Source organism: Xenopus laevis, chromosome 2L (genome assembly GCF_017654675.1).
Source record: "Xenopus laevis strain J_2021 chromosome 2L, Xenopus_laevis_v10.1, whole genome shotgun sequence".
NCBI classification, from domain to species: Eukaryota; Metazoa; Chordata; class Amphibia; order Anura; family Pipidae; genus Xenopus; species Xenopus laevis.
In genome coordinates this window covers 143,726,724-143,979,838 of record NC_054373.1, presented here as the reverse complement: position 1 = coordinate 143,979,838, position 253,115 = coordinate 143,726,724, and the positions used below count along the sequence as shown (strand labels likewise).

General features: G+C 40.4%; 4 protein-coding genes and 12 non-coding genes across 21 annotated transcripts; 2 read left to right on the top strand and 14 right to left on the bottom strand.

Moving 5' to 3' along the window:
- Nucleotides 1–51,504: 51,504 nt before the first annotated feature.
- cd63.L (CD63 molecule L homeolog) lies at nucleotides 51,505–73,984 on the top strand. 2 transcript variants are annotated; one of them, NM_001089077.1, is given in 8 exon segments: nucleotides 51,505–51,553; nucleotides 51,770–51,848; nucleotides 68,981–69,169; nucleotides 69,449–69,523; nucleotides 70,070–70,165; nucleotides 70,248–70,394; nucleotides 70,933–71,016; nucleotides 72,837–73,984. In NM_001089077.1, coding segments are annotated over 7 exon segments (723 nt in total). In that variant the 5' UTR covers nucleotides 51,505–51,553; nucleotides 51,770–51,782; the 3' UTR covers nucleotides 72,903–73,984.
- A 9,439-nt stretch (nucleotides 73,985–83,423) lies between these two features.
- Nucleotides 83,424–83,495, bottom strand: trnaw-cca. The gene has a single exon. It is a non-coding gene; the product is annotated as a tRNA-Trp (tRNA).
- Nucleotides 83,496–84,214: 719 nt separating this feature from the next.
- Nucleotides 84,215–84,286, bottom strand: trnaw-cca. Its single transcript has one exon. It is a non-coding gene; the product is annotated as a tRNA-Trp (tRNA).
- A 996-nt stretch (nucleotides 84,287–85,282) lies between these two features.
- Nucleotides 85,283–85,354, bottom strand: trnaw-cca. Its single transcript has one exon. It is a non-coding gene; the product is annotated as a tRNA-Trp (tRNA).
- A 719-nt stretch (nucleotides 85,355–86,073) lies between these two features.
- On the bottom strand, nucleotides 86,074–86,145 carry trnaw-cca. The gene has a single exon. It is a non-coding gene; the product is annotated as a tRNA-Trp (tRNA).
- A 7,073-nt stretch (nucleotides 86,146–93,218) lies between these two features.
- Nucleotides 93,219–93,290, bottom strand: trnaw-cca. Its single transcript has one exon. It is a non-coding gene; the product is annotated as a tRNA-Trp (tRNA).
- A 714-nt stretch (nucleotides 93,291–94,004) lies between these two features.
- trnaw-cca lies at nucleotides 94,005–94,076 on the bottom strand. Its single transcript has one exon. It is a non-coding gene; the product is annotated as a tRNA-Trp (tRNA).
- A 998-nt stretch (nucleotides 94,077–95,074) lies between these two features.
- trnaw-cca lies at nucleotides 95,075–95,146 on the bottom strand. The gene has a single exon. It is a non-coding gene; the product is annotated as a tRNA-Trp (tRNA).
- A 721-nt stretch (nucleotides 95,147–95,867) lies between these two features.
- Nucleotides 95,868–95,939, bottom strand: trnaw-cca. Its single transcript has one exon. It is a non-coding gene; the product is annotated as a tRNA-Trp (tRNA).
- A 1,678-nt stretch (nucleotides 95,940–97,617) lies between these two features.
- trnaw-cca lies at nucleotides 97,618–97,689 on the bottom strand. The gene has a single exon. It is a non-coding gene; the product is annotated as a tRNA-Trp (tRNA).
- Nucleotides 97,690–98,408: 719 nt separating this feature from the next.
- trnaw-cca lies at nucleotides 98,409–98,480 on the bottom strand. The gene has a single exon. It is a non-coding gene; the product is annotated as a tRNA-Trp (tRNA).
- A 998-nt stretch (nucleotides 98,481–99,478) lies between these two features.
- Nucleotides 99,479–99,550, bottom strand: trnaw-cca. Its single transcript has one exon. It is a non-coding gene; the product is annotated as a tRNA-Trp (tRNA).
- A 719-nt stretch (nucleotides 99,551–100,269) lies between these two features.
- trnaw-cca lies at nucleotides 100,270–100,341 on the bottom strand. The gene has a single exon. It is a non-coding gene; the product is annotated as a tRNA-Trp (tRNA).
- Nucleotides 100,342–108,452: 8,111 nt separating this feature from the next.
- rdh5.L (retinol dehydrogenase 5 L homeolog) lies at nucleotides 108,453–119,731 on the bottom strand. Of its 2 annotated transcripts, NM_001092725.1 has the most exon segments (6): nucleotides 108,453–109,131; nucleotides 109,779–109,942; nucleotides 111,953–112,211; nucleotides 113,753–114,082; nucleotides 118,728–118,778; nucleotides 119,571–119,700. In NM_001092725.1, coding segments are annotated over 4 exon segments (960 nt in total). In that variant the 5' UTR covers nucleotides 114,066–114,082; nucleotides 118,728–118,778; nucleotides 119,571–119,700; the 3' UTR covers nucleotides 108,453–108,907.
- A 14,523-nt stretch (nucleotides 119,732–134,254) lies between these two features.
- On the bottom strand, nucleotides 134,255–146,061 carry LOC108707546 (biogenesis of lysosome-related organelles complex 1 subunit 1-like). The gene is made up of 4 exons (XM_018245541.2): nucleotides 146,017–146,061; nucleotides 143,846–143,894; nucleotides 143,040–143,112; nucleotides 134,255–135,537 (listed from the first exon to the last, which is right to left on the bottom strand). Exons 1-4 carry the CDS (start codon nucleotides 146,059–146,061, stop codon nucleotides 135,360–135,362), a joined length of 345 nt encoding a protein of 114 aa, XP_018101030.1. The 3' UTR covers nucleotides 134,255–135,359.
- Nucleotides 146,062–152,526: 6,465 nt separating this feature from the next.
- On the top strand, nucleotides 152,527–251,947 carry itga7.L (integrin subunit alpha 7 L homeolog). 4 transcript variants are annotated; one of them, XM_041582495.1, is made up of 26 exons: nucleotides 167,502–167,926; nucleotides 200,239–200,366; nucleotides 201,188–201,267; nucleotides 208,489–208,744; nucleotides 209,509–209,640; nucleotides 214,343–214,550; nucleotides 214,914–215,107; nucleotides 215,226–215,314; nucleotides 216,707–216,834; nucleotides 217,075–217,170; nucleotides 218,879–218,940; nucleotides 219,274–219,443; nucleotides 220,191–220,340; nucleotides 221,633–221,748; nucleotides 222,416–222,617; nucleotides 223,703–223,786; nucleotides 227,275–227,354; nucleotides 229,525–229,602; nucleotides 230,696–230,798; nucleotides 231,800–231,982; nucleotides 232,086–232,190; nucleotides 233,828–233,941; nucleotides 244,380–244,478; nucleotides 246,605–246,730; nucleotides 248,764–248,883; nucleotides 250,708–250,832. In XM_041582495.1, exons 1-25 carry the CDS (start codon nucleotides 167,748–167,750, stop codon nucleotides 248,878–248,880), a joined length of 3,279 nt encoding a protein of 1,092 aa, XP_041438429.1. In that variant the 5' UTR covers nucleotides 167,502–167,747; the 3' UTR covers nucleotides 248,881–248,883; nucleotides 250,708–250,832. The 4 variants fall into 4 exon arrangements, with proteins under 4 accessions (XP_018102877.1, XP_041438429.1, XP_018102881.1 ...); XM_018247388.2 differs by lacking the exons at nucleotides 167,502–167,926; nucleotides 248,764–248,883 and adding an exon at nucleotides 152,527–152,881 and having other exon boundaries at nucleotides 250,708–251,947; XM_018247392.2 differs by lacking the exons at nucleotides 209,509–209,640; nucleotides 248,764–248,883 and adding an exon at nucleotides 211,413–211,532 and having other exon boundaries at nucleotides 250,708–251,947.
- Nucleotides 251,948–253,115: the final 1,168 nt, after the last annotated feature.

The window sequence follows — 253,115 nt, the reverse complement described above, 5'->3', positions numbered from 1 at the left end:
TGCAGTTAATGCCAGGTAGTCCGCTACCTGCCGGTCGAGGCGTTCTTTGAGGGTGGATCCAGAAGGGTTGTGGCGCTGCCTTGGACAGAAAAACATTTGCATGTCTGACGTTACAGACTGGCCAAAGGGCTTTGTCCTTGCAGGTGTGCTCGTGGCAGGATTACTGGCACCTCTGCCCCTGGAATGTTGATGAGTTCCTGAAGTGACATCACCCTTAAAAGCATTGTACAACATGTTTTGCAGGCTGGTTTGTAAATGCCGCATCTTTTCGGACTTGTGGTATGTTGGTAACATTTCTGACACTTTATGCTTGTACCGAGGGTCTAGTAGCGTTGCGACCCAGTACAGGTCCTTCTCCTTAAGCCTCTTGATACGGGGGTCCTTCAACAGGCATGACAGCATGAAAGACCCCATTCTCACAAGGTTGGATGCAGAGCTATCCATCTCCGCTTCCTCATTATCAAGGACTGCATCATCCACGGTCTCCTCCCCCCAGCCACGTACAAGACCAGGGGTCCCCAAAAGGTCACCACTAGCCCCCTGGGAAGCCTGCTCCTGTTGGTCCTCCTCCTCCTCCTCCACAAAGCCACCTTCCTCCTCTGACTCCACTTCTGGCACCTCTCCCTGCGTTGCAGCATGTGCCTGGGTTCGTTCTGGTGATTCCGACCAGAAATCGTGCGCTTCCAGCTCCTCGTCACGCTGGTCTACAGCCTCATCTGTCACTCGTCGCACGGCACGCTCCAGGAATAAAGCGAAGGGTATTAGGTCGCTGATGGTGCCTTCGGTGCGACTGACCATATTTGTCACCTCTTCAAAAGGTCGCATGAGCCTGCAGGCATCGCGCATAAGCACCCAGTAACGGGGGAAAAAAATCCCCAGCTGTGCAGATCCAGTCCTACCACCCAGTTCAAAAAGGTACTCGTTGACGGCCCTTTGTTGTTGCAGCAGACGTTCCAACATAAGGAGCGTTGAATTCCAGCGAGTCTGGCTGTCAGAAATCAAACGCCTGACTGGCATGTTGTAGCGCTGCTGAATGTCAGCAAGGCGTGCCATGGCTGTGTAGGAACGTCTGAAATGGGCCGACACCTTTCTGGACTGGGTGAGAACGTCCTGGAATCCTGGGTACTTGGAGACAAAACGTTGGACTATTAAATTTAACACATGTGCCATGCAGGGCACATGTGTTAAATTGCCTAGTCTCAACGCTGCCAACAGATTGCTTCCATTGTCACACACCACTTTTCCGATCTGCAGTTGGTGTGGGGTCAGCCACCGATCGGCCTGTGACTGCAGAGATGACAGGAGTACAGATCCGGTATGGTTTTTGCTTTCCAGGCACGTCATCCCAAGACAGCGTGACAACGGCGTACCTGGCACGTCGAATAGCCTAGGGGAGCTGGGGGTGCACAGGTGTGGAGGAGGAGAAGGAGGACCCAGCAGCAGAGTAAGAAGAAGAAGAAGACGAGGTAGAGAGCGATGGAGGAGTAGAGGTGGTGGCAGAACCGCGTGCAATCCGTGGCGGTGACACCAACTCCACTGTTGTTGTTGAGCTACCCATTCCCTGCTTCCCAGCCATTACCAAGTTCACCCAGTGGGCAGTGTAGGTGACATACCTGCCCTGACCATGCTTGGAGGACCATGCGTCAGTAGTCATATGGACCTTTGGCCCAACACTAAGTGACAGAGATGCGGTAACTTGGCTCTGCACATGTTGGTACAGGTGTGGTATTCCCTTTTTAGAAAAAAAATTGCGGCTGGGTACCTTCCACTGCGGTGTCCCAATTGCTACAAATTTGCGGAAGGCCTCAGAGTCCACCAGCTGGTATGGTAAAAGCTGGCGGGCTAAGAGTGCAGACAAGCCAGCTGTCAGACGCCGGGCAAGGGGTGACAGTCAGACATTGGCTTCTTACGCTCAAACATGGCCTTCACAGAAACTTGGCTGGTGGCAGATGACTGGGAATGGGAACAGGTGGTCAAGGTGGAAGGCGGAGTGGAGGGTGGTTCAGACGGGTCAAGGAGAGCAGAGGTAGAGCAGTAAGATGCTGGACCAGAAGGAGTGTGGCTTTTAGTTTGCCTGTTGCCTTTGAGGTGTTGCTCCCAAAGTGCTTTGTGCTTGCCGCTCATGTGCCTTCGCATAGAAGTTGTACCTATGTGGCTGTTGGGCTTACCAAGGCTCAGTTTCTGACTGCACTCATTGCAAATTACAATGCTTTTGTCAGAGGCACACACATTAAAAAAATCCCACACTGCTGACTTTTTGGAAGTGTGCGATCTGGCGGTAACAGTAGAAGTTGGCGGAGTTGGCGGTATTGGCGGCAATGGCGGGTGCGTTGGCCGGCTGAACACAGGTGCCGATACATGTTGTTGCCCTACTGATCCCTGCGGGCTGTCCTCCCTGCTTCTTCTAAGTCTTATTCTCCTACTGCCTCTCTGACTCTCCGTCTCTCCATCTGAACTACCCTCCTCTTGCTCTCTTCTACTAGGCACCCACAAAACATCAATCTCCTCATCATCATTCTCCTCAGATGCATCAATTTCTTCTGACACATCACAGAAGGAAGCAGCAGCGGGGACCTCCTCCTCATCACTCATTATGTCCATCTCTATCGTGTTCTCTGCCAGAATTAAATCTGGTGTAAGGTCCTCATCTCCTTCATCTTCTTCTGGCAATAATGGTTGCGCATTACTCAGTTCAAGAAACTCATGGGAAAATAACTCCTCTGACCCAGTGAAGAAGGGGCACCGGTGGTGGAGGAAGTGTTACGTGGGGTGGCCATAGCAGTGGAGGATGAGGAGGATGTTGTGGTAAAGTTAGAAACGGTAGAGGATGGGGTGTGCTGTGTAAGCCAGTCAACTACCTCTTCAGCATTTTGGGAGTTCAGGGTCATTGGCTTTTTAAAACTGGGCAATTTGCTAGGGCCACAGGATTGCATAGCAGCACGGCCCCTAGCACGGCCTCTGCGTGGCGGCCTGCCTTTGCCTGGCATTATTTTTAAAAAAACAACAACAACAACAAAAACTCAGTTGGTTTTTCTGGAAACGATAATACACACAGCTAGATGGCGGGTTGAAGAAAACACTGTGCAAATAATGCCTACAAAGTCAACGTATACACTACTACAGCGGTGGATACGGATTACGTAAAAATATGAATGCTGCTTGAAAAAAAGTAACTCAAGTGGTTTTTCTAGAGACGATAATATTATCAATATTTAGACAAAATGTGAACAAGGTCACACAGCTCGATGGCGGGTTGAAGAAAACAGTGTGCAAATAATGCCTACAAGGTCAACGTATACACTACTACAGCGGTGGATACGGATTACGTAAAATATATGAATGCTGCTTGAAAAAAAGTAACTCAAGTGGTTTTCTAGAGACGATAATATTATCAATATTTAGACAAAATGTGAACAAGCTCACACAGCTCGATGGCGGGTTGAAGAAAACACTGTGCAAATAATGCCTACAAGGTCAACGTATACACTACTACAGCGGTGGATACGGATTACGTAAAATATATGAATGCTGCTTGAAAAAAAGTAACTCAAGTGGTTTTTCTAGAGACGATAATATTATCAATATTTAGACAAAATGTGAACAAGGTCACACAGCTCGATGGCGGGTTGAAGAAAACAGTGTGCAAATAATGCCTACAAGGTCAACGTATACACTACTACAGCGGTGGATACGGATTACGTAAAATATATGAATGCTGCTTGAAAAAAAGTAACTCAAGTGGTTTTTCTAGAGACGATAATATTATCAATATTTAGACAAAATGTGAACAAGCTCACACAGCTCGATGGCGGGTTGAAGAAAACACTGTGCAAATAATGCCTACAAGGTCAACGTATACACTACTACAGCGGTGGATACGGATTACGTAAAATATATGAATGCTGCTTGAAAAAAAGTAACTCAAGTGGTTTTTCTAGAGACGATAATATTATCAATATTTAGACAAAATGTGAACAAGCTCACACAGCTCGATGGCGGGTTGAAGAAAACACTGTGCAAATAATGCCTACAAGGTCAACGTATACACTACTACAGCGGTGGATACGGATTACGTAAAATATATGAATGCTGCTTGAAAAAAAGTAACTCAAGTGGTTTTTCTAGAGACGATAATATTATCAATATTTAGACAAAATGTGAACAAGCTCACACAGCTCGATGGCGGGTTGAAGAAAACACTGTGCAAATAATGCCTACAAGGTCAACGTATACACTACTACAGTGGTGGATACGGATTACGTAAAATATATGAATGCTGCTTGAAAAAAAGTAACTCAAGTGGTTTTTCTAGAGACGATAATATTATCAATATTTAGACAAAATGTGAACAAGGTCACACAGCTCGATGGCGGGTTGAAGAAAACAGTGTGCAAATAATGCCTACAAGGTCAACGTATACACTACTACAGCGGTGGATACGGATTACGTAAAATATATTATGGCTGCTTGAAAAAAGTGACTCCGGTGTTTTTTCTGGAGACGGTAATATTATGGATATTTAGACAGAATGTGAACAAGGTCACACAGCTCGATGGCGGGTTGAAGAAAACAGTGTGCAAATAATGCCTACAAGGCCAACGTATACACTACTACAGCGGTGGATACGGATTACGTAAAATATATGAATGCTGCTTGAAAAAAGTGACTCCGGTGTTTTTTCTGGAGACGGTAATATTATGGATATTTAGACAGAATGTGAACAAGGTCACACAGCTCGATGGCGGGTTGAAGAAAACAGTGTGCAAATAATGCCTACAAGGCCAACGTATACACTACTACAGCGGTGGATACGGATTACGTAAAATATATGAATGCTGCTTGAAAAAAGTGACTCCGGTGTTTTTTCTGGAGACGGTAATATTATGGATATTTAGACAGAATGTGAACAAGGTCACACAGCTCGATGGCGGGTTGAAGAAAACAGTGTGCAAATAATGCCTACAAGGCCAACGTATACACTACTACAGCGGTGGATACGGATTACGTAAAATATATGAATGCTGCTTGAAAAAGTGACTCCGGTGTTTTTTCTGGAGACGGTAATATTATGGATATTTAGACAGAATGTGAACAAGGTCACACAGCTCGATGGCGGGTTGAAGAAAACAGTGTGCAAATAATGCCTACAAGGCCAACGTATACACTACTACAGCGGTGGATACGGATTACGTAAAATATATGAATGCTGCTTGAAAAAAGTGACTCCGGTGTTTTTTCTGGAGACGGTAATATTATGGATATTTAGACAGAATGTGAACAAGGTCACACAGCTCGATGGCGGGTTGAAGAAAACAGTGTGCAAATAATGCCTACAAGGCCAACGTATACACTACTACAGCGGTGGATACGGATTACGTAAAATATATGAATGCTGCTTGAAAAAAGTGACTCCGGTGTTTTTTCTGGAGACGGTAATATTATGGATATTTAGACAGAATGGGAACAAGGTCACACAGCTCGATGGCGGGTTGAAGAAAACAGTGTGCAAATAATGCCTACAAGGCCAACGTATACACTACTACAGCGGTGGATACGGATTACGTAAAATATATTATGGCTGCTTGAAAAAAGTGACTCCGGTGTTTTTTCTGGAGACGGTAATATTATGGATATTTAGACAGAATGTGAACAAGGTCACACAGCTCGATGGCGGGTTGAAGAAAACAGTGTGCAAATAATGCCTACAAGGCCAACGTATACACTACTACAGCGGTGGATACGGATTACGTAAAATATATTATGGCTGCTTGAAAAAAGTGACTCCGGTGTTTTTTCTGGAGACGGTAATATTATGGATATTTAGACAGAATGTGAACAAGGTCACACAGCTCGATGGCGGGTTGAAGAAAACAGTGTGCAAATAATGCCTACAGGGCAAATAATGCCTAAAAGGTCAACTTATACACTACTACAGCGGTAGTAAAATAAAAAAAAGTAAAATAAAAAAAAATGAATATTAAAAAAAAAATTAAAGTTGGTGCTGCTGAACTACTAGGAGCAGCAGATTAGCACACCAGTCCCACTCCCCAACACTGCTAGACTAATAGCACTGGGCTCTTATAGTAGTAGTAGTAGTAGTAGTAGTAAAACAACAAAAAAATAAATAAAAGCAGTCCTTACAAGGACTACTGTTATTGCAGCAGTCAGCAGATGAGATCAGAAGCAGGACAGCTGCCCACTGCAGCTACATACAGAGCACTGCAGTAGAAGGTAGATTACTAGCCAGCAAAGCTACCTAAGCTTAAATGTCCCTCAAACCCCTGCAGACTTCTGTCCCTCCAATAACAGAGCAGTATCAAAACGATTACTAGCCAGCAAACTTTCAACTGTCCCTGAAATCACTAACAGGCAGCAGCTCTCTCCCTACACTATCTCTTCAGCACACACAGGCAGAGTGAAAAAACGCTGCAGGGCTTCGGTTTTTATAGGGAAGGGGAGTGGTCCAGGGGAGAGCTTCCTGATTGGCTGCCATGTACCTGCTGGTCTGGGGTGAGAGGGCAAAAAAAAGCGCCAACAATGGCGAACCCAAAATGGCGAACGTCGCGCGACGTTCGCGAACTTCCGGCGAGCACGAACACCCGATGTTCGCGCGAACAAGTTCGCCGGCGAACAGTTCGCGACATCTCTACTGCATATCCACGCATATGTCAACCCCTTCATTAACAGCTGAAAACTGAGCTTCCAACCTTCTCCAACTGGATGAATCGACTCCACCTTAAATTGAAAAATGGAACTTCCACCTAAACCTGGTCCTGCACCCCCATTTACTATATCTATTGGTGGGATGCTTTTTAAGCCTGTCAACTTGACCCGTTGTCTAGGGGAAGCATTTGACTTCTTCCTCTCATTCTCTGACAATATTAACACCACAGTCAAAACTGACTTTTTTCTTTACACAGCATTGCCAAAAATGTTCCTGTTTTTAACTAACAACAGCTAAGACACTCGTGCATGCACTCATCCTATCCCTTCTAGACTACTGCAATGTCTGCCAACTGGCCTCCTGAACTCAACAGTCATTATAAAAATACTGCTGCCAGAATTTTATATATATATATATATATATATATATATATATATATATATATATATATATATATATATATATATATATATATATATATATATACTGTATATATACACACATATAAAAAATATGTTACAAACTCCTTCTCATAAACTCCTTGCTGCTGGAATGCCATCACTGAATTTCTTCAGAGAGAGAATCCTCCCACAGTCTTTACAGAAATTAACCCAAAGACTCCTAGGGCACTTGTCTTTTTTAATTGTCCTCATTTGTTCTATTAATGTATTGTTCTGCTGTACAGTGCTGCTTCCATAGGTAGTACAGGTATGGGACCTGTTATCCAGAATGCTCAGGACTTGGGGTTTTCCAGATAACAGATCTTTCCATAATTTGGGTCTTCATGCCTTAAGTCTACTAGTCATTTAAACATTAAATAAACCCAATAGGCTGGTTTTGCTTCCAATAAGGATTAATTATATCTTAGTTGGGATCAAGTACAAGCGACTGTTTTATTATTACAGAGAAAAAGGAAATCATTTTAAAAAATTTGGATTATTTGGATAAAATGGAGTCTATGGGAGACATCAAGTAGTAAAACACTGGCACACAAGGAACTTCATGCAGGGTTACCCCTTGCTAGTTTATTGGGTACGGACGTGCAATGTTTCGGGGCGAACCCCTTTATCAAGCATACTACAATGATCGTGTGCAGACAATTTAAAGAGTGACTCATTACAATAAATTAGCATATAAAACTGAAAATCAGGCCTTGTAGCTTGCATTAACATATCTGGTGCTATAAAATATTAAAGACATAAATATACAAAACAATGTCCATGTGTTACATCCATAAGGAAGCTGTGATGATCAAACTGTGCAAAGTAGATTTAATCATTCCAAGTGTTAAGAAACAATGTATCTAAAAAAGATAAAAAGGTTACACAATCTTCAGGCCATAGCCTGTTCAATAAAATGTAACATATCTAAAACACACTACTAACCCTGATAAGGATAAGAGTAATTTACCTGTCCCTGGAGAATACAAAAAGATTTTTCTTATCTGTAGAGACAGGAAAAATGATATTATTTGTAACAAATCTCTTGACACAATGCTCACATATTTACTTAAACAAAACAGGATAAGTTATATTCCTCATTGAGGCCTTTCGGACTTCTGGTCTGAAGCAGCCAGATCCAGTAGCACTCCCTTTGGAGTAGCTTACGTTTTTTATTCTGCCCTTGATTTACAAATACTTTTTCTAAAATTTGCCATCGCAATTGTGCCACACGATGACCCTGTGTGAAAAAATGTTTTGCCAATAACGTTTCCCTTTTTATTTTTGATGTATCTTTTTCCTTCTGTTTACTGCCTGGAGTCTGTGGGGTTTGTGGTTTGTAATTGCGTATCATGCATTTATGTTCATTTAACCTAATCTTTATTGGTCTAGCTGTTTGCCCTACGTATGCGAGGCCACATGGGCACTTAATGCAGTACACTACATCACTACTATCACATGAGAAGCAGCCTTTAATATCATGTTTTGAACCTTTTTGAGGGTGTGTCACCTGATTACCTAATATAATGCTATTGCAATGCCCGCAGTTTCTACAGGGGAAAGTTCCATTTAAATGCGATTTTTCAATGAGATTCCTTTTTATTTGAGGTGTTTTGGATTTTATTAAATCCCCAATATTCTTCCCACGTCTATAGGAAAATAAAGATGGCTGTTGGAATAAATGGCCATGTTTAGGATCACTACTCAAAATTCCCCAATATTTCATAATTATCCTATGGTAGAGTTTAGAATTACTGTCATAAGTAGAAACATATGGTATTCGCTGTACTTTATTGGGAACTGCTGATTTTTTCGCAAGTAATTGTGTCCTAGGTATACTCTTTACTTCCTCCCTGAAGGCTTCTAAGCTAGTTTTCTCATAGCCCCTTTCCACAAATTTAGCTAACATTTTATTGGACTCAATATCATATAAACAATCATCAGATGTGATGCGCTTTACCCGCAAAAATTGGCTCTTTGGCACTTGCGAAAAAATCAGCAGTTCCCAATAAAGTACAGCGAATACCATATGTTTCTACTTATGACAGTAATTCTAAACTTTACCATAGGATAATTATGAAATATTGGGGAATTTTGAGTAGTGATCCTAAACATGGCCATTTATTCCAACAGCCATCTTTATTTTCCTATAGACGTGGGAAGAATATTGGGGATTTAATAAAATCCAAAACACCTCAAATAAAAAGGAATCTCATTGGAAAATCGCATTTAAATGGAACTTTCCCCTGTAGAAACTGCGGGCAATGCAACAGCATTATATTAGGTAATCAGGTGACACACCCTCAAAAAGGTTCAAAACATGATATTAAAGGCTGCTTCTCATGTGATAGTAGTGATGTAGTGTACTGCATTAAGTGCCCATGTGGCCTCGCATACATAGGGCAAACAGCTAGACCAATAAAGATTAGGTTAAATGAACATAAATGCATGATACGCAATTACAAACCACAAACCCCACAGACTTCAGGCAGTAAACAGAAGGAAAAAGATACATCAAAAATAAAAAGGGAAACGTTATTGGCAAAACATTTTTTCAGGGTCATCGTGTGGCACAATTGCGATGGCAAATTTTAGAAAAAGTATTTGTAAATCAAGGGCAGAATAAAAAACGTAAGCTACTCCAAAGGGAGTGCTACTGGATCTGGCTGCTTCAGACCAGAAGTCCGAAAGGCCTCAATGAGGAATATAACTTATCCTGTTTTGTTTAAGTAAATATGTGAGCATTGTGTCAAGAGATTTGTTACAAATAATATCATTTTTCCTGTCTCTACAGATAAGAAAAATCTTTTTGTATTCTCCAGGGACAGGTAAATTACTCTTATCCTTATCAGGGTTAGTAGTGTGTTTTAGATATGTTACATTTTATTGAACAGGCTATGGCCTGAAGATTGTGTAACCTTTTTATCTTTTTTAGATACATTGTTTCTTAACACTTGGAATGATTAAATCTACTTTGCACAGTTTGATCATCACAGCTTCCTTATGGATGTAACACATGGACATTGTTTTGTATATTTATGTCTTTAATATTTTATAGCACCAGATATGTTAATGCAAGCTACAAGGCCTGATTTTCAGTTTTATATGCTAATTTATTGTAATGAGTCACTCTTTAAATTGTCTGCACACGATCATTGTAGTATGCTTGATAAAGGGGTTCGCCCCGAAACGTTGCACGTCCGCACCCAATAAACTAGCAAGGGGTAACCCTGCATGAAGTTCCTTGTGTGCCAGTGTTTTACTACTTGATGATTCATTGGAGGTTGCCGTACTCCTAACACTGTGCACCAGGGGTTCTCGTTATTTAACCTTTAGGAGTTTGCTCTGCCTCATCTTCCTTCGCTTGAGTCTATGGGAGACAGCCATTCCGTAATTCGGAGCTTTCTGGATATTGGGTTTCCGGATAAGGGATCCTTTACCTGTACTATATAAATAAAAATATGCATACATGCTGTACGTGCATGCATGAAAGAGCTATAAGTATAGCCAGACAGTAATGGCAGGGTCCCAAATCTAGAATTTGGTGAGGGGTTTAGACAAATCCCATCATGTTGTCATGTGACTTAAAACCAAAATTTTTTTTTTAATATATGATACAAAATATTTATTTATATGTTCATATGCAAATTCAATTTTGGATTTGGTTTGTTCTTGGTTTGGTACTAAATCCCTGTTTAGAAGGCTGCTGCTGAAGGATATTATAATAACATGGATAAAGTTTATGAGCGGAGGCTTTTATCCAATCAGTATAATTATTGCACTAGGTTACTATCTGCCATTTCTGGATATTATAATTCAAAAATGAAAGAGAGTGAATTTTTTCTTTGGGGACACTTCTAATAGGTTGCATTCCATTAGGGAGCTTATAACTATATACTTAAGTTGCCCTTTTTGACCACTGCTGCTGACCAGTAGAACAAGGTTACATTTTGACCCTCTCTCTCTCAGCTGGGACCTCAGAAAGTGTTGGAGAAAAGGCCGGATGCTGCAGGATATCCACATAAGTGACTTTTTGATAATGATGCATGGATATATGCTGATATGTTTATATATGGGAAATTGTTAATGTAATAATAATAATAATAATAATAATATTAATAATAATGACATAAACCTAGTGTATATAGTGTTGTATAATAATATGTGGTGACAGTAGGGGGCGACATTCCCTAAGGTAAATAAGATCATGTGATTTAATAGTGTTTAATGCTTGATAAGAGTGGAGTGCCACTCCAAACATTGCATACTTTTTTGCTCTAATTAAAGGCAAGTTTTTAAAGAAGCTACTTGGAGTGCTGTCATTTGGAATACACCTGTATGAATGGTAACCCTCAACATAAACCTTATTTTGAAAGACTATAGGCACTAGAGTGTCTTATAATCAGTGTTCAAAAAGTCCAGCAGCAGTAGCCTATAAATAAAGGAACACTAACACTGAAAAATTAAAGTGTAAAGTAATGCACATCTACTACTACAAATCTACTACTGTTGCTTTACTGTACTGTTGTGTTGCACTGGTGCAACTTGTGCAGTGGCGTAACTACAGGGGGGAGCAGGGGGTGCGATTGGGCCAGGACCCGCACCCCCTCAGGGCCCTCCCTGGCAGCTCACGCGCCACGATGTCCGGCCATTTCCGGGTGTACGGAGGGGGCGGGGGGCCCTGCAGCACGTCCCGCGCCAGGGCCCGCCCCCCTCTAGTTACGTCACTGAACTTGTATGTTTGCCTCAGAAAGACTACTAGTTATATGATCAAACTGCTGTGTAGCCATGGGGGCAGCCATTCAAGCTGGAAAAGAGAAAAGGCACAGGTGTGCTACCACCATGTGGATATGGTATTAAAAGTACTTTTGGTAACATGGGTGTGGTTTACAATGGGTGTGGTTTAAAAGGGTAGTGGTCAACACTAACTTCCATTATCGGCCCTCCACCACGTAGGCCATAAAAATTCCAACCCTCTCTACCACGGAAACCATGGATAACACTGCTGCTATAATGTATCCTTTCATTTATTTTGCTCGTATGTTTTCTTACATAAATAGATCATGACCAGGAAATAGGTGAAAGCAGATGAGTCCACTCACACTTGGGGAGAGTTTTACAGTGGGCCACTCCAACACTGTTTCTGTATGTTTCAATTATGGATGCTACGAAATATTTGAGTCAGCAGACACTCCTTCAGATTATCCGGTGCACATTCCGGTAGTGGCCACAATCCACTAGGCACAACAGAGTTTCAAAAATGGACAGCACCGTTTTTACAAGTAAAAAAGCCTTTATTGTAACTTGGCTACGACCAAAAGATACAGTTACGTTTCAAGCCACATCCTGGCAGCCAGGAGGTGGCTTGAAACGTAACTGTATATTTTGGTCGTAGCCAAGTTACAATAAAGGCTTTTTTACTTATAAAAACGGTGCTGTTCATTTTCGAAACTCAATTATGGATGCATCCAATTCCTGTATTTTTTAATTCTGCAAAATACTGAATCCTCAACCAAAGATTCAGCCAAATTCTGTACCATACCCAAACCCTACATATTCAGATTTGAGAAAAACAAGGACAAGGAAATTGTAAATCACCAGGGGATGCCAATTTGTTAGTCCCCCTTCTCAGTGATTACAATTGATTCCTAACCTTGGATGCCAGGACATGTTGATGGAATGCTTTGCACTTTTCCAAAAGGCAGGATAGAGTGCTGTGCTGAATAAAAACAATTAAAGCCGCTTACATTTCCTGCATGGTGGCGGCACGTCCCAATCCGTGGCTGTGCACATGTCACACTGGGAATAGTGCACTGTTGCAAACTGGGGATTTTCAGTGGGAAACTATTATAGAATTTAGTTTGAGCTTCATCGAATGATGCAATTAGGAAACTTTGTAAAAATAATCAATGATTCTGCACCATTTCTGAAATAATCAGGTTTTACTCTTAACTATCCTCTTCTCAGCAATCTGCCTCCCTCCATGCAGCTTTTTGCTGGAGTTAAGTGTTTTTTGTGAGAAAAGGTAATTAGTTCAAATACATCAGGCAATGGGATCACAGACCAGTGTAGTATTAGAGCTAATTATCCATTGAAAGAAAACAACTCCAGAGCAAAACCTTTATGTATAGACACAGATTGCTGAGAGGGAGAGAGTAAATTCATTATTTCCGAAGCAGTACAGAATTTTTAATCAGTTATTTTTATAATGTTTCCTATTTTCATGAGATAAAGCTTAATTTTTTTTGTTTTCATCATAGTTTCCTGTTAATAAGGGGGGGGCCTGAAGCTACAGCTCCATCAGCCTGATTATTAGGGCTCTAATCCAGTCCTGCATATAGATACAACGATTTTCTGTGCAGAATTAATTAGGTATTTTACTTTTATTGAATATTGGATATACAAGAACAAGATACTTAGGTAAACAGTAAAATACACATGGGGTATCATGCTCATGTATAGGATTTTAATCCAGACACTGACAACATTTTTCCATATTAATGACTGATTCCCTTTCAGATTGTAAAGAATCTGATTAATACTACTAGTGCCATGAAATTAACTTGGAGGGTGGGAATTTCCTTATTTATAAAACAGTGCAAGGCTTATCCTGTTAATTTGCATTTATTTCTTCTCCCTGCTTAAGCAACAGACAGTAGAAGAGCAACTGGTATTCAGAAAATAATTGCTTCTACTTTATAGCAGTTTTCCTGAAAAAAAATTGATAGAGGCATTAAACATGAAGTTTGCCTGCAGGGTGGCCAGGACAATGGGGTGAGTTTCTGGATCTAGGGTATTATATATGAAACTGGCATTTGCATATTTATCCTGCAAGGTGTTCTGGGAGGTATTTTATTAAACGTTGCAACTGCAGTTATCCTGCCATATATTCTATGGTATTATAAAATAAATGGCCCTAGGGTACTAAGGAATCCGCAAAGAAAAATTACTGTCCACCTATGGGTTTATAATTTATCTGTGGGCAAAAAATGTTTGCAAATTACATTATGTGATGTACCACTTGACACTCAAATGTAGCATTAGGGAGCATTTGGTATATATATTAAGCCTGATTGCCAAGTACCAAGTGGCTTTTTGGATATGTACAATTAAAGTTGGTGGAGCGCAGCCTTATTTTGATCTGTTCTTTCCAGGCTGTACAAGCTGATGCTCCGTAGGCTGTTGAAAAATGGATTTGAACAGTTACAATAAATGTTTTTTGTTAGTGTAGCTCTATAATAAATTGAGTGGCACCGTCTCTATTATAAGGAAGTAAGCCCTCGCAACAGTGTGGAGGCAGGGTGTAGTGCAACTGTAACCGTGTGCCAATGCACAAGAATTGGGTGCCAGTGGTTCTTTTATGCTTAAGCAGGAACTAGGTTTATTTACAGAACAATCCACATAGGAGTACAGAGAACATATACCATAAAGGATTAGCTTATACTCACAGTACCAAAGAACACAGCTCGATCCCTGCAGGCAAGGGAACAGTTACAGCAGTAGTTAAGCATCAATAGAGAAGGTACCCCAGCTTTCAGCCTGTGCCCTAAGTGGAACCTAGGGGAAATTCTACCATCCCAAAGTCTATGCACTCTAAGTCCCTACTTCTGGGTTATTAGTACCCGGGATCTTAATCCCTCTGACTCTCCACATCAGAGCCTTGAGCTGCTCAACAATATAACCTATCCACTTTACTAGTGCCTAAGCACCTAGGCTCCACTACCCATTCCCTTCCTGCCTGCTCAGGTAAGGGCTACAGCAAAATGGACCCAGACCACATGGTTGCCTGGACCTTTATACTATAGCACAGTGCCATCTAGAGTACACTGTGAGAACTACAGGGGCTTACATAAGCAGAGCATGGACACAGGTCCAATTAGGACCCATTTAGGTGTCTATAATATTGAGGATTTGCCTGCCAATATTGTGTGAGGGTGTCTAAATTATCACATCCCTACATTAGTAAATGTTTATTGTTACACAGAATAGTGCACAGAATTTTGTTGGATCCACTCCATTAGTGATTTAGTTATCATTGAGTTTGGAATGATTTTTTGAGTTTGGAATGATTTTTTGCGGTTAAAGTTAGGTCTGGATTGCCTTTCAGTGCACATGTGGCCTTACAGTGGAAGGTAGGGGGTGGTTCCTCAGTTTCAATCAGTAGGGAGTATTACCCTGGAAGTCCATACATGGAAGTTGAGTTCACTCTGGTTTCTTTGGCAGATTTTGGAAATAAACCAAGGGTCTCCAAGGGTCTGAGGTGTATCTAACTTTGAACCTCATGCATGTGTTGGAAGGCTTAGAGCGAAGATGGTGGAGGATGTGGTGACATTCTTCTACTTTTTTCTTCACTGCTAAACCTGCTTGTTATTCTCCACACACCTTAGGTGTGGAAAACAACCTCAGAGAAGTTCACTATTTGAGAGTCATTTCCATCAACACCACCAAGGCCAGTTAGTGTTGAGCAAGCTAAGTATCTAATGTTCCACGGAAGAGAAAGGAGCGGTTGGCACCATGGTGGCATGGGGGAGGACAAAATCTCAGGAGGGTGGGCTATAGAAAGGCATCATGTACTAAGAACTCCTGCAATTTGTTTTACTCATAATACTGAGGCTGTGTGAAAGAGAGAACTAACAAAGCCATGAAAGGGATTGTAAATAAAAACTGAACTGCAAAGTGTTCAGCACTGGCGGAGTTTGGTTTTAATCCAGAAAAGTAAAAACCCTAGAAAAAAAAATTATTATTGGCCCTTTAAATATGATTTGCAATGCTGGGCCAAGGGGTACTTGCTTCCAGGGCAACTAACTCTTGTCTCAGCTCCCAAACACCCTCACATGCCTAAGACCACTCCCAATTGCCCATGGTATCAGTAATGACAATTTATTGCTCCTAATCTACTGGTGTGCCATTGCCCAAAATTAATAATTCTTTCCATTTGAGTGCACAGATATCTAAAACATTGAAAAAAAGCTTGTCTAAAGAATTTTACCTAATGGTCTTTTTTTTTTTTTTTATGGTTCAAGCTTCCATTTTGTTGACACTCAACATTTGGCAACATTAGCTCAAAATGAGTCATTCAGACTTAGTTCTAAGAAAATTGAAGAAGGCAAATAGATTTTCACTCCAAATGTCACTCTAACTGACCTTCATGCCCCTCCACACACTACTTGGGGGGGGGGGTCAGCTCCATAGTTTGGGACCCACAAGAGGCCATTCAAGGAGACCATCTAAGCACAGTCTTGTTATTTCCTACCAAAAAAGATGCTTGTGGGCAATGCAATGCTGGGTTCAGGAACTCACTGGATGCCCTATTGAAAATATATAGCTCTATATTGTATTTAAATTATTAACCGTTAAACAATAGCGCAGTTGACTAGCATTTATGGCTTTGATTTCAGGAAGGAATCTCCACTTTCTTTTCCCTGGATTATTTTATAGAAGGTTTTTTATCTTATGTATTTCTATTCTACGATTCTAGTACATATGAGCAACTAACCCTAAACCACAATCATTTATATTCAAACAGTACATATTGTTTGAGAATTGTTGTACTAACTAGGCATATTGATTAGTAGTCTCCAAATAACTATAATGCATGGTGTGTGGCTAAGAACATTGTCAGTAACCATGGTGCAGAAAGGTGCGTCCAGTCATTTTGACTAATGTGCTCGGTGGTTTAAATGTACCCCTCACTGCTGCCATTTGCATGATAATTGCAATGCTTGATATACTGTATCTTCTCATCCATAACTATTAAGAGATTGGAGCATAAAAATCATTAGAAATAATGTCAGGGGAAATTAATGTAGAGCTGGGGAAATGAATTTGAGCAGTACATTGTGCTTTCCTCCCTTGCCACTGTCCTTTGCTGCCAGTGACAATAATAGGGCTCCTTCTAGATGACTACTATAGAGACTATTATACACAAGGGAGACATTATCCTTCTGTTTGTGAAAGTATGGTAAAAAAGTCCAATCGGCGCATTATCTAAAAAATTATATAATTCTTTGATTGGAGCTCAATCCCAATAACTCCACCTTGCAGGACTTTCACTGATATTTAATCACTTTCGCCTATGGTATGCGGTTGTGGGCACTAATATATTTCACTTTCTGGAAATTCAACACCAGGAAGTTTTTATTTTTACGCTTTCCCACAGAATTTATTCTCAAGTATATGGTAGAAACTTGGTTTAACATTCATTAAATTTACACCTTTATTTTAGTTCAAGATGGCAACTTTCTGTTCTTTACCACATTGTATTCCCTTGCTATAAAAAGTGCCTCAAAATGGGAAACTGTTGTCAAAGTACATGTTAAATTCTGGTTTTTGACAGGGTTGTGTATTTGGGTAACTTTTTAAACTGAGACTTACTGCCTCATGCCAGTTTATAGTAAGGTCACCCCAATACTCCCAGAAAGTGACTGGTAAAAACATATACAGGTATGGGATCTGTTATCTGGAAATCCAATATCCAGAAAGCTCTGAATTACAGAAAGTCCATCTCCCATAGACTCCGTTTTGTCCAAATAATCCAATTTTTTAAAAAATTATTTCCTTTTTCTCTGTAATAATAAAACAGTATCTTGTACTTGATCCAAACTAAGATATAATTAATCCTTATTGGAAGCAAAACCAGCCTATTGGGTTTATTTAATGTTTCAATTATTTTCTAGTAGAGTACAGTTATAAAGATTACAAATTCCAGATTCCAAACCTGTTATCTGGAAAATTCCAAGTCCTGTGCATTCTGGATAATAAGTTTCATACCTGTACTGAATCTGCACATTATTCTTGGCCCCACTGGCTCCTTTGTATTCCTGGTTGGGAAGAGAGGTTGCTGCCCATATTCTCCTATATAAGAAGTAACCAGCCAGACTGGTTAACTTTTAGTATTTTAATTTTTTTTTCTTCTGACTCTTTCCGGCTTTCCACATCTAAGAAACAAATGCTCTGTAAGGCTACAAATGTATTGTTAATGCTACTTTGTATTACTCATCTTACTCTTCTATTCATATTCCTATCTCTTGTTCAAATCAATGCATTGTTGCTAGAGTAACTTGGACCCTAGCAATCAGATTGCTGAAATCACAGACTGGAGAGCTGTTGAATAAAAAGCTAAATAAAGTGGAACCTCAATTTTACATCCCCGGATTTTAAGTTTCCCCTCTTTTTACATTTTGGACGAATGCAGTACATCTAACTAGGTTGAAATGAATAAGGTACTGTGACTTGTATGTTTAACCTGTAAATGTAAGAAATCCCCAGGCGGAAATAACCCCCCCCCTTCCTTTTCTTGGTTTACTACTATGAAAACTAATAAAAACTATTGTTTTAAAAAAAAATTGTCTCAGAATATCATTCTCTACATCATACAAAAAGTCCATTTAAAAGTGAATAGCTCCTTTAATATACAGAATCAAGGATTATAGTTTGGATGGCTGTATTGTCTAGATGGTTATTTTAAAAACCATAATTTCCAGTATTTGGGTTCTGGGAATGATAGGGGTAGAGTTACATTTAATGAGACTAAGGTAAATCCTTATGGAATGTCATATGAATGAAAATGTTACTTAGCCAAGCTGTCGGCCTTCCATAGCACAAGTCTGAGAAGGATCCTGTGTATCTTCTGGCCACAGTCAAACTATGACCTTCTTTATATATTCTAAGGTTTAATACAGACTCAACCACCAACACTGATCTTCACTGGACACCAGATGGGAAGCAAAGGAGAGTCTGGCTAAGAGTTACATGGCAATGTAAAGGCAACAAGCATGGAGCACTGTCATTAAACACCACAAAAACAGAAGTGGAAATCCTTTGTTGTTGCGTTACACACCAGTGGACCTAATAAGTGATCAGGCCCAGATTCACTTACAAGGCACCCCTAGGCCGGCTCTGCTAATCGCCCCCTTCTGGCCGCTTCCTTTCCCTTCCTCTCCTGCCTCCTCCCCTTTGCAGTCTCCCTCTCCTTCCTGCGCTCCTGGAGACTGGTGTGCGGGAGATTTGCAAATCTCCTGTGCATGTCCAGTGCATTTAACTAGGCGGCTGGGCGCATGCCTCCCCTGAATTTCTGCTGCCCTAGGCCCTGACCTTTGTGGTCTTGCATCCAGCCTGTAAGTGATGATGATGATGATGATGAAGGTAAATGCTTGGTGCAGAATGACCTGGAATAATTGTTTATAACAGCCATAGCAAGCAATGCCAACCAGCGAGAGCTAGGCACTCAAGACATTGTCCTGTATTAAAAGGCTCTTGGGAGAAAAGTGTAAAGCTGGCCATAGAAGTACAGGTTATAGTCTATATGTCTGATCAACGTATGTCTCTGGCAATCTTCCTAATTGCAACTAACCATTAAAATTAATATAAAGTAGTAAAGAGAACAAATCACACGATGTTCAGGCCATTATTTGACAGACAACAATCGTACAAAAGTCATGTCCTATAGGCAATACATACAGAGATCTTATTGGTAGCCAATATAAATCTTTCCTATTGAACAACCGATCGCCATGGTATGAAAAATGTCTGCACACCCCACACATGGTCCGATATTCATACAAACCTTTATTTCCATACGATAATATCTTTGCATCTATGGCCAGCTTAATTTGGCCCAATTTGTAATGCCGCATTTAGTTTTATGGTGTAAAGTTATTTCTGCACAAAAGCCACAATATGCAGCAAAACATTTGTTTGGTGACAAATTTCACTACTACTACATCCATCCATGGTAATCCTGATTAAACTTTTTTTATTTTCTGCAACTCTCTAAAGAGATTTACCTTGTTCCTGTGCCAGAAAGTATCCATTACATTTCTGCCTATACATATATTCTAGCCACAAAATCAATTACCACCTTTGTCATAGCACTTGAAAACAACATGAGTCATTTAAGAGTGTAAAATGCAATTTCAGGCACAGGTCACCATGGTTTTTACCCACAGCATTGTATCCAAAATGTTAGCATAATAGCAGCTTGGTTAGTAGAATCAGCTCCCAATTCTTTAAATCTAGGGGTCCTGGTGCATGTAACTTGGCCACTTTCCAATCCTCTTACATAAATTACTTGGAGTACAGCACCAAAAATCTTGTTTAGATAAAAATGCCTTTATTTGGTATTTGGAACACTGGCAGGACCTGGATAAGACAGGCTTATCCAGGTCCTGCCAGTCTTCCAAATAAAGGCATTTTTATTTTCATCTAAACAAGATTTGTGGTGCTGTACTCCAAGTAATTTAAGCATAATTGCAGCTGCACGGTGGCAATGCACCCCACTAAGCATGACTGGATTATGAAAGATTTGCTGCCCTCCTGTATATTTTGCTAGTGAACCAATCAATGACTGCGGTTGATTTACCTACTTGCTTAGTTTTTTTAGTGCTTTGCAAAAACCTTACTTACCTTAATGCAAATTAATTTGTCACATGGCTGATTATTAATCAATGTAAACATTTGTTGTATGGCTTCTTAGGAATCAGGGCAGCATGCAGGAAGCATTTGTGATGATTTCTTAATGGCCACCCCTATTCCCCACAGTTTGAAAAACTTAAATATTTGTACTTTACACTGAGACTTGGCTGTTTTTTTTTCACTGATACAGCACCAAGTAGGATTATAGAGGCCTTTCCTGTCTGGTTCTTTATCTGCTATTATATAGCTGTCTCTGTATCCAGGGATTTTGAGCACTGATTTATTTGCATGCAATTATGAACTATTATTGAAAGCAAACATTTTTAAACACTGCCAAATATAATCCCTGTTTAGGCTGTTACAATCCCTTTCAATTTATGGATGGGCTCAGCTTTATTTAGTACTTTTCTTGTCTTATTATTATCTGTGGCCTCTCCCGTGGAAATAATTTACACTTGGTCTGTATTTGTTTTAGGCTTGTAACAGTCTGTTACAATGTACTTGCTAATATTTTGGCAACATAGTAGATGAGGTTTAAAAAAACAAAAAAAAACAAACGTGTCCACAAATGTATTTTCTCGCTTTCCAAAAAGTCATCTGAGCCTCTCTCTTGAAATGATCTCATCTGTAAAAAAAACTATTTTGTGCCATAAAATGGAACCTCATTTCCTCTAATCTGAATGGATGCCTTTGCATCAACTAGAAGGCTCTACTGGTGAATAATGCATCAGAGAATTTATTATATGGTCCCCTTATATATGTATACATAGTTATCATATCCCACCCTTAGTGCCTCTTCATGTTTTGATACATTGTCATAAAGATACAAACTAAAGCTCCAACATCACTTCTGGTCACAGCAGTTAGTGGATGCACGGATGGAAACATAGGCAGAATCCATCTTTTTGTATTGCAAAGGTTCACTTTCACAATCTGCACCATAACACTGGAGAAAGTGATTGTTTGATGTGCGTTCAGAAGCGTAACTCATGTGAGTGCAATACATTTAAAAAAAAACCACATAAAGGCAAATTAAACTATGGGCACTATCCCTGCTTTTTTTAATGTCTTTACAGAAAAAGAAATACCCTGGTTTGAAATCAGGAATCTTGTAAATTGCTTATCCCAATAGAAAGTGGAGAAGCCGCATGCTGACTTTTATTATTAAAGAAAACACCATAGCACCTTGCTTAATTCATTTTACATTTTGAAGAAAGCACTACAAGCACCTTGTTTATTCAATTTTAATTTTGGAGAAAGTTCTTTGTAAAAATCACTATAGCAACTCTGTGCATAGACTTTCTTTGGTTCAAGACACACACAGAATTGTGTTGCAACACCCTGGTGACTGTACTGAATGTTTATATTGTGCAAGATTCTATTTGTTTTTTCTTCTATAGCCTGATCTATAATGTAATCTTGATTTGGCTGAGAGTTTACTTTCACTTTAATCTTGCAAATTCTGTTTGTTTTGCAATTTAAACTTTGTTATACTTATCCCATAGATTACATTTTAATCAAATAATTCCAATTATTTTTTTTCCTTTTCTCTGTAATAATAAAACAGCACCTTGTACTAGATATAGAGTAAGTAATCCTTATTGGAGGTAAAGCAATCCAGTTGGGTTTCATTTTTGTTTTTTTAGTAGGCTAAGGGCTAGTCCACACGGGGAGATAGCGACGCGTTTGCGGTCGCGGCGACAAAGCGCCGCGACAGTCGCCGCGACCGGCGCAGGCGACAGTTTTGTATGGGCGCCTATGTAAAAACGCCTGTGCTAACCACACGAGGCGATGCGCTTTTCAACAGTCGCCTGAAAAAGCCTGGCGAGGCATTTTCAGGCGACTGTTGAAAAGCGCATCGCCTCGTGTGGTTAGCACAGGCGTTTTTACATAGGCGCCCATACAAAACTGTCGCCTGCGCCGGTCGCGGCGACTGTCGCGGCGCTTTGTCGCCGCGACCGCAAACGCGTCGCTATCTCCCCGTGTGGAATAGCCCTAAAGGTATGGAGATCAAAATTACAGAAAGATCCATTATCTGGAAATCCCCAGCCTTTGTGACCTTGCCACAAATCCAGGCCTGGTTGTCTGGCAGGTAATCCTTTAATGAATGTCTTATCTTTTCAATGTGCATGGATTTGCAAATGATGTTCCCTCTATCGTGCTGTTGCACACCAAGCAATTAAAACATTCGTTACCAGCTTTGGCTTTGCTTAAGGGAAGTGGCTGATGGGGAGATATGCTGGCCGCAATTATTTATGCACAACTGCATTGTCTCCTTTGGAAATAACTGAAATCGCTTGCAGATAAATAATCGTGGCCAACAAAACTTTATTGTCCACTTGTATATCCTCTTGTAAGCAGGCCGCTTGGACAAATGCCCAGTGGGCCACTTCATTTATGGGCTGGGGAAGTGGAGCCGAAGCTGAATGGGAACAGAATCCCTGGCCACAGTGTTTTTTTTTACTTTTATAAGGGGAGAGCCTTGACCACCAATTTTCTTTTTACTTTAATGGGGGACCCTGGCCACCAATGTTTATTTTTTTCATTTTTTTTTAAAAATTTCTTTATTTTCAGTTTTCACACCGGGGTACAAAAAAAAAAAAGGGGAAATAAAAGGGAAAGGTGATGTGGTTACACTTACATATGGCTGCGCATATACTTTATATATTACATATATCTAAACATATAATTCATGTACTGCATAATCAGCACTTTGCTCCTTTAAATTGCCTTTTATTCTCTCAAATAATCCTTCAAAAATCTATGCCAGGGTGACCATGTTTTCCAGTATTTCTTGCTATTATTGTAAGATATGTGGGTTAACTCCTCTAATAGACTTATTTCTCTCACAGCTCTCACCCAGTCCTCATGAGTCGGAGGTTGTTCAGACTTCCAATTTCTCGGGATTAGCGACTTTGCCGTCTGGATTAAGTGGAAGGTGAGGGGGTCTTCTAGCATAGTTTGTTTTTCTTTATTTATAATAAACAATATCAATGTACTATCTCCCCTCCGGATTCTTATCCCCGTAATATTGTATACACTTTCCAATATCTGTTTCCAAAAAACATCCAATAATGGACACGTTACCCATATATGTATATGATTCCCCACCCATTCTTTGCATCTCCAGCATCTATCTGATGTTTGTGGGAACATTCTATTAATTTTACTAGGAGTATAATGCCACTTAGTTATCAATTTGTATATAGCTTCTTGTGTTTTCGAGACCTTTGTCATCTTATTATTATACTTGAGTATCTTAACCCACTCTTGTTCTGTAACTGTGACACCCAATTCCTTCTCCCATTCCCGACTAATCAGGGAGAAATTATGTTCTTCTCGAGTTGTTAAAATGTTGTAGATTTTTGATAGAGGGTTCTCCATCTCCCTTTCCATCTCCAATAGCTGTTCCCATTGGGTAGGTGGTCTGTCCCAGTTAGACTTATCTAACCTGCTGATGTAGTGTACTCCAATGAGATATTTGGGGACCATGGGCACCAATATTTTTTTTTTTATTGGGGTCCCTGACCACCATGCTTTTTTCTAACTTGGAGGTAGGGTTGCCACCTAGCCAGTAAAAATGATGCTTGATGCCAACATTATTAATAGGAAAAGATGGCAAGAATATAGGAAGGCCGGTATTTTTTTCCAGAAAAGTTGGCAATCCTACTTGGGGAGAGGGGTGGCTGTCCACCAATGTCACACATTTATATGTGAGCTGCTTTGATTTTTTTTTTTTGCCAGGACTGTTTTTTAATCCCAGTCCAGTCCTGCTTGTAGGCCAACATAGGGATCTCCTGACACTTGGGTCCTAAAATAACAACGTCCTGACTATGTATGCCCCTAAGTATTTGATAAAGTGTCTTGCTGTAGTTTAGTTGGCATAAACACTTGTCTGTCTTTCTTGTCATCACAGGTAGTGCCATGTTTTACCTTTTAAAGTGCCTGATCAATAATCTCTTGGGGATACTCTCTTTCAGAAAATCTGTTAGTCATGTTCTGAAGAGAAGTATCAAGTTAATGGAGTTCAGATTTGGAACTTGTAACCAAAGCCATTAGAGAGAAAGGTAACACTAATAAACAACTAATTTATTAATGAAGGAGGATGAAAGCTTGTGGCATGTAAAATAGTATTGAGATCAGTGCATAAATCCCAACTGTTCTGTTTTCTGTGGGACAGTTCCGATTTTGACAGCTCAGCCAGCAGTCCCGGGTTATTTACTGAAATGTTCCGACTTTCTCTTTGATCTCCTGCACTGACATCAGAAACAGATACAAAGTTTCTGAGACTTAATTATAATAAACGGCTTTTTGGCAGAGAGCCTAGAACAGTCAGCAGCTGCACTAAGATACTTTTGTAACAATTTAAGATAAGCAAAGAAACAATAATAACTATTTAAGATAAGCAGGTCTCATGGGAGAACTGAGACAAGTAGTTTAAAGAAGAACTCAATAGGGATGCCCCGAATCCACTATTCAGCCAAACCCCCGATTCCTTTGCGAAAGATTTGGCAGAATACCGAAACGAATCCTAATTAGCATATGCAAATTAGAGGTGGAACGGGGAAAACATTTTTTACTTCCTTGTTTTGTGACAAAAAGTCACGCAATTTCCCTCCCGCCCCTAATTTGCTTATGCAAATTAGGATTTGGATTCGGTTCGGACTGGGAGAAGGATTTGGCCGAATCCGAATCCTGCTGAAAAAGGCCGAATCCCGAACCGAATCCTGGATTCGGTGCATCCCTAGAATTCAACCCTCCAACTAATAGAAACCCCTACTCCCTACTATCCATAGTCTCCCCTCCCTGCTCCCCCCCGCACAGGTGTTAACACCTGTAAATGCCCCATATCCTGTAATTACCCCTCGTTGCAGTTACAGTGGAGTTCACGTGCGCCATCTTCCAGCATTTCCGTAATCTTGGGGTCTCCATCCTTCCCTGCAGCAATATTTGTCACTTTCAGCGCATGTGCAGTTATCACGAAGCGGAAAACGGCTCTTACTTACCAAAGATTACCGAAGCTCTACCGATGACGTCTCTGAGCTCTGCTGTACTCTGCAACGAGAGGTAATTACTGGATATGGGGCATTTACAGGTGGAGGGTAGGGGTTTTTATTAGTTGGGGGATTGAATTCCCCTTTAAGAAACAGTAACACCAAAAAAGTGTTTTAAAAGAATGACAGTATTATATACGGTTGCCCTGCACTGGTAAAACTGATCTGTTTGCTTCAGAAAAACTACTATAGTTAAATAAACAAGTTGCTGTGTAGCCATGGGGGAAGCCATTCAAACGCAGGATACACAATGGATCACAGATAACTTTCTGACGAATCCCATTTTATTTTAAAGAGATTTTCTGTTATCAGTTGAGTTTCCTGTGCTTTTTCTCCTTTTGGCTACACAGCAGCTTGTTTATATAAACTATAGTACAGTTTTCTGAAGCAAACACACCAATTGTATGAATGCAGCACAAATAGGTACGTTTTTGTCATTCTTTTAGTTTTTCAGATGTTGGGAGGTATTAATATTAGATTATTATTACCGTATCTGGCTTGAATTGTTTTTCTACATGTATTTGCTTGGTGTTTTCCATTCTTATTGGCAAGCCAAAACACTGCAGATGCATAAATCATTTGGCAAACGTATAGTTCTTTTCCCCATAAGCGCTAATTCTGTTATATTGTAAAGTGGACTATTCACTACAGAACTCTAGTGTTTTACAGCTTCTTAAACCCAAGCAAATATCAATCCATTAAACAGGGAAATTTGCCAGTTGGAAAGTAAAAATGTCACATAGCAAATAACCAGAGAGAAAGGTTTACAGAGTTGTCAGTGTTACAGTGACAGGGAAAGGACTCAATCAAAGCAGATGTATAGTAAAGGCAGACTCTTGTTTTCTAATTGAGTACGTGAATGCAGTAGGTAATGTCAGTGCAGATGGAAGTAATCTATATCAGTGTTTCTCACAGATTTCATTGCTCATTAAAGGCATAGTGACGGGTTCACAGTATGTTTGTTACTGTGTATATAAAAGCCTACTAATCGTTAATACCCAATTGTAAAAATGCTCCATCTCTCCAATTGTTTTCTGCCCTACATTCTACTGGCCATGGCCCTGAAATCCCACTCAATTTATGGTAGCCCCACCTCCCTTTTGCACAGGCCCGGATTTGCGGCAAGGCTGCATAGGCCCCGGCTTAGGGCGGCATCGATTAAGGGGCGGCATGCCGCCCAGCCGCACACGCAGTTTTTTGTCGGAGCACTAGCGCTGATCGGCTAGTGCTCTGAAACCAAGCTAAAAGGATGCGCTATCTAGAGAGTGAGAGGGGGCGACGGAGGACACTGGCCTCTGGGCGCCCTCAGGGAAAATCCGGCCCTGCTTTTGCAGCAGCCCCCCGACATGCCAGGAGAAAGGCAGAGGGGCACTTTTGCAACTGGCAATTAGTGCTGGGTAGGTTTTTAAAAGCCTATTGACATGTCCCTTGAAAAATCTTTTACTGCAATAATGTAACCATGTGCCAATAAAGGGGAACTGTCATAGATATATACATTCACCCAAACTACAGTGGATGTTTAAAGGGATACTGTCATGATTTGGATGCTGTACTTCTTAATACTATATTAAACGGTATGCTTTGCAAATAATTCATTCTACTTATTAAATTTCTAAATGTTTAACTAATTAATTTTTTTTGTTTTGCTATTTATTTGTAGGCAGCAATTCCAGTTCATTGTGCATGATCCTATGCTTGTAAAAACAGACAGCAGGACACAATGCAAGTTTATCATGCAGCTACTCAGCCTCAGCTGTCCAATTCTTACCTTCCTGTCATACGGGAGTTCTTCCTCTTATTCTTTAGCTGGGGGATATGCTTGCATCTGCCATTAGAATGGATTGATATGCATAACTGTAGGATGCTGAAACCTACTTTATTCCTCTCTTTGGGGTATCAGGACCCATTGCCTCAATAAAATATATAATGTATTTATGGGTAAAGCTCCCACTGCCTCTTACTGTATCCAATGTATTTGCAGTGTCAAGACCCTCTGCCTCTCACATTATATGTTTGCAGGAAGTCCCCGTAAGCTAAAATGCGTCACCGCTCATAATGGTATAAAAAGAAAAGCACCGTCAGCAACACAGATCAGAGCAATGGTTTGCCATGGTTATCTGCCTGTCACTGCTCTTTGTGCATTGGCTACATATGTAGTGATTTTTGTAGCAACAGCACCACCTGCTGGTCAGTTCTTCTGACTGTACAGAATATGTTTAGAAGAAAAACAGACAACTGTTCTGAAGTTTTTCTGCTGATGAAAAATATAACAAAGGCCATCTGAGGATTCTGATTCTTTCCTAAGTAAAAGCAACATCAGAAGCGTTCTCTGATTTCTCTTGGAACATATTTTCCTCAACTGACCAGCAGGTGGTGTCATTGATACTACAGATCATTTTCACCTCAAATAACCATAGATCCATATTGCTTAACCCTTCCATATGGCACTATGCCCATAGACTGCAAGAAGTTTGTAGTTAGAGGCAGCACATGGCACATTAACTATAAATGTAAATCATCCCATAATTATATATTTAGGAATCATTTGGCCCTGGGGCCCAGAGCAACTGCACCTCATTGTGTTCAAGTGCGTACATTTGGAAAAGCAGGGGTTTTTATTTCCCCCTTATATGTTGGCCCTAACTATTGGTCATATTTTTATAGGCCACCAAGCAGGAAGGTGCCAGCCTATAAAACCATGTGGCACTAACCCTGATGTGGCTATGGTGGCTTGCCAATTGTATTATTATTAAAGGAGAACTAAAGCCTAACTGAAGACATAGGCTAGAAATGTTGTACATTGTGATTTGGGCTTCTGCACCCGCCACAGCCGTTTAGCAATAAATATCTGTGTCTACAAAGATGCCTCAGTAGCTCCCCATCTTCTTTTCTGCTTATTCACTGCACATGCTCTGTGCTGCTGTCACTTACTGAACTTAGGGAACCACTCGCAATATACACAGGGGCACTCCACCAATGAGGCGAGTTGAGACACTCGCCTCAGGCGGCAGCGCCCCCCTGGTTGCCAGGGGCGGCAAAAATGCCGCTCCTGGTAACTAAGAGCCGAATTTCCGTTTTTCAAACCGGAAATTCGGTTCTTCTCTCCGGCGCTGTAAAGGTTAGTGCCGTGGGGAGGGGTGGGGGCGGCGAAAGAAGGCCGCCTCAGGCGGCATAATAGCAAGAATCGCCCCTGAATATACAGTACACATAGAATAGAAATATCACGATATAAGACTGATTAGTAATTAATACAGATAACTACTACATGGCAGCATAGAAACCAGTGCAACTAGCATCATAATTTAATAATTAGCCCTGTAGCATCAGCTTATATTACAGACAAACCTAATTTTCTGCTTGATAATTTGCGACGACCCCTAAGCTTAGCTTCTCAACAGCTGCTCAGAGCCCACTGAGCCTGTGAGTGTCACAGACACTTTCCAAGATTGTGAGCCCCTGTGACAAGTTTGAAGTCCTGGTTCACTGCTGCTATTGACAAGCTGAAACTTTAGGCTGGTGCAATAAATTCAGTATATAAAATATGGCATTTTTAGCCACATATATTTTTAGGGTCTAGTTCTGCTTTAAATTGTAATTTAAAATCTATGTTTTTAATCTATGCAATTGTACAGAATGATTTACTAATAAAACATGGTTCCAGGGAATGTGCATGGAGCTATCCCACTGGTGTAACTCTCTATACAGCAGACCGGGGGGGGGGCCTAGGAAATAGGGGGGCCAGGGCTGTGGGGTCTCCTGCACCATAGTCCCCCTACCCGACCCATTTTTACTTTTAAAATAGCATTGCAGTGCCGACCCAAGAGAGGGCCAGGAGAAGAGGACTGTTTGCGATGGCCCCCTCAGTAGATTTTTTGGTGGGGGGCCCCACACTACCAAGTTACCAACTACTACTAATAAATGGTAGGAAGTGAAGAAAGTAATCTACTAAGTGATTCTAAGTTATGCAATGTATAAATGACTTGAGTTGCTGAAAGCTTTTAAACTTTGTCTAATCCTACCAGGGACATTCATTTTAGGATCATTGATACGGCAGCACCTCCCCCTCCAAACACCAAGCAGCACGGGGTGATCAAGTGGCTCATGTGATCTCTCTCTCACCCTTATCTCATGATCAATCTCAATTAACCCCGGAGCAACACACCCTCAGGCAGTGAGGGATATAGAATAAATTGTTAGTAGAACATACAAGATCTCAGGGGCTTTATGTGTGGCCTTTGGAAAGGTCAGATTATTAAATTTCATGTTTGTCAGTTGGTGCAAAATAATGCATATCAGTAAAAGAAAGACATCATTCTAGATCAGTGCTGTCCAATTTCTATGGTACAGAGGGCCGGAATTTTTCTAATCTACATGGTGGAGGGCCGATAACGGAAGCCAGTGTTAGCCACTCCCTGTTTTTAGACCACACCCACTTTAAACCACACCCATTTTACCGCAAGACCATGTCCACATTAATAACACACCAAAAAACCAAATGGTTGGTGCTCACTGCAGGGATCAGGGCCGGAACTAGGGGTAGGCAGAGTAGGCGGCTGTCTAGGGCACCATCATTGAGGGGCGCACTTTTAAGGGGATTTTTTATCGTTTTTTAATTTTTTCGTTTTTTTCAAGCATTTATTTAATAATTTGTTTCAGTAATCATGGTCATCCAGTTGGGTGGAATCCATCTCCTTCCCCTTCTCCCTCTTACTGGCAAGTAAAAGCTCCTTCTGTGCGGTGCAGCGCGACGTGCGTACACGCGTCAATGACGTCACTGATGTGGTTGGGAGACAGAGTGAAGCAGAGAGCTGGCGGCCTGCTTGGTGTGGCTCACTCTCGCTGCCCTCAGCCTTGCACAGTTGCACTGAACTGAAGACATTCTCTCTATTACTGTAAAGTGTGAAGCTTCCTGCTGGCACAGCCAGGTACAGATTTGGGGGCCATAGGTTTGCTGTTGCTGGTGGGCGCTGGCACAGGTACAGGGCCGCCATCAGGGGGGGACAGGGGGGACAAGCGTACCGCGCCCGGCATGAAGGGGGGCCCGGCAGCGCTGCATTTTTTGAAGATCCGGGCCCCCCTTACGAGCGCCCGAGCCGTACGTCTTGCCTCTTGCGTTGCCGAATGCGGAAGTGCCGAAAAGCCGAAGCCGATGTGCCGAAAAGACCCGAAGTCACGGAATAAGCAGAAGTCCCGAAGCGCCGAAAAGACCCGAAGTCACAAAAACAGCCGAAGTCCTGAAGCAGCGCAAAGACCCGAAGTCACGAAAACAGCCGAAATTGAAGTCCTGAAGTGGTGAAAAGACCCGAAGTCACGAAAGGAGGCGAAGTTGAAGTACTGAAGCCATGAGTTCAATTCTACTGAACACCAGTTTGTGTGTTTTTTTTTTTTTTAATCCCCTGGCCACCAATGTATTATTTTAATATTCTATAGGCCCCTGCCACCAATCTTTTTTTTAAAACATTTTTTTTGGGGCCCCAATTTTTTTTTTAACTCGTAAGGGGCCCCTTGCCACCATTGTTTTTTGTTTGTTTTTTTAAAAAAAATTTTTTTTTTACATTTTTTTTGGGGTCCCAATTTGTTTTTAACTTATAAGGGGGCCCCTGCCGCCAATGTTTTTTTTTTCACCAATGCCACCAATGTCTGGTTTTTTTTTAGTTTTTTTTAAAAAAATTTTTGTTGGGGCCCCAAGTTTTTTTTAACTTATAAGGGGGCCCCTGCCACCAATGTTTTTTTTTTAAAAAAAAAATTTTTTTAATTTTTTTTTGGGGGCCCCAATTTTTTATAAGGGGGCCCTGACCATCAATAGCTTTTTACAACTTGTGTGGGGGGGGGTTACTTTTTTAGCGCTGATGTCTGTGTGGTCTTTTAACTGCGATGTGGAGTGGGCGGGATATGGGGTGGAGCTTGGTCATCAGTGTGGGCGGGGCCCAGGGGGCCCCAAAATTTTTGTTGTACGGGGCCCCGTGATTTCTAATGGCGGCCCTGCACAGGTACATAAATACTTGGGGGCAATATGATGTGATCAGATTTATTTTTGGCTGTTGCTGGCACAGGTAAAGATTGGGGGCAATATGATGGCTGCTGGAGGGCTGTATGATGAATGGCTGCTGAGCATGCTGGTACAGGTACGGGTGGGGTGTATTATGGATGGCTGCTGGGCTTGCTGGTACAGGTATAGGGAGCAGTAATATAAATGAAAAAATGTTGTACACTTTCTTGCTCTCTTTATTTAAAAACCATCATGGTAAGGAGGGAAATGGTAATGCAGGACAGAGGGGCACTGATTGAAGCTCTTGCCTAGGGTGCCAAACTACCTTGTGCCTGCCCTGGCAAAGATGTCACTCATATGTGAAAACAGTTAAGTCATATAAGACATACCCATAAATCCATATGCCGCCTCCTCCCCTGTGTATAATACAGCACCCCAGCATATGATTGAACACCTTAGGGGCCACTAACAATAATTTTCAAATGCTAACAAACCCCCAGAACAAATACCAAAGTATGACACACACAGGGAGCATATAGAAGGCAGAACAAAGCAGGAGACAGGAATCAGGCCCAGTCTAATATGTACTACATACAGTGACACAGTGCTGGTGCCCCATTAGCATTTTGAATAAAGTGTGAACAGGAGAACAATGTGGGCAGTTTCAGTCTGGGTCTCAGGTGGAACAGTAGAGGACTTTAGGGGAGTGAACAATAGAGGTGTCACAAGTGTGAACAATGCAGGGGGATCACAGGTGTGAACAATGCAGGGAATTACAGTGTGAATTTGAGGTTTAAACAATGCAGGAGCCAGTTAACCTCTCTAGTGATACCTTTTAAATCTTACATATGGTAAACAGACACAGCAGGCAGACTTTGATGTGGAGGGCCATATAAGGGGGGGGGGGGGTCCCGCAGGCAGCCAGTTGGACAGCCCTGTTCTAAATGACAGGCTATTCTGGTATCTTCAGCAAGATTAAAAAAGCAGTTTCCTGTTGCAGTTTTGGACCCTGGCACATAATGTTCCATATCATCTTTTGTATGTGTATGGTTCCTTGTCCCCTAGCATAAGGGCCACAACTGAACATAAGAGGCTGCATGTTGGACTTTAGACATAATACAATGTTTATAACTGGAGAAAAAGCCTGGGTGCACAGCACAGAAAAGTCACACAGAATATCATGTAAAGCAAGGCACTCATAGGACCTTAAAATATGGTGAAAAAGAGATAAAGCTTATTTATTATTCCAATGTTTTGGTCTTCCTTGAGACAAGGTAACAACAGAGTCAAAAATTCAAACCTTATACCCCTCCCCTTGAAAATGGTGCCAAAATGTGTGTAATAAGTTGTTTAGAAACTATGTGTGGATTACTGATCAGTTTACTGGTGTTCACATAGCTAAACTTTGTAGACATGGTATTGTAAAAGCAGTGATATTTGTTATGAAATAAAGTGCTATAGTCACAAATTATATGTTGCATATTTGTAAATATATGGGAGCAGGCAGATTGCTGAGGAAACATTAAATATATTATCACTGACTCCAATGCTTCTTTAATTTTGCCAGTCAATACCTTCTGAACTAAACAACTAACAGAGAATATGGAATTTACTTGAGTTAATATGCAGTAATTTGCTGGCTTGTTCTGTCCATATTTCTCTGGATCATACTTGTTCATTCAGTTTCAGGATGCAGTGTTTTTCCTTGATTTGCCAACTTTCCACTGCTACAGTAGGATTAACTTTAATACCCAAAAGCCACCTGGGCAGAGTATGATACTACAGAAAGAATCAGGAGAACTTACTAAATAACATTCGTATGCCAGTCTCTTTCTCCCTCTCTCAATTTGTATGCCTGGTGCCTGGCACAGGCAGGAGCTTGCCAGTCTATCTAGTGGCCAGAAGTCAGTGGCAGAACTATGGGGGGTGCAATAGCACCCAGGCCCACACCACTTTGGAGCCTCACGCGCACCCAAATCTTTAACAAAGATTTCATCTGGAGGTGGCGCAGGGGGCTTGGCTGCATGTTCTACATTAAGGCCCTTCCAGCACTAGGTACATTACTGCCAGAATCCACACATTTACACATTTACTAGCCCTAACCCTTGTAACCAGGGGTGTCAGAATGTGATCACAGCACACTAGCTCTATCCACAAACTGCCATTAGATCATCTTGTTTTAATCAAAAGCTTTAGAAATTGGTGTTAATTATTTAAATGCTACATGCAGGACCGGGCTAAGGTATTTTGGCACCCTAGGCAAGGGCTTCAATAATCAGTGCCCCCCCCACCCGGTATTGCATTACCATTTCCCACCTTACCATTCATATTGCCCCCTGTATCTGTGCCAGCAGCCATCGTGTTGCCCCATGTACCTGTGTCAATTGCTCCCAAGCCCCCAATCTGTACCTGTGCCAGCATAAGATAAAACATCCATCATATTGTTACCCCAATCTGTACCTATGCCAGTGGCAGCCAAAAAAAAATGCATCAAATTGCCCCTATTTTGTACCTGTGCCAGCAGGAGCCAAAAATCCATCATACCGCCCCAAACATTTGGTACCTGTGCCAGCAGCCAACTATTGACCCATGTACCTGAGCCAGCAGCAGCCACAAAAGCCACAATAATGCCCCCAGATATGTACTTGTGCCAGCAGAAGCCAAAAATACATCATATTGCCTCCAAATATATATCAGTGCCAGCAGCAGCCAAAAATACATCATATTGCCCCTAATCATCTGTTTACATGTGCAAGCAGCAGCTAAGATATTGCCCACAAATATGTACCTGTGCCAGCAGCCAAGAGGGAGGTGGGGAGTGATCACGGCAAGAGGGGGTTGGATAGGTGGTTTATAAAATTGAAAAACTATTAAAGGCCAAGCAAACCAAGGTTTAAAAAAAAGAATCCCCTTAAAAGTGTGCCTCCCCCATGATTGCACCCTAGGCAGTCGCCTACTCTGCCTACCCCTAGTTCCGGCCCTGGCTACATGCTTTCTCTTAAGGTTGGACACGAGGCGACCAATATCGGCAAAAACCTTGGCTAACAGTCTCATCAGTACTGCACATCAAAACAATATGTTTAAGCATTAACACTTCGCCAGTAGAATAACTCACCAAATTGAATGGGTGGCCTAGGTGCTCCTGCCCCAGGCCCTCAGCTCAAGGGAGCGGATAATCCGTATATGAAGAAACAAAATGTTGGAGCAAGGCACTCGAGTAGGTCACGCATAGATCAGACTAGTAGTAAGTAAAAATAGAAATATTTTATTTGTATAAACAACTCATGCCTTACGCGTTTCGTGTTACTAGGACACTTAGTCATAGGCATAGACTTCTATTGTTTCTACCAGCATATCCGATGATTCAGCTCTTAACATTTGTAGAGAAAATGGTTGTGGGAAAGATCGTAATTGTATGTGTTTAACACTATTTTTGGGCTAGTTAGACCAAACAGGGTTAATTTCCAGCTAGTGATTGGAGCATGGGTTACATTAGACTCTAACACTTAAAGGACCAGTAACATCAACATTTTTAAAAAAAAAAAATTCACTAGTACACATCAAAAAAAAACCACCAACACAAATTTTACTTTAAAATCACAAAGCCTTTATTAAGAAATAACTTACAGAAACTCCACTTCCCGTCCTCTACAGAAAAGGCGACAGAGTGACCATCCATCCTGCAGCGCTCAATTTCTCCTCCTGGCTATTTTACTGACAGCGTATGAAGGAGCAACATGGATGCTTCATGGATGTGATGCGATGCAGTGACTGCCCGGGCCCCCTCCTCCTCCTATACTCCTCCTGCACTATAGATGAGAAGTGGCCGTCTGGACACTGGAGGAAGCGGTGGTAGTGGAGGCGGTGTAGGGAGCAGCGGACCAATGTGGGCTGTGGCAGCGGCGGCCGCTTCTCATCATCAGACTGGCCGGGCGGATCAATGGCAGCGACTGCCCGCCACCCCCCTCCTCCACCGCATCCCTGCCCGTCTCCACTACTGAAAGTCCTGCTGCACTATAGATGGAAGTGGCAGCCTTGACCCTGGAAGAAGCGGTGGTAGTAGAGGCGGTGGAGGGAGCAGAAAATCAATGTGGTCTGCAGCGGTGGTCGCTTCTCATCATCAGACTGGCCGGGCGGATCAATGGCAGCTGCGGCAGCGGCGGCTTCTTCCAATCATCAGTGACTGTCCGGCACCCTCCTCCTCCACCGCACCACTGCTGCCTCCACTACTTAAAGTCCTGCTGCACTATAGACGGAAACGGCAGCCTTGACCCCGCAAGAAGCGGTGGTAGTGGAGGCGGTTCAGGGAGCAGAGGATCAATGTCAGCTGCAGCAACGGCTGCTTCTCATCACCAGACTGGCCGGGCGGATCGATGGCAGCTGCAGCATCGGTGGCCGCTTCCCATCATCAGCGACTGGCCGCTCCCCCCTCCTCCACCACTCCCTGCACCACCGCTGCCTCCGCTACTGAAAGTCCTGCTGCACTACAGATCGAAGTGGCAGCCTTGACCCCGGAAGAAGCGGTGGTAGTGGAGGCGGTGGAGGGAGCAGCGGATCAATGTTGGCTGCGGCAGCAGCGGCCGCTTCTCATCATCAGTCTATCGTGCAGGATGAGTATAGGAGGAGGAGGGGGCCCGGGCAGTCACTGCATCACATCCATGAGGCATCCATGTTGCTCCTTCACACGCTGTCAGTAGAATAGCCAGGAGGAGAAATCGAGTGCAGCAGAATGGATGGTCGCCCTGTCGCCTTTTCTGAAGAGGACAGGAAGTGGAGTTTCTGTAAGTTATTTCTTAATAAAGGCTTTGTGATTTTAAAGTATAATTTGTGTTGGTGTTTTTTTTTTGATGTGTACTAACAATTATTTAAAAAAAAATTTGATGTTGTTGGTCTTTTAAAGCAGGGCCTTTGCTAAGTGAAAGAACTGAAGGTGTGGTGTAGTGAAACTACAATTCCCACAGGCTACTGTGCAATACAGAGGTAAAAGAATGGATGCCAGAATGTTCTTGCAGTAAAACAGATAGCAACAGTTTATTTGTTAGAGACAAATGACAAACAGGGTTACTCACAGCACATTGAGGCATATGCAGAATAACACCAGCAGGCTAGGACAGGTTGATGAGACAGCTTAATGTGGCCCCCTGTGGATGTAGTCAAGTAGTAAGGCAGACCTCCAGGCAGAAATAGCTGGTAGTGGTTTGGATCCCACCGAGAGGTGGTCAGGGAGAAGAATCTAAGCCTGACACCCTATTCACTATGGTCCCTTCACTGTAGGAAATCTAGGAGCCTAGGGAAGCTACTCCCTGCTACAGATCCTTGATGGAGTACAAAGCTGCTCTTTCTCTCTTCCCTCACTATCTTACTCTCCTAGAGAGTCTATAACAGATCTTATCCTGTCACTAGCTGGCCTCGTTCACGGGGTCCCTGCTCCCTGACTTAACTAAAGGTTCAGGTCCCTAGGGTAAAATGACTTTACTGGGCGTTGGTGTACCCAGGCAGACACCAGGAGCCAAAGAGGAAGACACGCCCCATTCCAAGCACTATATTAAAGTGTGGCAGGAAGTGGTCATAACCCCATTCAACCAATAATTAGGATAGGTAAATGATAAACTAGATACATGGGCTTTTGCCCAGCGACTAGGGAAATGTGGAAGGGTAGGGATTTAAAGTCATAGGGGCATATTAACCCTATTGGTCCATACATGTGTACGGCCACCCTTAGGCTGTCTGCAGACATTGAGATCTGCTTGTTTGGTGAGGTCGCAAGATGAGCTAATCTAACCCTAATTTGGCCATCTAAGCACTGGGGCAAATTTACTGATCCAAGTGTTGGCCTGGGGGGCAATGTGCTAATGCTGTTCTTGCCCAACAGAATTTCAAGCCTACCAGTAGATATTTGACTCATATTTAGTACCTGAAGTGACCCACTTATCGCTGTGGTTGTATAGAATTTAAAAAGTTTTAGTATTTTTGTGCATGTGGGCAATAAGAAATGAAAGCAGTGGTTCCCAAGTTGCTGGGCAGGATAGCAGTGGCTGGTAGCAAGGACAAGTAATTTAATTTCTGAATGCAGGATAACATTTTGGCGTGTGCTTTAAAGGAGAAGGAAAGTCTGTTTGCACTTGGGGGTGCCAAATGTTAGGCACCACCCAGTGATTGTATTGACTTACCTGCACAGGCCTGGGGTTTTTGTAGCGAGCACCACAGAGAGAGCTTCTTCTTTCTTTAAAATTTTGCGGGGCAAATGCATGTGCAGTAGAACGAAACAGCTGACTTTCTTGTTGAAGTTCGGCTATTCGTTCTACTGCACATGCACAATCGCGCAAAGAAAGAGGAAGCAGGAAGAAGATCTCTCTGTGGTGCTCACTGGAATAACCCCAGGCCGGTGCCGTTTTCTGCCAATAAGAGCATTGGCCCGGGGTTTCAAGTAAGTCAATACAATCACTTGGGGGTGCCTAACATTTGGCACCCCAAAGTGCAAGCAGACTTTCCGTCTCCTTTATGCTAAGGCCACACTAGGCGATAGCGCCGCGATTTGACTCGCGGCGACTTTTCACCGCGACTTTTAAGCCGCAGTCGCTGGGGAAACTTTTGCGCTGGCGTCTATGGGGAATCGCGAAAAATCGCCAGCGTAAAAACACACGCGGCGATCTTTTCTCTACTGTCGCTCGAAATTGCCTCGCTAGGCGATTTCGAGCGACAATAGAAAAAAGATCGCCGCGTGTGTTTTTACTCTGGCGATTTTTCGCGATTCCCCATAGACGCCAGCGCAAAAGTTTCCCCAGCGATTGCGGCTTAAAAGTCGCGGCGAAAAGTCGCCGCGAGTCAAATCGCGGCGCTATCGCCTAGTGTGGCCTTAGCCTTAAGCAGGTAGTAGGAAGAGGTAACAGGGCTGTAACTTAACATCAATTTAAACAGAACCTGTGACATGGGGCTGGATGGCAGTGGTGGATTTTAGTCAGATAATGGAAAATTGGTGTTAAAGGATGTCTTTGATAATCCATATCCTATTGCCTAATCCACTGGTTTTCACGCTCTCAGATCTGACAGGTATTATCAGATGGATTTCTAGAAAGTTTATTTTTTACCCTGATTATCCTGGGCTCAACACAAAGCTGAGCCACCTCTATTATCTGCTTTTCCTAATTTATTCATTTTTATCCCAGTGTTTCAAATGTGACATTTTCAGTTGTATTCAAATTACAGCAGTGTTCCTTGATTGCATCCTTATCCAATAACATCTTGCACAAATATTTGGTGTATGGAGCACAGTTATTGACTTAAGTAAGGGAACTCCTTAGGGAACAGCTCTCAAGGATATGAAAGTGACAAATCTACCATAGCTAGTGCTTTCTCGTTTTATTGAATGTAAAATGGCTGCAACTGAATGGAGAATTGTGATCTCTATATTTCTCCCTGGATGGACAGCAGTCTTGCATATAGCATAGTTCCCAAAATGTGACTGGACCAAAGGCAACCTAAAAATCCAAAACTTTAATTTGACATGCAAGAACTAAGCAAAATACAAAACTGGCATGCACTTTATACTGTCAATCTCTTTTATGCTACCTGTCTGGACTGAGTTTCAAGCAGAACGTATAAAGAAGGTGCATCATAAAATTCTCACTAGACTCTCACTAGAGATGAGAGGAATCCTCTCCATTCATGGCATTCTCTCCATGCAATAGATAAGGGGACAACTGGTGTTTGAAACTCACCCAGTTTGGCAACAGGAGGTAGTATGTAGAATTAGTTCATTGTCGATTGGGCAGGATTAAAATTCCCGTTGGGTCAAGGACAGCATTGATGCATTCCTGGCCTTGTGATCGCCCACTCAAGGTGCAAGATCCGCTCATTTGGCAACCTCTTCAAATTAGCAGATCTGCCCATGTATGGCCAGCTTTGCTCATTCACACTTTCTTGTGAGATGACACACACAGGCCCATATATCAAACACACACCTAATATACACTTAAATATTACAAATACATATGCATTAATAATACAGATTATTTGTTGAAAGATGTCAGTGACATTGTTAACTAGCTGTCTACCTTGAATATAATTTGTAACACCATTCCACACAATAGAAATTTTTTTGTGAATTGTACTTTGACCATAGTACTTACACAAAATTATATTACCGATATATTAAATATTACATAGTATCTGTTACATAGTTACATTATGGGTGGTGCACAGATTCTTGGGAAAGCAACTTTAAGTCCCATAATCTATCACTTCACAATGGAACAAGGTCAAGGAGTTTGGCTTACACAATGAACCTAAGTGGGGTGGGTAACTGGCCCCAGCAAGCAGACAGACTATCATGATTTCCTTTCAGTCTCTGGAATCAAGTATATCTGTGTAACAAAAAGAAATTAATTTATTTTTGGAAGTTCAAATAATATTCATGCTCAACAGAATGAGCTCAGGCTTATATTTTCCCTTTAAGACTCACATTTCTGATTTTTTAAATGTAGATTCAGCTTTACGTGTAGAGAGCTCAGTCACACTCAGCAGAGTAGCACTCCTTGCCCATGCCAAGTAGAAGAAAGGTAACCAGCAAATGTGGGGGGGACGACAGGAAGCGGGTCCACTCGGGTGGAAGAAACAGGACTGTTATGTTGAGGTAACAGCAGGCTGGGTACAATCAGGAAGCATAGGTCAAACAGGCCGGGGTCAAAAGCAGGCAGCAGAAGTTCATAAACAATAAACAAGGTCAGGATCAGAGAACATTCAGTACTGGGCAACAAGCCACATCAAAAAGCTGAATCAGAAAGCTGGAATCAGGAACCAGGTTTAGAATCCTAAAGATCAACAGGAGAGTGCTCAGTGTCAAACTGCGAAGATAGATGACCACTTTGTATTAAATCTGAGGATTTGGTCTCTTTTGAAATTCACCAAAATGACAATTCCCAGAAAATTCTGCAATTTACTAATAGACGAAGAGGACAATTCGCTAGTGAAAACGTTAGAGAAGTTTTGCATAATTTCTCCAATGAAGATTCTCTAGCGAAAATACAGTTATTTGTCAAAGTGTGAGTGGTACCCTTTTCGCCAAAGTGTACTGGAGATGTGTTGTGTAAATAGACCTGGCGAAGTGAGGCCAACTGTGGTGAAGTTAGTTGAAGAGAAAATTCACACTTTAGTAAATGCAACTACACCCAAGCAACTACAAAAACAGCCCATATTTGTAATTCAAATCATTAATATTAAACAGATTCATAAAACATTAGACTTTGATTTCAAGGGGCAAATTCACTAACCTGCGGAGTTACGATAGCGCAGGCTTCGCCGCACTTTGCCAGGCGAAGTTTCACCAGGGCGCCACTAATTCACTAAAATACGAAGTTGCGCTTAGGGAGGCGAACGGTAGCGAAGTTGTGCTAGCGTTAATTCGTCAAGCAAAGTGAAGTTATGCTAGCGATGCCTAATTTGCATACGGCGCCAAGTTAATGTTGAATGGACGTATATGTAGCAGCAACTACATTCAACTACACAAGGCTGGGAAAGCTTCATTAAATAAAATAGAGTTGTTATTTTGCCCTATACATGTGCCCACTGTATAATTCAGGTGCCATATGTTGGGAAATGTAGGTGGGAAGGAGGGTGCCCCCAAAAAAATTTGGATCTTTTACAGCCTATCACCCTTAAAAAAGGAAAAGACGCCAGCGTTTTTGGGACTTTTTTCAACTTTTTTGAAACAATCCCTATCTTCTCTATTGCAATTCGCCTGGTCTGAGGTGGCGAAGGCAAGTCTGGTGCAAGAGGTAACATTCAGTAAAATGTGCAAGTCAGTGAATTAGCGTAGTTACGTCATCCCTTCGCCATTGTGCAACTTCGCCTGGTTTAAGGGTGCGAAGTAGCGCTAGAGTAGGTCCACTTCGCTAGCGAATTTACGCCAACGCCCGTTAGTAAATCGGCGATGTAACGAAATGACTCAGTGAGGCAACTTTGGGCGACTATTGAAAACGCATCGCCGCATGTGCATTAGCACAGGCGACTTTGTGTTGTAGCCTATGGGGAAAAACGCTGAGGCAGTTCGGGGAGATAGTCGCACAAAAGACGTGGCAATTAGTCGCCAGGCGACAAAATCTCCCCGAATCTCCTCATGTGGCCTTACCCTTAAATGTACTCCTTTATTGCTTCTTATTTGTTTGAAAGACAAACGATACACCCCATAGAACAGAACCTACCATTACTTTACATTACATGGACAGATACTGGCTGTCAGATAAGCCTCTCTAGAGTGAACTGGCAGACTCCTTGTGAGGCCAAATCAGTCAACATTTCAATCAATATGTGGCTGGGGATTGTTCAGATAGGATGAAAAAAAATCATGTGTGGGTTGGCTGTAAAACATTCCGAATTTTGTGTCTTTTTAGAAGCCAGCTTGCATTTGAATTTCAGTGGAGAGTCGTTATACACACAGATACAGGAGACTAAGTTTTAGGAATGCTACCTTTCTGTATATTAGATGGCATAATTAAAAGCGGTTTCGATCTTGGACATTAGCCTGAATAGGACTGCTGACAGTATCCAGTTATATAGATTGCATTAGGCATTTTGCATTCACCCATTCCAATATGTGAAGTGTATAGATGGAGAGTGGATGCCTATTATCTCCTTTCACAAAAGCAATGACCATCATTTTTTTTAAAGTAGATAACCCATAATGCTTTGTAACTTGGAGTTAAAGGTGAACTGTGGCTTTAAAACATGGCAATAAATGTTGATCGAGGACATTGGCCTGAAACATGTTTTTACTTAAAAGGTTTATATCTGTTTATTGACATCATAAAGCTTTCTTCCTCTTTTCACTTTAGACTGTCAGTGCTTGGTACAAAATATTGTTGTTCTATTGTTAATAGAATTTTTGCATCCATTTTAGTGCTCTACATTGACAAGAGAGCTCTCAGATCTTCCTGTTTCATCCAGATTTACCTTTTCATTCTGTGTTTTCAAAACGGGTGTAAAGCAACTTGTAACATTTTCAAATGTTGTCAATCTCAATCCCGCTGCCCTACAGAGTTGCCCACTCATTATGTGAATAATTAGGCAGCACAGTAAAATGAACCTGTTTGTAGCATGCGAAGAGAAGATAAGAAAGACACCAGGACAAAAAAGGTGGGGTTATCACTGACATGTCAGAGCTTCTCTAAACAAGAACATCGGATATGTAACAAGATTATATATACAGGAGTTTCTAGATATCTTTATCTAAACCAGACTGTCCAGTTTTACCAGTTTTATGATTAGCATCTGCTCAAATAACAGACCAGACAGCTTTTACAGTGTGCAATCTCACTCTTTCTCTCTCTCCTTGGGGGCTAATACTACTGATAATGCTGATCACTGATTGACAGTAGGGGGTGAGACGATCCAATGCAAATATCAATCATTACCAATTTTATGTGACTTCGGTAAAATGCACCACAACAATTAATCAAAGGGAATGTTTTTTTTGCCTAATAAATAAAAAAACCTAATTCTAAGCAACTTTGCAATATTGATTCATTCCAATTCCTAGTGTTTTTAAATTATTTGTGTATGTTTTGCTATTAAAAGCAGTGTTTGTCCATTTCTAGTCTCTGACCTGATGGATCAGATTGTTACAATGTAAGACAAGGCAGCTGATAACAGACCTGTCATTGTTGGGGAACTCAGACTTGTTTAAAAAGTAACAACCAGGAGTTAAGCAAATGCTGCTTCCAATAGCAATTGTTTTTACAAAAAACTTTAAAAGCACTGAAAAGTATTAATAAATGTATATTGGAAAGTTGCTCAGAATTATGTTTTCTTTTATTAGGTACATTTTTATTTTGGGGTTGACTTGCCCTTTAAGTTGGCAATACACAGGCTAATAAAAGCTGCCTACTCAGTCCTGGGCAGGTTTAAAAATCCCATCGGATGAGAGCCGCATTGTCATGTTGATGCAGTCCTTGCCCTATGGATGACTGTTAGCAAACTGTATGATTTTTTTACTGTACCATTTCTTATAAGGGACTCTCACTGTCTGTCAATCAGCTTGATGTGTCCCAGAATGTGGGTGGCCAAATCACAATAGATCCTGTCATTTGGAGACCTTGCATTTGACCAGTTTTACCCTATCCTTTAGATCAGGGGTCTCCAACCTTTTTTACCCATGAGCCACTTTCAAAAATAAAAAGAGTTGGGGAGCAACACAAGCATGCAAAAAGTTCTTGGGGTGCCAAATAAGGGCTGTGATTGGTAGCCCCTATGTGGATGGCAGCCTAAATGAGGCTCTATTTGGCATTGCATCTGGCTTTTATGCAACCAAAACTTGCCTTCAAGTCAAGTCAAGGAATTCAAAAATAAGCATCTGCTTTGAGGCCGCTGAGAGCAACATCCAAGGGGTTGGTGAGTAACATGTTGCTCATGAGCTACTGGTTGGGGATCACTGCTTTAGATACTACATTTTAGAATATATAAACATCCAGAAAATAAGCATACCCAATGCACTTTTCATGAAGAAAGAAAAGAATGCACATTTATACTCACTTAAGATCCACAAACTATCGAAAGGGAGGTGCGACATTGTGCCTCTAAATTCTGTGACATGTGGGACAATTTTAGGTCCTCAAGATCTGAACAATTGGATTTTGTATGATTTTTTTTCATATTCAAGTTTATTACAATTTGAATTAGCAAGACAAAGTCATGTGTTTCAGTGACAAGCAAGGATGAACATACAATAAGATAGGTATGTTATTAGAAATGCAGTAACGTCCATTGTACATTGTATGATTTTTTATGGTCAAAGTTTACTTATCATCTGACAATCTAGCCAGCTCACCTGAACCCAAGTATCCGGTTTGGACTCCAAGGCTCTACCCTAATAAAGGCAGTCATGATACCAAAGGATCTGCAGAAAGAATTAGCAGTGGAATGTAGGCATGACTCAGCTGAGCAGATGATCACTGAAAAGACATGTGAGAAGTATGTAATCATTTGTATTACGTAAAAGGAACCTGTAAAAGGGCACGTGGGGGGGGGGTAGTTAGATAGAAGTAAAGAAGGAAATATGTTAATGTCACTGGGTTATCAGTTTTGGCAGGATATAAAATTGTAGTAAAGGATATGTGCAGCAACCTTACAGTGGTTTCATGAGTAAAAATTTAATTTGCTAAAAGAACCTGCACAACTTCACTTCTGTTTGACATCACCAGGTTAAAATCAGGCTATTTTTGGAATAGCTAACTTAGAAATGCATTAGTTTCAATAGATACTTTAAAAGAGTAATCAAACTGGGCTAAGCCAACCTTACTTGATATGGCAAATGGACGTTATTACTAGAAATACATTGTGTTTTGAGCCACCTTGTTCAACAATTTAATCTTACAATGTAAGAGTAGAAACTGGCCTTTTTATCATGCCATAAGCACAATTAAATATTTATTTCCAATTGGTCAGTTTAAACCATGACACCCCTTGAAACTTCAATACAATGATATAAGTGATGTGGATGAAGTTCATCCTTCATTCAAATTTTTCTCCAGACACATACACAGGGTTCATACTTTGGGGAGTGGAATTGTTAGCACATCTTGACTGCAGTGGGTACATGCAAGGAATTAATCAGAAAAAAACATTCAATTTATTTTTTTTATCTTCCATTATTTCTCATACTGTGGCTCACACATTACTATGTTCTACAATTAGGGTGGTGGCAGACGGGGAGATTAGTCACCCAGCGACAAATCTTCTGTACTGCAGGTGACTAATCTCCCCTAAATGCTTTGTATTCTTGCAGACAGGAAGGCATTTCGGGGAGATTAGAAGTCTATAGTAGAGAAGATTTGTCACTACTATTAGGGTGGTGGCAGATGGGGAGGTTAGTCAACCAGCGACAAATCTTCTCTACTGCAGGTGACTAATCTTCCCGAAATGCTTTGTATTCTTGCCAGTGGGAAGGCATTTTGGGGAGGTTAGTCGTCCGCAGTAGAGAAGATTTGTCGCTACTATTAGGGTGGTGGCAGACGGGGAGATTAGTCAACCAGCGACAAATCTTCTCTACTGCAGGCGATTAATCTGCCTGAAATGCCTTCCCGCTGGCAAGAATACAGGATTTTTTGGGTGACTTCACTTCGAGTGACTTCGGAAATCTGAATCTATTTCTACCCCAATGGAAGGCGTTTTGGGGAGATTAGTCGCCTGCCGTAGAGAAGATTTGTCGCTGGGTGACTAATCTCCCTGTTGCCACCACCCTTACTGTATATGTATTCAGTTCATACAGTGCTACAATAAACAATAAACTAGGAATGGTTTTGTTGACTCATCTCATCTTCTGAATGAGTCAAAGTTCCTCCTTCTTTTACAAAACAGATTGTTCTATAACTGTATGTCAACTATTTTTATGTTTAGTTTATAATGTAAAAATGGAAGCACTCATTTTAGCAAACTATTTTTCCAGATGTATTTATTATTAATCAGATACATTTCCCTTAGCATCAATATCCTTAGCAGCATTATGCATATGTAAATGTGGAGCTACATTCAAATAGAATAGGGCACAATACCCACCTTACCCCCTGGGAAATGTCTTTGGTAATAATGGGAGACACTGGAAGTAATAGGTTACAAGGTATATCCTTCCGGGGTTTCCACCAAGAAATTAAAGTATGAGGAGCTCACGATTAAAAAGTGTAAATTTTAAGAATTAAAACGAGATGGGACAGATCTCTAATAACATGATTTAACCTGGACTGTGGATACAAGGGGCCTCTTTGGCTGCATAGTATAGTATCAGCTTGGTAACTGTCCAACTCAGCTCTTTTTTAGGTAGTAAAGGCAAACTCACTCTGTAATAATACTCTAATTAATATTTTAGTCAGTGCCACCATACCCACGCTACCATCTACTGGACTCATTCAACCAGTCCTTAATCCCTATAATCCAACCAGTCCCTATAATCCATCTAACCAATCAGGGTTGATGTTTTAGGGCTCTCCTCCTGGCTGACCTCAGCAGTTTCCTTGCAGCCTAGCAGGTGGCATCTCTTCCTTCTTGAACCTGATCAAAGAATTTAAAGGCCCACTAAGACCTGCTCAACCCCACTGTAGGTACTAGTCCCAAAACAATATGCAGTATCAGAACAGGGGGTCATTGGCCTCTACTAATCCTTAAAGTATTTCTCACACGACTAACATTTGTCTTCCATTAGACAAAACTTATTTTTCTTAACTATTTAATAAGAGCTCCTCCTGCAAGTTATGAGTACACAACCTTTCTCACACCCAGGGAAAGCTGCTTCTGTTTGTCAAAATAGGCGCTTGCTGGGGCATTGCACACAAGGAAGTGTCAGCTGATTTGTCTGTTATAACTCCTGTACAGTGGTCAGATGGAAATATATAGCTACTTAGATAGCTCTATCAAGGATTATCAACTGTGGGTACAAGCTGCACTAGCACTGCTGCTTCATATATATATGTGCATAAGAACCAAAGTTTTGGCCCAACTTGTGGACCTTCTGTACTATACTGTGCTATATATGGAACATAGTGGAGCACTAACTAAATAAAAACACAGCATGACTGGATACAGGTAAAATATATACAAGCTATGTACAAAGCCACTGGGAGAAACATGTTGCTCACGTGCCACTGTTTGGGGATTACTGCTATACAGTTTTAAAAGAAGATCCGAACATTTGCTGCAAGCTCTCAGGACAATAACTACAATAGCAATAGGTGATTTCCAACCTATTTTTAGGGAAATGGACAGTGGCCAAATGCTAAGAATCATAGAGAATACATACATACAGTATACAGTATATATATATGTGTGTGTGTGTGTGTACACACACTGGGGTCATTTGAAGGGGTTGAACTTGATGGACACTTGTTTGTTTAAAGTCAAATATATTTTAACAAAATAAAGGTGAGCCCAATATCGACCTTGCTAAACTGCCAGATAACTGGTACATAGCTGGCATTCTATAAATAAATGAAGATGATTATTGCGGCGTCCCATCAAGCAAAGCTGCATCATGTGAAATCAAGCAAGGGAACAAGTTGGTGGTATTATTGCTGACATTATTTTACCATAAAGTTTGTCATGTTGGAGTTTATCTGTCTGCCTTCTGTTTAGAATACTTCTTCACGCTGCATTTTCTTTTAGGAAACAATCAAGGGTCTATTGTCTAAAGCTACTGGAATTATGGAAAATAAAATGACCATTCATAACAAGCATTATTTAATTCAATTGCCTCCAAAGAAGTCCTGAAAATGATCTGAAGATAATTTAATACAAACATACAGTTGATGATATAGAAGAGCACAGAAGAGAACTAGTAAAAGATAAATAACCAGACAAGGGTGTATTATATCATTAGGCATCAGAGGACAGCAATCCTGGAAATTCTTCAAACCATATTAAGTAAATAAAAGTTTCCTTTATAACAGTACTGAGTAATTCTTCACACATTATTCATTTAGCAATGATACAAGAGGGCAGCGGGAGCACTCCAGGCTAAAAAAAAATGTTTAAATACAATGGAAGTGCAACTTAATGCCCATTTTTAGGCATGGGACCACTTTAGTTGAAGGGGCGGGTAGGGGGTGCTACAAACCACTTTGAAGCAGCGCCTGCTTCTGGCTACAAGACAAAAATACAAGGGGGGCATCGGGCAATTACTCTCTCTTAAAAGCCGCATTAGTCAGTGGCAGGGGAGGATCTAGCCCTCTGATTAAAACCAAAGCCAAGGTCAGGAGACACTGCTCCTAAGGATTATTACTTTATACTATTGACCAGAGTTAAACAGTTAGGGACCACTGTATGGGGTTTACCTTGACGTGGTATGGTATCTTACCAATTTTATGATCATAACTTTGTAACTAAAAACCTTTGTTTTTATTCACACATGCACTAGCATATATATTGAATTACTTGTGAGACAGGGGACCAGGGAATGTGCATTGATTAATAAGATGTCAGTTGCACTTCCATTGTATTTAAACGTATTTTTTTAGCCTGGAGTGCTCCCACTGCCCTCCTTGTACAATGAGTCTAACAACAGTCCTACTAAAGTACTGAGTAATAGCTCATCACTTTATTTAAAAATATTCATATGTGTTGGATAATAGCAGTGGCATAATTAGATGTTACTGGGCCCCACAGCAAAATAAATTGAGGGGCTCCCAAACTCTCCAGAGGTTGTCCTGTTTTACCAGGGCAATTACTGTTCATTATGCTTTTTTATATAGTTCTGTTTACACAGTGCTTTACAGAGATTGTTCAGCATTCACATAAGTCCCTGCCCCAGTGACACTTACAATCTAAGGTTCCTGTATCATTTACATTGTACACACAATGGTCACCGTGAGCCAATAAACTGTCACCGTGAGCCAATAAACCAGCCTTTAGAAAAACAGGGAAAACAAGAGAGTACTGTAGATCAAAAGCATATAAATCAAAAGCAGAGCTTCGCTTCAGGGTAGGCGGCTGCCATGTATGGCAATCTCATCCTAGTTTCCACCATGTATGTTTCTGGTCAGCAGTTGGAGCCAGGCCCGGATTTGTGGGTGACAGGATTTTAGGGGGGGCGGCATGCTGCCCAACCACACCCACATTGGTTCAAAAACACTGGGGATGCACTGGAGATACAATAATTTTTTACATTTCCCATGCACCAATCCCCATTTCTCCAGTCCAGATGATGAAAATTTGCACTAGTAAAGGCGAGGAGACAGGGGCGACGAACAGCAGCGGGCCTAGGGGCGCCCACTATGTAAATCCGGCCATGGTTGGAGCCAAAACTAGAACGGCTGTGGCCAAACAGATTCTGCACTGGGGATTAGGGTTGTACAGGAGAGTGAGTTTAGATGGGTTCATAGGAGGTAGGGGTAACTGTAACCAGGTCTGAATAGTTACAATGGCAGCTGGGAGGGTTTAGTTCTCCTATTCAAACAAATAGCATATTTAATGATGGGGCAACTGTGCCATTATAGATTGCACGATGGAGTCATAATATGTTTGTTATTGATCTACACCCCTAGCTAATGGGAATCATGTCTATTTCGGTAAGAACAGAACATTGCTTCAGTGCCTGCCTAACACTGAAATTCACTAGTTAAGAAGAGAGAGGTGCATCATCCATAGTGTAAAACCTTTAATGTGCTAAAAAGTAAAAAGGTAATGCCATTACAGTTGTGCTAAAAAATGATTGCTTTACAGTTAAACGCTGGGCAGAAAGATGTCCTGCTTGCGGTAATCGGCAATACCCACAACTACGTTCCCGGAGATGACATCCTCACCTGACGTGTTTTGCTGTTAATCAGCTTCCTCAGAGGCGTAATTCCACTCTGTCTCTTCAGACGCCATCTCTTCATTACGCCTCTGAGGAAACTGATTGACAGTGAAACACATCAGGTGAGAATGTCATTTCATAGAGCAGCTGGAGTAGGAACGTTTGAGGGTACCCAATCACCAAAAGTGGGACATCTTACTGCCAAGCATTTAACTGTGTAGTAGTGATGTAGTAGTGATGAGGATGGGAGTTGCCACAAGAAAAAGCTCCGATTAAATTTAATACATTTGGAGCGAGAAAAAGCTGTGTGCGTAAAAAAAAAAATCGATGTCCATTGACTTCAATGCATTTCACTAATGTTTTGCCATTTTGCAAATTTTTTCACAGTTTAGTAAATTTTTTTGCTGAGGTGAAATGAGACAGATTCGATCATCACTACTGTGAAGCGATGATTTGTTGCACAAATGTAAGTGCATTACTTTTATACTGTTTAGCAAATAAAAGGTTTTTACTATACGGGTGACGCACCTTTTAACTTCGTTGTTAGATTGCCATGAGAAGGAATTTTACAGCAAGCAAGACTAATCTCTGAAATGCACTGGGAGAAAGTACTATTCTGTGAGTAGGCACTCCTGCCATATTAATTGGTGAAAAAGCACGTTGTGAAGCTAAAACTAATCCTTATACACCAATGTTCATGGTCTGTGTGTTTAAAGGGCAACTAGACTCAAAAGTCTGGTGACACGCTTCTGTTTAAGTAGCGCAACTGGTGATTAGTTTTAAATATAAATACTACACTACATATTTTTATCTTTTCCCTTATTTATTGTTGTACTCTTTCACCAGCCTTAGGGTGCTGATCATTATTGGGTAATCTGCTTTTGATACAACTGAGAGACTATAGATAGAGTATCGGTCAAAGTCAGATTTTATCTCAACATTTTCTACTAAAAACTCAGATAAAACCCATTCGCTTATTTATCATTACATTTTCCCAAAAATATACTTTGCAGGAACAAAAAAATCAGATTTTCACGATTTTTCATCCGAAAACTCAGATTTTCCGCCAGAAAACTCAGATTTCTTATGCTTTTTGCCCGAAAACTACGAAAACTTCCAGGTATTGCACGAAACACAGCACACATTAAAAAATCATTGGGACTTTTCTCATTGACTTATATGCAAACTCGACAGGTCTGAGATGGCGGATTTTCTGATTCGGACTTTTCCATCCTCCAAAAAACGATTTTGCTGTGGGGCCCTCTTTACTTGTCCTTTAGGTATTGGGAAAGTCAATAATGTATTTATTTTAGTTGTCACAGGGGAATATACTGGGTTGGGAACTTGGGAAGGATAAACACTATTTTTAGGCTGAAGTCTGCGACCCTCAGTCAGGTCAGGAGTTCGTGACTAACATGTACAAAGCCGTGAATAGTAATCATACATTTAGAGGACTTGAGCAGGAAATATGAAGTGACTGGGAAGAGAGACACTCGCCCACTTGCCCAAATCATACACGGGGCTTCCCCACGGTAAACATTCTCACAGGGAGTGACATAATGACGTCAGAGTCGCGTGGCGCACAGCCCTGTGTAATCACAAGGGGAGGAAGTCTCGCTTTAGGGAGGGGGAGGTGTGAGTCTCTGGCAGAGAGTTCGCAGTCGAGAAAGTCAGCAAAGCAGAGACAGGCGTTACAAGTTACTGGAGAGGAGAAAGAGAAAGGTGAAGGGCGGCGGCTGCTGTTACAGGGTGCGGGGCAGCAGGAGAGTTGGAGCCGCTGTGTAGACTCCGACAGAAGCGCTAGCGGGTCGGCGCGTTATAGAATCCCAAGGGAGCGTTCGGAACGCGCAGCTGTTTGTCGGGCGCATTTAGCCGTGAGCGCTGCCCAGGGAGGGGTTTCAGACAGCACCGACTAAACTCTCCTTTATCCCGTTACAGACACAGCGGCAGAATGGCGGTGGAAGGGGGAATGAAATGCGTCAAGTTCCTTATGTTCTTCTTCAACTTCGTGTTCTGGGTAAGGCCATTTCTACGCCTCTCTCCTAGGGCTGGAACCAATGGGAGGCCGCCGGCTGGGAGGCTCCGTGTGTCTCTGAGGTTGTTCTAGCGCTCGGGTCTGTAGCGGAGGGTCTGCGATTTTTAGTTCGGCCACAGCTTTATAGCGAGTGGTTAGTTCTATAGTCATGGTGTCTCCTAGCAGATACGGCAACCGATCCCGTTTATAAGTGACCGTTTGCCAATTATTGGCTCAGATTGATCTCAGACTGAAAGGGGTCCCTGTCTCTTTAATTAATCGTCCCCCCCGACTCTTATCTAGGGATACAGCTGGCCGGCCTTGGCTGCGACACACGGTCATGTGACCTGCACAGCCTGTTGCACCGCCGGGGTTAGAGGAGGGGGTTTCATCTGTACTCTCAGCCTCCAGCTTCATTTATTCCCCCTGTTCTACCAGCTCTTCAGCTCATCCGACAATCACACAAGGGCCTTTCCAGATCATATTAAACTACACATCAGTGGGTTCTGGGAGTTAAAGCCCTGCACTATGTGGAAGGTATACATCCCATCACTAATCTAAATAAGACAAAACCCTGCACAAGAAAGCATAATTGTGGCCATATGTGTGCAGCTGAGACATTTGGAACATTCAACTAAAGTATTTCTAAATGTACAACTCCCATACATACATACATACATACATGCATACTTACTCTCAAGCAGATAAGAGGTTTGGGAATAATGGCAGTTGCAACTAGGGTGTGGGAAGAGTTTCATAGGTGTGGGAGCTGCTCTGGGCACTGCCTAAAATCTCTTAAATTATTCACTGAGGGTTTCTGATGCCCTCTAGAGTAATGCCTGACAATCTACAGAGACCTGAGTGGGATATCAAAATCCAATTATTTGGAAAATGATGATTGGTTAATTTTTAGGCATTGAATTGGACTCGTTTTCTTTGTGAATAACCCGCTGGCCTGTATGATCCCAGACTGACCATAGAATACATATGTAGCCAGAATATACATTTTTTTTTTAATGACAGATGTGATTGAAGTCTGAGGTTGAGCTTAATCAGGGACTGGTTCATTATAGAACTAGCGGAGACCTCTCACTGTGCTTAAAGGGGTCGTAGAGTCTAAAAAAGAATAAGGCTAGAAATGTTGTATTTTGTATACTAAACATAAACATGAACCTACTGCACCACTAGCCTATTCAAACAAATGATTTATGCTTTTAAAGTTGGTCACGGGCCATCACCATCTTGTGTAACTTTGTTAAACATCTTTACAAGACATGCTCTTTAAAGAGGGTTTTTACATGTAAATTAACATTTAGTATGTTATAGATTGCCTTATTCTAAGCAACTTTTCAACGGGGCTTCATTTTTTTATTTATTTTTTATTTATAGTTTTTGAACTATTTTTCTACTTGTTCTGGCTCTTTCCAGCATTCATCTAAAACAAATACTCTATAAAGTGACATTTATTATTGTTGCTACTTTTTATTACTCATCTATCTATTCAGGCACAATCATAATCGTATTTCAGTGTCGCGTTCAAATCCATGCATGGTTGCTAGGTTGATTTGGGCCCTAGCAACCAGATTGCTGGAATTCACAGTGGGCCAGGTTGTTAGTGGGCCTTTCTGCTTACAGCCATTTGGCCTATTTCATGGTCATTCCTGATTTATGTATGGGAGCAAAGAGGCTAAAAAGATTGAGCAATAGATGACTAATGCCATCTTTTGAAAATGACTTCGCTTTTCGATGTCCCATGCTATGAAACTTGATCCCTGTCCTGAAACATAAGTAGATAATATCCCATTTGGTGCTATTTAGGGCTGTCTGATCTTTATGGACCAAAACCATTTAACTCTTGAGATGTACAAAGTTGCCTGCATAGCTTTAATGTTTTTTTGAGCGGACCATAGGCAAATTTTGCATACCTCTGTTTTATTAATAGGCAGGACTAAATGTCTTTGTTCTGGTGGAATGTAGAAGTGAAAAAGGCCACAGGGTACTGCTCGGTCACAAGGTCTGATGATGGCCCTTTGCCTCAGGACCTAAATGCTGCTGCATGGAGAAGGCTTAAAGGGGTTGTTCAGCTTTAAGTTCACTTTTTAGTATGTAATAGAATGGCTAATTCTCAGCAACTTTCCAATTGGCCTCCAAATCTTCTTTTTTTTTTTTTTTTAAACTTTAATTATTTGCCTTCTTTTTCTGGCTCTTACCCGCATTCAAATGGCGGTCACTGACACCATCCAGAAAAGGCTTTACATGTATTGTTATTGCTACTTATTACTCCTCTATCTTTTCAGACCCTCTCCTATTCATATTCCAGTCTCTAATTCAAATCAGTGCATGGTTGCTAGGGTAATTTGGGCCTGAGCAACCAAATTGCTGGAATTGCAAACTGGAGAGCTGCTGAATAAAAGACTAACTCAAACACAAATTTAAAAAAAAATAAGTAAACTGCAAATTGTCTTAGATTAGAAGATCACTCTCTACATCATACTAAAAGTTAATTTACAGATGAATAACCCCTTTAGTAGAGCTTGTTGGCAGAAGGCATTGTATGAGAGGACAGTATTAGTCTATAGCTTATAAAACACCACATTGTACAGAAAGGTGGATCCCCTAACCCAGTTATAATGTTAACTGGTCCAGTTCGGCTAGGGTGAACTATACAAGATGGAACTGAGATTATTTACAATTTCAGTGTCATGCGATCATATCTGTTTAAACAGCTTAGATACGTTTAAGGTTTTCCTGGTTGGCTCCCCAGAAAAGCCTTTCCCATGTACGATTCAAATGTGAACATATACATATGCATGGTGCCATCTTGTCAATATTTAATGAAGGTTTATACACCTATTTTAGGTACTGTGTGGGCAGTGAAACAGTTGTTCTTATTTACAGAATGGGCTGCTACATGGCTACAGCGGGAGACCTGTGGGTAGGGGTACCATCTTTTTATTGGAGAGAAAGGAAAATCTAGCCTACCTATATTTTTATCTTTATCCCTTAATAGCAACATTGACATAAAGCATCAATTTACCTGTTGGCAACCCGTATACCTGTAGGTTATATAAGCGCTAGTGAGTTTAGAACATCTAGTTTTTAAAATCATTTTGCATTAGGGATGAACCGAATCGAGGGTTCGGTATTTGGCCAGGATTCTGCCATTTTCATCAGGATTCGGCCAAATCCTTGTGCCTGGCCGAACCGAATCCTTAAAATCATGTGACTTTTCGTCATAAAACAAGGAAGTAAAGAAAGCGCAGCTCTCTTTCCTCCCCCTTGCTGATTTGCATATGCAAATAAGGGTTCGTGTTCGGTATTCGGCTGAATCTTTCACAAAGGATTCGGGGGTTCGACTGAATCCAAAATAGTGGATTCGGTGCATCCCTATTTTGCATAGTAGGCTGAATTGTCCTTTCCGAATGGATGGATGTTGCCATCATGCTTCAAGTTAAACATGTTATTTGCATAGCAATTAGATAATTAGATGCAAGACTTTTTAAGTAATTTTTATTTTGAGATGCAGCTATGAGATCTGCAGCATCTGTTGTGTGTGAATTCCGCTGAAATAAAATGTTTTAGGGCTATTCCACACGGGGAGATAGCGACGCGTTTGCGGTCGCGGCGACAAAGCGCGGCGACAGTCGCCGCGACCGGCGACAGTTTTGTATGGGCGCCTATGTAAAAACGCCTGTGCTAACCACACGAGGCGATGCGCTTTTCAACAGTCGCCTGAAAAAGCCTGGCGAGGCATTTTCAGGCGACTGTTGAAAAGCGCATCGCCTCGTGTGGTTAGCACAGGCGTTTTTACATAGGCGCCCATACAAAACTGTCGCCTGCGCCGGTCGCGGCGACTGTCGCGGCGCTTTGTCGCCGCGACCGCAAACGCGTCGCTATCTCCCCGTGTGGACTAGCCCTTAAAGGCAAAGCCTGAGGATGGTGTGCTTCATATCCTATTATTCAAGATAAGGAATTTGGCTGACTTGGAGGCAGCTTGGGAGTGGATGCACCCTGAAAAAGTAAGTGGTGTGCTGAAGAAAAAATTGTTTTTTGGACGGCCATGAGATCTGTTACACAGAAACCTGTTATGCAGAAAGCTCAGAGTACCGGAAAGACAGTCTCCCATAGACGCCATTTTATCCAAATTCAATTTTTTAAAAAGGATTTCCCTTTTCTCTAATAATAAAACAGTACCTTGTACTTGATCCAAACTATTGGAGGCAAAACCAGCCTATTGGGTTTATTTAATGTTTACATGAATTTCTAGTAGACGTAAGATATGGAGTTCCAAATTACAGAAAGATCTGTTATCTGTTGCCTCTCAGGAACATTTGTCTCACTTCTGTCTGCATCAGGGAGGTATCTAACTAATTGGCATTCCCCTGTTATTCTAGCTTTTCCTGTCCTTTAAAAACCAAACATGTCACCGAAGATGGGTGTAGTAGAAATGTAATCCCGAAAAGTTTGTTGTCAGTGAAAATTGAGCCATTCAAGATTGCACCATGTAGACAAATTACCCCATATGTAATAAGAGGCAAACAGTTTGCTTTGCAGTAACACACAGCAATCAATAAGGCGGGTGTCTTTAGACAGGTGATTAACAAACGCTTGCTGGTTAGTTGCTATAGGTTATATGAAACTTTTAAAACATAAGCACAATTCTACACTATGCCAACCAAAGGCAAAAAACTGTGGACACAAAATGATCACAGCATCCAGCTTTGAAATGTTTTGCATGCAATCACCATTAGCCCCTGGATTGATTAGTCTTCTCTATAATTCGATTATTCATCCTAGTAAACATAATATGAAGCTCCCTTATATGCAAAAATGGGAAGCAGACTTCATCTCCGTACTTCATCTCATATCTAGGCTACTTCATACCAATTTCCCTAAGGATCCGTTTATATTACTATTATTGAGAAAACCGGACAAGTTTACTAATGCAGCACATACATTGAGCCAACACATACTAATGGCAGCCAGACTTATCATTGCTAGTCATTGGAAAAAATCTTCACAAAGTCTGGTTAGCACATGAAAATGATCCACAACTGACCCTTCTCATAAGGAAACAAAGGACATATCCCAGTCAACAACAGACCCAATTGATGGAAAATGTAACTGATAGCTATAGAACTTGTTTTTTTTTTATTTTTTTTTTTTACTATTATGGTTTTTTTATTATTATTTTACTTTTATTATTATGGTTACTTTGATGAATCCTTATTTCACCCCTTTTCCCCTCACTTGACTTTTTTCTTTTCCTTCTCCCCCTTTATTCTCTTGCATATATTTTATACACCCATGTGTATGTTGTTACATATGGTATATGCTCAATTAAAATTAAAAAAAAAAAAAAAACCATAAGCACAATTGTACTCATTATAGTCATAGAAGGAACCAAGGCAATATAAAACAGGTTTCGACTTGTGGCCTCCAACGTAACTTAGTTTGTTCCTCATTGTTAAAATGTAACAAGTTCCCCTTGTGATGTGCAATAGACTTTTTCAGTATTTTGTTACTGTGCTTTTTGGTGTAACTTCCTGTGTTTTACCCATCCTACTATAGTGTGATCCCACTATTGTCGTTAGTATTATTTTACCTTATAAATATGAGCTAAATATTTTGCTGGGATTTGTGCTGCACATCGATCACATTGCCCGCCAAGGTTCTGATTGGCTTTATCCAATTTCCAATTATCAGTGATTCTCATCTTCCCCTGCAAGGGATATCGTATTTGGAAATTGATACCTGTTTTCCCCACCCAATAAAGCATCTTTCTATTGAATTACAGTATTGTTAACCTCACATTTTGTGTGTCTGGCTCATGTTGCAGTGTTTAACCCTTTTAAAGCTGTAGATCATAAACAATGTCATGGCCGTACCATAATGGCAATGCCATAGATTACGCTTCTGAATTTCTCTTTGATCTGTGCCATGGATCATCTTTATTGGCATTGGGTGGGAGAATTAAAGTTCTGTGCTGCGCAAAGGGTTAATGCTTTTTATATGACTCAAGCTGTGATTTCATGGGCCCAAAAAAGCACGGCTGCACTGCAACAAAGGAGACATTATACTGTATGTCTGGTCAGTGGCAGGCACCAAGCAAGGTTCTAATCTAATCTCGCAGTGTGGCCTGTGTTTGTTACAAATAATAGGTGCAACAATAGGATTGAAGCTAGGCATAGATTATGCAAAAGCAATTTGTGCAGGTTTTGGCATCTAAAGTCACATATACTAACAGTAAATAAATCATTGTAATTTAAGAAGCCTGAAATGCAAACCTGATCATCTTTGGGTTAACGATATTTTGTTTTTTGTGCCAAACCACAAGGCTTGTACAGTTCTCGCCAAACAAATCAACTTTATTAAACAACTGAGCAGTTTAAAAACTTTCCCAGGTTCATAAAAAAAAAAAAAACACCTTTGCCCTCTGTATCCTTTTAGTCATGTTAAAAAAGGAACAGAATGGAGCCGCAATAAGTGATTTCTTTTAATTTGGGTGCATGATATACATTTTCTTCTATGGGTTTTTTTTATAGCCACAAGAAAATCCTTTTGTTATGGTTCATTGTGAAATGGCTGCATTCTACTGTCACACAATTCTGTGCGGTTATTCGCCTTTCTGTGATTGGCTGCCATTCAGTTTACAGTGTCTGCCTGGGATTTTAATCAGGGTGGCTGCTTAAACCAATATTTACAAGCTAGCTATAATTCAGCTGTATACTAAAATGAGCCTTCTTTGTTTAAGTGGATATCAGCCTAGGAATACAGGATTTTCAGGTGCGAGTGGGAAAGGCTGCCTTGGGCACATCGACGTTTGTATATCTATAAAATATTTGGTTTGGGTGGGAACTGGTGTGTTTTTTTAGTTCCTAAGTTATGTAATTTTATGCAGGTAATCAGGGAAAATTTTACATGCAACTATTAAAATACCGCAATGAATACAGCTTGTTAGTTATTAGGGCAGAGACACAAATGTGAAGATTCGGGGAGTTTGTCGCCTGGCGACAAATCGCCTCTTCTTCGTGCAACTAATCTCCCCGAAAAGCCTAGGCACTCGGATCGCTTTGTTTCCCGAAGTCATCCGAAGCTCTGAGTGCCATCCTGTCTGCGATTTATGTTGTAGCCCTCGAAGGTTTTTTGGGGAGATCAGTCGGAAGAAGAGGATTTGTCGCCGTCTACTAAATGCCCCCAAATCCTGCTGTGTGCCCTTATACAATACTAAACAATACTATAAAGTACAACTATACACCAATCTGCTAATGCTTATGTCTGCTTGTAGATGCGTATTCCTATTTCACTGGTGACTTTACATATTTAAAGGAATTGTTCGGTATAAAAATAAAAACTAGGTACATAGCCCACACAAACTTAAAAATATTTCTCATAAAGTTAGTTAGGCAAAAATGTAATATATAAAGGCTGAAGTGACTGGATGTCTAACATGTAATGTGCAGGTCAGTTGAAACCCGACCCTAACTCACCCTTCACCATCCCGCCTCCACCCGAGCCCGACTTCCTGCTTCCATTTTAAGGGCCACTCGGCCCCGCCGATGATGTCACAAAAGGGGTGGTCAGAAGCCGGCAATTCCGGGTGGTGGGCGGGAAAAGCAGGAAGAAGAGCTCAACCCGCACCCACCACCCAAAAATGGAGGTGCGGGGTTGGCCCGAACCTGCGGGTATTGGGCCTACCCGCATATCACTACCACTGGGCCATATCCGTATGTAAAGAAAAAAAAATTTCCAGCAGCCCCCTGTTTGAGTTGCAGTTGTACAGAAAAGATTTATTCAGCACAGAAATATATAAAAAATAAGGCAATGTTGCAAGACCCTTGGTGAATCAAAACAGGTCAGATTTGCCCATCAGTAGTCATGGACACTGGGCTTTCAAACAGAGCTATTGAACTGAGCCTGCCTAGCAGTATAAAACTGAATATGTTGGAAACCACTTAAAACCAAAAATGAATGTAAATTGTAAAAATGCTTCGTGGAGCACTCGACCCGCACATCATTTTTTCCACCCAAGGACTCTAAAGGTACAACTGGACATTCTTAAAGCATTATTCGCATTTGACATCAGACGGAATGTAGCTTCTAAAGTGGGTTTTTGTGTTTGTTTATGGTACTGGCACACCAGATTTGTTACCTGTGGTAAATGTACTACTGTTGGTGTCTGGTCTCCTGAAAATGCCTTTCAATTGCATAAGACTCCTAAAACCAGGTAATTGTGGTAATCTGGTTTAATTGCGAAGGAAGGAAGGTGTGTATCTGCAATTAAGCCAGTACCCTTTAATGAATGTTTGCTTCTAACCTTTGCTAGCCATAATCAGCTGCTCTGCTTACCATTGGCTGCTTTCCAGGCAGGTGTGTCTCAGCAGTTGCTACTGTAGATTGTCAGCCAATCTGCAGATGGGGGGGACCTGACAGGGAAATGCAAGCTGCGATTGGTTGTCCACCTTTAAAACTGATTTTGTGATGGACTTGGAACCATTGTTACACACAAAGTCAGGATCTATGAGGCCTCCAATAAAGGTCTCATTTGTAAAGTAAATTGCCTGCATGAGGAGGGGTTCCACTTTAATGCAATTTCTTAGTTATGTGCTTGTTATCCTGAAGTATGTTACAAACTGTTTGGGTTATCCATGTTCCTCCCAATTAGAAAAGCCCCATCCATTAACCTAGACAGCCCCTCCTTTCCACATTATTCGAGAAAAAGTGTCCCTGAATATCATGCGCACGTATCCATGCAGAGTAGCGGAGCTCATGGGGACCATCTTCAGCCTTCTGCCAACACTAATCTATTCAGAACATGCACAGTTGGATCAGTTCTCCTTTTGTCAACCCAAAAAAATTCTTTTGTAAAAGAAAATATAATTCTAAGCAATATACACTCATTACACATTTTTCTATTTGTATATGTATATTGTAAAAGAAAATATAATTCTAAGCAATATACATTCATTGCACATTTTCTATTGAAACCAGAGTTTGTGCCTTTCCATTCTCTGCCCTGATGGCTCAAACTGTTAATACAATGTAAGACAAGGCAGCTGATTAACAGATCTGTTTTGCTGGAGAACTAAAGCTGGCCATAGACGTTGAGATTTTTAAAAGAACAGATCCTGATCGTGAGACCACGATCTTCTCAGAACGATCGTAAGAATTAACCATCAACTAAAAAGACCAATTTGCCAGGAAAACAAAGGGGAGCTGCCTGCTTGGCCCTGCAAACATAGATAGATTGCACTGGGGCCGACAAAGGTTTTTTGACCCGGCCGATCAATTTCCTGACAGATGTCGGCCGAAAAATCGTAAGATGTACGATCGTTCGAATGCCACTAACTGCACGATAATTTCGAAGGATTGGTCGGACTTCCCTAAAATCGGTCATTGGCAAGAAGAATCGTCGCGTCTATGGGGAGCTTAAGACTTTGGCAACATTGTTTTAAAAAGTAACAACCAGGAGTTAAGCAAATTCTGCTTTGAGTAGCAATTGTTTTTACGAATACTGTAACTATTAAAGCACTGAACATTTTAATACAATGAAACCTCAATTTTACATTCCATGATTTTATTTTTATATATATATTGCAAAATACATTTCCCTGATTTTACATTTTCCTGGATTTTACACCATTCTGGTCCCCTGAAAAACGTAAAATGGGTGTAAATGTAAAGTTGCTTAGAATTATGTTTGGGATGTCTAAGTAGGCACATTTTTATTTTGGGGTTGTTTTGCCCTTTAATAGAGAATGGACTGTGTCCCTCTCAGCTGAGACATACGGAGAGGATCCATCTAAATTTCTTATTATTCTTATTACTTTAATCTCTGCATAGAAGTGAAGCTGTAAATATGCTTACTCCCTCAAATAAAATGTCCGCTTTGTAAGGCACCCAAAACCGTTCAGATGGAGTGCTGCCAATGCCTTGCTCATTTGGAAGGCTTCATCCTTTTCACTGCAGACGTGGCCATAACATCTTGTCTGCTGCGGTATATGCAAGAATACATCCGTGTTTAAAGTTACATATCGCAGGGGGTTTAATTTGCGGCTGCCATTGAGCTGGGACTCCCAGCACCCCTTAATGCTGACGGCAGAAGTTTCACAGCTGTTAAGCCCATTTCTCTAGTGCATCACATTAAATCTAATTTGTTTCCATTCACTCCTGGTTCTGCATGTTGCTTTTAGTTCCTTTCGATTCTGTCCCTATCAATCGTGGCTACATTTCATGGGGTCATAAAAAGAATCCTGTGTCTGAAGTTGTAATTTATATATGTTTAGAATGACTAGGCTTTTGTCTCATCCTTCTCGATTTTACTTGGTATGTTCTGCATGTTTAATGGTTTGTTTCTTTCCTGATACCAAATGCCTGAGCCACCATTCCTGATCCTTGGTTATGTGAACATGGCACACTGATCTGGAAACCCCTCCGTTCAAAGAGCACAAACCTGTGTGTTGCTGTTATGTACTTTAGTTCACAAGGGTAAAGCCTAGTTTATTTTGCCCTATTTCAGAGTCTAAGAGAGCTTTATGTTTTTGAAACAAAATCGTAACAACCTGGTAATGAGGCTTCCATCACGTTCCTTTCAACATAGCTCCAGGGCTGTTAATGAGTCCTGCTCCATGTGGTGAACAATAGCAATGTTGTTGTGAGCACGGCCATTATCTGAGCTGACTTATGGCTGCAGTAAAGATGCAGCTGGGATATAGCTGGCCTTCATAAACCATGAGCTTTAGAGCAGTAATATCCAAGTGCTGCAGCAGCCTATGATTTCTGTACACATCTGTCTGCGGGCAGGGTTAGCTGAGGACAGGTGTGAATGCTTGAATTAGGATTTCGGCTGCAAACTGCAGATTTTCCCTTTGTTTTGGTTACTTTGCTTTAATGTCACATTATAAGATGGCATGCAGTTATCTTGTGATGCAGTCATATCAGGTTGTTAAAGGGGAACTCTCAGACACTAAACCTGATACAAGCCTCGTCTCAAGGAGATACAAAGCTTTCTTATATAGTCCATTTAAAGTTACCCTTTATGGACCGGTTTGAGCAGTCTTTCAGTACATGCGTTTTGTGTCAGTCTGTTATTTTTAAAGATATTTAATTCTACTACATCAGTTTGTCCAAGGGAGCACAGACCAGTGGTTTGCTAGAGCAAAGGGCGAGTGTGAGTTTTTTTTTCTTCTACCTCAAATAAACTCACCACTGGAATGTTTGCTTAATTATGACAAAACTCTAATGTAGAAAAACAAAACTTGAATCTGTGCAATCTGCGGGGTGGGCTTAAATACTCGAATTGTTCGAGTTATCAGCAAAAGAAAAAACACGAATCGTTTGAATTGATTGAGTGAAACCCACCTTAAAAAAAAAAGTGAACATCATGAAGGCTACAAATATCTTCAAATGCTTCAATGGATATCTGCCATTGACTTCTACATTAACTTGTCAGGTTTTAGCTTTAGTGTTTTTGCATTTGAGCTATTTGCAGCTTTGGGGCATACTAAATATCAAAGAATTTAGGGTTTTTTTTTAAACCCAAAAAATTTGAATTTTTACCGAAACCTCCTTCGAAAAACTCAAATGTTTTGGGAAAACAAAGCTCGACCTTTGATAAATCTGCCAAAGATTATATTTGGAAGGGTTCTTTTGAAAATAAACAAATTCATGAATTAAAAGTGATGCTACGTAATTGATTTCATGATGGTTCCAACTAGCCTTATCTCAACACACTGTTGCTTTCAGGTGATTAAAATAATGTGCAAAATATGCGTAGTTATTATTCCAATAATTTAATTTGTATCCTGGAGGCTATGTACTCAGGATATTTTGGCCTGTGTTTGGGTGCTGTTTTATATCAAGGTGTGTTTGCTGTACTTGCATTGTGTTGTGACTAGGGACATAATTCGAATGGCAATAACATGCCAGCTGAGACACACCACCAAACTGCTTTCACAGTCCCTAGAACCTGCTCTCTGTTGTAATGATATTTATTTTAAACTATATTTAGGAAACTTTGCCTAAACCATAAACTTTTTCCCGGATTCTTGCCATCAGTCACATGCCCCTTGAAGTTGAAATGTGACATTCCTAGCGGTAAACTGGTCTGGCAACATTTCCTGCTTAATTCCATTTGCTCTCATAATTAGATGGTAAAAGGAGCTGCAGTAAATCATACTAGCATTTAGTATAAGCTGAATATTCCTTGGATTTAACTAGTACTGTGCCATCAGCTGCAATTTACTATTTCTGCTCTTTTAGCTTAATTTACTATTGTGAAGCCATCTTGTGGTTTATAAGAACAACCATTTGGAATTATTACCCTTCCTGTCTGTTATGATCATAGATTGACTGAAGGCTAATATTATGCTTTAGTTTTTCATTGATGATCTGTCTGTTTAGGCTCACTACTATTTATCTTCCATTTTAAATTCCCAACGTCATCCTTGTTGCTAGGGTGTTTAAGCATAGCTATTAGAATTCTATGTCTGACAGCTGAACAATAAAATCTATAAATTCAAAAGCACAACATTTTAAAAAGACCAGTTGCAGTTTAGCGTAATTCTGTCTAACCGGTGAGGGTATTGCCATTGGTATCTATTCATTCGACATGGCCAAGGTGGCCTGGGAGCTCACCTTGTTCACCTTTTAAATAGAGTTTTAGATTATGTAGAGAGTGATATTCTGAGACAATTTGTAATTTTTATTATCTAAGGTTTTTGAGTTCTTTATTAGATCTTAAATTTGCATTTTAAGGTCCAAATTACCTTGGCAACCATGCACTGATTTGAATAAGAGACTGGAATATGAATAGGAGAGGCCTGAATAGAAAGATGAGTAATAAAAATTAGCAATAACTACATTTTTAGCCTTACAGAGCGTTTGCTTTATAGAATAGGTCAGCGACGCCCATTCGAATAACAAATAAATATAAAACTATAAAAAAAAAAAATAATGAAAAACAATTGAAAAATTGCTTCGCATTGGCCGTTCTATAACATACTAGAAGTTACCTTAAAGGTGAACCACCTCTTTAATAATCAAAACAGGTAGCTGAATAAGCTGTGCTGTCTGTAATGGAATATTTCTAGTCAGTTAAAAATAACCTATTGTGTTGATAATAGTGTACACAGTTCTGATCTCTTGTTCCCAGTATTGGGTTTGCTTTGACCCTTAAAGGGAAAACTCCACTTCAACATTACTTCTTTCTGTTAGTGTGAACAAAGGCTTTTCACATAACAGTGAGATGGTTCTTTTTTTTGTAAGCCTCCGCTATGGCAAGCAATAGGAAAGCTCCAAAACAAATGGAACTGTAATATATGTCGGGAAGGAATATGTTTGTTGTGGCTACATTCTCATGCCTCTGTCTGCTTTAGGAGGAACACAAATAGTTAACCTCGCTTACAAATTGGTAATGTTGTTGCTTTATATTTGCAACTTTGTGTATTTAAGCCCATACCAAAATGACAGGTTTCAAGATGTCTACACTAGCGAATGTTTGTTTGTTTGGATCATATAAAGCATCTCAGCAGGAGTCTACTGTAATTACTAAGCCAGAAGTCTCATCATGGAAGATGAATGTTCAGATGCTCCTGTGCCCTCAGCAGGCAAATAACAAAGCAATGGATTTTCAGGTTGTTAATGTTTTAAATTGATGCAGTAAGTGTTTATAAGGATAGGGCAACTGTTGAGAAAGTGAGGATTCAGTGGAACCTTTCATTTCCCGCTGTTTCTGTAATATATGAGACTGTCTAAAGAGAAGTTCTGTTGCTTTTGTCCTGTGGGTAGGCGGCACGTCTGTGTGCCCTTTGGTTGTTTGGTGGTAAAATGAAAGCGTTTCCGCTCCCTCTATCAAGAAACGTAGATAATGCTGTGGGTAAATAGCACGGCCTGCACCCTGGCCCGACCCTGCTTGGTTACGTTACTGATATAAATTATAGACCATTGATCCCCAACAAGGTGCTCACCAACCCCTTGGATGTTGTTCCCAGTGGCCTCAAAGCAAGAATCATTATTACATTCTCATGGTGACAAATTGAATAGTTATTATTATGCGCTGGATGAAAGGACTGAAACGGAACCTTGTGTCATTGGCTTCAACTGAAAATATTCGAGTTACCACTTATGTTCTTTGCTAAAAACAAGAAGCTTTATTTTTCTGCAATTGTTGACTCAGCCGCACCCTCCTACTTCATACTGCACACACTTCTCTCCCCTGTAGCACCATCAAGGGAGAGAATACTTTATACATGTATTTGTTTTTCTGTCCAACAACTGCAAAGAAAAAAATGTATAACAGTCCTCTGCATTTTTTGAGTTGATATCTGCAGGGCTTTGCATTGGGCTCATTCTCTTGATTCATTTTAGGAATGCACCAAATCCACTATTTTGATTTCGGCCAAAACCCGGAATCCTTCACGAAAGAATCGGCCGAATACCGAACCGAATCTGAATTTGCATATCCAAATTAGGGGTGGGAAGGAGAAAACGTTCTTTACTTCCTTGTTTTGTGACAAGTCACATGATTTCCCTCCCTGCCCCTTATTGGCATATTAGGATTTGGATTTGTTTAGGCCAGGTAGAAGGATTCTGCCTAATCCAAATCCTGCTGAAAAAGGCAGACTCCTAATTCACTCTCTAATCTTCCGTGTGCCAATAACCACCAGATCTACCGGTTCTCTCCTGAACACTTGAACCAGTTGGATTGAAAGCATATTTCCCTAAATGCTGATAACAAGTCCTAGCAAACAGTGCAGGTAAGATTGCACTCTTTAGCAATTCAGTCACTACTATTGACCTGTGCCAGGCCTTGGCCTTGTTTGAGGGGTGTCATGCAAATGTTTTCAGGATCTTTCATTCTATCCTTTCCTCTTTCTGTCAGGATCAAAGGGCCAATACAGCCTCAAATTTTGCAACAGTTCCTATAGCAGGCTTTGTAGTTGTTATAAGCAGTGCTTGCTTATCTCCCTCTCATTAAAAACATTAAACAATGTAACGAGTCTGGAATCCTCCAGATCTTTTTAATAGCTGTTTTGCAACATTCAAGAGTTTCGAGAGTCTGATCCAGAAACTCAGACAATGCAAACATTAGCAATTACATTTACAAATAACTTTAACACCATTCAAACTTTTTTTTTAAAATATATGTATATTGGAATGTTGCTTAGAATGACACATTCTAAGCAACATTCACCTTCCAACACTTTTTTTCAGTTCAGTTGGTTTCAGATAGTTAACCAGAAATAAAGACATTTTCAAATTACTTAATATTTTCTATGTGTGACAGTTTTTCTAATATTGAAGTGTAAGAGCAGGGGCACACGGGCAGATTGGGGGAGATTTAAGATGGCTATAGACTCAAAGATCCGCTCGTTTGGCGACATCCCTAAACGAGCGGATCTTTCCCCGATATGCCACTGACACATGGCTATATTGGAGGTAATTCGAACGTTCGGCCATATGGTCGAACGATCGAATTACAATACGCCAAGGAGCTCCCGACGGGTTGGTCGGGTAAAAATCAAACCTTCATGATCGATATCGTGCCAGATATCGATCGGAAAGACCCGTTGGAAGCCCCCATACACAGGCAGATAAGCTGCCAAATTGGTCTAAATGACTGATATTGGCAGCTTTATCTGCCCGCGTATGGCCACCTTAAGTCGCTTGACGACTAATCGCCTCTTCTACGGGGTGACAATCTCCCCGAACTGCCTTCTGCCGGCTAAAATGAAAAATCGCCTGCGGAAATAGACTTGCAGTGTTTCGATTTCAGAAGTCGCCCGAAGTTTCCTCACGAGGAAACTTCGGACGACTTTGGAAATTGAAGCTCCGCGAGTGCCATTGCGCTGGCGTTCTCTCATTATAGCAGGCTGAAGGCAGTTCGGGGACATTGTCACCCCGAAGAAGAGGCGATTAGTCGCCAGGTGACTAAATCTGCCCGTGTGCCCCTGCCCTAAAGTGTAATTTCTTACCTTCTAAATCAGCTCTGGGAGGGGGGGCGGGTCGCCGACCCTGTAAACTGTTCTAAATTGATACATTTAGTTGATACATTTCTTAACTTTGTCCATGCTGAGTCGAATCCCTGAGTTTCATTAAAGGCAGCTGTTAGAATTGATAAAGTGGTTACTAATAAACTCCAGAGATGCTGCTGGTAAATGTATCAACTCAATGTGGCAAAATTGTAACCGTGAAGAATCTGCTCCTGAATTACTGAGCTGCCAGATTGAAACACCAGAGACATGAATTAAACTTAGATTTTGGAAAAAATGGTCGAAAATAAAAAAATAGAAAGTAATTGGAAAAAGTCTTTACTTCTGGTGAATAAAAACCCCTTTTAAGAATACAACAAAGCTAGTTTTTGGGTGGAGGAAGCTTCAGGAGAAGCAGAATTTCTTTATATTTATGCAGATAGGCATAGACATCCTGGCTTGCACATTGGCAATTATTACATGAACAGGTAGGACCAGCCCTGTGAAATGCTTTTTTTAAATTTATTTTTCATCTTATTCTCTCGTGAAAATGAGGAAGTGAACATTGCATGAGAAACTCGCCGCAGCAATGGTGATGCAAGTTGCGTTGGGTCATTTTTTTGTGTTCTCACAGTCCTGGGGTGTTCTGGCCCACTTTTTTTTTTTTATACCTAGTGGTGTATTCCTAGTTATTAAGCCTTAGGGAGACTGGGTGCCCTGAGTGTTGTCATTCTATACACAAACCATGTGTATGGGTAAAGGGATGTTTTCATGATCTTTATCCTGCACCTATTGTATGGTATGTATTTGGTCTCTATGGTGAAAGCATGAGCATCCCATGCTCCTCTCATTCAGACATTCAGAATTCTCTTTATGAAGAGTTTGTGTGAAGGGCTTGGCAGCATTGGCATTTCTTGTTCTCCTTGCTCCATCGGTTTTGAGAGGAGAACGCTACAAAAGCGCCTTTGTCTTCAATGGGTAATGAGCCCAATAGGAACTAAACAGCACAACAACCTTTACCCTTTTGTGTTATTACAAATGGCCGTTATTAAATTGTTCTGCTCAGTTGCAGATATACACGTCCGGGGGGGGGAGGTGTTAGTGTAGTGTGTGCATTTATGTCTTATGCAAAAATACTCACCCGGGAATCTGTTTGTCTTTCAGGTGTGCGGTATTGCTCTCATAGCGATCGGGATCTACGTGCAAATCCAACTTAACCACACTCTCATCATGAAAAATGCCACCTCCTCTGGAACCCCTATAGCCATCATCGTAGTGGGTCTTGTCATCTTCTTGATTGCGTTCTTTGGCTGCTGTGGAGCACTAAAAGAAAACTACTGCATGGTGACAACGGTAAGACATTCTGTTATCCAACACCTACAAATAATTTCCTGGCAACAAATGCCTTATTTAATATCACTCTGTAGTTTTGTAAAGGGGCATGGGCGGCATTTGAGCCAAGGGCACAGACATTTTATCTGCCACTGTTAAGTGCAGTGTGTGATATGGAGAAAAATAGACGACTCCATAATATACAGGATATGTAAAAAGGAATAAAAATCCTGCTTCACTGTATATGAAAAAAAAAATCCTCTTTCTAAATGTTTTTTTTTTTTTTCCCCCCCATTCCAGTTTGCTGTTGTGCTGGTGCTGATATTCCTGGTTGAGATTGCTGCTGCTATTGCTGCCTATGTTTACAAGGATAAGGTAAGTCTTGTTATTTATTTATTTTTTTTCCTTCTCCCACTGCCAAATTAATCTACATTACTGGCTTTGAGCCCTGTCCATTTATGCTAACTTTCTTGGGGCGTTAAAGAGCTGATTAGTAACCTCTATTAGGTAGCTTTTCATCTAATAGAACTTTGCTGTTTATTACTATTCCAGACTTGCTGTGCAAATTTGTAACCTCTTTTGGGCAGGACCCTCTTCACCTTTTATATCTGTTACTGGTTGCTATGTATATAATTCTGTATGTTCTTTGTGTAAACCCACTTATTTGGCACTCTAATAATAATAATAATAATAATAATAATAAAAAAAGCAATGTTCCCTATATGTTGTGTGCCAGTGCAGAAATCATGTTGCATACAGAGAATCTAGTTGATGCAGAACTACTCTTCTCTGTGCACAAAGTGGTCATTAAAGAATACATTTTTATGCATATGCCCAAAAACAAATTCAAGAAAATGTTGTGCCATGAGCAAATTGATTTTTCTGTTGTAACTTTGTGTTAACCCTCCTTCTCTACTTTAGCTGCGCACTGCATTTGAAGAATCCTTTAAAGATGGTATGTCCCGGTACAATAACACCAAGGAAATGGCTGACAGCATTGATCTCTTGCAGAAAGAAGTAAGTATTCTGCTTGTACAAAGACTCGGGAACCACACAGTCTTTTCATGTCAATACATAACCTATTTTTTTGCCGTTGCAGTTTAAATGCTGCGGTGCCTTCAACTCAACTGACTGGAAGCAATATGCTCCCTTTGTTGGTACAACCAATGTGCCTGATTCCTGCTGTAAGAACATCACTGCAGGCTGTGGAAAGGCTCCATTTCCTCCTAACAGTATAAATACTGACGTAAGTAGTAGGTTACTATAGTAGCAAAGTTCCACATCTGTGATCTTACCCAGATATCTGTGCATGGGGGGGGGGTTGGGGTGCTGTTTAAAATTCATTTTGGGTTTCTCTCCATACTCCTGTTCAAAACTGCTTTGTAGGGATGTACCGAATCCAGGATTCGGTTCGGGATTCGGCCTTTTTCAGCAGGATTCGGCAGAATACTTGTGCCTGGCCGAACCGAATCCAAATTTGCATATGTAAATTAGTGGTGAGTAGGGAAATCCTGTGACTTTTCATCACAAAACAAGAATTTTTCCCACATATTCCTTTCCTGTCCCTAATTTGTATATGCAAATTCGGTTCGGTATTCTGCTGAATCTTTTACCAAGGATTCGGCCGAATCCCAAATAGTGGATTCGGTGCATCCCTACTGCTTTGTCACTTCTATAGCCAATGTAAGCCAAAGGAAAGCTGCTGATTGTGACACCGATCTCTCTCTCTCTCTCTCTCTCTCTCTCTCTCTCTCTCTCTCTCTCTCTCTCTCTCTCTCGAACAGGGCTGTGCAAATGGAATAGACCAGTGGGTAAAGAAAAATATAGGAATTGTGGCTGGAGTGGCCCTGGGAATTGCTTTGTTTGAGGTAAGGAGGTCTCCTTCAGATTGCAATGACTTATTGTAACGCCAGCCTATATTTACCCACTCCCTCACATGTTCTCTTATAATCTATTGAAAAAAACAATTTAACGTGTACAGTAAAGTGATTCAGCATAACATTACTGTTATATAGAGAATAAAGATTTTACAAGTCATAGAGAAGTTCTGTTCCCATATGAGGAATAATGATCCAGGTCTGAGTGCTTTTACACAGGTCATGGTATTCCAGTGACTGATTATGCCTTTATATATGGGCTGCTTTACTTTTATCATGCGCAACTTTTAGAAAGGTCCTCAAAAGACTGACTTTATCGGTATAACTTTTATTGAAACAAAATAAGACTTGCATATCATTTCAAGGCTAATATACATTTCATACTTTTTTCAATTTCCGCCATTGCTACTTCCTAAGCAAACAGATCAGTTTTACCAGTGCAGGGAAACAGTACATTATATTGTCATTACATTAAAACACTTTCATTTTTTGGTGTTACTGTTCCTTTAATATTTCCACTGATGGTGGAAGTCAAAACCATTTCAAAAGGTGTCAGGGGCTTTTGAGATGGTTTCCAAGATACGTGCAGCCTACAGAACACAATGTAAGATAACATCACTGTTGCTCATAGCCGAGTAAATGTGGTGACCCCTGTGCCCTCTAGTTATGAGGATGTGGTTTTTATACATCCGATGCTTCGTTTACTGCATACAGTACTTACAATATACAGAGAGCTTTGTTTAATCCATATATAGTGTTCATATTATCAAGAGGATAGTCTAAATTCAGGCTCTGAGAAAGCTTGAGTGAGAGGTCTTACTAATGTTCTCTGTGAAGCTTACAGGCCCATGCCTGTCTGTGCTACAAGGCCAAGACCACAGTAGCTTCTTGCTGTGTGATTGTCCCATAGGTGAGACAGCCATTGAAGTAGAGCTTAACTGATATTAATAGTTTCAAACTAGTAAAAAAAAAAAATGCAACCGTACAAAGCACAAGAGTGAACATGTTAAAGGGTAAGTAAACCTTAAAAATAAGTGAATGTAAAATGTATGAGGGTGCTATTCTAAACACTTTTGTAATGTACATTATTAAATTACAAAGGGGCTGCTCTGATCATCTGCTTAGGAATAAAATTAGAAACCTTTCTTCCATCTTTCCTAAGCAGAACAATATCAGAGCAGCCTCTTTTTCTCCTGACAACCTGGTGGGGAAAATGACCAGAAGGTGGCGCTGTTGTAACCATATTCATTCATATTAACCGTACATGTATCCCTTAATATCTTGGAATTAATAAAAAAAAAATGAATGTACATTACAAAAGTACTTAAAATAACACTCTCGTCAATTTCACATTCACTTTTTAAGGTTTAGTTATCTTTTAAGATTAAGCTGCTGGTATTTCCATAAAACAAAACACAAAGCGAAAATAGAGGTTTAGTGGCCTGTTAAGATCTAGAAAGTCACACTTAGATATTCAACTGTTACAAAATCACCTTTATGGTGCCTTGCCCCAGTCCATTGTCCCTTTAACTCTCCAAACCCAAATAAGTTACTGTGGTGTAGACATGGCGGCAGCCATTCAAGATGAAAAAAGGCCATAAGGGACATAAGGGGATCACAAAGCAGATAACTGAGAAACTCTATAGAATAAAATTGTTGAAGTTTGTAATAGTTGTAATTTCTCTGTACAATAAGACATTTGATTACAAGAACGGGTTTATGTAGGTGCAGGATGAGCCAGTAGAGATTTTTGTCTTATACTGTACCTTCTGCCAATTTAAAATGTCTGTTTTTCTGGTTTCATTGTTTAGATCTTGGGGATCATCTTTGCCTGCTGTTTAATGAAGGGAATAAGAAGTGGATATGAAGTCATGTGATCGCTCCAGAGTGGGTTATGCCGTGATGTCACTTGTGTTGCCTTAGCAAGGTGGAAAGTGGTATGTTCCATCTCACGGCAGTTTGGAAATAATTGGCACATACCACTTCCTACCTTAACATGGGGAATAATGGCATGTCACATCTTCTTTGTACTTAATATAAATACCTTGATATCATCAGTTCGTTGTTTTTATTTTTTATAAATATCTTGTTAAATGTGTTGAGCAGAATCTGTAGTATTTCTTATCTTTGGATTGCATTATGGCTTTTCTGACTCTGCACTTGTCTATACACTTTAATGCCTTAATTCGTATTTTATGCCCCTTTAACTTCATTGGAAATTTAACAGACCTCTAATTTTTGCCATGAAAGGAAAAAAAGCTATAATCAAAAGGGATTTAAAATAAACTATTCTAGTATTTCATTTCCTGGCTTTTTAGATTATAGCTGGGTCATACGGAACACTTGCCATTTTACCTTGGTCACATAGCATCCAATCATAAGTCAGCTTTCACTAGTCCAGCAAAAATAGTGCTTGCAAAAATATCATTGGTTGCTAAGGGCATATTTTGCATGTGTTTGTATGTAAATCTGTGGATCTCTGGAATGCTTTGGGTTCACACTCTGACCTTGTAGCAAACCTATATTTATTTTAGCCCGTGCTATGTCAGAAACCCTGTGCATCGATTGCATCTATGATTAGTACTATAATGTGCCTATTTGCTTTTGTAGCCTGCTTTAACCCAATCAGCCTTCTTTCTGTGGGACCTAACTTGATCTGTGTACAAGACAAATGTGCGGTGGGAGAGCTGAAGTTAGATGATGATCCTTTAGTGCCTTAATGCAGTGTTGGCTTTTTGTATTGATGTGCAATTCCATTGCTGTGAAAAAAAGAAATATGTAGCATGTTCATGGTCCGTGTAATTGAGTAACTTGTGCCATATGTGTGATGCCAGGGGTATGATGCTTCTCCATGTAACCATCCTCACATTTGACTTGTTTTACGGTCAGGAATTTGGAAAAGTTGACAATTTTGTAGAGCACAAAAATTCAAAAGCCAAAATAAAGCGATGAAACGACATAGAAGATTCTGTCATGATTTTTGTTATTTTTATTTCTAAATGAAACTTTTTACACTGCAAATAATTCACTCTACCATATAAAATTGAATTTCTGAACCAATAAGTGTTTTTTTTTAGTTTGATTTGAACACGCAGCAGTCTGATCTGGAGTCAGATCCACTACTGTTGCACCACAAGGTCTCCACGCAGACAAGCCCTTCAGCAATCCTGCCAGCTCACAAAAAGTGCCAAGCTGAGCTTTTCTCTTTTACGACTTAAAGGAATTCTGTCCTCCCAGTGTCAGAGGATACAACAGGGTTCCACTCTAAAGAACACGTAGAGCTGTCAACCTGAAGTTATCTTAAGGGCTTCACTGAACCCTCAGTGTTTAACAAGCCCGACCAATAACTGAATCACAGACACGCAGCGCTGTCTTAACAAGTCGTCCCCAAAGTAAATGGTTACAAGGGGAGTGCCAGAGAGGGCAAAGGAAGGCACAATAGGGTAACACTGTGCACTGCATATCACAGTGAGAGGGCAGGAACGGAACCAATAAAACCGGATTCGGTAAGTCAGCATGGTGCAGAGAAACTGTTCACAGTCTCCATTACCATGCACTAACCGGTTCCAAAAAACGCACGGGTTGCTAGGCAACAGTGCGCACCAAGGAGTATCGTGCCGAGGTTCTTTTCGCACCTTCCCCTGCGCGCATTAGAAGTAATGCTGTCATTACAAGCGCCGATGGCACTAAATAGCAGAGCTATAACGCAAGCAACACAGGAGACTCTGCACTCTTAGTCTGTGGAGATTAACAGCCAGCCCTGTATACTGAATAGCACCAGGGACACCATTCTACTAAACGGGTGTCAGAGACCTGCCCTAAACAGTGATTGCCACTTACTAAATCATATATTAAAATATGGAGAAGGCTGATTCTCTCAAGGAACTGAGAGCTGAATTACAGTCTGCTAAAAAGACACAGACTAGGTCAAAGAGGCCTGAAAAAAATGCAAGCATTCTCTGAGCAATAAGGTCTTTTCAACCTGCAAGGCAAGTGCAGAGAAGACACAGGAAACACCAGTGCTCTCCCCACAGCCTACTCAGACCCAACCTGATGAGGATCTCAAAACAGCCCGAAATACTCCACCATTAGCCATACCTAGCAGATCACAGCCTAGGACAGATGCGTCACCAAGCATGCCTTGGGAACCAAACCAAACAGAACATTCCAACAGCGCCACCGCAATGGGAGAATTTTTGCAATGTATAATGAACACTGTTCAGACTCCTCAGTTACCCACAGTAAAGAAGGGCAGAAAACGTAAATCTCAACTCCCTCAATCCTCAGAATCAAAGGAGGGTCTAGTTTCAGACTCAGAGGAGGACAAGCCTAGAATCAGAGTTATCCAAACATGCCCGCCCAGCCGCTAGTTCTGAATCCGATGACAATCCAACTGCGGCAAATCCTGATGTTTCCAAGAGACTACTCCGAGAATTGCTACAAGCCTTAGAAATTAACGACGAGATGGTTACGCTTTCCAAGGCTGCTGGGTGTACAGAAAAAAGCTAAACATACTTTTCCTATCTTTAATGCTATTACCTATCCGGTGCCAAAAGGACCACCAAAAGAAATTGGACAAAGCCCCCAAAGTAGATTCAGTGGTTGCATGACTATCCAGACAAACCGCATTACCCGCAGAGGAGGCCACCTTCAGAGAGCCACTAGATCAACACATGGAATCTACACTTAAAAGAGCCTATGTTCAGGCAGCAGCAATACTTAGCCCAGCTGCGGCATCCGCAGGTCTATCACGCACTGCTAAACACTGGGCACAGAAGCTTGCACGACATCCACCTTCCTCCCAACAAATTCAAATGGAGGTTGACCGGTTAACCACAACACTTGGCTTTTTAACTGATCCGGCAATGGAAGTAGTCAAGTTGGCGGCTAAAACAACAGCAAACATAGTTGTTGCTCGTCAGGCACTCTGGCTACGGCACTGGTCAGGTGAGACAGACTCCAAGTTGAGACTCCTTGTTTGGCCCAGACCTCGAACAAATAATTACCGAGGTCACGGGGCAAGAGCACCACCGAAAAATGACAGAAATTTGAGACATCTACCAGAGGCCAACCTCGGAGACACTGGATGTCACAGAGTAGACCCTTTCGGTCCTTTTGTTCCAGCTTCAGAACACATTTGTCAGACCAGGGCAACAAACGCACCAGGCCCCCCTGGCACCAACTAAGTCGCACAAATAAAAAACCAAACAATCCCAAGCCCAGCTCCGCTTGACTTCAGGCGGCGACAGGGGCCACAGCAGGTAGGGGCAGGCTACAAAGATACCTGTGGGAGTGGCAGACTCATGTATCAGACTCTTGGGTGCTAAGTATAATTCAACAGAGATACAGGATTCCCTTCACCCCCCCCCCCATCTACCACACAGGAGATTTCTCCCATCTTCCACTGCACCGCACAAAGAACAACTCCAACAGGCGATTACCACACTACTACACACAGGTGTAATAGAGACAGTACCAGAGCCCCAGAGATTCAAGGGTTTTTACTCCAACCTTTTTCTTGTACGGAAAAAGGACGACCGCTTCAGACCAGTACTCAATCTAAAAACATTTAAATCCATTGGTCGCAAACCAGAAATTCAAAATGGAATCTGTCCAAACGGTAATTGCAGCCATGGAACCAGGGGTCTTCATGACGTCAATAGACCTACAGGATGCTTACCTACACATCACAATCTACCTGGAGTCTCTACGCTTCCTGCGTTTTGCCATCGCCAATGCATACTATCAATTTACAGCATTGCCCTTTGGGCTTTGTACTGCTCCACGTATCTTTACCAAAAGTCCTCTCACCAATAGTGCCCTATCTCGGGTCTCTGGGGATCCACATAATCCCTTACCTAGATGACCTTTTGATCATGGCACCATCTGCCACACAAGCAACAAAGGACACTTCTAAGTAAATACAGGTCCTAAACCAGCATGGTTGGTTAATCAACTACCGCAAGAGCAACCTCAACCCCAGTCAGACCATTCTGTTCTTAGGTCTTCAGTTTGATTCACTTAATCAGAAGGTGTATCTTCCACCAGACAAAATACAGACAGTGATCACTACCACTCAATCATTCCTCACCAGGGCGATAGTGTCGGCAGAGGATTTCCTTCGCCTGCTAGGCTTCATGGTGTCTGCCCTCGAAGCACATCAGACCCCTCCAATACAACTTTCTAAAGTATTGGAACAAAAATCACAAGAACCTGCAACCGCAAATACCTGTAGACCCAACCACCAGAGAAAGTCTAGGATGGTGGACAGTATCAGCCAATCTACAGCAGGGTCGGAGCTGGGCAACTCCTTGGGAGATAGTGACCACAGACGCCAGCCTCGGGCTGGGGAGCAGTATACAAACACCACACCCTACAGGGAATATTGACACCAGAGGAAGCCTCCTTACCCATCACCCCTCCTTGAAGCTTCAGGCGATTGCCCTGGCCCTAAGGGGTTGGTCAACAATATTACAGGATCGACCAATACGAATCCAGTCCAACAATGCCACTGCTGTGGCATATATCAATAAACAGGGCGGAACACGCAGCAAGATGGCCATGCAAGAGGTGTCACGAATCCTAACTTGGGCCGAGCGTGCAGTTCCCAACATCTCTGCAGTTTTCATCCCAGGGGTCCAAAACTGGGATGCAGATTACCTCAGCAGAACGACAGTCGACTAAGGGGAATGGTCATTAAACAACGAGGTGTTTGCTCAACTAACATACAAATGGGGCACCCCAGACGTAGCCTCCAGACACAAACACAAGGTTCCACTGTACTGCTCCAGGACCAGAGATCCGGGAGTAGCATTCATAGACGCACTAGTCACTCTCTGGAATTTCAGACTAGTATACGCATTTCCACCGCTAGCCATACTACCCAGAGTAATCAGAAAGATCAAACTGGGCGACGCCACAGTGATTCTGATAGCACCAGATTGGCCCATCAGGGTATGGTACACAGATCTCATTCACTTGTCTGTATCAAGACCCAGGGCCCTCTCAAGCACCCAAACTTATCTCTACTCCATTTAACGGCCTGGCTATTGAGACCACACGCAAGACAGCAAAACTCTACCATAAGGTGTGGAGAACTTTCCTAGCCTGGTGTGACAAAAACAATTCCTCTTGGCAAAACATACCAACACGACTGTTCATTGAATTTCTCACTGATGGACTATGAAGATTTTCATTCATCCAGGTCATGGTACACCTAGTATAGGTAAATCTAAAAACAACTGGACTTGCTGAGTAATCAATGAAGACACCAGTCAGCTGAACTGAAGAAGCTGCTCAGATGAGTAGTGAAACGTCTTCATTGATTACTCAGCAAGTCCAGTTGTTTTTAGATTTACCTATACTAGATATTTCTCACTGATGGGTTTCACAAGGGATTAGGTTTACGCACTCTAAAGACTCCGGTCTCAGCCCTATCAGTCTTAACACATAATCGCTGGCCAGAGGACCCCACAGTCCAACAATTCTTCAAGGGGTGGCCAGAATCTGACCACAGCTAAGAGAACCACTGCCAACCTGCGACTTACCCTTAGTGCTTGATGTACTGCAACAACCACCATTCGAGCCTTTCACAACATGCGACCTTAGGTGGCTTTCCCTCAAGGTGACCTTTCTCATAGCGATAACTTCAGCTAGATGAGTTTCTGAGATTGCAGCATTTTCATGTAGGGAACCATGGCTAGTCATACATCAAGATAAAGTATCCTTCGCACCACTCCCACGTTTCTACCTAAGGTGGTATCTGACTTTTATTTGAACCAGGATATAAATTTGCCATCTTTTTGCCCTCTACCACAAAATGAGATAGACATGATTACATAAGTTAGATGTAGTAAGAGCCTTGAAGATATATCTAAAACGATCAGCTCCATATCGAGCTTCAGACACACTTCTTGTTTCCTATTCAAACACTCATAGAGGAAAGGCTATTTCCAAGAGGACTGTTGCACGCTGGTTAGTAGAGACTTATCAATATAGCTTATGATATAAAGCAGAGACCCAGACCATTTACAGAGATTGCTCAATGTAACTGAAGGTGTTGTAGGACCTGGCTTTTTACTATTGAGTGCTGTTCTTGTATCTTCCAGCGTGTTGCTATCTGGTTACCTTCCCATTGTTCAGTTAGGCTGCTGGGTGGGGGGGAAGGGAGGGAGTTATATCACTCAAACATGCTGTACGATAGTAAAAAGTGACTGAAGTTTATCAGAGAACAAGTTAAATGACTGGGGGCAGCTGGGAAACTGACAATATGTCTAGCCCCATGTCAGATTTCAAAATTAAATATAAAAAAATCAGTTTGATCTTTTGACAAACAGATTTCAGTGCAGAAGTGCTTGAGCAGCACTATTAACTGATGCGTTTTGTAAAAAAACATGTTTTCCCATGACCGTATCCCATTAAACCTAAATTTTGCCAGGCCCGGGACAACTGTGACCCCCTGCTGGCAGCCCTGCTCATATCCTGGGATCTTCAGCACTGTTGGAAAAGGTAGGACAATGCTTCTATAGTATGCTTGATCCCATGTGCCTTTCTGGCTGGTCTCTGTGGCATCCAGCACAAAGTGCTTCCCCCCCCCATCCGTGTCCACTCCCTAAGAGCTTTCAGTGCAGGCCTTGACTGGCAATCTGTGGGTTCTGGCAAATGACAAAATGGCTGCTGTAAGATGCCATAGAAGCCCACTGCTTAGTGGGCTGTGAGGGATTGTTTGGTACTCTGTGTAATTGATCTGCCAGGGCTCATTTTGAATCCGAGTCGAGATCTGCTTCAGTGGCAATGATGTGTGGCCTTTGCATTTTTGTGGATAGGAGAGGGAGGTGGAAGCTAAATGTTATCATGTGATTAGTAGCTACATGCTACCTGAGCTTTTCAGATAATTGCTCCAGTCCTGTGTTATGGCTGCTTGATGCTAGCTTGGATAATATGATGCATACCTGTGTGAATGTAATCGTGTTTACATCATTATATATGCGTGTACATTCTAGAAAAAATTACACCAGTACTCACTCGGTCATGGCTATTGGAGCCAGATTGTATTAGGCTTGACATTGTTTGCTTGTCTGGTTAGTAGCAACCCGACACTCTGTTTATTGTGCAAAATTGCAGTGTTAGACTGCGGGTCCGGGGCACACTGGGCAGCTGTCAGGAGCCCCTAGGCACGACCCTCCTACAACCAGTGGCATAACTACAGTGTGGAAGGCCCAGTGTACTGCAATTCCCAAGCTGCCTGCCTGTCTGCACCGCCCGGCTCACTCCCAACCCCATCAGGCCCGGATTTGTGGAAAGGCCACCTAGGCCCGGGCCTAGGGCGGCTGGATTTTAGGGGGGCGGCATGCTGCCCAACCACACCCACATTGTTTCAAAAACACTGGGTACAATAATTTTTTTAAATTTCCCGTGTGACAATCCCCATTGCTCCAGTCCAGATGATGAAAATTTACATGAATAAAAGGGAGGGGACAGGGGCGACAAACAGCAGTGGGCCTAGGGGCGCCCACTATATAAATCCGGCCCTGAACCCCATGCCTGCCCACTCCCTCCTCTTGGCAGCCTCCTCCCTTCCTAGAGCCCGAGCAGCCTGAATCCCCGGCCAAAGGTAAGCTGCAGGTGGGGACCCTCTCCGACAGCCACCCAGCCCCTGGTTTAACCCCTTCCGATGGCCACCTGCCCCAGGCCCGAGGGCCGGCCTCAGCGCGAGGTGGCTGAGGCCCGCAGTGCAGTCGAGGAAGAGTCATAGGGATCTGGGCTGGGTTGGGGCGGCCCATCAGATTTTTCCTCAATGCCAATTAGCAATTTGAGTGAATATATAATCTAAAGGAAAAGTAAAGCCTCCCAGACAATTTTTTTAGTTTTATCAGCACTTAAGACACTTGAACTAAGATAATAAACATATTTATGATACAAATCCCTTTATTATTCAAAATAGCATTTCTTGTAGTTAGACCATTGTATCTTGTTACAGAAGTGTAATTACACAAACATGTAGGCAGATTTAGAAAGCCCAGGTTATCCTGAAAAAAATGATGTATAATTTCCCTAGGTAAAATAGACCCCTCCCCTGAAAAGTCCAATTTGATGGCTGACTGACAGGTTTATTAAGAGCTAAAGACAAATTCAAGAAAAATGTCAGACAGTTTTCAGATTGTCTTTCGCACAACATTTTGTTTAAAAGACAAATTCACAAAAGTGGAGATAGAGGTTTGTGAATTTGATGGGAAATCTGATTTTTTTATATATTTTTATATATACTTAAAAGGTCCCCATAGACGCAAAGATTTCTCTTGCCGAACGACCGATTTTAGCAAAATCCGACCAATCTTCCAAAATTATCATGCAGTTAGTGGGATTCGAACGATCGTACATCTTATGATTTTTCGGCCGACATCTGTCAGGAAATTGATCGGCCAGGTTAAAAAATCTTTGTCGGTCCCAGTGCAATCTATCTATGTTTGCAGGGCCAAGCAGGCAGCTCCCCTTTGTTTTCCTGGTAAATTGGTCTTTTTAGTTGATGGACAATTCGTACAATCGTACGATCGTTCCAAGATAATTGTGGTCTCACGATGGTGATCAGATCTCAACATCTATGCCCAGCTTAATTTAGTCTCAATATCACCACTTTTGTGAATTCCTCCCAAGTGTCTCTAGGTGGGAAGCTTGGAAAATTGGTTAGGTGTGACCTTGACTCCTAATTAGGATGGATTCCTTTGTTCCTGCCAAGTGCCTGTGTTGACTGGGATTATGCCTTCCTGTTCTCAGGTCATCAGTGCAGTGACATTGTTTTTTATGTCTGCTTTTTGGTGCTTGCCTAAAGTACAAGGTAGAAATGAAGCATGAATTGCCCTGCTTGTTTAATTTATTTTGAGACATGGTTGCCTTAATGTGTCATACAGCCCAAATTTAGGGACTGCTTGTCTAGATATTGCAATAACTGTATAATAAAACTTTACAGAAAACAGCTTATCCTCATTAGGATCAGAATTCTCTTAAGGTTTCCTTTTGGCATGATAGCAACCTTTAGTACTCCTAGCATGATAGTATGCTGTGAATGGTCAAGAGGCCAGCAAAAGTATTAGTTATGTGCAGGTCGAGTTTTTCCCTCCACCTGCGCCCGACTTCCGGGTTCCTTTTATAGACCCGAGCCGACCCACCAATGATGTCACAAAAGTGGCGGGGAAAGCAGGCACACGTTGATAAAAGTTGAATCCGGAAGCCGGCATATGTAAGGTTGAGGGCAGGGAGAGCAGTCAGAAGTGCTCAACCCGGACCCAGAAAGGGGGGTGCAAGGTTGGACCGAATCACCCCAACCCACAGGTCCCGCGAGTATTGGGCCGGTCCGAGCATCACTAAAAAGTACATATAGGCCTGATGAATGCCTAACAGGGCTCGTAGGGATTTCTGCCTACAGTATTTTCTCTGAGAGACAATCTTTTCTGTTGCTTTGTGGGGTTTTCTGTTGCACTGCATTGCTGGCCACCTGATATGTTATTTGGTTCTGTTCTTAATAAAGAGTTTAAATTCATGAGGTATTACTGTCACAGAACATTCTCTAAGGGAGAGTCTAAGAGTAGGTAGGGTAGGTTTTGCATTATTTCATAGTTAGGAATATGTACAAGGACCTAGGGGATGCTCATTTTACATCTATTTGGTATACCTCTTTATAGTGTATGTTAAATTCTGGGAGTTGGTTCCCGTGATCTGTCAGACACTGTATACCTTTCACCAGGGACGCCATCAGAAATCACAGGGCCGTATGATAACATTTTCTGGGTCCCAGCCCAGAGCCCCACCCCCATTCCCGCCCACACCACAGTAAAAAGACCACAGATTCATCAGAGCTAAAAGTCACATGACTGGGGCAGCTGGGAAACTGACAATATGTCTAGCACCATGTCAGATTTCAAAATTGAATATAAAAAAATCTGTTTGCTCTTTTGAGAAATGGATTTCAGTGCAGAATTCTGCTGGAGCAGCTCTATTAACTGACGCGTTTTGTAAAAACATGTTTTCCCATGACAGTAACCCTTTAAGCAATCCTGCCAGCTCTCAAAAAGTGCCAAGATGGGTTTTTCTCTTTCGTGACTAATACTACTCGTGATTTTCAGAGCACAAAACTGGATGTGTTCTCTGTGGTTAGAACTACCCTGATCAGGGAAAAATTGCTTTTACAAATCCCTTCTTTTAAATCAAAGGTTGGTTTTCTTGATGTGTGTGCAATCCTTTTGGGCATGTTTATGCCCAGACAGAAGATGACGTTCAGCACAGAAAAGGCCTCTACAAAGTAAGTGCAGTGTTTTTGCGAGAACCTTTTTACAGAACACTCGTTTGGTCACCAGGCGATCTTGAGATTGCAATTTACTCAGCACTGTAAGTTAAAGGTCAAGTGACCCCGACGTGATTTGAACACGCAACCTTCTGATCTGGAGTCAGACGCGCTACCGTTGCGCCACAAGGTCTCCACACAGGCAAGTCCTAAAGCAATCCTGCCAGCTCTCAAAAAGTGCCAAGATGAGCTTCTTACTTTTGTGACTTATAGTACTTGTGATTTTCAGAGCACAAAACGGAGTGTGTCCTCAGTGGTTCGAACCACCCTGATCAGGAAACATTTGCTTTCCCAAATCCCTTCTTTCATCCTCGTGCGGCAGCACTGATGTTTTTTAGTTTGCAAGATGCTCATATGCTGGCTGAACATTCCGAGATGGACCTGCATGGGAATGCCTGAAGCTTAACATATCAGAGGTGTGAAGTTCCATCTTTACATGCATTGTGTGCTGTTTTTTTAAAGGCTATGCCTTTATCTGAAGCTAATGGAAGCACAAGGCGATCTTTTATTTGCAATCTACTCTTCAATGCAGGTTAAAGGCAGGTTGACCCACGACTGGACATAAACGCAAAATCTTCCGATCTGATCAGGAATCCTCTTTTATCTTTGCTGAATTCCCAGGTTCGTTCATGCAATTATTAACAACCAAAAATCAAAGGTTGGTCTTCTTTCAGTGTGTGTGCAATCCTTTTCGGCATGTTTATGTCCGGACAGAAGATGAAGCTCAGCACGGCAAAGGCCTCTACAAGGTAAGTGCCGTGTTTTTGCGAGAACCTTTTTACACGACACTCATTTGGCTGCAAGGTGATCTTGAGTTTGCAATTTACTCAGCAAGGCAAGTTAAAGGACAAATGACCCCGACGTGATTTGAACACGCAACCTTCTGATCTGGAGTCAGACGCGCTACCATTGCGCCACGAGGTCTCCACACAAACAAGCCCTTAAAGGGATACTGTCATAGGAAAACATGTTTTTTTCCAAACGCATCAGTTCATAGTGCTGCTCCAGCAGAAGTCTGCACTGAAATCCATTTTTCAAAGGAGCAAACAGATTTTCTTATATTCAATTTTGAAATCTGACATGGGGCTAGACATATTGTCAGTTTCCCAGCAGCCCCCAGTCATGTGACGTGTGCTCTGATAAACTTCAGTCACTCTTTACGGCTGTACTGCAAGTTGGACTGATATCACCCCCCTCCCTGACCCCCCCAGCAGCCTAACAACAGAACAATGGGATAGCAGCTCCCTAACACAAGATAACAGCTGCCCGGTAGAACAGCACTCAATAGTAAAAGCCAAGTCCCACTGAGACTGATTCAGTTACATTAAGTCGGAGAAACATCCTGCCAAAAAGTAGTTCCATCCTAAAGTGCAGGCACAAGTCACATGACTGGGGCAGCTGGGAAACTGACAATATGTCTAGCACCATGTCAGATTTCAAAATTGAATATAAAAAAATCTGTTTGCTCTTTTGAGAAATGGATTTCAGTGCAGAATTCTGCTGGAGCAGCTCTATTAACTGACGCGTTTTGTAAAAACATGTTTTCCCATGACAGTAACCCTTTAAGCAATCCTGCCAGCTCTCAAAAAGTGCCAAGATGAGATTTTCTCTTTCGTGACTAATACTACTCGTGATTTTCAGAGCACAAAACTGAATGTGTTCTCTGTGGTTAGAACTACTCTGATCAGGGAAAAATTACTTTCACAAATCCCTTCTTTTAAATCAAAGGTTGGTTTTCTTTATGTGTGTGCAATCCTTTTGGGCATGTTTATGTCCAGACAGAAGATGACGTTCAGCACAGAAAAGGCCTCTACAAAGTAAGTGCAGTGTTTTTGCGAGAACCTTTTTACAGAACACTCGTTTGGTCACAAGGCGATATTGAGATTGTAATTTACTCAGCACTGTAAGTTAAAAGTCAAGTGACCCCGACGTTATTTGAACACGCAACCTTCTGATCTGGAGTCAGACGCGCTACCGTTGCACCACGAGGTCTCCACACAGGAAAGTCCTAAAGCAATCCTGCCAGCTCTCAAAAAGTGCCAAGATGAGCTTCTTACTTTTGTGACTAATAGTACTTGTGATTTTCAGAGCACAAAACGGAGTGTGTCCTCAGTGGTTCGAACCACCCTGATCAGGAAACATTTGCTTTCCCAAATCCCTTCTTTCATCCTCGTGCGGCAGCACTGATGTTTTTTAGTTTGCAAGATGCTCATATGCTGGCTGAACATTCCGAGATGGACCTGCATGGGAATGCCTGAAGCTTAACATATCAGAGGTGTGAAGTTCCATCTTTACATGCATTGTGTGCTGTTTTTTTAAAGGCTATGCCTTTATCTGAAGCTAATGGAAGCACAAGGCGATCTTTTATTTGCAATCTACTCTTCAATGCAGGTTAAAGGCAGGTTGACCCACGACTGGACATAAACGCAAAATCTTCCGATCTGATCAGGAATCCTCTTTTATCTTTGCTGAATTCCCAGGTTCGTTCATGCAATTATTAACAACCAAAAATCAAAGGTTGGTCTTCTTTCAGTGTGTGTGCAATCCTTTTCGGCATGTTTATGTCCGGACAGAAGATGAAGCTCAGCACGGCAAAGGCCTCTACAAGGTAAGTGCCGTGTTTTTGCGAGAACCTTTTTACACGACACTCATTTGGCTGCAAGGTGATCTTGAGTTTGCAATTTACTCAGCAAGGCAAGTTAAAGGACAAATGACCCCGACGTGATTTGAACACGCAGCCTTCTGATCTGGAGTCAGACGCGCTACCATTGCGCCACGAGGTCTCCACACAAACAAGCCCTTAAAGGGATACTGTCATAGGAAAACATGTTTTTTTCCAAACGCATCAGTTCATAGTGCTGCTCCAGCAGAAGTCTGCACTGAAATCCATTTTTCAAAGGAGCAAACAGATTTTCTTATATTCAATTTTGAAATCTGACATGGGGCTAGACATATTGTCAGTTTCCCAGCAGCCCCCAGTCATGTGACGTGTGCTCTGATAAACTTCAGTCACTCTTTACGGCTGTACTGCAAGTTGGACTGATATCACCCCCCTCCCTGACCCCCCCAGCAGCCTAACAACAGAACAATGGGATAGCAGCTCTCTAACACAAGATAACAGCTTGAAAACTTCTATTGTTTCCACTGGCTGTGGTTTTTGTCCCCTCTGTTTTTCTAACCTGTAAGGTCTGTTTCTATACCTCGTCCTTGGTATTGGCGTTCAGTAGAATATATTGTTGGTTGAAACAGTCCAAGGTCGACGCAGAGCTTTGCTGCAAAAATCTCTTTATTCACACAACATGTTTCGAGCAAAATTGCCCTTTGTCAAGTGTACAAATTACCAAATAACACACCATCTTTAAGGGAAATAGGTGGGAGGGGAAACGAAAGTGGGTGTACCAATTACAATTTTGTTTAGGGAGTTAACCCATTATTTACCCCCCGGGTCTAGTGCAACTATAAAACTACTTTATTGCATCAACATCGTGTCATTATACAATGGTTATTAAAAACAATTAATACCAATTAGTAAAAATTAGTAAAAAACTACTAAAACACCTCCACAGTGTACAAAGTGCTTGTGTCTTCTTATAAATTATTATCCTTTAGTCATCAGAGACGTGCTGGGTAAGACAACCACTGTTGTAGGCTTCCACACAACCTGGTTGGTAAAAACATATATACAATGAAAAGCCTAGTACTGCAAATATTTTGCCTACTGGAGGATTCACTTGACACATTTGTAGCAAGCTATAGCCGTATTGCCTATTTCAATTCAAGTCACCTATTAGCAACAAAGTCATACATAGCCCTCAGTTTAACTACTTACTATTCAGCAATAAACTACTTTGCTTACCTATTATAAGGTTAGGGCAGGATTCACTTGTATCTGTGGATTTGAAGCAGAATAAATATAATTAACTTGTTATAAAAAGCATTTCACGCTCCATTGGTCATTTAACCCTGCTGGCTGCATGCTATCCAATTTCTTAATCCACACAGCTTCCTCTGGAGGAGTGCTTTTTTTCTGTCACCTCCTCTTGTTTGTTGTTTCACCACTTCTACCACTAACCACCTTAGCTGAGCTACATTATGGTGGTATTCAGCAAAATGTCGGGAGACTGCTGTATCTGTACTAGTGTTAGGGGTATAGTTTCTTATATTCCCTTTGTGTTCTTTTATTCTTTCCTTCACACTTCTTGAGGTCTGTCCTATATAGACCTTCCCACAGGGGCATTTCAATAAATAAACTACTGAGCTTGTGTTACATGTAGCGTAATGTTTCATGTTGACTTTATATCCTTTAGTAGGGTGACTGATGTATTTACCTTTAATGACAGAAGAACAGCATACACAATTAAGGCATGGGAAGGTTCCGACTTGAGGGGTGCTATGGAAAATTGTTTGCATCCTGCACTTGGTTTCGAGTTCGGCTTTACAAAGCTTGTCTTTAATCGACTTCCCTCTCTTGTAGCAAAACATTGGTGCTTGTTTGCAAATATTAGAGAGTGCCTTGTCAGTACTTAAGATTGGCCAGTATTTTTTAATAATGGACTCGATCTCCCTACTTTGTTTACCAAATTGGCTAACAAAGGGAATCCTCTCCTGTCGTACTCTACTTTCCTTCGCTTTTAATAGCTCCTCTCTAGGTATTTCCTTAACTTCCTCTATCAGTTTGTCCAGTCCATATGGGGCATATCCCTTTTCCATGAATCTACCTTTTAGGGTTCGGGCAGCTTTATCATACCCTTCTTCTTTGGACGCTATTCTTCTAGCCCTCAGTAGCTGGCCCTTAGGGATCCCTTTGATACATTTAGGATTATGGAAGCTACCTGTATGTAACAAATTGTTTCGATCCGTTGGCTTGCGAAACAAATTTGTTACAATTCCTCCCTCTTCAATAGTCATTTCTATGTCTAGGAAGTGTAACTTCTTTTTGGCAATCTCAGTTGTAAACCTTATAGTGGGGTGGCTCCTGTTCGCTTTCTCAACCATTTCCTGGAATAGCTTAACATCTCCCTGCCATATCACCAGGATATCGTCGACAAATCTCTGATACAACAAAATATGATGCCTGTACTCGCTTGCTAGGAACATCTTTTTTTCCAACATATTAACAAATAAATTTGCGAACGATGGTGCGACCGCTGCCCCCATCGACGTCCCCTGGCATTGCCAAAAGAACTGTTCTCCAAATTTAAAGTAATTTTTTGTTAACACAATTGCTAAACAGTCTATTAGGAAATAGAGTAGACGTAGGGGGATATCTGTCTCAAATAGCGCATTTTCTATGCAATCAATCCCCTCTTGCTGTGGGATCGCTGTAAATAAGCTTTCGATGTCAATGCTACAGAGGAAGCACTCATCATTTAAGCCAGTAATATCCTTCAATTTACATAGCAGGTCTGTGGTGTCTCTCAAACAGGTAGGAATTTGTTGCACAAGAGGTTGCAAATATGAATCCACGAATTTGGAAAGTGGTTCCAGCACCGACCCTATTCCGGATACTATAGGCCGTCCAGGGGGGTCTTGTAATCTTTTGTGTATTTTTGGTACAGTATACAGTACCGGTATACGTGGAAAAACTGTGGTTAAAAATTCCGCCACCCCCTTATCAATTATGCCATCATTCCACGCTTCCTGGATCATAATATCAACCTCTTTTTTAATTTGTACAGTAGGATCATTACCTATTATTTTATAATGTCCAGGGACTGCCAATTGCCTCTGTATTTCCTCTACATACTTGGCTTTATCCATCACTACGATAGCGCCACCCTTATCAGCCTTTTTTATCACCAAATTGGTGTTGTTCTCTAAAGACTTTAGGGCTGTTCTTTCTCTTAGGGTGAGGTTATTCCCAGTGATGGCCCGCGACACATTTTTTTCCCACACCTGTTTAACATCATTTAACACAACGTTCTCAAACATATTTATGGCCTGGTTATCTATGTCTGGCATGTAACTGCTAGGTTTTTTTAGCAATACCTTCCTTTCATTTGGGCATTGTTTATTACCAATGAATTGCATTTTTAACTTAATGTTCCTTGTGAATTTCAAAAAGTCCACTTCCCAGTTTACAGGGTCATTGATGTAAGTGGGGACAAAGCCTAACCCTTTATTTAACACAGTACTCTCGGCTGTAGTTAGTTCATGGGAGGAAAGATTAACTATTAAATCCATTACCTCCTCTGCTGGCGTTTCCGATACGGGTACTGTTCTCTGGGTATTGGTTCTCTTGAATTTTTTCTTTTTCCGTCGCTGTTGTCCCTTGGCATCCGCTCGCCTAAAAAAACGGACGCTGAAGATGCAGTACTGGTCTCCGAGTCACTTGCCTGGCTGCCGTGTTCACTTAGTGGGGCTGCACCGTAATTCACATTGTCTCCATGTACAGGACCTGGCCGTCCGCTCTCTTGTCCCCTGTAGCGTGGTGGGTATCTTTGGGAGCGCTGCCGCCTTCGGTCCTCTTTCCACGTGTAGACGCGGTTTAACCTGTAATCCTCCTCGTCACGCTCCAGCTTGCTCTGCTTCCGTGTCGCGGGCCATCACTGGGAATAACCTCACCCTAAGAGAAAGAACAGCCCTAAAGTCTTTAGAGAACAACACCAATTTGGTGATAAAAAAGGCTGATAAGGGTGGCGCTATCGTAGTGATGGATAAAGCCAAGTATGTAGAGGAAATACAGAGGCAATTGGCAGTCCCTGGACATTATAAAATAATAGGTAATGATCCTACTGTACAAATTAAAAAAGAGGTTGATATTATGATCCAGGAAGCGTGGAATGATGGCATAATTGATAAGGGGGTGGCGGAATTTTTAACCACAGTTTTTCCACGTATACCGGTACTGTATACTGTACCAAAAATACACAAAAGATTACAAGACCCCCTGGACGGCCTATAGTATCCGGAATAGGGTCGGTGCTGGAACCACTTTCCAAATTCGTGGATTCATATTTGCAACCTCTTGTGCAACAAATTCCTACCTGTTTGAGAGACACCACAGACCTGCTATGTAAATTGAAGGATATTACTGGCTTAAATGATGAGTGCTTCCTCTGTAGCATTGACATCGAAAGCTTATTTACAGCGATCCCACAGCAAGAGGGGATTGATTGCATAGAAAATGCGCTATTTGAGACAGATATCCCCCTACGTCTACTCTATTTCCTAATAGACTGTTTAGCAATTGTGTTAACAAAAAATTACTTTAAATTTGGAGAACAGTTCTTTTGGCAATGCCAGGGGACGTCGATGGGGGCAGCGGTCGCACCATCGTTCGCAAATTTATTTGTTAATATGTTGGAAAAAAGATGTTCCTAGCAAGCGAGTACAGGCATCATATTTTGTTGTATCAGAGATTTGTCGACGATATCCTGGTGATATGGCAGGGAGATGTTAAGCTATTCCAGGAAATGGTTGAGAAAGCGAACAGGAGCCACCCCACTATAAGGTTTACAACTGAGATTGCCAAAAAGAAGTTACACTTCCTAGACATAGAAATGACTATTGAAGAGGGAGGAATTGTAACAAATTTGTTTCGCAAGCCAACGGATCGAAACAATTTGTTACATACAGGTAGCTTCCATAATCCTAAATGTATCAAAGGGATCCCTAAGGGCCAGCTACTGAGGGCTAGAAGAATAGCGTCCAAAGAAGAAGGGTATGATAAAGCTGCCCGAACCCTAAAAGGTAGATTCATGGAAAAGGGATATGCCCCATATGGACTGGACAAACTGATAGAGGAAGTTAAGGAAATACCTAGAGAGGAGCTATTAAAAGCGAAGGAAAGTAGAGTACGACAGGAGAGGATTCCCTTTGTTAGCCAATTTGGTAAACAAAGTAGGGAGATCGAGTCCATTATTAAAAAATACTGGCCAATCTTAAGTACTGACAAGGCACTCTCTAATATTTGCAAACAAGCACCAATGTTTTGCTACAAGAGAGGGAAGTCGATTAAAGACAAGCTTTGTAAAGCCGAACTCGAAACCAAGTGCAGGATGCAAACAATTTTCCATAGCACCCCTCAAGTCGGAACCTTCCCATGCCTTAATTGTGTATGCTGTTCTTCTGTCATTAAAGGTAAATACATCAGTCACCCTACTAAAGGATATAAAGTCAACATGAAACATTACGCTACATGTAACACAAGCTCAGTAGTTTATTTATTGAAATGCCCCTGTGGGAAGGTCTATATAGGACAGACCTCAAGAAGTGTGAAGGAAAGAATAAAAGAACACAAAGGGAATATAAGAAACTATACCCCTAACACTAGTACAGATACAGCAGTCTCCCGACATTTTGCTGAATACCACCATAATGTAGCTCAGCTAAGGTGGTTAGTGGTAGAAGTGGTGAAACAACAAACAAGAGGAGGTGACAGAAAAAAAGCACTCCTCCAGAGGGAAGCTGTGTGGATTAAGAAATTGGATAGCATGCAGCCAGCAGGGTTAAATGACCAATGGAGCGTGAAATGCTTTTTATAACAAGTTAATTATATTTATTCTGCTTCAAATCCACAGATACAAGTGAATCCTGCCCTAACCTTATAATAGGTAAGCAAAGTAGTTTATTGCTGAATAGTAAGTAGTTAAACTGAGGGCTATGTATGACTTTGTTGCTAATAGGTGACTTGAATTGAAATAGGCAATACGGCTATAGCTTGCTACAAATGTGTCAAGTGAATCCTCCAGTAGGCAAAATATTTGCAGTACTAGGCTTTTCATTGTATATATGTTTTTACCAACCAGGTTGTGTGGAAGCCTACAACAGTGGTTGTCTTACCCAGCACGTCTCTGATGACTAAAGGATAATAATTTATAAGAAGACACAAGCACTTTGTACACTGTGGAGGTGTTTTAGTAGTTTTTTACTAATTTTTACTAATTGGTATTAATTGTTTTTAATAACCATTGTATAATGACACGATGTTGATGCAATAAAGTAGTTTTATAGTTGCACTAGACCCGGGGGGTAAATAATGGGTTAACTCCCTAAACAAAATTGTAATTGGTACACCCACTTTCGTTTCCCCTCCCACCTATTTCCCTTAAAGATGGTGTGTTATTTGGTAATTTGTACACTTGACAAAGGGCAATTTTGCTCGAAACATGTTGTGTGAATAAAGAGATTTTTGCAGCAAAGCTCTGCGTCGACCTTGGACTGTTTCAACCAACAATATATTCTACAAGATAACAGCTGCCCGGTAGAACAGCACTCAATAGTAAAAGCCAAGTCCCACTGAGACTGATTCAGTTACATTAAGTCGGAGAAACATCCTGCCAAAAAGTAGTTCCATCCTAAAGTGCAGGCACAAGTCACATGACTGGGGCAGCTGGGAAACTGACAATATGTCTAGCACCATGTCAGATTTCAAAATTGAATATAAAAAAATCTGTTTGCTCTTTTGAGAAATGGATTTCAGTGCAGAATTCTGCTGGAGCAGCTCTATTAACTGACGCGTTTTGTAAAAACATGTTTTCCCATGACAGTAACCCTTTAAGCAATCCTGCCAGCTCTCAAAAAGTGCCAAGATGAGTTTTTCTCTTTCGTGACTAATACTACTCGTGATTTTCAGAGCACAAAACTGGATGTGTTCTCTGTGGTTGGAACTACCCTGATCAGGGAAAAATTGCTTTTACAAATCCCTTCTTTTAAATCAAAGGTTGGTTTTCTTTATGTGTGTGCAATCCTTTTGGGCATGTTTATGTCCAGACAGAAGATGACGTTCAGCACAGAAAAGGCCTCTACAAAGTAAATGCAGTGTTTTTGCGAGAACCTTTTTACAGAACACTCGTTTGGTCACAAGGCGATCTTGAGATTGCAATTTACTCAGCACTGTAATTTAAAGGTCAAGTGACCCCGACGTGATTTGAACACGCAACCTTCTGATCTGGAGTCAGACGCGCTACCGTTGCGCCACGAGGTCTCCACACATGAAAGTCCTAAAGCAATCCTGCCAGCTCTCAAAAAGTGCCAAGATGAGCTTCTTACTTTTGTGACTAATAGTAGATTTTCAGAGCACAAAACGGAGTGTGTCCTCAGTGGTTCGAACCACCCTGATCAGGAAACATTTGCTTTCCCAAATCCCTTCTTTCATCCTCGTGCGGCAGCACTGATGTTTTTTAGTTTGCAAGATGCTCATATGCTGGCTGAACATTCCGAGATGGACCTGCATGGGAATGCCTGAAGCTTAACATATCAGAGGTGTGAAGTTCCATCTTTACATGCATTGTGTGCTGTTTTTTTAAAGGCTATGCCTTTATCTGAAGCTAATGGAAGCACAAGGCGATCTTTTATTTGCAATCTACTCTTCAATGCAGGTTAAAGGCAGGTTGACCCACGACTGGACATAAACGCAAAATCTTCCGATCTGATCAGGAATCCTCTTTTATCTTTGCTGAATTCCCAGGTTCGTTCATGCAATTATTAACAACCAAAAATCAAAGGTTGGTCTTCTTTCAGTGTGTGTGCAATCCTTTTCGGCATGTTTATGTCCGGACAGAAGATGAAGCTCAGCACGGCAAAGGCCTCTACAAGGTAAGTGCCGTGTTTTTGCGAGAACCTTTTTACACGACACTCATTTGGCTGCAAGGTGATCTTGAGTTTGCAATTTACTCAGCAAGGCAAGTTAAAGGACAAATGACCCCGACGTGATTTGAACACGCAGCCTTCTGATCTGGAGTCAGACGCGCTACCATTGCGCCACGAGGTCTCCACACAAACAAGCCCTTAAAGGGATACTGTCATAGGAAAACATGTTTTTTTCCAAACACATCAGTTAATAGTGCTGCTACAGCAGAAGTCTGCACTGAAATCCATTTTTCAAAGGAGCAAACAGATTTTCTTATATTCAATTTTGAAATCTGACATGGGGCTAGACATATTGTCAGTTTCCCAGCAGCCCCCAGTCATGTGACGTGTGCTCTGATAAACTTCAGTCACTCTTTACTGCTGTACTGCAAGTTGGACTGATATCACCCCCCCCCCCCCCCCCCCCCCAGCAGCCTAACAACAGAACAATGGGATAGCAGCTCCCTAACACAAGATAACAGCTGCCCGGTAGAACAGCACTCAATAGTAAAAGCCAAGTCCCACTGAGACTGATTCAGTTACATTAAGTCGGAGAAACAGCCTGCCAAAAAGTAGTTCCATCCTAAAGTGCAGGCACAAGTCACATGACTGGGGCAGCTGGGAAACTGACAATATGTCTAGCACCATGTCAGATTTCAAAATTGAATATAAAAAAATCTGTTTGCTCTTTTGAGAAATGGATTTCAGTGCAGAATTCTGCTGGAGCAGCTCTATTAACTGATGCGTTTTGTAAAAACATGTTTTCCCATGACAGTAACCCTTTAAGCAATCCTGCCAGCTCTCAAAAAGTGCCAAGATGGGTTTTTCTCTTTCGTGACTAATACTACTCGTGATTTTCAGAGCACAAAACTGGATGTGTTCTCTTTGTTTAGAACTACCCTGATCAGGGAAAAATTGATTTCACAAATCCCTTCTTTTAAATCAAAGGTTGGTTTTTTTGATGTGTGTGCAATCCTTTTGGGCATGTTTATGTCCAGACAGAAGATGACGTTCAGCACAGAAAAGGCCTCTACAAAGTAAGTGCAGTGTTTTTGCGAGAACCTTTTTACAGAACACTCGTTTGGTCACAAGGCGATCTTGAGATTGCAATTTACTCAGCACTGTAAGTTAAAGGTCAAGTGACCCCGACGTGATTTGAACACGCAACATTCTGATCTGGAGTCAGACGCGCTACCGTTGCGCCACGAGGTCTCCACACAGGCAATTCCTAAAGCAATCCTGCCAGCTCTCAAAAAGTGCCAAGATGAGCTTCTTACTTTTGTGACTTATAGTACTTGTGATTTTCAGAGCACAAAACGGAGTGTGTCCTCAGTGGTTCGAACCACCCTGATCAGGAAACATTTGCTTTCCCAAATCCCTTCTTTCATCCTCGTGCGGCAGCACTGATGTTTTTTAGTTTGCAAGATGCTCATATGCTGGCTGAACATTCCGAGATGGACCTGCATGGGAATGCCTGAAGCTTAACATATCAGAGGTGTGAAGTTCCATCTTTACATGCATTGTGTGCTGTTTTTTTAAAGGCTATGCCTTTATCTGAAGCTAATGGAAGCACAAGGCGATCTTTTATTTGCAATCTACTCTTCAATGCAGGTTAAAGGCAGGTTGACCCACGACTGGACATAAACGCAAAATCTTCCGATCTGATCAGGAATCCTCTTTTATCTTTGCTGAATTCCCAGGTTCGTTCATGCAATTATTAACAACCAAAGATCAAAGGTTGGTCTTCTTTCAGTGTGTGTGTGCAATCCTTTTCGGCATGTTTATGCCCGGACAGAAGATTAAGCTCAGCACGGCAAAGGCCTCTACAAGGTAAGTGCCGTGTTTTTGTGAGAACCTTTTTACACGACACTCATTTGGCTGCAAGGTGATCTTGAGTTTGCAATTTACTCAGCAAGGCAAGTTAAAGGACAAATGACCCCGACGTGATTTGAACACGCAGCCTTCTGATCTGGAGTCAGACGCGCTACCATTGCGCCACGAGGTCTCCACACAAACAAGCCCTTAAAGGGATACTGTCATAGGAAAACATGTTTTTTCCAAACACATCAGTTAATAGTGCTGCTCCAGCAGAAGTCTGCACTGAAATCCATTTTTCAAAGGAGCAAACAGATTTTCTTATATTCAATTTTGAAATCTGACATGGGGCTAGACATATTGTCAGTTTCCCAGCAGCCCCCAGTCATGTGACGTGTGCTCTGATAAACTTCAGTCACTCTTTACGGCTGTACTGCAAGTTGGACTGATATCACCCCCCTCCCTCCCCCCCCCCAGCAGCCTAACAACAGAACAATGGGATAGCAGCTCCCTAACACAAGATAACAGCTGCCCGGTAGAACAGCACTCAATAGTAAAAGCCAAGTCCCACTGAGACTGATTCAGTTACATTAAGTCGGAGAAACAGCCTGCCAAAAAGTAGTTCCATCCTAAAGTGCAGGCACAAGTCACATGACTGGGGCAGCTGGGAAACTGACAATATGTCTAGCACCATGTCAGATTTCAAAATTGAATATAAAAAAATCTGTTTGCTCTTTTGAGAAATGGATTTCAGTGCAGAATTCTGCTGGAGCAGCTCTATTAACTGATGCATTTTGTAAAAACATGTTTTCCCATGACAGTAACCCTTTAAGCAATCCTGCCAGCTCTCAAAAAGTGCCAAGATGGGTTTTTCTCTTTCGTGACTAATACTACTCGTGATTTTCAGAGCACAAAACTGGATGTGTTCTCTGTGGTTAGAACTACCCTGATCAGGGAAAAATTGATTTCACAAATCCCTTCTTTTAAATCAAAGGTTGGTTTTTTTGATGTGTGTGCAATCCTTTTGGGCATGTTTATGTCCAGACAGACGATGACGTTCAGCACAGAAAAGGCCTCAACAAAGTAAGTGCAGTGTTTTTGCGAGAACCTTTTTACAGAACACTCGTTTGGTCACAAGGCGATCTTGAGATTGCAATTTACTCAGCACTGTAAGTTAAAGGTCAAGTGACCCCGACGTACAAGATAACAGCTGCCCGGTAGAACAGCACTCAATAGTAAAAGCCAAGTCCCACTGAGACTGATTCAGTTACATTAAGTCGGAGAAACAGCCTGCCAAAAAGTAGTTCCATCCTAAAGTGCAGGCACAAGTCACATGACTGGGGCAGCTGGGAAACTGACAATATGTCTAGCACCATGTCAGATTTCAAAATTGAATATAAAAAAATCTGTTTGCTCTTTTGAGAAATGGATTTCAGTGCAGAATTCTGCTGGAGCAGCTCTATTAACTGATGCATTTTGTAAAAACATGTTTTCCCATGACAGTAACCCTTTAAGCAATCCTGCCAGCTCTCAAAAAGTGCCAAGATGGGTTTTTCTCTTTCGTGACTAATACTACTCGTGATTTTCAGAGCACAAAACTGGATGTGTTCTCTGTGGTTAGAACTACCCTGATCAGGGAAAAATTGATTTCACAAATCCCTTCTTTTAAATCAAAGGTTGGTTTTTTTGATGTGTGTGCAATCCTTTTGGGCATGTTTATGTCCAGACAGAAGATGACGTTCAGCACAGAAAAGGCCTCTACAAAGTAAGTGCAGTGTTTTTGCGAGAACCTTTTTACAGAACACTCGTTTGGTCACAAGGCGATCTTGAGATTGCAATTTACTCAGCACTGTAAGTTAAAGGTCAAGTGACCCCGACGTGATTTGAACATGCAACCTTCTGATCTGGAGTCAGACGCGCTACCGTTGCGCCACGAGGTCTCCACACAGGCAAGTCCTAAAGCAATCCTGCCAGCTCTCAAAAAGTGCCAAGATGAGCTTCTTACTTTTGTGACTTATAGTACTTGTGATTTTCAGAGCACAAAACGGAGTGTGTCCTCAGTGGTTCGAACCACCCTGATCAGGAAACATTTGCTTTCCCAAATCCCTTCTTTCATCCTCGTGCGGCAGCACTAATGTTTTTTAGTTTGCAAGATGCTCATATGCTGACTGAACATTCCGAGATGGACCTGCATGGGAATGCCTGAAGCTTAACATATCAGAGGTGTGAAGTTCCATCTTTACATGCATTGTGTGCTGTTTTTTTAAAGGCTATGCCTTTATCTGAAGCTAATGGAAGCACAAGGCGATCTTTTATTTGCAATCTACTCTTCAGTGCAGGTTAAAGGCAGGTTGACCCACGACTGGACATAAACGCAAAATCTTCCGATCTGATCAGGAATCCTCTTTTATCTTTGCTGAATTCCCAGGTTCGTTCATGCAATTATTAACAACCAAAAATCAAAGGTTGGTCTTCTTTCAGTGTGTGTGCAATCCTTTTCGGCATGTTTATGTCCGGACAGAAGATGAAGCTCAGCACGGCAAAGGCCTCTACAAGGTAAGTGCCGTGTTTTTGCGAGAACCTTTTTACACGACACTCATTTGGCTGCAAGGTGATCTTGAGTTTGCAATTTACTTAGCAAGGCAAGTTAAAGGACAAATGACCCCGACGTGATTTGAACACGCAACCTTCTGATCTGGAGTCAGACGCGCTACCATTGCGCCATGAGGTCTCCACACAAACAAGCCCTTAAAGGGATACTGTCATAGGAAAACATGTTTTTTTCCAAACGCATCAGTTAATAGTGCTGCTCCAGCAGAAGTCTGCACTGAAATCCATTTTTCAAAGGAGCAAACAGATTTTCTTATATTCAATTTTGAAATCTGACATGGGGCTAGACATATTGTCAGTTTCCCAGCAGCCCCCAGTCATGTGACGTGTGCTCTGATAAACTTCAGTCACTCTTTACCGCTGTACTTCAAGTTGGACTGATATCACCCCCCTCCCTCCCCCCCCCCCAGCAGCCTAACAACAGAACAATGGCATAGCAGCTCCCTAACACAAGATAACAGCTGCCCGGTAGAACAGCACTCAATAGTAAAAGCCAAGTCCCACTGAGACTGATTCAGTTACAATAAGTCGGAGAAACAGCCTGCCAAAAAGTAGTTCCATCCTAAAGTGCAGGCACAAGTCACATGACTGGGGCAGCTGGGAAACTGACAATATGTCTAGCACCATGTCAGATTTCAAAATTGAATATAAAAAAATCTGTTTGCTCTTTTGAGAAATGGATTTCAGTGCAGAATTCTGCTGGAGCAGCTCTATTAACTGACGCGTTTTGTAAAAACATGTTTTCCCATGACAGTAACCCTTTAAGCAATCCTGCCAGCTCTCAAAAAGTGCCAAGATGAGTTTTTCTCTTTCGTGACTAATACTACTCGTGATTTTCAGAGCACAAAACTGCATGTGTTCTCTGTGGTTAGAACTACCCTGATCATGGAAAAATTGATTTCACAAATCCCTTCTTTTAAATCAAAGGTTGGTTTTTTTGATGTGTGTGCAATCCTTTTGGGCATGTTTATGTGCAGACAGAAGATGACGTTCAGCACAGAAAAGGCCTCTACAAAGTAAGTGCAGTGTTTTTGCGAGAACCTTTTTACAGAACACTCGTTTGGTCACAAGGCGATCTTGAGATTGCAATTTACTCAGCACTGTAAGTTAAAGGTCAAGTGACCCCGACGTGATTTGAACATGCAACCTTCTGATCTGGAGTCAGACGTGCTACCGTTGCGCCACGAGGTCTCCACACAGGCAAGTCCTAAAGCAATCCTGCCAGCTCTCAAAAAGTGCCAAGATGAGCTTCTTACTTTTGTGACTTATAGTACTTGTGATTTTCAGAGCACAAAACGGAGTGTGTCCTCAGTGGTTCGAACCACCCTGATCAGGAAACATTTGCTTTCCCAAATCCCTTCTTTCATCCTCGTGCGGCAGCACTAATGTTTTTTAGTTTGCAAGATGCTCATATGCTGACTGAACATTCCGAGATGGACCTGCATGGGAATGCCTGAAGCTTAACATATCAGAGGTGTGAAGTTCCATCTTTACATGCATTGTGTGCTGTTTTTTTAAAGGCTATGCCTTTATCTGAAGCTAATGGAAGCACAAGGCGATCTTTTATTTGCAATCTACTCTTCAGTGCAGGTTAAAGGCAGGTTGACCCACGACTGGACATAAACGCAAAATCTTCCGATCTGATCAGGAATCCTCTTTTATCTTTGCTGAATTCCCAGGTTCGTTCATGCAATTATTAACAACCAAAAATCAAAGGTTGGTCTTCTTTCAGTGTGTGTGCAATCCTTTTCGGCATGTTTATGTCCGGACAGAAGATGAAGCTCAGCACGGCAAAGGCCTCTACAAGGTAAGTGCCGTGTTTTTGCAAGAACCTTTTTACACGACACTCATTTGGCTGCAAGGTGATCTTGAGTTTGCAATTTACTCAGCAAGGCAAGTTAAAGGACAAATGACCCCGACGTGATTTGAACACGCAACCTTCTGATCTGGAGTCAGAAGCGCTAGCATTGCGCCACGAGGTCTCCACACAAACAAGCCCTTAAAGGGATACTGTCATAGGAAAACATGTTTTTTTCCAAACGCATCAGTTAATAGTGCTGCTCCAGCAGAAGTCTGCACTGAAATCCATTTTTCAAAGGAGCAAACAGATTTTCTTATATTCAATTTTGAAATCTGACATGGGGCTAGACATATTGTCAGTTTCCCAGCAGCCCCCAGTCATGTGACGTGTGCTCTGATAAACTTCAGTCACTCTTTACCGCTGTACTTCAAGTTGGACTGATATCTCCCCCCTCCCTCCCCCCCCCCCAGCAGCCTAACAACAGAACAATGGCATAGCAGCTCCCTAACACAAGATAACAGCTGCCCGGTAGAACAGCACTCAATAGTAAAAGCCAAGTCCCACTGAGACTGATTCAGTTACAATAAGTCGGAGAAACAGCCTGCCAAAAAGTAGTTCCATCCTAAAGTGCAGGCACAAGTCACATGACTGGGGCAGCTGGGAAACTGACAATATGTCTAGCACCATGTCAGATTTCAAAATTGAATATAAAAAAATCTGTTTGCTCTTTTGAGAAATGGATTTCAGTGCAGAATTCTGCTGGAGCAGCTCTATTAACTGACGCGTTTTGTAAAAACATGTTTTCCCATGACAGTAACCCTTTAAGCAATCCTGCCAGCTCTCAAAAAGTGCCAAGATGAGTTTTTCTCTTTCGTGACTAATACTACTCGTGATTTTCAGAGCACAAAACTGGATGTGTTCTCTGTGGTTAGAACTACCCTGATCAGGGAAAAATTGATTTCACAAATCCCTTCTTTTAAATCAAAGGTTGGTTTTCTTGATGTGTGTGCAATCCTTTTGGGCATGTTTATGTCCAGACAGAAGATGACGTTCAGCACAGAAAAGGCCTCTACAAAGTAAGTGCAGTGTTTTTGCGAGAACCTTTTTATAGAACACTCGTTTGGTCACAAGGCGATCTTGAGATTGCAATTTACTCAGCACTGTAAGTTAAAGGTCAAGTGACCCCGACGTTATTTGAACATGCAAACTTCTGATGTGGCGTTAGATGCACTACCATTGAGCCACAAGGTCTCCACATGGACAAAGCCTTCAGCAGTCCTGCCAGCTCTCAGAAATTGCAAAGATGAACTTTTCTCTTTCGTGAATTAAAGCACCCTTGATTTTCAAAATACAAAACTGAATGTGTTCTCAGTGGTTAGAATTCCCCTGATCAGGAAACATTTGCTTTCACAAATCACTCCTTTGATCCTCTTCCGGCTACACTGATTTTTTTTTGAGTTTGCAATATGCTCATGCAGTTCCATCTTAAGATGCGTTGTGTGCTGATTTTTTAAAGGCTATCCCTTTATTTGAAGCCTATGGAAATACAATGTGATCTTGTATTTTCAATCTCTTTAATGCAGGTTAAAGGCAGTTTGTGGGGGAAACCTTTTACCTGACACTCGTGGTGTCACAAGGGGATTTTGACTTTGCAATTTACTCAGCATGGCAAATTAAAGGGCAACTGACCCCGATGTTATTTAAACCTGTACACTTCTGGTTTGGAGTCTTTGCACCACAAGGTGTCCACCAACACACGGCCTTCAGCAATCTTGCCAGCTCACAAAAAGTGCCAAGATGAGCTTTTCTCTTCCATGGTTTTTCTCTATCTGTTCCAACCATCTTAGCATACCTATGTAGAATTAGGAGGATGAAGAACTTAATATTCACTTCTCCCGAAATCTGAGGTTTACACTAGTGATGTGCGGGTCGAGAAACTCTTGACCCTAATTGGACTGACAAGGAACCGATCTGACTCGCACTTCGCATATACTTACATACCTACATCTATAAATAGAAGCCACCAAAGACAGAAGTGGGGCACTGTTAGTTCGTGGGTGGGGTGGCAGCAAGGGCATCAGGAAGAGTTTATCCCATAGACCAAATATTTTGTGCAATTGTCGGGCCGAGCCTGGCCAGCCTGCACATCACTAGTTTGCACATCTAAAGCAGCTCGAAGCAGACAAATACTAGATGGGTGCCCTGGTTTGGATGCTCATGTAACAATATATGGGTGGACTAACAATGTTATTTAATGGTAACTTTATAAGAAGTTGATGGGGACCTAAAAAAATGTTGGGTTCAAAGTTGGGTTCTCAGTCAAAGAATTGTAAACTAACCCAAAACCAGCACTCCTTTTCTTAATAGTCATGATTTAGTTTTGTATATCATATGAATCCAAAATTTCACTTTTGTGTTTATATATAAATCATTTTTATATATAAATAATTACACCCCTAACCACCCCCCTCAGTCACTTGGACTACATGTAGCAGTTCAAGATAAGGTACCCCCTTTTCTCCAGTCAGCACAAGCGTATCCTGTACAGGTACTGCAGCACCAGATGGAAATACATCCCTAACTGTAGCCGTATGTATGGGACCAGTCAGGAGACTGCTACATGATAGAAGAATAGCATGAGGCTGGAAAGTTATACCTTCATCCTTAGGTCTAAAGAAAATAAATAATTCCATCTTACTTGCTTTGCCTTCCATTTTATTGGAATAGTGTTATATGATGCAAAGGTTCCGAAATGTCCTGGAACACAGAGTGGTTTCTCAGTAGGCCAATAGGCAGGCAAAAATGTGGAGTATGCTTAAAAATGATGGGGATACAGAAGCCTAACCTGTACACAGGTGCAGAATAATACAAGGAACATGTCTTTTCCCTGACAGGCAGGGAAGAACGCTGCAATATACAGCTCTGCTTTTCTTTGCAAATATGGACACTTCAGAGAAAAATGTGCTTTGTAGGGCAGGGCTTGAATCTCTGTAGCCTTAAGGTGGTTTCCTTAGAAGAATTGGGGAAAAATTAAAGAACTCTATATGGGAACATATTTAATCAAAGATTATTCTCCAAAATTGAACATAGGGCTGCTGCGCAATACCCCAAATTCAGCACCTCTGTGCAGAAGTAATAATGTCCCTCTGAAATCCCAATATTCACTCTCTATAGTTTCTGAGTTGGGTCCTCCCATCTGCAGCAAAGCCTATGCAAAAACCCCAGTGTGTATGTACCATTTGGATGTGTTCACTGAGGGAGGTGAGACTTGAGAGTCTGTTCCCAGAAGGTAAGTCTGAACAGAGAGGAGCAACTGCAGGTACTGCAGAGGGCTCATTGTCTATGACTATTACAGAAGCCATATTCTTTGAAAGTAAGATGTTGCTAATATCCCAGATGTCCACTGTAATAAGGCAGATCGATATTGTAGTGATTTAAGGGCAAGTACAACTTTAAAATAAGTGAATGTAAAATTGACGAGAGGGCTATTCTAAGCACTTTTGCAATGTACATTCATTATTTATTTATTTCTAATTCCAAGATATTAAAGGATACATGTACTGTTACTATGAATGAATTTTGTTAGGAAAGATGTGAGAAAGGTTTATAATTTTATTTCTAAGCAGAAGAACATCAGCCTCTTTATTTCTCCTGACAACTTCCTTGACTACTTGCTGGTCAGACTGGTGGGAAACTGACCAGCAGGTGGCGCTGTTGTAATAAAATTCATTCATAGTAACAGTACATGTATCCTTTAATATCTTGGAATTAAAAATAAATAAATAATGAATGTACATTGTAAAATAGCTCTGAATAGCCCCCTCATCAATTTTACATTCACTTATTTTAAAGGTTTACTTATCCTTTAAGGTAGTGGACACTGACGTAACTGTAGAAGGGCAGACCCTGCAACCATGGGAGAATCCTGCGAGTGGGAATTAAATATAGCATAACTGGCTGTTAGTCAATTTATTTAGGGCTTTTCCAAATTAAAAAACAATATAAAATAGAGAATAAAACCCATAACCTATTTGGCTAATACCCAGGTGATTTTCCCTTTGGGTGTTCCAAGTCCCCAAAAAAGCAAAAACAAAGTCTTTTAGCACTTATAAGACTGTACAATTTGCACACTCAGGATTTGCAGATTGTGCTCCGCCAAGTTGTCTCTCTCATTGACTCTGCTCCTTCATCTAAGGCAGTGCTGTCCAACTTATACTTTGTTAAAACCATGTTCCTCCCCATCTATATAATTACTGTATTGCATCACTATAAATACAGCTGCAAAACGTTTTGAGTATTTGGTTGGAGTTCCCCTTTAACGTGTTCACTGCAGGGTGCCTGTAATCTTGCCAAGTTAGGTGCAACCAGAGCTGCGTAGATTCTGTGTCAAGGAAGTGGTTGCTGAACTACCCACTTTACTTATTTACTCAAGGAATGTTTGATGGTGAGGCATAAACATGCTTCTCGGTTAACAGATGTAAAATTGTCATTTCATTTTATTGCTGAGAGGTTCCCATGTCACTATATGCAATAATCTTCTACTTCCTGTTGAATTTACTCCCTCCCTGAACATATTTATCAGCAATTTGCTCAGCAGGGTTACAGCTTAACCATTTCACTGCTGAATTGCACACTCCTTTTCATGGTCGTCCACAGAAAATTTTTCAGGGTGGGGCAAGTAGCTAAAAGCATCACAAGCAAAATGGCTACAAATATTTTCATGGCAAAGCCACAAATCTAGGAATGGCATTTTTAATACACTTGAACGAGAGAACTATTGGTCAGCTAAAATTTTAAATAGCTTGATGGTGAAAAAACAATGCTGTGCAGAGGAAATAATATGAGTTATAACTCTGAGCCAATGTGGCCCTCTTTATCCACTTGATAAGGAAATCATGCCTTGGGCACACACATATTAGCAGGTCAATCAGTGCATCAGATGCAATGGTCAGTAAAGCTCCCCATAGACACGACGATTCTTCTTGCCGAACGATCGATTTTAGGGAAGCCTGACCAATCCTTTGAAATTATCGTGCGGTTAGTGGGATTTGAACGATCGTACATCTTACGATTTTTCGGCCGATATCTGTCAGGAAATTGATCGGCCGGGTCAAAAAATCTTTGTTGGTCCCAGTGCAATCTATCTATGTTTGCAGGGCCAAGCAGGCAGCTCCCCTTTGTTTTCCTGGCAAATTGGTCTTTTTAGTTGATAGTCAATTCGTACGATCGTTCTGAGAAGATCGTGGTCTCACGATCAGGATCTGATCTTTTAAAAATCTCAACATCTATGGCCAGCTTAACCGTAGTTTTTCTTACTTACACACTTGCATTGACTCACACACTTGCACGACTAGTGAGAAACAACTGATTTGCTGGAACCCACTCACCTTTGCCTCTTCATTGAGGCACAGTGTTGGCCTGGGTGCATACACACAGAGCAGATTTTGGATTGAAAACATGCATTTGAAACCCATTCTGTGTATATTTACTTAGGCTGAAACAGTGCCCTCTCGTTGCAGAGACATAAGTAAGTGGGTTGAAGCCAATAAACATCATGTGTGGCACTGGCATGAGATGGACACACATGTGAAAGAAAAAACCTGCATTATTCAGAGAAGACATGCATTTGATCCTTTACACACTAGTAGTGGTGCAGGCACAGGCAGAGGGTGATGTTTTGGTTTGGGAAGGTTAATTACAGCTATAAACTCAATTAATTGTTTCATAATCAAATGACACTTCATGCAGCACATACAGTGTATCTGATATGTAATGGCCCAGAATTAGGGTTGCCACCTGGCCGGTATTTTACAGGCCTGCCCGGTAAAAATGATGGTTGATCCCAATGCTATTAATATGGAAAAAAGATAAATATATAGGAAGGCCGGAATTTTTTTCCAGAAAAGGGGGCAACCCTACCCAGAACAGAGTTTCAGTGCCAATGTCATGTAAATTGTCTCCATATGGTAATAGGGTCAGCTGTGTGTACAATATACCTAACAGGCACACTTACACAAGTCAAGAAATTGTGACAATACTTTGCGAACACACACAATAATACATCGTTCATTAGGCAGCAGCACAAAGATATCTGGGTCAGGTCCAAACACACAATTGCAGAATCAGATATACTAAGTAAAACACACACAGGTACATGGCAGACACACACATACATACACAAGAAGATTAGGACAAATCTGGAGCTTTCACTGACAATAAACTTTAGTACTATTACCTCATTCCAAGCCTGCTGCTGCCTACACAAACTGCTTATCTTCCCCTCAGTCTAAGTCCCGGTACAGCTGCACAGGGATTGGCTAAGAAGCACAGTGAATACTTCCAGTCTATCCAAACGTGTACAGCTACACAGTGATTGGCTATACTGCTGGTTCAATCCCTCTAGCCTATTGGTGTTTAGTTGTACCGGGACTTAGACACTGAAATCCTATCTACAGGCAGTGGCTTCAACTAGCTTCAGTTCAGGTCAGAGACTTTAAGGGGAGGGGAGGGGGGGCAAATACCTCCCTTGCTCCTATTTGTAAATGCCCATGCTCCCTTTGCTAAGGGCATAGACACTCTCAGATTCAGGGAGATTTAGTCGCCGGCAGTATGGCACTCGGAGCGCTTCATTTTCTGAAGTCCTTGTGAGGCGACTTCGGAAAACAAAGTGCACCGATTGCCATCCTGCTGGTGATTTTCATTCTAGCCGGCGGGAGGCAGCTTGGGGAGATTAGTTGCCCCAAAGAAGAGGAGATTTGTCGCTGGGCGACTAATCTCCCTGAATCTGAGCGTGTGTCTCTGCCGTTAAATGGATGACACCTGGGCACAAAAGCAAGTCAATAATATCAGGCCTAGAATCTCAGAGTATTGAGTTGCTAGTCTATAAGCTACAAGAATGATTTCTTTCTTCCAACAACTGGCTGGCCCAGGTCTGTAACAAGATCTTTAAAGTGACACCCAACTGTGGCTTAAAGGGGTTGTTCACCTTTAAGTTAATGTTTAGTCAGTGGCGGAACTACCCGGGGAGCAGGGGGTGCGAGCGGGCCAGGGCCCACACCCCCTCAGGGCCCCCCAGCAGTCCGTGCGCCACTGAGAAATGCGGGCTAATGCGGCGGTACGGAGGGGGGCGGCTTCGCTTCATGCACCAGGGCCCGCCCCCCTCAACGAACGCTACTGTGTTTAGTATGATGTAGAGAGTGATATTATGAGACAATTTGCAATTGGTTTTCAATTTTTTATTATTTGTGGTTTTTGAGCTATTTAGCTTTATATTCAGCAGTTTTCTGGTTTGCAGTTTCAGCAATCTAGTTGCTGGGGTCCAAATTACCCTAGCAGCCATACACTGATTTAAATAGGATTCTGGAATATGAACTAAATCACAGATTTAATACTGCCTATGGGTGCAATGCCTAAAATATATCCAGAAGCCTAGAAGAAGGATGAGAAAGGGACCTTGAGCCCATGACATAGGGAACATGCAGTATGCGGGTAGAACTTGTGGATGTAGGTATACTGTATTTGTGGGTTGGCGGGTCTGTAGGTCACAGGTCTGGATATTAGTATTTTTTTAAAAAAATTTTTTACCCACCTTCTGATGATGTCACAGTTTAAAGAGGGTAAAAATGCAGGTTGGAATTCTGGGTGCACTTCAATGGTCTGGAACAAATCCATGTTTCATATATTGAATCCAAGCAGGATGCTTTCCGTCCCACTGTTAAATCTAACACGGGGGAAGTTAACGCCACTGCAGTAACCTTCATGTACACCCAGTAGCTAGCATTCTCCTGCATTCAGGTTTGATTCTGACCATAGGAATTGTATGGAGTTAACCATCTCCAGTGCAGATAATGAAGAAAAGAGTGACACAAATGCACATAGGGCAGATTCATTGATGCCTGGCGACACAATTTGGCAAAGCATAAGGATTTTAGTAGAGAGTTTTCTCTTTTGTTTTTCATTGCAAACTGCAGAATCTATTAAATATATAAAAATTTAAATTTAGAACCTATTGGTTGAGTTTAAAATCTATTCATGAACAAAAGTATCCTTGAATACCATAAGTAAGTGGCACAAAATTAAAAACCATTAATATCCTTTGAAATACAGGTTACAAATGCAGGATAAAAATGCTTTATGCACCCAAGCCAATGCCAGGGGGCACCATTCTAGCACCTCTAAATGGTGGCTGATTTAGTAACATTGGCAAACCTTAGATTTGCTCCAGAACCATTTGCTTACCCTCTCCCCCCCAGTCTGTGTTTTCCCATTGTAAGAACTGAAAGACACACATGATTTCACATATAATTAGCTTTCAATAAAATAAAGAGAATACAGGGCACAGTTAATACTTAAATTGTGGACTTGCAGGGCAGGCCACACTACGCTGCATGGGGTGCCCATATCCGCTTCAGTGATTTCTCTGTTGATGCCAGTAATCTGCACCCCGGTCAATGAACCTGAGAAAGATCATTCATTTCAAACTACAGAAATGGAAATGTACTTTGTGCCTGTTTTTTGCACTGAGCATCTTGTCCCACAATAATGAGTTCTATGTAATTAATGTATGCTATGTTATGGCAGCAGAGCTGGCATTGCAAACACATATTGCCATACTATACAGCAGGGAATCACTTTGAATTATGGGAAATGCATTTCCATGGTAATGTGATTACAATATAAAAACTATTGCAGTGTAGATTCACTTCTCTAAAAATCCTAAAAAAATGTATAAAAAGTAATGTGCACTGCTAATGGACTCTGTGTGCAGGTTTGGGAAGCACAAAAGCCAGTACAGCGTCTGTAATGAAGGCTGGCATGTAAGAGGCTGGTAGCCACACCAGCTTGGCATCCCAACCTGGACTGTATCTTGTGCGTGGGTATCGGGATTGCAAGGCATGTTCTATACACTTGGGCACTTTGGAGATGTCCGGATCACAGATGAAGTTCATGATGAGTCTTTGCATTTTCAGGTCTAGAGAAAAAACACAAAGCAAAAAGCCGCCCATTAGAATGCTCGGGACTTGGGGTTTTCCAGATAGCGGATCTTTCCTTAATTTTGAACTTAATATCTTAAGTCTACTACAAAGTCATGTAAACATTAATAAACCCGATAGACTGCTTTTGCTCCCAATAAGGATTAAGTATATATCAGTTTGGTACTGATACTGTTTTATTATTACAGGGAAAAAGGAAATCATTTAAAATAATTTGAATTATTTGGCTAGAACTAAGCTAAGCTGCTCATGCTGTAAGATGGCCGTAAAGGATCCAGGTTTCAGCTATGAACACTAATTCAGTCATTTGTATCTGATGCATCTTACATGTTTGTAACAGCAGATCATATTAATATCAATCATAAACTATTGGACAAGTCTCAGCAGGGCTACAACTGGGGGTAGGCACAGGGGGGGGGGCACCAGGCACGTACCTCTTTTGTTGCCAACCCTTGGTCGCAGTTAAAGGAAATTATAACCCATTACAATGTAGGACAAAAAATTTCAATCACCTAAAACAGCTCATATGTAAAATATGTTTTGGGATTCAGGCCAATATTTTGTTGTGAATATTCAGCCATATTCTAAAACTATGGACTATTATAGGTCCTGTCCAGAAACATACATTGTTGGAGGTACTTGTCCCCATAGGTCATCCTTGTCTCTGGCGGCATCTGATCCCAGAGTAGTTGCAAGGAGCGCTCAATAGAATCCAGGTTGGTCACAGCTGTCTTGAAGAATCCAGGCTCTATGATGCACACTCTTACCCCAAAGTGTTGCATGTCCCGTCTAGGCCACAAAGCAGGATTGTTCAGTTAGTATTTCACATGTACATCACACTAGCACAAACAAAGTAAATGTAAATTACAAACATTTGACACATAAAATGGTAAAGTTTAACCAATACTTGTATAAATTTGTATTGTTTTGTGTAAATTCTGCAAAATTAGCTAATGATGTAAGTCCTCACACATACCGACTGGCTTTGACTTTGAGGGGGAGCAGGGCCCCCCTATGCAAAATTTTTAATTGAATGTATTTGGAAAGTTTATTATTTCAGTATGATGAAGCTTAGATTCAATTTTCATTTTTGCAATAGTTCCCCTTTAACATTACACTTTGAGATTCTGTACACCAGCCCAAGGAAACCAGAGACTTTTAGCTGTGAAATCTGTAAATCCAAAGATTCTTCCAGTGGCTCCCCAACTTTTTTTTTTTTGCTAAATCATTGCACTTGCTCTGTGCAGCTGTCCGTCACCAGCATTTGGGGGCTGACTTAGCCCTGTATGACGATTTACAATGACCCCTAAACTTTGTTTCTCAATAGCTGCCCAGACCAAACTGAGCATGTGAGAGTCATTGACACTCCAAACAAAATCCAAGATGGCGAGTTCATGTGCACAACTTTAAAGACCTGAATAATAGAGATTCTGAAACATTAGGCTGGTGCAGTAAGATCATTATATAAAATACAGTATTTCTACCCATATTTATCTATGTGTGTAACAGGTATATGGAATAGAGGGTACCTAAAATCACAATTACTGTACTTGAATTTCCTCAGACCTGGTCAGAGTGGGCTCAACTTCCAGCAACTCCCAGTAGGGCATGTGTGACATGTGACTCTTCTCACAGTGAGGGACGAGCCCTCACTGTACTGTTGAAAAAGGGGTTAACCACACTGTATCTCCATCACAAATCAGATTCTTTCAATAGCTTGGGCACCAATGGTTCTTTAAAACAGATAAACCTACTTCTTCTACTGGAACCTTCCTCAGTTCCAGACCTTCCAACACCACACCACCTCCTCCAGCAAGTGCGTAGATCAAAAGAGAGCAAAAACATGTGTGCTTCCCTTCTTATAAAACAGGGGAAAACTGACACCCCATTGCCCAACAATAAACTGCCAAGGGCCTTGCTCCCCCTCTCAACTCTAGTAAAGGTTCAATCTAGCCTCCTGGGAATACTAAAGAATTAAAGCTTTGCAAGCTAAACCTTCATCGGGTTTTATTCTTCAATCTGGTATTTTAAACATGTTGCCTCCAAGGGGCACTTTGCATTAAAGTCAGCCTTGGGCCAATATTTTGGAGCAATCGATTGCCATTTGGGGGACATACAGATGTATAAACTGCACAGCCTGGTCATAGACAGATTCCCTTGCCCTACCTAATAAGGAATATATTTCCTCCTGATAAGAAGCACACTGAGGGTTCTGACTGTGCACATTAGTAGGACACTTGGATACCTGGGCAAGGAGCACTAAAATAATTGGCTAAAGACAATAATTCCTTTTGCACATTTTTTTATTATCTCAGAGCCCACTTCAGATATTTGGTTACTCAAGCTCTATTTACCAAAGTACTTAAAGCAAGTACTTTAAATTACAAAAAACAAATGAATTGAAAGAAAAAAGGCTTAATAAGGACAGGAGTACAGAACAAATCTCATATCCAAGGAGACTGCAGTTTATCTCAGCAGACTATGGGGAATCATGTGACCAGCTGATATATTTACATATAGCAAAATATAGTGTTTCCTAATTGGTGAGTGAGGAGAGAATATGTTGTATACCATAAGAACTAGAATTGTTTCACTTCCATAAAATGTATCCTGTCTGATGTCTGTATTTCCTAAAGTCAAGGGTAGTCTGATATTCCTGACACAAAGCTATTCTTATAATGTATCCACTAGATGGCAACATTGTGTGTGTGTATTATAAGAAATAATGAAATGACAAAATGAATGTATTTTCTGTATTTTAGCTTAATCGTTTCATTGGAAATCTCCCGCATACCATACCGTAAACTGTCAGAGAAGGCCTCTACCGCATACTTGGACACGCAGTACCCGCCTCCATTAGCTGAAATCCTTCCAAGGATGCTGGCCATGTTGACAATACGCCCTTGTGCCTTCTTTATCAGTGACAAAAAGCTCAGAGAGACAGCAATGGTTCCAAATGCATTGACTTCCATAACTTTCTTATAGTCCTGTATGGTCATCCATTCAGTGGGCCCAATGGGATTAGCGATCCCAGCATTGTTAACTAACCCATAGAGGCCTAATGATAAAATAAAGCCAATAGATGATTTCAGATAATAATCATGACATCCTACTAGTTTATGTGCAATAAGAAAAGGGAAACAAAAAGTCACATTGGCACATTAAAGAGAAAATGTATTCATATTTTTCAATTAAAGGTGGGGCTGCCATATGGTTTATCACAGCCAAATAATTCTTCACAGATGCCAGAAGAACTATGCAAAATTTTTGACATCACAGGTATTGTTGTACAGAGAAATAGCTTTCTTATAGTAAATAGCATTTACAGGTATGGGATCCGTTATACAGAAAACCATTATCCAGAAAGCTCAGAATTATGGAATGCCGTCTCCCATAGACTCCATTTTATTTAAAATAGTTAAAATTTGAAAACATTATTTCTTTCTTTTATGTAATAATAAAACAGAACTTGGACTTGATCCAAACAAAGATATAATTAATTATATCTATATAATTAATTATATAAATAAATCCTATAATTATAGGGTTCAAATTACCTTAGCAACCATGCATTGATTTAAAGAAGAGACAGGAATATGAATAGGAGAGGGCCTGGATAGAAAGATGAGTAATAAAAAGTAGCAACAACAATTCATTTGAAACCTTATAGAGCATTTGAAGAAGAATAAGGCAAATAATTCTACAACTATAAAAAGAAAAAAGGAATAGCCAAATGAAAAAATGCTTCAAATTAGCCATTCTATAACATACTAAAAGTTAAACTGAAGTCAAACCTCCCCTTTAAGTGTAATTTACGACCACAAGTGCAATGCGCAATGTACAATTTTGGACTTTTGCCCAGGAATGCAGTGTACACTTGATTGTTTAGACATATGTATAAAGTATACTATGCATATAGAGGAAGACTTGTGTGGGAACCTTGGAGCAACTGTCACCTTCAAGGTAGTAGTACCTTCACCAATAGGTGCACTAGTGCTAGAGTTACAACAGAAATCAAGATGGACGCACTGGTGTTAAACACAATGATGTGGAAGTGCAAGTAGCAGCTTTGGATGCAAGTACCAATAACAAATGCTATTAATTAGTGCAACAACTTTGACCATTTTTGTGCAACCGCAACTGCAGTTGAGGTTGTAAATGAGCCATTTGTGATTTGTGTGGAAGAGAACAGAGGTCCCCAATGTTTTTCACCCATGAGCCACGTTCAAATGTAAAAAGAATCAGGGAGCAACACAAGCATGAACAAAAGCCCCATGGATGTCTATTAAAGGCTGTGATTGACTATTGGTAGCCCCTATGTGGACTGGCAGCCTACACAAGGCTCTATTTGGCAGTGCACTTGATTTTTTTATGCAACCAAAACTTGCCTCCAAGCCAGAAACTAAAAAATAAGCACCTACTTTGAGGCCACTGGGAGCAACATCAAAGGGGTTGGTGAGCAACATGTTGCTGTGAGCTACTATTTGGGGATCACTGGCATAGAACCTTAAACACGGTAACTATATGATGTTATGAACCAAAATAAAAATGAAGACAGTAGGCTCTTGTAATTTCCTTGAAGTATTAACAGACCCTTACCTCTGTCTCCCACCTCTGACTTAACCCACTCAACTGCCTTGTTTATACTATCCTGGTTGGTAACATCCAGTAGAGTGCACTTCAGGCCGGTAGGACAAACTTTCTGCAGGTCTTCTGCTCCCACTTGAGTGAGGCACCCAGCCAGGACTTGGAAACCCTTTCGGCTTAGTCTCTTGGCCAGCAAATTGCCAAAGCCAGTGTCACAGCCAGTGATAAAGACATGTTTGTTTGAGAATCTTGAAATCTTCTGCCTGTCCCTTAGCAGCCATCCAATGATCCAGGCCATGGCAAAGAGAAGCACGTAACACCACATCTAGCGTCTGTGTAAAACTACAAGGGAGAGAAAGAAAGGGAATGTAATTTAAAATTATAAAACAACATTATACATCAGCTCCTATATGAACACATACACACATACATATATACATACACCTGAACTATATATCCTGTCTTGAACACTTCACAGCAGGCTAATGCAACTACTTTTGCAGTAAAAAGAAACATCATTGTATTCTCAGCGGCCTACATTCCTTTATATAAGTAATAGCACTTAAGCAAATAGCATTTTCATTTCTCTTATTTGTCTGAACTATATACAGCTAGAATTTGTTCATGCTCTTTATGGCTTTGCCCTTTGTGTTCATATGCTGCAGAGCAGAAGTGCATGTTGTATATCCTGCTGTATAAAACCCCATAGCTCGTTTATAATTATTTAACCAATTAACAACAATAAACTACAATTTTTAGAAAACTCTCAAAAAGACATTGGGGGTTATATAATAAAAGGCACTAAGTTTGCCCAGGAGCAGTAACCCATAGCAAACAGTCAGCCCGTAGCATTTACTGGTCACCTGTTTAAAAGCAAATATATTATTGGTTGCTATGGGTTACTGATCCTGGGAAAACTTAGTGACTTTTATTACATATGAGCGATTGTGTTGTCAATATTATTAAAAACAAAAAAACTCTGATAATGTGCATGGAGAAGATTTGTGTACATGTATCGGTACCAAAGTGCAATATCAACATTATATTTTGTGTACATAACAGAACATACATGTGCATTTTAACGACGAGACACACACACACAGACCTCTCTATATATGGTAATTAGATTTATGCAGGAAGTGCTGAATGGAAAGTGAAAGTAATTGCTTGCTCAGCCTCTATGCCTAAGGCTTATGCATAAGGCATGCAGGCAATATTTGGTTTGAGTTTACAATAGCTATAAATGCTTTAATAAAAAAAAGAATTAGAATTTCATGTTTAATTTGAAAAGGACTTTTATTATACAGCTTTTTATGTCTGGGTGATATACAGCATTTTTATGTCACTGACATCTATTTGCTGCCCTCAAGTCCTATGTCCCTCAAGACCATCTATCACAGCAGATAAAACACCTAAAATGACCCTGTGTGCCATAGGCCAAAGATTCAAGCGTTTGGCATTGGGCACAACTGTTGTGACCCCTTTAGCTACCCCTGTGAATCCCTTGTAGTTTTGGTTTTCAACTTACACGTAAAACTGGTGTCCTAGTAACATATATCAAGCCTTAAAGGATAATCACTGAGAAGCATAAACATGTAACAACTTTCAATTTTGATCAAGTATATTTACAGATAGTATTTGAACTATATAAAACATAAAAAGAAAAAGGTGAAAAAGAAAATAAGAAGAGGAAACTAGCCAAAATAAACTTGTACCTCTCTAGAATATGTTTTTTTTTACATTATTCATTTGAATCAACTTAAAGGGGTGGTTCACTTTAAAGTTAACTTATAATATGTTTTATAAAAGCCAATTCTAAGCAACTTTTCAGTTGACCTTCATTATTTATATTTTATTGCTTTTTAATTTTTGTCCTTCTTCTTCTGTCTCTCTGAAGCTTTCAAATCACTTTTCAGTCACTGACCCCATCTAAAAAACAAATGTTCTGTAAGGCTACAAATGTATTGTTATTTATACCCTATATTACTCATCTTTCTATTCAGGCCCTCTCCTATTCATATTCCTGTCTCTTAAACAAATAAGTGCTTGGTTGCTAGAGTAATTTGGAGTCTAGCAACCAGATAACTGAAACTGGAGAGCTGCTGAATAAAAAGCCAAATAATTCAAAAAACACAAATAATAAAATAAAAAATAAAAACAATTGCAAATTGTCTCAGAATATCACTCTCTACATCATACTAAAAGTTAAATGTGAACAACCGCTTTACAAGCCCCATGTAGATAGGCAGGAGGCTAGAAAGAGTCCCCTGAAACCTATATTTCATCCACGGTTGCCAGATCCGATGGAATGCTTGCTGTTTATCTGATAAAAATACTGGTCAACTTCTCATTACAAAAAATCTAGAATCCCTTGCAGTTTTGCAGAGAAGGTTAATAAGTAGGGCTTCTTTTTAATTTCTTTTTCTATACAGTTTCACTAAAATAGTTTTTTTCCCAAAGAACCTTATCTCATTGTATATTGGCATTTACTGACATATGTGACCTGCACTGCTGCCTACTTTTTATTTAACAAATATAATAATTGTAAAACAACTTGTTTATCAAACAGTTTTAAGGCGCTGCCCACCATTGTATGCCTGCACCGTTTCCTGCTGTTCCCTTCCTGTGCTGCGCCTCGCAAGAAACATGCCACTATCCTGTATTTGGATTCATCTGGATTTATCAATCAAATCATACTTGTTGTATTAGTTAAATATTACTACATGTCCCATCCTCTGTTTAGCTCTTAAGGGATACGTAGTTCAGAATTCCCCCCCAGAGAGACTGTATACAAATATGCATGCTTATAACCTAAAAATAATTTCTTTATTTTAAACACTACTCCTGCTGTCTAGTGATGTGTGGGTTGAATTTTCTGGGCTCTGTGGTACAGGTATGGGACTTTTTATACCTTAGATCTACTAGTAAATCATGAAAACATTAAATAAACCCATTAGGCTGGTTTTGCTTCCAATTATATCTTACTTTGTATCAAGTACAAGGTACTGTTTTATTTCAATAAAATGGAGTCTATGGGAGGTGGCCTTTCTGCATTTCGGAGATTTCTGGATAACAGGCTTCTGGATAACGGATCCCACACCTGTATAACATTTCAAAAGCCCACCTCGCCATCTGATATCATCTCTCACGCCAGCAAAGGAGCAGATTGGGCTCCCATCATAAAGCTCCCTTTTAAACTCAGGTGTGGCTTGGTCTGGGAAGGGGTAAGGGTTTGTGTAAGTTGGAAAGTTTCTAACCCACACCTTACTAAAAGCATATAAGTAAAGAACTATGTATAGGGACCCATAGAATTAAATACTCTACTGACTCTGGAGCATCCCCTACAGTCTGATTTTTACCCTCTATCTGCTAAATGCTAGTTCTGTACAGTTTGCCCCTATTGGCTTAGGGAAGCAAGGTTTGATATAGGAAAGATCATTTGGTTCTTTCTCTTTAGCCTCCACCTGCTGAACAGAGTTGATATCTGATGACAAGGTCCCAGTAAGAAGAAGAGTGCCCTATGGGAGGCAAGCTGTTAGTGAATTTGGGGAACGGTGACCCTGTGAACGAGGTGATTAGACAGTGATAGAACTAGCAGCTGTTATTGTATAGTATAGTGTTATTGTATAGTAGGAGCATAAGTTAGATAGTAGGTTGAGCTATAAAGAGCCGTTCTGAGCTCCAACATAGGAGTGGTAGATTGGAGGTATCTCTCTCAGGTAATACTGCCTGTTAGGGTTAGTTCCATAGAGTTGCCTCGGCTATGGAAAATGCATCGCCGCGTGTGCTTTATCGCAGGCGACTTTTCATTATAGCCTATGGGAAAACACGCTGAGGCAGTTCGGGGAGATTGTCGCTCAGAAGACGAGGCGATTAGTCGCCAGGCGACAAAATCTCCCCGAATCTCTTTGTGTGAACGAACCCTTAGGGGCAGATTTACTAAGGGTCGAATATCGAGGGTTAACCCTCGATATTCGACCAGGAACTAAAATCGTTCAACTTCGAATATCGAAGTCGAACGATTTAGCGCAAATCCTGCGATCGAACGATCGAAGGATTATTCGTTCGATCGAACGATTAAATCCTTCGAATCGAACGATTCAAAGGATTTTAATCCAACGATCGAAGGAATATCCTTCGATCAAAAAAACGCAGGCAAGCCTATGGGGACCTTCCCCATAGGCTAACATTGAGTTCGGTAGCTTTTAGCTGCCGAACTAGGGGGTCGAAGTTTTTCTTAAAGAGACAGTACTTCGATTATCGAATGGTCGAATAGTCGAACGATTTTTAGTTCGAATCGTTCGATTCGAAGTCGAAGTAGTAGTCGAAGGTCGAAGTAGCCCATTCGATAGTCGAAGTAGCCAAAAAAACACTTCGAAGTTTTTTTAATTCGAATCCTTCACTCGAGCTTTGTAAATGTGCCCCTTAGTGTAGGAGTCATAGTGGAAAGTGAAACAGGTTAGAGGTGTTTTCCTAAGGTTCCCGGGAGGTGATCCGGGTCCTTTAAAGGGTGTCACAGAGGTAAATTGGGATCATGCCTGTCTCCAAAGTGGTGGCAGGTAGTTATACTCTGTCAATGAATATTGCTGTGGCCATACAACCTCATACAGTATATCATCCCTACTACTGGAGTACTGGCTTTCTCTGTAATGTTATATAAAAATGTGTTATCTGGTTAAGAACCTCTGGGGTTCAAAATGCTGTTTGTGCAGGTGAGTGGTGCAGTTCACACACTAATGAGAGGGCTCAGCTGGGAGAGAGGGTGCAATTTCACCAACACTCAGCGTATGCTATGCTAGTACTAGAATTCTGGCTAAAATTGAGTTACATATATAAAAATAGCAAAATTCTGTACATCCTAAAAGATAATTTAAAGGTGAATAAGAAAGCAGAGAGTAGCAGAAACAGATGTGGATTCTCAGGCACCAGTGAAAAGCTGTTTAATTTGCATTAGTCTAATGCCACATATTGGCAGGTGTCTCTGTACCTTTAACAGATGCTGCACACAGTTCTTCATACACCAGGCACAGACAGAATCCTACAACAACAACAACAACAACAAGAGAACATGGAACAGAAAAGCACAACACAAGTGCGCTATGGCAGTTCCCAACTTTTTCTGAACCTTCTCTTAGAAGAATCCCTGTGTGTGTGGTGGGTGCTCATGGGAATAAGGCTTACAAGTTACACGATGGATTTATACCAGACAGTGTGACAAAGCAATTGTTGAAACACAATCATTCCTTATAGGGGGCAAGACAATCCTATTATAAAACAGGAGCCAAATCCATGGCTCATTAGTAGAGAACAAGCACTAATTAATGTGTGCACTTCTTAGTTACAGTATTGCACACAGGTTGCTTATAGGAATACAGTGCATGGAAAAAGCAGTTTAAATACATGGAGAATAAGTGCATGTATAGCAACACATAAACACAAAAAGGCCCCTTGCTGACACTTGCTTTTCCCAGTTCCTTTTCCCTGGCTAGGTGCCAGTTAAATATTAATAGCTTGTACTGACTCAGTATTGACTGATATCTGTCATTGTGGAACATATTTACCCACATCAGAGCCACGATCCAAAGAGAAACAGGTCCCTGCCCACATACCTCTATGTAGTTCCCAGTTATTACATTTTAAGTGGAGCCATTCCTAGCATATAACTTGTAAATCTTAGGAGGAATGACTCCCCATGAGCATTGTATATATTGTATATATACTATGTAAATATTGTAGATCTTCTACTAAATATGTACTGGACATTAAATTCTTCCCCAGGAGCTTGTTTTGCAGCACCCAAGCCATGAGTTGAATGTGTGCATGCACCTACCTTAGCTATCCCTTCAGTGCTGGAACACAGGCTGCTGGGTGGAGCAGGATCTCCAGTTCCCCTGTTAGCAGATTTGGTGTGTTGGTTTGTTTCCTTATCTACCTCTTTTTTGTCAGTGATGAGCTCTGGCAGGGAATGAAGGCATGCAGTGCTGCGTAGCCAAAGTCCATCAGCTTTAAAGGAGAGATTTTCCTAGATTTATTTCTTGGAGAAGGAGGTGGGGAGGAGAATGGGCTGTTAACGCTTTGCAGAGCATTGCAGGTTATAGCGAGGTACCATGGGGCAAATAATACAAATATATATTCACTCATAAGAGGCCAGGGACCATTAATTTGAGATTGTTATATATCATATCCATTGCCTTATTTATTATACATACTTCCAATCTCATCTTGATAACCTATATTCTGCTCATACTTATGTCTTATCTGCGTGTGGACATTAATCAATATAAGGAGAGTTTTTAGCAATTAACTTCCTCAGTCAATATTTCTTGGTTGCTGAGCTGCTAATTGCCTGACTCAAGTCATCTGCCCATCTCTCCTATACTTGCAGAATAAATCATTTATACAAATATGCAATTTGAGGAAAACAGTAGTTTATTGCTTAATAGGGGTACGTTGTTTGTTGCACCTTTGTGTGCAAACTGAAAATACTGTGCCGGCAGTGTATTGTGCACTAAGGGTATCACTAGAGACATTATGTAGCTTGATCAGACTACACATCAAGATGGCATTGGCAACTGATGCAAAAGGCAGGCAGGGAGATTATACTAGGTGCAACATGTACAATTTGTACAACTCTAGACTAATGTGTCACCTACTTTTCATGTTTCTTGTGGGTTTTACCCAAAGCCTTGTGTGCCAAGGTTATAAAATAACTGAACGAAATGATTAAACATCACAACAACTCACTTGCTAGCCTCTAGTAGTAACAGTTTAAGTAAAAGTATAAAAACACTGTTAAAACAAAATGTAATTGTTCAAGAGTAGAGCTGCCTGCCACTCCCTACCAATCTGTCACCCTAAGCCTAAAGGTGGCCATGCATGGGCAGATCTTAGCTGCTGATTCAGCTCCTTCATTCCAAGTCAACACATCTGCCCATGTATGGAGGCCTTCCAGACTGATACCTAGCCAATAATGAAATTGAGCAGATCTTTAAGTGTTTGGCCAGCTTAATTATATGTTCTCTTTCCACAAATCCAGACCTTCTTAGGGTGATGGCAAGGAGATTTGCCAACTGCCATTACACCTGTGCTACCGTGGTGACAGATCTCCTTAAAATGTACAACTTTGGATGAAATGAAGCACCGCATATGTTTTCCCACCAGCAATTGACTTTATTGCCAGTGGGAAAGCTTTTAGGGGAGATTTTACCACAGTCAACAAATCTACTCGTTTGCCATCACCCTTATACTTTCATTATTATTAGTGTTACATGTAGGAGATGTGAAGAATTTAACCATCCCTACATTGTGGAAGGGTATCTATGCTCTGTGGAAGGATTGATCTCCCATAGGCCCAGGGGTAGTATTTGTAGTTACTGTTCCCTAGTTTATATAATGGGAAGGAACACAAGGCTCTTCCTCATTGGACTCACTGGAGGTTAGGCTGCTGTACCTTGTGTACTGCCAAACAGAACCTCCTGTGGGCTGCCAGTCCTTTATAGCAGACTTACTTCTTTAAATTCTGGGAATTCTGATTCAAAGAAAATATTTTTTCAAATGTAGAAACAAGTAGTATGTTAAGTGGAATGACTTTTTTTAAAATATTTTTTAGCTTAACTGGTACTTTTAATGGTTTCACTAGTGTCATCAACCAGCAACACTAGACAAAAAAGCAAGGGATAATGAGGTTTGCACATCAACACAATTTATGAGTGTCCAGATACTTTTCAATGTGGTACAACCTGCCCATCCACCAAGAAGTCTTAGCCAAAAGAGACTTGAAAGAATGGGAAAACATTGCTGCTAAAGTCTATCTGTGTTTCTCTTAATGTGGAAAAATCATTAGATCAATACAAAGCACACAGCGGGCATGAAACTCAGCATGCTTTTAGACTGACCTAGTTAGATCTGCCCATAGGTCCCTGTTGTTGTGGGAAAATCTTAATGTTTGGCCCAAAAAAAGGTTATTGGAAATAAAGGGTTTTAGTGAATCAGAGCATGATTTCAGAAGACCGTGTCTGACCTGACAGTTTAAGGGTCTTGGTCTAAAATAGTCTAAAATATCCCAATATTAAATCCTGAAGGTTGAGTGATATGTACTGGTAATAGGGTTGCCAAAGTTTTTCTTTGGGGAAAACGGACAGGGAGCGTGCCGGTGACAACGGGGGCGACATAGGGGGAGGGGACATTGGGGGGCAGACTGGAGTGAGTGATGTAGGGGGTGGGACAGATAGGGTTGCCACCTGGCCAGTATTTTACCTGCCTGACCAGTAAAAATTATGCTTGACCCCATTGTTATCAATATGAAAAAATCTAAATATAAAGGAAGGCTGGTATTGTTTTTTAAAAAAGGTGGCAACCCTAGGGACTGATGATGTGGTTATTAGTAATTGGCTGATCGCAATGTCATTTCTTCAATGTCCTTTCCGGATTTTCTAATTTGGAAAGAAAACAGGCTGTTTGGATCCGGACAGGTGGCAACCCTAACTGGTAATGTCCAGTCAAGGTTTACTAACGTGGCTCTATAGCGGTAGAGTTGTAAATACTGTTGCCCAGGAACCACGGAGAGGCCTTAAGAATGCAAAGAATTCAAATCTCTCTCCGTTAGGGCTTTAGAAAAAAACTGCAGAAAAAAAGAGTCAAAATGCATTTATTTCTCACTTGGGCTCAAGGAATACCCCTATATAAACGGTTGATAAATGGTTACCATGTAACTTTCTCATTATAAGCAGTGTGTGCCTGGGATTTACTATAGGAAGCAGAAGAAAGGAGGGTTTCACAAGCCACCAGGAATAAAGATAGATGTGTTAAATGAAGTGAAACCAACCTGGTTAGGGTGAGAAGGGCTAACAGGAGCCAAAGATCACACATCTTTGGAAGTTTCTGTTGGACAATAAATGGATCTATTCATTATAAGGGGGTCATGAGACAATCAGTGAGCAGCCTAATGTCTCTAATGACAGGATCTACGCTGTGATTAAAAATAAAACTGTCAACATTCTGCCAATTCCAATGACATAAGCCAGAGAACATGAAGTATTTGGGAAGGGTTAAACATGGCAATACTATACATGTGCATTGCTGGAACAGAGGGGAGGAATCGTAACTGACAGGTCTGCTGCTCTATATGTTTTCTATCACTCTGACAAACTAGCAGACACATTCTGCAGTGGACTGAAATGGTTTACTAATATTCTTAAGTGTTTATTTGACACTTTGTCAGTACAGATTATCATGTTTTATCTGGAGTTGGAATTTTAGATATTAAATGGGGTGTTTTTCCACCAGTATTTTCCAGTTTGTGCATAGAGCCTGAATCCTGCTGAGAATCTTGTCTTTAGTTTTAATGGAAACTCCATGTCAAAACAACGTTATTTGTCCATCTGACAGTCAGATAATAGCCACGTTTGCCAGTGAATGCCAACCTTTAGTATATGTTTCCCGGTTTAACAACTGGAAGGAACAGTACAGCATGTGGGTACAGACATTTTTTGAGTTTAGGACTACAGCCCAAGGTGTGCTTCTGAGCATCTAAAGGGTTGACAGAGAGCATGCTTTGCAACATCTTTTCTGTCAAGGTACTTTTTTTTTCTTAGTTTCTTAGTAAGTCAAACAACACATAATTGGTCTTGTATTGTGACTTTTATATTTTATTCATAGAGTATATTGCGAGTCGGTCGCAAAGCTCAGGTAACTTTGAATCAGCAGAAAAGAATATGAGGAGCTAATGAGGGAATACAGATCTTCATTGCTAAAGGGCTGTGGTTGCCTTGTTCTGGTATAGAAGCCCAAAACATAGTGTGCTGTATCGCTAGCCTAATTCTTTCTCAAGCTTTAGTTATCCTTTAAAAATAAATACAGGCTACTGCTATCACGGTACATAGTAACAGGTTCACCAATGACAAAGAAGTGGTTGAATGTTGCCCTGCAGCCTGTAGTGACAGGTGGATATGGACCAGAAAATCCTAAAAAATTTAATTTTCTTTCTGTAATCTCTTTCCACATGTGCCAGTCACATCACAATGACTGCACGGCAACACTGCTGATTGATAATTGAATTTGGTAACTGCTTTGCTTATTTTTCTTGTATCTTCTTGTAGCCAAATAGGATATCTTACTAAAGAACAAGCAAAATCAGATTGGGGGGGATCTAATTTGTTAGGCACTCCCCACTAAATCTGTTCGCTAATTTTTAGGGTCAGTACTCCTTTTAATTAAAAAGTTTGGTGCCAGCAATGCTATGGTTTTTAGCTTTCCAAGCTGTCCAAATTATCCACTCATAAGATAGAGATCCCAGAAATCCCATCCGCAGGGACATAGACAATTCACTAACAGACGCAGAGGACAATTCGCTAGCGAAGAAGACAGTCGTTAGCTTTTGTTCACACCCTTTCACCAGGCAACTTTTCGTTACTCTCCAAATTCACTAAGATGCTAATTTTTGTAACCCTTTCGCTAGAGCCTCCTCAATGTTGAGTCATATTCTGTATGCCGGAAATGCATTAAAGTTGTAAAAAACATTGGCGACTTGGCGAGTGATTGCCTTATAAAGAATTAAAGATTTATGTTTGAACAATTTTTTAAAACTAATTTGAGGGGCATGCCACATTTGTTTAAGGGCTTTGTCTAGGGCATTAGAGGATCTCTTCTGTCTTTATTTTGGCTCATTGGACATGTGTTTAAAAAAGTGGCCACTTCAGACATTTGCACCAACATTACTAATAAGGACGTCCATATGACTTTATGGTACCCGCCCTATTCAAATTAACCTAAGTGCAAGAGTGCTAGCAAAGTTTCGCTAGGCAGAAATGAACGCTAGCGAAAATTCTATAGGAAATGCTTGCCCATAGCGCTAGCTAAAATTGGCCAGCATTTGGCTGCTGAGTCGCAGCTTCGCATTTTAATGAATTAGCATAGTGGTAATGAATTTGCGCTTGGTGATGTTGTGCGAGGTATGGCGAAGCGGTCACGGGCTAACATTCGCCCGTTAGTGAATTTGCCCCAATGTCTCCCATGGCAGCTGCTGCAGAATTTGTCTTACATATAGACTATGGTTGTCATTCAGACAGGGGCGCTTCGCCAATGAGGTGAATTGGAGAAACTCCCTCAGGTGACAGCACCCCACTACATACCAGGGGAGGCAAAAATGCAGATCCTGGTACTTTAAGAGCCAAATTTCCAGTTTTCAAATCGGAAATTTGGCTCTTCTAGCACAGAGAGCACAATTATGCTCTCTGCACTAGCATCCTGGCCCTCTCCACCACCCTCGTGGACCCCCCTTGGACCCCCTCCAGTGCAAAAAGGTGATCGCACTGGGAGGGGGGGGGCGGCAGCAGCCGCAAGCCACCTCAGGCGGCGGAGGGGCCAAGATCGCCCCTGCATTCAGACTTACAATATTTAATGCGTACTATGATTACACAAAGGGATATCTGCTCTTCCCTTTATATAAAGTGCTCAGGTGATGATATGATCACTGATATATGGTAGCATGGTATGTGCCAAACAGGTTGGGTTTTCAAGCTAAGCAGTGTCCCAAGTGCACCTGGAAGTTGGAACGTTCCACCAGCAGGAGCCCCACTAACCAACAACTGGTACTATGAAATGTGGCACAGCTGGAGGGGGCTCAAACAGCACAAACCTCCTGCCAAATTACTGGAAATACTGTTAGTTTAACCTGTACTTCAGCCTTGTTAGTAGACTTTTATTGCCCAGAGGAATGATGTGCACACTAGGCTTTTATAACAAAAGATTGACTAAAAACACATCTGGAAACACACACTTTGAGACCCAAGTGACAATTTAATCAAATGCATGCATTATGTTGGGTATGCGTTTCCATTCATATGATAGACTCATTGTTTTACAGGCTAAAGCAATGGGCAGCACAAAGATCTACATTTAAAAAATCAGTTTTTTTTGTGTGTGCCATAAGCTCTCCAGTGATATTGGATGCCAAACGCAACTGGCCAAGACTTACTCATTCAATTAGTTTGTATTTTAGATTGTAATCATCTTTTAAGTTGATGCTGCTGTTTGTCTCTAGCTGAATCCCTAATAGCTTCTGTTATTATTATAATCATACAAATGGCGATAATACACAACCTGACTGCTGGGTAGAGATTTGCTATTTACTGGAGCAAAACCAGCAGGTGTAATGAAGTACAAGATACTCCTATATTAAATGCAGTATTGAGGCCACTGATGCAGCCATGAAGTCCTGTAGGGTAGTGTGTTTCCAATACATATAGGGACATAAATAGTAATTTGCATATATTTTCAGAAGCCCATTGAGAGGGGCTTGTTCATCACTATTTAAGCCCTTCTCACCCTAAACTGTGTACAGGGCAGGAATTAGGGGTATGCAGAAGAGGCACCTGTCTAGGGTGCAATGAATGGGGTGTGCTGGGCAGGTACCTCTTGAAGAGCCTTCTGCCTACGGAAAGACTTTCTTCTACCTGATGGTACTCCTCACCTCTTCGCCCCTACGAATACTCCTGTGACATCGAATGCACATACTCACTCACATTTGCGTGTATGCACAAAGGGGAAGGGGGTGAGGTGGCCGGCCTGGTTGCCTAGGGCGCTTCGACAGCTTGGCCCGCCTCTTTTTATTACTTATCTTTCAATTTAGGTCCTCTTCTATTCATATCCCAGTCTCTCATTCTGACCACTGGCTGGTTGCTGAGGTAATTTGGACCATAGCAACCAAATAGCTGCTATAGAAAAAATAAATGATCTTTGTAGGTTACTAAATAGAGGATTCCTTTGCAGGTAAGATATCAAGATACACAGTACAAGTATGTTACAGGGGTGAGGCTAATACTTAATGAAACTATATAGGCCTTTGATCCTGGTATGTAGACGTGGCATGGTGTGTTGTTCTGTTGGACAGAGATGGGGATTTGGGTTAGAATGTTGTGGTAAAGGAAAAGTGCAAAACTCTGAATGGTGGAACGAGCTAGAAGATAGATAAGGGATATAATTGGCTGTAATATGAACGATAGGCCTGTGGCCAGCTTGGAATACTACATAAGATAAAGAATAACGATTTTCTTTACTTAGGTTGTTTCACTTGTTGCATTCAATATGATGCAAATTAGTTGTATTTATTTATGCACAATACTTTGAAGTGAAAAGAAAAAGCTCTGATTCATTCATTACACCTCTCTGTGTTATAGGATGAATTCAGCTTCAGATACAAAGGCCAATTCTTCCAGAGCTTTTCTCCCTTCATGTGACTGGCATTCCTTCCGATTATCCCTGGGAGACTTGGGAATCTATTTCTCCTTTATTTACATCTTTTGTTAAAGTCTTACCCTGATGCGGATCAGAATGTAGATTAGCTGCCTCGTACAATGACTGAATTAATATTCTTAGGCAGAAGCCCAATTTTGGGAGGGTCACATTCAAATCCCTGGGTCAGAGGACACATAGATTCACTGGGCACCATGAGAATACACAGAATAGACATTTTTGTCCAGCAGATTCCTAATTCAGCAGAAGGCATTGATTTATAGATATGAAAAAAATGCCACTGTTAGCCTGGGCCTCCAGGAAGTGCTTTAGTGATGTGCGGGCTGGCCCGATACCCGCGGGACCCGGGTCGCTGCGGGTGGAGGTAAAAGAAAAGTCCGCCCCGCACATCAATAAAGTGCATCGTCAATAGGATGGTAAGCAAGAGAGACATATATTTCCCCTAGCATTTTCTTTGCCTAAGTGAGTTATTTTATGTGTAAAACCCTTGTACCAGAGTTACTTTTCTCCTACAGTTAGGCCCATATTAAGTTATTGTGTTAAAAAGGCTTTAGTTCCTCACATTTTTATGCAATCTTTTTGTTCAACCCCTTGAATTAAAGCTGAAAGTCTGCAGTTCAACTGCATCTGAGTTGTTTCATTTAAAATTCATTGTGGTAACGCACAGAACAAAAACTAGAAAAAAGTTGTCTCTGTCCATAGATTTATGGGCCTAACTGTATATACTTGTGTTATACATACACAAACATATTACTGATTGTCCTGATCAGACTAGGGAACAGGAGGTGCACTTCTTGAAAGACTAGAATTTTAACATGTCTGGGAGCACAAAATATGCTCAGCACCAACACGGCTTCCATCCAGACTGACTAGGGGTTAAAGACTACTTATCATACTTAGGGTTGGATTTACATAACGGGCACCCCTAGGCCCACTGTCACCCTGTCCCCTCTCTTTTATTCCCTCAAATTGTAATCATCGGGACCATAGCAATGGGGAATGGTGCACAGGAGATTTTAAAAACTATTGTATCTCCTGCTCATCCCCAGTGTTTCTGAACCAATGGAGGTGTGGTTGCGCAGCATGCCACCTCCTTAAATCCTGCTGCCCTAGGCCCGGGCCTTGGTGGCCTCTCCACAAATCCGGGCCTGATCATAATCTCAGCAGTAGCAAACAAAAATAACTATTCTTCAGGACTGGATCAAACCACAACCGTCATCAATTCCTCTCTTTACATCAAAACTGTCCCATTTGTTTAAAATTAATTGGATTGACGGCCATATGCAGAAAGAAATGTGGGTTAAACATTTTTTTTGACACATGGGAGAGTTATATCACTATAATACACAAAAGCCATGAATATCTTGTAAATTATATCCTTATAAACGGTGAGTTCTGATGTCATCAGTTATAAACGGTGAGTTCTGATATCATTTCTGTCACATGACTCACTGAAACTTGTGTATTATAATAAATAAAGTACCCCCAGTTGTAAAATATGAGGATATTAGAAGTTACCTCGGAGTTCCATGACCTGTATAAAAACACTCGGCCTTCGGCCTCGTGTTTTTATATGGTCATGAAACTCCTCGGTAACTTATAATATCCTTATATTTTACAAGAGGGGGTACTTTATTCACTATATACTACCCATTGAAAAACAACAAGCGCTAGTGCAGTGCTTTCAGGTAACTTCCTGGTACACAAAAAAAAACAATTCTTCAGGATCCGCCAACAACTATGTAACAACTATTATCTATTATCAACTATTATCTAGGAATGCACTGAATCCAGAATTCGATTTGGGATTCAGCCATAGGAGTGAAATCCAAGTGCCTGGCCGAACCGAATACAAATCCAAAAAATCAAATGACTTTTGGTCACACAAACAAGGAAGTCAAACATGTTTTTACTCCTTCTTTACCTAATTTACAGACGCAAATAAGGTTCCGATTCGGTATTCAGCCAAATCTTTCACAAAGGATTCGGCCAAATCCTAAAACAGTGGATTCGGTGCATCCCTACTAACACTCAGTTTTGTAAAATCAATGAGAAAGGAGATTAAATTTGCTGCTTGTGACCTTCACCAAATGAGATTGTGTACTCCCCTTTATATAAAATGTACATCCTTTTTCATAACCTATATTATACGAGCCAAGACAAAGCCTTTTTTCTATTGTAGGAGTATGAACTGAATATCTGTATGAATGCTAACTGTTATTCACTGTAACACCACGGGAGCAACTGGTATCATCTCTGTTAAAAGTTAATAAACCTCTATCAAAGATTTATAAACTACTTATTGATCACTCATCCCAAATAGAAAAGCCTTTTTATAATGAGTGGGAAGCTGAATTAAAAGTTAAAATCACAGCATCCAAATGGGAAAAAATCTTTACAAACATTTTCAAATCCTCCATGCATTAAAGACGAGAGAATCTGCTTTTAAATTAATTACAAGATGGCACTACACCCCAGTTAGATTAAATAAAATGTTTCCAACTATGTCCAAGGTGTGCTGGAGGTGTATGGTATAGATGGTTCCCATTCTCACATTTGGCTTACATGTCCAGTCTTGGAACAATTCTGGAAGACTATAATTTCTATAATAAACAAAATTACTAAATCAAAGTTGGACATCAATGACCAAACTTGATTGAATTATTGAATTGTAAATGACATGGTTATTTCCAACCCTCTTACCTCCCATCAACTGTAGAAGATATAAAACAAATGTATTGTTAGCAGCCATTTAGACAATATACATTTATTATTTTTTCCTTTTTCACTGTTAGTATTTGATACTGATTGCATATTCCTCTATTTCCTTTTATTTTACCCTCTTTTCCTCTGTACCCTTTATCTTAAAGAAAATTTAAAATAAAGAATTAAAAAAACAAAAAACTGTTATTCACTGTAAAACCACTGCACCACCAAAAAATTACCCTGCCTGTGACATGTTCACAAGATGTTTAAAAAAAAGAAATATGAAAAAGGAATAAGAAATATGCTCAGCACCATGGATATAAGATAGGTTAGGGTAAAGGGGAAAATAGTTCTGACTTCCTAAGAGAGCCCATGGATAGAAAATGCCCTTCTCAATTGACATTTACTGTGTAATAACTAAAGGATAGTTTTGATATACACATGCCTATACAGACCTATCAACTCACATGTTGTTGATCTTTAATTCCAAACATGGAATTTCATCAATAAAATAGAGTCACAGTTTGGCCATCTCTGATTTAAGCTTTGCTCTGCTTCCTGTTACCTTTCCAGTGGCCATAATGCAAAGAAGGAATTCGATGAGAAATACTTCATAAATAAAGTTTACTATGTTTACTTATGTTTACCTTCTATGGAACACAGTAAATAAAGAGGCCGGTAATGTGATGTTTGTAGCCCTTCAGCTCAATCCCCTACAGGGTATAGTGAGAAGTATTTAATAGTTGCTAATCCATTTGTGGAATGCCGCTATGCAGCAAAGTGCTTTTTACATCTCACAGTCTAGAGTTGAGGAGTGCAGTGTGTCCCTTATCTGGTGGCATTTTCTGAGGTGCTAAACATTTTGTCATTTTTAAACTCCAAAGTAGGAATAAAGCAAATACATTCATGCCTAAAACTTTTAAACAATTGGGGTATAATGCTGCCATTTGTATTAAACAATATACTCTACACCAGGGATCCCCAACCTTTTCCCCCCTTAAGCAACATTCAGAAGAGAAAGAAATTGGGGAGCAACACAAGCATGAAAAATGTGTTTGGGGTGCCAAATAAGGGCTGTGATTGGCCATTAGGGATGTAGAGAACTGCCGATTTGGTGTTCGCGAACGCCGGCAAAAAATGCGAACGTTCGCGGACAGTTCGCGAACTTCGAACACCCGCTAAAATCGTTCGATTCGAACGATCGAAGGATTTTAATCATTCGATCGAAGGATTTTCATTCGAATCGAACGATCGAAGCCATTCGATCGAATGCTTTTCATTCGATCGAATGCTTACAATAGTTCGAACGAATGGAAATCGTTCGATTTTTAGCAGTCGAAGGAATTCGAATGGTCGAATGGTCGAACGACTTGTATTCGAATCGAACGCGAACTCAAAATGCGAACGTTCCCAAACGTTCGCGAACATTCGGCGGACGCGAACGGTCGAAGTTCGCGCGAACTAGTTTGCAGCAGAACAGTTCGCTACATCCCTATTGGCCATTTGATAGCCCCTATGTGGATTGTCAACCTACATTGAGGCTCTGTTTGGCAGTGCACCTGGTTTTTATACAACCAAAACTTGCCTCCAAGCCTGGAATTCAAAAATAGGCACCTGCTTTGAGGCCACTGGGAGCAACATCCAAGGGGTTGGAAAGCAACATGTTGCTCACAAGCTACTGGTTGGGGATCACTGTTCTACACTGTGAGATGGCACTCATGCACCTCAGCTTTTTAGTGGCAAGCATGGGTGTCCACAGATAGGGGCAAGGGGGGGCACTTGTACTTAATAAAGGATATTCTCTTGATATATATATATATATCAAGAGCGTCAGACTTGGGGGCCCGGGGCCTGTCCCCTGCTGCTCCATTGAACCCCCAGCTATCCATGGCCTCACCCTATTCACTGTCCTCTTTTACCATTTCCCTTCTCATTCTGCTGAGTTACCCCCACACTCACCTCTCCATCGCTAATAACCCTCTACCTCACTCTATATATTTGTATAGATAGAAATATCTATAATATTATAATGTAAACTTTTGCACCTCACCCCCTCTCCTGTCCTGTATCCACCGCATTGTTTCTTTTTGGATGACTCTTTTAACCCTTCTGCCACTTTGGGAGCAATGCAGCTTTCCCCTAGAGTGAAATAGAATGTATAAACAGATTCTATAGTAGTGATATTTTATTGTGCACAACCTCTATCAACAATTGTTTGATTCTCGGCTGATTTCAACTGGTTTGTCAAAAATATTGGCTCTTATCTTAAACTCAGTAGCAAGAGGCTCTGTAGTTCTCCTTTGCTTCCCATGTGATGTGAATGCTCCCTCTGCTGCTGATTCAGATCGCTGCACCTGGAACAAGACTGGGGTTGTCAGAGTGCATGTGCTGATAGCGCTGTACAGGGGCGTAACTACAGAGGAAGCAGACCCTGCGGCTGCAGGGGGGCCCAGGAGGTACAGGGGGCCCCATGAGGCTCTCATTGATGAGCAATTTGAACATATATTGGTAAAACAGGACAAACACTGGATATGTTGGGGGCCCTAAAATTAATTTGCTGTGGGGCCCAGCAACATCTAGTTACGCCACTGGCGCTGTACCTGCATAGGAAACAGCCCTTGTGTGCTCAGCATTTGGGTTTGTAGATTAACTGCACCCCCTGTTGTATCCTGTATTGTGCAGGTGAAAAAATAGAACAGATGGTGTACCCATTATGGCAGAAGGAGGTGAAAACAGTTCAGCACAAATACATAACCTGCTTCATATGCAGAAGAACTCTGCATAGAGATCAGCAAATATACAGTGTTTATGCTGCTATTTTACTTGCCTTCAGCTTCTATTTGGTTATACCCAATGCTTGCTGTGCAGAAAAAAAAGACACGAAAGTTGCAATATACATATATATATATATATATATATATATATATATATATATATATATATATATATATATATATATAAAGGTATGAACAGTTAACACCCTTCTACTGAGGCTGAATTGCTTCTCCCGCCCTTGAGCTACTGGTAATTAAGAAGCAAAGTTGTTCACTTGTGCCCCTCACTATTTTCCTTTGCCGACACATGATTCTGATGAATTTAAGCTCCTTTTCTGTTCCCACTAGCGCCACACATTTCAGGCTGATTAATGGATTTGCACAAAATCCAACACAATTGTGCAGTTCATTTCAGAAATATTTCTAAGTCACCTTTTGCCTTGTCCCTGTATTGGTACAAAACTGGACTTAGCATTGACAGCATTTTGATCTTAAAATTTCAACTTGGCAAACTGATAGCAAGCTGAACTGTAGGTGTGCATCGATACTTCATATGCAAATTGCTTTCCATTTAATCCTGCATACAGCTATGTAATGTGATACTTGGGGGCACATTTAAAAAACAATTTGAATTTCGACCTTCGACTTCGATTCGAACGAGTCGAAGTAAAAATCGTTCAACTATTCGACCATTAGATAGTCGAAGTACTGTCGCTTTAAAAAATACTTCGACTACATACTTCGCCAGTTTAAACCTACCGAGGTTCAATGTTAGCCTATGGGGACCTTCCCCAGCACTTTTCTATGTTTTTTATGATCGAATAAAAATCCTTCGATCGATTAAAATCGTTCGAATCATTCGATTTTTTATCGATTTTTATTCGATCTGTCGATCGAAGTATTTGCGCAAAAATCCTTCAAATTCGATATTCGAAGGATTTTACTTTGAGGGTCGAATTCAAAGGTTTATTAACCCTCGAAATTTGACCCTTGATAAATCTGCCCCTTGGTGATGATTTGATACACAGCTTCAATGTGTACTTGTGATCATGGTAGGTTCTATGGGTTAAAGAAGAAGCAAATCACTGGGAGTGCCAAATGTTAGGCACCCTTCCATTGATTAAAGGAAAATTATACCCCCAAACAATGTAGGTCTCTAAAAAAAGATAATGCATAATGTGTATAAACCATTTTCATAATAATATACTTTTTTAGTAGTTTGTGCCATTGGCAGGCACGTTTCAGGGGCTGCTGCCACCTGAGGCAGCAGCCCCAATGCAGCCCCTCCTCCTGCTCCGCTCTTCTAACTACCAGCGTCGGAGCGGGTGGAGGAGGGGCCGCATCGCTAGTGCAGTGAGCGCTATTGCGCTCGCTGCGCTAGAAGAGCCGAATTTCCGTTTTAAAAAACGGAAATTCGTCTCTTAAAGTTACCAGAGGCGGCTTTTTGCAAGATTCTCACCTTGCCTCATGGCCGGAGCGGCCCTGGCCATTGGGTAATCCTAAATAGAAAACTGCCATTTTAAAAAATAAGGGCCGCCCCCTGGGATCGTACGATTCACAGTGCACACAAACATACCATTCATGTTAGGTCACATGAGCCAATTAAAAGTTCTGTCTTTTGCTTCCAAACTTCTTCCTTTTACAGTTTTACAGTTTTATTATTTCTGGTCAGGTGATCTCTGAGACAGCACAGAGAATATAACTAAATGGTGGTTCAAGGTAAGAGATGTAAAAGGGCAATAATTACTTACATATAAATACCAGTTTGGTAAAATTCTTTAATATGCCACTTAATATTATATATACTTTCTGTTGCTTAAATATCCATTTTGGGGCTTCAGTTACCTTTAAAATCACTTACTGGATACCCTGGCTTGGTGCTCCTGTTAGCACAAAACTGCTCTGGTCCAGGGTTCTTCTCAGCAAGCACCACAGAGAGATTGTCTTCTAGCTTCTTCTTTCTTTACTGCGCTCGCAGAGTGAAAAGCCGAACATTAAAAAATACAACCCTTTTCACTTTACTGCACATGTATAGTGAAGAATGACAAATCCAAGGAGGGGATGCCTGGGCCAGTGTGGTTTTCTGCTAACAGCAGCACCGGCCCGGGTCTCAGGTAAGTCAGAATAGATTGTTTGATCTATTGATTGAGGATTGAACATGAAGTATGAGATTTGTCTTTAATGTTTTTTTTTTCTTAGAGTTGTTTTTGGGAAAAAAAGAGTTAAGGTTGATGAAGCACATTAAAACAATTTATATCTCAAAAACTATAAGAAAAACTTTAGAAAACTTTGTAAAATAAAGTTCTGCTACTGTATGGCTTCCTTATTTAACTATTGCAATCATTTGAAGGGTAAGCAAACCCCACCAAATTTATTATTCGAGTACTAATGCACTGGCTCCCTGTGCAGCCAGAAAAGTATTTTTCATTATATATTTTAAAAAAGCTATGCATACTAGAAGTCTTTAATACAGTCCAATCTTTGCAAAATAACTTTACAATATAGATATTTAAAAACACATTTAAATGTAAGCAACCTGTACATTTCATCAGTAATAAAAAAAAAAAGTAAAGCACAAGACACAGATTTTAATCCATCAGGAATTTTTGTTGGACAGGATATTGCCTTTTGGGAAATCCTTATGCTACATGAATGTATTTCTCTCAGTGTCCTGCAGGTGGGACCCCAGACCAGTATTAAAAAAAGAACGTTCTAATAAATGTAATGTTCAATGATTAATCAGGAAACTCCAGACTATAAATAAATCTATGTAAAAGAAATCTCAGACCAATGGCAAGTGTGTGTTTGACTAACTCTGTGCTCAGGCTAAACAAAGCTAAATCATAATGGCCAGTGCCCCATAGGCCTTAATGCCCGTCTGAATCAAATCAAAGGCTAAATACGCTTATTAAAGCAAGCACTGGAATATATACTTTTAGGGCCTGGATAAAGTTCTCCACAAAACCAATCCATTGTGTCGTCTGATTTCCAAACTGGGCAGCCAGTCTTTGCAACGTCTTTACCTCATGGTCCAACTTTCTTTGCTTCACATATGCTTGTGCTACACTGAATGGAGAGAATAAAAAGAAAATACTGAATTAAATATATATTTCCTGAAATGCAATATTCTTGTTAAATGACACATATATATTAAATACATCACCCTGACGACAGCTCTCCAGTGCACCTGAAACTTAATATTCTATAGTTCCCTGCCACCAATAATTTTTTTAAAAATATTCTTTGGGGCCCCAATTTTTTTTAACTTGTAAGGGGGGCCCTGTAAATGTTGTTGAATGGGTCCCTGTGATTTCTAATGGTGGCCGTGGGGGCATTTGCCTGGGGTAACAGCTAGGCTGGAGGGAGGAGGGAGGGGGTCTATGTAGGGTAGGGGGGTAGGGGTTTTTATCTTTAGGGTTTAGTTCTCCTTTAAAGGACATGTAAAGCCTACATTTTCCTACCGTTTATATAAGTTGGGCATATCTTCCCCACTCAAGCCACATCATGCAGTGCAGAATGCAGGTTTATACAGGCACAACATATTTTGATAAAAAGTTCTGATGGGGTTGAGCACTGTAATGGTTAATCTGAGCTCAGAAGAGGTGGTTAGGAGAAAAAATTAGGATCAGACAGCTAGAGTTTCTATGGGATTGTGTCACCAGGTGAAAGCTGCTTTTAGGAAAATGTGATGGCCCCTGCAAATGGAGGGGGTATATTCAGTACAAATGATGTGGTTTGGGTGGGGGAGATGTGCCAACTTACTGTATATACCTAGTAGGATGTAGGCTTAACGTTTCCTTTAGAAAATATGTGTGTTGGGGCTTGTAGTACTGAATTTTGGATATTCAACAGTAAGCCCAGACACGCAATGGGTTAACAGATATCTGCCTTTCCATCAATGGCAACTGTGAAGGTGCAAGCCTGGACATCAGCCATCCTGCCATAAAACAATCCTTGCAGCTACAGTAATGTCCATATCAAAAAGATGCAAATAACTGGACATACTTGTGTGGGTGCAGGGATAGCAAGAGTTCCCAAGGGAATGACACCCTGCTGGATCAACAAAGGGACACCTGGAGCATTGGATTATGGGATTTCTTTCACAGTGCATCCTAACTTTATTTCAGTCCCTTGTCTATCTAAGAAGAGATGAACCATCTTCAAGAACAGCTAACTTCGAACTGATTGGCTGGGACTGTCTTTTGGGTGTGGCTTGTTTGAATGGTCTTCCTTATGTGTATATAAAGAGCATTGTAAATACTTCGTTAGTTAGGCACTTTCCACTCCCCTCCATTGCATCTTTCCCTATCCCTTTCTACCTCCCTCCATCTTAGTTAGTTCCAGGTCCAGACTGAGAATAGGTCCTGCCATTTCAGGTACACAAAGGCCCAATCAGCCCACACAAAGGCCCAAACAGCCCACTAAATACTGACTTTCTATGTCACCTTATAGCAGCCCCTCTGGCATTTGCCAGAACCCACAGATTGCCAGTCTGGGCCTGGTTAGTTCCTTTTTATGTTATACCTTTTAGTTCCTTTGTAAATAAATACCACTTATTTAAAGATCAGTCTGTCTCAAGTCATTAGCCTGGCACCAAAAAATAGAGCAGATCCAACAGGGCTGATTTTTTGAAAAATTCCGCCAAACCTAATTAGTCCTGCCCAACTGGTCCATCTACTGCCCATTGAATTCTCTGACTGTGAAGGGGAGCCAGTGGCACTCAGGACATGATAAGAACCAATCAGCAGCTAGACTGACCTGATAGGAGACTGAAGCCAGTCTGTGCTTGTGTGACTGCAGGGCTGTGATTAGCTGCCCCCCTACTTTGCTTCTGGCAGGGACCGTTAGGGCACGTCCATCCCTCATTTGAAATGGACAGTGACTGACTGTAGTAGATCTATAGGGAAATCCAATAACGGGGGCATTTTTAGCACCATATATTATTGGCTACAAAATTAGTTTTTTTTGTTAACATATACTATATGTCTCTTTAAGGTAAAGGAAAAAAATCCCTATGCAATTTTAAAAGTACTTAAACCATTTTTATTTCGTAAGAAAAGCATGCTTCACTTTATAACAGTCAGTACACTTTGTGCAATATGTATGAAGAAAGATAGCAGCAGTGCTCTCATAATTGGCTGCACAACTCCAATTATTAACTACCTAAATAAAGCAGAGTTCTAATGCGGTCATTTCCTTCCTTAATCTTACCAAAACAAACATGCCTTAATTGCTTTACACTCACTGGCAACTTCTGAAGGAAGACATGACGTCACACCAGGGCAGGGTACACTAACTGATTTGCAGTTCCAAGGGTGTCCTTTATCTTACACCATTAGATCCAACATAGTAGGGAGGGGTGTATGTATGAATGCTGGGTTTTCATTTGGAGGGGTTGAACTTGATGGACTTTGTCTTTTTTCAACCCAATATAACTATGTAACTATGTCAGAAGATTCTGTTTCAGTAAATATAAATGGATCTGTACCTACCTTCATATTAATTAAAATAAAGACTCTGATTACACAGACAAGAAGCACAAACCCTGCAGTGAATTTTGTCACTTACGTGATAGGATTGTGAAACTGTTCTGGAAACTTGTATTTTTGAATCAGAGCCTAAATCATTTGGGGAGAAACCATGACCTTAAAATCTGCGAACAGCCACGATCTAAGGGGTAATATTAAAAGTGTCTTCAATTTCTATATGGTGTGATTAAGTAAAGCTTTATGAATACCTGACATTAGTTATATGGTATACTTTAAAGGAGAACTAAACCGTTGTCTCCGCCTCCAAGCTCCCTCCTCACAGAATGTATTCTTCTCAGAAGTCTGCCTGTTTGCTGACCTGCTATAATAGAGCAGCGACATGGACCTTGGAGGAGCATGCACTGTTCAATCTATGTCCTGAATCAGCTTATACCACCCATGTCCCTGCAAGATCCGTATTGGCAAAAATAGAAGAGGATTAGAAGATGGCGCCTTTGAACTTGACTGGGCACTTTATAGCAGGTGAGGAGACAGGGAGACTTATTAAAATAATACATGGGGACATGGAGGAAGCAGTGGAGGGGTTAGAAGGGGCAAGGGTTAAGTTTTCCATATACCCACCTACAGTCTGGCATCAGGTTGGGTACCCATAGAATACCTGGAAAGCAGTCACCTTATGGGCAGAAGGACTCATAACCTTATTCATTGATCATGTGAATGGTTTGTTGGTACCCTGAGTACCCCAGTCAAGTTCCGGCCCACTATCCTAGTTTGACCTGCCGCTGGAGACACATCACTTCCTGGCAACAATGATACCACTTCAGTTTTTTCACTTCTCCAGGTAGGATTCTGTAACAGGTGGGACTCTAGACTGTAGACCCAGCCATATAACAATGTAAAATTGCTCAGAGTGCTCTTCTGATAACTTATTTTTCTTTTCAATGTCATGATATTTCATGTTTATTTGATCAGAACTGAGCAGAGAAGCACAGGGAGATACTTTCTGCATCAGTAAATATGTTTTGATTTTAGCCATGAACTACTGCTAATATTATTGGATCTACAATAATGCAAATTGCTCAGGAGAGCAATGTTTACATGGTCACTTGTCATAATATCAGTTGGATATTGAGATATGCAAGTAAGAGGTTCAACATAATACTGTATATACTTATAGAATCAGGGGTAAAATGACAATGAGAATATATTAATCTTCAGAAGTTTAAAGGGGAAATAAAGTCTAAAATAGAAATGCTGTATTTTGCATACTAAACATAATAATGAACTTACTGAACCAGAAGCCTAATAAAACAAATGATTTATGCTTTCAAAGTTGGCCACAGGGGGTTACCATCTTGTCACTTTGTTAAAAATCTTTGAAAGACCAAGACTGTGTACATGCTCAGTGTGGTTTGGGCTGCTTAGGGATCATCATAAATTATCAAAACAGCACAAGTCAAATATTATCTGCCAGAAGCCGATACAGCACTGGGTCCTCTGTTGTCATGTAATCTAATGTGGATTTTATAGTTTTTTTATAGCTTGAGTTCTGCACCACTGGGAAGTAAGGCGGGGGTTCCCCCTGCTTTTAATAAGTATGATTATTTCCCTGCAGAGCAGTCTGACAATTCCTATCCACAGCAGTAAATGAAGGGAGAATTTCACTGCATACAGTCTGGTTTCTTATAAAAACTGTACATATTTTTAATTAAAGTATATTGGAGATAGGTTTCTTTTTCATTAAAGAACGTAAAAATGAGATTAAATTTTTTTGCCTTTACATGCTCTTTAATTGCCCTGAAGCATGGAATGGTTAAAACTTTCTTTTGTTAGGCTAAGGCCACACTAGGCGATAGCGCCGCGATTTGACTCGCGGCGACTTTTCGCCGCGACTTTTAAGCCGCAATCGCTGGGGAAACTTTTGCGCTGGCGTCTATGGGGAATCGCGAAAAATCGCCAGCGTAAAAACACACGCGGCGATCTTTTTTCTATTGTCGCTCGAAATCGCCTAGCGAGGCAATTTCGAGCGACAGTAGAGAAAAGATCACCGCGTGTGTTTTTACGCTGGCGATTTTTCACGATTCCCCATAGACGCCAGCGCAAAAGTTTCCCCAGCGATTGCGGCTTAAAAGTCGCGGCGAAAAGTCGCCGCGAGTCAAATCGCGGCACTATCGCCTAGTGTGGCCTTAGCCTTAGATGAATCATGAGATGTCAATCTCAAAAGCTTGATTTTCCACCCAAAAAATCAGTTTCTTTGCAGAGCACAAAAATATAATTCAAAGCAAGGGGTAGAATGGGCCACTGCACAAAGCACATCCTGCAATGAATTCTGAGCTCTGCTCCTTGCTCTGGATTTAAAATTTGGTGGGCGACACAGAGCTGGCAGAAGGAAGACAGCAAAGTACCTGCCATAAGCAGTCATATAGTACAGGGCTCCAAAGCTTCCTGGATACCAATGCCGCACCCTTTGTGCTCCATTCTGGCACTGCAGAGTTGCACCCAGGGTCGGACCGGGGGGCCCGGGGCCCACTGGGACTGCTGACCTGGCCCCCTCCGGCCCCCTTGTCCCCCTCCTGTGACGAGCTGTGCATGAAGGTGCGCATGCGCACATGGCACCCATCAGAGCACATGTGCACACGGCGTCCCTCAGCACGCACACACGGTGCTGCATGCCGCTGAAAATACCAATGTCTGGCCCGACATTGGTTGCACCTATGGGTGCTAGCTAGGGTTGCCACCTGGCCAGTATTTTACCGGCCTGGCCAGTAAAAATTATGGTTCATCCCAATGTTATTAATAGGGAAAAAGATAAATATATAGGAAGGCCGGTATTTTTTTTCCAGAAAAGGTGGCAACCCTAGTGCTAGCAGAAAATTTTTATATTTTAACTTCTCTCTTTGCACTGTAGACAGAGCTGGGCCAACCCGGCCAGGTGCCCTAGGCAACCTGGCGCCGGCTCAGTCTACGCGAAACTGCGCATGCGCGAAACTACGCTCCAGCGTGCATGCTCAAAGCTTTGCTACAGCACGCATGCGCGCACACCATTTCGCACATGCGCGCTGTAGCAAAGCTTTTGAGCATGCGCACTGGAGCGTAGTTTTGGTGTGCGCGTGTGCGCAAAATGGTGTGTGCGCATGAGCAGAGGCGCATTTTTGTGAAAGTTACACTCGGCAGTTTGGGAGAGACGGGACCGGACACGGGGTAGGCGACAGAGCAGGTACGTGCCTGGCGCCCCCCAGCTTTGCGCCCTAGGCACGTGCCTACTCTGCCTACCCCTAGTTCCGGCCCTGACTGTAGATCCTTGCTATCTTTGCACTGTAGATCCTCACTCGCATGATTCACTCACATAATTCCGATCCCTAGTGAAATTCTCTACTGACAACTAAGAGTTGTACAGAGCACTCAGCCTCTTGCCATTAAGCCAATCCAGGCATATGTCAGTCATACATATGAAAGAATGCTTGTCCATGCATTTGTCAAAACAAAATTGTCAAAAGATTTACGTAAGATTTAATTTAAGATTTCTTCTCATCTTGCCATGACTCATATTCATGACTTGGACTGATCATTTTTTTTTATAGGAAGAAGGCAGATGAAATAACAAAATTACAGGAAATAATAAGCTATAGACATGCAGGAAAAGGCACTACATTGAAATATTAGTGACCCTGATGTTTTGCTGTGATACTGAACTATTCTGTTATTTAAAAAAAAAAAAAAGTTCCCTGTGCCTTTCAATTTTCTTATTCATTGGACCTGAAATATACCAACATACAGTAAGTAAAATCAGAATCCAAGTATCTTGTCTAAAAGAATACTTCTGTCCCAGTTATATCTCATTAAAGGAACAGTAACACCAAAAAAATAAAACTCTTTTAAAGTAATGAAAATATAATGTAGTGTTGCACTGCACCTGTAAAACTGGTGTATATGCTTCAGAAAGACTACTAAAGTTTATATAAATAAGCTGCTGTGCAGCCATGGGGGCAGCCATTCAAAGCTGAAAAAGGAGAAAAAGCACAGGATATACAGCGGGTAACAGATAATCTCTGTAACATACAATGGAATTCTTCAGAGCGTATCTGTTATTTGCTGTGTTAGCCTGTGCTTCAATGTCTGGCTACACAACAGCTAAAATATAGTTGTGTTTCTGAAGCAAATACAGTGCAAGGTAATACTACATTATCTATTCATTCCTTTAAAATACCTACATTTTTTGTTTCAATTACTTTAATGTCTTGGAGCTATAGACCATTTGCGCGATAACATTATTTTTAAACAAGCAAATTGATTGTTTAAATTGTAAACATAAAACCGCTTTGCTAATAAGTGCAAAAAACCAGAACCGAAGGGGATCTCAACGAAAAAAATAGTTTCGTTTGCAGAATGAAAAAAAAACGACCAATATGCATTACAAATGCTCAATGGTTTTAAAATTATTAGTAATAGTAATTTCTATTCTCTCTGGCTGTTTATATTCTCAGCAAAACTCGATCTAACTGCTGAAATAATACAGCTGACTATCAGACATAGAGATGTGTTCAATTTCATCAAGAGATATTAAACCTGCCTGTATATTTTTGGAGTGTGGGAGGAGCTGAAATAGATACAGAATTCCTGCACATGGACAACTCTAGACTCCATGGAGATAGTGGTCATGTCTAAACTGGAATCAGGCAGCAGTGCAAACCACTAGTTTCCACAACCACCTGACTTGTTCACAGGGTTCCCTGGAACCTTGGTACTACAGGGGGCTAATGGCCTTATTGTTGGAAAAATGGTCAGCACATGCATTCCTTTATAAGCATTAGTGATGGGCGAATTTATTCAGCAGGCGCGAATTTGCCGCAAATTTGCACGATTCGCCGCCAGCGAATAAATCCGCGAAACGCCCGTGAAAATTCGCGGCAACATTTTTTTTTCGAAAAAACGCGTGATTTGCCCATCACTAATAAGCATAGCCTTTATGGAAATAATAGCACACGACTTTGTACCCTTAAAATTATCATGCTATATTGGACTTTGTAAAGCCCTGTTTAAATGTGAAACTTTCCAGGAACCAGTTAAGAGTTCTCTTACCCTACATTTAGATGATCTACCAATGCTTCTGTCAAAGTAGTTGCTGCAACAATCTCCTCCTTCCTTCTCTTTTCTGCAAAACAGAGATCACACTTAATAATTAGGTATTAACTCAAAAAAAGCAAAAGGGGAGGCTGCATTAACTCCAATCATAACACAAGTAGTGGTGATTCTATTGATAGTCCTTGAATAGCGCATAGAACTATCTAAACAAAACATAGATGACTGAGGGTCCAGACTAATAACTAAGCCATGATCTTCTAGCCAGAACCAAAGGAACTGTTTCTGGTAGATCACATTTTCCAAACTCTGCCCTTGGGTCAGTTCACAGACACAGAATAAGAATTGTATCTACCATATACACCTCTCTGTCCTCAATTAGGAAAAGAGTTTTAGGTTTTAATTCCCGATGGAAAAGTTGCTTTTGTTCAAGGTGTATTTTTAAATAAACATATCTAAATATAAATATTTACCAATAAATCATAAACCCATGTGTCGCTTCAATCTTCCAAAGTCACCTGAATTTGCCTCAAGAGGAACTTCAAGCAAGGAAGATCTGGATGTTTTGAGGGGCTCCGCATTTACATTTATGTGGGGATGTGTTTATTATTATGAATGGTATACTCCACTGAAGGGGTGTTTTTTTTTTTTACAACAAACACCATATTGACCTGTGTTTAGTATAGTACAAAAATGGGCATGGTTAAAATTATCACCCCCCTCTTTTTGTCCTTCTTTCTATTTCCAAAATATTGGGAGGTATGCACAAACAACTGGGCCTCTGACACCGGAGACTATAATCTCACCTTGCAATTCTTTCCACTTGGCTTGGTGTTCCTTAAAGAGGTGGTTCACCTTTAAGGTAACTTTTAGTATGTTATAAAATGGTCAATTCTAAGCAACTTTTCAATTGGTTTTCATTATTTTTATTTTTTATTTTTTTATAGTTATTTGCCTTTTTCTTCTGACTATTTGCATCTTTCAAATGGGCGTCGGTGACCCCTTATAAGCAATTGCTCTGTAAGGCTACACATATTGTTATTGTTACTTTTTATTACTCATCTTTCTATTCAGTCCTTCTACTATTACTATTCCAGTCTCTTATTCAAATCAGTGCATGGTTGCCAGGGTAATTTGGACCCTAGCAACCAGATTACTTAAAATGCAAATTGAAGTGCTGCTGAATAAAGAGCGAAATCACTCATAAACCTTAAATAATAAAAAATGGAAACCAATTGCAAATGGTCTCGGAATATCACTCTCTATATCATACTAAAAGTGATCTCAAAGGTGAACAACCCCTTGAAGGAGTTAGGAAAGCATGGCTCAGGTTGGTGCAGAAATTCCTTAGCTGTAGGGGAAAGAAGGAATCGCTTGGTGGCAGGAATAGTGTTCCCCTGCAGTGAGAAAGAGTTTGGGAGCGGAAGAGAATGGAGACAACTCTGCTGCTCTGTACTTACAAGGACACAGGATTCAAAAACTAGGCACAGTATTACAGAACATTTTATTAACGGGGATGTTCACCTCAGAACATATACTACATTTTAATAGCTCCTGTGAGAAAAACATTTTTTGTAAAAACAATTTTGTAAAGCTTTTTTATTTAATGTGTCGTTTTGAAGCTGCTCACTCAGATAAGCTGTAGATTAGTCATGTTAAAGGAAAACTATACCCCCGAAATTAATACTTAAGCAACCTCACCAAACTGGTATATATACTTATATAAATATTGCCCTTTTACATCTCTTGCCTTGAACCACCATTTCATGACGGTCTGTGTGCTGCCTCAGAGATCAGTGTGGAAGCAAAAGACACAACTATCTGTTAATTGGCGACTAACCGCCTCTTCTGGGGGCGACAAACTCCCCAAACTGCCTTTCCCCTGCCTTCTGCCTGCTATAATGAGAAAATGCCAGTGCAATGGCATCTGCGGCGCTTCGATTTCCGAAGTCGCCCGAAGTTGCCTCACGGGGGAAACTTTTGCCGACTTCAGAAATCGCGAGTGCATTGGCGCAGGTGATTTTTTCATTTTAGCAGGCGGAAGGCAGTTCGGAAAGATTGTTGCCCTGAAGAAGAGGCGATTAGTCATCAGGCGACTAAATCTCCCGAATCTGCCATGTGCCCCTGTTCTAAAGCTCACTCCTCTGTGCTACCAGCTCTCTCTGTAGGCAGCCAAATAAAAAAATATCACACTGAACTTGTTTTGCTCATGCCTTGCTTCTCCAGTTTTTTTGCATATCTTTGATGGGATTGGCTGGCAAGGTTTATCCAATAGGATCTGTGAAATGCAAATGAAGCAGGAGAGATCCTCCATCTCTACTAATTTATACCTATCAGATTACATAGTATCTTTCCAAATAAACCTCCCTCCTGCTCCAGATGTCAATACCCTTCAGCTGACTTCTTACATGTAAAATGGTCTCCGCAAATTTAAACATTTTGGAGGAAAGTTGTCAAATGTCTCAGTGATAACCTGGCTTCAACCTAAACCCCCATCATTCACTTACTGGTTGAATTTAGTAAACCGTATGCTGCCACTTATAAAACATACGAAGCACGTGGCAGTTCAACTAAATTTGAAAAAATATGGGAGAGCTGGCTTTAGTTATATCCTTTATTCATGGGCTTCTAAAATATAGGCTGTATGTATTTGATCATACTGTGAAGCTATCCCTATTCATTTGAAGACTTAACACGGATAAGTGTAAAGTGTGAAATCTGTTAGTCTACCAACTGTTAAATAAAATCTTTAAAAAAGAAATCAGGTAACTCTATAACTCAACCTTTGATAAATATGCCCCTAAAAGTTAATAAAGGTGAACAACTCATTTAACAACAAGGACAGAAGGCTCAGCAATTGCTGGGGGGCCAGGAGTACTAAATCACTAAATGTAACCTTTGTGTGCATTCTCAGGCAGAGATCACTGGCTTTATATGTGGCTTTGCACATGCACAGTATTGACATCACAGGACCGACCAAAATTTTATGAAAGCTCTCATTCTTATTCCTGAGAGGCGGCATCCTATGCTTCCTCAAGAGACATTACTGTTTAAGAGGGTGACAGTTTTAAATAAATCATCTGTAGTTGTATTTTAATTTAGAGCAAAGGGATTAAAAGTGGTAATTTGGGGAGAGTTTGAGTCTGTAGATGATTCTGTCAGGTTTATGCAGATTTAACATTGAACAACAGAACACACATTTCAAGATGTCTTTTGTACTGTATGTCCCATTAGGGGGCCAATATTTCAACATTTAAATGAAAGTAACAACAGTGGCGTTTTAGTTGTGTTGAAAGGCTGATGTTGCAGATCTCTTCATCAATCACTTTAAATGACGGCTGCTGCATTGCACTGTAACTACTGCTGCATCACAATGGCATATTCAGCTCTGGGATGCTTTTAGTGCTGTGCCAGTATGATATTGATTACAGGAGATAATTAAACTTCAGGATGGCAATAGGTGTGTTTTTGGATCATGCAGCTTGCAACAAGCCACAAACGGAAGATTTTAGAAACTACATATCTTCTGCACATTGCTATTCTAATATCAAGTATAGGATCTATTATCCAGAATGCTCAGAACCTGGGGTTTTCCGGATTAGAGATCTATCTGTAATTTGAAACACCATATATTGTCTGATAAAAAAAAACATTTATACAGTAAACAAACCTAATAGGATTGTTTTGCCACTAATATGAATTTATGCAGCGTAGCTAGGATCAAGTACAAGGTAATGCATTATTATTACAAAGAAAAAGGAAATATATTTAAAAATGTAAATTATTTGCTTCAAGGAATTTTGTCATGATTTTTATGGTGTAGTTTTTATTTCTAAATGACACTGTTTACACTGCAAAAAGTTCACTCTGCCATATAAAATTTAATTCCTGAACCAATAACTGTATTTTTTTTTAGTTGTAATATTGGTGTGTAGGCAGCCATCTCAGGTCATTTTGCCTGGTCCTGTGCTTTCAGAAAGAGCCAGCGCTGCACTATAGAACTGCTTTCTAACAAGCTGTTATGTAACTGAAGGAGCCGCAGTGGGACATGGATTTTTACTATTGAGTGCTGTTCTTATATCTACCAGGGAGCTGTTATCTTGTGTTAGGGAGCTGCTGTCTGGTTACCTTCCCATTGTTCTGCTGATGGACTTGCAACACAGCAGTGAAGAGTGACTGAAGTTTATAAGAACACAAGTCCCATTACTGGGGGCTTATGGGAAACTGACAATATGTCATGTCAGATTTCAAAATTAAATATATAAAATGTGTTTGCTCTTTTGTAAAATGGATTTCAGTGCCAAAGTCTGTTGGAGCAGCACTATTAACTTAGGCATTTTGGAAAAAAAACATGTTTTCCCATGACAGTATCCCTTTAAAGTGGACTCTATAGGAGATGGCCTTCCCATAATTTGGAGCTTTTTTTTCTAATTCTGGATAAGAGAGCCTATACTTGTGCAAAACAGAGCTAAGTAGCCTTTCTCCCTTAGGTAGACCTAATACCATCAAGCTGGGACCAGCACATGAGATTCAGACATCAACATACTGTAAAATTATGTTGTATATATAATGCTTGTTTTGTTTATAAATCATTGGCATAGCCAGGGCTACTTTTTAGTTAGATATACATCAGGCATGCCCAAGTAGAATAATGGGAGTTGCAGTTTGATAATAGCATTTGAGCTGCAGGTTGGACATCATTGGTTTATATCATTCCCCTACTCCCTTAGGTGGATACCAGTGGCATCAATTCTGGGGGTCCATTCTCACCTGGGCACACACCCCTTGGAGCCCGCCGGAGACATGGAAATGGTAATTGTGGGCAGGAGGTAGAGGGGGCCCCAGCAGATCCTGCACCCGGGCCCATGACCACTGGTGCGTAGCCTGACTTATTACATTACCAGTGCCTAATTTTCTATTACTCAACATAGAAGAGTTTCTGCCTAGTGTGTGACACACACTAGGCAGATTTCAGGGGAACATAAAAAAATGATGTGAAACAGGGGCGTAACTACTGGGGGAGCAGGGGGTGCAAATGGGCCAGGGCCCGCACACCCCCAGGGCCCCCCCCCGGAAGATCGTGCGCGCTGCAGCCGGCTGGAGTCGGCTGCAGCGGCACAGAAAAATTGCGCACACGAGGTTGGGGGCGATCCCGTCTGTACGGCTCGCACCAGGGCCCGCGAATGTGAAAATTAGGGAAATACATTATGCATTATATATTGGTGCAAATGGTTTACAATCCAGGAAAACTTAAAATCTCTGTAGTATTTTCCCATGGGATTTTATTTATGAAATTAAACTTTATGCAGGACATAATAACATAGTAGTAACATAGTAAGTTAGGTTGAAAAAAGACACAGGTCCATCAAGTTCAACCTATGTAGTCTATTTTAACCTGCCTAACTGCTAGTTGATCCAGAGGAAGGCAAATAAAAATAACATCTGAAGCCTCTCCAATTTGCCTAGTCCCTGGATCAACTTGTACTATGAGCTATATTCTATATTTCTATAACCCTGTATTCCCTCACTTTCTAAAAAGTCATCCAACCCCTTCTTAAAGCTATCTAATGTATCAGCCTGAATGACTGATTCAGGGAGAGAATTCCACATCTTAACAGTTCTGACTGTAAAAAAACCCTCTTTTCTTCCAATTAGAATGGATGAGCTCATGTCCACTGAAAAGACCTACTGGTAAATAAAGCATTAAGCGCCTCTTCCTCAGTGTGAACATCCCCAATTTGGCCAGTCTTTCCTCATAGCTAAGATTTTCCATATCTTTTACCAGCTTAGTTGACCTTCTCTGGACCCTCTCCATGTCCATTATTCAATAATGTCTACTGACCATAGTCCTTTCGACCGTTTTTTACTGGTCTGGCCACAATCCCTCTCCTGCAATTAGATTGAGTAAAGAGGGGTAAAATTGCAGAAATTAAAGGTCTGACTATGATAGCAGCCAACATACAGCTACATTTTATTTGGCATCACCATTACATTCCTTTACGCTAAATTAATTCGTTTTCAGTTCGTTTTTCCTCAGGTAAAAATTTGCACTATGGTTCATAGGTTTCTTTTACCATTGTGAAACTCCACACTACTCTATTATTAATTCCATGCTATTGTCTGGAAATGATCCAGCAACATTGAGGTGTCCTGCCAAAAGTTCCATGTCCTTAAATCTTACGAGAGCCAAAGGAATTTAAAAATAGATAGCTAGGAAAAAGTTACTACACTCGGGGCCCTGTGAAAATGTCTTTGTCATTTGCTCCCAGACCTTTACTCCAGAGAAAAGGAAGCTGGTTAACTTGTTCACTGGCCATACACACTGCAACCATTGTCTGAAAGTCTGAGCCTTCCATCCCATAAGGTGTTTTCCAGGTTGCACCTGGAACTTTCTTACCTGCTGAGCAGTAGGGGCCTGTTCCTTCTTGATATTGCAATGCTGAGTGATTATCTGCTGGGGAATTAGCCAGTTTTTGCACAATAAGTTCTCACTTTAGAGCTGGTACGTGATGTCATTGGGCCATGGTTTGGTGCCAAAGACCAGGGTTCAAGCTGAATATAGTTTTGACTTTTGTGAGTTTCTGGGTGGGCTATAATTATTCTACTGACTGATGCTTGGTTCCTGACCCTTATGCCTGATTATGACTACGATGATTTGCTGCCTGCCTTGACCTTCTTGCCTGGACATTTACCTTGATCTGCTTAACCTTTTGTGTAACACGTATTGAACGATTCCCACCAGTCTGCACACCTGCTTTCTCCTTGGTCCCGACTCCAAAATACTAAACCCATGAGGCCCTGACATCTACCTTGCAAGAACCAAACATGTATTATCAACTGATAAAAACAAGATTACACAAAATTATTCAAGAGATTTCAGATAAATGGGTGGTGTACCATGGACACTGTGTGCCAGATGCACCATTCAAATGTGCTCTGTCTTATCCATCTATGGAAATAGTCAAATCACAATAATAACATTTAATATATGACACAGTTCAGCCATGGAGTTGAATATATATTTTTTCATTGTTGAAGGTATAGATTTCAGTATGGCACCTTGACTGTTGAGATACCCAACCTTATTGCCTCTCCAGTCCTTCAATGCAGGCCTCTTTCATGCTCTAATTGAACACATGGCCTTTCTTCACCTACAATCTGTGTGTGGTTTGTTCTGTTTGTTTTCTGGGGGATACATAAACTGACATTTTTCATAACAATTATTTTTAGGTTTATATCAAAACACCCCAAAATGTGCATTTACCAACATGAATAGGATTCCAATGACTTGCTACAGAATGTGAACCTGTAATGTCTCACAAGCTAGTCCTTTCCATATCTACTGTATATGACGGCACCTGCGCTCTCCCAGTTTAGCTTGTCTGGGACTGAATGAAAGGCGTATCAGTGACAAATATCCTGGCTATTTTAGTACTTGATATATTTGTCTTCTTTGGAAATGCAAAACCAACCAAATCAGGGAGGCCACAAATATACAGAAAACTAATCTAAATCTGCAGTGGCCATTATCAGGAGTATTTTTCTACTTGTTTTTCACATGATATTAAAGGGACTACTGGAACTCTACCAACTGTTTTCTCTGTTGTACACAAACCCCTGTCTATTCACTCCCTAAAATACAAAATTAAAGTGAATTGTTTATAATGCCTGTTAATAAAATGAAACAAATGACCTAACAGAGTGAAATCAAGCATTTTTATTTACAGTAAATGACTTACTGTATGTTATCTAAGAGAGATATTTGCAGAAATAGATGTTAAAAATAGTGATGGGCGAATTTATTCGCCAGGTGCGAATTTGCGCGATTCGCCACCAGCAAATAAATTCACGAAACGCCTGCGAAACTTCGCAGCAAAAATTCGCCAGCGTCAAAATTTTCTTTCCGAAAAAACGGACGCCGGCGTCAAAAACGGGCGCCGGCGTCAAAAACGGGGGCCGGCGTCAAAAAACAAATTTTTCGGCGAAGCGAAACGGCGCAAATTCGCCCATCACTAGTTAAAAACTGTTGATCTGACAATGTTTTCCTGATAAATGGATTAAGACCCAACAGATAATAGATGACTCATATAAAATATTGTTTTTAGCATGACAGTTTACTTTAATGGGTGCCATGCAATGCTTAGAGAAATCCTCAAATCCCCAGTCCTTGGATAAATTCTATGTCAGTTGTTTCCCATCCAGACACCCCTTATAGGTCAGTTGAGAAAAGATTCTACTTTCATTAAAAAACATACAAAACAATCAGCACAGCAGGAGCTTATTCCAGCGGTTGCTTTGGAGGGGGTGGCTTGTTGCTAAGGTTAGTATGGAGTTGCACTGGATTGGTTTTCTGAGTTTTTGTGGTTGTTCTTTTAAGTGTTTCTGCAAAATTGCCATGTCCCCATAATTTCTAAATTCTGTAATGGTAGTAAACCTAAAAGCATGTAGAAATGTGATGTTGCTATAGTGAATGTTATTTATACCATGATACTTCTGTAGGGTGTAAGTGGTATTCTCCCACTACTATAGGACTTGCCATTTACAATGGGGGAACCACAATGTCTCACCATATGATGGATCCCATATTCATGCATTGCCTCCCATTGTGATGTTAATATCTTCGCACATTCTCAGTCCACAACATAATGCTCTCCACTGCAGGGACATTATCTAAGATATTTCTGGCAGTCATGGGCTAAGCAGCTAAAATCAGATGCCTAGTATGACACATGTTTACGGACAGATGGTCCTGCCAGTCAAAAATGTAACTCCCTTCCTGCTCCACTAAAAAAACACACTCCAGACTCCAGTCTGTGCTTACACTGTAAAGAAAACGACATAGATTATATAGCTTGTGTCTCTTCATTAGATCAGTTCCAACTCAACATGTAGAATATCTTACCTATGTGTTTGGGGGAAATCACTGAATAGCACAGTTATCCCTCTCCATGAGCACCACACAGTACAGTTTTAGCATTTTAAAGGCTATAAGCCGTTGTCATCACCAGTTCCCCTATCTAGGTGCCTGAGTTACACTTCTCATTCAATTTCAGTGGCCCCAAAAAACCACAGGCCCACTAAAACCCTTGTAACATGGTGCCCAATTCCCCTTCCAGTTGATGTTAAAGGACACAGACCTCCCAGGTTCCCAAAATGCCTTGTAGACAGTATTTTTTTCACTGTTTGGATCTCAGAATAATGTTTTATATATATATATATATATATATATATATATATATATATATATATACATACACAAATGATTGTTTCAATCATCCTTCTAAAATAGCCAGTACATCATATACCGTAAATGTTAGACAGGGGGCTGATCTAATTTATTATGCCAGTGCAATACTATTCTATTCTTGTAAAATAACGAGACTGCAACTGGAAACTCCTTTGGATCTCTGTTCCTTTCCACCTGCTCTCTCCCATCCCACCTCCCTGCACTCTCTAGAGTCCTGGAGCCAGAGGGGGCTTGTCACTGTGTGAAAGCAGCACTTTACTCCTTCATCTCTGTGTCCTCACTTTTGCATGTCCATGTGACAGCAGCGGGCAAGGCTTGGGGCTGATTTAGTGAATGACCTACCTTACCTACCTACTTTAGGAGGGAAGCCGTACTCTGCTTCTTTCGAGTTCACCACCCACAGGGGACTCAGCAGAATGCCTGCGGAACTGGGTGCTCCCCTCTGCCTCTCCTGCCTGCTACTGCTCGCTGTGCTCAGGGTCCAAGCCTTCAATCTGGATGTCACCAACACACTGACCAAGGATGGGGAAAAGGGCAGTTTATTTGGCCTCTCAGTGGCCCTTCACAGACAACTGAATCCTGACCCTATGAGCTGGTGAGTACTATTTTGTAGAGTTCCTAGGGGCAGACGCTGCTCTATCTGTATGTATGGGCACTGCTAGGCAAAGGAACACCTATATACCTATAAATGAGTGGGCTCATTTTCCGAGATGGAGTAAAGAGGAAGGCAGAAAGGATGTTCAGTAACTGGGCACTGATTATTCTTTATTTACATAGAACTGGCTTGTTATTCAGATTTTTAGAGAGTGTGTAAAGCTAAATACCCAGATTTTTGGCCAGTTTGGCCAGTTTTGACTATAGTATCCAGCCAGCTTGGAATGTATGCCAAGACAGGGATCAGTCTCGACAGAACATCCTGTGATTGTTTGTGACTTATGTCTGGCCCATAAAATGTGTGCTACTGAACTGCAGCACTGCACAGTGATCTAAGTGCAACTAATCCTATGTTGATTGAAAAAATTGAGTTTTGTGTGCCTATTGTAGTAGATACAACTATGGCTTATTTTGAGCCATGCAGCAGCCCAAAACAGATGATCTCTATTTTTGTTATGATTATGATACTATTATTGTTTTGATGCACTGTTCATCTTTATATTAACCATGCAGCCATTTAGTCTGACCAGTCTGTTCAGCTAAATTGAGCAGAAGAGTGTCAATTGACATAAGGGAACCAGAAGCTGCAACTACCTCATAGGTGACAGTAGCTCCATACTGCAGCCAGGATCAATAGGTGCAGTGGAATTGCAGGTATTATTTTCAATATGAGTGCCGGACATAACACCATTCGGACACAATTGGACCAAATGAAGCTCTACATCACGACCACAAATAAGATGGAATTATAGAAAAAAATGCTGGTTTCTGGTTAAAATACGTGGAGATATTGCATTCAAAATTGCACTCTGCACTTATGGTCTGTGCCACCTGTTTGCTTTCACAGGTCACACTGTAAGGGACAGGCACAAATGGCTAACAGCATTACATCATTAAGATTCCTCCATGTTTTCCTGCTCTGCATTTTTGTCACCCGTAAAAGTTAAATATAAGTATAGCCATGCTGTTGCCCAAAATAACCTTCTCTTAAAGCCACCCACATGTTATTTACTGTTGTCCTGTCTTCTTTTGTGTTTGTACCTAAATCCTTGAGGTGAGGTGGCATTATGTGAATTCATAAATGAAAAGCAATGTGTGTGTGGTCTGAGACAACTTTAGCAGCAATGATTCCTGGCTTTTTGGTTAATGTGCTTTTCTCATTTGCATAGAGGAAATTAGTGATTGCCTAGGTGTAAGTGGTGGGTGTTTAATTAATTAATTAATTAATTAATTAATTAATTAATAGTACGGCTGTTTACTTCAATGTATAAAGCAATAAATCATTCAAGCCAGCTGCAGAACCATTGGATCTATGCAAACGGTTGAGATTGGCTATCAAACTGGCCATGAGTCCAATAATATTTTAAAAACTCTTAATAAAATGAAAAATCTTCCTGCATACTTTATTTCCTTGTCTGGGGACTCTCAGGGTCCAACCTTATAATCTAGGAAATTGTGTCCTCTGCATTTTATATATATATATATATATATATATATATATATATATATATATATATATATATATATATATATATATATATATATATATATATATATATATATATATATATATATCATTTATTAAAACTTGTCAGTATTTCTTATGGTTGCAATTGTCTACAAATATTAGTTTTACAGAAATGTATTTGATGCTCTAACAGAAGGACACAGCACAATTCAAATGAAAATACACGAGACTTTGCATTATTTCTCGCACAAAGTTCATGCACCTCTATATTTATGTCTACATAAAGAGCAATGCTGTGCTACAGTGTCACAGGCATTTAGGTTTTCTGAGAAAATCTATAGTAATGGCATTTATTTATTGGGTGCGCAAGGTTGCGATTGGGGCATTTTTATTTCACTTTCTCAGAGGATGACTAAAATCTTAAGCAAAACAAACTGTGCAGTAAGGAAAGCATGTATTCGTGGGAACAGAGGCATACACACAGAGCCAGCAGACCCAGCTGTTGCTCAGGAACATTAAAGGGTTAGATGAGGTTGTTACTGTTTCATACTTTTAGGGGCACATTTACTAAGGGTCGAATATCGAGGGTTAATAAACCCTCGAATTCGACCCTCGAAGTAAAATCCTATGAATACGAATATCGAATTCGAAGGATTTTAATCGATCGATCAAAGGATTTTTCTTCGATCAAAAAAACCTTAGAAAAGTGATGGGGAAGGTCCCCATAGGCTAACATTGTTCCTCGGTAGGTTTAAACTGCCGAAGTATGTAGTCGAAGTATTTTTTTAAAGAGACAGTACTTCGACTATCGAATGGTCGAACGATTTTCAGTTTGAATCCTTCGAATCGAAGTCGTAGTCGAAGGTCGTAGTAGCCTATTTGATGGTTGAAGTACTCAAAAAAAACCTTTGAAATTCGAAGTTTTTTTACGTCGAATCCTTCACTCGAGCTTAGTTAATGTGCCCATAGTATCTGTTTATTTATTGTAAAAGAGGGACCCTATAGTGATTATGTTATCAGGGTCCAGTAACCCGTGTGCCATCACTGATTTAGAGTCTGTTTCTCAACACAAGTTTTGCCCTAAATAGAAGTTGATGTATAATTCTGTGTAGGATGCATCCAATTGCAGAGGACTCCTGCACATTGAACTAGTTCCTGGGTAGAAGACTCTGCAGAAATTTAAGGATCAGTGCAAAAAATGACCCCTTTCTGCAAAAAAGCTGCTTTAAAAATATTAAAGGGCTTTGAAAAGTACACTTTCCATTTGTATTTTTCATTTTTATGGAGCCATTTGTTCTCGGATTGTGCCGGTCAACAAACAGTCGTCTTGCACCCTATACTAACCTGTCCACTCCCAATCTGCACCCAACCCAGTTTCCCAATTCACCTCTATTTATAGACCACACCTGTTCCGGACCATCTCTGTCATCACAAAGGGGGTGGGGTGGAGCAGACACACACCTATACAGTAATACAGGCTGCCAGAAGCTGGGCATAGTAAGGTAGCAGACGGGTGGCCGTTAGAAAGAGTTTTGCAATTTTGGAACTACCTATACATAACTAATTTGTTCCCCTTGAAGCAACGAGTTTCAGGCATTATTAAATAATCTCTATCATATTAAAGAAATTGTTCAGCAGATAAATAAAAACTGGGTAAATAGATAGCCCATGCAAAATAAAAAATGTTTCTAATATAGTTAGTTAGGAAAAAATAAAGGCTGGAGCCACTGGATGTCTAACATAATAGCCAGAACAGCGCCGGATTTAACTTTTGCGCGCCCCTAGGCCGCGCGGTCCGACCAGGCGGCCGCGCGGTCCTAGCACCCGCCTTCCCAGCACGCCGGCGAAAAAACCCCGGCGCAGCTGGTGCAGTTGAACGGCGGCTGGGCGGCATGCCGCCCCTATTTCTTTGCCGCCCTAGGCCCGGGCCTATGCGGCCTTGCCGCAAATCCGGGCCTGAGCCAGAACACTACTTCCTGCTTTGTAGCTCTCTTGGTTTCCACTGATTGGTTACCAGGCAGTAACCAATCAGTGACTTGAGGGAGGGGCACATGGGTCATAACTGTTGCTTTTTAATCTGAGCTGAATGCTGTGGATCAATCACAAATTCACTGAACAGTTATGTTCCATGTGGTCCCCCTTCAAGTCGCTGACTAACTCAAAGTAGTAGTGTTCTGTTTTGTTACGTTAGACATCCAGTCACTCCAGCCTTTATACATTACATTTTTTGCCTAAATAACTATATTAGAAACATTTTTTTATTTTGCACAGCCTATCTATTTATCCAGTTTTAATTTTTACACTGACCTATTCCTTTAATGGCAGGCCCAAGGCAAAATAATCTGTCATGGACTCTTTTATTTATAATCCAATTTGTGTTGCTCTAGATCAGTGCTATCCTTCTGTGGTACCCATGGCCCAAAGTTAGCGTATGGCAGGGAGAGTAGGGCACACATGCAGCATAGGGCAGGCAGAGTATGGCATACAAACTGAGCATAGGGCAGGCAGAGTATGGCATACACAGGTATCATAGGGCAGGCAGAGTATGGCACACACAGGTACCATAGGGCAGGCAGAGTATGGCACACACAGGGATCATAGGGCAGGCAGAATAGAGCCAGAGTCCACTTCAGGACCCCTTTAAGATGAACAGTACACCCTGTGCTACATACAATGCTATTAATACACATAATGCTGGTGCCCCTTCAGCAGACTTTCATGTGGGCGGTCGCACAAGGGGGGGATCCAGCCCATGGACAGAACTGCTCTAGATGTTCATAAACTACGCCTTTGGATGCTAGGATATATAAAGCATTACTAACGCCATTTAGCTGTACTTTACACACTATGCTACAGTTCCAGTTTTAGCTAACCAACATCTCCCTGTATTACCAGCCTTTGTATAAAACTGAGGGTCAAGTCAGTGCTTGAATCTCTCCCTGTATTGTTTGTTTTAAGTATCTGTGGTGGGAACAGGTTGTTGGTGACTTCTTTTGAGGTGGGCAGAATGAGATGATGTAAAATATCCGGATTAATAACAGAACATTCTACACTTCATTAAGTATGTGTTTGAACAATCTATTTTAGCAGCCCGTGCAATAAAAAAGTGAAAAGACAATAGAGCCAATGTTTAGTTTGGATTGGGGTGTTAATAAAAATGCTCCCTGTGCAGTAGATGTCTTTGTTTCTTGTCTCACTGTCAGGTTAACAACTTTTGTCATCTTTGAGTGCTATTCGGTTATAGGAAACAACTTAATCCATGATTTGAAGCTTCTATTAACTTCATATAAACTATCTGCAGTAGTTTCCTTTTAAAGTTGCCAGACAGAACAGTTAGTTACCAGACTGACACAGATAAAGGTCATGATTGGAGAGAGCAGCACAGTTGCTTCAGAATGGGAAAAAGGATGGGCGTCGGTTAAGCAATCCCAAATGTTGACGAGAATATTATCACTACTGAAGTATATAATGCAAGTTCTCTTGCATGCATGTATGTAGATATATTTATGATTCCACATGTAGTACATTTGGTTTTTATATAAAAAATTCCTGACATTTATTTGTCCCTTACACTTTTTGGTTTGCTTCCATTTGATTCCATCAGTCCTCCCCAATCGTTACAGTAAACCATCTATAATTAGCCTTTAATGGCGAACAGACAAACACAATAAAAACATTGCAGGTGCAGATGTAGAGTGTCAGACACAGGAGGGAATTGGGTTTATCAATTTAATTAAAATAAGTGAAATAATTTCCAGAAACATTGTTATTGGGGAGCGGCAGTGACACTCCCAGGGTTGAGTCAGGCAAAACTTTGTGGCTGTATTATGCTTGGAATGTGATGTCCTTGTAGACAATAGATGGAGAGCAATTCAAAAACTCTTTTACTGTATAAGGTGCTTACATTTTATTGCTCTCAGTTAAAAGGTGTACATTACTGATTGACTCTAAGAAAATAGTTCCTTTACAGTTTACACTAAGAATGGAATTATATAGAAAGATGGGTACTCAGTTCTCTATATACATGGACTATACAAGTAGTTTACCTGAAAGTCCAGCCTGAAGGTGAATTTAGGGTGAAAATGTATTTGCTTTATTTATCAGCAACTTCAGCTGAATGACGATACACCAGTATTTTCTTATATGTAACCATGTGATGTGCTAAGGGTTACCCAATCCAAGTGCGGCTTGAACCAAAGAAGCCTACCAGCCACTATAGTGACCAGAGATTTTTATATGCATAGTGTGTAATCCATAAAGTAGCATAATGGCTTGAGAGTAGGTATGACAGACCTGCTGCTCTGCTGCTTTTCTGAACTGAAATTCCTACAATTTACAGCGGAATGTTAATAATACAGTTCTGTGTTGTGGGTAAATTGTTGACTAGATGGTCTTCTCACATAATGACAGATTATGGTGCCATCTTCAAAATGCAAGTAAACTTCAGTCTAAACAGACTGGACTGTCTGGGTACTCTTTGTTCTAAGTCTGAGGACCCATGGAACATTGACTCTGCTGCTCTCAGCCTGTTTTTTTATTTTTTTGTAGGCTGAAAGAAGTGGTTTCACTCCTTCCATAGCTCTGTTTACCTGCACTTTAATGGAAGTTGTACTTTTCAGTACAGATAAACTGAGCTACAGAAGGGAGTTGAGTCAACGCTCCATGTGCCCTCAGCCTTAGAGCAATAGTACCCAAACAGTCCAGATTAGTTCCAGTACCCTGCTTTTCTCTGAAACAACTGAGTATTTGCAGTTGTACCAGTGAATATTGCATGAGATGATAAATGCTAACACTGAGAGGCTCCATAAATATTTATGAGGGAGTATGTTTATTTCTTCCCACATAGAACTACCTAATCTCCTTTTAGAACACTGGCAGAGATAATTGCCTCATTAATTGATCAAATATCTTATTTCCCTGTCTATGCATTTGAAAGGGTCCTCCACCCAATGTTTGTTTTTTAATACACAGGCCGATAAAAGCTTCTGACAGACTGAGTCGGCAGATCATTGGCCTGTGTGTGGGGACCTCCGACGGGCTTCCCTGATCGATATCTCGCCAAAAGTTGGTCAGATGTCGATCGGGCAGGGTAAAAAATCTCATTGGATTGCGGCTATATCTGTTCATTGATGCGGTCCCACGATCTGACCGCCCTTTTTGCCTCCATTCTGATCCGATCGTTGGGCCCAGGGACCATGATCGGATTATCCCGATATTGCCCACTTCAATGTGGGCATATCAGGGAGAGATCCGCTCGTTTGGCAACATCCCTGTGTATGGCCACCATAAGAAACTTGTCTACACTAATTTCTTTTTTTTTTTTAAGAAAGTGTAAACGTTATTTCAATTTAAACAGTGTTTCCTAATCAATTTACTTTCTGATGACTTAAAACAATGTAGAAAAAGCCTTTTATTAGAGAATAAAAAAAATTATTAGGTGGCGGTGCCCTTTAACCCCTCCACACAGCAAAAAAGTGCTAATAATGGTTTAATCCAATTATAGCACAAGGCTGGTAGGTGTTGTGACAGTTGTAGTACAATAACATCTAGAAGAATGTAGGCTGAATATCATTGATTTATCTTTGTTTTTCTCCATGAGATGTGGACACCATCCTCCATGCATTGCTCGGGGCTTTCCTTTTATTGGTGCAAATACAGGGCACTAAAGACATTGCAGCTATAACCCCTGTAAAATGATCTTGATTAATGCCTTATTTTGGTGCCCCTCACAGCTCATTTACATTCAAAAGACAAGAGTAACTTTAATGAATGTGTTTATAATATAGGTGTAAGACTTATGGCACACACAGTATTTTGGCAGCTGATATGTTCATTTTGCCCTCCCCCATAAATACCAAAGTGTGTGTTTTTGTTCCAAAGCCACCTGTCCCTGCTAGTGTGAGTCATAACATGTCAGACTTGTGCCTACCCGTGATACCCCTCTTTTTGGTTCAAGAAATGGCCTGAGCTTGTGGAATGACATGCAATAAGGGACATCCACGTGTTATCCCTTCAAGGAACAGTTCAGTGTAAAAATAAAAACTAGGTAAATAGGCTGTGCAAAATAAAAAATGTTTCTAATATAGTTAGTTAGCCAAAAATGTAATGTAAGGCTGGAGTGACTGGATGTCTGACATAACAGCCAGAACATTACTTCCTGCTTTTCAGCTCTCCAACTCTTAGTTAGTCAGCGGCTTGAAGGGGAGCCACATGGGACATAACTGCTTAGTGAGTTTGCAATTGATCCTTAGCATTCAGCTCAGATTCAAAGGCAAACAGTTATGACCCATGTGCCCCCTCAAGTCACTGATTGGTTACTGACTGGTAACCAATCAGTGGAAACCAAGGAAGTTGCAAAGCAGGAAGTAGTGTTCTGACTATTATGTTAGACATCAAGTCACTCCAGCCTTTATACATTACATTTTGCCTAACTAACAATATCAGATACATTTTTTATTTTGCATGGGCTATCTATTTACCCAGTTTTTGTTTTCATACTGAACAATTCCTTTAAAGGGGTTGTTCACCTTCCTTTTTAGATCAGCTATTTTTATCTAGTACACCCAAAAGGGGTAGTTCAACTTTCAAACACTTTTTTCAATTCAGATGGTTTCATATAGTTCACCAGAATAAAGACTTTTTTTTCAATTACTTTCTTATGTCTTTCTGAAGCAGCTTGGGGGGGGGGGGGGTGACAGACACTGTAATCTATTCAAAATTGATGCATAACTTGATACATTAAAATATATTTGTATTGATTTTCCAAAGAGAAAAAAGGCAAACATTACATTTGAGAGAAAAAGCTAAGTTAATTTGGACTCTGGCTGACAATGTAAGCTGGAGAGCTGCAGAATAAAAAGCTAAATAACTCAAAAAACACAAATAATAAATGAAAACAAACTGTAGATTGTCTCAGAATATAACTCTCAGTCTATATCATACAAAAGTTAGTTTAAAGATGACTCACCCCTTTAAGGTACAGAGATCTAAATTATGGAAAGATCCCAGGTCCCCCAGGTCCCTAGCATTCTGGATAACAGGTCCCATACCTGTATACTCAATACCAAAAACATCTTCTGGTTGATGCAACTCTTGCTCCAACCGCTGTATACTCATATAGGGCCAACAATTTGATTAAAGCCCGATATTGTCCCCCTTAGACGCGTATATCCAATCTCACCAAACAAGACGATCTTATAGTACATGGCCACCTTAGGGTTCTTAGAAGCATTTTACAAAGGAAATCTGCACTAGGGCATTACATTGCCAGCAGATTGTTGAACATACTGGTTTGAGTAATTATTGGCATTTGTGAGGCTTTGGGGTATTTTGGTCTGGGTGTTCACCACTCAGAATCCAAATGATTCCATTTCATTTGATGTCTGGACAACTAATAAATCATTAATGAACCTAAAATTTAAATGGGATCAATGAGCAGGGTCACCCTGATTTATTCATCTCTATGCCATTTGCACTCTGCATTCTCTTTTGTGCACTTAGTGTAGGATTAAATACCTAATAGAAATCTGGGGGTTGCAGCAGTAGCTCAAGTTTCACTGATTGTATTTCCCTTTTTCAAATGTGTATTATTACAGAGCTTATTTAGACAATTATGTCACTTATTCTTCTTTTATCATGGCCTAGAACTACTAGCCAAGAAATCATGTTTATAGTAGATCCCACCCAATTTAATCCTGAACCCTTCATAGATCAGTGGGAATCAATGGGAAGGATCCAGATACTGTATTGTTAGTAAGATCTAGCATATAACGAGATCTGATAGTGAGTAAAATCAAATGAAAAAGAATGGAACATTGAATTATATTAAAGCAGCAGTGGGACTATTGTGTTTTTATACATACAGTTTCCCTTAGGACACTTTGAGCCAGTTTATTTTGTCTGAGCAAATGCTATTTTGTAAGATGCTGAAAGATATGACTCTGTATGCAGTTGTAGCTTACAGAATTATAAAGGACAAAATGCTTTTGGTGGACTGCAATTTTATATGGCCTTTATTTAATAATACAATTAACACAAAGATGCACATGGATTGCTTACAACTGAAAAAAATCATGCAGTTAAGCTAAAATACACAATTCTTTGTTTAGTGCCATGTGGATGAGCAGGTTGCCCAGTGTATTTCTATCTGATACATCAGAGCCCAGAGAAGAGAGCTTGATGCAGCCACTCCTGAGCTTGAGGCAGACAAGCGAGGTGAGCTCTCACAATGTCAGCAATTACGTTGGGGAAAGACTCACCATTAATTACTGAACAACCAACTATTATTTACTACTCACAGCCTCTTTCATGGACAGCTCCGACCATAGAACAATTTATCAAAGGTCAAATATGGAATTGTTCAGGTTTCCTGCAAAATTCCTAGCCACTCAATCTTTGATGGACTTTTGAGTGAATCAATCAAATTAGTATATTGATTTGGTTAAATCAATAGGCAAATTGGATCTTTCAGTCAAAGTGTATATTTTACTTATATTCCACATTGTCTTAATCTTACAGGGATTTTATATTTCAGGCCTCTCAAATGAACAAATTGTCCGAGGTACCAACTCCAAGGTACCAACAGTTCTGCACCAACTTCTCCCTATGCTTGTATTATTTAATTATTTTTATACAGCGCTAAGATATTTCACAGCACTGTACAATAGAAGGGCGTATCCATCAAATATACAAATTTCATGCAAATCCTCACTAATACAGGTAGGGTTGCCACCTTTTCTGGAAAAAAATACCGGCCTTCCTATATATTTACCTTTTGTCTCGATTAATAACATTGGGATCAGTCATCATTTTTACCGGCCAGGCAAGTAAAATATCGGTCAGGTGGCAACCCTAAATACAGGAGGAAAAGTGCATCTTACTCATACTGTGTTTGGACCATACTGCTCTGCAGTGTCTCAGGTGACATATAGGGGAACACTACACTTTTAATGGGCCCAGATTTAGATTTACTCTATATGTATTTGTATGCGTATGTATGTTGGGGGGAAAAAAGCACTTTTTTATAGGAACGTATCTGTAATCTTCAGGAATTACAATGCATAATGCAAATAAGCTTTATTTCTGGCAAATAGCTATGCCTTTAATATGTATCTTTTTAATTATCTGTGTGTGTTGTCAGCAAAACAGCTTTCATACTCTTTAATTTTGGCTTATTGCACAGCTATCAGATTGTGTGAATTCTCCCAGATGTGCACACATTGTGTATTCCCCCATAGCAATATCCTCTGTATCTGCCTACACCACAGACACAAGTAAGGTAAATATGGAGAAATGCCAAAGTTGATTAAGGTTCTCCTCCACTTTGCATGTTGTGTTCTTTTCTGCCTTTACAAGCACTTGCGGGTATGCAATTATGATGTTGGCAGCAGGAGGAATTTAGGGAATCTGTGGCATTGCCTAGGGCTCCAGCCATTCAAAATGAAGTGGGGAGGAGCAGAGATGGTTTGAGAATAATGCTTTTGTTATGTGGGACACCCACCCTGAACATGAATCCAGCTGCAGCATGTTTCAAAAGGCAAATGTGTGAACTTGAATGGCTTACTGTCATTCATATTTGAAAATGGCCTTTTAGAATTAAACTACAATAAAAAAATATATTTCTGAACAGTCTTGGTGGTGCACGTAATGCGGTATAAAAAAATTCTTTCTTAAATGCCATTGCCCATTTTTTTGATCCACTCTATAAACTGCTGTAAATGATACTCAGAATTCCTGAGTTTCATTAAAGGCAGCCGTTAGAATTGATACAATAGTTGCTAATATTTCACAGATGCTGCTGAGAAATGTGTCAACTAATGTAGTAAATAGTAACAGTTCAGATTCTTTACCTGGATCACTGAGCTGCCAGAATGAAACACCAGAGACAGGAACAGTAATGTTTAAATTTGGAAAAACAGATACAAATAAAGAATGGAAACCAAATGGGAAAAGTATTTATTTATGGTGAACAATCTGAAAACAAATTAACCTAAAAAAAAGTGTTTGGAAGGTGAACAATCCCTTTAAAATGCTAGGACAGCCCCATTCACCTCCTAACCTACAAACCCTTGGCTGTCAGAAATATTTTTTACTAATGGTATGTGGAGGCTTTTCCCTTCCCCAAAAGTTACATATTTATGAACTTTCAGGTTATTGGCTGTCTGTGAATGACTGAGTAGTTTATTCAGTATGATTCAATGATATTTGGACTAAGGCGTATTTATAATGTGGCATAATATTTTCAAATTTTCCTGTATAAATATTTCTCAAATATAAATATCTCTGGATTATGATCTTGTGCATGAAAATGAGGTCAGTTTGGGAAGACTCTCCACAGTTGTGCGAGATACTGTCCAGTGGTTCAGGTGAAAGTAATATTTCACTGAAACTAACAGGCTTGGTACATGTTACTGCTGGGTCAGAGAATGGGTCTGTACAGTTCTATTAGCTTCCCAAACCCTAATTCCTGTCTGCGCCTCTCCAGGGTCCACTAGACTAGTGAGATTAATACTCGGCTCCCTCCTTTTTTGGTAAAGCTCCCCAGTGAGTTATTTGGAGAGAATTCCAGTTTATTTTTACCCGTCTCTCTATCTTTGAACATCTCCCTGCCCCTCTCTTCTGTGGACTGATCCATTAACCATTTGACTGCCTGAGTGGCTGTAACACAGGTTTTATTAGATCCTTTAGCAAAAGCACAAAAAGAGAGGTTCAGTGACCCTAAAGGAAGATGGAAATAATCAAAAATACAGCAAAGTTATATGACATTTTTTTCTTTGTAATAAAACATTATATAAAATTAAAAAACTAAAGCAAATGGCATATTTTTCATTCACAAAATATAAAATGGCATACCAATACCTTATGAGTTCGCATCCCTAAACAAATTCAGCTTTTTAATGCACATTTTTTAGGAATAAACCTGTTGTATTATTCATGCAGTTTGCAAGCCCAGGCCTATTTGTTTATCTTTGCCTGATTTAGCCACCATGTTGGTGGGTCTATGCAGATTCATCATACCAGTCCAGTCCCTGTACAATAGGATTTTAATGTCAGCTTGACTGATACTGGGCCACAAAAAATATTGGTTGGGTTGACTGTCAGTCTGATCCAGCAGGTGTGAAAGTGGTTGTTGGTGGAGATAGCTCTGTTAATCTGATCATGGGAAAGGATTTTTCCCCCCTTAGATCCCTGAAATTTTCACAGTAACTTTCAGAAATAGCCTGCAATTTCTGCTATTCAAGCAAAAAACGGGACCCTGAAATGGGTTTGGCAGTTTTTGTTTAATATGTAATTTTTATAAAATACCTGTTAGGAAAATGACCTACCAGTAGTTAGTTATAATATAGCAGCAACATAATGTCGATTAAATAGATGGATACAGTTACAGACTGGTGCAAACACTACTCATTACAGCCAGGTTTTGTAACCTTGGGTCCCCAGATGATTCTGTACTACAACTCGTATACAGTACAACATATATACATATACAGTTCACCTTTAAGTTAACTTTAACTATGTTATGTAATGACTAATTCTAAACAACTTTTTAATTGGTTTTCATCTTTTCTTTTTTTATAGTTTTTGAATTATTTGCCTTCTTCTGATTCTTTCCAGTTTTCAAATAGGGGTCACTGACCCCATCTATAAAACAAATGCTCTGTACAAATGTATTGTTATTGACACTGTTCATTACTCATCTTGTTATTCAGGCCCTCTCCTATTTATATTCCAGTCTATTATACAAAACAGTGCATAGTTGCTAGAATAATTTGGACCTTAGCAACCAGATTGCAGAAACTGCAGACCAGAAAGCTGTGGAATAAAATGCTAAATATCTTAAAACATATAATAATGGACGAGGAGAGGAAAAGCACATTAATGTTGGGTGCCTAGAGATACTTAAGATCTAAATTCAGCCCAGCACTAACCACTTTCCCAAGCACTGCTTCTCTCTCTGCCTCCTTTAAGGCCCCTGTGCTGCCGAGGTCATGTGGCTGGCATTTCTTTCAGTTACCAATTTTTATACCAACAAGGTAGTATATAGTTGTGGCTTAATCAGTAAGTCTGGGAACACACACATATTTATATTTAATAATAAATACCAAATATAGGGCTGAAACTGCATATGACACTGTAGGATGCTTTTTTTGCATCTTTACAGCAATGCCATTTTCATTTTAGGCAGACATCTCACCATTATACACATTATACCAGAGATGCACTGAAAACACTATTTGGAATTCAGCCAAATCCCCAAATCCTTCATGAAAGATTCGGCCGAATCCAAATATTAATTTGCATATGCAAATTGGGGGCAGGAAAGGAAAAAGTGGAAAAAAATCTTCTTTTGTGATCAAAAGTCATGTAATTTCCCTACCCACCCCTAATTTACAAATGCTACCGCCGGCCCAGACGTGGTAGCGCCTTCTGTCCTCCCCTTCCCCCGCCCATATCGCTTGAGGAAGGCGCAATATGCACGAAGCCGGAATGTTCCGGCATCCCCACATTATGCGGAAATATACTGTATTTGCTGTTCTCCTTAGAAGTTCTGAATCTGGATGCTTTTGTGACTGACATCTGAACTCACTGCAGTTGCCACTCTCTTTGTGTTCCTTCCTCCCTGCACAGCTTTGAGCTCGGCACTGTACAATCCGCATTATGCTGACACTGGGCAGACCCTTGAGTCCAAATGGCAGCAAATTTCCTCTCTATGGATTAGATTTAACTCCCTTAAGCAGATGTTGTCCTCCACCTGTGCTGGAAATTTGACCCTGCTGGTTTCCAAGAGCATTTATCTTGCAGTACCCTATGCCTCGGATATAATGAAAGCATGTGCAAAGTATTGTGCATCAGACACAAGCATAGCCCTGGGATCAGTGCATCATCTCACACTGAATAACATAACCTGCATGACTGCAGCACGAGATGTTCCCATTTGTAGTATGAGGTCACAAGCTGAGACCTAGCAGAATACTGACATCACTGGATGGTAAGGTCCCCCTCCTCTTTCTGACTGGCAGTGTGACATCCATGTCCTGTAAGTGGGTATTGATGCCATAGATGAAACTGACTCAGCTGCTGTGCTTTCTGTTTCTTTCCACCTCCCACTCCACCTCCCTGCTCTGTCTATAGTCCTGGAGCACAAGGGGGCTTGTCACTGTGTGAATGCTGCACTCCGCCTGGTCAACACCACCTCACTCCGTGTCCTCACTTTCCCATGTTTGCATGACAGCAGGCGAGGCTTGGGGCTGATCTAGTGAATGACCTTGCACAAGGCTCATTAGAAGGGAAGCCCTACACTGTTTTCCTCTAGCTCTCCACCCACAGGAGAGACTGCAGAATGCCTGCGGAACTGGGTGCTCCCCTCTGCTTCTCCTGCCTGCTACTGCTTTCTTCAATTAGGATCCAAGCCTTCAATCTGGATGTCACCAACACACTGACCAAGGATGGGGAAAAGGGCAGCTTATTTGGCTTCTCAGTGGCCCTTCACAAGCAACTGAATCCTGACCCTATGAGCTGGTGAGTGCAATAACATAGTGTTCCCAGGGCAGACCCTGGCTTCCAGCACAGGTGGAGGGCAACATCTGGGAAGAAAGATTTAAATCTACCACCTTAGCGGGAGAAATGTGCTGCCTCTGAGACTCTGGGTGTTAGCATGCTACTGATTGTAAAATGCTGGGATCAAACAGTGCAGGGAGGAGGGTGGGAACGTCAGTGAGTCCACATGAGAGCGTCAGTCAGAAAGTCAGAAAAAGATGCAAGTTCTGTGGGTACCTGGGTCTGAGGGTGCAGGGCTGAGTGCCTGGGTGCATCCTAAACTCATTTATTATCAGCACTGGTACAATCTGCACCTGGCAGTAACCCATAGCAATCAATTATTAGTTGTTTTAGCCATCTGCAGGTTGAATAATGAAAGCAAAAATGTGACTAGTTACCATGGTTTACTGCCCAGGTACACATTCTCCCAGTGTTGTTAAATGACCCCTTTATGTACTGCCTGAGTATACCTGAGTATACCTGAGTACTTCATATGCCTGACAAAGAATGTGTATGTATTTAAATTAATATGCTTGAGTCTGCATTTGTGTCTGTGGCATTTGTGTCTGTGTGTGCCTGCCTGAGTATGTCTGATTCTCTGTGTGTATGTATTTAGTTAGGGACTGCCTAAAGTTGCTCATACATGGTCTGACAACATATGATCCATATCTATAAGGTCAGTGGATCATACAAACAGATACTGTACAAGGGGCCATACATGTGCATTACCACCTTTACATTGTTTCATTTGTCAGGGCAATTGCCCAAATGATCAGAACAGCAGGAACTGAAGAGTACAGCTCTTACAAAACTCCTTTTTTTGACAATCAACAGAAATAAAACAGGGTTGATAATCCTAGTAGATGCATATTCATGAAATATACTTCTAGCATATTCTCTGCATACGTTTCTGTTTCTTTCCACCTCCCACTCCACCTCCCTGCTCTGTCTATAGTCCTGGAGCACAAGGGGGCTTGTCACTGTGTGAATGCTGCACTCCGCCTGGTCAACACCACCTCACTCCGTGTCCTCACTTTCCCATGTTTGCATGACAGCAGGCGAGGCTTGGGGCTGATCTAGTGAATGACCTTGCAGTATCTTCTCCACCATGTGCTACAGGCGGGACTACAGGGCAGCCATCAGGGGGGGACAGGGGGGAGAGTTGTAGGGGGCCCCGAGGGTAAGGGGGGCCCGGTCACGCCGCACTTTCTTGATTAGCCGGGCCCCCTGCTTTCTGAGAGCTGCTGACTTCGGGAAGGCGGGGCGGGAGCACAAAGGGAGGTATCTTCTGTCCATTACTTCCTTATTGGTCACTGAGTTTAAGTCCCAGGTGAGCTGCTCAGGGATTGGATAGCTGAGGTTTGAACTTCTCCTCCAGCTCATCCAATCACCATGCAGCTTTACCAGGACTTGAAATTCTGTGACCAATAATGGAAGAAAATGCTGTCACTGGAAGAAGATGCAGCCACCTGTGCTCCCCTCCTCCCTTTAAGGTCCCTGTTGTGTGGTGGGGCCCTGGGCACCAATTTTTTTTAAAACTTCTGGGGGGGGCAAGATTTTTTACATGGACGTTTAAGGGGGGCCCTGGTCACCGATTTTCTTATAACGTGGGGGGGGGGTCCTAGCCACCAATATTTTTTAATGGGGGGCCCTGACCACAAATGTTTTTTTTTTTAATGGGGGGGCCTGACACAAATGTTTTTTTTCAATGGGGGGGCCCTGACCAGCAATATTTTTTTATTAACATGTGGGAACCATAGCCACCAATGTTTTTTTTAAGTGTGTGGTGGGGGGTGGACCTGTGGGGTGGGGAGGGTGGACCTGTAGGTGGGGCTTGTGGTGGGTGCAGCCCTGGGGGCCCAGGAATTTTTTTAGTATGGGGCCCTGCGGGATTTCTGATGGCGGCCCTGCGGGACTATATGTGAAACTGCCATGTGTTGTGAATGGAAACGGTATATATTTTCTACTGACATTGTGCATGGAATTGGTACAACATTTTTTCTGCTATGTGTCCAGGACATAATATTCAAAATATGTTAATGAAAAATGTATTCCCTAAGTTAAAAGGGACTTTAAAATGATGGGAGGCCCATGTAATTTGCTACACCACTCAGTATTGTACAAGGAAACTGTCCTATAGTTGTCCTGCAATCTGTTCATGTGGCATTATGCATGGCATTGGCACTACTTTTATTATGCCACATGATATAACAGTTCTGGGGGGTTATACATCATGGTAACACTGTTTGTTCTACATGGAGAACCTGTGTGCTAACTAAGGTTGTCATCTTTTAACTTAAATAAAACTGGCCTGGGGTCAGGGAGTGGGTGGTGATGTCATATGTGCTGGGTGATGACATCACCGGGCAGGGATATGGGCGGAGTGGTGGGTAAATGGGTAGGCAGGTGGGAGAAATTGGCAGGGAATTGGCGGGCATTTCCATATAAGGGGTAACTGTCAGCAGAGATGTTCAGGGAAGGGAGGGATTTATAAGATGTTCCAAATATACTGGCAATTACATTGCTGCTGAATTTGTATTTCCAACCCTAGCTGGTGCTTTTTCGGCTGGACCGCTCAAATACTGGCAGGATGGCAACCATAGTGCCAAATGACTATGAAACCAAAGACCTTAACTAGCCTGCCCAAACTAAGAATCCCACATGACTTCACTAGAGGTTTTATAGAATTAACTCTCATCCTGTTTCTTATTGCTTATTTTCATCTGCATCTGATGGTCAGTATACTTCTATGAAAATTTTTTTGCGATTTTGAGCCAGATTTACTTTCATTGGGAAAATGTATCTCCCAGTTCAATTTCTAATTCCCCTATAGACTTCAATTGAGTTTTCCACCTTTTTTTCTGTGTAGCTCTCAGCTGAAATTGTGACCTCGGTGTCAAGGGCACTGGCAATACTGTAGTACTTCAACAAGAGTTGAGCGCTATAGTTGAAACTTCTCTGGTTTTGTGGGGTATATGTTAGTGAAAGCTGCTTTTAGTGTTGTATTTGTTTAGATGCTTTACTGCATTAGTATATTTCTTTTCAATAGCATAGCCTCCATTCTGGTCACTATAGTGCTCATGCAGATTTGCTGAGTCTTTGCTCAGGGCAGAAAATGGAAGAAATACTTTGGCATGCAATTCCAGATCTCTTGCACTTGCCATGTGGTCCAGTGCCAATCAGATATACAGTACTGTAACTTCTGTCTGCCCCATAAATACGTGTTACTGAAGCTAGTTTTATAAGTGCAAATCAAAGGAGCAAAGGCACAGGTTACATAGCAGATAAGCTCTAAAGAATAAAATGGTGTTCTACAGAGTTCCTGTATCTGCTATTTAACCTGTGCCATTTAGCCCTATTTCAGTTGCCTCCATTGCTACACAACAGCTTGTTTGCATAAACTATAGTCTTTCTGAAGCACTTATCAGTGCATGGCAACAGTACATTCTATTTTAATTACTTTAAAACACTTTAATTTTTTTATTTAACACAAATTTCTAAAATTCGTGATACAACTTATACCAATTTTAAGTTTAGATTCATTAACTCCATTTTGCTGGGGTTAAAAATGCCAGAATGTGAAAACTTTGCTTTGCTCCAACTTTTTGACATAAAAATTTTTTTTGGAGAGAACTATACAATTTAAAGTGCTGACAATTGTGAATGTGGCATTTAATGATTGCCTGGTGCAAACGTTTCGCTCAAATTTAACTCCACATTTGCCCTGTCTCCACTTTTGTGAATTCCCCCGTGAGAGTTGCAAAATTAAAAAGATAGATATGTTAAAAACCACTAAATAGAAAAGAGAAATTGCAAATTGTTAGAAAACTTTGGGCATACTAAAATATTAATTTTACCAGTAATCAATACCGGCATTGTTCTAGGCTGTTATCATTAATATCATTTCATTTTATAACACCAACATATTTCACGTATGGACTGCAATGAGAAGAAGGCCCTGCACTGGATTACCTAGTGCAACTTTTGTGGTCATCCATTTCTGCAAATAAATCTCTCTTATTGACAGCCAGTTTATTAGAAGCTGCTGTGAGCTTGCTGCTCCTGCCCATTAATGTTTTACCTGCAGCCACTGTCTGATTGAAAAAAGTTGGTATCCTGGGATTTCAGTGTTAACCAAAGTGGAAATTCTATTGAGTAATGGAAGAAATTCAGTCTTATTCATGTAAATAAACCCAAAGATAGTGGATGGCTCTCTTACAGCTATCATTGTTTAAAAGCAAACAGTAGTACGTGTAATATGCATTAATACAATGGAGTGTAGTCTGCAATTATCCATTTGGCTCTTTAAAATGTATCAAATATGCAAATAGGGAGAGAGTAAAACAAAGCATTAGTTTGCGCTACGTCAGGCTGTTGCCTAGCTCAATATCACAGAGAAGCTAGGAATTACAGTTTTTATACAGCATGATATCTCAGGTTTACCACGGCATCTTCTGGGACTTCACAGTCATTGCTTTACTGTATTGGGTCCTGACAAGATCCCCACTAGTAGTGTCTGAACACATCCTGCGATGATATGTTACTATATGTACACTCCATTAAATATTTTTTGCATTTGTCTGGCTTTGGCAGTATGAAGTCCTACAAAATTGCTCAAAATTGTCAGCTCTACCTAATGGTCTGTGCCACCTGTGAGCTTCCACAGATCACACTGTAAGGGACAGGCACAAATGACCAATTCCTCCATGTTTTCCTGCTCTGCATTTTTGTCACCCATAAAAACTAAATATAAGCATAGCCATGCTGTTGCCCAAAATAACCTTCTCTTAAAGCCACCCACATTATGTTCTGCTGTACTGTCTTCCCTTGTATTTGTATCGATAAATACATTATGCGATTTCTAGCGATGAGCTCATTTTTTATCCAGCCATGAACAAAAAATTCACAGAGACAAAAAAGTCGCCATAAGAAAAAACGGCCATTGACATTAATGCATTTGGACAAAAACGTCGCACAGAGAAAAACGCACATTGACTTAAGTGCATTTGGACAAAAAAGTCGCAGAGACAAAAGAATTTGCCACAAGAAAAAACTCCCATTGACTTTAATGCACTTTGTGTAAGCCAAGAATTTGAGACAACCAAATCACATTTTGTGTGTGTATGCAGATCCTGTCCAATAATATTGCCTAGAGCTTCCCAGAGATCCAGTCATTCAACCCAGGCGCTGAACCATTGGAGCTATTTAAAGTGTTTCTTGTAGGTATTCTCTAAATTACATATATTCCGAATTATTCAGTTTAAGCCTGGCTGCTGTCCAACATTTGTTTGAGATCCCTTTTCTAACAGGGTTAGAAATGCATGATATATTGTTATAGCCATCATCTTGCTTTACTGTTCCATTTGCAGTTACTCCAAACATGAAACAGTTTAGCTTACACCATTTTTTATCTTTAAGCCCAGCAGCGTAACTAGAGGGGGACGGGCCCTGGCGTGGGACGTGCAGCTGGGCCCCGTCCCCCTCCGTACACCCGGAAACGGCTGCATTTACAGCCCCATTAGGTAAAAACACAGTGGTGCGCGAGCTGCCGGGGGGCCCTGAGGGGGTGTGGGCCCTGGCCCAATCGCACCCCCTGCTCCCCCGGTAGTTACGCCACTGTTTAAGCCTAAAAATGCTTTATCATCCATAGCTTTCAAATTTTAATTCATCACAAGGCAGTCTATACCAGCATAAATCATTTTAAAACTCCAGGTAAAATGTTAATCTTCCTTATGAATATTATGTATGAAGTGACACCCCTCTGCATGCTTTATTTCCTTGTTTGGGATGCTCAGGGTATATAATTATAATGTTGGACTTCAAGATTAGATTCTTTTTTGACCATGCAATATACTCCGTTTCTTTTGGCTGAACCGTATTGCAACTGCTGGAATAACGCAGGAGAAATGTGAAACTGTTACATTTCACTAGTCGTAGTTTAGGTAATGGACTATAGAGTCACTATGCGTAAGGAGATCAATTATCCAGTGTCAGACTGACCCACTGGATACCAGAAAACTCCCAGTTGACCCAGGTGTTGGTTGGCCCTCCTGCTCACCCAACTATTTGCCTTGTATGCCTATACCATGGTCATTCTCAGGGACATCTTTATAGGGCCGCCATCAGGGGTGCCAGTGGGTACTCTTGTACCGAGCCCAGGCCTAAATGGGGGAATGGCTGCGCTGCACTTTTCAAAATAGCCAGGACCTTCTTGACAGCGCCGAAGCTGTGCCTCACCTACCAAAGTCCCAAACCACGGAAACAAAAAAAAAAAAATTTAAAAAAGGCCTTGGAGCATGGAAGGGGGCAAAAGTGACATAGGGCAGATCTGCTTGTGACATCATGTCATTATGCTAAATACAGCACTGGCCATTCCCCATTTCTAAATAATAACAAAGAGAAGATATGGAAGGAAAGATATGTGATAATACATATATGTAGTGATGGGTAAATCTGTCCTGTTTCGCCTGCCGAAAAATTTGTGAAACAATGAAAAAATTTGTGAAATAGTGAAAAATTCACAAAATGCATTTATGTCAATGGGCATCAAAGTTATTTTGGCGTGCAACAATTTTCACATGAGCGACAATTTTTACACATGCAACTTTTTTGTCCAAATGCATTAAAGTCAATGGACGTCAAAATTATTTAGAATTTTTGCAGCAGTTCCGCTAAACAATTCGCAGGTTGTGAAATGCGGAAATTCACAGTGAGTCCATGCCTGGCGAATAAATTCACCCAGCACTACATAAATGGCAGATGTCAGCTTAATGAAATATGGACCATGCAAGCTAGAAAGAAAGCTTCTACGAAACATTTACTGTCCATGTATTCTCTAATCATAAATGAGGTATTATGCACAGAAAATCTTATATTAAATGAAAATTGTCATGATATGAAGTACTGAAGGTAGGTATCACTTGGAACACAGGAATATAAACAGAACCAGCAGACGCTGTGGGGCTCATTTATCAACACTGGGCAAATTTGCCCATGGGCAGTTACCTATAGCAACCAATCAGTGATTAGCTTTTTAAAGTCAGCTGCAAGTAGAACAATGAATGCAGCTATTTGATTGGTTGCCATGGGTTACTGCCCATAGGCGAATTTGCCCAGTGTTGATAAATGACCCCCAGTGTTTGCATAAAAGAATCATTTAAGGTCTGGGCGGGGTCCTGACTTTAGACTTATGTCTCAGAATGCATTTTCTGTACAGAAAGAGAATAGCCGTCATGTTCCCCCCTGCTCTACACTGACCGGCACCTCATTGGCCTGTGTGCAGTCACATGGTGCAGATATCAGCATGAAATCGCAAAACAAGGCTGCACCTCGTGTGACCTTAGGAGACCTTGGCCAAGTTATTCAAAACTCACATTTTTATTGTAAGTGTTGGTGGCTCAGCAAAGAACACTTTTGGGGGCTGATTCACTAAATTCGAGTGAAGGATTCGAAGTAAAAAAACTTCGAATTTTGAAGGTTTTTTTGGGCTACTTCGACCATCGAATGGGCTACTTCGACCTTCGACTACGACTTCGAATCGAAGGATTCGAACTAAAAATCGTTGGACTATTCGACCATTCGATAGTCGAAGTACTGTCTCTTTAAAAAAAACTTCGACCCTCTAGTTCGGCAGATAAAAGCTACCGAAGTCAATGTTAGCCTATGGGGAAGGTCCCCATAGGCTTGCCTAAGTTTTTTTGATCGAAGGATATTCCTTCAATCGTTGGATTAAAATCCTTCGATCGTTCCATCGAATTTTTCTGCGCTAAATCCTTTGACTTCGATATTTGAAGTCGGAGGATTTCAATTCCTAGTCGAATATCGAGGGTTAATTAACCCTCGATATTCGACCCATAGTGAATCAGCCCCTTGGTGTCAGATCTACTTTAATATGGTAGAATAGTTTGTTCATCATTTAAATAAGGGGTGGTTTACCTTTACATGAAATTTTAATATGTTATACAAAGGCTGATTCTAGGCAACTCTTTAATTGGTCTTCATGTTTTTTTTTTATAGTTTTGATTTTTCCATCTTCTTTTTCCAGCTTTCAACCCCATCTAAAAAACAAATGCTCTGTAAGGCTACACATTTATTGTTATTGCTACTTTTTATTGCTCATCTTTCCATTCAGGTCTCTCCTATTCATTCCTGTCTCTTATTCAAATCAGCGCATGGTTGCTAGTGTAATATAATAATTCTAGCAACCAGATTGCTGAAACTGAAAACTGGAGAGCTGCTGTATAAAAAGCTAAATAATGCAAAAACGACAAATAATACAAAATGACTCTACGTCATACTAAAAGTTGACTCAAATGTGAACAACCCCTTTAAGTTTATTGGACTTTTGACCTTTCTGTCTATTTGACAATGTTTGTCTGCTGCCTGTCTTGTTCTGTCCTGACCTCCGAATTAAACTGTTGCCTTACATTTCTGGTAGCATTCTATTTAGAATTTGGACAGGTCTCCAGTACCTCAATCCTTCTCGGTCTTTATATCTTTCCTCTGATGCCCTTGCTGGCCTGTGGTCTGCAATATATTTTTTCAGGAACCATAATATAAGACTAGTGATATACAAAATCCTTATTAAAAGCCAATTTCCCACAGTTATATACTTCTGATTTACTTGGCCGTGGACGCAGCAGGGTTAATAAAGAGTTGATAGCTAATTGCTGTTATATACTATATATGGTGAGGAATGACAAGTGTGTTCTGGTATAGCAGTCATATTCTCTGGTGGTGGCAGTACTGCTGTGTTATATTAAACTGTATGATTGGAATGAATCAATACATAAGCATCATTATACATATAAATAATCTCACATTCCCAAAGGAAACTCTTTTGCCCAGTGGGGATATAATGTTATATTAATAATGCAAAAGAAGCAAAGTTACTTGTATTTCATGTCAGTTTGTCCTGCTGCTGTTGCATTTTTCCAAGCTGAGCCTTGTGGTGGCTGGTACAGCATTACTTTCTGAAATTCTTTATCCGAATTATGTCTTGAGAACACTACATTTATCATGCGATTAAAATGTCTGTCTGCAACAAGATTGCACAATCTTCTGTTATTTTAACAATCATTTAAAGGCAGTGAGCATTTCTAAGTGTTTCTAAGTGTTATGGTGAGCTGTATTGAAAAATGTATTCCCATGGGTTGATTCCCTATTTAGGAAATCTCTCCAAAAAGAAGCTTCCTAGAAAAGGTACCCTCCATAACCCTCTTCATGGCACGGTACTGGGGTCTGGAGGGATATAGCTTAATTTTTCCAGAGCCCAGCACAGTACTGTGTCAGGTGTGGGCACCCATTGATTCAAGAGCCTCCTGAACAGTAAACTAACCCCTGGGTAGAAGAATGATAGAATAAGCATTGCTGCAAGAGCTGATTTAATTTTAATGGAGCCCTTTGTTCTGCTTTAAAGCGGTTGTTCACCATTGAATTAACTTTTAGTATGATGCAATTTTCGTTTATTATTTGTGGTTTTTGCATTATTTAGCTTTTTATTCAGCAGCTCTCTAGTTTGCAGTTTCAGCAATCTGGTTGCTAGGGTCTGAATTACCCTAACAACCATGCACTGATTTGAATAAGAGACTGGAATATGAATAGGAATAGTAGAGGCCTGAATAGAAAGATGAGCAATTACAAGTATCAATAACAATACATTTGCAGCTAGGGTTGCCACCCGGCCAGTATTTTACCGGCTTAGCCGGTAAAACACCTGCCAAGGCCGGGGCCGGTATTACAAATTTACCGCCAATGTAGCTGCTGGTAAATTTCTAATACCCTTCAAAAAGAGCCCTCAGCCTGCCCCTAATCCCCTGTAATTTACCTTTTCTCCTCAGTCTATGGTGGCCCCATCCCTTTTGACGGCACGACCCACCCCTTTTGACATCATGACCCCGCCCCTTTTGTTCCGCCCCCCCTCCAGCCTGTAAAAAATATAAGAAAAGGTGGCAACCCTATTTGCAGACTTACAGAGCATGTGTAAATGCAAATAATTCAAAAACTGTGCAAAACAAATAATGCTAAGAATATGCCATTCTATAATATACTAAAAGTTAACATAAAGGTGAACCACCAACCATTATTAAACTTTTTGGAGCATCTTGGTCATGGATGTCTCAGGGCAATTCCCCTCTTAGTGACATCATTTTTGAATGCTAGGATATATATAAAGCATTACTGGCTCCATTTAGCTATACTGTACATGTCATTGTACAGTTTCAGTTTTAGCGAAACATCTCCCTGTATTACCAGCCTTTGACTTGCCTTGGCCTAAGGTTGAAGGTAAAGTAATTGCTTGGATCTTTCCCTGTATTGCTGGTGCCCCATATCTAAACTGGTCTGGTTGACTTGTTTTGAGGTTGGGCAGACTGAGATGATATAAATCTAAACAGAATATTATACACTAACATGCCCCATTAAGTATCTGTTCCAACAATCTATTTTAACAGCAGTGCAACACAAAGACAAAAGAGGCAGTGTTTGATTTGTGGGGATGTCAATAAATCATGGCTCTGAATATTGGCAGCCAGGTCTTTCATATGCCCTATGCAATATATGTCTGTGTTTCATGTCTCATTTTCAGGTTAGCACATTTTTTACATCTTTGAGTGTGATTCGGCTATAACAGCCATCTAAGGCTTTAGTCCACCATTTTTGGCCACTTAACGGATTTATGCCCTGATTGGAAATGTCTCTAACACCACTAGTGTGTAAATGTATGCATTTAAACCACCTGTTGTGACCCAACCATTAACTCATAGTACTTCTATTCAGATTAACCAGATTAAACCATGGTCATAATGGTCCCCAGATATTGTTCTAGGAATGCTCGGCCTTCAGTCAGGGCTTTTATATCTAACAAAGTGAAAAAAGCAGACTAAATGATTAGCACTAATTCAGACACATTTTGCATGCACTATTGTATGTATGTAGATATATGTACAGTATGATTCCACAAGCAGTACATCTGGTTTTTATAGCAAAGGCCTCACCCTTCCTTGTTCTCCTTCCTTGTCCTGACTTTTATTTGCCCCTTAAGTTTTTTGGTTTGCTTCCCTTCATTCCACCAGTCCTTCCTGATCTTTACAGTAAACCTTCTCTAATTAACCTTTAATGCTGAACAGGCAAACACAATGAAACATTACAGTTGCAGATGGGGAGTGTCAGACACAGGAGTGAATTTGGTTCATCAATTTAATTAAAATAAGTGAAATAATTTCCAGAAATTCTTCTGGGGGAGCGGCAATGGCACTCCCAGGCTTGAGTCAGACAACACTTTGTGGAATGTGATGTCTTTGTAGACAATAGATGGAGAGCAATTAAAAACTCATTTGCTGTATGAGGTGCCTGAACTTTATTGTTTCCTCATGAGGAAACTTTGGTCGACTTCGGGAAAAGGAATCGCCGCGTGTGATTAGCGCCGGCATTTTTGCATTTTAGCCGGCGCAGAGTGAGGGAAGGCGTTTGGGGAGATTGGTCGCTGCAAAAACAAGTTCGGTTATACTAAAAGTGGAATCTATCTTATTGAAAGAGGGATATGAACAGATAGGCGAGAAATAATTTAATGCTTTGGTGGCACGTTTACAGAGAATCTGGTTTACAACTACAACTCACAGTTTGTTTTCATTCAAAAGTCACAGGGTTGTTAGTTTGATACCCATATGAAGTATGATATGAAACAATCATATCATGGGACAGTACTCAGACGTGTAACTGCACACAAACTTTCTGTGTGCTCCACAATTGTTTGGAAGCAATATTTGCATGCAAGAATGAGCACAAAGCTTGAGCAAACTGTGATTTATAGGGTGTTGCATAATAAAATGCACTATGTTTGCTCAGGAGCAGTAACCCATAGCAGGTAGCTAGTGATGAGCAACATTTTTAAGTGAGTTTTGCTGCATAAACAGCACCCTCCAATGGATAAAAAAAAATGGCTCCCCTCAAAAAAAAAAAAAATAGACTCTGTGTGATTCTCTGTTTGGTTTACTCTGTGCTGCTGTTTGATGCTCTGTGGTTCTGTATCCGGCAGTGTTGTAGAAATGATGGGCTATGTGATATACTGGGGGTCATTTATCAACACTGGCCAAATTTGCCCATGGGCAGTAACCCATGGCAACCAATCAAATTTTTGCATTCATTGTTCTACTTGCAGCTGGCTTTAAAAAGCTAATCACTGATTGGTTGCTATAGGTAACTGCCCATGGGCAAATTTGCCCAGTGTTAATAAATGAGCCACAGTTGTTGGTGAAATGGGAGCTGTGGGATGCATTTTTGCAGAGGGACACTTCAGACTATGTAATAAACTAACCATACTTTATAGACTATTGATGTATACTACACAGCTGAGGGAATGTTGGACTGTTTGATTCATCTTTGGAAACACTGGTAGTTATATATTATATTTAAGGCAAACTGTGGACCATATGTTATTGGGGTTGGGGGGTAATATATGTAGGGATTCACCGAATCCAGGATTCGGCCTTTATCAGCAGTATTCGGATTCACCAAATTTACACAAAAAATTCTCTAAATGCAATACACTGCACAAAATGCAAAATATGCACCAGAAATGAGAAAAGTTAGTCCTTTAGTTTAGTTTCCTCCTGCCAGTCCTACTTCAGTCTCTCAACTGTAGAATGCTTCATATAGGATAAAAAATGAATCAGCGCCTTTGGCAATGGAGTCAAGTGCTTGACTCCGTTGCCAAAGGCGCTGATCCATTTTTTATCCTATAGGATTCAGATTCAGCCTAGTCCTTGTGCCTGGCTGAAACTAATCCGAATCCTAATTTGCATATGCCTTTTTCCATTTTTTCCATTTTTTCCACTTCCTGACCTTAATTTGCATATGCTAATTAGGATTCAGATTCAATTTTGTATTCGGCTGAATCTTTCATGAAGGATTCAGGGATTCGGCCAAATCCCAAATAGTAGATTAGCTGCATTCCTAATCATATGCTATGGGATGCTTTTTTGGAGCAAGCTAGGCTAGAGTCCTGCAGCGGGTTGGGTACCCACAGTTACCTGCAAACAATTAGTATAACCTGCTGGTAGAATTTTCAGATGCGGGTATAGGTACGTGTCTCCGGGTCAACTTGCAGGTATTATCTATATTTGACTAATTTAAACATTTGTAAACATTTGTAAACCAACTTTTGATGATGTCACTTCTGGTTTGTAGCAACAGTATTTCCTGTTTAATGGTGATCAGTGGGACACGGATCAGGTTGCAGATAAGGCAGTTGTGTGTGGGGTAGTGGGTAAAAATCCAGGTTGCGGGTCCAGCTCACAGCCTGCAGTTTGGATCTGGATTTCAAAAATTGCTTCCTCGCAGGACTCTAATTTAGGCCGCACATGTTCCTTTAGGTTGTACTGATAATGACAATGATGGCATTGACTTTTGCAGTAGGAAATTGCACAGGTGCAATGGTTTTATTTCTAATGTTATAAAAACTTGAAACCCTGACTTGATGATACTGCAATGAAACCCTCTTTGGAAGGCATATACACCATTGTTGTAGACTTTTACAGTGGTCAAGGTGTTGGATAAAAGGTAAGAGTGTGAGCTGCTTAACACAGTGGGTTATTTCTCAGTCACAGTCCTGAGATGGTCTTTTAACATCAGGACTATTAGATACGGCTTTTGTACAGATCTTGTTGCTATTTGCCAAATAAGGTAGACCTATTAACTTAGAGAAAAGGAAAGCCCAAACAGATCAGATCCAGCACAAAACAACATTTACTCCTTCCACCTGATTATGATTGAAAGGAAGCGGATTGTGGGTACCCTGCCTTTCTCCGGAGCAGCTGAGTATTTGCAGTAATACCAGTGAATATTGTAAGAGATGATAAATGCTGGCGCTGAGAGACTCCATGAATATTTATAGGGAGAATGGTCATCTCTTCCCAAAGAGATATACCTAATCTAATTTAAGAAAACCAGCAGAGATAATCGCCTCATTACTGGATCAAATGTTAAATCTTTTCCCTGACTACTCACTTAAAGTGGAACCTCACCCAAAATTAATTTTAAGACACTTTCCAATATACATTCATTCATAAAACACGTTAGTGTCATTGCAATAACAATAAACATTTCTTTATCTCATTATTCAGTGCTAATTCTGACTCTGAAACTGTATAGAAGAAGCCTGCTGTCCTTAAGTCTTTAATGTCAACAGTAATTTGCGTGTTTATTTGTAGATCAGCTGGATTCTGCTACAGTGTTTAAAGAGTCACTATCAGCAGTGTAGAGACTAGAATGGGACAGGTAAATATTGCTTTTTACACCAATTACATTTACGGATAATTTTAATTTTAATGCCACTGGTGCTCCAAAGCATTTGTAACTGTAGAATTCTGATGCTCAAGGAAATACTTTGCCTGCAGATTATTGATGAGCTGCATATTTGGTTTAAATGAAATCTTCTTGGGTAATTATTGGCATTTGTAAGACTGTGGGATATTTTGGTCAGTGTGTTCGTGCTCAGTATTCAACTGATTCCATTTTATCTGACGTCTGGACAACTAATAAATAATTCATGATCCTAAAATTAAAAAAGGGATCAATAGGCAGGGTCTGACACGCTGCTTTATTCATCTCTATGCCATCTGTACTCTGCAAAAGGCATTTTCTGTTTCTGACTAACTGTGGGATTAAGGTAAAATAGGCCTTGAGAACAGAATTGTGGCTGGTTTGCTGACCCAACAGAAGAGTATCAGATCAGTAACCCATGTTGCCTTATACCATCAATAAAATTAGAAATAGACTATAATAAAACAAAATTGTCCTCCATCTAATAATCCATCCAGCCCTCTAGTATGCCTACAGGTCACTTTCATAAGCCCAAGAGGTTCATAGAAGCTGGGGCATTGTCATTGCCTCCCATTAACCTTAATTAGGATATTCCAAAATCACTGTTTTTTTTTAATATTAAAAATATAAAAAGATTAGTATAAAATCACAGTCAGGTGGCAACCCTACTCCATTGTGACATTTTAGTCACCATCTGTTAAATTGCCTTGCATGAAATCAGTCAGATGAGCCTCAGAGGAATAAAGAATATTTAGATTTGGGCTGTCCACACTCTTTCCCTTCCACTCTTTCCTCTCAGACAGTGTCTGATTTATGATACTGCTCTAAGTACATATCAAGCACCAATAATAATAATTATTAGTCAAGGCTGTGGTCTCTCTCTCTATGTGTTATTACAGAGCTTAGAGAATTATGTCACTTGTTCTTTTTTTGTCATGACCTCGACCTAGCAGCCACAAAATGATATTTATAGTACATCCCACCCAACTGAATCCTAAACCCTTCCTAAATTAATTTCTATGGGAAGGATACAGATGTTCTATTGGAAGTAAAACCCAGCATTTAATGAGATGCGATCGTGAGTTAAATCAAATCAAAGAAGAATGCAACAGAGATTTATATCAAAGCAACTGTTATGATTCTATATTTTAGACACAAACACAGTTTCCCAGTTTATTTTGTCTGTGCATGGGTGTGCACTGCAGTCTAATCTTATAGCATTCTACACATTTCTGTTGCTTATAAAGGATATAAAGCCTTGAGTAGGCATGAGTGTTTGGTGGACTACAATCTTGTATGGCCTTTATTTAATAATAGAAGTAACGTAAAGACGCACATGGACTGTCTACAACTAAAGGAATAATACACAGTTTAGCAAATGCTTCGTTTATGGGGCACAGGTGATAATGTCAGTAATTACATTGGGAAAGAATCACAGCAAGTTGGGCACTCCCAGTCCCAGACATTTATTGATGTACACCAAGACACAGGAGCAGATTTATCTCCCCCGAATGGGGAGTTCTGCCTGTTTCTTAAAGAATTTACAGCCTTTCAGTGTTTGATGGCATTTTGATTGAATTAATCAAAATAGTCTATTGATTTGATCATACCGGTAATTGATATTTAACAATATCATCATTTGAGGCATTCAATATTTCAGTATTTTCTGTATTGAATATTTTCATCCTCAAAAGAAGCGGAATCTAATAGCAGGCTCAAAATGTTGTTTCCTTAGGAAATCATACGAATACAATCAGTATTTTATTTGGTACATGCCAAAATTGAGGATGTGGAAATGTGGAAAACCAGGAGAGGAAAGCAGAGAACAAGGTGGTAGCAAAAGGGAAAGGGACAAAGGAAACAAAATGTAAAACAGAAAGCACAATAGATAGGGCAGAAGATTTTAGGAAGGCATGTGTAGAAATATTAAGAAAGGGCAATAAACGAGAAGGTGACAGAGAGAGAATAACAGTACCTGCCACCCCCATCCACCTGCAACTCCCTGCCTGCTCCTTTGTCACCATCCACCAACTTAATGCCAGCTTCTCTCCTCATTCACCCCCATCCGCACATTTACTGCCAGTCACCCTATTTGCAGCACTACTTGTTTTCAGAATTGTGCTGATTGATGACATTTTTTGCCAGGTTTCCCCCAGAAAAAAATGGCCACAGTGATGTAACTAGATATGACTGGGCCCCACAGTAAAATATTTTTCAGCTCCAGGTTGACCTGTTTTTCCAATATTTATTGAAATTGTATGTGAAATAGTTGCCTCATGGGGCCCCTATACCTTCAGGCCCCCCCTGCAACCGCAGGGTCTGCTTCCTCTGTAGTTAAAAAAGTAGCAGCAAAAAAAGGTCATGAATGTAAACATTTGCTGTGAAACCCCCTTCCCATTAATTGCAATGTGTTTTGCTAATTTTTGGGCGAAGTGAAGCAGCACAGATTTGCTCATCATTAGCCTTCAAACACCATTGGACAGAAAATTGAATTCATGCTACATTTGAGTGTGCCACAAAATAGGGATATAAATAAAAATGATAAGCAATAAACTCTATATATTCTATATATGTATGACTTCCTTACTCTGTGGCTCATCCACACGTTACATGAAGTATTTTAAGTATTCAGAACATTATCACCAGAGACTCTCTATTCAGCTGACAAAATGCTGCGTTTGTGGCACAGATCATAATAAAATATAAAGCCACTATGCAGAATGGAGTAGTATGTGACACAGTTATTTTTGTGGACATCAGTCACCACATTATTTATTTTGGCTTATTGTATAGCTGTCAGATTGTGGGAAGCAGATATCACATCATATTGTGGTTTCTCTCAGATGTGCCCCATTATCCCAAAGCAATACCCTCTGTATCTGCCTATATCACAGACATAAGTAAAGTAAATATAGAGAAATTCCCTAGTTAATTAAGGTTCTTCCCCGCCCCTTGCACAGTGCGTTTTTGTCTCTCTCTACAAGCAGCACTTGAGGGTATGCAGTTATGATGTTGGCAGCAGGAGGAATTTAGGGAATCTGTGGCATTGCCTAGGGATCCAACCATTCAGAATGATTGGGGGGGGGGGAGCAGAGATGGTTTGAGAATAATGCTTTTGTTAAATGTGACACCCACCCTGAATATAACTCCAGCTGCAGCAGGTTCCAGAAGGGAACTGTGTGAACTTGAACTTCAAAGGCTGTCTAATGGAAATTTGCTCATATTCAGAAATGGGCTTTTGGAATGGCAAATAATAATAAAAAATGCATGTTTTTCAACATTTTGTTGTGGGCTGAATTTGTAGCTAGTTAAAGGGAATCAAAATCCTCCATTAAACTGTCTGACTGAACCCCCCCCCAGTACAATGTAATGTACTGAACTATCAAAAGGAAGGACATACATACTACTGCTAATTGTTCTGTGATAGAAAAACTGCACGTAACATTTGCATGAGGCACATAGAGAGATTTACTCAGATCAGATTCTTATTGGAGAATAATGGGGCCTTTGACCCTGGAGAGCTGCAAACTCTCTTGCAATAAGACTACTGCCCTACAATTGCTAGAATAGAACTTCCTGTTTTAATCCTTGATAATGTGTTAAAGAATGCTGAGACCTGTAGACCAACAACAAACGAGAATATGTTAAAGAATGCTGAGACCTGTAGACCAACAACAAACGAGTGCCGTCCTGTGTATAATCATGGGGTGAAGGCGATTTCTAAGATACAAGATGCCAGTGGGTAAGTGAGGCAGTGAACTGGAAAATTGTTTTGACTAGGAAGGTAAGTGCTTCCCAGTTATTCCTGTCTGTCAGTGCCAGTGTCTGCAATTTCCTATTTATATTTAATGGAATCAGTTGCAGATGACAAAGACTTTTTTTTAACCTAAGCCTAGGACCTAGGAGGGCATTGAGGGTGTATTCTCTATTAACAGTTTCCCGCAAGTAGATTATCACGCACGTCACCTGCCATTAAGTTAATTGAATCCACCTGTCACCAGGAATGACAGAAAGATTCATCCAGGAGATGAAAAAACGATCCAATCTGGGCCTGTCAGTGCACTTATCAGGTGAATGGGAGCAAATCAGCTTGGCACAATTTTTTCTCGACTTGCAGGTGGAGAAACAGCCCACTGGCCTAAGATTTCGAAAGATATTGTAAACAGCCCAGTGGTTGAGGTCCTAGGTGCTGTTATACTTCATTAAAAACTGAAAGGCTTGGTAGATGTTGCTGCTGGGGCAGAAAATGGGTCTATACAGTTCTTTTAGCTTCCCAACCCCTAATCCCTGTCTGCTCCTCTCCAGGGTCCACTAGGCTAGTGAGATAAATACTCAGCTCCCTCCTTTTTTGGTAAAGCTCCCCAGTGAGTTATTTGGAGAGAATTCCAGTTTATTTTTACCCGTCTCTCTATCTTTGAACATCTCCCTGCCCCTCTCTTTTGTGGACTGATCCATTAACCATTTGGCTGTCTGACTGTCTCTAACATATGTTTTTTATTAGATCCTTTAGCAAAAGAACAAATAGAGAGGTCCCTTTAAAGGAAATGATATTGTTATCCAACAAACAAATGTCATCATTTTCTTTACAATAAAATGTTACATAAAACATATTTAAAAAATTCATAAAAGTAAGATGGCAAACCAATATTTTATCAGTTGCCATCACTAAATTTGATAAAGGACAAGGCCTGGACCATGTAGTGTGTCATCGCATAATAAACACAGCAGTTATATCTAATACTGCATACTTTCTTTTTTATTTTTAACTAAATTCAACTGTAAAACGTAAAAGTCTTTGTTATATCATCCCTTGTGATTTTCCATCAGTGTGCACGCCCAGCTATTTTAGTTCATTTTGTTTTGGCTACCATGTTGGTGGGCCTATATAGATTGATAATATTGATGCAGGCCTTGTACAATGGGATTTTGATTTATATTAGACTATAGCCTAGGGGCCCAGTGTGATCAGGGGCTCATATACCTTTTTTCGATTATTATTTCTCTTTTCTTTTAATATTTTTTTTTATTTGCATTGCTGGGTCTGGTCCGGAACAAGAAGGCAGACACCCCAACCCTACCCAGCGTATAGAGGTAGAGAGCTCAGGTGCACACGTGTCTGGATCTGCATGCATCTGGACCCAGCAGTAGCCTAGAAGGGGAGTCTGTGTGGATTCAGCCTAGGGGCCCCATACGTCATTAATCCACCACTGTATCTAGTTGGGCCACTGCCAAATATTGGTCATGTTTGCTGTCATTTTGTCCAGTACAAATCAGCTGTAGAATTGGTGAGGAGTGGAGGCAATGCCAGCTTTAGTCTATAGCTATCAGCAGTGTGTGAGCCTAATGTTTGATTTTGTCTTTCTATTGCCTCAGACATTTATGGTTATGGGTAGTAGGTATTTACTAGTGGTCTCTAAACCCTATGGCTGCAAGTCCATACAAGATTTTGCATTTTTGGGTGTTTTTTCTGCAGGTTGCTCACCTCTTTTAATGTTTGAACTAGCAAGTGCAGTGCTCCTTTGCAATGGGACACCGTACCCTCAGACATTCTGCAGATTTGTGGTTTGTACAGGGGTGTATATGTTAGCATATATTTATGGTATGTTTCTGCACAGGCTATGAGAAAGGTTTAGAGAGTTGCCCCACTAGGGAGGATACTGTTAATGGCCATGTTTGTCTGATTAGGCCCATGGACTGTGTATCATATCACTTTTTGCCTATGGTAATGGCTCATAACACAAGTAGCTCTATTGGAAGTAATAATGAAGATTGTTAAAGGCCATCCATAGGAAAAATATAGAATGAAGCAATAGTAAGTTCTGGCCACAACAATGATATTCGTGTAATATTTAATGTAATTTGGGACAGCCATTTTGCATCATCTGGAGTTGACAACTGTGTTAATTGTTCTGATCATAGGAGGATTTTTCTCTTAGTATACTGGTACGGTAGCCACGGAACCATTGTCCGAAAACCTGTTATCAGAAAGCACCGAATTACGAGGAGGCTATATCCCATAGACTCAATTTTATCTAAATAATTAAAATTTTTAAGAATTATTTCCTTTTTCTCTGTAATAATTAAACAGTGCCTTGTACTTGATCCAAACTAAGACATAATTAATTTTTATTGGAAGCAAAACTAGCCTATTGACTTTATTTAATTTTTAAATGATTTTTAGTAGACTAACGGTGTGAAGATCCAAGTTAGGGAAAGATCCCTTTTCCAGAAAACCCCAGGTCCCAAACATTCTGCATAACAGGTCCCATACCTGTAATACGATTACCAGTCAGTCATGCTTTGTAAAGCTGGCCATAGATGCAAAGATCCGATCGTACGAATCATCGTACGATCGGACTTTCCCATCTCCTGACCCGCCACTAACCATTCAGATCAAAGTCTTACCAGTCAGATTAGTAAAAGAACAGATCAGCAATGTTCTGCCCCTGACAGCAATCGTACGATATCTATGTCCAACCAAAGCTAGTGACAGTCTCCCACTGAAAATCGTACGATCGGCAATACACGCAGAGATATTATCGGCAGCCGACAGAAATTTTCTAACCTGTCCGATCGACCAAATGACCGATCTCCGCCGGACGAAAAATGTCGGGACTCTCCACACACGGTTCGAAAATCATACGAATCCTCGATTCGTACGATCAGATCTTTGCGTCTATGGTCAGCTTTAGAGACAGGCTGGATTGCAACTTAAGTGCTACCCTTTATTTATGTGCAGTCGAGTAAATTGCAGAAATGTTTCTTTACTCTTTATAAAGCACTGTATCCACTGTATATTTGTGGTTCCTCCACCTAAAGTTTATAATTCAACAACTGTTGGGAAATGTATAATGTTTTTATTGGTATTTCAATTGCGCTGATGCATGTATGCAGTGCTTTGGGGCCAGTGAACTGACAAAAATGTGTTCCCCCATGTGGGTGGAACACTTGGGAAGGGTATTAATCACGCCCCATAACACATTTTAGGGTACATTCCTGCCAAAGCAGAATTTGAATAACTAGGCAGGATGTTCATAGCTCAGACAAATGACATACAGATGTTAAAAAATATAATTATCTGTAAAATATTCCCCAAGCTTAAATCTTTTAAAGGAGAACTTAAAATAAATTACATTTGGTACAGTACAATGTACCTGTGACTTTATAGTTTTGATTCTCTGGCTTCATGTGATCAGATATAAACAGCCGACAATAGACTAGGCTTTGATGAATGTAATGTGTGACCTATTACCTGGAAACCTATTATCCCCATACCTCTAAAATATGCTATTTCCCATTGCAGGCAACGCATGAGCATTCACTTTCATGTTCTCTAATTGACTTTTGCTACATTTTTTCAAGAGACAGAACCACAGTGCAGAAAGGGGTAGAAACAAACTATTGATTTCAATAGCAATTACATTTACAAAGAACTTTAAACAATGGAATACTTTTATAGAGCATATAATGGGAAATTGTACAGGAGTATATTTTTCTTTTGTTATTTAAAAATTTTTTTTGGGGTTTACATCCCCTTTAATTTGTTCAGATGTGCTGGAAATCTTGATTTAGAAACCATAAAGCGGGCAGAAATCTGGATTCCTCCTTTAGCTCTGGGAACATCTGTGCTGGGACAGTGTGCCTGGGAATAGAGTGTGTGCTGATGGAGAGGCACTGCTGTCTCCCAGTCCCAGGAGGTATTGGATTGAGAGGTTCTCATGCACAGTTCCTTAGCTGCTGCAATTAAAATGTTAAGCTGTTTATAGAGTAAGCATTTCCAGAGGCTGAGCAAAGGAGTGTTTTAGTGGAGTGTTTATTTCCATGTCCCTTTCAGCCGTGGTGCTTTGCTGTCACAGGGGGTAGGGCAGTGCCAATGCTTACAGCTCTCTGCAGATTTATTATGGAAAATGCGACTTTAACTCACCAGGAATTTTAATTCCATCTATTCATTAGAAAATGTATTCATGTTCAGAGTACCCCCAAATCTAGTTCAGCACTGACGATTCCCGCTGCCATATTTTGATCTCTTATTTTGTACGATTTGATTGTTGAGTAGGGTTGCCACCTTTTCTGGAAAAAAAATACCGGCCTTCCTATATTTTTATATTTTTTCCCTTATAATAACATTGAGATCAACCATTATTTTTACCGGCCAGGCCTAACCCTATTGTTGAGTGTAGTTGTTTGATAATTATGTTCAGAACAGGGAAGGAATAGCAATCCAGTTTACCAGGAGATATTTGTGTGAGCTCAAGTTTGGTCTTTTAGATCTGGAGCACACAAGCCAACCAATGTTCTACATAAATATGGTTCCTTATCTTTACCTAGGTCACTGTAAGACTGACAGTTTCCTGGCTGCCTCCAATCATGTGACTTGTGCTCTGATAATCTTCAGTCACTCTTTACTGCTGTACTGCAAGTTGAGTGATATCACCCCTCCCTTCCCCCCCCCCAGAGCAGCCTAACAAAAGAACAATGAGAAGGTAACCAGATAACAGCTTCCTAACACAAGATAACAGCTGCCTGGTAGATCTTAGAACAGCACTCAGTGACACATTCAGTTACATTGAATAGGAGAAACAACAGCCGGCCAGAAAGCAGTTCCATCCTAAAGTGCTGGCTCTTTCTAAAAGCACATGACCAGGCAAAATGACCTGAGATGGCGCCTACGCACCAATATTACAACTAAAAAAAATACACTTGCTGGTTCAGGAATGAAATTTTATATTGTAGAAATAAAAAATACATTATAAAAATCATGAATCCTTTTAATTAGTCACTTCCAACACTTCTAAATGCTTATACTAGCAAAATCGTAATACTACTAATACTACTACTAATAATAATTATAATGGGTCACTGTACCTTAAACATTTATTTTCCTTTTTCTTTTTCCATAAGATTCTGAGAAAGTATTAAAGGTTAATGTTGTTGCCCATGGGTTTAACTATAGAAGGGGCAAATCTCTTTTCCACTCATTGTGGGTCACCTGCAATGTTGTGGGGGGGGGGGATCAACTCTTTTTATATTTTTGCAGGGGAGTCCTGGCACCTGCAGTCTTGCCTAGAGAGCCTATGGGGCAAATTCACTAAGCACCGAAGCGCCGAACACTAGCGTAAATTTGCTAGCGTCGGGCATTTTCGTTACTTCGCAAATTCACTAACGGACGCTGACGTAATTTCGCTAGTGTAACTTCGCACCCTTACGCCTGGCGAATTTGCGCAACGAACGAAACTACGCAAATTCACTAATGCGCGCATTGTTCTGAACGCCACCTTTTACGCTAGACTTCCTTCGCCACCACAGACCAGGCAAAGCGCAATAGAGTAGATAGGGATTGCTTCAAAAAAAGTGAAAATTTTTTCTAAGTCCCAAAAAACGCTGGCGTGTTTTCTATATTATGGGTGATAGGCTGAAAAAGATCGAAAAGTTTTTTTGGGGCTCCCCTCCTTCCCCCCTACATTTCCTAACTCATGGCAACTTAACTATACAGTGGGCACATGTATAGGGCAAAATAAAAATTTTATTTGATGTTTTGAAGGTTTTCTAGGCATTTGTAGTGCTGATACGTATTCCTCCATTGAAATTTGAATATGGCGCCGTATGCAAATTAACCATCGCTAGCGAAACTTCGATTCGCTTGGTGAATTAACGCTAGCGCAACTTCGCAAACTTACGCTACCCCTGTGCGCAACTTCGGATTTTATTGAATTTGCGGAGCGCTGGCGAAACTACGCCTGGCGAAGTGTGGTGAAGTGCGGCGAATTTGCGCCTGGCACAACTACGATTCTTAGTGAATTTGCCCCAAATTTGTCTTTATGACATACTGGCCACAATCTCATGTTATCTCCTCCATTAGACTTTTCATTGCACCAGACCTAAAATTCATATCTGGATGGCCCTTAAACACATTTATTGCTTTTTGTTATATATATTTTTTGACATGCATCATTGATACAGACTAGTAAAAATAAGATGTGTTATTTCATTTCAGTCCACCTTTTGTGCAGTTACAAATGTATAGAAAAGGACTGGAAAATGCTTGTTGAGGCGGCACCCTGAGAGTTGGAATGCTAGGCTGGAAAATTGCTAGAGACTGACTTCATATTCTTCATATACACTTTCATCTGCAGAAACTGGTGCTTAAAGGAAAACTGAAGTTTAACAGAGAAGCAGGATAACAATTTTATACATTAGGGATTATTTCTAACCCACAAGTGCATTGCACAAAATGCACTTTCATCTGCAATTACAATGTTTTTTTTATCCACAATGCAGTATTTTTTTCTATAGTTGTAGTGTAATAGTAGTTGCAAGGGGGAGTTTCAGGAGATGCATTACGATTTGTACACTTGGGCTTGCACTCAGGGCTATATTTATATATTAAGGCACCCAAGGGCCTGTTCCTACGGCGGCAGCTTTTGGGGGGTGCCTCAGGTGCCTATATATTTGAAAAAAGTATAAAATAAAATAAAAACAATCGCTGGGGTATAGGGTCCCGTGTGAAAACGCCAGAAGTGACGTTTTTGCATTTTTTTTTTTTTAAGGTCCAGGGAGCCTGGGCTTGCACTACACAAATCAAACACAATTACGCTGCAAATGCTATCACTTCTGGCTCATCGTCAAAATTATTTGTGTGCCCCATCCTTTAGGTGCACTGTGGAGATTGATACATGCCACTGTGGGAACCCTGGCAGGGCCGGATTTATATAGTGGGCGCCCCTAGGCCCACTGCCATTCATCACCCCTGTTCCCCCCCTTTATTTGTGCAAATCTTCATCATCAATGGGGATTGGCACATGGGAAATTTAAAAAATTATTGTATCTCCAGCGCATCCCCAGTGTTTTTGAACCAATCTGGGTGCGGTTGGGCAGCATGCCGCCCCCCAAAATCCTGCCCCCCTAGGCCCGGGCCTAGGTGGCCTTTCCACAAATCCGGGCCTGAACCCTGGGGCAACCACCACAATCAGTGGAGGGACTGTAGATTGGCAAACTGCACTCCTAGGAGGTAGGATGGACCGTATGGTGCCGAATTGCAACTATACAGAAGTGCAAGGAGTGTATTTTTATCTTTAAGGAAGGGATTATTTTTGTACAATGACTGTGTGCAATTTAGCCCTTGCAGTCTAAAATAACTCCTATTGTGTTTTGCGGATACTTTACAAGTGCAAGGTAACCACTAGTGATGGGAGAATTTGCGCCGTTTCGATTTGCCGAAAAATTTGCGAATTTCCTGCGAACAATTTGAATTTTCGCTGCCGTTTTCGCGAATTCGCGCCTGGTGAATAAATTCGCCCATCACTAGCAACCACAACCCTATAGCAGTAAAGATCTATTCCTCTAAAGAGACCCCTGTACCACCAAATCTTCTTTTCTGCTTTCTGTTGCACAGCACATGCTCTGGGCTTCTGCCTGTTACTGGAGTTTAGGGGCGACATACAGGTGGGTATTTACTAAAACTTGAAGTTTTCAAATTTTTTAATAGAATCAAATGTAACTTAACTCCTATCCACAAATTGCCTTAATTTATTCTGGTTGAGGAAGTCTAAACAAAATTGTGCAACAATTCGAATCATACAACATTTCTGGATTTGATGCTCGAATCGTATGTCTTTTTCAAATTGTCGCCCGATAACCTCAACTTTTTTGGATTATCGAACGAAAAGCAGTGCAGATCACAATGGCAAGAAACATCTTCAAATTGTAAAAGGGACATCTGTCATTGACTACTACATGACTTTGATAGGTTTTAGCTGGAGTGTTTTCTGATTTTGGAAAATTAAAGTTTTCCCTTTTTAAAACTCGACAGAAACATTTGTGGTTTAATAAATAGACTCCACAGTATAAATAAGACATAAATGTCACAATACAAGGATAATTAGTAATTAATTCACATTCATATTACTTGGCTGCTCAGAAGCTGTAGTTGAGCATGTGCACTGCCACTGACAATGAACAAATGACCTAACTGGACCCAAAATGACAAGCTCATATGGAGAAGGTTGAAGGCAGAGATCACTGCAGTTATAGGGCTGCTAAACCGCTGGGCTGGTACAGTTAGTTTATAAAACATAGTATTTCTAGCCATATTCATTTTAAGGCTTTAGTTCTCCTTTTAGTGTGCTGAGCACTTAGATCAGAGACATGCAGCTTTATACTTTCATACAACTCAACCATTTTTGCCTATTGCCAAAAGTCAATGGATTAGTAATCAATAAGTGTGCATGCCTAATGCCTAGCATTAATTCAGTTCAGCACTGCACAACTAAATCATTAAGATGAGCAATACATTACACTGAATAAATGATTGTTTCCGGGAAACAATCAATGGCACTTCTCAAATACAGCCTTAATCAAAGCAGGAAACAAAATATTAATAATTACTTATTGGGAAACAAAAGCAATTTAGCCCACGATGCCAAATAGCCACAATTTTTCCTCTTTACTAAAAGCCAGAGGTGTCTGCTTTCTTGTCTTCAAAACACAAAATAGCAGAAGGGTGTGGATGGGCAAGTCCTTTAAAACTGAAAGCCTCTACTATTCCTTTACAAAAGGAAGTAGTTTACCTCTATATAAACGATATAACATTTTTCAATTGTTGTGTGTCTTAAAATGGAGAGAATCACAAACATGCCAAGGGATGCTGGCACGGGTCACTGCACAACAGCTGGTAGCCCACTGGTAAGGGATTCCTAGCTTAATACATGTTCCAGAGACACAGATGCCAATATGGTTCCTCCCTTGCAGCTCTCTGATCATTTATTCCCAGACCTCTAGCCAAGGCAATTTCCAGGCACCTGACACAAGCACGGACTCTCTCTCCCAAGCAGCTGCTTTGTCTTTCTATTATCATATCCAGCCCTGCTGTCTGTATCACTGCTGCGCTGCAGAATGGCAAAGATATTAGCAGCTACTAGCTATTTCTTTTTCTATTTCTCTATATTTTTTTCTTTATCTTTAATTACAAACAAAAAAACATTTGTTTTTCTTTTTAGAGATGCTGACAAATATACCCATTTATAAAATAAATGTAAAAATACTTTTGATTTTTCAGTAGCAACTCAGTAAACCAGAGCGCTGCCTTTCTTAACTTTCCTAATTTTTTATATTGCATGATACATTGCTCAGCAGCATCAGATGCCTTTATTCCTACTGAGCATTCTCCCTGAACTTCATTGATCTGTTACAGAGCTACTGATAGATTCATTGCTGGAATCTCTCAGATGCTGGTAAAAATGTATCCAGTAATATCACTTCCAATCACTTACGTGACTCACAGCCACTTAGCTTTCATTAGAGGGTGGTAAATGAAGCTGATTCATTTTTATAAATAGTAAAAAATAGAAGAGTAATTGAAAAAAGGTTAATATTTGTGGTGTACGGTTAAGTAAATTATATGTTATGTGTAAACTGCCCCTTAAGGGCCATGACAGATGGGATGTCCTATTACCCACAGGAAATCTTCTCTGAATCTGCCCGAAATGACTTGCCTGTCCCCAACCCTTTGGCATTGCTGCTTGTAAAACATTTTACATGTGGTAGTCCCAGGTGCTCATGTCAAAATGCAGAAGAAGTTTGTGATAACCTGGATTGCTGCATGTAAAATGATTTACATGCAGCAATTCCAATGGGAGTGGATGGCCACGCCAGTTAGTTTTGTTTCTCCCTGTGGGAGAAATTTTTCATGGGGCAAAAAAATCGCCCTTGATGTTTTGTTATTAGAACAGTTACCTACTGTTAATAGATACCTCTAAAATCTTCTGATACTGATGTTTCTTTAAACTTCTATTTTTTTAAAATGTTTTCTATGCTTATTATTCATATAGATAATAATAATATATAATTGCACTTTTACTTTTTACAATAAGCACTTTAAAATGTTCATGGCTTTGTATCAGAATTTTGCCATAATTTTAGCCATTGACTGTCACTTTGATACCAAAAGTGTCAGCATGATGGTGCTGGTTCCACAATGTGACCATATAAATCTGTTGCACAAATCTCTGGATTCTTGGGTTTTATTCCAATGTTCTCAGAAAGCAGAGATTTGCTATCACTGAAGAATGTGCAGTTGCGTAGCAAGAGATTGATATTGTAAGCTAGAAATACTCAAAAGAACTTGAAAAATATGTTAATACTGGAAAGCACTTAGCAGGGTGAGAAAATGGATAATTTTGAAGAATATTCTCTTGCTATGAACTACTGCTCAGCAGCTGAAGATCTATTGGTAGATCCCAATGATTTTTTGGGCAACACTGGTCTATTTACTGGCTTGCTATTATCGTAGGGCAGGCATTTACTCCTCAACACCACAGTTTGGGGACAGAATGTAGCTAAAAGTAGAAAGAAAATTATACTGTGTAACAATGTATATAGTTCAGGGTTCAGGGTCCACTTGCAGGCTAGCAAAGAGAAAGTACAGTAGACATTATTAAATGCAGGGGAGTATTAATTGAGAAAGAATAGCAGCTGCTTGGGGCCCAGGGTTTAAGAGGACCCAGCTGGGGTGCTGAGTGATGCACAGTTACACAGTTTGTGGCAATAACCTTTAGCAGCTATGTTTTTGTTATGTGAAGACATTAAATTGACAGAAGCAACTGTGTGTCATTGTATTCATATTATACCTCATGTTTTCCATTTTAGTCCATACCACATATTGGAACTCATTTACAGTGCAAAGTGCAATAATACTGGTAAAAAGTAGTTTGAGCTTGCAAAACGGAGTATAAAGAAACGCGGCCACTTACATGCACAATGAAGTTCAAAAAACAAGTGTCGCTTTCAAATGTCAGTGTTTTTTGTTTGGGACACTGAAATCTGATTGCACTTATTTTTAGGGGAGCACAGTGATTCCAACCAGGGCACTATATGCATGCATGTTCTTCTTTGGGGGTTCCTCCCTGGCTGGCAAGTTAATGGTGCCTGTTAAAATTGACCATAATGTGTTGGAATGCCGTAGTGACTTTAGAATTGTTTTATTCTGAATGTTGATGGTATGATAGTGAAATAGTTTTGTGCTGAACTGGCCAGTGCCCATGCAGATACAGGTCACACAACCGAGTAACATGAATCTTATACCCACTTGATACAAATTTTAGAACAAAATGTAAGTTGAGATACACCTACTTTGTGTCAGTGTGCCCACAATGCTGCCTAATTATGGGAATACATGTACCATCAAGTGAATGAGTTTACTGGTCAGCTGCCAGCCAAGGGAGGGTTAATACTGTGACATTCCTGCATCCTACACAGCTGCTGGTATAAGTGTCTCCTAAACAGCATTTCGAGTCCATGCGTCAGTGCTGGCTCAGGAGTGTGGCATCCATGTCTAATGTACCCTGTCACACTTATCTGGGACACTCACTGCATGGGGCATGAAGGGTGGGTGTCACTTCTGAGTCAGAAAAGCAGTAATATTGACCCTTACATGTGCAGACACATAATTCAACAGGTTTAACAAAGGAATATTACAACTGTAAAACATAATCATTTACAAAGATATATATATATATATCTATATATTTACTATTTTCATATGTTGTTATCAGAAATTATTATATTTTCCCCTATATGTATAGTCTTTGGTCAACTGCTCGAAGTCGCTTAGCTCATAACCAGGTTACAGGTATAAACCTTCTGAAACTAACATATACTGTATATATTTACAGGGCCGCCATCAGAAATCACAGGGCCCCATATGACAAAATTTCCTGGGCCCCCTGGGCTGCGCCCACCAAAAGCCCCACCTACAGGTCCTCCCTCCCCCACACAATAAAAAAAAAAAAAATATGGTGGTCAGGCCCCCCCATTAAAAAAAACACTTGTGGTCTGGACCCCCCCATTAAAAAATATTGGTGGCTAGGACCCCACATGGTGGAAAAAAATTGGTGGCCAGGGCCCCCCCACGTTATAAGAAAATTGGTGGCCAGGGCCCCCCTTAAACATCCATGTAAAAAAAACTTGCCCCTCCCCCAGAAGTTTAAAACAAATGTAGTGCCCAGGGCCCCACCACACAACAGGGACCACAAAGGGTTACCTTTAGGGGGGCCCTGCCATGTTACACCTCCCCCTGCCTTCCCGGAGTCAGCAGCTCTCAGAAAGCAGGGGCCCCAGCTAATCATGTAAGTGCGGCATGGCCGGGCCCCCCTTACCCTCGGGCCCCCTACAACTCTCCCCCCTGTCCCCCCCTGATAGCTGCCCTGTATATTTACAGCACATCTTCGCTAACTAGAATTCTGGTTGATTCCTGAGCAGTAGGATCAACGTCACATTTGGAACCTACAGTATGCATATGACAGCATATATAATAACCAGTAGTACAAAATGGAAGCAAAGCAGGCACAAAGTTGCAAGGGAAGTTAGTATTGATGTACCAGCACCTTCTTGGGTTATCATAAATTAAAGCAGGAATATGTGGCTGCTGGGGAGGGGAAGTTAAAGGAACAGTTACATCAAAAAATGAAAGTGTTTTAAAGTAATAAAAATATAATGCAGTGTTGCCCTGCACTGGTAAAACTGCTGTGTTTGCTTCAGAAACACTACTATTGTTTATACAAATGAGCTCCTGTGTAGCAATGGGGCAGCCATTCAAAGGAGAAAAGCTTCAGGTTACACAGCAGATAAGCTCAGTAGAACATAATGGTGTTATCTGTTATCCACTATTTAACCTGTGCCATATAGCCTTTTTTTCAATTTCTGCCATTGCTACAAAGCAGCTTGTTTATATGAACTATAGTAGTGTTTCTGAAGCAAACAGATCAGTTTTACCAGTGCAGGGCCACACTAAATGATATTTTCATTACTTTAAAACGCTTTAATTTTTTGGTTTTACTGTTCCTTTAAGACTTCATATTTTAAAAAGGGTTCCCTGTTTGTACAGAGTCTTACTTTTCATATAACAAATAGCTTTTATTGTTTACTGCTTGGTTCCCAGACAGTAAAGCAAGAGGTGAAAGGGTTAATAGTTTCCTTTTGCGTATGTTGAATTTCTAGCAGGGCAATGTGCTGGCACCTATCCCGGTGCCCAGTGTTTATTGCACAGGAGCAGTTGGGAGAGGTGTTATAGTGAAGTTGTCATCCACTGGAGAATACTGAATTATATTTATAAGATATTATCAATCACTAACAAACTCTAGGGGGCACATTTACTAAGGGTCGACTATCGAGGGTTAATTAACCCTCGATATTCGACCATCAAAGTAAAATCCTTCGACTTCCAATATCGAAGTTGAAGGATTTACCACATTTACTTACATCGAACGATAGAAGGAAAAATAGTTTAAATTGATCAAATTCTTCGAATCAAAAGAAGGATTTTAATTGATCGAACGATTTTCCTTCAATCAAAAAATGCTAAGAAAGCTTATGGGGAAGGTCCCCATAGGCTAACATTGGTGCTCGGTAGGTTTTAGTTGGCGAAGTAGATGGTCGAATTTTTTTTAAAGAGACAGTACTTCGATTATCGAATAGTCGAATAGTGGAACGATTTTTAGTTCGAAACGTTCAATTCGAAGTCGTAGTCGTAGGTCGAAGTAGCCAATTCGATGGTCGAAGTAGACAAAATAAAACTTCGAAATTCGAAGTTTTTTTCATTCGAATCCTTCACTCGAGCTTAGTAAATGTGCCCCTAAGTAACTGTGCAGCCCTCTGTGCTAAGTCATTGGTTCAAAGCCTGTAGCTGTCCAGCTAATAACTGTATATTGCAAAATACTTCAGGCAGGCATTGAGATATGTTGGTGGCTAGACAGGGTGGCATAGAGAAACCGCTGATCACTGGGGAAGTTACTGTATGTACATGGGTGTAGTAATGAAGGGGCACTGCAACAAATTTTGCACCTGGGCACCTAGACTTATGTGATTAACCAAATATGTAAATTACTAAATTCCCTTTGTGCACCAGTACCAAGATCATTCATCTTCATTCTTTGATGGGAATGTCACAAAACTTTGATTTAAAAGTCTGTTTTGTTCTGCAGGCTTTTGGTTGGAGCTCCTCAGGCCTCAGCATTACCAAATCAAAATGCCAATCGTACAGGGGGTCTATATGGATGTCCACTTACTACAGAGCCAAAGGACTGTATACGACTTGATATTGACCATGGAGGTAGGTTACGTGGCTGTTATGCTGTGTGTTTGTTTGTGGGATGTATTAGGAGAATTATGAATTAGTAATCAGATAAAGAACCCTCATATAACGCCAGTGCCTTCCGTGTATATGAAAAAGTCTTTAATACCCTTTTACCATTACAGCAATGACACACAAAGAATAAAATAAACACTGATCACAATTTTTGTTCTTTACTATGGGTCATTTTCAATTACCAAAGTGCCACCTGCCAGTTTTACCTCAATTATTATGGACCAAAACATGTCAGTTATTTATTTTCCATTCTCATTTTGCCTTTCATCGGCCTAAAACTGAAAATGCTGTTATTGATATTATTTTTGGGGTCAGTGACCCTAGCAACCAAATTAGATTTGGTTTTATTATTTATTAGATTATTTTTGAGGCTAGTTTTTTTTTTTTATTGGTCCAATGAGCAAATGAGGCACTCCGGATAAAATCAGGCACTCCGGGTAAATTTGAAGTTTATTGCAACATTAGGGTTAACAGCGTCGCCTTACGCGTTTCGGGAAACACTCCCTTAATCATAGGCATAGCATAGTTTTTTTTATTAGCTTTCTATTCAGACCCTCTCCTGTTCATCTTAAAATCTATCATTCAAACCACTAACTGGTTGCTAGGCTAAGAAAGTTCCTTGTGACCAGATTACAATCTTATCATAATCTCCCTGGAGATCTTAATAATTCATAAAATAAACAATAGTTTGCTCCTCCCACCTATCCTTGATAAAATATTGAGCAAAACATTACATTTATATGTTTTGGTAGCTTCTCTGACTTTGTCTTTCTGTTTTTGCCCAGTCGATGCATCTCGTGAGAGCAAGGAAAACCAATGGCTTGGGGTCACTGTAAAGAGTCAAGGCCCTGGGGGAAAAATTGTGGTGAGTTGTAACTTAATGTTATCCTGCACAGGCAAAAACTGTAAGGGTCAAGTGCAGAGTGCAATTTTAGCCGCAAACAGCCACTGTTTATTTTTAACCCATAATGTAATGTTTTTACATGTGCCCCTGAAGATGCCGTACACAGTCACTATTTATTTAGTCTATGTACACTGTACCTGCTAATGGTGGACAAACAGATATAACTATTAAATGCTTAGAAATACGTTCACTTACTGTATGTGTTTCTGTCTTTTTAAACCTCATTCTGCTTTTTAAAGTTTTATTGTTTCAGACTGGTATAAAAATATTTGTCCAAGTGGTGACTCCACCTGCAATAAATGTAATTTGTGAGATTTTAGCCAAAGAGCAGCAGTGAGTCAGAAAGGCTGGTACATGTGCCAGTAGCTGTGTAGAAATGTGAGTCACAGCAACTGGTTAACACAAAAATTCCTCCCGTCCATGTGGTGGGAGAGAGTGATCAGTGTTTACCCGCCTCACTGTCTGGATGAGAGGGAGGCCTATTTCTGTAATTTAACATGCCCTTTACTGCTATTTAATTTATTCTCCTGACGTCCAACCAGAGGTCGTTCTACCCCAACAGCCTTTGTACAGGTACTTGCCATCCATCTACTGTATTTGCAAAAGGGCCAAGCTACAAAATGACTTTGCTGCACCACTGGAAGACTAGAAAGAGAACAAGAGCAGAACCCATAGCAAGATCCTTTATCTTATACAGTAAATCTCATTTACACATTGTCATCCAGTATTTTGACAGAATCAATTACTTTTAATAAAAGCCGCAAAGTTTGCTCCAGCTATAATAACTTCATAATAATTTACTACACTTTAGAAACTCTTTTTTTAACATTAAAATATAAAATTGTTTCTATAATGTGGATTGCCTGGGGTTTTTAATCAATGCTAATCCCCTGGGTTTATTACAAATTAGTGTGATTACCGCAGGAGAAACATTTTCTTACCGACAGTGACTCCCATTGGTTATTATGCAACTTTTTCATTTATGTTCTGTCACTTAGGGGGAATATTTCAAAAGTTGTGTAAAAAAAATGTGACTGTATACGAAAAAATTGGATATAGTTAAAAAATAAATTTTGGTGTATGTGAAGCATAGTGTGGCCACCTGGCTAGTAAAAATGATGCTCGATTACACTTCACTTTTAACACCATTTCATAATAAAATAATATACAGGTATGGGATCCATTATCCGGAAACCCATTATCCAGAAAGCTCCGAATTATGGAAAGGCTGTCTCCCAGAGATTCCATTATAATCAAATAATCCAGATTGTTAAAATTGATTTCCTTTTTCTCTGTAATAATAAAACCATATCTTGTATTTGATCCAAACTAAGACATAATTAATCCTTATTGGAAGCAAACCCCGCCTATTTGATTTATGTAATGTTTGCATCATTTTCTAGTAGACTTAAGGTATAAAGATTCAAATTATGGAAAAATCTGTTATCTGGAAAACCTCAGGTCCTGAGCATTCTGGATAATAGGTTCCAAATCTGCAGTAAAATGGCATAAAAAGTGGTGTGAAAATGGTGTCGTTTTTCTGTACATGCAAATTAACAACCTGATTTACAAACTCATTTTATACAAGTTTATCAATTTGCTGCCCAGATTTTAATGTAGACAATATTTGGAGATAAATTGCAGGCAGATTTATATATATATATAATTTTCACTGTAACCACTTTCTAGAAGACAATTTTAAGTAGAGTCTGCTTCTACAGAGAAAGCAGACCCTGCGGCTTCCGGGGGAGCCCAGGAGGTATAGGGGCCCCATGAGTTCCTAATTCATATACAGTTTCAATAAATATTGGTAAAGCAGGTCAACCTCTAGACATTTTGAGTTCCTTCCCATCCATACAAATGCGTTCTGTACCCTTAGCAACCAGAGAATACATTGAGCTTACAGTGATTAAAATAAAAATGGTAATTGTTTGCATGGAGCTGTCTCTGTAACCTTTGCACAACTCAGCACAGCAGGGGAGTATTGACTGCTTTGCCGTGTCCTTTAATATGATTTTGTTTTTTTCCGTTGTGTCTCCTCCATGGTGACCTTCTCCTCTAATACATTATTAATGAGGGATGATTCTTTTGTAAGCAGATGTGTCAGAATGGATGTGTTGTGATTAATGATGTATAGAGGATTAATGCACATCCTCCCTTGTCTCATTATTATACCATTAATATATTTTGATCTGTATAAAGTGATAAAGATACAGGATACAGCATCAAATACAACATCTCTTAAGTGCTGCTACCCAGAGGATCATGTCCAACTTTAGTATATCTGTTCTTCAGCAGCAGCTAAAATATTGTGTAGGTTGTTTCTCTTTGATGCCTAAGGGTAAGGCCACACGAGGAGAGGCAACTTCGGGCGACTATAGAAAACGCATCGCCACGTGTGCATTAGCGCAGGAGACTTTGCATTGTAGCCTAAGGGGAAAAACGCTGAGGCAGTTCGGGAAATTAGTCGCGCAAAAGACGTGGCGATTAGTCGCCAGACGACAAAATCTCCCTGAATCTCCTCGTGTGGACTAGCCCTAAGAGATTAGCAATATGTAGCAACTGATCAACGATCTTAATTTTTCTAAAAAAAAAGAAAAAAGGTAAACTCTCAGCATGATAGCCACGCAGTATGAATACAACCATATCAATGGGTATCATTTCAGGAACATGGAACAAAGAGAAAGTAAAAACTAGACAACTTCTTTATATATATGAAATGATGGACCTCGTTGATCAGTGTTTTGTATGTTTCTTGTGGTGGATCACATTGTGCTGGCATGCGTTGCTCATTACATGCACCCCCTGCTTCATATATAAAAAAAACTATTTGAAAGATGGATATTATAACAGTAGGGACAGAAAAGTAGTAATTTCTCTTCATGCATTTTTGCCACCATTGTTTTTGTGTATTTTGTGTCATCTGTTTTAATCAGGGACAATAAAACAGTCAGACCGCCACTCATACATTTATGATATTTCTGCATTGGTTTGTGATGCAGAATCTGATCTGTTGATAAGTCACTGACTAGCCTGGTATTCAAAATATACACAGGTATGGGACCTGTTATCCAGAATGCTCGGGACCTTGGGTTTTCCGGATAACAGATCTTTCCGTGATTTGGATCTTCATATCGTATGTCTGCTAGAAAATCATTTAAACACCCAATAATCTGGGTTTGCTTCCAGTAATTAATTATAGCTTAATTTGGATCAAGTACAAGATACTTTCTTATTATTACAGAGAAGAAGGAAATAATTTTTAAAAAATTAGGATTATTTGATTATAATGGAGTCAACCTTTCCGTAATTCGGAAGTTTGTGGATAATGGGTTTCTGGATAACAGATCCCATACCTGTACTTTGTAATATCCTTTGCTGCTTATGCATGAAAGGAAGCCCACTGTGCATCCGAAACCACATGACACCAATTCTCCTTATAAAGGGGTGCTTCAGGTTTACATTAACTTTTAGTATGTTACAGACTGGCTAATTCTAAGTAACCTCATTATTTATTTTTTTTATAGTTTTTGAATTATTTACCTTCTTCCTCTTTCCAGCTTTCAAATGGGGGTCAGTGATTCCATCTAAAAAACAAATGCTCTGTAAGGCTACAAATGTATTATTTATATTACTCATCTTTCTGGTCAGGCCCTCTCCTATTCATATTCCAGCCTCTAATCAGTACATGTTGCTAGGGTCATTTTGACCCTAGCAATAAGGTTAGGTAAACAATCTTTTTTTTATGGTGCACAAAAGCAGCATTGCATTGTATGGCAAGTTGCATGTCCTGAAAATTAGTTAATTCTGTGTAATTGCCTGTAGGATTATGTACATACATCAGTACTGTTGGTTGCCATTATGAATATGATTTACTACTGCGATGCAAGCCCATGGCCAATTCCTTAGATGGCTGTATTTGATGGGTTTTAATGGTATCTCTCCAGTGTGTGATTATTGTCCAGGGAGAAACGAGATAGTCTTGTTGGGATCAGGAATTGTGACCATTTGTGGTTTAAATTGCTAATGATTTAGTTAGAGGCAGTTTCTGCTAGGGTCTGTATAAGGTTGAACTTGATGGTCATGTGTCTTTTTCATTTTAAGCTATGTTGTTGTTTGTGTGTTTTTATAAGAATCTTGTGCACAATTGTGTTATCATGACAAACCTCCAGTAATGTTAGTTAAAAAACAACATGCATTCCACCGATTAGGAAGTCTCACTGACAATATCTTCCTACCATAGAAATAGTAATTAAAACATGGTGCAGAATGGGTTTTAAACCAATATGTGGGTTGCAAAGCTAAGTGCTGAATGTAATCCGAGCCCCCTGTGAAAAAAAGATTATCGAACACCAGGGCGTATTTATTAACATTGGGACAAACATCACCGGTGATGTTGTACATAGCAATTAGATTTGAACAGTTAGAAAACAAAAACAAAGATCTGATTTGTTGCTATGGGCAACATCACCGGTGATGTTTGTCTCCAATATTATTAAATTTTCCCCTAGGGCTCATTTACAAATTGCCAGGCAGGGAGCAAAGTACAAAAAATGGAAATTTCCCCCATGAATAAAAAATGTCTTGCATTTGGCAATACTCAGTTCATGAGGATAGGGTTAAGGACGTTATGTGGGTGTCTGCTTAAATCCACCATAGCACTAAATCAGCAGTAAAGGGGGCAATTGTGCGATATGTGCGTGTCCCCTTGAACCCACCAGATGCACAAGCTACGAACTGCCAATGGGCACAAGATGTTTTTGCCTACTGCCTGTCATCCACATGACATCCACAGAAGCCTGGTAACTTTAAGAGCTGAAATTCTGGTTATTAAACCACAAATTTGTCTGTTCTAGTGAAGAAAGCACAATTGGTCTCTCTGTTGTAGTGATTCAGTCCCCCACCACCTGCTCATACACTAAATTTGTGAGCGTGGTGCCAGGAAGGTTCCTGAGCCCCCAAATCATTCCTGTTCAGACTAATGTAGAATGTTTTATGGTTGGCAAGGCTGTGGCACTGGGCGACTTATAAAAAAAGGTGCTGGGGAAGAACAAACAGAGCACAAAGGGGGGGGTGCAATTTTGCTGTACCTAGTTGGATGGAGTATAGAATCACCTTCTCATAGTAAATTTACTTTTGGTCCCATTTAAATTAGCTTTAGTTGCGTGGCTTTATACAGTGCAGTAACAAATCCTGAACCCGTGTACACGAACAGGGAGAGACCATTGTTATTATATGCAGGAACATTAATCCTCATTCTTTCCATACATTGGCAAAGTCTCATTGCTATTGCTTTGAATTCCATAGATAGCAGCATGTGAATAAAGCAGCATCCCAGTGACATGCTCAGTGTAAGAGAGGAGTTGTACATTGCTCATCTTATAAACATGCTACTGCTTTATTCCAGTATACCATTATTTATAGAAGAAACAACAGACTTACACTTGAAACATATTTCCATTCTGCTCTGTCAAACAGTTTTTCTACAAGTGAAGGCTTGGCCAGAGCAGGCCCAGGGTTATTTTTAGAAAGACCAACGATATTACATATTTTGTGAGCGCTGCCAGCTCTCAGCCTACCCTTAACTGAATTTACATGACCTTGAGAAATAACCTCCATGATTATTGCTCTTAATCTCATTACTTTTCACATATTTTTTAATTAAACAATACACACAGTATGTAGTTGTCTGTGTCTTGCTTGAGATTTGTGCCTTGTGGGTCGGGCCAGTGAGTTAGGTTATTTATCTCAGTGCTTATAATAATAACACAGAGTCCCTAGGCAATGCAGGAATTTGGGGGCCGTGTTCAGTCAAATTATACAAATAAGAGAGCTCTTCAGTTGTTGTACAAATTGCAACATGCTTACTAACATATGCAGTATCAGTGACATAGGTGTTTTCCTTATGCAAAATGTTGGCAAATGATTCCACAGCAAGGCCAAATAGTCATAGAGTGATGATCTCTCTTTAAATGGACTGATTGTATAAAAGTGTCCATCTTTTCAAAGGTTTCCCAAAAAGTAAAATAAAAACGTTATTCTTCAATGAACAGAGCAGGGTATAAATGGTAGAAAGGAGCAGTTCTCTAAAAGTTAACTTTTAGGGGCCGATTCACTAACTTCGAGTGAAGGATTCGAAGGTAAAAAACTTCCAATTTCGAAGTTTTTTTTGGGCTACTTCGACCATCGAATGGGCTACTTCGACTACGACTACAACTTCGAATCGAAGGATTCGAAGTAAAAATCGTTCGACTATTCGACCATTCGATAGTTGAAGTACTGTCTCTTTAAAAAAACTTCGACCCCCTAGTTCGCCATCTAAAAGCTACCGAAGTCAATGTTAGCCTATGGGGAAGGTCCCCATAGGCTTGGGTAACTTTTTTTGATCGAAGGATATTCCTTCGATCGTTGGATTAAAATCCTTCGAATTGTTCGATTCGAAGGATTTTATCGTTCGATCAAAGGAATTATCCTTCGATCGTTCGATCGAACTATCTGCGCTAAATCCTTCGACTTCGATATTCGAAGTCGAAGGATTTTAATTCCTAGTCAAATATCGAGGGTTAATTAACCCTCGATATTCAACCCTTAGTGAATCGGCCCCTTAGTATCTGATAGACTGTATTCCTAGTAACTTTGCAAAATCTGTCATTTTCATTTGCCTTACTTTTCTGTCAGTTTGTAGCTTTCAGACGGGGGTGGGGTCACTGACAAAAAAGTTTAGATATGAAGACTTATTTCTGCTAAAGATACATCTTTCTACATACAAGTTAATCTGGCTTTTTTTTAAATAAACAAGCAGGCTTATCATTGGACAAAGCAGTGCTTTGCTACTCATGTAGTGGGGAAAATTTATTGTCACAAAGTCAAGGACAAGATTATATTAAAGCATTAACATCATAATAAGACGTCTGTGGAGCACTTGAGCCATCTGGGTACCATAAAAATAACTTGGAGGGCCACATCCAGTCTATGAGCATCCAGTTGTACAACTATATGATAAATTATTTCATACCTATATAAATTAGAGTAGAATATAGGGCACCAGTTGGTTGCTACAGACTAGTGAGCTGTAGAAATGGTTTTGGTAAATCAGCCTCTACATAAATGTGAAGTAGCCCTAGCCTATGCCTCAGACAAATTACTACCATTTAATGTCATTTTCTTGCGTCACCATTACAGACATGTGCACACTTGTATGAAACTCGCCAGAGAGTAAACCAGCTTTCTGAGACTCGGGATGTGATTGGCCGATGCTTTGTTCTGAGTGAAGGTTTAACCATAAGCGAAGACCTAGATGGAGGGGAATGGAAGTTCTGTGAGGGTAGAGCGTTGGGACACGAGATGTTTGGATTCTGCCAGCAAGGAATATCTGCTGGATTCACCACTGACAATCATTATATCATGTTTGGGGCCCCAGGAACATACAACTGGAAAGGTAAGCGCTGTGGCAGGAGATCTAGGCTGTTTATAATGTTACAAATGATAAACATGAGTTGCTTGTATGAAGACAAAGGTAAGTGTGATAAAAGGATCTCTGGGAATTTTTCTCAGTGTCATACCTCCCAACTTTTCTGTTTTTTGCAGGACAGTCCTGATTTTGACAGCTCAACCCCCAGTCTCAGATTGTTAGTGAAATGTCCTAAATCCACTACTGTCGTATTGATGGAATATATTTTTCTTAGAGCCCAAATGGACTACTTTTCTTGCCCAACCCTCCCTTACTACAACTGTCTTTATATGGAAAGCTGTTAGTATTTACAACTGCAGCATTATGTAGATATCATTCAGGGCTGTTCATGTTTTACATATAACTTGAATAAGTTCAGTGTTGCTGGTGCACCATGTGATATCTGACATATTTAAACTTCAATCGAGAACTGGCCAAGTGCATTCCATTCTGCAACGTAAGTCCATGAAACCATGTTTTTCTACCATATGTGACAAGTATTTTGCATGGATACATATTAAGACCAGAATCTGAGGATTAGCCAAATCCTAATAGGCATAGTACTATTTGTTGTGGTTCTGGTCAAATCCCCATTACATAAATAATTCAGGCTTATTTTCATTTGTGTTGTGACCGATCAAATGTTTATATGGTCTGTGCTTGGCGCTGTGTTTCTGCAAATAAATAATATGTCTATTAACTTGTATATGTGACTGTTTTTTCTCTGATCTCCACCTCGCTGTGGTTGCCAGGGGAGCTCCGGGTGGAGCTATTTAATCAGAGTGCCCTGGCCCTGGGTACTTATGATGACGGCCCATATGAAGTTGCTGGAGAGAAAAGCCAGAAACCAGAAATGATACCAGTGCCACACCACAGTTATTTTGGTATGAGGTCATGGCCGGATGTTGCAGAGAGAGAGGAAAATGGAGAGAAATTCAGGGTGGGGTCAGGCAAATAAAGGCACAAATTTGCTCCACATGATCATACTTAAGGTGTTTGCCAATGCCATTTAAAGCAGCAATTCCTGTTCCCCACCATATGTATACAACAATAAAACTTAAATAACTTCCATATAATACACAAGAGCCATGAATATCCTGTAAATGATATCCTTATAAATGGTGCTTAGTGATGTCATTGGTTATAATCAGAGCTTAGTGATTTCTGTCACATGAGTCACTGAAACTTGTGTATTATAACACCCTCTTCAGCCTTGTGCTTTTATATGGTCATTGAACTCCTCTGTAACTTATAATATCCTTATATTTTACAATAGGGGGTACTTTATTCACTATATAATTCATAGGGTATTACAAATTCTACAGTGGGACCCATGATCCTACAGGCATTAGGGAAATGGCTATTATTGAGATTTGCTGGGTAATACAGTGCATTAGTTTCTAGACAAGCCACTATACAGTGGGACCCAAAATCCTGCAGGTATTATGAAACTGCACTAGCCATTATAAGACATTTACAGGGTAGTAGAGTGGATTAGGCCTTAGGGGAGTAAATCTTATTTAACAAAAAACATACCATGCAAACAGAAGAATTTTTTATACTTTTTTCTGGAACAGAAAATGCTTCTTCTTAACTTTACATTTTCCTTTATTGGGCAGTAAATGTTGATGGATTATCATGTTTACAACATTAGTTCTGCATTTACACATCTTTCCAGCCTTGTAGGGAAGCATAGACCTCTAGTGGAGATATATAGACAATGCTGTGTCCCATGATGGCAGTGGAAGATGTCCCACAGCATATGCATACTATTCCACATTCATTTCAGTATCCAGGAAAGGAATATTATCTTAATCTGCATAATAATACTTTATTGCCTATTAAATTTGTGTTTACTTCCAATAAATTATTGCAAGTATTTCAGGACCTTAAAGGGGAAGTATACCCCCTTGTTCAGCATGAGTTCAGTGAATCGGCATTTGCCAAATATACTTTTTTCCTATTGTTTTAATCACAATCATCTATGGTCTCTTGAGCTTTACTGCTCAGCCAGGACATGGAGGAAAAAGCAGAGATAAATGAATTTTGCAGAGCAAAATAATTGCTTAAAAAATCTGTAATCTGAAATCAAATGAGCAAAGTGCACAAGAGACACGTGATCCCAAAATGATTGTAAATCTGCATTGTAAGCCCTTTCCTGGCAACATTTTATGAAATCTATAGTCAGTTGATTCACAGCTACAGATTGCCACTTAAAAATCAATGTGTAGTCTTGCCTGAATTTTCTGCAGATTTAATACATTTTCAAACATGATTAAAAAAGATGGACAACTAGACTGACTCAAATGAATTTGCTTATGTCCAATCTCATAGGTTTGTAATGCCCAAAATACTTGGGACATTTGTTGTCTTGCAAACATTATATTTGATTAGGGTATGGCTGCTTTAAATAGTATTATCGACCTTGCACTGTCTGCGAACCAATTTGAAATGCCAATTAAAAGCTGGGATTATTTGGCCAAGTGGTAACCCTTTCTATGCCATTCTAGCCTTCTCTCCCATTATTCCTCTCTCTTGCAGCTTCCAACGCTGTGACAATATCCTCTGTACTTTTTAACTTGCTGTCTCTTTTCTTTTCTCTTTTCCCTTCCTCATTTCCTCCACACCTTGGGGGGCATTCACATTCATGGCACAGGACTCTTGTTTGTCACAAACATTGATAGTTCAGATCCGGATCAGTTGGTGTATAAAACGCTGGAGCCCAGACAGAAGGGAGCCAGATTGGGTCATGACGTAGCCCTCAATAGCTATTTAGGTTTGTAACTTGCATATGTGTGTGGGGGCCGGGTTCAGCTCCCACCTCCTGCGTGCTACCCTCATCCGTCTGCTATGTCTTTGTCCCTTGATGGTAGACTTCATGTCATATGCTTTTGTATTGAATGTCACATGCAACACCACTGCCAAGAAGCCATTTTACAAAGCATCTGTCTGCAGGTCAGACTCTACTTAATAAATAGTCATTATAGCACTTTCTGCACATTCTCAATATGTTTAAAGGCCATTATAAAATCAAGTAAATTGTTTGACAAATTGTGACCAGGTAGAGAAAAAATATAACCATGAATACAGTCCCCTAAAACGAAAGTGTGTGTATTACACATTTTTTGCGAGTTCCAAATTTCCATTATTGACAATTATGAACAACTCACCATTTGCCTTGTTGCTTATAGATGTTTTGTAATCCTCAGAGGTGCAGTTTGACCTTTACTATATTATTGGCTTATTGTTTATGCTTTTTGCTTTTACTGCATATGACATCAGTGTCTTTCCTGATTTTCATCTGCTACCCCACTTTGCATCATCTAACCTTGGTTCATAGATCCTGCTGCAGATTTTCCTTATTCAGCTTAGATCACAACATCTCTGCTAAATACATTGAAGGTCACAATATCTCATATAAGAATCAAATACCAACATATGCTTAGTTCTTGGCATGCAATGGAATGTTCGCTTGCCCACTGACCCATGCTGTCCCTATGCTAATTTGGCTCTTCTTCCCCACCATTATTAAATATATCTCCTACAATAAAGGGTAATTGCCTTCCAAGATAGGGTATTCTACAACCCAGTTGCTCTTCTATTGGGAAGCATGTAAATGCATGATCTGAATATCAAATGCTCTTTCACTGGATTAATCCCATTCCCTTACCCTTCTCCCGATTACATTGACCGCTTTGCTTCTATGGTATCTCTGCAGTATATTCTTTGCCCTACTCATGGCTGTGCTAAAACCATGTTAAAAATCATCCAGCTTGACACATTTATTTTAGCTAGGTATTTTAGTTAGGTGATACTTGCAATTCTTTCCACTTTCCATTTAGAGAATACAAACAAAACCTACTTTCCATGTATAATTCCATTAAGATTTTCTTTATTGGAAACTGGCAAAAAATTTAAAGAAATAGTAAATTCTGCAGATTCACCTATTAATAAGCATTAGGTGAGCTGTAAGTATAGTGTCTGCGGCAGCTTCAGCAAATATGCTTAAATGCAGCATACAGAAAGCAAATGCTATATGCACAAACAGCTAACTGACTGTTAATGGGGGTATACAAGGTAGATGGGAACTATTATCCAGAACGCTTGGGTTTTCTGAATAAGGGTTTTGTTCATAATTTGGATCAACATGTTGCTAAAAACATTTAAACATTAAATAAACCCAATGAAGAAGATCAGGTTACTCACATGTGATCTATAGTAGATTCACAGGTTAAAGAGAAAATACACCAAATCACATAGTGTGAATCAGAAGTTATATAAGTATAATACATTTGAATAGAACATCAGTTAAAGACGAAATGGCCATTTAACTGTGAGGAGCTACCTGCGAAAGTTGGAAAGATCATTGTGACACCATAAAGAAGCAAAAAGAAAAATATTGGGAGTTACTGGTATGGCCCCATGTTTCCAACTCTGCTGTATGTAATTACACGAGACATTTATTTTTAGAAATGAATAGCTATTTATCAATCAATTCTATTTAAAAAAAAAACATTCATTAGAAATGTTAAACATTGGCCAAGCCTTTAGGATTCTTTACTCCAGACTGGCCAATAGAACAATGATTTTTGGATGTTGAATCCATCAAATTGCTATGCCCCCTTTCCCCATTAGTCTTATTACCAGTGGGTTTGATTCATATTGGGAAATATGTTCAGAATCCATTAATAAGTAAATTCTATTTTTCCTTTCAAATGGATGGCAAACGTTCTAAACTGATTTAATGTTTAACCCTGTAGGCAACATCCTTTGTCTGCTGGTGTCTTGAGCTGACAGGCTTGAATGTGATTGGGCACCTCTAACCCTTCATTCACCATTCACCCACCCTCTTCATGTTGCTGCTCCAGTGAGCCTGATTGCTGCTTCACCTGCTTCAAACACAAGGGGCTAGGAAATGAGGGGGAGCTGATCCATGTCCAGCATAATTAGGGATGATGGGATGACCTTGTAGGATAACAATGTGCCATTGCTATGCTTAGATTTTCGTTTTGGCTTTAGCTAGAGAATTTATCCCTTGGCCATTGGTGCAATATTTCCCCCAGCAGCTCACGTGGGTCAGTATGGATGGGCAATTCTGCTGTCTGTATACAGTGTGCTGTGAATATATCCAGACAATGTGCGCTTGAGGCATGGCCTACTGGCACTGAGAACCCTTAGATAAATTAAATGAACATCTGTACCTCTGACTGACCGGTGTTTTTCCAGTTAATTAGGGAAATGGGTAAAACTCTTGGGTGAAACTCTTTTTTCAAAAATGAAAAAAATGGAAAAAAAAGGTAGAATGATTACGAATAGCTCCAAACAAACTAATGCTTTCTAGATAACTTTGTATGGCTAAACGTGGAAGAGAACCAGTACTAATCTATTAAAGCAGGCAGCAATATTGTTGTTAGCTCAAGGAATGTCCACTGTTTATCTCTGACATTATTGTAGAAGCTATTCGCTATCCCTTCTGCTTTCTCTTCTCGTTTACTTCTCATTTGTACTTATTATCTTTCTGTCATTTTAGTCCAGTCTCCGCTGCCATAGAAATAACGCTTGTGATTCATACCCTGCACTCTCTAGGTTTCTCAGTCGACTCAGGGTGGGGGGTAACAGGGCGGAACAGTCTGAGCTTTGTAAGCGGGGCACCTCGGGCAAATCATACAGGTGCTGTGGTTATTCTTCAGCGGGACAATGGAAGCCAGCTCATCCCAGAATTGATTTTATGGGGAGAGACATTGGCATCATCATTTGGCTACTCTGTTGCCATTGAGGATCTCAACAACGATGGGTAAGTGTTGTTGATGCTTCTGTTATGGTGGAAAAGTGATAGAAAAATAATCAGGGATCCACCAAATATATAATTTTTAGATGTGGATGAAAAAGGAATACCAAACTGAATCTACATATTTAGCAAAGTACAAAACAAATGGCATCATCTTAAAAAAATGTTGCCTTCAGTTCAGTCAAGAGGTTTCAATTCGCATAAATTCAAGGGTTCAGATTTGCATTGACTAAGCACTGTGCTGCCTTCAAGTAACAATTACTTATGTACAAAATGAGACCTATCAGCAAAAAGCTTTAACATGACATCATCCTTTTAATTACCCCTTTGTCTTATGCTAAATGTATTTATTTTATTTGCGTTCGTTAGGTGGATGGATTTACTTGTGGGTGCCCCTAATTTCTTCTCACGGAAAGAGGAGATTGGTGGTGCTGTTTACGTGTATATGAATCAGGCTGGAAAACTGGATAAATCACCCCCAATCAGACTCAATGGGTCTGATGGATCTATGTTCGGAATAGCAATCGGCAGTTTGGGAGACATTAACCAGGATGGTTTCAAAGGTCTGTATTCACATGTAAAACCTTCACATGAATGTAAAAGCTTCTAGTGTTCGGATATGTCAGTAGATAATGATTTATATCATGCCCATTAAAGTTCAGTGAATTCTGTTTCTCACAGATGTTGCCATTGGAGCTCCATATGATGGAAATGGTAAAGTTTATATTTATCATGGCAGCTCCAAAGGATTAGTTACCAAGCCAGCACAGGTTAGTTGCTTGAGATGTGCCATTTAGATTCTGAAAGTAACACCTTTATAATGTTACTATATGTTAAATACTAAATGTCTCAAATGTTATCTATATTTTTCTATAGGGGAGAGTACGGGAGGGAGGGTATTGACTCAAATGGCTAGTACCACATGTGGTGGATTCTCAGTGCCTAAATGCATACTTCAGTGTTTCTGTGCTAAAATCCACTCCGTATGCCTGAACCTGGACCAATGCAATGGCTCTGGGTGCAGACACATCAAAAACTGTTAGAAGTGAAGAGGAGAATTTGAGGCCTAGCACTAGCCAAAGACATAAAAAAAAATAGAGATAAACATGGAGGTCAACAGAAGTGCATCCAACTCCTGTGAACCAGCCTTTGATGATTTTTGTTTTAGATACTAGATTCATGGGTGTGGTTTTAAACTTCTTTTAAATAGAACTCATGAAAAGTGTTGAGCCAGGCATAGATCACATGTGCTTTACCCTTGTTGTTTTTTAAATAACACCTTAACATTCCATAAACAACACTAATGTTTGCCCCAAGCTCATAGTTTTATTAAACCCTTAGTAGAATTGCCCCTCTCAGTGACTATTTAGTATAGTCCTTAAAGGAACAGTAATACCAAAAAAATTAAAGTGTTCTTAAGTCATGGAAATATAATGTACTGTTTTGCTACACTGGTAAAACGAGTGTGTTTGCTTCAGAAACACTACTATAGTTGATATAAACAAGCTGCTGTGTAGCCATGGGGGCAGCCATTCAGAGATGAAAAGGGATAAAAGGCACAGGATACACAGCAGATAACAGATACGCTCTGTAGTATACAATGGGATTCTTCATAACTTATCTTATCTACTATGTATCCTGTGCTTGAGACAACTTCCGGCGACTTCGGAAAACGAAGCGTCGTGTGTGCTTTAGCGCAGGCGATTTTTCATTTTAGCCAGCACAAGACAGAGGGAAGGCGTTCGGGGAGATTAGTCGCCGCAAAGACGAGGCAATTAGTCGCCAAGCGACTAAATCTCCCCAAATCGCCCAGTGTCCCCTAGCCTAAATGGCTGCCCCAATGGCTACACAGCAGCTTGTTTATATAAACTATAGTTGTTTTTATAAAGCAAACACACAGTTTTACCAGTGCAGGGCACAAATACATTATATTATGTTTCCTTTACAAGAATTTTTTTGGTGTTACTGTCCCTTTAAATGACTTGCTCCTGACTACTTCAGTTGCATCTCTTTTACTGTTTTACTCACCTTCATCCCACGTTATATACAGATATTAATATTTGTTTATTTCTCTTTTTAGTAATACTTCACCATTTTTCTTTTTATTCTATCTTTTTTCTTTTTCTTTCTATCTTGCTTTGTTGTTCTTAATGCTCCTCAAGATTCTGGATGGTATAAGTGTTGGAATAAAGACTTTTGGATACTCACTGTCTGGGGGGTTAGACGTTGATGGAAACTCCTATCCTGATCTGTTGGTGGGCTCTCTTTCTGACACAGTAGTGCTATTTAGGTGAGTACTTAAATTTAAATTTTTTATACAATTGAGCGGATAATAATACATAATTTATTTCGATTTTTTTTTACATTTGAGTGGAGCACATTAATGAAATAGTTACTTTATATTAAGTACTGTATATAATTTTACATTGCAGCTACAATAAATTGACTAGGGGACTGCTGGGTGTCTGTATTATCTAATGTAATATTTTGGTCTTTATGTAATCCCTTGTTTTATCCGTATTATTCACAGGTCACGCAATGTCATTCATGTCCTGAAGGAGGTCATTATAACTCCACAAAATATTGACTTAGAGAATGAAAACTGCAAGCATGGCACTGGAATCTGGTGAGAACTGGTGTATGTTGTTACCGCGGCCACTGTGTTTTTTCTGGTTGTACATCTTTTAACTACATTTTATGATTCTCTTCCAGTATGGTCCACAACTTGCATGGTAACTTAGAATATAGTGCTAACAGTCCACAAAGCATGATTAATGTTATTGTTCCTTTTTATCTCAGCCTTTCCTTTCCTCATTTTTCTATCATCCAAGGGAATCTTAATATAATCATTCCGAATACGTAATTGCAGATGTGTTGCTATAGAAGTAGAATTAACCCTAAGCTCTATAATGAAAAGAGCTGATTGGTCAAACCAACTCTATAGCTTTTAAGATGGCCACAGACGAGCAGATTTTATTCTAGGTGCAATGAAAAATTGTTCATTTCAGTGTAGCAATCTAGAACTAACCATTCAGATTAAAAAGGAAAAGTAACAAATCAGACGAACTTCTGGCCATTAAAGGGTAAGTAAAGTCTAAAATAGAATAAGGCTAGAAATGTTGTATTTTGTATACTAAACATAAACATGAACTTACTGCACCACAAGCCTAATCAAACAAATGATTTATGCTTTCAAAGTTGGCCACAGGGGGTCACCATCTTGGGTAACTTTGTTAAACATCTTTGCAAGACCAAGACTGTGCACATGCTCAGTGTGGTCTGGGCTGCTTAGGGATCGTCATAAATTATTTAAACAGCACAAGTAAAATAATTTCTGCCAGGAAGCGATACAGCAAGACTGATTAATAATCAGAATAGGCAGACTGCACTGGGTCCTGTGTGGTCATGTAATCGGATGTGAATTTTATAGTGTTTGTATTGTTAAATACAAACTTTCTCCAACTCTGAGGAACCAGTGGCTGCAGCAAAAATCCTCCAAATAGAATCCCAGTTTATCTGTTTAAATCAGGCTCCATGATCTTTGTCCCTGCAGCTGGAGTTGGAAACAGTTAACGGGATGTAAAGGCAAAAATAAAATCCAATACAAAACTCTACACAGTCATGACTGCTCTACAGGGAAACAAACAAAGCTGCTTGAGTTCTGCATGGCTGGGAAGTAAGGCAAGGGTTCCCCCTGCTGTTCATAAGTATGATTGTTTCCGTTCACAGCAGTAAATGAAGGGAGAATTTCACTACATACAGTCAGGTTTATTATAAAAAAACGGTACACATTTTTTAACTAAAGTATATTGGAGATATGTTTCTTTTTCATTAAAGAAAGTAAAAATAGGATTTTATTTTTTTGCCTTTACATGCCCTTTAATTGACAGACAGCAATCGTACAAACTACAAAGTGATGCAAAATACATGCAAAGATATTTATCCAACAGAAATCTTCTAACCTGTCCGATCAGCTAAACAACCGATCGCCATGGTTCAAAAAATCTCGGGATGATTATCATGACTTCACATGGTCTGAAAATCGTATAAGCCTTTATTATGTATGATTATATATTTCCGTCTATGGCCAGCTTTATTGGTGATTACTTGGTGTGACAATCTTTAGCAATAACTGTTGCCTTTAAACTATTGCAGAGTGCACAACAGTCACATGGCTGTATCTGTTGTATGGCGAGATATTGGTCCATTTCTGTCGGCCCTGACAGAGGTTTTGAGGTTCCCATAAAGAAGTCTTGGGTTAACCATGTCTACTTCCATTGCCTTTATTTCACATTTGATAAATTCACTGTTATCTTTGTTTTGTTTTTCTGCAGCGTGGAACTAAGAGCATGTTTCAGTTACATTGCTGTCCCTGCAAATTACAATCCTCGAATGAGTAAGTACAGTTGTTTCTATTACTGCAGATCTTATGTAATAGGACAGAATTTGGCTTTTAAAATTCATATCCACTTTAAAAAAGGATTGTCTGGAGCTAAAAGTCAAGCAAGCTTATGAAACCAAGTGACTGTAAAAGAAACAAATCCACAAATGGGATATTAATTTAAGATTAAGGGATTTGCCAAACCAATAGTGAGATAAACACTTTCAAGAAAACTTATTTGAAAAAGAAGCTGCTATGCATTTTTAGCTATAGTATAACATAAGTGTTCAATCTTGTTGCCATTTCTTTACGTACCATTTACTATCCAAATATATTTTGTCTTCGCAGCTCTTAAATGTGTCCTTGAGGCTGAAGCAGACAGAAGACTTCAAGGAAAGTCAAGCCGAGTGATTTTCCTAAAGCGCCATTCCAGTGACTTAGAATACCAACATACTAGCACCGTTGAGTTGCACAAGCAATCTGCTCGCCACTGTACTACTGCCACATTCCAGCTTCAGGTGACCTGCACATAGTTTTTTTGGTCCGTACAGTATAGTTCCCTAGTTCAAGTAATCCTGGAGGACAGACAGACCCAAGCAAAGGATGCAATAGAGGAAACAGTGATCTGCTCAACTCTATTGAGTTCTGTACTCCGGTTGATTGCATTGGTGCATGTTATATTGGCAATTCCATTGCATGCTCCTTGCTTGAGTGTCTTTAAGAAGATATGAGGAATGCTGACTCAAGGTATTAGGAAGCCCTGTACATTTTGCATATGGCAGACAATACAGGGCTCCCTTGCACCCAACAATTCTACACTGTCCATGATAAACCTGAGAAGTCTGTAGAGGCACTCTGCTACATGGTATTGTTGCTTATCTAGAAGGAAGTGGCACCCAAATGTTCACCTCTGCCAATGAGATAAATGTGAAATGCCTGAAAACATCAGCACTGACACTTTATTAGCCTGAAAACAGCGATGGCTTACCCATGCTTAACAGTAAATGCCACATGGGGCAACTTTCCAACTTTTTGGGCAGGACATTGTATCTATTTGCAACACTAACCAAGCCAGTAACTGGGACTCCACTGGGACTCCATTGCCAGGACTAGACTAAATGCACTTGGGATACAGTTGGATCTCAGTGGGGAGCCAAATCCTTTCTGTTTTGCCAAACCCATAAAGTATCTGGACAAATACAGTTCCACCTTTGCATAGAGTAGACCTGGACAGCTCTAGACTAATCTTTACTTGTCCATTTTAGGAAGGTATCAAAGACAAGCTTCGGTCCATTCCAGTGACCCTGACGTACAACATACACAATGCACATCTCAGGGGCCAGCCATCTGCAGACCTGTTACCCCCACTCATGCCTGTTCTGAGTGACGTGGAAAGAAATGTCTATACCACAGAGGTAAGAGGAAATGTTCCTTATCTGTTACTCCTCCAATACAAACTTGCATAACCTCACCAACGAAACCTAATACACAAAAAAAAAACTGCACACCAAATGTTTTGGAGCAATTAAGAGGGGCCAGAGGTCACATTTTTATTAGCATTTATAAGTCCCCATCAACAAATGCATCCCATTCACATCACATGTAATTATTTTTCAAAAGGTTAAAATTTTTCAAAAAGTTATCTGACCCCTTTCCCTCCAGTCCTCATCTTTAAGTCCACGAAAGCTCTAACTTTTCACACCTGCCAGGGGGCCCTGCCTACTGGAAAGTTGCCTACCCCCCCCCCCATGTCCTCTGTAACATCTAGTTCCAAGAACAATAGGTTTTATCTGCCTCCATCTAAACAACTGCAGCCTTCTTATACTCCAGTAAGTAACAAAAAACCAAGAGGCAAATTTACTAACCTCCGAAAATTTACCAGCGACAGCTTCGCTCACAGCGCAACACTTTGGCAGGACAACGCTAATTCACTAAAATCTGAAGTTGCGTCCAGGGTGCCGAACGCTGGCGAAGTTGCGCTAGCGTTACTGCGCCAACCGAAGCGAAGTTGCGCTAGTGTTGGCTAATTGGCATACGATGGGAAGTTAAAGTTGAATGGACGTATATGTAGCAGCAGATACATTACACTACACAAGCCCAGGAAACCTTAATAAAATAAAATAAAGTTGTTATATTGCCCTACACATGAGCCCAGTGTATAGTTTATGTGCCATATGTTAGGAAATGTAGGGGGGAAGCCGGTTACCCTCAAAAAGATTTACGCTATTTTTCAGCCTATCACCCTGAAAAAGGAAAAGACACTAACGTTTTTTGGGACTTGGAAAAATTTTCAACTTTTTTTTTTAGGAACTGAATCTACTCTATTGCACTTCACCTGGTCTGAGATGGTGAAGGCAAGTCTAGCGCAACAGGGAAGCGTTCAGTAAAATCTGTATCTTAGAGAATTTGCCTAGTTACGTCCATTCGCCAGAGCACAAATTTGCCAGGCCTTAGGGAGCGAAGCACCCTTAGGGTCTATCTTGTGTTAGTCACTTCGCCCTTTAGTAAATTTGCCCCCAAGTGTGTCTAGGTGTAGTTACCCATAACCAATAAAAGTTTTGCTTTTTAAGAAATGATGGGTAAATGCACCCATTGATTAATTGCTTTAGGTGACTCGACCTGTAGCAAATTGCGCATTTTATTATGAGTAAGTGGGGCTACCACAGTGAACGGCACTATGAAATGATCTTTATAAAATTAATTTCAGGTGAATTTCCTCAAAGAAGGCTGTGGAGAAGACAAGATCTGCCAGAGTAACCTGCAACTCAGCTACACCTTCTGTTCCCGTGTAGGAAACACCAACCAGTTTGTGCCACTGCCAGTGTACGTATAGGATCTGACTAATGTATATTATCATAAGTCACATAAGGAAGCCTGATTTTGCATATAACTTAAGCACTAAAGGTGGCCATACACGGGTAGATCAAAGCTGCCGATATTGGTCCATTAGACTGATTCTGCAGCTTATCTGCCCATGTGTGGGGGCTCCCGTCAGGACCTCCGAATCGATATCAGCCAAAACATCGACCAGATATCGATCGGGCAAGTTTGAATTTTTTCTGCGATCCAGGACCGCATTGGCTAGTAGATGCAGTCCTGTGACCCGTCGGTGCCCATTCGCAGCATTGTAATACGATTGTTCAGCCCCAGGGCCAAACGTTCGGATTCACCCGATATCGTCCTGAAGTAAGTGGGCATATCGGGTTATGATCCGCTTGTTTGGTGACCTCACCACCTTATGGCACCTTAACTACTAAATACCATTGGTTCTGGAATTATCTGTTTCCAGTGCAGAATGCTTTATAAAGGAGTTCATCTTTAACAGAATGCTAACCCTTTTGTAATTTATATTTGGAAATAAGGAATAAGGGTGAATTGTACCTGTCAGTTAAACATATTGGAGTTGAGTATTCCACAGAGAGAACATTGTGTATGTGCCTATGTATGTGAGTGTATCAGGTTTTTTACATCTTCTCTTCCCACATTTCAGGGAAAACGAGGTTCCGGTGTTTTCTCTGACGGACCAGAATGACTTTGCCCTTAAGATTACTGTCACTAACTTTCCATCAGACCCCAGGAATCCAATGGCTGATGGAGACGATGCTCATGAAGCTCTGCTGACTGCAGTCTTTCCAGATACTCTGTCCTACTCTGGTGTGCGCCAAGCCACTGACAGCCCAGGCACATCTCTGGTATTTCTACTTCTTGCTCGCAAGCTTTCCCACAATGCATTAAGCCATAATGATTTCTCTATAGCACATTAAAGGGATACTTAAATTATTTATGAAGCATGCATTGGTGAGCAATGGTTTCAAGCAACTTCATGGCTAATTCACATAAGTTCACACCAGAAATCAGTCCGCACTGTGCAAATAAAATAAAAACTTTCGAAAAAAGATTTAGTGAAATAAAAACAGGGTTTCTGTTATATTTTCTGATGTACATAGAAACAGCCAGGGGGCAGCATTTTTAGGTCTCAGATTTTCTTATAATTTGGAACAGATGATGGATCTGATGTATCTGGTGCAACAAATCCCAGTCCTATGTAAGGCATTAATGGGGGAATATAAAAAAAGTCGATAACAGAAAAACTATTCGCAATGCAAAACGTTGTGCCTTTGTGCGAACAAATTTTCCTTTGTGTGAATTTAATATCGTTTTCACGAACCTGGAAACTTTTAAGCAACCACTTCCGACAGTGGAAGAAAGTTTGCCGGTTTTATAGTTTGCACCAATGCACAGTGAATGTAATAAAACGTCTTACTGAAACAGTTGTTATGTTTGCTCCAAAAGATTACGCCATCTTCAAGCACTTCGTTTTCTGAAGTCTCCAGAAGTGTCCTCGTGAGGCAACTTCAGAAAACGAAGTGCTCCGAGTGCCATCCCATCGGCGATTTACATTCTAGCCGGCGGAAGGCAGTTGGGGGAGATAAGTCGTCACGAAGAAGAGGAGATTTTTTGTCGGGCGACTAATCTCCCAATCTGAGCGTGTGTCTCTACCCTTAAGGAAGAGTATTACATTGTGAAATGCAAATTTTTATTCTTATTGATGTGAATTGTTTTTCTCTTTGGGATTTTTATTACATTCTCCCATGTGTGGCTTCTATTAAAAAGTGCAAATCTGCTAGTATGGAAACATTTCGAGACCAAAAAAGTTGGAGCAACAGTCCCATTGGCATTAATGGAAATCTCACAAAAATCCCAAATGTTGTATGAGAGCCTGCAGTGCCAATGAGGCTTCAGGGTTACTCACCTTCCTGTGTTTCTTTCCACTCAGGACAAGGAAATAGTCTGCATTTCCAATGTCAATGCTTCTGAGGCGACATGTGAACTTGGAAATCCCATGAAGCGGGATGCTGAGGTATTTGCAGCCTATGAGTCTACTATTTCTTCTCTTTAGCAGTTTATCTTCTCTCATTCAGTATTATTGTTGGCTTTTCTTGATATAAGTGGAAAAATCAAGGGAAAACAAGGCTTAGCCTTCCTATTGTTATGTTAGTTTACAGCAACAACTTCTTAACGTTCTTATTGTGGGTTGCTGAATGGTGTAGCATAAAAACTAACTTAAAGGGATCCTGCCATCGGAAAACATGTTTTTTTCAAAACGCATCAGTTAATAGTGCTACTCCAGCAGAATTCTGCACTGAAATCCATTTCTCAACAGAGCAAACAGATTTTTTTATATTCAATTTTGAAATCTGACATGGGGCTAGACATTTTGTCAATTTCCCAGCTGCCCCTGGTCATGTGACTTGTGCCTGCACTTTAGGAGAGAAATGCTTTCTGGCAGGCTGCTGTTTTTCCTTCTTAATGTAACTGAATGTGTCTCAGTGGGACATGGATTTTTACTATTGAGTGTTGTTCTTAGATCTACCAGGCAGCTGTTATCTTGTGTTAGGGAGCTGCTATCTGGTTACCTTCCCATTGTTCTTTTGTTTGGCTGCTGGGGAGAAAAGGTTGGGGGGTGATATCAGTCCAACTTGCAGTACAGCAGTAAAGAGTGATTGAAGTTTATCAGAGCACAAGTTACATGACTTGGGGCAGCTGGGAAACTGACAATATGTCTAGCCCCATGTCAGATTTCAAAATTGAATATAAAAAAATCTTTTTGCTCTTTTGAGAAATGGATTTCAGTGCAGAATTCTGCTGGAGCAGCACTATTAACTGATTCATTTTGAAAAAAACATTTTTTCCCACGACAGTATCCCTTTAAATAGCACATGTGCGTACACAAACACATACATACAGGCATGGGATTCATTATCTGGAAAGCTCCAAATTACAGGACGGCCATCTTCCATAGAATTCATTTTATCCAAATAATCCAAATTGTTTAAAAATTATTTCCTTTTTCTCTATAATAATAATAATAATAATAATAATAATAATAATAATAATAATAATAATAAACATTACCTTGTATTTGATCCAAGCTAAGATATAATTCAATCCTTATTTGAGGCAAAACCACCCAATTGGGTTTAATGTTTACATGATTTTTTAGCAGACAATGTATAGAGATCCAAATTACAGAAAGCCCCAGGTTCCAAGCATTCTGGATAACAGGTCCCATACCTGTACCTTCTATTTGTTCATCAAGCACTAATCTATTCCCAATGTATTGGGTTTTCATTTACGATTAAAACTGTGTTTTAATTCCCCTGGTTCATTATGAGCAGTAAACTGTCTGTTCAAGTTACTGGGATGTTTATTGAGTACAGTCTCATATACACAAGGGTTTTGCCTGATCAGAGTAATATCAGATTATATGTAACAAGCCCAGTTTACATTGATTACCAGTTCTGTCCATTTTTCTATTTAATTGTGCAGTAAAAGCTTTGGTAGGCTGTTTGCACAAGTGATAATATCAATGGGCAATTTGTAGTAACAACCCAACACAAATATTAATGTGACCTGTATGTAGCCTGATTATTTTCAATCGAAATAATGTCTCCATTGTTGTCTGATCAAGTTGGACAAGCATTTACATTTACAGTATATTGCTGCCCTGAATGGGATGCTACTTATCAACTCACAAAGAGACCTCCACCAATTACATACTAATACCAATGTTGTATTGCATTTATTACAGTGGTGCTATGACCTGCTTTGTATACAATGGCTGGATTTGTTGGATTATATTAAACTCTTGACAACCAATAAACTCTGAGCAATGAAAACATCATTTGTATTCCAGGCACTCACACTCTCATTAAGGATCATTTAAGAACACAGTGCAGTGTGCAGAGTTCAATTTTGGAAGCAGTGGCATGTTTTACCCACAAAGCAGCTATCCCCCCAAATTGTGGTCACGCAGAGACAAACTGGGCAAATTGCGCATGTGCATGTTGCTGGTGCAAGCTGTGAAGGACATTGGTCCCCAGCATCAATAGGCACACTTATGCATTACAGGTACAAGATCCATTATCTGGAAACCTGTTATTCAGAAAGCTATGAAATACAGATAGACCTTCTCCCATAGGGACAAATTCACTAACCTGCAGAGTTGCGCTAGCGCAGGTTTCGCCACACTTCGCCAGGCGAAGTGTCGCCAGGGTGCCGCTAATTCACTAAAATCCGAAGTTGCGCTCAGGGAGGCGAAAGGTAGCAAAAGGTAGCGAAGTTGCGCTAGCGTTAATTCGGCAAGGAAAGCGCAGTTACACTAGCGATGCCTAATTTGCATACAGCGCCAAGTTAAAGTAGAGTGGACGTATATGTAGCAGCAAATACATTACACTACACAAGCCTGGGAAAGCTTCATAAAATAAAATAGAGTTGATATTTTGCCCTACACATGAGCCCAGTATATAGTTTATGTGCCATATGTTAGGAAATGTAGGGGGGAAAGAGGGTACCCCCAAAAAAATTTACAATCTTTTTCAGCCTATCACCCTTAAAAAAGGAAAAGACGCCAGAGTTTTTTGGGACTTAGAAAAAATGTCAACTTTTTGTGAAGGAAGTCCTATCTACTCTATTGCACTTTGCCTGGTCTGAGGTGGTGAAGGCAAGTTTGGCGCAAGAGGTAATGTTCAGTAAAATGCGCAAGTTAGTGAATTATCGTAGTTACGTCCCATTCGCCATAGCGCAACTTCGCCTGGCGTAAGGGTGCTAAATAGCGCTAGAGTAGGTCCACTTCGCTAGCGAATTTACGCCATTGCCCGTTACTTAATCGGTGAAGTAACGAAATGACGTCACGCTGGCGAATTTGCGCTAGCGTTAGCAGCTTCGCGCTTTAGTGAATTTGCCCCATAGACTCTATTTTATCAAAATAATCAAAATTTTAAAAAAATTCCTTTTTCTCTATAATAATTTGTACTTGAAAAACTAAGCTATAATTAATCCTTACAGGAAGCAAAACCAGCCTATTGGGTTTATTTAAAGTTTACATGATGACAGATGAAGATTCAAATTATGAAAAGATCTGTTATCTGGAAAATCTCACGTCCTGAGCATTCTAGATAACAGGTTCCATACTTGTTTTCAGCAGCAGAGGCAGGATGGACGCAATGCCTCTTGACAGAATGGAAGTGCATAAGGAATGGCTGCAACAAAAGCATCATAACCTTCAATTTTAGTATGACTGCATGTGTGGCTGTGTTCATTATGACCCTTATTGTTACTCAACTCAATGGGCACCACAATTATCAGTATAGTTCTGGGAAAGGTTAAAGTGTTCCTTAAAGCTACAACCAGAGAGCAAACTGTTTCCCCAGAATCTGCAACATACAGTAAGTATCAGCTTCACTCTGGCTGTGACATTAATTCTAGCTTTGTCTTTATCTCTCTTTCTATGAACTGTCTCTTGTTGCTTTGTTTGGCCAAATTCAATAGCTGGTTTCTATTCTACAGATCACTTTTTACCTGATTGTCAGCGCCCCAAGAATTACTATAGAGACTACAGATCTGGAGGTGAAACTTGAACTGGCCACGTAAGGTTTTACTAATTCAAGTTATCTTATGATATGTGTAATTATAAACCTTTGAACATGTTTGCATTTACAGAGTCATTCTTTAGGGTAAGTTCACACTGAGCGTTTTGGCGACCAATCTCCCTGAACGCCTTCCCTCACTCTTCGCTGGCCAGCACTAATCACACACAGCAATTTGTTTTCCGAAGTTGCCTCACGAGGAAACTTCGGGCGACTTCGGAAAATGAATCACCGTGTGTGATTAGTGCCGAGTGCAGAGTGAGGGAAGGCGTTCAGGGAGATTGGTCGCCGCAAAGACGAGGCAATTAATCGCCAGGCGACTAAATCTCCCCAAAACGCTCAGTGTGACCTTACCCTTATGCTAAATTTATAATGACGTTTGAATATATAGATATGGGATCCTTTATCTGGAAACCCGTTATCAAGAAAGCTTCAAATAACAGAAACGCTGCCTCCAATAGACCATTATAATCAATCCAATTTTTTTTTTAAATGATGTCCTTTTCCTCTGTAACAACCTTGTAATTGATCCAAAGATATAATTAATCCTTATTGGAAGCAAAACCAGCCTATTGGGTTTATTTAATGTTTACATGATTTTCTAGTAGACTTACGTATGAAGATCCAAATTACAGAAAGATCCGGTAGATGTTTCAGTATTTGAGTATTTGGAATTCTTAAAGGGCAAGTCAACCCCGAAATAAAAATTTGGCTAATAAAAGAAAGTGTGATTCTAAGCAACTTTCCAATATACTGTTCATTTATTAAAAATGTTCAGTGCCTTTAGAGTTATTTGTAAATACAATTGCTAATGGAAGCAGCATTTGCTTAACTCCTAGTTGTTACTTTTTAAACAATGTTGCAAAACTCTTTGTTCCCTAGTAAACACAGGTCTGTTGCCTTGTCTCACATCAATAGTCTGACCCAGCAGGATAGAGAATAGAAAGGGACAAACACTGCTTTCAATGGCAATACATATACAAATAACTTAAAAACCAGATAAAATGTGTAATGAATGTATATTGCAAACTTGCTTAAAATATTTTCTCTTATTCGGTAAATAAAATTTGTTTTGGGTTGACAATGGGAAACAATATAGCATGGACAGTCAAAGTTCCACAGTGCCTACTACTGAATGCTAAACAGGATTGAGCATCAAGAATGAAAAAATTAGGAGCCTTTGTTTAAATGCCAGGCCACAAGTGCTACATCATTAAGGGGCACAATGAACGAAAGATTTCTCGATGAGTAGATCTATTTACTTCTATATACAGTTCAAGAACGATATTCCTGAAAGCAAATTTCACCCTCAAAAATAATAGTAACAGGCCTTTCTCCTTAATCCCTGTTCCTTGAATAGAAAGAATAAATAATATTCGTATAAATGGCATATTGTATTTCATTTGATTATGGGTTAGCTGTGAGAGTAAATGGATTTTAAATATATAGTTGCTAAAAATATGCCCCTTCGAGTTCCAAATCTAATTGAACTCCCATGCTCTAATTAAACTGCCACTTACTTCTATGGATTGCCAGGCTGCTATATAGATCCAGTACAGTCCAGAGGGAATTTATATCTGAATATATGTCCCCGCCTTACTGTGTGTGAGTTCATTAGTGATTCACTGATTTTCACAGACTCACTTTTCTCTTAATTGAGAGGAATCCTAATCCCTAGCCTGCTGAAGACCATTTGCCCTGAAATTTGACAATTCTGCATTCATTCAAAACACACAAGGCTCAGTACAGATAACCTCTGCTAATTTTATTTCTACGAGATCCATGGAAGTACAACATCATCCGGATTTCCAAGCTCCATAGGGTGGATATGAGAGAGAGCTGATATACGATTATATATTATTATTAGACTTAACTATCCAAAATGATAGTCTAATACATATTTACCCTCAAAGTGAATTAGACAAATTACAGATAAAAATAACTAGGTTATATTTTAACTACATGAAATGCAAAGGCGCAAAGTTATAATACAGCAAGTAACTCATGTGCAAACAAGGCTGAGAATCGCTGTTAGAGATGCCCCAGTGTTTTTGAATTAGTTTAGCTCTATATTGTTTTCATCATTTATCCGACCATTATATTACTATGTAATAATACTATGGAGAAAATCCAGCAAGTCATAAATGTAAATGTGCTTTTGTTACTGTAGGATAAGTGAGCAGACCAACTTGCCAGCAGTACAGGCCAGAGCCATGGTGATCATTGAACTTCCATTGTCTGTGTCTGGGTAAGTCCTCGTTCATCAACACAGAAATTTGCCGAACACAAAAGGCTAGTGTAGCGGGGATATCCCCTGCACGTTTATTTAGTCATGTGATGTAACGTTTCGGGGGTGTGCCCCTTCCTCAGACTTCCTAAGTCCTCGTTCATGTCAGAAATAGTATATCTGTTTCTAGTAACTAACCTGTGTTGGTCTCTGGCATAGCTTGGAATTGAGAAGCCCTCTTGGTTTACGTTAACCTTGTCCTGCCCCCAAGGGGATGCCCTCACTCACAAATTTGTTCAACTTCAAGCAGTGACAGACCCTAATAATAATGAGTGAGTCGGGGGAGGCAGACGGCATTTTCAGTAGAAAAGAATAGCAGCGCTATAGGTATAGTGTAGTGATGTGCGAGACCCACGGGTTTGGGCCGAGTTTTCTGCACCTTTTGAGGGTCGTGGGTGGATTTGGATTAAGCTCTTCTGTCTGCTCTCCCCGCCACCAACCTTAGACTGACAGCATCCGGTTTTATAGGGGCATGCCTGCGCCACCCCTTTTGTGATGTCATTGTGATGTCATTGGTGGGGCGAGTCAACGCAGGTCTATAAATGGAGGGGGAAGCTGGGTGTGGGTGGACGCGGGCTCAGGTTGGGTTCGGGTGCAGTGGAATGTTTCTGTTAAAACCTGGAACATCCTCCGTTCTTAAGTTGCAAAATGTTCAGGCCCGGATTTGTGGAAAGGCCACCAAGGCCCGGGCCTAGGGCGGCAGGATTTTAGGGGATGCTTGGGAGATACAATAATTTTTAAAAATTTGTGTGAATAAAGGGGTGGGGACGAAGGCGAACAATGACAGCAGGCCTGGGGCACCCCCTATGTAAATCCGGCCCTGAAAATGTTCTGTGACACAGTGCACTATATATATATATATATATATATATATATATATATATATATATATATATATATATATATATATATATATATATATATATATATATATATATATACGTGACATTAGGTATGAATATTAAGTTATAGATGGCCAACAGCAAGCATGTCATATTATGGCCTCTCTTATAAGCTCCTTGGTTTAATACAGTATTTGCTCTTTTTGTTGCAGGGTGGCAACTCCAAACAGATTGTTTTACAGTGGGGAGGTGAGAGGTGAATCCGCCATGCGCACAGAGGAAGATGTGGGCAGCCCAATAGATATTGAAGTGACGGTAGGTTTATACATTGTTTTATATACTGTAGAACCCCCATTTTAAGTTTTTCAGGGGATCAGAAAAAAATGTGTAAAAATCTAGGAAAATGTAAAATCAGGGAAATGCTTTATGATTTATGTGTTGGTAGGACCACAGAAAATGGTATAAAATTGAGGTTTCACTGTATATGGTTTTTCTGTGCATCTTATGCACAAACTTTACATTTTAATAAGCTAAGCCCAGATATTGTAAACATAGTTTCTAAATACTGTTAAGGGGGAAGTTACCCATTAATACTAGCTTTTTGTGCTCCTGTTATTTATAATAAACTAGAAGCTATAATATACATGTCTGACATAGACATAGAATATTTCTTATTTACTGTACATACTAACAGTTATACACATAAATGGCAACTGCCATAATGTATGCCTTGACTGAGGAAGTCTCTGATAGAAATAATAAATGAAAAATAAATGATAATTAATGAAAAATCTAACTACCACCTTGGCCTAAAAAGCCCTCTGCATCGAGTGATGTTAGAACATGGGTCACACCGGACTGTCTTACCCAGATGGGACTGTTAGTTCTATTGGTTCCTACAATAATAGACATTGCAGGTGTGGTCTCTTGTTCAATTAGGGGTCAATACTTCTCTTAAAGTTATTTGCTTATAGCCATACAGGCAGAAACAGAACACAAAACAATGTACTGTATATGCTATCCACTCTAATATACATATCCTATCCACTCTAATACTGTATATGTACCACTACATTTCCATTGTAGACAGCAAAAACGTATTTTAATTTTGTTTTTTAAGGAAGCTATCCCCCCCCCCCTTCCTCTTAAAACAAATCTAAGTACTGTACCTGTAGGTTCAACCTTGTGACTTGCAGTATTCCAATGTCTTCATTTCTTTTTATACTGAACTGATTTACTGATGTGTGCTCTACAGTCCCTACCTTGGAAGCACCGCATTCAACTTTTCCTGTGTTTTGTATGTATTCGTTCCACAGGTCTCTAACAGAGGGAAATCTTTACGTACACTGGGTTCTGCCTTTCTGAACCTCATGTGGCCACATGAAATGATGAATGGGAAGTGGCTTCTGTACCCAATGGCAATCCAGCTTAAGGAAAAGGAGCACTCTAATCGCAGCATGGACTGCACCCAACTCAAAGCCATCAATCCCCTAAAACTGGTAGGCGAGACAAACCTTTTATGGCCTTTAGATTTTATAGTATAGAGTAAATGACACCTAACTGATCTCTTCTGTCCAAACCACCTGATTCTCTCATACTCAGAACACAGTCACGGGAGCTGCAAGTGCAGTGCAGAGGGATCAAACACCAAGTTCTGCTAGTCGGTGGTCTCTAACGTACCCAGAAAAGAAAAAGGACATCATTCTGGTAATTGCTCTTTGTGGCTTTGTGTGTGTGAGATGTAATAGAAACAACATGAGCATCATGGCCTATATATATATATATATATATATATATATATATATATATATATATATATATATATATATATATATATATATATATATATATATATATTAATTTGCTGAGCAGAGAAAATACCTTCTGTGTTGTTTTTCTTCGATGCCTAATTATTATTATTATTTAAATAGGGCCATCATGCCCTGTAGCATTTTACATGGTAAAGAGACAAGTATAAAATTAAACAGTTTACATATACAGACTAGGGATACACCGAATATATGATTTGTTTGGGATTTGGCCAAATCTGAACCTTTTTCAGCAGGATTCAGATTTGACCAATTTCAAGAGCCTGGTCGAACTGAATCTCTGGGTGTGACCAGGAATAATGGGATTCAGGATTCAGCCAAACTCTGATTAGCAGTGGTGCATCCCTTATGAAGATAAAGAATTTCACCAAAATTGCTTACAGATAAGGATATTGTTAGAAGACAATTGGGGGTAAGTTTCTCACAAGAGCTTATATTCTTAAAGGGAGAGGAACTGAGCCAAACGGTGGGGGTAAATATTGTGATTGATCCTGTTGGTTGGGATAGTAATAATAAGTGCAGATTGAGAGATATATCTCTAATAGTTAGTGTGAGTTTGAACAGAGAGTAGGGGGCTTGGTCAGTGGTTGAGTTGCTGAGGGTTTAGCTTATATGCTTGAATAAAAGGTGGGTTTTAAGGGACCATTTGAAGGCCCGGAGGCTCTGAGAGTGGCTCTAAAAGTGTCTAATGACAGAATGGCTCTGAGAATGTCTAATGACCCACTGATTTTGTGCTGGATTAATCCTAATCAGTTTTAGATACACCACGCAACTCTTTACACAGTGTTGGTAAAGGCAGTTTACTATCAGATAACAGGAGGAAAGATTGGCATCTTGAGAGGTAAAAGAGACAGTTTAGACTAGAGGATCCCTGGTGTTTGTATCTCCCACCCCAAATATAGCTTTTGTGTATTTCTCACATATGCCAACACTGGTTTATGTCAATGCTAGATTTTATATTACATTATTTTATATATTATTACATTTTCAGATTACAAAAGTTCACTGTTGTATGTATTTTGTGGTGCTTGGGCAAGTAGCAGTTACTACCAACCAGAGGCACCAGCCAGTATGTACTTACCTAGTGTATTTTTAGGAAAATGAAATAGAAATCCTATGGCGTTATATATTTATTTATGCATTACACAGTGTTTAGAAACTGACATATTCTACTACATGAGAAGTAAAATCCTCAGAAGCCTTTGCTTATAAAATATCTTGCCAAATAACTTCTAAGTACACAGGTGCTAAATTGCACCAACCCATCTTTCTGTACAGTGCAACAAACTGGACTTCATTTGCTAAAGAATAGGTTGAAAAGATTCACTTGCAACCTCTGTGCTTCAAATTAATAATTTTTGATATTATTAATAATTAAAGAATTGGATTTAGGGGATTATTTCACTTACAATGGGAAATTTTGCCAAAATAAGGTGACAATGAAATATAGATGTCTATGAAAAATGTTTCAGGGCATAAGTTGTGCCTTTAACTCTGTTTCTCCATTGTGTTCAGGATTGCTCGCGAGGTACTGCCCAATGTGTAGTCTTCCAATGCCCACTGTATAGCTTTGACCAGCAGGTGGTGCTAAAAGTTCATGGACGGCTCTGGAACAGCAGTTTATTGGAGGTAAAATCCCTCTAGGGCTTGTTTTTTCTTCCTGTTTTATGCATCTCTCTGTGGCACTTTGGTGGTTACACTAAGGGGCAGATTTACTAAGCTCAAGTGAATGGTTCGAATGTTATAAAGTTCGAATTTCGAAGTACATTTTTGGGTACTTTGACCATCGAATAGGCTATATTCAACCATTCGACTTCGATTCGAACGATTCAAAGTAAAAATCGTTCGACTATTCGATCATTCGATAATCTAAGTACTGTCTCTTTCAAAAAAAACTTAGACTTCATACTTTGCCAAATTAAAGCACCGAAGTGCAATGTTAGCCTATGGGGACCTTCCACAGCACTTTTCTAAGTTTTTTTGGTCGAACAGAAATCCTTCGATCGTTCGCTAAAAATCGTTCGAACGATTTTTATTCGACCGCAGGATTGCCAAATTTGTCGAAAAAACTTTGTTGAAAAAACTTCGAAAGACAGAACTCTGTCTGTTAATTGGCTCATGTGACCTAACATGTATGGTTTGTTTGGTGTGTTTGTGTGCAGCGTGAATCGTATGATCCCAGGGGGAGGTCCTTATTTTTTAAAATCGCAATTTTCTATTTATGATTACCCAATGGCACATACTACTAAAAAGTATATTATTATGAAAATGGTTTATTTACATGAAGCAGAGTTTTACATATGAGCTGTTTTATGCAATATATTTTTTATAACCTACATTGTTTTCTTTTAACTAGTCGAATGCAGCAAATTTGTTGCAGGAATTGATATAAGAATGTAAAGAACCACCGAACTGGTGGGAAAACATAATGGCTGTGCTTCAGAGAATCCTTTCTGATACTCCATAAATATTCCCCTCAGTTCTAAAATGGCCTGAGATCACTGGGTAGGTGGCTGCCAGTTTCTAGTACAGCCGTACCGAGTTCTCAGATTGATCCCTTGTCAAATTTTTATTACCAGTCTGTTCATTGTGACTTCTAACTTCTTATATAATGGAAACAACAATGGGAAAACTCACTGGGGCTTACTGACTAACACGTGGCAGAGTTGTCCTAATGCAGTGACCAGTAAAAACCTATCAGCAATTAGATTTCTTCAGTTTACTCTTGCACGCCTTAGTGCACTTACACTTCATGTAAATAATATAAAGAATAAGCAGTATCTGCAGACTGCCAGCGAATATAAGGGCAATGGCACTCGGGGCATATTGTTGCCTGTGTTGAATCTTGTCCAAAGTTCCCTTCCTATGGGCATTAATGGGTATGTGCTTCCCATAGAGACAACTTCAGGCTACTGTGTGATGCATATGGCAAAAATAGAAAAAAAAAGAAAAAGCGAAAGAAAAGTTATAAACAAGATAAAGGAAGAAAGGGAATAAAGAATGTTAAAGAATGGAATCAAGAAGGTTATGGGGTGGGAGAACAGTAAGAGAAGTGGGGATACAGAATGGGAAACAAAATAAAATAAGAACAAAAGAAGGGAGGTGGGCGGACAAATAGGGAAGGCAGGTGATCAACCGGACAAGGTAATATAAAGAATAAGAAGAGAATAGGAGAATAGACTTCATTTTCAGAAGACAGAAGAACAACTGGGGTGTGAAAAAATAATGGGTAGAAAAGCAAATAAGAACTGAAAAGACTGGTAGAAGGAGGTTAGGTTACTATAGCAACTATTGCACTATTGGGAAATATGGAATTCTCATAAAATTAAATCTAGCCCATTATATGTACCTTGCAAGGGTGAGAAACCTTAGATTATCAGCATTGAACGTTTAAGTTGAACTCTCAGGATTTACTGTTGTGATTTGTGCGAGGCCCTTAACCCTTTAAGTGCCAGCAGAATTTCACATTTTGGTTACGCGAAATGCCAGCCGTTTTTGAAACATTTTGTGCTCTCTCACTTTAGGGGCATTTTCTGAGGGGAAACCTATAGTTTACCTAGGAAAACTATACATTGTTTTTTTCGGTAGAAACTGAGCTTTCTAAATCTGCCTGAGTTTTCATGTATTTCCACCTGTGCAAAAAAATTTATAGTGCTAAATACCAAAAAAAAATGAAAAATTACCATTTTTCATCGTATATCAATTTATACCAGAAAAATATTTCATTTTACGGATGAAAATCCAACTGATTTGGAAAGCCTTATGTCTCTCGAACGTGCCAATACCAGATATGTATAGTTTTAGGGAGATTTAGGACTTCTGTACCTCAAAAACTCCCGGCAGTATATTGCCGAATTTTGAAAGCACTAAGGCAGAAAACGGCATGCTTTAGATTCCAAGGCCAAAACTCCTGAAACCGTAGGTTTACCCCAGAAAACCATACATTTTTGAAAAGTACACATTCTGCCGATTACAAAATGGGTAACTATGTCTCTCTACTCCCAACTACCAAACATAAAAGCTTGTCTGAACATAGCGGTTTTTCAAAAAAAAATTCAAAATTCTGAAAAATCATTTCAAAGGTTTTATTTTGCTGCTCTGCATATCCCAAACTATATTAGGTACCAAGAAAAAGCACCTGAAATATGATTGCCAGGGGTCCACTGAACAGTTTGATAGCCATTATGCATAGGTTTACCAAAGTATCTGGCATTTAGAGACACCAATATGAAGTTAGCACATCCAAATTGATCAGGACTTTACTTCAGCTACTGAGAAATCAACACATTGACTGCATTTTTTGTGGGGTAAAAACACAGAAATATATGTTTACCCCCCAAACCCATATATTTTTGGAAAGTACACATTCTACCGAATCTAAAATGGGTACCCATGCCTTTCTGCTCCAAACTACTGAGTCGCAAGGCTTTCCCACAATTGTCGGTTTTGGTGAAATATCTGAAAATTGCCTCAAAGCTTCAACTTCTCAGCACCATATCGCCCATGTATCGTTACGCACCAAGATAAAGCACCCTAAATATGATTGCCAGGGTTCCTCCAAACAGTTTGGTGGCCATTGTTCCTAGGTTTACCAAAGTATCTGGCATTTAGAGGCCCCAAAATGAAGTTAGCGCATACAAACAGTCCCGTGGGTAACTTCAGCTAATGAAAAATCAACACATTGACTGCATTTTTGTGGGGTAAAAACACAGAAATATATGTTTACCCCCAAAACCCATATATTTTTGGAAAGTACACATTCTACCGAATCTAAAATGGGTACCCATGCCTTTCTGCTCCAAACTACTGAGTCGCAAGGCTTTCCCACAATTGTCGGTTTTGGTGAAATATCTGAAAATTGCCTCAAAGCTTCAACTTCTCAGCACCATATCGCCCATGTATCGTTATGCACCAAGATAAAGCACCCTAAATATGATTGCCAGGGTTCCTCCAAACAGTTTGGTGGCCATTGTTCCTAGGTTTACCAAAGTATCTGGCATTTAGAGGCCCCAAAATGAAGTTAGCGCATACAAACAGTCCCGTGGGTAACTTCAGCTAATGAAAAATCAACACATTGACTGCATTTTTGTGGGGTAAAAACACAGAAATATATGTTTACCCCCAAAACCCATATATTTTTGGAAAGTACACATTCTACCGAATCTAAAATGGGTACCCATGCCTTTCTGCTCCAAACTACTGAGTCGCAAGGCTTTCCCACAATTGTCGGTTTTGGTGAAATATCTGAAAATTGCCTCAAAGTTTCAACTTCTCAGTACCATATCACCCATGTATCGTTACGCACCAAGAAAAAGCACCCTAAATATGATTGCCAGGGTTCCTCCAAACAGTTTGGTGGCCATTGTTCCTAGGTTTACCAAAGTATCTGGCATTTAGAGGCCCCAAAATGAAGTTAGCGCATACAAACAGTCCCGTGGGTAACTTCAGCTAATGAAAAATCAACACATTGACTGCATTTTTGTGGGGTAAAAACACAGAAATATATGTTTACCCCCAAAACCCATATATTTTTGGAAAGTACACATTCTACCGAATCTAAAATGGGTACCCATGCCTTTCTGCTCCAAACTACTGAGTCGCAAGGCTTTCCCACAATTGTCGGTTTTGGTGAAATATCTGAAAATTGCCTCAAAGTTTCAACTTCTCAGTACCATATCACCCATGTATCGTTACGCACCAAGAAAAAGCACCCTAAATATGATTGCCAGGGTTCCTCCAAACAGTTTGGTGGCCATTGTTCATAGGTTTACCAAAGTATCTGGCATTTAGAGGCCCCAAAATGAAGTTAGCGCATACAAACAGTCCCGTGGGTAACTTCAGCTAATGAAAAATCAACACATTGACTGCATTTTTGTGGGGTAAAAACACAGAAATATATGTTTGCCCCCCAAAACCCATATAGTTTTGGAAAGTACACATTCTACCGAATCTAAAATGGGTACCCATGCCTTTCTGCTCCAAACTACTGAGTCGCAAGGCTTTCCCACAATTGTCGGTTTTGGTGAAATATCTGAAAATTGCCTCAAAGCTTCAACTTCTCAGCACCATATCACCCATGTATCGTTATGCACCAAGAAAAAGCACCCTAAATGTGATTGCCAGGGTTCCTCCGAACAGTTTGGTGGCCATTGTTCATAGGTTTACCAAAGTATCTGGCATTTAGAGGCCTCAAAATGAAGTTAGTGCATACAAATAGTCCTGTGGGTAACTTCAGCTAATGAAAGATCAACACATTAACTGCATTTTTGTGGGGTAAAAACACAGAAATATATGTTTACCCCCCAAACCCATACATTTTTGGAAAGTACACATTCTACAGAATCTAAAATGGGTACCCATGCCTTATTGCTCCAAACTACTGAGTCGCAAGGCTTTCCCAAAGTTGTCGGTTTTGGTGAAATATCTGAAAATTGCCTCAATGCTTCAACTTTCCAGCATCATATCGCCCATGTATCATTACGTATCACAAAAAAGCACCCAAATTGTGATTGCCGGGGGTCCTCCAAACAGTTTGGTGCCCACTGTGCATAGGTTTACCAAAGTATATGGCATTTAGAGGCCCCAAAATGAAGTTAGCACATACAAATTGTCCTGTGGGTAACTTCAGCTAATGAAAAATCAGCACATTGTCTGCATTTTTGTGGGGTAAAAACACAGAAATATATGTTTACCCCCCAAACCAATACATTTTTGGAAAGTACACATTCTACAGAATCTAAAATGGGTACCCATGCTTTTCTGCTCAAAACTACTGAGTCGCAAGGCTTTGCCAAATTTGGCGGTTTTGGTGAAATATCTGAAAATTGCCTCAAAGCTTCAACTTTCCAGCATCGTATTGTCCATGTATCATTACCAGCATAAAGCATCCTAAATATAAACATACGGGTCTACTAAATAGTTTGATGCCCAATGTGCATAGATATACCAAACTATGTGGCGCACAGAGACCCCCAAATGACAATATGTATAGACATTTTCACGGCTGACGCGCTGGCTGCTGCAACATAACCACCCGGTGTGTGTATTATGCGACATTAGACCACCTAACAGTACAGAGACCCCAGAAAACCATATATTTTCAGAAAGTACACATTCTGACGAATCCAATATGGGTAAATAAGTGTTTCTACTACAAACTGCCAAACTGCAAAGCAATGCTGAACATAACGGTTTTTATCAAATTTCTGAAAATCGTCACAAAGCTTGAATTTTACCCCATTATATGCCCCACATTTCGTAACTTATCAGCATAAAACATCCTAAATATGAACGCCAGGGGTCTACTGAACACTTTGATGCCCAATATGCATAGATATACCAAACTATGTGGCGCACAGAGACCCCCAAATGACAATACTGTATATACATTTTCACGGCTGACACGCTGGCTGCTGCAATATAAGCACCTGGTGTGTGTATTATGCGACATTAGACCCCCCCTAACAGTACAGAGACCCCAGAAAACCATATATTTTCAGAAAGTACACATTCTGACGAATCCAATATGGGTAAATAAGTGTTTCTACTACAATCTGCCAAACTGCAAAGCAATGCTGAACATAACGGTTTTTATCAAATTTCTGAAAATCGTCACAAAGCTTGAATTTTACTCCATTATATGCTCCACGTTTCGTAACGTATCAGCATAAAACATCCTAAATATGAACGCCAGGGGTCTACTGAACACTTTGATGCCCAATATGCATAGATATTCCAAACTATGTGGCGCACAGAGACCCCCAAATGACAATAGTGTATATACATTTTCACGGCTGACGCGCTGGCTGCTGCAATATAAGCACCTGGTGTGTGTATTATGCGACATTAGACCCCCCTAACAGTACAGAGACCCCAGAAAACCAGATATTTTCAGAAAGTACACACTCTGACGAATCCAATATGGGTAAATAAGTGTTTCTACTACAAACTGCCAAACTGCAAAGCAATGCTGAACATAACGGTTTTTATCAAATTTCTGAAAATCGTCACAAAGCTTGAATTTTACCCCATTATATGCTCCACGTTTCGTAACGTATCAGCATAAAACATCCTAAATATGAACGCCAGGGGTCTACTGAACACTTTGATGCCCAATATGCATAGATATACCAAACTATGTGGCGCATAGAGACCCCCAAATGACAATAGTGTATATACATTTTCACGGCTGACGTGCTGGCTGCTGCAATATAAGCACCTGGTGTGTGTATTATGCGACATTAGACCCCCCTAACAGTACAGAGACCCCAGAAAACCATATATTTTCAGAAAGTACACATTCTGACGAATCCAATATGGGTAAATAAGTGTTTCTACTACAAACTGCCAAACTGCAAAGCAATGCTGAACATAACGGTTTTTATCAAATTTCTGAAAATCGTCACAAAGCTTGAATTTTACCCGATTATATGCTCCACGTTTCATAACGTATCAGCATAAAACATCCTAAATATGAACGCCAGGGGTCTACTGAACACTTTGATGCCCAATATGCATAGATATACCAAACTATGTGGCGCATAGAGACCCCCAAATGACAATAGTGTATATACATTTTCACGGCTGACGCGCTGGCTGCTGCACTATAAGCACCTGGTGTGTGTATTATGCGACATTAGACCCCCCTAACAGTACAGAGACCCCAGAAAACCAGATATTTTCAGAAAGTACACATTCTGACGAATCCAATATGGGTAAATAAGTGTTTCTACTACAAACTGCCAAACTGCAAAGCAATGCTGAACATAACGGTTTTTATCAAATTTCTGAAAATCGTCACAAAGGTTGAATTTTACCCCATTATATGCTCCACGTTTCGTAACGTATCAGCATAAAACATCCTAAATATGAACGCCAGGGGTCTACTAAATAGTTTGATGCCCAATGTGCATAGATATACCAAACTATGTGGCGCACAGAGACCCCCAAATGACAATAGTGTATATACATTTTTACGGCTGACGCGCTGGCTGCTGCAATATAAGCACCTGGTGTGTGTATTATGCGATATTAGACCCCCCTAACAGTACAGAGACCCCAGAAAACCATATATTTTCAGAAAGTACACATTCTGACGAATCCAATATGGGTAAATAAGTGTTTCTACTACAAACTGCCAAACTGCAAAGCAATGCTGAACATAACGGTTTTTTATCAAATTTCTGAAAATCGTCAGAAAGCTTGAATTTTACCCCATTATATGCCCCACATTTCGTAACCTATCAGCATAAAACATCCTAAATATGAACGCCAGGGGTCTACTGAACACTTTGATGCTCAATATGCATAGATATACCAAACTATGTGGCGCACAGAGACCACCAAATGACAATAGTGTATATACATTTTCACAGCTGACGCGCTGGCTGCTGCAATATGAGCACCTGGTGTGTGTATTATGCGACATTAGACCCCCCTAACAGTACAGAGACCCCAGAAAACCATATATTTTCAGAAAGTACACATTCTGACGAATCCAATATGGGTAAATAAGTGTTTCTACTACAAACTGCCAAACTGCAAAGCAATGCTGAACATAACGGTTTTTATCAAATTTCTGAAAATCGTCACAAAGCTTGAATTTTACCCCATTATATGCCCCACATTTCGTAACGTATCAGCATAAAACATCCTAAATATGAACGCCAGAGGTCTACTGAACACTTTGATGCCCAATATGCATAGATATACCAAACTATGTGGCGCACAGAGACCCCCAAATGGATATATAGTAGATAAAATTTACAAGGCAAAACAAAATAAGGCAGTAAAGAGTGAAATGAAAAAAAATCCAATAAAACCACAAAAATCAATGTTTTTTTTCCAGAATAGTGTTATCGGCCGTCAGAATCACAGTTTGAACATTTTAGCTGGGCCAAACAGGTTATACGGCTAGAAACAAGTGAACACAACATATGCAGAGCTGAAAATGCAATAAAATGGCTAAAAATTCAATAAAATGGCTAAAAATGCACCAAAATACCCAAAATTGCAATATAATCACCGAAATAACATACAAAAGATATTGCACAGTACGGTTAGCGAATACGCTATTCGTAATGGCAATAAAACATTTTTTTCAGCAAAATAAAGAGACGATGCGATAAGAAAAAAAAAAAAAAAAGCCACAATGCCATGTATGTGCGTGTGCGTGTGTACAAATGGTAAATTACATGTTATGTGCGCGTGTGTGCGTGTGCACGTGTGTGTAAGTGCAGTGAGTGTAAGTGACCCCCCCAATCCCCAAAAATGTATGTGTAAGTGTGTGTAAGTGTGAATCTAAGTGTGTATTACTGTAATAAGTGTGTGTTGGTGTGTTTGTGTGTGTAATTGTTGCACTAACCTGAAAAAGTCGCTGAAGACTGTTGCACACGATGTGGAGGGGTCCCAGGAAGACATCTGCGACGATCTGCGTGTCTCTGTGCTGTGGGGGCGGAGCTGATCGGCGCAGTGCAGGCTGCAGCAGCAGGACACGTAAGGAACACGTGCCTGCTGCTGTTTTTGGGCCCCTGGGCGATCGCGCCCCAGGGGCCACTCGATCCCCTGCTCTGCTCGTTGCCTAGGGGCAGGGGATCGAAGCGGAACGGAGCGAGCGGCTCTAACAGCCGCTCCTCCGCTCCAGAACCCGGAAGTGCTGCAGAACGTAGAATCTACGTTCTGTGGCATTTCAAGTTACTTTTCCACAGAACGTAGATTCTACGTTCTGTGGCACTTAAAGGGTTAACAATGGTGGGACCAAATATGATATTAATCTGAAGTCTAATAATGTAAATTACAGATTGGTTGTTATACTTTAGTGAACTGGGTAAAACTTCTACAGTATTTAGAAATGCCAATTAGGAGAGTTGAGAAACTCGTCTCTGGCGGCCGAACACCACTGGTTACCCGGGGCATGAAATATACTGCTCCTGGTAACTTTAAGAGCCGTTGCGCATTTGTGCTCTGAGCACTAGCATCTTGTACCCCCCTGGACCCCTTTGCCAACATCATGGACCCTCGACCCCCTCCGGCATAAAAAGGTGAGCACCCAGGGGCCAGGATTGCCCCCGTAAATGAGTTCCACAGTGAGAGGCTTTTGAGACTTAAGACCTGCTACAACATAAATCATATATAGTAAATCATATATAGTAGGTTTTGACTGGTCTCTTGAAGCCAAAAAAGGGGATGCAGAAAAAAGGGGGGGGGGGGTTGTGGGCACTCAAAAGGCTAAGTTAAAATATATTTAAGTACAATAGAAGTGCTACTGATTTGGCCAATTAACCAATGCACATTCCATGGTCCCGTTTCATAAGTAATTCAGTATATATGCAAGTGCATGTGTATGTATGTATGTATGTGCATGTAAAAACGTTTTTTTATTTACAAAGTTACGAGGGGATGCAGATGCCTTTCTTAAAATTCTTTTATGAATTACATCTATAGTTGTCACATTTTCTGGTGGAGAACTCCGGGCACAAGGCAGGATGGATGACATTGGGGGAGAGGTCTATGATGATTCAAAGCAGGTCTATTGCATCAGGGGGTGGGGTTATGATGGCAATGTCATGTTGATCAGAGATTGGCTGATCACCTTGCCATTAATGTCAATGTCCTGTTCGGATTTCCTAATTTCTGAAAACCAGGCTGCCAGGTGAAAACCGGACAGGTGGCAACCCTAATTCCATCATTTGCCGGATGTGATAAGAGGTTTGTTTCTATAGTTTTGATGAGCTAAAGGCATGATGATGTGGTGGCCCAGCTGCAAAACAAGACCACGCCAGGACCTCTTGCCAAAAAAAATCTGTAGGAACCCAGTGCACATGACCTCTCCCACTTTGCTGGTCACGCCCCCTGGTCACAGGAGGGGGATTTTAATACTATAGAGAAAGCCGGGCCTCCCAGTTACGCCACTGTGGTGACTGTTTTCTTATTTACATTTCTCAACATTCTAATATTTCCAACCTTGGAGAATGATACTAATATAGGCAAGCCCACTTCTGCAGATATAAATATGAAACATTCTTGCTTTTTAACTTTGTGCCCTCTGTTGCCATGTTTTCTTCTCCAGGAATATCCATCTGTTAGCTCCTTGGAAGTGGCTGTCAGAGCAAACATTACTATAAAGTCCTCTATCAAGAACCTGGTTCTGAGAGATGCCACCACACAGGTATCAGTGAATAGATTTCTCTTTTTATTCTATTTAACAGCCTCCTCTTAATTCCCACCATTCCTGCTTTGAACTTGTTAACATGATCCACCAATATATATTTCTTTATTTTCTGCCCACATGCAGAGTTACATGGTAGCTGAAAAAATAAGACACATCAATCGAGTTATATCTTTTATCTTTTGTACCTAGATTTTAAAATAAGTAAACCCTAAATTAGGGGGTGGGATTAGTGATGGGCGAGTTTATTCGGCAGGCGCAAATTCGCGGGAAATTTGCACGATTCACTGGCAGCGAATAAATTCGCTGTTTCGCGAATTTTTCGGGAAATTCGCCCATCATTAGGTGGGATACCTAAATGCCTCCACCCGCCCATCCATCACCAGTACAGTCTTGATTAATGCAGTCAGTGCTGTATTCATGGGGGAAGCTACATGTCTTTGGCAATTTGCACAGAGCCTAATTTCTTTTATTGGCCACAATTAAAGAGTTTCAATCACAGGAAAACATGTTTTTCTTTTCAAAATGCACCAGTTAATAGTACTTCTGCAACAGAATTCTGCATTGAAATCAGTTTTTCAAAAGAGCAAACGTTTTTTTTTTAAATTTAATTTTGAAATCTGACATAGGGCTAGACATGTTGTCAGTTTCCCAGTTGCCCTCAGAAATGTGAGTTGTACTTGTGCACTCTTTATTGCTGTGTTGCAAGTTGGAGTGATGTTATCCCCTCCCCACCCCCGCTCCCTACAGCCCTTCATCAGAACAATGGGAAGGTAACCAGATAACAGCTCCCTGACACAAGATAAAAGTGCCCTGGTAGATTTGAGAATAGCACTCCCACTGCAATAGCACGTCCCACTGCAACTCTTCCAGTTACATTGAGTAGGAGAAGCAATAGATTATCTGAAAGCAGTTCTGTTGGGAAGTGCTGACTATTTCTGAAAGCACATGGCCAGACAAAACTACCTGACATGGCTGCCTATAGACCGATATTATAATTAAAAAAAGATACCGGTACATGTGTTGGTCCAGGAATACAATTTTATATGGTAGAGTGAACATGACAGGTTGTAACAAACCTGCCTAAATTGATTACCTTACAATGATTATGCTGAATCTCATCTGCTGCCCAGATCCTCCTGCAGGGATAACACATCCTGGATGGTTTCAGTTGTTATGCAAATATTTTATGTCTTCATAAAACAAAAATACCTTGCTTTCAATAACCTAGTTATTAATGAACAGATTAAATAAAGCAGACCCAATGTAGAACCCTGAATTGCACCAACACCCAGAGTCTTGTTCATCTTTACTTTGCTAAAAATTACCATGTTTTGTGTCACCACTAACAGTTTAGGGTAAACCTTCTGAACTACTACAGTGAAAATTCCATGCAACCAAAATGTATACAACTTAGTGCAAACATTTGGGGGCAGATTCACTAAGGGTCGAATTTCGAAGTAAAAAATACTTCGAAATTCGACCCTCGAATTGAAATCCTTCGACTTCGAATATCGAAGTCGAAGGATTTAGCGCTAATCCTGCGATCGAACGATCGAAGGATTTTTCGTTCGATCGAACGATTAAATCCTTTGAATCGAACGATTCGAAGGATTTTAATCCAACGATCGAACGAAAATCCTTTGATCAAAAAAAGGTTAGCAAACCTATGGGGACCTTCCCCATAGGCTAACATTGACTTCAGTAGCTTTTAGCTACCGAAGTAGGGGGTCGAAGTTTTTTTTAAAGGGCAAGTACTTCGACTATCGAATGGTCGAATAGTCGAACGATTTGTACTTCGAATCGTTCGATTTCGTTCGATTTCGATCAAATTCGAACGAATTTAACCAATTCGATGGTCCAAGTACCCAAAAAATACTTCGAAATTCGAAGTATTTTTCATTCGAATCCTTCACTCGAGCTTAGTGAATCTGCCCCTTAGGCTTTTTACACATGTGGCTATTAGTAGATTGATAGTTTCATCTGGCTACTTACTCCATAGCAAACACATAGGCCTATTTCTGAACAACTACATATAGGACCCATGATCTGTGTGTGTGACCTAAGCATCAACATAAATACAGTCACACAATTTTAACATTAATTCCTGTTTTGTATCCCCTTAGATTAATGTGATGTTGTATTCAGAATATAGCGTGGCTGCTCTTGCTGGCATTCCCTGGTGGATTATCCTTATTGCAGTGCTAGCTGGAATACTGCTGCTCGCTCTTCTTGTTTTCATCTTATGGAAGGTAATGTATGGATCCTCATTAATAAACCATTACATTGATACAGCATCGGACTGCAATTGCTCTACACCACCACAATCCCATCCCCTCCTGTGTGTACCTTGTATTCTTCCTGTGGCTGCGATTGGGGCCGGGGATGCAAAGAAGACTCAGTCAGGGATTAGGTCTGGGCCTGCATTAGATTGCTCTAATTATTTTCTTCCATAAAGTATATGATCCATTCCACTTGTCTCTGGTTATGGTTCCCTCCTCCCAAAAACATCCATTTTTTTTTGTCTTCCACAGTTTCTAATACTTATATTATTTTTCTCTTACTTTCTCTTGTTCACCCAGTAACTTATTGGATATTATTTTTGCTTATTTATCTTGTCTGTATATTGTACTTTAATTTTTATGGGGTTGAAATGCAAATCTTGAGTTTTCCAGATTCTTTTTCCCCCATTACCAGTCTCCACATTGTTTCTCACCATTTAATAATGTTCTTGCCTCAAACTTGTTTTTGTTCTTGTATCTCCCTCTTTATAACACTTATGGGAGATATCATAAAGCCCAAACCCTTGCTGAAGATAAGAACAGCACAGGGAAGATATAAAAAGGATGTATAATGAGTGGGGGATTAAAGTGGAGGAGGGGTAGATAAAAAGCAAGAATTTATAGCAAGATTAAAAGAGACATATTGTGTGAAAAACTAGAACGTGCCAGTACATTATACTCTTTAAAATATGATAGAAATGTGCTTAAAAAAAGTAGTGTTTTGGGCCAATTTATTACATTTTCTTGCAAAAACCCTACTAGCCCCACCTATGTGTTCCACTTCCTGCTGCCTCTTTCCCAGGTTCTGCAGGGGAGGTGGTGGCACTCAGTATACTGCATTGTAGGATAAGGAACCAATCAGCAGCCTGTCTTGTGTGAGTGCAGGGCTGTGATTGGCTGTCCCCCCTCCTACTGTGTTTCTGGCAGGGACTGTTAGGACACGCCCACACCTCATTTGAAAGACGTACAGGGACAATAGCACATCTAAATGGAGCTCCAATAAAGAGGCCAATAATAATTTTAGCCCAAAGTAAAACTACCGATAGCTTTACTCCAGTAATAAAAAAGAGGGGAAAGGCAAGTACCAAATCCAATAATTTAATAGCCAAAAGAATAGTAATACACATACAAACGCTATTAGTTTAATGTAACAGGCAGACCACTGATTTATGGGGAGGGCTGTTTAAAGGTTTGTTGTGACAGATACATTTTGGCATTTTAAAGGAAAACTATACCCTCAAAATGAATACTTAAGCAACAGATAGTTTATATCAAATTGAATGACATATCAAAGAATCTTACCAAACTGGAATATATATTTACATAAATATTGCCCTTTTACATCTCTTGCCTTGAACCACCATTTCGTGACTCTATCTGTGCTGCCTCAGAGATCACCTGACCAGAAATACTACAACACTAACTGTAACAGGAAGAAGTGAGGAAGCAAAAGGCAGAACTCTGTCTGTTAATTGGCTCATGTGACCTTACATGTGGTTTGTATGTGTGCACAGTGAATCTTACGATCTCAGGGGGCGGCCCTTATTTTTTAAAATGGCAATTTTCTATTTATGATTACCCAATGGCACATACTACTAAAAAAGTATATTATTATGATAATGGTTCATTTACATGAAGCAGGATTTTACACATGAGCTGTTTTACTCAGTATCTTTTAATAAGACCTACATTGTTTGGGGGGTATAGTTTTCCTTTAAGAAAGGGTTGGATTCCTTTCTAGTATGTAAAACATTATATGGTGACTTCTGCCTCAACATACAGTGTTGATGTAGCAACTGGTCTGATTGACATTTAGGAGTGAAGAAGAAAGAACCAACTTTTCTTTCCTCGTTTTTTTTTTCCAGCAAAATATCTATTTCTGAATACATTTTCACCATTCACTAAACATGTATCTATGTACTGTGCCTGCTCATGTTCCCCTATAAGCTATAAGTGGCATGCAAGATATGTAGCACAACTTCATTACTTTTCTCGACTTCCAGTGTGGTTTCTTCAAGAGGAGCACTGCACAGGAGAAGTATACTACAAACTACTACCGGGCTCATCTGGGGGTACAGCCTTCTGAGGCAGCAGACAGGCAGGCAGAGGATGAGGCCTAGCTGGTAACACCAGCACGTGTGTGTTTTGAGCTACATACTAATAGTCTCATGTTTTTATTAAAGGGGTATTACTAGGTACTGTAAATTCACCTTTAAGTTAACTTCCAGTTGGCGATTTAGCAGTGCCTGATGTTTCTTTTCTGCACTGGATGGATTTGTTTAGCTTGGGAAAGAATATTTAGGGGCTGATTTATCAACGTTCTAGTTCAAATTTGTTCCACTAAAACTCACAAATTCAAAAACTCGAATTTTGGTAGATTTGGTAAGCTCCAAAACTGTAAAAATACTCGAATTTAAAAATTCGGCCTCTAAAAGCTGCCCAGTTTGTGTAGAAGTCGATGGGAGTAATGTGACGTTTTTCAATTCGAGCTTTTAGAATTTTTTTAAATAGTTCGTAGACTCGATGTAAATGTATAAAATGAATTTGATGCATTCGAGTTTTTTTTCCCACAGTTTTGTTTGATCAAGTTTTTTACATTTGAGTTTTTTAATAAATAAGCAAACATTCGGGGGGGTTTTTAAATTTGAAAAAATTCAAAAATTTCACAAATTTGATAATTAGGCCAGAGTCCTTTCTCCCCACTTGCGCTATGCATATTAGAGCCCTGATTCAGGGTTCCAGCTTACTAATTAAAGGAAGAACAAAACTTCCCACCCTCTGTTTGTAACCAATAGCTCCACCGACATTGCTCAGGTCCCCTTTCCCAAACACATGGCTACCCCCATAAGTAGTGATGGGCGAATTTGCGCCGTTTCGCAGACAAAAATGTGTGAATTTCCCACGAAATGGCGAAAAAATCGCAAAACGGCGTTGGCATCTTGTTTTTGACGCCAGCGTCCGTTCTTTGTAAAAAAAATTTTTGACGCCAGTGAATTTTGTGGCCGTTTCGTGAATATATTCACCGGCAGCAAACCGCGCAAATTCACTGCAAATTCGCGCCTGCCGAATAAATTCGCCCATCACTACCCATAAGGACCTCTGTCCTGGCTTTCTGAGAATACAACATGAACTTCAGCAAATTATCTTTACTTTATACTAGAAGTTAATTTTAAGGTGAACTAATTTACCCTTTAAGGGGTTTGGCTTAACCCAAAATTGTGATATGATTGGTTTCACATATTGCATGGTCAGAATAAATGACAAGAACATGACTAAGGCCTGTTAAAATACTAGCATTCATTAACAGCAAAGTGAGCAGTGGAAGTGCAGCATGTTTATATTCTCTTGCGTTTGTTCCTGTTCCAATAATAATAGATAAAAGTTTGTTTTGTACATCTGTCTTGTATATAAATAGAATGTGTGAACTAAAAACCGTATGCAGTATAGAAAACAACTGATCCAATGGGAAAACTAAAGGGATAATTGTTGGCTTTTGTGTCTTGTTTGATGTGGGGTATAATCGCTCAAAACACATTTTTTCACCTGCCCATATAATTCATGTGAAACCACGTGCCACATGATGGACATTTTGGCCAACTGGTTACTGTCATCTGAAAATTAATTTACTGAGAAAAGAAATGTTTCTGCTCCCTAAGATCTGTGGAAGTTACGGTTACATTTTTTCCATTGCTGACTGGTACACAGTAAATATATCATTGTGTAGTAAAAATGTCATAAGTTAATTTATTAAATGATGTGTGGACTTATGAGTCATATTCCATGTGGTTTTTTCACCTTTGAGCTATTTCTATGCTTCGATTTCCAGTATATCCATATATCCTTTGATATAAATATATCTTTTATATGGATTTTCTATTAGTTTCTATGCTCCAATGGCTTCTTTATTTCATTTCCACATCTTTCTTACATTTCTCATCTCTTCCTAGTGTGGCTTTTTCAAGAGGAAACGCCTTCAAGAAGAGAAGCTGCCGCAGCACCATGCCGTGAAGATCCCAAGAGAAGAGAGACCAATGATGAGGGAGGAGAAGACAGGGACCATTAAAAAAAAGGACTGGGTGACAAACTGGAGTGAAGATGGCACGGTGCAGAACTCCTCCTAACCTTCTCTGCACTCCCCTCCCACAAACTCTGATTCTTTCAAGAAACTGTGTGGCAAGAAGGCTGAATCCCTCTGATTTTGGGGGTGTTTCCTATATTTTATTTTAATGCTGTTTTGTACATAAGAAGTTGCAACCGGAAACATTTCATCCTCAGCCCGCGCTCTGACGCTTAACCCCTTCTGCTTCAGGGGGCCACTGCAGTGGCATCAGCACATTAAAGGGGTTGGAGTGAATTAGCTTCTGAGCAAAAGACAATATTTCAAACCCATATCCTCTTTTGTTGAACTTCATTTAAACTTAAAGCACTGCAGCTTATTCAATATGGCGCCCCCATGGTTATTTTCACTCTTTTCTGTCTCCGGTATGGCTCCAATATGGCTCTAATATGGCTCCAGTAGAAATACTGAGGGCAGTCTAAGGTGACTAACAAATAATGGAGGTGATGCATTTCAACTTTAACATCCAGCAAGGAATTTCAAATATATATATTTGTATTTCAGAGCCTTTGACTAATTATCTTCGGACTCCTACATCAGGAAGTTCTCTAAAGCTTGGCAGCCATGGTGCTGAATTAAGAATTCAAGGAGTCATCTTTGTTCCTGCTACAGTGACCTGGGGCTTTGTAACTAAGCTTGATCCCCTATAGTTGGCCAGTTGAGTAGGAAGAAATTGCATAATAGAGAGCCAGGATCCCATTCTGAATGAGGCAATATACATAAATTGCTGGAAGATGCACCACCTTACTTTTCAGTCTGCTCACAAACTGCATGTGGGACTTCTCTTTGCGCTTTCTGTCAGTTGCTGTATAAGGACAATGGGAAGTTCATTCCCAGTTATGGACAGAACTGCTCTGCTCACTGTAATTACCCCATGCTTCTCTCTTTCACTCTATAAAAACACTTGCCTTGACGAATATCCACTTTCGAGACCCTACAAAAAAACAACACAATGCAATGCCCCACAATGAGCAAACTGTGGCCTTGTTTCCAAAGAAAGTGCATTTATTTATAATGATTTTTTTTTTCGTTTCTTCTGCAATAAAGGCACCGGGCCTCTATTTTAATTATTTTAAAGACTGTCATTATTAGGGATGTCGCGGACTGTTCGCCTGCGAACTAATTCGCGCGAACATCGACTGTTCGCGTCCGCCGAATGTTCGCGAACGTCGCGCGACGTTCGCCAATTTGGGTTCGCCTTAGCTGGCGCTTATTTTTGACCTCTCACCCCAGACCAGCAGATACATGGCAGCCAATCAGGAAGCTCTCCCTCCTGGACCACCCCTACACCCCCTGGACCACTCTCCTTCCTGCAGCGTTTTTTCATTCTGCCTGTGTGTGCTTGGAAGAGCTAGTGTAGGGAGAGAGCTGGTTAGTGATTTGAGGAACAGTTGATAGTAACTTTGCTGGCTAGTAATCTACTTGATAACTGCTCTGTATTGTAGGGACAGAACTCTGCAGGGATTTGAGGGACATTTTAGGTTAGGTAGCTTTGCTGGCTAGTAATCTACCTTCTACTGCAGTGCTCTGTATGTAGCTGCTGTGGGCAGCTGTCCTGCTGCTGATCTCTTATCTGCTGACTGCTGCCTGTAACCCAATAGTCCTTGTAAGGACTGCTTTTATTTTCTTTTTTGTTTTTTTACTTTGCTACTATAAGAGCCCAGTGCTATTAGTCTAGCTGTGTTGGGGAGTGGGACTGGTGTGCTGCTCCTCCTAGTAGTTCACCACTACCAGCACCAACCAGAGTCAAAATTGTTACAAAGTATCTTATTTGCACCTGTTAGCTGTTCTGAGCTCTTTGCCAAAAGCTAATTAAGTTAGCTGTTCAGTTCAGAGAAAAGAGGGACTTTCCAGTACAAAAGAGGGACAGGGGGTTGAGTGGTCAAAAGAGGGACAGTTGGGAGGTATGCAAGTGCCACCTAGCTGTGTGAGCTTTTTCACATTCTGTCTAAATAACAATAATAATTCTGTGTCCGTAAACATCACCTGAGTGATACAGCAGCAATAATATATTGTAATATATAATATCCGTATCCACTACTGTATACGTTGCCCTTGCAGGCATTGTTTGCCCAGTCTTTAACCAAGTGCCACCTCGCTGTGTGAGCTTTTTCACATTCCGTGTCCAGAAACATCACCTGAGTGACGTAGTGTGATTTCTGCCCTTTACAGCACAAAACGCAGCGCTGTGTCAACAATGTATTTTTCAGATACATTTTTGCCCTTGATCCCCCTCTG

What these genes read in the sequence shown, in the direction of transcription:
- LOC108707546 (XM_018245541.2), bottom strand. Translation starts at nt 146,061, where the DNA reads ATGCCGCCTCTCAGGAATAAGAATGAGAGCTTTCATAAAATTTTG. An exon ending in AGAGCTTTCATAAAATTTTG is followed by an intron (nt 143,895 to 146,016) that starts GTCGGTCCTGTG and finishes GTTACCTTAAAG; the next exon opens with GTGAACCACCTCTTTAAGGA. An exon ending in GTAGATCATCTAAATGTAGG is followed by an intron (nt 135,538 to 143,039) that starts GTAAGAGAACTC and finishes CTCTCCATTCAG; the next exon opens with TGTAGCACAAGCATATGTGA.
- rdh5.L (XM_018245083.2), bottom strand. Translation starts at nt 114,065, where the DNA reads ATGTGGTGTTACGTGCTTCTCTTTGCCATGGCCTGGATCATTGGATGG. An exon ending in GCCTTCTCTGACAGTTTACG is followed by an intron (nt 109,943 to 111,952) that starts GTATGGTATGCG and finishes TTTGTGGCCTAG; the next exon opens with ACGGGACATGCAACACTTTG. An exon ending in GGACAAGTACCTCCAACAAT is followed by an intron (nt 109,132 to 109,778) that starts GTATGTTTCTGG and finishes TTTTTTCTCTAG; the next exon opens with ACCTGAAAATGCAAAGACTC.
- cd63.L (XM_018244888.2), top strand. Translation starts at nt 51,783, where the DNA reads ATGGCGGTGGAAGGGGGAATGAAATGCGTCAAGTTCCTTATGTTCTTC. An exon ending in TCTTCAACTTCGTGTTCTGG is followed by an intron (nt 51,849 to 68,980) that starts GTAAGGCCATTT and finishes TTTGTCTTTCAG; the next exon opens with GTGTGCGGTATTGCTCTCAT. An exon ending in CTAACAGTATAAATACTGAC is followed by an intron (nt 70,395 to 70,932) that starts GTAAGTAGTAGG and finishes TCTCTCGAACAG; the next exon opens with GGCTGTGCAAATGGAATAGA.
- itga7.L (XM_018247388.2), top strand. Translation starts at nt 152,703, where the DNA reads ATGCCTGCGGAACTGGGTGCTCCCCTCTGCCTCTCCTGCCTGCTACTG. An exon ending in GAGGATCTCAACAACGATGG is followed by an intron (nt 214,551 to 214,913) that starts GTAAGTGTTGTT and finishes TGCGTTCGTTAG; the next exon opens with GTGGATGGATTTACTTGTGG. An exon ending in CTGCCACATTCCAGCTTCAG is followed by an intron (nt 219,444 to 220,190) that starts GTGACCTGCACA and finishes TGTCCATTTTAG; the next exon opens with GAAGGTATCAAAGACAAGCT.